The sequence below is a fragment of the Hibiscus syriacus genome, unplaced genomic scaffold (assembly GCF_006381635.1).
Source record: "Hibiscus syriacus cultivar Baekdansim isolate YM2019G1 unplaced genomic scaffold, ASM638163v2 tig00110809_pilon, whole genome shotgun sequence".
Taxonomy (NCBI): domain Eukaryota; kingdom Viridiplantae; phylum Streptophyta; class Magnoliopsida; order Malvales; family Malvaceae; genus Hibiscus; species Hibiscus syriacus.
Window position 1 is genome coordinate 1,389,337 of NW_024062869.1, and position 254,295 is coordinate 1,643,631.

General features: G+C 34.0%; 10 protein-coding genes, 1 long non-coding RNA gene and 16 pseudogenes across 12 annotated transcripts; 7 read left to right on the top strand and 20 right to left on the bottom strand.

The window, feature by feature from the left end:
• Positions 1 to 7,819: 7,819 nt before the first annotated feature.
• LOC120141482 (proton pump-interactor BIP131-like) lies at positions 7,820 to 9,551 on the bottom strand. The gene is made up of 6 exons (XM_039156335.1): positions 9,321 to 9,551; positions 9,011 to 9,211; positions 8,759 to 8,923; positions 8,482 to 8,676; positions 8,230 to 8,328; positions 7,820 to 8,133 (listed from the first exon to the last, which is right to left on the bottom strand). Exons 1-6 carry the CDS (start codon positions 9,549 to 9,551, stop codon positions 7,900 to 7,902), a joined length of 1,125 nt encoding a protein of 374 aa, XP_039012266.1. The 3' UTR covers positions 7,820 to 7,899.
• Positions 9,552 to 13,985: 4,434 nt separating this feature from the next.
• LOC120141449 lies at positions 13,986 to 15,597 on the bottom strand (annotated as a pseudogene).
• Positions 15,598 to 20,461: 4,864 nt separating this feature from the next.
• On the bottom strand, positions 20,462 to 22,277 carry LOC120141425 (annotated as a pseudogene).
• Positions 22,278 to 25,133: 2,856 nt separating this feature from the next.
• On the top strand, positions 25,134 to 27,191 carry LOC120141500 (transmembrane emp24 domain-containing protein p24beta2-like). Its single transcript, XM_039156347.1, has 5 exons — positions 25,134 to 25,160; positions 25,547 to 25,756; positions 26,348 to 26,534; positions 26,631 to 26,738; positions 26,981 to 27,191. The coding sequence occupies exons 1-5, from the start codon at positions 25,146 to 25,148 to the stop codon at positions 27,082 to 27,084; spliced, it is 624 nt and encodes a 207-aa protein (XP_039012278.1). The 5' UTR covers positions 25,134 to 25,145; the 3' UTR covers positions 27,085 to 27,191.
• Positions 27,192 to 28,436: 1,245 nt separating this feature from the next.
• Positions 28,437 to 29,536, bottom strand: LOC120141484. 2 transcript variants are annotated; one of them, XM_039156337.1, is made up of 3 exons: positions 29,347 to 29,536; positions 29,166 to 29,251; positions 28,437 to 29,081 (listed from the first exon to the last, which is right to left on the bottom strand). In XM_039156337.1, the coding sequence occupies exons 2-3, from the start codon at positions 29,192 to 29,194 to the stop codon at positions 28,667 to 28,669; spliced, it is 444 nt and encodes a 147-aa protein (XP_039012268.1). In that variant the 5' UTR covers positions 29,195 to 29,251; positions 29,347 to 29,536; the 3' UTR covers positions 28,437 to 28,666. The 2 variants fall into 2 exon arrangements, with proteins under 2 accessions (XP_039012268.1, XP_039012267.1); XM_039156336.1 differs by having other exon boundaries at positions 29,365 to 29,513.
• A 19,533-nt stretch (positions 29,537 to 49,069) lies between these two features.
• On the bottom strand, positions 49,070 to 49,720 carry LOC120141509 (annotated as a pseudogene).
• A 4,249-nt stretch (positions 49,721 to 53,969) lies between these two features.
• On the bottom strand, positions 53,970 to 55,871 carry LOC120141426 (annotated as a pseudogene).
• Positions 55,872 to 62,167: 6,296 nt separating this feature from the next.
• Positions 62,168 to 70,450, bottom strand: LOC120141427. Its single transcript, XM_039156301.1, has 11 exons — positions 70,288 to 70,450; positions 66,615 to 69,532; positions 66,470 to 66,526; positions 65,510 to 66,024; positions 64,609 to 65,429; positions 64,138 to 64,484; positions 63,880 to 64,053; positions 63,130 to 63,293; positions 62,926 to 63,017; positions 62,802 to 62,866; positions 62,168 to 62,176 (listed from the first exon to the last, which is right to left on the bottom strand). The coding sequence occupies exons 1-11, from the start codon at positions 70,448 to 70,450 to the stop codon at positions 62,168 to 62,170; spliced, it is 5,325 nt and encodes a 1,774-aa protein (XP_039012232.1).
• A 4,243-nt stretch (positions 70,451 to 74,693) lies between these two features.
• Positions 74,694 to 76,362, bottom strand: LOC120141496 (phosphoglycerate mutase-like protein 1). Its single transcript, XM_039156345.1, has 8 exons — positions 76,300 to 76,362; positions 76,115 to 76,222; positions 75,896 to 75,975; positions 75,599 to 75,719; positions 75,428 to 75,502; positions 75,246 to 75,334; positions 75,031 to 75,153; positions 74,694 to 74,957 (listed from the first exon to the last, which is right to left on the bottom strand). Exons 1-8 carry the CDS (start codon positions 76,360 to 76,362, stop codon positions 74,801 to 74,803), a joined length of 816 nt encoding a protein of 271 aa, XP_039012276.1. The 3' UTR covers positions 74,694 to 74,800.
• Positions 76,363 to 82,707: 6,345 nt separating this feature from the next.
• LOC120141530 (fasciclin-like arabinogalactan protein 1) lies at positions 82,708 to 99,495 on the bottom strand. The gene is made up of 5 exons (XM_039156372.1): positions 98,689 to 99,495; positions 97,502 to 98,096; positions 94,875 to 94,882; positions 83,777 to 83,791; positions 82,708 to 82,719 (listed from the first exon to the last, which is right to left on the bottom strand). Exons 1-2 carry the CDS (start codon positions 99,328 to 99,330, stop codon positions 97,503 to 97,505), a joined length of 1,236 nt encoding a protein of 411 aa, XP_039012303.1. The 5' UTR covers positions 99,331 to 99,495; the 3' UTR covers positions 82,708 to 82,719; positions 83,777 to 83,791; positions 94,875 to 94,882; position 97,502.
• On the top strand, positions 90,308 to 96,307 carry LOC120141531 (nudix hydrolase 10-like). Its single transcript, XM_039156373.1, has 9 exons — positions 90,308 to 90,469; positions 93,313 to 93,510; positions 93,910 to 93,975; positions 94,114 to 94,251; positions 94,757 to 94,834; positions 94,930 to 94,980; positions 95,080 to 95,114; positions 95,579 to 95,687; positions 95,800 to 96,307. The coding sequence occupies exons 2-9, from the start codon at positions 93,322 to 93,324 to the stop codon at positions 96,004 to 96,006; spliced, it is 873 nt and encodes a 290-aa protein (XP_039012304.1). The 5' UTR covers positions 90,308 to 90,469; positions 93,313 to 93,321; the 3' UTR covers positions 96,007 to 96,307.
• A 1,537-nt stretch (positions 99,496 to 101,032) lies between the features above and the next one.
• On the bottom strand, positions 101,033 to 113,153 carry LOC120141464 (annotated as a pseudogene).
• Positions 113,154 to 114,173: 1,020 nt separating this feature from the next.
• LOC120141428 lies at positions 114,174 to 117,413 on the bottom strand (annotated as a pseudogene).
• A 1,844-nt stretch (positions 117,414 to 119,257) lies between these two features.
• Positions 119,258 to 119,407, bottom strand: LOC120141534 (annotated as a pseudogene).
• Positions 119,408 to 124,245: 4,838 nt separating this feature from the next.
• Positions 124,246 to 139,268, bottom strand: LOC120141522 (nuclear transcription factor Y subunit B-3-like). The gene is made up of 2 exons (XM_039156367.1): positions 139,261 to 139,268; positions 124,246 to 124,836 (listed from the first exon to the last, which is right to left on the bottom strand). The coding sequence occupies exon 2, from the start codon at positions 124,812 to 124,814 to the stop codon at positions 124,293 to 124,295; it is 522 nt and encodes a 173-aa protein (XP_039012298.1). The 5' UTR covers positions 124,815 to 124,836; positions 139,261 to 139,268; the 3' UTR covers positions 124,246 to 124,292.
• On the bottom strand, positions 134,830 to 136,408 carry LOC120141524 (annotated as a pseudogene).
• A 10,230-nt stretch (positions 139,269 to 149,498) lies between the features above and the next one.
• Positions 149,499 to 150,853, bottom strand: LOC120141528 (annotated as a pseudogene).
• A 557-nt stretch (positions 150,854 to 151,410) lies between these two features.
• On the top strand, positions 151,411 to 152,375 carry LOC120141429 (annotated as a pseudogene).
• An 830-nt stretch (positions 152,376 to 153,205) lies between these two features.
• Positions 153,206 to 155,255, bottom strand: LOC120141430 (annotated as a pseudogene).
• Positions 155,256 to 159,989: 4,734 nt separating this feature from the next.
• LOC120141527 lies at positions 159,990 to 167,192 on the top strand. The gene is made up of 5 exons (XM_039156371.1): positions 159,990 to 159,999; positions 164,350 to 164,659; positions 164,768 to 164,963; positions 165,555 to 166,202; positions 166,643 to 167,192. The coding sequence occupies exons 2-5, from the start codon at positions 164,502 to 164,504 to the stop codon at positions 166,832 to 166,834; spliced, it is 1,194 nt and encodes a 397-aa protein (XP_039012302.1). The 5' UTR covers positions 159,990 to 159,999; positions 164,350 to 164,501; the 3' UTR covers positions 166,835 to 167,192.
• A 184-nt stretch (positions 167,193 to 167,376) lies between these two features.
• Positions 167,377 to 174,321, bottom strand: LOC120141431 (annotated as a pseudogene).
• Positions 174,322 to 175,583: 1,262 nt separating this feature from the next.
• LOC120141506 lies at positions 175,584 to 176,305 on the bottom strand. Its single transcript, XR_005517771.1, has 3 exons — positions 176,117 to 176,305; positions 175,968 to 176,036; positions 175,584 to 175,744 (listed from the first exon to the last, which is right to left on the bottom strand). It is a non-coding gene; the product is annotated as an uncharacterized LOC120141506 (long non-coding RNA).
• Positions 176,306 to 181,796: 5,491 nt separating this feature from the next.
• On the top strand, positions 181,797 to 187,519 carry LOC120141532 (annotated as a pseudogene).
• Positions 187,520 to 189,352: 1,833 nt separating this feature from the next.
• On the top strand, positions 189,353 to 207,327 carry LOC120141432 (annotated as a pseudogene).
• A 2,459-nt stretch (positions 207,328 to 209,786) lies between these two features.
• LOC120141433 lies at positions 209,787 to 210,867 on the top strand. Its single transcript, XM_039156302.1, has 2 exons — positions 209,787 to 210,051; positions 210,530 to 210,867. The coding sequence occupies exons 1-2, from the start codon at positions 209,787 to 209,789 to the stop codon at positions 210,865 to 210,867; spliced, it is 603 nt and encodes a 200-aa protein (XP_039012233.1).
• A 213-nt stretch (positions 210,868 to 211,080) lies between these two features.
• LOC120141434 lies at positions 211,081 to 214,000 on the bottom strand (annotated as a pseudogene).
• A 15,142-nt stretch (positions 214,001 to 229,142) lies between these two features.
• LOC120141495 lies at positions 229,143 to 231,833 on the bottom strand (annotated as a pseudogene).
• Between the last annotated feature and the right edge of the window lie 22,462 nt (positions 231,834 to 254,295).

Here is a 254,295-nt window from a genome sequence, read left to right on the forward strand (position 1 = left end):
GCAGCACAATCATCGAAAAATTCTTAACGAATCTTCGATAGTAACCGGCAAGTCCAAGAAAACTCCGAACTTCAGACACATTCTTAGGAACTTCCCAATCCATTATAGCTTTAACCTTCTGAGGGTCTACTCTAATCCCAACTGCCGAGATCACATGCCCCAAGAAAATTACTTCGTCTAGCCAAAATTCACATTTGGACAATTTCGCATAGAGATTTTTATCCCTGAGAATTTGCAAAACTAGCCTCAGATGTGTGTTGTGCTCTTCAATGGACTTCGAGTAAACCAATATGTCATCAATAAAGACAACAACAAACTGGTCCAGATAGGGCTGAAAAATCCTGTTCATGAGATCCATGAAAGCAGCAGGTGCATTCGTTACTCCGAATGGCATTACGATGAATTCATAATGACCATATCTCGTTCTGAAAGCCGTCTTCGGAATATCTTTCTCCTGGATCTTCAATTAATGATAACCCGAACGTAGATCGATCTTCGAAAATACCGAAGCTCCTTTTAGTTGATCAAACAAGTCATCAATGCGCGGAAGGGGATACTTGTTCTTGATGGTCACCTTATTAAGCTATCGATAATCAATACAGAGACGCATTGATCCATCATTCTTCTTAATGAATAACACCGGAGCTCCCCAAGGTGACACACTTGGTCGAATAAATCCTTTTTCTAACAACTCTTGTAATTGATTCTTTAACTCTTGCAATTCTTTCGGAGCAATCCGATAAGGTGCCATTGCAATAGGAGCGGTTCCTGGCATTACTTCAATTTGAAATTCTACCTCTCTATCTGGAGGTAATCCTGGTAACTCAGCCGGGAAAACTTCAGGGAATTCTTGAACAATTGGAATCTCCTTTAGCCCTTTCTCTATAGCTCTTAAATCTATTACATTTGCAAGAAAACCCTGACATCCTTGTAGCAATAATTTCTTGGCAGACATTACAGATATTACATTTGCTAAAGGATTACACTTTTCACTGATCACATTAACTTCTATTCCTTCTGGACTCTTCAGGGTTACCTTTTTCAATCTGCAATTAACATCTCCATAATAACGGAACAACCAATCCATTCCCAGAATCACTTCAAACTCGTCAAAGGGTAATTCCATCAGATTAGCAGGGAATTCAATTCCCTGAACCTTTATGAGACACCCCTTACAGACTTTATTCACCCGGGCACTATGGCCTAACGGAGTTGTTACTATAATCTCATTACTCGTAGCTTCTAAGGGAATCCTCAACTCCTTTACTAACTTACTTGTAATATAAGAATAATTAGAACCCGGATCAATCAGCACCAATACTAATTTATCATACAATTGAAAAGTACCTGCAATGATATCAGGATCATCACGGTCATCACTTGTCTTTAAATTGTATACTCGAGCAGTGGATCGAACTTCAGGTTGAGTAGAGAATTCAGACGGGTTCCTTCCTCTGCCTCTTCCTCGTCCTCTTTGTGAGGAAGAACCAACTTTTTCAGATGGTGCAGGCTCACCAACAATCAATGGACAATCCCGGATAAAATGTCCGGCATCTCCGCATCGAAAACAAGTCCCAGCAGCCATCCGACAAGCCCCATAATGGTTTTTCCCACAGTGATGACACTGTCTCACTTGACTCGGAGTAGATCTCCCAGCACCAGATTCCACTGACTGCGTCTGTCTAGGTCTTGCCTGACTTGCTCCCCTAGCAGACGATGCAACTGATTATGATCTAGCTTGTGATCGAAATCCCGAGTCTCTTCCCCTTTTTGATGGTACTGAGCTAGAAGAAACACCCGTTCTCTTTGATGTTTGAACTCTAAAATCCCCGAATCTCTCATTCTGAGCTCTTTCAAGAGCCTTGGCGCGATTGATCACCTCTTGGAACGAGGACAAATTCAACACTATCAACAATTCTTTAAGTCAGGGCGCAAGCCCTCCACAAACCATTCGCAAGCATCTTTTTTCGTAGACACAAGCTCAGCTGCAAACCTGCTCAGCTTATTAAACTCACATTCGTACTCATATACAGAGCAGCTCATCTGCTTCAAATTCATAAACTCCTGCTTCATTTGTCGGATAAACTGATCTCCAATATACTTGTTTTTAAATTCTTCTAAAAACAAAGACCAAGTCAACTGGTCGGTTGACATCCTCATGGTGACGTTCGTCCACCATATCCTCGCCTGACCCCTCAATAAAGATACAACTCCATCTAATTTCTCCACTTCGGAACAGTGGAGACCATCTAACATGATTTTCAAATCATTCAACCAAAGATCCGCTGACACTGGACCTTCCTCAGCTTCTCCCTTAAATTCGGGAGCTCCTAAACCTCTCAACTCTTTTGCTACATTTATTCTTTGAGTTAGTGGAGTAGAAGGTTGAAGACGCGTCAGAATAGCGTCTAACGTTCTGAAGAACGTATCTTGATCTTGCACAGGCACTCCTTGAGATGCCTGTTCTTCACCTTGCCTGGCCAGGGCAGGTGAATTACTGCTTTCAGCATGCCTATCTTCTCCCGCTTCACTTCGGGAGCTATTATGTCCGGACATCTAATAAAAATAAACACATTGTTCTATTAACAAAACAACATACTCATACTATACCAGATTAGAAGTTCTCACTATTTGTTGTCATGTATTCCATTTAAAGACTCTATAGACTCTGGTTTATGCCTAGAATCGGCTAAACCATAGCTCTGATACCATTAAATGTAACACCCCCAACCCGTACCTGACCCGGATATGAGTCAGAGATATTACATTGACTTTTAAAACACAACTCTTAACCAATAATAGCAAAATATTTGAACTTATATTAAGAAAATACGATAATATACATATTGTAATATAAGTTTACCAAAATATTCAGAGCATACACAACTTAACCCTTTAATTACATGCCAACTGCCATTTACATAACAAAATGACCTACTGATTAAGTTGCTTCTGATCTGGTGGTTGCAGGAGTAATGCTGTCAAGCTGCTTCACCTGTCTCGTCTACTTTCTCAGATCCTACGTATGAAACACTCACACGCTAAGTCATCGACTTAATGAGGCAATGTAATAATAATAACAAGGCAATGTAATGAAAATGTCATAATGATATGAAATGAGATGAAAGCTTATACTTAATCAAGGTAGTTTACATCACCATTATCCTTACCTGTAAGCATATTACTTTAACATTCATGAATTTGTATTAATGAGTTTATTGGCCCATGATATTATATTGAGAACCTAAGGTATCTGAGTAATGTGAGGTTGTGCACTATGCTGTCACCACAGCTCGTATAAATGCACCGAAGTGCCGCGTAGAATTGCATCGTAGTGCCATATAATAATGTCCATAAGGACCACATAGAATTCCTTAAGAATCATATACATATGCTAGGGATCACATATGTGTCTCACCAGACTTCACACATGTTCCAAAGAATATATATATATCCCGAAAGACCGCGTAGAATATTGTCCCGAAGGATCGCGTAGACCCTCTACCCTTGGCATGCCAACTATACCTATAGTTCTCATCTACATAACATGGGCTTTTACATTTCACGTAGTCTATATCGCGTAGACATGTAAATTCTTACCTTTTCACATAGCTCATAACTTTTCCCGCATATTCATGTCATGTAATGCATTTTATATGAATTCATGTCATGTCTCATAATACAGAATATGCTCATGTACCAAGATATAAAATCTAGACTTATCACAAGTCTAGAATTGAGTATATTTCTATAATTATGCTATGCATATGCACTCACCTATATTTCTTTGCCTTTTCCTCGATCGATCCTACTTGTAGATTGTTCCAGAACTCGTGTAGGCTCAGTATCTAAAACATAATTTTCAAGATGATTATCAGATGTCTATGTCTTGAAATTAATCTTTAATAGCCTACCAATTTAAGGAATTAATAGTTTAGTCTTTCTCTTTTTTTATATGGGGGAATCGGTTCCCCCCTGGGGGTATCGATTCCCCTCTAGCATTCTGGAAATTCATATTCGTTGAGGGGGTATCGATTCCCCTTGAATGGGTACCGATTCCCCTAGTCCATAAATCCTATTTTGAGCTCGAAAATCATCTCATTTCAGCTCAAACCTTCATATTTCACTCCCTTTAATACTCTTAGCTTTCATACACTTACTTAAACTAATTATTATCCATTCAATACCTCTAAAACTAAAAAAACTAATCATTCATATAGAATTTAAGAATCTTACTCAAATTCCCACTTGTTCTAATTTTAATTCTATCACCTCATACTTCTTAATTAGCTTGATGACAAGTCAAATCCAGCTTCTAATTCTTATTATGACCTTTAATCTAAGATTTCATTCAATGGCTCTCAACCTTTAATCTCCCTTAACTTGCAATTCCTTGAGTTATAGGATCCTTGTTTCTCTCCATCATATTTCCTACATCTTCATTAACCAAACCCATGCTTAACTCATAAGAATTAATCCAAAAGAAGACAACTCACCTTTGCTTGCAAGCTTCACGGTTGGAGAAGGAAGAGAAGAAGAGAAAAGTCTAGAATGTTTATCTCAAATGCCCACGTGATTTATAAAATCACCCTAAGAAATATTTAATTATTTCACTTACTAAATTACTCTTTTGCCCTCTTAATTCTCCTTCTTTATAATTCAATCCTACACCAAATAACTCAAATAGGTCATTGAACTCTTCTATCATTTTACTTAAATCACCAAATGTTGAAACTTTGCAAATTAATCACTAACCCAGCATGGAGGATGTTACAAGTGCACCAGAGATAATCCTCATAATCTCATCTTTTGCCCTCACTTCTAAACCTTTTGACTCTAAGGTTCCCACAGAGATGAGATTTCTCATTAAATCTGGTACATAATGGACACTTGTTAAGGTTCTGATTGATCCATCCTGATTCCTCAAGCGAATTGAACCAATCCCAAGTGTATCAAGAGGGGAATTATTTGTTGTGTAGATAATTCCACCTTTTAGTTCTTTAAAATCAAAGAACCATTCTCTATTGGGGGTCATATGGTGGCTACAAGCTGAATCTAACAGCCATGAACTAGAACAGTTGGTTGATGGCGTAGCAGCGAATGCGAAATCTGAATTTGCATCATCATATTCGACCATATTTGATTCTGAGACAGCCTTCCCCCTTTCAGGTTTGCCTTTATTCTTTAGCCTGGGACATTCTTTCTTCCAGTGCCCTTTTTCTTGACAAAAGGCACTTTCATCTTTGCTCAATCTGGACTTTGACTTCGATCTCCCTCTGCTTTCTTTATTTTGACTCTTCAAACGGCCTCTAACAACAAGAGCTTCTGCTTCGACACTTGTGTTTTCTTGTTTGTCTTTCTTTCTCAATTCATAACTATACAAGGCGGCAGTTACTTCACTGAGAAACACATCAACCTTCCCATGAAGTAGAGTAGTTTCAAGATACTCAAACTCATCAGGAAGTGATCCCATCAACATCAGAGCCAGATCTTCATCTTCAAAAGTCACGTCCATATTCATCATATCAGTCACCAGCTGATTAAAGCTAGTAATGTGATCATTCATAGTGATACCTGGTACATAGTTGAAGCGGAACAATCTCTTTTTCATATAGAGTTTGTTCTGACCGTTTTTCTTCAAAAATTTCTCCTCCAGTGCCTTCCACAATTTACTTGCAGAAGTTTCCTTAGAAAATGCATACTTCTGCTCTCTAGAAAGACACGATCGAATAGTACCACATGCCATTATATTGATCCTCTTCCATTCTTTCTTCTCAACATCATATGGTTTCTCTCCTTCAATAGCAATGTCTAGACCCTGCTGAAATAGGGCATTTAGAACCTCACTTTGCCACATGCCGAAATGACCGGTGCCATCAAAAATCTCCACTGCAAATCTAACATTTGTCACAGCATTTCTTGCCAAAATTGAAGATGAAGAAGCGTCTGCCATTTCTGCTACAAATTCTATTTAATAGCTGCCAATACGGAATGTCAATTATCCCAAGGAAATTTTTTCTGATGTGGAAGATCAGCCTAAGCCTCAACCACAGAGCATACTAAAATAAACAAGAGCGCTGATACCAATTGTTGTGGAATTCGGGTTAATTTCCACCAATAACAGATTCACCTTCGAAACTATTATCTAGGTGACTAGTGTGAAAACGATTGTACTAAAAATCACCCCAAAGTATATTCCCAGGAAAGAGGAGGGGTCACAATGGTCCCTCTTAAAACCCACTTTCCTTAGACAGAACTACCAAGACAAGTAATTTTAATAGGACAATAATTAACAACAACTATACACGACAATAGCTATTAAATAGACATAAAAGAGAACACCAAAATATTTCACTAATAGAGGAAATATTACAAAGAGAAAGAAAGAATACAAATAGCCTTTAATATAGAAGAAGGCTTATATTTGTGGGATGCTAAACTAAGGAGGAGGAGGGCTCTATTTATAACAAAAGAATTTCTCCTCCTCCTTATACAAAACCAATGTGGGATATTTACCAAAAACCAACAGTCTTGTAACGATTTGACGATTTGACTTACTCGACTGATGGCCTTCTCCATCGTTTCCAATTCAATGAATGCGTATATAAATCAGTCTAAAGAGTTTGTTGATGTATTATTTCAAACACTTACTCGACAATATAATATAAACGAAGTCTCGATTCATAAAATATACTCAAACAGTTATGAGATAAGATTTTGTCATATTTCAGTTAACAGATTAATGTCCAACTTAGGACCATCAATATTTCAACAAAAAATATGAATTTGAAATATATAAATAATCGGGTGATCATTTTGTAACTTTTAATAGTCAAGGGACTCAACAAAGTAACGTCCTATAATTGATGGGTCGTTTTATAACTGTTAATAGTCGAGGGACTCAACAAAACAATGTCTTATAATAGATGTGTCATTTGTGGACTTTACCCAATAAAAGAATGGCTCAATACAAAAATAAATGCACAAACTATACATCAAAAAATGTTTTAGTGCCTAAATAATTTTTCGCTAAAAATATGTGTATAATATTTCAAACGTTACACTTTTAGGTGCCTGAACGTTAACTATCGCTAAAAATATCTGTTAAGTGGCACATATCACGTTCTGGTAATTTTGAAAAATTATTTAAAAAATTGAAAAAAATTATCAAAAAAAGTCCTTCCTTTCCCCCTTTCCCTTTCCAATTGCAAAAGTCATCGGCCGGCCAACGGTGACCGTCACTGCCATTGTCATCATTACCGGCGTTGACCCCTGATGAAACCTCCGATGGCATTTCTTTGTAATATGCTACCGTTTGCCATGGAGAAGCGTTTAAAAGTCGTTGGATTTTAAGCCATTGTTGTTGTTTTTTGTCGATTCCGGCCGATTTCGACATTCACAAGTCACATCGTCGCCACCATTCGAACCACCGTGCTATTCCAACCAAAACCCAACCATTCAACGACTACGATGATGATCGGAGATGGTCGACGACCGTTGGTGATGGGGGTTAAAATGAAAGATTTTAGTTTTTTTAAGATTTTTTATAATTTCATAAAAAAGTTGGATTTTTATAAATAAATTAAATTTTTATTTTAAATTAAAAATATTTTTATTATTAAAAAATTAAAAAAATAAAAAAATAAACGGTATGTACCTAAAATTATAACTGATAAAACATTAGGTACTTATTTTTAACAAAATAATTTCATTAAACATTAAAACATTTTCGAAACATAGTTTGAACACTTTTTTGTGTTAAGCATAAAAGAATTAATAACTCTAAATTATTTTTTAATGTTATTATCTTCTCGTTGTACATTGTACATGAAAAAACAATTGAATACACAAACAAAGGACTAAAAGCATGTAAATGAAAACACAGAGCGTCGGTCAAAGCTAGCGTAGCATTTTGTTTCGTTCATCCAAAACCATAAACAAAGTTAAGAAAATGGATACTAAATGAAGAAATTGTTTATGAATCTCTCCATTTTCAACAATTGGTTCTTCGTCCTCGTTTCTAATCAGCCCATCCTTACTCAATTCCCTGTAATGAAGCGACCATAACAGAGCTTTTTCATACGTCGTTCTGAAACTCTGGCTATCGTTCCACCGCCGCATGAACTTATCAACCTAAGAATTTTTCAATGTTCGATAAATGTGAGGGGAAAAAAGAGTTAATTTTCTAATAAATTTAATGAAAATTAATTTGGATTCATTCAGACGTACCTGTCTGCTAGAGAGTTGTTCAAGGGCTTTCACATCTTTTCTTCTTGCTAGTTCATTGGCGTTGCGCATCAATGAAACATATTCGTTGTACGAGCCATTCTAAATAAATAGAGTTTGTATTAGTGGGTGCAAAATTATTTAATCTTTACGTAAATTGTATAATCGAAATTAGATATGACGAAGGATCGGATTGTTCGTTTGATTTGGATTTGAATAAAAATATTAGAATCGTAAATGAAAGAAATGGCCTACCGCTTCATCTTCTTCCCTCCGGGCACTAACAACGAAGTCAAGTAAGTCAGACTTTCTATCGATCAGAGCCTGGAAATTTTTGGATAATTCATCATCTTCTTTCTTCAGAGCTTCAAGTCCGTCCTCTAAGCACTTGATTTCAGCCATCACTTCATGACGTTCGGGTCTCAGTTCATCTGGTATCTTATTTAAAACCTGCACTTGAGATTCCCATTGATTAATATCACTACTGATTTGGAGAAGGAAAATTGACGTGAAAATATGTATGAATTTATACTTCAATTTGCTCCTCCATGGCCTTTACGGAACTTAAAGGGTCCCAGATGTTCCCTTTTGTAGCAGCAGCAGCCTTGGCTTCGTCAAGTCTGTCTTCCATCTGTTCCACTTGTTTCAGTATCTGCTCGAACTTTTCCCTATTGTTGCTCTGAGAATACCAGAAGAACTGTTGAAGGTGAAAGTAATTAGCAACGAATTAGAGCTACTGTTTAAACCCTAAACTTATATGTAACTGATGTGGTTTGTAGCTTACAGCACGGGGAATCTCATTGCGCAAGCTTGACATTAAGAATCTTGGTTGGTGGGTTGAAGAGGAAGAGCCATTGACATCGAGCTTATCTATGGCGGCTCTCAGAAAACCAACCACCATCGTCGTCCATTCAACGCCGGTTTCAAGTAGAGCATGGCGCCATTTTTTCCTATCTAGCTCTGAACAGATTTTGTCTCGACGTGACTGTGATTCCCAATGTTCAGAATCAGAGCAAATATAAAAATCTTCAATATATATATATATATATATGTGTGTGTGTGTGTGTGTGTGTATGTATGTTTTGAAAACATACCATGATTTCCATGATTTTGTAATCGACGACACGCTCCTTCTCTCGGTCCAATTGTTGACACTGTTGATCAGCCCACTGGAGTTTTGAGTCCTTTTCTGGGTCTTTGTATGGCCAGAATTTGACGAAGTAGAATTGATGGGTCTTCTTTGAGAACTCTGTGCTACTGCTGCCTTCATCTTCATCTGTTGCAGGGATTGAAATCAAATCGCTTTGCATTAGCCCTTTAGACATCTTTTGTGCCTTTTCTGATTGAAAGACAGATTATGAACACGATTGCAGACATGAAAGGGTTGACTATAAAAAAAACTATGGTGTGGTTGAAGGAAACTGCTCTCTTGCACCCCAAGCCATGCGAGCTGTCTTGCATCCCACACAATACTGGTCAACGCTTCAGATGTAATGTATATAATACATCAATTTTGTAAAATATAATTGGTAATCGATAAGCAGATGCACATGGAAATGGTCGACTGAAGCCACGTAAACAAATAAATAATCAATTTGGAACCGAACAAGATCGGTGTTAATATGTGGTAATGAAATAGGATGTTGACCTTCACTTTTCTTTCTCGTGATGCCGGGAAGTTATGCGGGAAATGCTCTTTTGTTTGTGCAACAGACAAAAACCAGTCACGTGATTTACAACCATTAGCATATAAAACAGATACAGTCAACTCTGTAACATCTACTTAAGATTCAACAGGAGGGTGATTAAGATTAACTTTAAATTTCTCAATTGGAACGAAAAAGATCAAGTGCTAAAATGGTCAAACATTTATAAACCTTCACTTTCTCCTCCCTTTTGTCTCCTGCTAATTTACCACTTCAAAAGCCCTTACACATTGTTTTTTCTTTCGAGAAGAAATTATGATCTTCACAATTAACTAGGGATGGCACAGGTCGGGTTTAGGTCGGGTTTGGGCCGGATTTCGGTTAATCTGACATGACTCGAAAATTTTACATCTTCTATTCGATCCGACCTGACCCTAATATTTTACATCCTCTACTCCACCTAATTTGACCCGAAAATTTTACATCTTCCACCCAACCCGATTTTTTTAAATAAATTCGAACCCGACCCGAAATAATATATTTATTAAAAATATTATTTTATTCATAAAAATAGAGATTTAATTGAAAAAAATATATAGAGGAGTATTATTATAATTATCCATAAATATAAATAATATAATTATATTTTTTTCTTGGGTTAGGTCGGATCGGATATTTTTCACCCTAAACCCGACCCGAACACAACGTCTAAAAAATCTGACTCAATCCGACCGAACTTGATCATTTTAAAAAACCTAATTCAATCGAATCGGTCGAGTCGAAATCCATGCCAATCCCTATAATTAACTGAGTTTCTATCAGGAGCTCATAAATTCTCTCAAAATGATAACTCGCTCAAGAATTTTGCAACACAAATTTGCAAAGTAAAAAGTTGAGTGTTGACTAGACTGCGTGGAGTTTTATTTTCAAAGTGAGAAAATGTTACAGGTGCGCTTAGCTAAGAGGAAGATTAGGGTAGGCTTTGGCCGTTGTTTTGTTTTGTTTTTTTGTTTTTAATTTTCTTACGGTAAGATTTAAACTAATCTCAACTTATCAAAATTACTCTCATTTATTATCTTGTTGATCTTTTGTGTTTAAAACCTTCATACTAGAATTGGATAAACTATTTACATTCGAAGATATTTTTCTATACGATGCTCGAGTTTGATTTGAAATTATCTATGATCTTTTAGTAGTTTGATCATCTCTTGTAATTCGTTTATTAATATAATCAGATCTAATTGTATCTATATTTTATTTGAGTTTTTGGATGAACTTTTTAATTTTTTCTTGTATGATCTTTTGTATGGACTTAAAATTATTATAAACTTTGATTATAATTTTAAATATTTTTTCTTTTAATAAAACTAGCTATTCTTATTTGAATAAAAATGTATATATAAACTCTACCGAGTTTATTTGGGTAGGATGAAAAATAATTACATTCTATTAGTTTGCTTGGTAAGAAAATTGAAAACTGAAAATTGAAAAAAAAAACATAAATTTGAATTTACTTGCATTTCTTTCCTCTTAAGCATGGTTTGTGGGCAAAAGTGTCAAAATAATGATGTGGGATTTTTTTATTCCCAAACTAAAGCACTAATCTGATTAATTCTTGATATAGGGTGTTTTCTACAGGAATTTGGGATCTCTCGGGGTGTTGGATTATTTCTTGGATCTCTAGGCGTCTTTAATATAAATGCAGAAAAAAGTGGCATTTTTTCACAAATATCACCTTAACATAAATTAATTACTTGTTAGGCACTGTTTAAGAATATTTTACGAATCTAACAAATTTTTAAATACTTTCTATAAAATTATTTATGCATTAAATTACACAATACAATTTTGTCTACCAATTACCACTTGACACTTTTGATGCGTTTTTGACTCTTTCAAAATCATATACGTATAGTATATTCTAGGAAAACTTAGAGGGTAAGTAATTTAAATATTTTAATTTTTGCAGTTATAAAATGGAAAGCGGTCTGTTTCGTTATATTTAACATTTTGTTAGTATTTTATTTAATTATTGTATTATTTGATTTTTTAATTATTTTATTTAAATATTTTATTTTTTTTGCAGTTATAAAATGGAAAGCGGTCTGCTTCGTTTGGATGGAAATCTGTATAAGTTAACGGAAACAATGATGTTGGATATCTGTACTGAAGCGACGACATTCTCCTAGTTGAGAGGATTGCTGTGAATGTTTACCGGTTGAGAGCATATTTATAGCCGAGATAAAAGTTTAAAAGTCGAGAAATACGAATATAATTATTCAAGGCACGACCCATGCACCGTAAACATCATTGTTTCCGTTAACTTATACAAATTTCCATCCAAACGAAGCAGACCGCTTTCCATTTTATAACTGCAAAAAAAAATAAAATATTTAAATAAAATAATTAAAAAATCAAATGGTCTGCTTCGTTTGGATGGAAATCTGTATAAGTTAACAGAAACAATGATGTTGGATATCTGTACTGAAGCGACGACATTCTCCTAGTTGAGAGGATTGCTGTGAATGTTTACGGGTTGAGAGCATATTTATAGCCGAGAGAAAAGTTTAAAAGTCGAGAAATACGAATATAATTATTCAAGGCGCGACTCATGCATCGTAAACATCATTGTTTCCGTTAACTTATACAAATTTCCATCCAAACGAAACAGACCACTTTCCATTTTATAACTGCAAAAAAATAAAATATTTAAATAAAATAATTAAAAAAATCAAATAATACAATAATTTGCTAGATTTGTAAAATATTCTTAAACAGTGCCTAACAAGTAATTAATTTATATTAAGGTGATATTTGTGCAAAATGTCAATTTTTTCCTGCATTTCTATTAAAGACGCCTAGAGATCCAAGAAACAATTCAATACCCCTAAAGACGCCGAGAGATCCCAAATTCCTGTAGAAAACATTCTATATTAAGAATTAATCAGATGAGTACTTTAGTTTAGGAATTAAAAAATCCCACATTATTATTTTGGCACTTTTGCCATGGTTTGTGGTCTTCCCTGAAACTTCGTTCCTACGACTTAATTTCAAGGTTTTTAAATTTTGGCTTAATATCAAAATAAATATCCAAACAATACCGTTTTTCCTAAATAGGTGTATAAATTATTTTTTGACTCAGTCAGGTGCCTAACGTTACAAAAGTTATCCATTTAGGTGCTCGAGCCGTCAACGACATTAATTTTCGCCGTTAAGTGACATGTGTCATAATATGGTGATTTTGAAATTTATTTTTTAAAACAGTCCCAAAATAAGTGCCTAAACTATACTATTTTTCCAAAATAGGTGCCTAAAATTTTCTTATATTATAAAACAACCCAAAATCTCAAATCCTAACCTTAATCCGTTGTCGACACCCTTTCCGACCACGACCACCGCCATCGACGTAGTCACTGCCATCCTCCTGCTCATATGTTGTCGTATTTTCCGACGATTGACCGTCGAAATCGCGTGGGATCATGATTTTCATCCTAGGGTTTGCAGGATATAAAACGTTGATTCATTGTCGATCGGCCGTCGATCGATCACGATTTCAAGGGGTTTTGGTCGCCAGAGCGAAGGTCAAGTGGATCTTCATCGACAGTAAAAGGCGGCCGACGTGCGTTTATGGGTTAAAATGAAGGTTTTCAAAGTTTTTAGTTTATTTCAAAATTTGTGTTTCCTTTTTTTAAAATATAATTTTAATTTTTTAATTTTAAATATATTTTTTAAAATTGTCAAGTTGTGACATATGTCACTTAATAAGAAAATTAACACCGATAATAGCCGAACCTAAATGGGTACATTTGTAACATTAGGCACCAGAATGAGTCAAAAAAATTTAGGCACCTATTTGGGTAAAGAGATAATTTGAGCACTTACTTTGGTATTAAGCCTTAAATTTTTTAACTGTTGCATAGATTCGTTAAAATTTCTTCACTTATTACACAAACAAAAATCATTAACCAAGTAAAACACCCAACCGATAGATATCACTTACAAGAATAGCCTAAGTTGGGGAAATGTGACGTCAAAAAGGAAAAATATTTGGGGCAACGAGGTCGAATGAAAGACCAACATGCAGTTCTCAATTTAAGATAAACCTAACGGTCATTACCAACATATTGTTCTTTAAATGTATAAAAAAAATCAATTCTCCATATACCGAAAAGAAAATAATTCAGTCCTAGGAAAGCACCCTTTTCGAACGACTAAATTTCAGCAACATGAAAAAACATTAAGATTTCTCAGATGGCAACCGCAATCCTTCCAGCTACTTGGTCCAGATCTCGCTGGCCGTTTGATGTGATTTTCCTACCACTGATACAAAGAATATAAACTTTAGTTGATACTAACAATAACAGAAGTCAGTAATATGCTATTATTCACATATAATTCTACTTATTTAATCTATTACTCAACTCCAAAGTATCTAATACTGTTGTAGACTTGTACTTATGTCTAAATATAAGTCGGACACAAGTATATAAAAAGAAAATGAATATTACGAATAAAAAGGTTTATAGTCAGTGTTGGCAATCATACAAGTTTCGAAGTCCTCCAGCCTAACAATGTTTTCGTTATGTTTCATTCTCTAATCTTCTAGCACATATCATATACCATCCAAAATCTAACATTTCAATCATATTCCAATTTCTTGCTATGATCCTAAAACTTATATTAGGGTTGAGGGTGTAAATGCTGAGATATCTTATAGATCAGATGTTTGTTTTCTTGTTCTATAAAAGAAGGATCAGCACAACAAGCTTAATACTTCCCTCCAAATACAAAACTGATTTCAGACACACACCTACATGCTTTATAACATAGTAGCCCAACTGAAGAATTGCTATGATGAAAATAAATAACATAATTAGCAATATGTTTACTTACTCACGGTCATAGTCAGTGCGAACAACTATCTCAACAACACCGTATAATAATTGCCATAACATCCCAAAATTATAAATGAAAAACAAATTCATAGAACAGTATACTCACCCTTTAGGATCAATATCGATGATGTTGACATTCTGCAATTGCTGAAGAATGTGACGAGCAACGATCCACTGCTGTTGCAGAAATGGCGAGGGCGACTTCCATTTCTCTTAGCCCCTCCATAAATCCTTCTAAAGCCACCAACACCAAGACCTCCCCTCAAGTATATTTTCCTAGCCATGGAGGCTACAAAATAAAACAACATACCGCTCATATTAAATCATACAATGGATAATTACTGTTAACATTTTCCAAGAATAATAAGGCATGCACATACCAGCTCTGACATAGTACCAATCGGGATCATAGGGAGGAAGCTCCTTCAGTTTACCAGTCTTCACAATATCAGTCCATGGAGGAAGCTCAATCTGGTTTTGATTTGAACCATAATATAAAAACCGCATTAAAATAACAGAACACTGAAATCTAATATAGTTTTGTAGAAAGCGTTCAACATACAAGTTTCTTTCACATATTAACGAAAGGCTCTGATTCGCATCTCTGACGAATCAAAAGAAAATAAAATGATTTGCAGGAAAAATGCTACCTTTCCAGAGCGCTTGAGATGGGCGGCGTAAGCCTTTACAAATTCGTGGGGGGAAACGTCCTTAACAGTTCTGTTTGCTTCCATTTTCGCTCTTTTTTATGACACCTACCGCTGCAACGATCACTCCTTTTGCAGCTTGCGATGTGTTTCCAGCAGACCAGAAGGAGAAGAAAAACGCTTTATATATAACGAATCAGGGTTTAAAGTTTTGACCCTTCTGCGTCGGTTCACGAAATTACCTATATAACCTTTCCTACCACTTCCATTCTTTATACTTTATTTCATGGTTTTTTTGCCCATTAGGGCATGCGACAACTTTCTTCAAAAATTATTTTGAGATTACAATATTTTTTTACAGTGTAGAGATATTTATTATATCGAGGTGATGAGTTTTATGTTATATTTCTTTTATTATAGTTTATTTTAATATTTCTTGTGAAACTTATCAATTTGAGATGATGAGTTCTATTAAAAAATTATTTTTTTCAGATTATTATGTGAATTTAGATTTTAAAAAAACATTGAAACTCATCATCTCGAAGTGATAAGTTTGATTTGTTTTAAAATATATAGTCATTTAGATTTGAAAAATATATGCTGGTAGCCGGAACTCGTCATATTAAGGTGGCAAGTTCCAAAATTCATTTTCACAAATGTTAAGTATAAATAAAAGTTGGATGGGTTGATAGAGTTATAGGAGAACCAAATATGTATTTATGGGAATATTAAGGTAATTTATGGAAGATCTTTTGGGTCTGATTACTCTAATATTGATGATTTGGATTCAAACTCGTCTTCAAATAAAGAGTAGGTGAAATAATAAATAAAGATGATATGTATTTATGGGAAAATATTTAAGGTAATTATGGAAGATCTTTGGGTCTGATTACTCTAATATTGATTTGGATTCAAACTCGTCTTCAAATAAAGAGTAGGTGAAATAAATAAAGATGATTATTGATCAACAAAGGAGTTGAAAACGAGGATGAGGAGAAGAAGAATGAAGAGTTAGCAAGCTCACGCAACACGACTCATCGAAAGGAATGGGAATGAGAAAAATAATAATGTAAAAATTGAGAGGTCAAGAAGAGGAAAAGTTGCTTATTGTGTTGAAAAATGTTTTAAATAAATGTATGAATTGAGTTTAGTTATATGTTATAGTTTGCAATTGTATATGAAACGTAAAAAACTGAAAAATTATAATTGATATGATAAATTTTGTAAAATCGGTATAACATAGAAATACAATTGCAATTGATTTATCGACCCACTCGATATCTTGGGAGATTCAGGATGACCTCTCAACTTCCTTCGTAATTGTGGATTGGGCAACTATTCTTCAAAAACAGTAGGTGGCCAATATATATCAATTGGGAGATACTTAAACTCGCAAATGTATATGTTGCGCATAGTATGCAGGCTATAGCAATCATAAGCGTAAAAGTATGGGTCTACATTCGCATGCATACATGCAATAACCGTGTGAGTGCATGGGTATCTGATTCACATCATCTATTTAAATTACCAGTGTATGTGGCATAAGTTTCACACTCATGTCGCGAACAAGTGATTAGACAATAATCAGATTCCAGTCTGGCAAAATTACGAACATACATTGATGTTGCGTGAGTTTGATTTTTGTCATTGTTTTCTCCAGATTTGGAGCCCAATTTCTACATTCATTGAGAATTGCCTTTACCTGGGCACCTTTGTCTGCCCATACTTTACCCAATCTAAAGTAAGTTTCCCGAACAATACTTGTCACCGGAAGATGTCTAGTCCCTTTTAGCAATGAATTGATACATTCAACAATATTGGTTGTCATATGACTTTAACGTCGACCGTAATCTTCATATGCATGTGACCATCTTTCCTGAGGTTCTTCAATTGCAAAGTTAAAACCTTCTCTCTATACTTCCTCAAATTTTTCAGTCTTGCACGGAAGCTCGGTGTAGTAATGTGTAGCCTGAAAAATAGTTAGGTTTAAGTATAATAATAAATGAAGACCATAAATGAAGGGGAAAAAAATAAGTTACCCATGTTGATAATCTCTTTCTCGATCTTCTTATTCTTGAACCTCGTCATAGCATTGGAAGCAATATGACGTATGCAATACACAGGAAATGCATGCGGAGACGACCACCTACTTCCGGTTTGTCAATTGGCCAACAACCCAGGTGAACAGTCTAAGATCATACAAACTCCATCTTGAGTGATAACATGAGTGCGCAAGTTTGATGGAAGAAATTCCACGTTTCCTCGGACTTATTTTTACCAATGACGAAGGCAATGGGGAAGATGTTTCTGTCATCTTATGCAACAGCTATCATCAGAACATGTTTATATATGCCGTACAGAAAAGTGCTATCCACTTGAACCATCCGTTTGTACTAATGAAAGCCTTCAATTAATGACTTGAAAGCCCAGAAAAAGCCTCTGAAAACTTTCTTCCCTGGGATAACTTGTACATCAAATGTGGTTGCAGGATAAATATAGGAATGATCTCAATCACCGTATAATAGTATCATAGCATTCCGTTTTGTCCAGTCAAGACTTGTAGTAAGGAATATAACTAAATGTATTCCTTATTGATGCCACAATCATTATATCGGGATCCTTGGATTTTTCTCCACCAGTAGTGAAGCTTTCGGCATTGAACCAAATAAAGGTTTTAGTTATCACATCATATTCTTGCTGACCATCTGTTATACCTTTTATCTTTCTCATAGTCTCCTCTCCTTAATCAAACGATTTAACCGATCACCTGATTTCAATGTAATTTGATTGTGAGCCTATTTATCTATTCCCATTTTGATAAGCCTAAATTTTGCTCCTGAGAACTTAAGAACCTTGTCTAGTCGATTGTTATCCCATTGTTGGATATCTGCAGACTCTGCAAATCAGTATGAGACCCTATAGAAAATTCTGGAAATACTTGAAGGCGCATGATTAAAATATGAATACCATTGAAGTTTAATTCTATTTTAGTTTGTAAATTATTGAAACTTCCCCCACCCAAGCTGAGATGGGTAACTAATTACAAGTAATTGGTTTGCTGAGCTGAATTTTTACTACGGTAAACTTTTTTCAAGCGGTAGTAGCTTGGTTTTCTTTGCTCAAGAGGGAAGGGTAATCAAATATATAAGTAAATAAATATAATACTTAAGAGTTTCGGCTCTTTACTGTGCCGATCCTTCGATTTTAATGCTGGTTGGTTTCATTGGTTGCTTGTTGATGCAGCTACTGACTACTATATCTACAATTAATAACTTGAATTATCCGGAGAGACAGACATCATATTGTCAAGCGCCATACATATTTCATCGTGTTGGAAGGTTTCTATTTTTTTTACATTTCCATCATTCTATCAGCTAACTCGATTAAAAATAGATTTGTAATGCTTTTCTGCAAATTTCAGGCTGTTAAACCTCTCTTGAAAGAAAGGACAAAGAGGAAAATTCAGGTGCTTCAAGGTTGTGGACGGGATGAGTTACTCAACGTAAGAAAAAACCACCAGTTCGAGTTCGTAAAACTCTCTTGAAAGCTTGTTTTCATTTTCAAATAGCAGCAATCTGTCCTGTTATTTCAGTTACACGTTCCTTTTTTAGTTTTGGTACAAAGGAAACTTCAGCCTGGAAATAGGGAAATAGGCTGCAGATGTTGCGATTTGAATCCCAAACTGGCTGAATGCCATCGCTTGTTGGTGGTATGAACTAACTGAGCCAAGTTTCGGGTTTCTTTTACACTTACACTCGTGCTAAGATCACCTCTTTGACTCGGAGATCCACTGTTAAATATTATGCTCCCATAATGTGACAGGCATTGTAGTATGTATGTCTTTAGTTTGCATTCAACCATATTCAATGGTTAATCCTCTAGATTTTCCAAATGGCCTATTGAAATCACCTTTCATGGTTTTGCATACTCTTTCATTATGATGTATGAAAAGAGCTTTACTGAATTGGTTCTCAAATTAATTTAATAAATGGGGTGTTCATCGCTTAATTCTCTCGTATAAATTTATGGCGCATGCTTTTTGCTCGTTCTTACACCTTTTGATTTGTTTATTCCAACCATGCAGATAATGAATTATCATCCCTCCCGCATTTTTGTCGCAAGGAAGGTTCCGGCTCATTACGAAAACAGCAGCAATGGAACCGTAGATATTGTTTTCATTAGACCACACCTACCATTAACAGCTTTACGATTAGATAAAGCAACAAGCTACACTTATAGAGACTGGTAGGCCAATCAAACAGAGATCAGTTCATGTAGACTTCCCGAGCCGGATCCAGAAGAGATGCCAAGATGGCAAACACCATCAAATCCAAGTTCCAGAAGCTTGCAGACCAAAATGGTACATCCAACTCACTGAATGGCCCATAAGTAAATGGTGATTAGATCTTTACATACTACGGATTACAAAATTGTTGCCAATATGATAATCGAAAGTCGGCACTTTGACAGGAAAAGGCTAATCAACCTACATTATTTTTGAGGAACTAATCAACCTACATTAGAATGAGAGGTATTGTGATATTTGAATTATGGAATGTAATAGCTGAGTTTTCTTGCATCGGATTGAATGTGAGGCCCGATGTGGGTCTAGCAGACGACTAATCTGGTGTAACTCGATATGCCACCTTAGAGTGGATAATAGCACATAATTTTACCAAATTATATGTAGGAAGCATGGTATTTACAGTCATAGTTACTTCTGGGATAATTTTTTTGTTAGTATCCTCTGAATATTTTCTAAAGCATGGTTTTAATGGGGAAATTACTGCTTTGAGCAAGCACCTGTTCTTACTTTGATTCCTCAATGTTGCTTGCAAACTAATAAGGGTAACAAAAATTTGATTCCACATATCTCAGATGTACAAACAACCAAACATGTTTTTCAACCATCGATAAAAGATCCGGTTAAATGAAATGTTCACGAAGGCATCTCTGGGCCGATACGAGGGAGGTTTCACCATTAATTTTGTTGATTCTTCGATCGAGGCCCTGAAATTAGGAAGAATACTTCTTTGAGATGGAAGGACTACCGCTGTGGTGCTGGTTTCGCTAGAATCCGAGTTGCTGCCTCGGCTGCAAACTTCTGCCCTCTCGTGCCACCTTTGGAGCTCTCCTTCAACCACTTTCTTGGCTGCTTCGGCCATCTCTCTTTTCAGAGCATCTGCAGTTGCGACTTTTATGTCTTCGATTTCTTTCTCAATCTCGAACCTCTTGAGGGCCTCGTTTTCGCTAGCCTTAACTGCTTCTACCTGAGCCATGGCAACTGCCACTTTCATTTCGGCTATATAATTCAAGTATCATCAAGCGCCCGTGCCTCAGCTGCTTTTGCAGCTTCGGCTTCTTCCAAAGCAAAACTCAACTGCTTCTCTGCTCCCTCAAGTGCAATTCTTGAGGCTTCAGCTTCCAGCTTTAACTTCTCGATTTCCTTCTTCATCTCTCCTGCTTCTTGATGTGCATTTTCCGGTTCGACCAATAGCTGTTGGAGGGTTGAAATCATTTCTTCATAGGTACCTCTTGTTTTGGATTCCTCTGCAATGGAAGCTTCAAGCTCATATCTACTTTTCCGAAGCTTGACATGCAGGTTCCCGGCAATGGACTCGGTTTTCGCTTCCTTATCCTTCAGTTCCAAATGCTCTTTCTTTGCATTCTCTAGTTCAATCGTAAGAGACTCCACCCAGCTCCTCAACGAGCTTTCCTCGACAACGACTTTTTGCAGCGATCCTTTAGCACTGTCGAGCTCTGAAGTAATAGTTTGCAGGGACTCCTGATCGGAAGCCATTGCATTTTCTATGCGCCTTTGCAAATCCGCAGTCTGATAGACAGTTTCAGACAGTTTCGCTTCGAGATTTCTTGCGAGGTCAAGATCAAATTCATTCTTTACAGCAAGCAACCTCTTCAAGCTTAGCTTTATATAATTGCCTCAGGCTATCCTTTTCGACAAGAGTTTTAGCTTGTTCTTGCTGTACTTGAAGAGATGCGAACTTCACCTTTCCAATTGATTCCTTTACAGCCGAAATCTCTGCCGAGAGCTTTCCTACCTGTTCCCTGTTAACCTTAACTGCAAGTCCGTCTTCTTTTGCCTCGTTCAAAGCAGCCGTTTTCACTTCTAAGGATGCATCACGATCCCGGCGAGCCTTCCGCAATTCTTGTTTTGCAGCATTAAGTTTGGTAATCACAGTCGTATATCGATCCCTCGCAGTTTCCAAGTCTTGGCTCACAGCACCATCCGTTCCGTTGAGATCACCAGCATTTGTTTCTTCGATCTGCTTAGCCCGATCCTTTGCAGCTTCGACAGCCTTGATTGCTGAATTCCTTGAATCATTAACAGATTCGATTTTGTGAGTCAGTTCATCAACCGTTCTTTTAGCCCTTTCAAGATCTTTGAGCACTTGAGACTTAGTTGTCTCGGCATTTTCGAGTCGCCCCTTTAACTTGTTCAACACGTTTTGAGCCAGGTGAAGCTGAATCTCCTTTGCCAATATTCTCTGCAGCTCAACAACAAATAAATTTCCTAAATCAGTAAGACTAGCAATCATTAGAGATAACAATGTAAAAGAAAAACTTGAACGTGTGATAATATCATGTCCAAGACTCGGAAGGTTCGGTACGACTACGTCTCGACACAGCATTCCTGGTGAAAGAACAAAGAACTGGCCAAGAGTCGGCAATACCTCTGCAGAGCGAGCTTTTGCCGTTTTAATGGCGTGGTTTTCCCCTGAAAAGGCACTTTCACCAAAACGAGTGATGGCGTCTTTAACGGTTCGGAATGGTGCGCTTGTGTCTATCTCTCCGGTCTCCACTCTCGGAGAGTTGGTAGCAGTTGAGCATCCCATTGCAACCATGGGGTTTTGCTCGTTTACTATCGCTCTGACATTCACATGTTGATATAAAGAAAATAAGTTGCCACAAATCAATAAAGGGAACTATAATCTTAACAAGACATGCCGATATGAATTGCTAATCGGCAATCTCGATCGGTAAATTTCCGGGCCGGCAAAAGTCATCGGGAAATCAAAGGAAGGTTCATCCTATGCACTTATGAAAGTTATGGTATAAATCTGTCCTTCATTAAACGATGAATAAACGAAAATCCATGTAATCATATCTTGTTCAATTTTCTTTATAGAAAGAATACCTCATCGTGCACTAAACAATTCAATTTATTCATATGACTGAAGATGGCCATACCTTAAATATCCTTGCCAAAAATGTCAAGTCATTAAAGAACACGAAGCATTAATGTTTTTCCCCAGAAATTCATGCCACTGCCAGTGAGACCCTAGTTCAGCATTGAAGAGAGATATTTCTTTCAAAATTTCCTAGAATTCAACAACATGACAAAACTGACATCTCAAGTCAACAGGTGAAATAAAATGTCATCTTATTTGCGAGCCCTTGAAATCTTCACGACCATCTTATTTGATCTCCACACTCTTCATTCTTTCATAAACATACCCTTTTAATCTTTCAACTCAGAGATCAAAACCCACCGAGAAAAATCCAAACTCTAGACAATAAAATTTTCTCAGCCAAGAAAAAGCATACTAGTGAGAGAGAGATTGTTATGTAAGAATATTTTATGATGAAAAAACAGTATTGTCTGAAACATAAAAATAAAATTAGAAAGGAAACGGAGAATGTCATGTTATAGTCTTGACTAATGAAAATACTGACAATTGTCACACAGATGGTTAGTTCATGATTTAGTATTTAATGTTTGGTGTTATAAAAATATTATTAATGTAGTATTACAATTTGAAAATTAATTAATTCTATAATAGATCAATTATGGATATTAAAGGGAACTCTGTAAATTGACCCAGAAGTTAGTTTCCCCTAAGCTTAAATCCAGTTTTAGTACGCGGGAATCATGACGTAAAATGTTATAAAAACAGCAAACATCGATGCAGGGGATCGAACCCGAACATATTTAGTGTCATATCCATTTATCTTTACACATAAATTGTATGAATTATAAAGCCATGTATTTCAAAGTAAAAAGAAATCTTTTTGTAAAGACTCTTTTCACACTATACACAACATAATTACATAAACATCATACAGAAAAAGTTACAACAGTAAAAAAATTATATGCAATACATATACATAACTAATTAACATAACATTTTTTTGGGATAATTTGAATTTTATTACCCAAAATAGCAGCGATCTACTGCAAAAAACACAATCAAAACGAGCAAGAAGGGGATCCTATTTTACAGCAAAATTAGCTTATACCCCAATGAGTACAAAGATCAGAATCTATGATATCTAATCTATTAACATTTCTATTACTTAGAATAGTTCCAACAATCTCCTTAATAGTATTAATAATATCTTTGTCAGTTCTGCAATTCCTTTGAAAATCCTTCAATTTCTTTCCTCCCATATGGTACAATTAAATGTGCCCCAAGAGAGCTTCAATACTCTAGTGATCAGTGATTTACCTTTCCAGGAAGATGATGCCCATTCCAACAGATCAGTCCATGTCGAGAAGATTATGTTCAAGCTAGACAGTTGAAGAATTAATCTCCAAATGGTTGCAGTTTTCGTGCATTCAGCGAAGAGATGGTTCCTAGTTTTTGTTGTTGCAGAGCAAAAGATACAGGTATCATTGGTAACAAGACCAAATCGAAATAATTTGTCTTTGGTAGACAACCGATCCAAGATAATCATCCAGGAAATGATGTTGAGTTTCGGTATGTGGAGGGGATATCAGATCAGATTTTGCCATGAAACTTTTGCATCTTTGAGTCTAATTTCTTCCCAAATTTCTTTTGTGCTTATTGTAGCTGTTGCAAGGACTGACCGAGCAATACTTCTAAGTTTCAATAATCGCCTGAAGCTCCAGCTTAAACTCTAACATTATTTCTAAGTAAATTTCAGAATTCTTGTAACTATAGCTTACAAGATAAATATATATTGTCGCGATAACTATTAGATTAGAAATTGTGTTATTGGTAGTATATTGAAAGTATTTGATAATTGTACGCCCTACAAATAAAATATGACTACACAAAATAGTTATCAACACGAGATAACATATGAATATTTGTATTTCACACTTTTATTGATATAAATTAAACAAATTAGACACTTACATTTGATGTCTACGTTGACATGTATTAAATGAATAAAAATATATATATTCAATATTTAAATTTAAGTTTCTTTAATAGAAAATATCCATATCCTATCGTCTCCTTGATTTGTATACTCCTCAAACTTGTGTTATTTAAATTTTTTTAAGCATAATTACACTGAAACTTTAAATCCTTGCGACAGTTTTATAAATTAATGAATGAAATTCATCTTAAATTGATTAAAAAATTCAATGCTGAGCTTTAATATACCGGAACTTCCAATAAAATTGGACCCTCTGACCCGATCCAAATTAGATTGGGTCGAAACCCGGAAGATTCAAGTTATTTTCCTGACCCAATATTAACCCTTTTACGACAACCTCAGTAAACGATCGTCAAAGTACTTTAGAACTCGTTTCTGTCACAAGTTGGCGTCTTCAAACGCTTCTAAAGATTTAATCTTTGCATTTTTGTGAACTCTTCAGCAAGTTATTGAGAAAGACCCAGAAAGGTAAAATTGTATTGTTGCAATGATCACCTTAGTTTCTTACAAATCTTATTCATTTTGTTTTTTTTACATTCATAGTTCTGATCTTGTTTTGAAAGAAAATGTTTTCCTTCCTTTTAATGGATCGTTCAATTGTAAGCCTAATTCATCTTTTTCTTGCTTCAATAATTCTGGGGTTTTCTCGGAAATGTTTCTGGGGTCAAAATGTTTTTCCTTTTTTTGTATTTTTAATAATCCCATCATGTCAATTTGAATAGGGGAAAATCAATGGGGGAAATTTTCAGGGTTTTCTATTTAGTAACATTGTCAGAGAAAATCGTGTTACTCTTTACGATTTCTTATTTTGTCATTGATTCTTTTTATGTACATTGTTTTCGCTTAGTTTTTTTTTCCAGAAAGTATTAATTAGTTGGTATTTGATTTTCCATAGTTTGATATTTATGCGATTGAATTAAAAAATTGCAATTTTATTTGTTTAACAAGTTCGATTATTCGGATTTATTGACATTGTAATTTGCAGATGAAAATTCGGTTCCTTGAATTTGTAGCTGTTATATTGCTCGCTTTGTCGTGCGGCCTAAATGCAGTGTGTGGAATTAGATTCACGATTGATAGAGAAGAATGCTTGTCTCATGATATTAAGTATGAAGGGGATACAATTCATGCCTCATTCGTCGTCATTAAGGCCGATTCTGGTTGGCATTCGAGCCATGAGGGTGTCGATCTGGTGGTAAGCTTCATGACCCTTTCTTACATCCGATCCCATTGCTCCTTTTTCTGTCGTGTGTACTTTTACCCCTTCGCTAAATGTTGCTCAGTTATTGCACAATTTAGAATCCTTTGGGCACTGTTAAGATCTATGTTTTGAATATATGTCAACACTTGCGAGAACAGACATTTAAAGAAAAATGGAGAGTTTGGGTGATATAGGTTAAGACTAGAAGTCGTTGGTGAATAGGATTTGAGGATGAACTTGGAATTCTATGCCCGTAACATAATTCTATTTTCTTCCATGCCAAACAATGTTCTCATGGTTTGTTTAGTGTTGGTTTACATTTTAAATTGTTATCCTAGACTAGAACCAGAAACAGATTCCCAGTTTCCCTCTTTGAGAAACCATCGGCTGCAAAGGCTATTAGGTTGTTCCTTTCTCAGAACTCCCGTGTTGTGTTACTTGGTAATATTTTGTTTTGATCTGAATAAGTTCAATTCTGTACATGGGGTCATAAAATCTTATAGTGATTTTAAGTCAAATTGTCGAGGAACTCAAATTCACGACTCACGAAGTCTCATCCAGTTTGATACTTGCTGTAATTATCAGGTGAAGGGACCTTTAGGCGATCAGATTCAAGATTATCGTGACAAGATAAGTGAGAAGTTTGAGTTCGTTGCTAATAAAAAAGGAGTCCATCATTTCTGCTTCAGTAATAGATCTCCTTATCATGAAACAGTTGACTTCGATGTACATGAAAGTCATTTTTCATACTTTGATCAGCATGCAAAAGATGGTAACCCGTGTTTTATTTCGCCTTTTTCGTATTTTTTCCCTCACACTAAGCCTTTAATAAAGTGCACTGATTGTTGTTTTCTTGCTTATTTGATAGAGCATTTCGACCCTCTGATACAACAAATATCAAAGTTAGAGGAGGCTCTTCATAACATTCAGTTCGAGCAGCACTGGTTAGAGGCGCAGACGGAACGCCAGGCGATAGGTATATCTGTATTTTTCTTACTTTCAGTTTAGACCATTCTGACTGATGTTCTATCATTGATGTTGAACAACTTATGCGAGACAATTGATGGATCATATTTCCACGACATCGGAGTAAATATTTTTATTGCATTAAAGCGAAAACCTGTAAACTAAGCATTGCATAAATCTCTTGGTAGTCTCATGAATCCTCTGCAGTTGATTACATTGTCTCCTGACAGTTCATTTCGACCCGAAATGCAGTGAATGAAGCAATGAGTAAAAAAGCACTTCACAAGGCCTTGTATGAATCTGCAGCACTAATTGGGGCAAGTGTTGCAAGTTTACCTACTCCAACGCCTATTTGAACGGAAACTTGGGATGTCCCGTGTGTAGTTTACGACTTTAGGGATAATGCGGCATAGCTCCATCCCAAGTTTTAGTAAGAGAAAAGCATGATTAGTTTAAGTTGTTTTTGCTTAAATTGTCTGATTTCATGGATAATTGAAGTTTATCAACTGTAATCTGCAAAAACATATTTTGATTTTGGATGAAATTGTTGTTCATGCAAATGAGGTAAGGGTGAAGATAAACACTTTGAGATCACACGCTATTTAAGTTTGGTTCATAATGAACTTGAATTCAAACACATCATTATCAAGACAAGCCTGAGCTATAGGAAAACCCTTTGAACAAACACTCGTATAACATATGAAGAGAATGTCACACGGTATAGCTCTACATTTTATACGCAAAGACAAGAAATAACTCGGTTTCTAATTATATATATATATATATATATAACCCACCAAAACAATGCATACGTAGACACGTGTTTTTTTGTCTCCTTTGTTCTCATTTCATCCCACCAAAATCAAATTTTACACCATAGAATATGTCAAAAGAAAGTTAAAATTTTAAAATCGAAAGAACTTATATTAGAGGAAGAAAACGAATTATCAATAAAATACATAAAAAAAATTAAATTATATAATAATTTAAAATTTATAGGAGGACAACTGCCTCCGTCCGCCCCGTCTTTCTCCATGTAATTTCCTCCTTTGATCCAAATGAAAATGTTCTTAGTTTCCAATGCTCACAGAAAAAGTCTCAGTTTCAGCGTATGCACAGTTCATTTTCGTATCTAAGTAATAGTATCTTGTATAAGAAGAATTGCAGAGCCCAGCAAAAGACAACGAAGAATGTAAGTGATATTTCTATGGCCGGTGTCAGAGAAACAAAGGAAAGAAATAAGGGGCAAAAGACAAGAGAGGAGGAGGAAAATTGCTTCAAGTTTTGCTCAAACTCTCATAATCTGATTTTATTGCTTTTTTGTTCCTCACTTATTTCTTCCATTTCTTTTATTTGATATAGCTTTGGTTGTTATAAGTAACAAAATCATGGTCACGATATTTTTAATAAATATTTTGTAGTTATCAAAAATATTTATAAGTTAGTTTGCATCATAGTTTAATATAATTGTTTTTTATGTTTAACGTTTAAATATATATTTTATTTAAAAAGTATAAAAATTAAACTTGATGGCATACCTTAATTAAATATATATTAATTTGAGGATCTACGCTGAATTATAAAAAACACACATTATTTCTTTGAAGGTTGAGATTGCTTGTGGGTCTATCTGTTGCCTTCCATCTCATTGGTTCCTTATTTTTCCTGCTTTTCAACGTAAATGAAACTTCGTCATTCTCTCCTATATCTTTAAAAGTTTTATTAATTCCTTTTCATAACATTCCCCACCATTGGCATTTCCTCCACCATAAATTTAAGGGTAAACTACACAATTAGTCACTAATGTTTAGGGTAACTTTTGTTTTCCCTACTGCTATTTCAAAAGTTACAAATCAATTATTAACATTATCGATTAGTTATAAACAGGTCACTCAAACGTTAACGGCCGTGAAAAAAAAATACCTGAAGCGTCAAGTGCTAACATGGACTGAGGTTGACTGAGTTGACTGCCACGATGGAGGTTTCTTCATTGAAACTGAATGACCGGTCCAAGCTACCCCAAAGCTGGAGCTCTTCTTGTTCCAACCTGAGATTCTCCTTTTGCAGCTTCAATGGTGTTGGCCCTTTGGATTTCACAGCTTTCCATTGATCAAGATTTTCAAAAGGCTTCAACACGGGAACAACATCACCATCCCTACCTCCTCGAATGACCCTTGGTTTACCAAAATTCTCCTCTTTCGCCTTCAATTTATTTTCCCCTTCTTCATTATGCAATTCAAAATCAGTACTTTCATCAATCAAAACATGTTCGTAGGTGTTAAGATTAGTATCGAAAGTTACTTCCTTTCTAGCACTAGAACCGGAACCAAGCTGCTCCTCTGCCTTATCATCTCTGGACCCCAAATCGAAACAAAAAAATGTATGAAATTCTAACCCACCATTTCAAACAGAATAGTAAGTCATTAAATTTACTTACCGGACTTCTTTAATGGAATTGATAGGCATTCCCAAACTGCTCTGTTCTAAAGAAACTGTGGATTGAGCATTGTGACTAACATTTCTCTGAGGGAGGGGAAAAAACTCAAAATGGTAAGCTTCATGTGACTGAAAATAACCATATAAAGTAAATCAATAATTTCCCAGAAAGAAAAACTAACTTGAGATTGAGGTTAAACCTTGTGTCTCTGTTTTCGATTCTTGCTGTTTTGGAGGAACCAAAACATGCAAGAAAACAACCCATTGCAAGAATCCCTCTTTGTTTGATTCTTTAAGGGGAAAAAAAACTCTCACTTTTATAATGTTCTTGAGGCTTTCTTTGTAAACAAAGACAAGTTTTCTTTGGATTAATAGTGGGTTTTGATGGTTCTAGAACAGAGACGATAAAGCGGGAAGAAGGAGCGGGTCCCAAAAAAAAAAGGATCACCGGTTGAAAATCTGGATCAATGGAAAGCTTTGAAATCCAACTGGTCACCATGTAAGCAGTTAACGTTAATTAATGTTGAGTGATCAGTTTGTAATCAATCGAAACTGTTAGTGACTGATTTATAAATTTTGGAACATTAGTAGAGAAAACGAAATCTACCCCCAAATATTAAATGACCAACTTTGTAGTTTACCCTAAATTTAAAGTAATTCGTGGAGAAGATTATGGGTTTAACTTATGGAAGAAAATTGTTAAAATTGAAAGAAATATATTTAAACTAAAGAAATGAAGAAAGATGAATTACTGCATGAGTTATTAAATTATATACAACTCCCTTAACTAATTTTTCATATATTAATTCGGATATCAGTACGACAACCTAATTCAAGACCAAAGAATGATAAGAAATGAACGCAATTGAAAATATTATAAAAATCATAATATTTTCAATTGAATAAACTTAAAATGTTAACTTTTTCTATTATTTTCGGTTGAATTAAAAATATTTCATAACATTTTTAATTAAACGAAAATATTAAAAAAATAATATTTTATAATACTCTACAAAAATATTATATTTTTATAATATTTTCAATTTCTTTAAATTTAAATTAAATTATCGTTGATTAAACTATCTCAATTAGTTCTACAACTAGTCAAAAAAATTATTTCATTCCACAAGCAGGAGCCGAGTCTTTAGTGAAACCCTAACAAATAATAATTAGGTTAGGTGGATCATCATTGAAAAACGACAAAAAGAACATAGTTTGAATTGACTTGGAATGATTTTAATCTCTCCAATAATGGAGACCAGACTGACGCTGTCTTCAGCGCCTACTTTCGTCGTTTGCTAATATTTTTTACGAATTACATTTATTCCTTTCCTTTTCCATTGAGAAACAGATGACCAATAAACAGATTTTTTTAAGATCAAGATTTTATTTTATGTAAATGTAAACTCTTAATTCCTTCTATGATTTGAAAATGTTATATTCTCATATCTTATATCTAAATGTAAAAATATATATGATACATGTATTATACATTTTAGTCTATACAATATATATTTGAATGTTATTTATTTTATTATGGGTTAAGTTTTAAATTTATAATTTAGGGTCTATGAATCTAGGGTAATATTTTAGATTATCTGATTCACATAGATGAAATTTTGTAAATTTTTTCAATAAATATACCAGAAATGCCTTCAACCCTCCAGTAGCGTAAATTGAAATATTTTTAATGAATTATAATTAAATTTTGTATATTTTTATGGGTGTGTGAAATGAAATTATATTTTTTCCTCCCTCCGGGATATTGCTTTAAATTTTTGCTAATAATTAATTTAATAAAATGACCAAACCAGACTGAACAAACAGAGAAAGTTCTTTTGTTTTTTATTTGAATGTTTCTTTTTCGTATGAACTAATTTATCTTAGTGATTAAAATGATCGTTGTTATTTTTAGAAGTCACGGGTTCGAGTACCAACGATTGCAGTAGGATAATTTAGTGTTTATTGTCAAATAATTGAGAATATTTAAAACATATATTATTTTGTAATCATTTTAATTTAATCACGTAGAGGGCAAGGAATGCTCTTCGAAAGAAAGAAGGAAACTGAAGAAAAAAAAGGACGAGGGAGGGAAATAAAGGAAAGAGAATGCGGAGGAGAATTGGTAAATTGACATCCATGCACCCAACCCTTTTAGATTGGTTTTTAATTTTTAAAATTTATGTACATAAATAAAATGGTTTAACCATTACTAACTATTAATTAACTAATTGAGATAAATCATTAAAATTTTCAAACAACGATCATAATTTAAATCTTAATATGTGAATAAAATAAATTATCTAAAAAAATAAAGGTCTATAATATTTAAAATCAAATTAATAATAAATCAATAATTATAATACAATAGAACTAAAATGCATGATTCGGTAGAGCAAGAAAAATCCAGAAATTCAACTCGCAGTTAAAATTTAATATTTCTGTAAATAAATAATAACGGACACGTAAATTACCGGCGTTTCCCCCCCCCCCCCAAAATATCACCTATATCCTATAATATTCTCTATTAGGCACTCTTCAGACTATTTTTCTATATTTAAAATCCTTTGTAGTAAGACGCCCTCCTATAGCGAGCTTTACGTTGATATGACGTCACGGGGGTACGCTTTACGCTGACATGGACACACGTGTTTAAAGCGTGACCTCTGGGGCGCGTCTTACGACACGTAGGGCTATAGCGCGGGTTAGGGGTTGCGCTTGTCAATTATCATATGCTCAATTATCAGACATGCATAATGCAAGGCGCGGTGTAGGGACCGCACCTTGCATTATTTACCCAGACCTCTTGGCTTTAAAGCATCCTCTCTCGGCTATAAATAGCCCTCTCCCCGTAAACTCTCTCACAATTCCCACTCAACCGAGAAATTAATATAACAATCCTTTCAACCAGTGAATAACACCCGACAATCCTCTTATATTTAATTCAGAAGTTTGTTCGATCTTTCGTTATAAGGTAACTTTGTTATAATATTTTTTTATTATACTTATTGTTTATCATGATAATTTGAAAAAATGTTATAGTAATTGTTTTCAATTAATTTCTGTGTCAGTTCAAGGGGAAAGAGAGAGCATACGTTGAAATATTTTTACGGTGCAGGTAATAATATAAAATTATATTATTTAAATTATTTACGCTTATATGTAAAAATTTTTGTGTTATATTTTCGTTCATATATATTTATTTAATTAGGTTTGTTTCAGTTTTTTTTTTTTTTTTGCAGATATAATATTGTCGCACTTTTAAACTCTAAGAATGGCGCGACTTTCAGCTATTGTTTATTACGAAGGAGAAATTCGAGAAGATGGAACCGGCGTTGTTTTCGTATCAAATGAGCGTGTTAAAATATCATTCAAGAGAAACATAACTCTTGAGGAGCTGATAACGAAGATTTCGAGGAAGGTTCATGTTGGAAGTAGTAGAAGAATGTCGTCGTTGCAGTACAAATTTTTAACATCATTGTTGCCATTAACTTATACAGCGTTCGAACTATCGAACATGATGATGTTGAAATGCTGATTCTCAAAATAATTATTCAGACGGCGATATTGAGACGTATGCAAAGTTTGTTCAAGTGCGTGATGTTCGAGGTCAGGCATTAAGCTCCCACTATGGGCTGGCTGAACAAATTGATCAAGTTGACAGCCCGATTACAGTAATGTGTAATGATTTTAACGTCATAATGGGAAATCCGCATCATGGTGTCGTCACATCAACTTCAATGGGGAGACATTCATCCGTAACTCCTTACGATATGTACTGAGGTGGGTTCACGAACAATCCATATGGCAACATCGCGTCCAGTTCAAGGGGAATACATTCATGTAATACCCCAAAAAATTAGATAATGACCAAAATGTAAATTTGAAAGTTTGATGGTCAAAGTGAAAAATTAGGAAAGTTTAGGGAATTAAGTGATCATTTCCTAAAAAGAAATTTATTCCATTAAAAGATAGTTTACTCTTGAGAGTGGGGTTTTATAGAAATCATATTTTGGATTTAGAATTTTAGTAAAGAAAAACTATAAAGGGTTAAAGCCGATAAGGAATCGGTAATTCGGATCGAATTGGAGTTTTACAAAAATTTAAAGGATGTTGTAAATTGGTTGGAAATATTTTAATAGTTTGGATCAGAGAAATTTGGTTTGAAATGTGCAATTTTTCAGATTCAACTGAAATAGTGGAATTTAGTGACTAAAACATAAGATTTGAAATTAAGGGAAATTACGGAAATAAAAGTCAAAATAATTCAGCTTTGACTTTGAATATGATAAGGGATTTCATAGTTTTATGGTAAATAAAGATTCATTAAGAGTGATTTGGTCTTATCTCAACTAAATGAATATTTTATTCATTTAAATTTAGAGTAAATGTAAATTAAGATGAAATTTATCTAACATTTCATTTTACATGCTCATCTTCTTTTCCAAAGCTGTGTGGGTTTCTCCTAAGGTAAGAGAAAGCTTCAATTCAATTTCAAGCAATTTCCTTAAGATTTTGAGATACTGAAAATAGAAAATTGATATATGCTAAAAACGCTATCATTTGGTACCAATATGCATGATAATATTGTTAGTGTTCAAGTTTATCTTGAGTTGATGAAGGGGTTATTGTGTTTTATGGGTTTTGAAGAGTTTAAGAGATTTTAAGAATTGGTTGTAGAATTGATGAGAACCTAAGAATGAAGTTAAAGAAAACAATTTGAATTTTAATCTGACAGTAGGTTCAAAAATTCACCAGAAATATATAAAAATAATTCAAGGTTATTTTATATATTTGTTCATATATCGATATAGTTTTGTTTAAAACAAATGGGGATCAATTTCAATGTGTATATAAAAGTTATGAATTTTTAACCAAGGAAATGTCAGAAAAATCGGACAGTAGATTCTACAAAACAGATTTTGTTAGTCAACTTTGAAAATTCACCATAAATTGTACAGAATGAATTAGAAGGAGTTCTTTATATAGATGGATTTTTATTCGAGTTTAGTTTTCAACGGAAGAAATAGAATTAAATTGCAGTATGTATATCATACAAAATACTGATTCTTTAAAGATAGTACGAGTTTCCGAATATGGAAAATTGATGGTTGTTGTTAAGTGTTATAATTGATGTACTTTTCTGGAAAATGCTGTTTGGAATTGAAAAGAGTCAAATTAAAACTATGATTATTTTGGAAGTTTGAAAAGATTAGTGATTTAAGTACAACAATTGTATAGTTGATGTACTTAAATGTAATTATGCTTTTGTAAAAGCATTTGAATGGAATATATTTTAATGTTGGAATTATAGTATTAAGAATTAAGTGGTAAAACGAGGAGGACCATTTTGGGTAAACTGGAAAGTTGGTTCAAATGTTATAGGAATTATTAAGTATTGAGTATTTTGATAGAAAATGAGTTCAAGTATATTTGGAGTTATTTTGAAATGTGTTTATGTTAGTACATACTAAATATGTAATCGTTATGAATTATGATTTATACATATTATGATTGATTTGTGATTGAAGCAAGTCAATTATAAAAGTGTTTATTGTGGAACATAGTGAGGCACATATTTTGAAAGATATAAAGTGTCAATGTGAGTGCAATATATGCATGAAATTATACATGGATGTTTTATACATCATCAGAAAGACTTGCGATAAGTCGACCTTGTTTATATCAACATGATATTATGTCATATTTTTATAAATTGACATTACATTGATATGTCACAGTATGAAATTATAATGCATTGATTAGAAAATGGGATAATTTACCATGAATGTTATTTCAGGTATGAACTACCCAATGTTAAATATGATGATATACTTTGCCATGGATGGATCGAATAAAATAGACTATATGCCCAAGTAAGTCATTGAGAGATAGGGTATAGTTGGCATGACATAGAGTATAGCAGCTATAGTTTATATTAGCACTATAGTGTAAGGACACTAAGTGTAGGTTTATGTCCGAATTAGCACTATAACGTAAGCTTAGTGTAGGTGGTGGGTACGACCTTATGTGTATTGTCCGGATTAGCACTATGGCGCAAGCTAGTGCAGGTTTAGCACTACGGTGCATGTATTTACCTCAAATACCCAGGGTCCTCAAGGTTAATATGGGCTATGAGCTATGTTTTATGGTTATTTGCTTAATAAATTGTAGCATGCAAATTAGCTTACGAGCTTATGAATAATGACAAGTATATTGGTAAAATAGCTTACGAGCTTATGGAATTAAATGGTAAGTATTTTGGTAAAATATGCCTAAGAGCTTATGGGATTAAATGTAAGGTTTGGTAAATAAACTTACGAGCTTATGAGATAAATGGTAAGAGATTTTATCATTTTATCATGGAAAATATTGGATAGTTGGAAATATGATTTTATGGCATTTTGAATTTGACATTAAAAATCATGCATGAATTGTATTGCATGTTATTGTTTTAATTGCCCCACTAAGTTTATACTTAGCGTGTGATGATTTTCACGCGTAGGTAAAAAGCAAGTAGTGGAATAAAGAGTTCAAAGTGACATCAAGCATCGAGGGTATATTTCAATATCAGTAAGACATCCTATGATAGAATTTGATTTAGATAGCGGCATGTAATAAATAATGTTCGATTTGTTTTGTTGAATAAATTTGGAAACAAATGGTAAATTTTATAGTGATGAAAGGTTAAATTTTTATGAGTTTTATATGTATTTTTTCAGAAAATTACTGCAGCAGTTACTGTAGCAGTGCATCGATACACAATTATAATTCGATGTTTGTGCATCAATACATGTTCACGTACTGTAGCAATGCATCGGCACACTGTTTACTATTCATAGGCACTGTTCACTGTTACTGTTTACTATTCACTATTTAAAAAATCTTTGTTTTAAATTATAATGAACACAATTCATATGATATGGTATTTATATAATATCATTTACCATTTTAAGAAAATAAATTTTAAATCGCTTTTGAATGTAAAATGGTTTCATTGGCATACTGTTTACTATTCACAAGCATTGTTCACTGTTACTGTTTACTATTCACTATTTAAAAAATCTTTTGTTTTAAATTTATTATAATGAAACACAATTCATATGATAGGTATTTATATATATCATTTACCATTTTAAGAAAACAAATTTTAAATCGCTTTTGAATTGTAAAATGGTTTAGAAATTCGGGTGACATCTATAATCTGTATATGTATAATTATACTGGTTATGGGTGTTACAATTCATCTGCAAATTTCTTTGACCTTATATGGAGATGCCATCGACGCAACAATCTGTGCAGTTTCCATTTGACACGATGACTTCAAGCTCCAATGGGAGGCATTCCACTACGAGCTTTTTCGATCTAAATGTCGATATGTTCTAGTTCAAGGGGAAGACGTGCAAGTAGTAAATTCTTCGACCTAAATGTGGAGAGGATGGAGAAACCATCATCTCTACCAGAAGAACATCTTTGTGAGCCTGTGCGGATGATGCTGAGACTGGACTATTTATTCACCTAGAATCACCACAATTCAACTCCGATGATGATGATAAGTAGATGAAGTTCCATTAAATATGGAACAATCTAACCCTCCAGCACACATGTATGAAGTTTGATTATGGTGCAATGTACGGGCCAGAATTTACGGATATGCCTCATCTCGGTAACTATGGATATTACTCATCAATAAATAATGGTGAGTTATCTTTATGCATGGAGTTTTCAAGCAAAGAGAAGCGATGATGGCTATAAAAAATTAAAATATTTGTAATTTTGTTCAATCGAGAGTCAACCGCTCCATGAAAGAAAAATATGTATGCTACTGTGTCCGATGCGAAAATTGATGCAATTGGATGGTTCGCGTATCGAAGAGGAAGAACAACATATGGGAACTAACAGTATACAACGGTCCTTACACATTTTGTGCTGAAGGGGTCAACCAAGATCATCCCAAATTGAACTCTGAAGTGATATGCCAAGTCATCATGCCCATGGTAAAAGCAAGCTCTCATATACCTATTGTTGTGTTGATTTCAGCTATACAATCACAATATGAGTACACTATCTCCTATAAAAAGCTTGGTTGGCAAAACAAAATGCCATTGTCAAACTTCATGGTGAATGGGATACATCTTTCAACGAACTTCCAGGCTGGTATAGGCTGGTGCGGAGGTTGAATCCTGGGACAATTGTGGACTTCGAAACCTCCTACGCATATCATAATGATCGAGTTCTTCGCGATCGATGCCAATTCTACCGGGTTTTTTGGACTTACCCACTATACATTAATGTAGTCAAATATTGCAAGCTTGTGGTCCAGATCTACATGACTTTCTTGTATGGAAAATACAAGCAAGTTTTATTATTGGTAGTTGTCCAAGATGGCAATCGCAACATTCTTCCAGTTGTTTTTGCTCTTGTTAAAGGAGAATATATATATTCTTGGGATTTTTCCTCCGAACTTACGTGCACATGTTATCACGAGGGAAAAAATATGTCATTTCAGATCGCGGAGATGGGATCGAAGCAGTAATGGAGTCTTTGGGTCCAATGTGGCAACCACCCTTTGTCCAACATAGGTATTGTCTCGACACATTGCTGCAAACTACCATGGAATGTACAAGAAGAATGATGAGCGTCAATAATTGTGTGCATGGGTAAGTGAAACTGATGTAGTTTGTTTTCTTTCGATCATTTTAATTTTGCAAAGAAAGCAAGTTAGTAAGTTCTATATTTTTTATCAGGTTACGAACTACTTCCTCAAACGTTTGAATCAATGCTTCAAGATTTACGGGTGAAAAACGAGGAAGGATACGATTACATCAGCCTCATCGATAAAGATGTGGACGAACGCATATGATGGTGGATATCGATATGGGACAGGACGACCAACTTGGCTGAGGCAATCAATTCACCCTTAAAGGGTGCACGTCACTTACCTGTAGCTACTTTGATAAAAACTACATATTTTAGTTTGGGGCGCTTTTTGCGAAAGCTCGAGGGATAAGCTCAACCTGGACAAGGCATTCATGTCTATCACCCTAGATTAGTTGCAGATCTACAAAAAAAATTACTGCATCAAATGGAATGTCTGTAACAAGCTTCTCTAGAAGACATGAAATGTTTCGTGTCACAGAGTTGTCGCGACCTCTTCAAGGGATTGAAGTTGTGTTGTTAAGAGTAAATCTACGGGACAGAACGTGCGACTGTGGGTTTTTTCAAGCTCTGAAGTATCCATGCTCTCATGTGATAGCAGTTTGCTCACATACATGTCAAGACTATAACTGTTTTGTGGATCCTGTATACCTATTATCTGAAGTTTTTAAGGTATGAATTTGAGTTTCCCCTATAGGTAATGACAAAGACCCTGATGAGGTTCAGGATTGGCTTCCGATTGTACCAAATTCAACTTATTAAGGGAGCATGGTCGTCCAAAATCCAATCGAATTCATTCTGATATGGATATTCGAGAAAGATCTAGACAATACAGAAGATGTGGCATTGTAGAAACCCAGGACACACTAGAAAAACATGTCCGCTTTGCTGTCATCAAGTAACAATTGATGAGGAACTGATGTAGTTGTTTATCAAATAAGAATTCATGTACTTTAATTTGCATTTACTTCAAGTTAATGTTCGATCTTACAATAATGACAACTGAAGAAAGTTATCGACACAAATTATTAAATTTTATCAAAACAATAACAATTTGGTTTGAATATAATTTTAAATATAACAAACTTACAATAAGTATTAAATAGTAAATGATAACAAATTACAATACCTGATATTAAATGGTAATAAACAAAATTAAACCAAATACATTAAGAAAAATCCAACAATTTAACAAAATAAATTAAAATAAATCCAACAAAATAATGAAATAAAGTAAGTATTAAATGATAATAAAAAAATTACAATAAAAAAGTCCAATAAACAACTAAATACAAATATAATAAAAAAAAATAAAATCTATCGATGCCTGCGATGCGAATGTGTTCTGTAGGGCGGTGGCTATCGGTCCGAGGAGGATTTCTTTGTATTAGTGGTTGTGACTCCTCGCTGTCACCATCATCGTCATCGTCATCGACGTCATCATCATGAGCAGCTACATTAGGTTGATGAGAAGAAGATGATGATAAAAAACCTCCAAAGAATAAGGACCCTGGAGATGTTGACTGACTATCCCACCGGCCTGCGAAAACTGGGAAAACTCATAAAACCCAGACATCGCTGAGTGTGAAAATTGTACAGAGGTGTCTGTGTTGCGGCCATGGGTGATGAAGCTGAAACCTCCAAAATGTGGCCATATGAATCCCAAGTCGGATCTATAAACATAGACCCATAATATCCTCTAGGAGTGGTCATAAAACTCTGTGATGGCGGCGGCGGGGTCATAAAACCAGGTGACGGTGGCGGCGGCATCATCGGGTAAGGGAACGGTGGTGGAACATCACATATGGTTGCGATATATAAAGTCGTTGTAGATGGTGGCTGCTGTGAAGGTCCTGCTGGTGCAGCTGAGGATGAACCGGAAGCACCTGCTCTCCGTCCACAGTCGGGTGACGATGGTGCTATGTCGGTGAACGTCTCTGTCGACGTCGTGAAAGGTCTGCCCTCGTGTATCCTTAGAAAGGATAAACAGTTTCTCGTTACTATTGAACCACTCATATACCCTTAGTAAACAATCATGAGGTCAGTAAAATGGGCTCTCTACGGGGAGGCGCCGATGTCGACCTCCCACAGCACGACCCACTCATGATGCCTCACCAGCCAATCTGTATCGGTCTTACCGCGTCTATCTATGCTATGCAACTCGTCCATTGCGAGGTGCTTCCGGAATTGGTTGAAAACAACCAAATTGCCAGAGCACGCGATCAGTGGAGTGTCACTCGACGATTGCATAACATATCAATGGACCATCGCCATCCAAACATCTAATGGGCCCCTCAACTCAGGTGGGATCACCATCTCACATCATCATTAGAATATGACACTCATTCAAACTAAAACAAATATATATAATTTTTATCAAAATATAATCTAATTATACACTATAATCTAAAATCGATTTTTAAACATTAAATGCATACCTGTGTGCCAGCCTTCTGATCGATTAGCACCCTTTTTTTCTAAATCATCAGGTAGCTCCTGATGATTTTCCTATCAGTAGACCCATATTCAAGGAAAATAAAATTATTATACACTGTATACAATGATTAATATACGAAATCAGTTTTATAATAATCAATAGTAGCGGAAATACGAATGGGTTCTTGACAACGGGACATAAAAAGGGCAATCGATACCATTCCCAAGACTGCAACAGTAGGAGACATCCGCCGATAGCATTTTTCTTGTAGTCAGTGGCTCGACACATCTCCATGTACAGGAAAACCAAAATTGCCGAGCTCTAACTAAGTGATTCGGCCAGACAAAAGTCGTAACCCATACATGAACTTGGTTGCGTGATTTATCCGACATCAGCAACCCTCCTATCAGCTGCAGTATGTATACTCGTGCATACATTTTAACTTCATCATCAGAGGCGTTCTCGCTCACTCCCGAAAATTGGCATCTAACCAATTTAACGGTTTTCGACCACCGTTAAAACTTTTCGGGACACGTCCTAGATAGTCCCGACACAAAGCAGTCTATGAACCGTGCGCCATCCCCGATATCACATCATCCACCGGAAGCCCCAGGTTCATAGAAACATCCTCAAGTGTAATCGTGCACTCTCCGCACGAAAGATGAATGTGTGGGCCTCCGGCCTCTACCGCTCCACTAAGGCAGAAATAAGGTAGGTTCTATCTTACAGTAACCCTCATATCTACCTATGTGATCGAATCCAAATCTACTAAATACGGCAAGACACGGCTAGGTATCACTAACTTAAGGTTCATAATAATGATCTAGACACGGTCCCCACCTAAAAAAACAATTACAAAATTACTTTTTAAAACTAATCATGCATTAATAAATAAATAAATTATTACTAATATTTAAATTATATTAAAACGTTAAAATGTTATCATATCAGCAAAATGACGCGATATATGATTTCCATCCAAGCGAAGTAGATTACTTCCATTTATATCTGCAAAAAAAATTAAATAAAATAATTAAAAAATTTAAATACTTCAATAAATTAAAAACAAAAATATTAAAATAATAAAATATACCTTAAATAGTAAAATATAAGAGTATTTGAGAGAAGGTTGAGGATTTGGGTGATGAAAGTGATTGAGAATGAGAGTATTTATAGGGAGGGGTGGGTAAAGGCCGGGGTAGGGGTAATTAAACTAAGGCACGCCGCAGGGGGTGTCTTTTTGACGTGTGTCAGCATTAAAGGTAAAGCGGGGCCACTGCCCTGCGTTATATCCCACATGGCATCAGATCAACGTAAACGTGTTGCAGGGGGCACGCTTACCCATGTGGCTCCATCAGCGTATAAAGCGCAGGGGGCGCACCTTACTGCAAAGGTGTTTAGATCAAAAAAATGTCTGAATGATGCGTGACAGGGATATTATAGGTATGTGATATTTAGTAAAAAACGCCCTAAATTACTTGGATTTTTTTGGATAATTAATTACCTGGAATGTTAAACTTCAGCACAAAGGAAAGAACAAGTGGATTGATGTCTACAAATAACTTATTTCTTTCGTTATTTTATCTAATAGCTGCTTCTTGTTCTTATTGAGCAACAAAATCCAACGTCATAATAATCTATTAAATATTTTGTATTTAATTTGGACTTATTTAAAAATTAAGTAGATTTGTATTTTTTTAGGATTAATTTTATAAAATTTTAAATTAAAACAACGAAGTAGGAGAAGACAATATTTAATGGTCTACTTTATGAGAAAATATGACCTGGTCAGAATAAGAATAACGAGGATAAATATTTATGGAGAAACAAATTTTTAAATTATTTCTTAAAATAAAAGTAGGAGGTATACAAAGTAGTATGTTAAAAAATTCAATATCTGATTAATGAACATCATATCCTGGCGGTGATCGAACTTTAGACCTCAGGTGAAAATAGTAAGTCCTTAATCACTGGATTTGGGGATGACAAACGGGCGGGATGAGAGCGGATACCTTTCTCTCATCTCCATACCCACCTTACATTTTTCTATCTATCATTTACCCACCACTCACGATAAGAAATTTTTTTAAATACACACTCGCCAACGTGAATATATTCTTTAATCCATCATCACACACACTATCCAACTGAATCTCACCACCCATCCTTATTTGTCCATACTCGACTGACACAACCTCATGAATTACATAAACAATAGTCTTCAATTCTAAAAAATTATACCATAACATTTGGTTAAATTATAACATGTCCTATAAAATCTTAAGCTTTATAGAATAGTCTTTGAAATTATACCTCATTTACTCACTACCCACCAAACTATACCTATTCGCACCCTAATTGGAATGAGTGTGGTACGAAATTCAAAAAATTGTACCTATCTACTATCCCTAACTGGAGTTTACTTAGTTTGTAATTCTTTTAAAACTATTATTATTAAAATGATTTTTAAATATAAAATATAAAAGGTAATTTATATTCTCATATAATGTATTATTGAACAAAAAAAAATTAAACATACAAAATAAATATTAAACATTATTTATAAATTGTAGACGTTTATTGTTTATCTCGATAACATTTAATTTATTAAATATATAAAGAGGCCAGATAAAAGGTAATTTTATATATTCTCATATATAATGTTATTATTGAACAAAAAAATTAAACATACAAAATAAATTATTAAACATTTATTTTATAAAATATTGTAGACGTTTATTGTTTATCTCGATAAACATTTAATTTATTAAATTATATAAAAGAGGCCAGTCTTGCCATCAACTCAGGCTTAGTGGGTTTCTTTTAAAAGTATTTAATTTTAGGTAATTGATATAGAATTCCAAGGAACAAAAGAACATAGAAAAGTAATCATCAATTTATCATCACTGTAATTATAAAGCGACAAATTACTTTATATCCTTTGAAAGTAAAAAAATGAAAAATGTTAAAGAAATCATTCAATAACTACCACCATATGTCTGCAACTCAATAACTAAACTTTGACGAATCATTCAATAATATACATATCGATTTATATTAATATATAATTCGTTAACAACACTCAATATATATAAATATTATATAATACTTTATACACTGATGATAGAAAATATGTTTTATAAAAAGATGTAAATATTTTATATATTTTTTATAATTTAAGAATTAAGATATTGAATTCAGGATCTATAATATTGCTCTAAAGTTTAAAAATTCAGAGGTTAGGTTCTACTTCAATTCGTTAGGAATCGAACTTATTTATAGAATTTTTCTCCATTGTCAAGTACATGAAATAATAACCCCAAATAAATATACTTGTATGATTAAGAATGATTATAAGTTGGGTTGGATTGAGTTTTTGGATTATTCGAATTTGATTTGAATATAATATTTCTTCATTTTTTTATTGACTAGATTTGATTTTATAAAAGTTTCATATGACTCGAAATTGACTCGACTATTAAGGTAAAAATTTGTTCCTATCCAACACAAATATATATATATTCAATTACATACATATTTTATCTAATAAAATAAGAGTTATAATCCTAATATATGTAATTCTTATTTTTATTAGATAAAATATGTATGTAATTAAATATATATAGAGAGAGATGAATATTATTATAATTATTGTTAAATATACAAAAATAATTATATTATTATTTTAGATCGAATAATGTTTTTTTATTCTAAATTTAAATTCAATCGGATCTGAACTAGAATTTCAGAAAAATTACCTATATAAGATGAAGTTAAAACTCATTAAATTTAGATCAAATATCCATTGCTATGAATGATATATATATAATATATATATATATATATATATATATATATATATATATATATATATATATATATATCTTACATTAATTTGCCAAGGTTAGATAGAGCTAGAGGCAAACTTCAACTAACAATCTTCCCAGGTATTTTCTAAGCGTGCCGGGTTAGTTAGCGCGTCCAAGATTTGAGCTTCAAACGTGAATCCCATCCTTTCACCTTCCTACACCGTGTAAAACCCGTGTCCAAACATCATATATAAACGATACAAATGCCAAAAAATTTGAAACCAGACAGAGAAGACCAAACGGAGTGCATAATTCTTTCAGCAGGAGAAGAGAATGTGAATTTAAGAAAGAAAGCTGATGAGAAATATCAGAGGAGTGCAAAGCCGAACGTTAGAGAAAACTTGAAGCCACTGAATATGAACCTGAACAATTCCAGCAGGTTTTTACCATACACAATGAATATGTTAGATATCTGGTGGAATTGTTCATGTTCCTATTCATTGGCTTCAATTTTCTCTAACTTGTCTTTGCCCTTCTCTGATGCTTCCGTACGTCTTCTTCATGGTTTGTCTGGGAAATTATGTGGTTCATTTGGTTGTTCCTAGTCTTTCTCTTTCTACTAATGTTCAAACTTCAAAGATGAAGAGAAAAATACATTTTGTTATTAATAAAAACAATAGTTTCTTTTGGCTTCAATGTCCGCTTATGACTCTGAAAACACTAATGATGCAGCTTTTTATATATTTAGAAAAATAAGAATTAATATATTCCCTCATGCAATGCAAATATTTCTTATATTAAAAAAATAAACCAAGGAGATTGGTTCAAGTGGTAACCAGCTTAATATCATTTAAGTAATGTCTTAGATTTGAGTCCTTATGTATGCAGAAAATTCCCGCCGAGAGAATCCCCACCAAAGCTAAGTGTGTTTTTTTCAAAATAATATTTTTTTAGTCTTGATTTGGATCTAATGTCTAAATTAATAATTTAGACAAATTAATAAGATAATAATTTTTTTGGAAGCGCTTTATATAAATTTATGGTCACTTTAATATTATAAATTAATAATTCTATAAAATTATAAATATAATTAAGAAAACTTAATAAAATATGATTCTATTGTTATTTACTTCTTAAAATTTAAATCTTGTTGTATTTCATCTCTAATTTTTTGTATTTCTTGGTATCCCCTCCTTTTTTTAAGTAAGTCGAAAGGCACTTAGATGATCGCTTGAGTGTGTTCGACATTATATCTTGGCTAACTTTCAAGTAAAAATTTTCATCAACCCAATGTTGCATATCTTTTTGAGTGAATGTGGGGTGATCTCTCTTATACTCGCATAGTGCTTTATGTATTTAATCTTTCGTGGTTACTTTTTGGATACCTTTTAGATGTGAAGTTAAAATTGGTTAGTTTGATTTGAATTGACTAATTAAAAATATTTGATGTTTATATAGTGATTGATTTTCTTATTATACAAGAATTTACATTAAGTTTTAGCTAATACCACGTAATACAATGAACTTTATTTTTTAGGAATATGTATTATATTTAATTAGTCATATTGTATACGAACATCATTCAATTAGCCAATACAGTATATATATTTTATTCAAAAATAATGTAAGTTCATTGAATCAGAAAAACTCTCTTTAAATTAACAAATTATTAATTTATTGATTAATTAATACCTATTTAAATCAATAAAATTATGTGGTTCTGTCATTTTAATCTATAGGGGTTTTATTGTATTCCATCCTATTTTTTTATAATATTTTTTTTACTTAACAGCCTTGGTGATCTATATATTTAACAATAAATTAAATCTTAAATATATATATTTTTATAAATTTAAAAATATTTGATAAATTACATCAACAATAAGACATAAGTAAACTCTCATATGGATTATGACATTAATATCATGAAATTTTATTAGTATAATCATTATTTCTGTTTAAGTCAAAGTAATTTGACAAAAAGAAGAATACTCAAACAAACTTAAGGTGAAATGCAGAGCTAAATATATCATTATCCTTCTCTAAAGAACCAGAAATCGTCTATTTTGGTTTTTGATAACAATTAAACTATTCAGAGACTATATATTCTGATTAATTAATAATTAATATTAAATAAAATTTAAAAATCTGCTTATGTTATTTTTTTTTATCATATTATGTTTTACATATCTTCCAAATAATTTTTCTGTGTTCATGTATGCTGTTACAGTTCCTTTCGAGACTAGAAAGAGAACTCAAAACATTAGTCAAGACACAGTACATCTAAACACTAAGGTATGCACGATACTCGAACTCAGATATCTATTATAGATATGGATCTAGTGTAGGTCATATCTTAATACGTATATCAAACACGAGTGTCAGACGAACACACTACGGAAAATAAAGAGTCGTCGTCCGAAAAGTGGTTCATACCACATCCCATATATGGACCCACCTTCATGTGAAGCATATTATGTGGGATTCCAAGACAATATATTTACATTATAATCCATTGACATCCTCATCTTCACTTTCACTAATCTCAAACACTAAAAATTTAGCCCCAGATAAGTTCTTGTAGCATAAGTGTTTTCTATCTCTGAAATTGCTAAGAGTAGTACTTGAAGGTCCTTGTTTATCAAAACTCTAATGTTATTTGATGCCATGATAATTCGCTTCCAACACTACTTTCGAACCTATCCCTTTGAATTCTCATGGTTTGCTCTGTCGCTGGTGTCAAAAACGATGACTGCCTTGGTGGTGTTTGGACCAAAAATGGTGGTGAGGCACCAATTTGTACACTCGAGCAGTGACTATTGTCTGCTTTGGTACTTGGTTGTTCTTCTCGTAGACCTTGTACCGCTCCACTGCATGGGGAACTGGCATGTTGGCTCACTCCATTGCAGTTCAAAAGGTCTCCATTCATGACACCGGCAGATGATATTGATCTCGATGAAATTTTAGATCGATACTTTTTCATTGAACCCGAATTCCATCGGCTGCATCACAGCAGAGTAAGACTCATATAGTCAGAACTCACAAGATTAAGGGACTAAAACTCAAAATTCCATCAATTCCTCTCTTTTCGTGATCCAGATACACTCAGATGTTACTTTTTTTCACCTTACCTCTACATGTCGTGGTCCCTTCTCCGGTGTTTTGAACAAGAGAACCGGTTGGATTGTTGCCATGGCATTTACAATCTCCAACTTCAATAGCGGCTAAGTTCGACAAGCGTGGACGGTCTGAATCTTTTGAAGTCCTTTCTTCAATATGGAGGAACCATGATCCAACTTGATGCTGGAAAGCATACTTTATAGGCATAGATGAAGGCAGATGATAAAAGCACAATTTTCGCCTTACCTACCAAGACAGATTAAGAATATACAAGGGGACTTGAGGATTGTGTCTTTCTGGTTGCAAGGTTTGAGTATATATGGAGGGAAGATATTGTAAAGGGTTATGAAGTTTGTTATCAATAATTCTATTCTCTTCCTACTTCCAATCTCTCCTACGCATTCATCTAATTATTGCATTCTAGTAATTCTAGTTAATACATAAGACAATTGCAAGTTATATCCTAACACCGAGATGCACATATCCTCAAGTCCCCTTGGCACTCCGTTCACATGTTCTCTCCTTGGCAGAGTTGGCAATTGACTTGAGTAGGTTGTCGACTCCCCTCTTCCTGGAATGCTTTGCATCCGACACTCATGTATACATCAGTTTACGGTATGAGAAATCTTAGAAAGAGTTGAACATACTCATTGTTCGGATACATACTTTCCAATACTCAAAATTAAGTCCAGTACAGGAGAAAAATTTAAATAGAAGAACTCAGCAATAGACAAAATTAAGAACTAATTCCACTATCAGCAATATTAACTAATGGTGATTGGGAGATTAAAAAAAATATGATACAACAGAGATAAAGTTGAGTGCAAATAAATAAACAAGAGTCGCAGATATAAAAAATGACATGTAAAGATGAGACAGGCAACAAGAGACAAATTTTTAGTAACGAAACATAAAATATACTCTGATCTGTCTTTGTTTAACCTCATTCCCTTCACCTGCAAACCTGACCCAAGCCTTTTTTTTTAAAAGAAAACCGACTTAAAGTTGAATCGAAATTCATCGATTCAATAATATCCTTTTTTTCTATCTCAAATTTCATATTTGAGTAATAGTAGATCTTAGCATTTTATCAAAATATTAAAACATAATTTGTTTGTGAATTTAACAAAAAATTTATTTGGTTAAATTACGTGTTAGTATCTAAACTATCATTTTTTGTAGTTTTAGTACGTAAGTTTTTAATATTTTTCAAATCATATTTAACATTTGTTTTTGTTTTATTTTAGTACCCGCCGTTAAAAACCTAATCGTTTATACATAAACAATCAGTTTTAGTTCCTAAACTTTCAAAAAAATTCAAAAAAACATTAAAGGGTACTGAAAAGAACAAAAACTAAAATTGGACAAAATTAATTTTTAGGTACTAAACACACATTTTGCCTTTTTATTTTATTTTAGTTAAAATTAAATCTAAACACGAAGCTCATTGACAAGGATTTATGAGAAATAAGTTTATTATTTTACGAAGAAAATGATTTTAGCAAAAATTTACCATTATTATGATTTGGCTATAAATTATTAGTTGCAGGCTCTTTAACTAATGAAATTCAATTGAATTAAAATTGAGCTAAAATGTTTTACGAGTTCGGATTGAGTAGATTAAACCCTAATCTACGTCACGGTTCTTTATAATTCCATATTGTTAATCCCAATTCTCCAAATGTAAAATTCTTACTAACTCACACTTCATGCCATCACCTGTATGATTAACCTACAAGAAAAGCTACTGAAATTAAGAAGATAATTTGCAACAATTAAGAAGTAAATTACAAGACATGAACAGGTCTTCAAACAACAGAGAAGCACAATAATTTTAAGGATATCAACGAAGCCAGCAATGAACAGTTCGTGTAATAGTAACTACATAAGCAAATACATGATAACCAGCACTCCTCCAAGAGCGTCATGAAATAAGATGCGACCGTCTGTTTGATGGTCGATTATGCGGCGGCGGCCCCCAAATCGAGTCCCAATCATCCCCATCATCGCCAGATCCGTCGTCTTCCATAGGAGATGGTGCCGGCTGAGGAGAGCTGATCGCAGCCGCAGGGTGCACCATACTCGAACGATCAGTTTCTGACCAGCTTTGCAGTGACCACTCTCCCCACTGATGAAGTAGAAGAAACCCGTACCGATCGAACTCGAAAACCGTCTCGCCGTCTTTAAACTTAAAGGTCGGATTTGCAACACTGCAGTCAGTGTAGCTTGTGTGATTTCACCACCAGCACGGAGTCATTGTTGTACTTGAATCTAACAACATACATACGACCAAACTAAGCAAAACTATACATATATACAGGTAGGTAGTAAAAGACATACAGAGAGAATCCCCAACGTGAAAGCGTTCCTGGAGGCCCATTCATTGTAAGGTTCAGAGTCGTTTCGGTGGGTTTAGTCCACCCTTTGTCGCCACCAACTTTGAACTGAACAGAAGCAGTGGCGAAGGTGACCGTGGAGGTGAAAACCAGAGAAAACATAGAGAATTGCAGAGTTTTTTGAAGAGGAAATGAAGCCATTTGAGCTGTGCTGCTGCTATAGAACCAGGGTGAAAAGCAAAGACTTGTTTTTTTTGGGTCCAGTTTCGAAATTTATAATGGAATTGCTGAAGTGAGTGGTGGCATGGCAGTTAGTTAGTTAGTTACCTTTGATGCGTGGGGTTGATTAGTGGGGTTCTACAGTTATTAATGACCTGATACTCCCACTCCCACGTTGCTTTTCAACTTCGGCTTGGTCTGTTATTATCCCTTGGATTCTACTTCATTGTATGATCGGTTTATTCAACGGTGATCATCGTTTTTTGGATCACTCTGAAAGAGAGAGGATAGAGATGCAAGGCATGACAGTTTTATTATCATATAAAAACCTCTCACGTAAGAGTAATACTTCTTTATGTTTTCTAAAGCATTAGTTCTGTTTCAAAAAAAAAAACTCTCTTCTATTCTTTAATCCTCTCTTCTATTCTTTAATCCAGATCTTAGATTTTAGCCGCCGTCTAATGTTTCCGACACCTTTTCCGATGAACAAGACAATCAAGCATTCTAAACACATACTGTTTTTCCAGTTGGGAATAACACAGAATGTTCTAAACACATAAAAATGATGTCAGAATGGGGATTGATCGAAGAAGTGCACTTGCATTTTTAAAAACCAGAAAGGAAACTCCCAAACCTCCATTAATGTTAAGAAAATATTTTCTTTGTTTGACTTGAAATTCCAGGTACAACTCCAACCCTCCTGGATTATTCAAAGCAGCCAATGTGAGTCCCACTTTCAATGAAGCTTTTGACTCCTTTGAAAGATATGAAATTGAGGGTAAATAAGAATTCAGATTAGATTATTGACTAAATAATCTTATGATCTCATTTCTTATGTGTTTAAATAGTTGTGTATCCCAAGCGGAAGACCAGATTCGAGAGCCATTTGAGGCTTGGATAATGAAAACGTTGACGGTCTAGTTGATCGGCAAAACAGTCGGAGGAAAAAGTTTAAAATCAATATTAAATTAAAAATTAAAATATAAAAATATAAAAATCTGATAATTTAAATTATTAAAATATTCAATTTTAAATTAGTGACCAAAAACATAACTGACCCAAATGTGCTCAAATACTTGCATGGCGACACTGCACAATGTCAGTGACCAAAGATTCTCCCAAAGGAGATCATAACGCCAGAGCGTGGCCGGTGCTACGTCCACCTGCTATAGCCGGTCAAAATACGTCCACAATTAATATACTGTATGTATCTTTTAATCTTTCCAAAGGAAGAAAATTCCAGAAACGGTGGGTCAAAGGTAAACCTACAATAAATATGGTATAATAAATGAGTCCAGGAACACCAAATTACTTATAACTTACTCCCGTCTTGCCGGACCACACTGCGTACCTCTAAAATTTCAATTTATTTATCCAACATTTTAAATAAAATCAATCCCTCTTTCCAAATAATATTTTAATTAATATTCAATTATATTATCAAAATTAATCAATTTTCTATTTGTTTACAAAAATAGATTATCATAAAGTATTGATTAAATGATTAATAATCAAATTAAATTCAAATCTAGCTATGTCTATCAGCACTCCCGATGTACATAAATCTTTTTCATATTTTTCTTTTAATTATTCATTTTATTAATTATGATCTTAATTTTTTTATCGTGTTCTCCTTAAAATTATATCGTATTTCATGTACAAAAGTTTTATATTATAAATATATATATATATATATATATATATATCTACCTAAAAAAAATATTAGATTTGCCACTGCCTATCATCTTTTTGCTAACCATTTTTATTCATAAACTGTTGAAAATAATTGCTTTGCTGGTTAGAGTACGTTTACTTGAATAACCGGGACCACTGCATAGGGCTTGGCTTTCTCGTTCATCGCACTGTGGTTTCGAGTTAGCTTTACCTTACTCTCTCTTATTTGTGTCTTCAGTTTTCAAAAAAATTCTCTTATTTTGTCCATTTTTTTGTTTCTATTTCTCTAATATTTTTTTGTTTTCTTTGTTTAAATAGTTTATTCTGAAAATTAAACAATGTTTTTTTCTCTTGTTTTCCGATGCTTTCAAAGAGATCATCTACAAGGGATTTTTATATATATTTAACCTAAGAAACTCAACACGGCCATAAAATCTTTTGTTTTTTCCTGAGAAAACTAAACAAATACTTCTTCCATTTTTCTTATATATCATGTTCTATAATATATATAATCTGATGGATTTTGTGGGGGAGAAAAGACTTTGCAGCTAAGTTATTCTGGATGAGTCTAGCAATAGTTGTAGATTTTTTTTCTTACAATCACCAACTTGCTAATATGTTGATAATAAATGGATCATTAATTTGCGAGCATACTCATATATGTTACTTTACAGTTAATGTTGAACTTTTTCTCCAATTTTAATTAAGATTCTGATGATATATGTGACAGTGTAGGAGATGAAGAGGTGAATGCATGCATGGTGGAAGATGGGAAGATGAGCATGTTGACAGAAGAGAGAGCACAACCCAGGATTTGCAAAACGACAGTGTTTGCTTTTGTTGGGAGTGTGCTTTCTCTTCTTCTGTCACCATTTTTCCTTCAACTCTCTTATTTTCCCTGCTGCATCATGCCTTAAACTTCGCATCCCAATCATATGATCATCTGCTGTAATTTCTTCAAACTATTCTCTTACCTTTGTTTATAAAAATACCCACACACACATACACACAGTAGCGGACCTATGTGAACCAGGAGGTAGCAGTTGCATACCTATTTTTCTTAAAAAAATACAAACACTTAATATATTATATCAAGACTTAAAAATTCTGCACACTTTTTTTTTAAATTTGTGCTCCAATGACGTGGGTAAGAAGTTAATATCAAGTATCAACCTTCTATTTCATATTTTTAAATTAAAAAACTATTGATTAAACTAATATATATCATTTTTAGCCACACACGTGTTTTAGTTCAACCCCACACCTATCCCAACCCCACTGCAACTGCCGGTTTCTTGTTTGAGCCTAAACTAATGAATATTATAATATTTATTTTGGACCTATTTTTTAATTCCTGAATCCGTCACTATATATATATATACACATATGAGAGAATAAATGACAGAAGGCATGTGAGCAAAGAATAGAAAAGTTTAAGCCTAAAGAGATATGGGAATGGAACAAGGCATCATATTCCTGTTACTGGGGTGAAAGTGCATGTTCAATTTCTTTATCAAAATTTTCAGGTATTTAGATGGTTGCTAGTTAGTGCTCCAGTTCCACTAACGTAACCCTATATAATATACAAGGATGGTTTCTTTGTACCATCGGTGAAGAATCCCAACTCACAGAACCTATTTGGCTATATATATATATATCCATCCCTAAAAGCATACCAACAAATATTCTTTGTACCACCATTAATGATATAGCTTCTTTATGTTATCTATTCTTTGTTTGAGTGCATATGAAACTGAAACATATTCTAAACACTTTATATTTTTCTCTTTGTTTGTGATGAGGGATTGAAAGGAGCTGTCATCAAAGAAGGATGGAAAATCAATGCCTCCGATGGCTGAGACTGAGACTTGTCACATGGGACGCTGAGACCCAGTTAATGCATAAACCTCTGCAGGGGAAAAGAACTATGATATTTGACAGTGGTCCCTCCATTCCCTGTTTGTTTGGCCTTTCCACGTCATCAAACAAAATATCTGTACTTGAAACTTTTTAGCAGAGATTTAGATTCTGAAGAAATTGGACTAGCTTGAGTTTTGTTTGAGATTTGTAAACTTATATCTGCTTCTGCAGAAATGTGCTTAGTTTGAATACAGTTTCTTCCACTTGTTTCATTATCTTTTTCCATAAAAACATATAGGTTGCTTTCATGGGTTTTGCATACAACTGGTAAGAAATCTAAAAGTAGAAGTTTAAGGAAAATATCTGTCTGGGGTAACTTACCCTTGCCACATGATGAATGTACTAACATTGTATTAAATACCATGTTACTTTATTCACCATTTCCAGTGAGAATCACTCGGTGTTTTTTAGTGTATTCACCAAAATGGAGAAATTAAAGAGCAAGAGAACACATCTCAAATTTTGGAAATGTATATTCAGATTACAGCAGAGATCACAGAGTTCATACATTATTTTTGAACTCAGATTACCAAAAAAAGTTATCAAGTAATATTATAATGACGGTATAATAAGGAATGAAAGAATACAATCAATGAATTTTGTGGATGAGAAAATGGAATCCAACTCTATAATCAAGGCTTTGAAGCTGTTGGTTTGCTTTCTTCGTCGTCTGAAACAACGTCCTCAACAGTGAAGCTACAAGAGAAAGTAAGACTCGGTTTCATCTTAGGCACGACTATTGGATCTGTCTCGTTGTTGAGGATCTGAAGGACTCGCCTGATTGAAGGCCTCTCGGAACTATCGGGTGCGCACAACTCAAACCTACTAGCAACAACTTCCTCATTTCTTCCTCTTTGAAATCCCCGTTCAACCTTTTATCGGCAGCTTCGATGATCCTCCCCTCTCCAAACAAGCCCCACACCCAGTCAACCAAATTCACCATTTTCTAGCTGAAAACATCGGTTTTCTCTGTTGCTTTCCCGTACTGAAGATACTCAGGGGCAAGGTAGCCCATAGTTCCTGCAGTGAGTGTTGAAACCGGACTCTTGTCATGATCCATCAACCTTGCCAATCCGAAATCACCGAGCCTGGGATTAAAGTTACCATCGAGCAATATATTACTCGTCTTTATGTCTCTGTGAATGACTTGTTGCTCACATTCTTGGTGCAGGTAAGCCAAGACAGAGGCCAATCCAATAGCAATATTGTGCCTATGGGACCATGTCAGCAATATGCCATTCGCAGGGTCTTGATGAAGCACCGTATCGAGGCTTCCATTAGTCATAAACTCGTAAACAAGCAACAATTCACCTTTCTCGGCACACCAACCTTGTAGCTGAACCAGATTCTTGTGCCTCAAGCCAGCTATAATGGACAATTCAGCAAGGAACTCAGTTTTACCTTCACAGGAGTGTTTTGATCTTTTTACCGCACTAACAGAACCCGAATAAGCAAATACAGCCTTATACACATTTCCAAACGCACCACGCCCTATGATTCTACTGGAGTGAAACCCTCTTGTCGCTGCATACAGTTCTTTGTAACTAAACTCCCTAGGCCCTGCCAAAATCTCAGCTTTGAGATTCTTTTGTACCCTTGTATCCTTCCATTTCTTCACAGAAACATAACCGAAAACAGCAAGAACCACGAAAAAGAAAGCCGGACCGGCTATCCCGAGTCCTAAACCAAGCCTCCTGTGGTGCTTATTGGGAGTATTTGATGCAGGAACAATTGATGTTATTGTGACTGAAGTGACTGAACTACCAGATACATTATGAGGATGCGATTTTGGTCTAACAGGAAGGAAATCAAAAGTCTTGAAACTCCAATTCTCAATCGTATGAATTGCTGTACTCCCTTCAGTTGAAGCCGAGAACCCTATAAAGACATACTTTTTAAGATAACCATACAAATCAATATCCACAGACAATAATGGCGTCGGAGGCTTTACAGTAGAATAACTCAAGAAAACATTCAAGACCCTCAAATCATTATTGTAAACAATCCAAGCAGTGATAAAATTCCCTCTCTTTAAATCAATATCTTGCAACAATGCATCGGCGGCCTCGACTGAATTGAGCGAGTTGATATCCAAACCGACATGGTTTTCATTGGAATCATTGAATCGAGTTAGCAAGGCCGAGATACCCACCTGGACTCCCGAGGGTTTGGTTATCAGGCGAAAGAAAGAACGTTAAGCCGTCGCCGTAAGAGCTTAGATCGTCGCAGCTGATGGAAAAAGAGAAAGTCGTGGAGAAAGAAGCTGTGATATTGGATTCTTGATCGAAGAAACGAATTGGGTAGTTGTAGATGAGGCTGCCTGAGCTTGAAGAACGCACATCAGTCTCCCTGGTTAGGCCTATGACGCCATTTTTAAGATGGGAATCGCCGAGGAGAGTGAGGTTCCTGACAGTGAAGAACGGGAAATTGAAGCTGGTGGTTTCAGCTGAGATTAGAAATGGGGAATCGAATGTGAAGAGAAGATAAAGAAGAAACAGCAAGAAAACAAGAAGGTTTCTTGGTAGCATTGCATTTGATTTTGATATAAGATTCTGTGATTGGAGATTCAATATTTCCCAAAGTCCCAAATCGTGCTAAGTTACGGTTACAAACAGTGGCTTAAGTTTTCGCAAAGGGATATTAAATGAGAAACAGAGTAAAAGAGTGGGGAAATGTGGTTTAAAGAGTTGGAAAATAGGCGCCTCTGGATGTTTGAAGAAAGGGTAAATTACATGATTACTCACTGAACTTTATTCTCTCTTATTTCACTCACCGTACTTTCATTTTTTTTAATTTTCTCATTGAACTTTAGACATTGAACTTTTTTGGTCACTTCAACCGTTAAATTTCTAATGGTGTTAAATTAAAATATAAAAGTGCAGTGAGTGAAATAGGAGAGAGGGTAAAGTTTAATTAGTAAACATGTGGCAGTTTTATTATTAAAATAAGCCACGTAAACACCTTGTTACTGAGTAAACGGTCGAGTGACAAAAAAAAATTGATGTATAAAGTTCAATAAGCAAATTGAAAAAATTAAAAGTACAGTGAGTGAAATAGGAGAGAGAGTAAAATTCAGTGAGTAAGCGTATAATTTACCCTTGAAGAAAAAGATCAAAGGAAAAAGGCTAAAGTACATAAAGGACCACCAAACTATATAGAAATGATTATTTTAGTCACTGAAGTTTCAGATGTTATAAATAATCATTAAACTTATCGATCTATTACAAAATAACAATTAAAACTTGTCAAAATTAATAATTATTTTATAAAATTTAATGAATATATACAATGATCCAGTAAATTTCATGATCTTTTCATAATTTTTAGAACTTTAATGACCAAAAATCATTTTAGTATATTTTAGTTATCATTGGTGCACTTCACCATAAAGAAAAGAAAGTGGAATTACATATTTTGGAAATTTTCTTTTTTAAAGTTATCATTGGGTACTGCTAAATATACCAAATCATATCAACTTTTGACAACCTTTACTAAACTTACCAATCAAGCCATTATTTATGGGTACTGCTAAATATACCAAATCATATCAACTTTTGACAACCTTTACTAAACTTACCAATCAAGCCATTATTTATAGTTGCCGGCCATGCAAATATAACACGTTGATTCTACTTTTATCATATTTTTTCACATTGAAACTCATGTCTCCCACCAAAATAAGGAATTATTTGGCACTCATGTCTCCCACCAAAATAAGGAATTATTTGGCACTCATGTCTCCCACGCCGTACTCCCACCTCACTACGCACTGCTCCATTCACAACAATCAAAGATAAGGAATTAAATTACACTATGTCTCCCACGCTAACACAACCATCAAACAAATTACACCCATACACCCAAACAAATTACAATAAATTGAACGTTACATAATTACTTCGATAGGTCAAAAGTTTCAGGAATACGAAAATAATATTCACGAAACTCTTCTTGACGACTAACATATGGGTCTTCCCATGCAGATGCAATGTCACTTTTATATGTGATCCAAAGTGGATGAGTCATCGGCAAAGGACAACCTGCATGTAATGCCGCTTTAATATAATAGTTATCATTCACATGTGCAATGACGATTGTCTCATATGGCTCTGATTGTGGTGGACTGGACCAAAGCGGGAAAATCGTAGTACATCCTCCGACACTTCCTCCATTAGCGAGACTTATAACAACTCTATTGTATGCAGAAGCAATGATCAATCCCGTGTTTGCCATTTCCATCCATTTTCCAGCTAATTGTATGTTTTTATAAATATTTTTATAATCTGTCATTCCAAATATATACTTATACTTTTGTTGGTTAACATCTAACTCTCGCACCAAGTCTGATCGAATTTGAGGCCATTGATCCTCAGATAGACCAAGAGCGACAGCGACTGATCGAAATCCGCAATTTCCGTCATCTATTACATCTTGTAAACCTATAAGATAAGGACGGAAAATTTGTGGAAGTTGTTTCAAAAATCTTTCCGAACCAGGTCTGGCAAACGACTGGCTTACATATGAGCTGTGTCTCGCGGGTTCTTTGTTTAAATCCATAAACAAGTCGCGTGCGCTTGTTACATATGAATTGTGTCTCGTCGTTTCAATATTTGTCGGTTCCAAATTTAAGTCTATATCAAAAAAACTGGTGGAATAACTACTTTTATCAAGATATTGATTTTTCGGATCAACACACTTCTTCTTTTTTGGTTTCTTCAAGCTTGGCCGCCCACGAGTATTTTTTCTAACTGCGGGTTCTCTAATAAGATTGGTGCTTGGATTGAATATATCGCCTAGCTTTCTTAAGAAATTCTTCTTTCCAGCGTTTGATTCCCTTTTGAATTCTTCTTTGAAAATGTGCAGTTCATCGTCACATTGAATATCTTCATTTTCCAAGGTTGCTGACCATGAAACATCTAGTGCCCTCCAAAAAATATCAATTGAATCCAAAGGAATATTCTCACCTGAAAAAACAAGTTTTAGTTTCTAAAAAACCAAGACCTCCAAATAATCAAATAATTTTAGTTAAATAAACTGGCCGGAATTTAAGTACGATGAAAGTACGCAAGCACAAGGTAGCCCACAACTCTTACGAAGTTGACAACCACATGTTGAGTAGTTAAACTCAAGATCACTCAATCGATGTAGTTCTCCTAAAATCATATCAAGAGCCTCATTTGAAACAAAACCCCGTAATAAGTTGAAACATGGTTGGTTATGTCGATGATAACGATAAATTCGACTTCTTTCAAAGCTTTCATTTATTGTTGTAACCTAGGACTGCACGATTTGATTGATATAGCCCACAAATTGATCTAATGAATATTTTTTAGATTTCAAGTGTTTTTTTAACTTGGCGTGTTGGCTTTCAACTCTGTTGGTTGTGCGATTGCCAAAGTTGAGAGACTGGTCACTCCATGCAGACACAAACCTTTCTTTATAATTATTCAGCCATTGTTCATCCAAATAACTTAAAACACCTGAAAAGTTAAATAAAATTAAAATATAATTATTTGATATGTAATATTAAAAAATAAAAAATATGTCAAATATAAAAATTACGTGGATATTTCCTCAATACTAATTGAAGTTGCTTGTAGTTCTCCATGTACGATATCCACGTCGGAGAATCTTCTAGTAACTTCCACGCCGAAAGAAAAGAGTCCCAATCACGTTGCGTCTTGATTGTGGGCCTGCAATTCTTCAAAATATTTTTGCTAATGTGCCATCTACAAAATAACCGAGTAGCATTCGAAAAAACTTTTTCGCATGCTTTCATAAGAGCCAACTCTCTGTCAGTAATTATAACACATGGTAGCATGCACTCATCTAGTGTCAACTTTAAACACTCTAACACCCACTTATAGTTGTCCATCTTTTCTTCACTTATAAAGGCAAAAACTATGCAAAATGTCTTTCTTGTAGAAGTTACGCCAACAATCTCAACAAAAGGCATATTATACTTGTTCGTCTTGTATGTAGCATCTATCATCAACACATGTGGGAATGCACGCCATATCTTAAAAGATGTCAGATGAACAAAAAATAAAGCTTCCAGCTCGTTCGTAACATCATTTGTAGAAAAGTCGTGAACATAACCATTGGAGTGTAAAAGAGACATAAGAACCTGCATTCAAATTTTCATAATTAAATTACACTTTGATTATTTGAAAATAAAAAAGTCAAAAATATAAAGGAAACATAAAAAGATGTGTAATGTTTTACCTGCATCGTATTTTTCCCAACTTGTAAGGACTTGCGAATTTTATATTGTGCATTATATATGTCTTTAAGTGTTGACACATTATTTTCATTTTGCGACTTTAATATCGCTCGAATGTCACGTGGTGGCACATTCTTCTTTGTCATATCTTCAACCAATCGATATTCATCTTTAGACAATCGTCTCGCATATGGATGCCCCTCCATATGTTGTGCAGGAAGATGATTATGTTCATCACATATTACACTTATCAACCAACCATTATATATACTTGAATACTTTCCTACCAATTGGAATGGACAATTAATTTTTCGGGTAGCAGAATTTTTACTTGTTTCCTTCGGTTTTATATTCACCACCAAGATCACACATAAGCACGACTTCATACAAAAAACCACTTGTATCTGTGTATGATCTTTGAGTTATTATGACATAACCAAGAGAGCGCCCCTTGCTTTGTGCCCAATTTTTTAAATCTTCGTGAGAGCAAAACACCTAAAATTCAATTTATTTTTATTTATGACGATATTCTCTTGTAAAATATTTATAATAGTAAATAAAATAAAAAAATATAATATGTGATTGTTTTACCTGATTAGAGAAAAAAGGAGACGTCGATATAGAAAATTCAGCACCATTTGAATTGTTTTCAGAAAAAAATGACATTTCCAATCGAGAAATCCCCCGCTTGTTGATGAAACTCTCTCTGTTGTTGATCTTGGTTGCTGCCTCCTGTTGGTGTTCTATTTTCTGTTCATCAACTCTCCCTTCGTTCATTCAATATATGCTCATGGTGAATTTTTTGAAGGGTATGCTCTTCTGTTCATCAACTCTTTCTGTCGAATTATTTTCGAGTTATTAAACAATAATTTTCATCCATAGCCTGTGGGGGAGCCGACAACTTTTTAAAGTTCAATTGGATTATTGGCGCAACCCACATGTTCATCAAAGTGGAAATCTTAGATGTTTTTTATAGAAGAAATATGGATGAAGATGAGTGAGCTGTAACCACTCACCACGTCATGCTCCACTCACCCTTTCATGCTTCACTCACCTTTTTATGATAAAAAAATGGTAGTTTTAGTAAAATGATTACACCCTGCTCCACTCACCTTTTTATGATTAAAAAATGGTAGGTTTAATAAAATGAATTGGTATATTTAGACTGACCCTAAATAAAAGATGATTGGATTTGGTCATGGTCAAAACGCTGTAGTAGTTGTTGATGAGAGATCCTAAGTTGGATTTTTGTATATATCTTTATGGGTTTTCAAAAGTGACCGTTTAAAGGTAGGTGGCGCGTAGAATTGGTAATATTAGCTATTTGATGAAACATATATTTATATAAAAAATGTTAAACACAATTATAATAATTTTTAAATATATTAACACACAAAAATCATATTATAAAACTATGGGTTATTATTAATTTACGTAAGACAAGCCATGTGAATGATTCTGAACGGGTTTTTCAAAAAAAAATGTTCAGATTCTGACCCATAGGCTGACACTAATTTAAGAATTAATGGCATGCTGAATTGTATACTAAAAACAACAAATTTGCTATTGATATCATCTGCACGTAAATTACCTCTATCAATTTTAAAAACGAAAAATTTCAAGCAATACTTCTAATGGACGGGTTTAAATAGTTTTAGGCAAACTGGGTTTTTCACCTTGCAAACTCATGGTTTACACGTTTTGTTTTGGCACACACTCTACCTTACCTAACTTAACTAAGATTAAATTTAATTAGGGATTTGCAACCTAACTGAAACGGGCAGCATAGAAAGTGGGTTCCAATCAAACACAGAGCTCCACTTCACTAACCCCAAATGGCCAAATCCAAAATCAGAACCGGCTACTTCATCTAGCCGCTGAGGGAATAGAAAATTTGTACCCCATATGGCGCCACTTGTTCAAACAATTTAATATAAGGTTGAAAAGGTCCAACATGACAGTGTTAATTTGGATTAATGGATACTAACAACGACTGACTGTCCAATAGTATTACTTCAAAACAAATGACGATTATCCAATAAAGACCGAAATGCGTTTCCTTTATATGAACACAACAACAAAAAATTAATGGAAGGGCATCAAGAGGGATGGAGGGAATCTGTTAAGCCAAGACCTCTTAAATTTAAGTGCATATCATCCTAAAATAACTGTAGTGAAATTAATCCATCATAGTTTAAAATTATCTAGGGTTCATAAAAGATTACATGAAACCCACAGTATCGATTATCAACTATAATAATTGTACTACAATTAACCAATCACAACTTAAATCATGTAGAGCTCATAAAAAATTACGTAGAGCCTACACTGAAGTAATTAAATGACTGGATAATTCCAATATTATGAACAATTAATAGAAATGCTCCCTTAAATTAAGTGTGTTACCTGGTGATTAGGTAGTGAAATCGTACAAAATGTGAGAATTTCAGCAGCTTCAATGGCTGGGTTACTGACTTCATATTGGCATTGTATCAGTAAACACAAACAGTATGAGAGACTAGATAGCATCCATTAACATTTTCAACTTGGAAAGTTTCAGCTCTAATCAGAGATTATCTTCTTCTTACTCTTCCAAGATGTCTCTCTTCATTCAACCTGCCACATAAAAAACCAATAGGAGTGAGAATTTCAAAAACATTTTAAAAACATCAAATTCTTACCCTTGCTCCAGGGGTGAGCATTTCTCGATTTAAACCGAAAAATCAATCTCCTCGATTATTTCAGTTCAATTTTTGACAGTTTGATTAGTCTTCGATTCATGGGATAGGTTTCGAAGATTAATTCGGCCGGTTGTCGGTTTTTTTAATATCAAAACCAACCCTACCGGAAAAAAAACTAATATGTATATAATATTTTAAATATATAATAAATTAAAAATGGGTTAAATCAATATTCACTGAAAAAGTGGGAAGAAAAAATTTTGAATGTGCCTGATAAAAAAGAAAATAAGAGGTGATTATTTTCTATCATATGTAAAAAAAATCGTTTCAGTTTAAGAAAAAAATAAGAGAAAATATGAAAAAGATATAAGTTGGTTTAAAATATTTTTTTTTCTACCAAGTCATGAATAAAAAATTATATTTTCTTTCAATTTTTCTATTCTTATCAAGCACACTTCGTTAAGTTGGCAGAAGCTGAAGAGATAGCATACCTTTATAATCATGCAAAAGCTATCGTTAACTTAAGCTGGCAGAAGATGCTATGTTTTTCAATACCGTACCATCCAATTTAACTCGCACCGTTTTGCTGGAATTTTCTTGGCAAGAGAACTACGAATGAGAACAACTGTTAGTCCAACAGCAAACTACATAGGACAAGATTTTACAGTTGGTAAAAACAATCACCTTGAGCAATGCTGCTAAAGCTTTCTGGGGGAAATATTGCTTCTGGATTTACATTTTGCTGGGAAACAATAGCCAGAGCCACACGAATTTTACTGCAAATTTCAGAAGAGTCAAATGCTAATTCTCTGAAACCAAGAGCTGAAAACAATATCTTAAGATGGAATTAACTACTTGTTTTTAGAATGATAAAACCGAGTAACATACCTGGCCCATGAAGGAACAAATTTTCTATTAGGTTCATTTTCATCGTCATCGTCTTCTTCTTCGTCATCAGAACATTTGTATGGAGAAATATCATATGATTGTTCAATATTCATGTCTGCATTTTGGTTATCACTCCCTTTTACTCTATCCAAGGTCCTTATTACCTGACAATATTCAGTGTCCACATGAGGCCTTAATGAAAAAAAATATTTAACCATTCAATTAGTAGAAGAAACATCCAGGAATGGTTTCAGTTAAACCAATATCAATATAGAAAAGCACATAAGCCTCGTATAAAAAAACAGAAATCCTCTTTAGTCTTCAAGATGTTGTAAAGATAGCAACAGAGATGTCTGAGTGATGCAAAACAATCCATTTAAGGGTCATTATACCGATATGGAATATCCATTCCATCAGTTTGTTGTAGCATAACTGCATAAGTGAACTCTCCTTAAGTTGCAATCACAAAAGAAAATCTCATTGCAGTTGTTGCTTTTTTTTAACATGTTATATCATCTCAACGCAAACTGAGAGTACTCAAGCATATGATCTATGCATAAGACATAACATTGTCCTAAACAAACAGCCTTCAAAGATGGTTAGCTGAAAAGAGACACTATTAGTTTAATATAGCAGTAATACTAAGAGGAAACCTTAAAGTTCCTTATATTTAGGCCAAAGAGGACATAATTTCTTGAGGGTAGATGAATTTACAAAATTAAATAACTGAATCTGTTAAATGAAATTTACCTTCGCATTAAAATCTTCAGTGGCCGTGCTTGCTTTTACAGCGTCAGAAGTTGAAGAAACAACTGTGCCAAATTCCCCAGTCGACATTTTTCCTTCACTTGCTCCTGCTTTTTGCATCTTCTCATGCTTCAATGCATCACTATTAGGAACCTTTATTGTTTGTGATCTCTCATCCTAAAGCAGACATCAGAGTTAATGCCATTTTGCAGAAAGGAAGTTCTAAAAACAAGACCTCGTTTACAGCATAAGGAAGTATACCGGGGCTTGGGAATTTTTTTCTTTCTCATCCTTTGCACATAATTTTTCTTCAGGGCCACGCTGCTGTCTCCGTGCTTCTTCCAGACGCTTTCTTTTTCTTTCTTTCTCCAACCTTTCTTCTTCCTCCCTCTGTCGCTTCTTAGCGGCCATACTAGCCTCTTTTGTCTTTCTTTCTTCTTCTTTCTTTTTCCTCTCGAACTCCAACCGCCTCAAGTTTTCAAGCTCCAACCTCGCCCGTTCAAGTTTCAATGCCTCCTTCTTAATTTTGCGTTCATTTTCTCTTTGTTCTGCAAGTTTCTTAGCAGCTTCAGCAGCCTCCAGAGCCTTCACTTTAACATCCCTTTTCCCTAAAAGGAATTACAAACAACGTAAAGCATCTGCATAATCTATAGGTAACACAAATTTTCGTAAAATGTTAGCAACAAATGACAAAGAAAAGAATGGCTGCAGAAGAAATGAGTGAATAATTACCAGTAGCAATGGAAGCTGCTTGTTTTTGCTGAACGGTAGGAATAAACGAAGCGACATTTGAAACTATGTTATTGATCTTTGACTCCTTTTGAGAGAAACTTGGCCCACCTTTTCTTGGATTAATTTTCTCAGATAGTTTTGGTTTACTGAACCTATTACGAAGTGATTCACTTGCCCTTTTGGTAGAATTTGCCACTGATGCTATACTGCAGTTTTGTCTCGACTTATTTGTATCTCTCCTCTTTGTAGCATTGTGTTTTCGAACCTTTTGCTTGGTCCCCTTCTCAGTCCCAATGAAGCTGTAGGCTGTGTTCACAGAGTCCAGGCTATCTCTAACATTAAATATTTCAGCTTCAGAAACCGATGGAGCATTGGGACATTCCCTAATCTCAGTAAGTGGTTCCCTTTTGGCAGAGGAAGTCACTGTTTTTGAAGCAGTGGCTTCCTGAAATGCATCAACCACCTCTTCCGTGATCTCATGTTCTTCGTTAATGCTGGGCAGCTCTGGCTTTAGACTACCTCGCTTCTCAGAACTGTCAGTGTTTGATGTGATTCTATCCCAGAACTTGCCCACTGGAGAAAGATAAGGATTTTTCTCATTTCCAGTGAGTTGAGAACCAGACAATGGAAAGCAATCAAAAAAGCCTCCCCCAAGAAATGCACGATTTGTTTCCTCTCCAAAGCAACTACTGCTGATTTTAAGGTGACTTTTCCTATCATCATTTTGGGGAACACTGCTCCTCAGGTCCATGCATTCTAGAAGTCCATTAGGAACAGACTGATAAAGACCAGTTGCACGGTTTGTTTCTTCACCAAAGCAACTAGTGCTCCACAGGTCCGTACATTCTAGAAGTCCATTGGGAACAGATTGGTAAGACCAGTTGCTTGGTGTAATCTATACGTGTATGGAAATTGGGGCAATGGGGTATGAATACAAGCAGATTTGCAAAGCTGTTCCAGAAGGCTAGCACGTCCTATTGTAGTATTTGGAAGGTGAAAATTTTCAAAGCTAATGCCTTCTTCGGCCTTGCATATTCGTTTACCATCTGTCTGAATAATAAACCCCTCAAGTTCTGGTCTGCTTTGATCTGCACCGATCAAATCTGAAGGTAGTCGACAAGAAGAACTGATGAGAGAAGTTGAAAACTCAACATCTCCTAGATGACATTTGCTTTCTTTGTTGCTCCTTTCATCATAAGCCAAATGTTCTATATTTTCAAATTCAGATTTATCCCAAAAATTCAATATGATTTTGTTCTCATCTGCAGTGCATTTCCTTGTTGAACCAACCATGAAGCTGGATGAATCTGCCACTCCTGTTCCGTCCACTGAGTGGTCAAAGTTTTCAAGGGTCTCTATGCGCAAACTTGAAGAGATGTTTTCCCTTCCTCCCCTTTCTTTTCGATTATATTTCCCCTGGAAACATAAAAAATAAGACATCCACTTAGCTGTAGTGTTCAATTTTCCAGTAAGATAGTAACCTGTGTAATATATAAGTACACATTCCACATATTATGCTATGGAAATGCTGCCACTGAGCAATATACCACCTTCTGAGTGACTGAATTCAAAATAATGCAAGTAAAATGCAAGACATGAGGATTTGAGATTCTTTGCGCCTAAAGTATCTTTTTCAGATGGGATAACCTTTACAGAGAAAGTATTCTCATTGAAAGAAACAATAAACTTTAGCTCAATCAATTGTTTTCTAAATAAAATTTAGTTAAAGTGTAAGCATTTTTATAGCAGGAAAAGGGGTATAAGCCTATAAGACATCCCTAGCTCATGGGAAGTCATAGGTATTAATATAATAAGGAATTAGTATAGAGGAAGATTTTGATCCACCCATAATGTAGCATACCCCATTTTGTTCTTCATCAGCTAAAAACTTAGCACTTAATTGCTTAGCATCTTCTTCCTGAAACATAAAAGAATTTTTTAGATTTTAAATATGATTATGATTATATTATACAAAACTAAACAGTAAATAAATCCAAGTTCTTTACCTTCAAGCTTAATGAAAAAGACAGGGAATTATTTTGTTGATCATCAATTTTCCTCCGCTTACATGGCCATGAACCCTCCACATGGGAGCTAGAATGTTTACCTTGGCGTATGGACTGAACTGAAACCTTCTTGTTCCTTGATTTTGCATGTGTTTGATCAAGAACGAAATCAATGTCACCAGCAATAGATCTTCCCATTGTAACTTCTTTTTTATTTTGAGAAGGACTTGACTCCCTCTTCTCTTTCAGAGAATGGCCCTTTGTTTCTTCAAATGCAGCAGCATTAGAATGCCCAATTGCATCATTGGAAGTTGCATCTGCTACCCTTAGCAGGGGAAGGCTACAAATCGCAGGACCCCTACATAAATCAGTATTAAGATGAAGATCACTAGCTTCCGGTGCCAACATTACGGATTTTACTGCAACCTTCCCACAATCCTTCTCAAAGAGATGATCTATCCCTGAATCAACATTTATATTAGATCTTGCAACATCCTGTAACAAATTTCCATGCAAAGCATCATAAGAAACTCCAAAGGTAGTTGGAAGGTTTTCCATGAAAGTTTCCTGCTCAGAAATTTCATTGCTTTCAGGCTCAGAACTTGTTACAGCATCCGTACAAGCGTCAGGTGTGTCTTTTTCTGAGCAGAAAACATTTAAATTGGAAGCTCTACCACCAGATGTCTTGCTAAAAGCTGTTTCAGACAGTTTCTCTTCATTGCAGAAAGCTTCTTGCTCCTCCTGCAACTGCTTCTCATGGGATGAGTTGTGTTTTTCTTCGTAGTGCACAGAAGTTACTTCAACCAGGTTATCAGCACAAGGAAGAGGTGTAAGAGAACTCTTCTCCAATGAGTTGATTATGTTTTCACTCTTCAATATAAGACTAGAAGCTTCCTTCACAGTGCACTCCCCCGAATCATTAAAATCAAGTTCCTTGGGCAACACCTTCATAGCAGATGAAGATTGTGAACTTTTTCCTGTAGCTTCCAACTCAACTCTTCCATACCTATTCAATGACTTGATAAGAGAAGAATTGTTACCATCATCCAAGTTAGAGGCAGAACTAGCTGAAGCCTCAACTAGCTCACCAGAATCTGCATCAGTGTCTGCAACAAATGCATCACATTGATCCAATTCAGCAAGAGCACTACCATCAATACAAGGCAAGGAATCTACTTGAGTTACAGAAACTTCCATATGTCCATCCACTTCAGACTTCACTGATGACTTTGCACATAGGAACTGGTTGGAAGCTGTTGATTTGGATTGTGAAACTTTATTCTCCTGAGTATTAGAGGAATCAAGTTTAAACAACTTTGCACAAGAATCAGCGCTTGACCTGGTACTACCATCATTATTTTGATCTACAACAGCTTTCTCCAGTGTCTGGTTATGAATTTGGGCCTTTACCTCACAACCTTCATTGGTGATATTGAAAGGCATAATCAACTCATTAAGATCATTAACATGGCAGGGAAGCTGCATTGAATTGCAAATGCCATCATTGATGCTCCTGTCAGGACAACTATACAGCTTCAAATTTTCATTTACAAAGTTATGATGTTGGCTAAAACTTCTGGATCTTGTAAATCTTCTTTGATAAACATTGCTTTCCTTTTCCTTGCTTCGGTGGTCTCTTCCTTCCTTAGAAACACATGTTTCATCAGAGATAGCAGTAGGTTTTAACGATGCCAATAAATTGTCAACAACCCCAGGCTGTTCTTTTATACCGCTGATGCTTTCTAGAAATATATTGCCATCAAATTTTGCAACTTCAGAAGTTTTGCCTGTGCATGAAAGCCCATTTACAGACTTGGGAGATTGGCCAGAACTTCTAGATCTTGTGACCCTACCAGAATAAATATTTCCACCCCTTTCCTTGCTCTGGTATTGATCTCTTTCTTCCTTTGTTGCTACACAAGCACCAGCATTATCAACTGGCTTTATGGATTGCAATAATTCATCAGCAGCATCAGGCTGTAGTCCTGATTTGTTAATGTATTCTGTAAGCAAAATATCATCCTGCTTTGCAACGCAAAAGCTCTTGTCTGAACTTGGAGGACTACTTGCAGAAATTGGAGGATGAACAGTTCTCGACTTTGTGATTCTACCGGGGCAAATATCTTCACCCCTTCCCTGGCTCCAGCATTGACCTCTTTTTTCATTTTTCACTACACAACTTTCAGTAGAATCAACAGGTTCAACAAATCCTAATTCCAATAACTCATGATTAACAACATGCTGTTCTCCTGAATTGCGGATGGATTCCCTAGGTGCCACCTCATCCTGCTTAGCAACATGAGAAGTGTTGCCTGCACCTGAAGGCCCACTTTGGAACTTGGAAGGTTGGACAGAACTTCTTGATCTTGTCACTCTACCAGAGTAAAAAATACCACTTCTTTCCTTGCTCTTGTATTGTCCTCTTTCTTCCTTTTCCACCTCATAACTCACAACATTACCTCCAGCTCTGATCAATTCCATCTTATCCACAGGACCAGACTGTAAAGATGAAATCTTGGGAACGTTGTTTTGACTATTGCAAGCATCACAATTCTTGTCACAGCTCTCACCTTTTTTACACATTTTCTTTGCACTGTTTCGAAGCTCTAAAGCACGTTGCCTAGACTTAGATCTATGGATTCTTACCAGTGATAAACAAGGGTCAGGACAAATATCTGAGACCATTCCATATCTACGATCTTGTGGAGGAGATGTAACACTAGGATCCAGCTCACCGGCTTTATCATAAAGGAACTTATCTAAGCCTTCATTTGAAGCATCAAATTGGGAGCATAAAACAGAGGGTAACTGTACATTATCATTTGTAACAACCGGCTGTTGATACAGAGAACAGTACGGAATGGAAGATTGTGACCGTGGTAGTAGGAGTCCTGAGATGATATCTTCCTTGTTCAACTCTGAAATTGAAAGCATACCTTTCTTTTATAAATTAATTAAAAGAACTGTTAACGGAAAACTAAAGAAATTATTCTAAAGTAATTGCTAAATCAAGAATTCAAATGAAAAGAAGACTTTGCAAAAATGTAGTGAAGACGGAAGAAATTTGAAACTGGAAAGGTTTTTTCTATCTTTGAAGAAGCAGTTTTTAAAACTAAGATCTTAAAGTCGATGAAACATTCCTTCAAACATCTTCTAGCTTTAAAAGGTTTAAGCATTAAATCAAAATTATTGAATTAGTTTAAAGGTAAAATCAAGACATCATTTCTAAATTGATGTTGAATGGAATATTAGTATTTAAAATATCAGAAAAGCAACAACAAAGAAGAATTCAAGATGCAATAGCTAAAGAACACTTCACATCGATTATGTAAAATCAAACATTAAATGAAAATTATCAAATTAATTAAGAAGTAAATCAAAACACCGTTGTTAAATTAAAGCTTAAACTTAATCAAATATTCATTACGCCTATTAGAATTTAAAAGAATCACAAAAGTAATAACTAAGAATTAAGAAGAATTCAAGACGCCATTGCTAAAGAAACTTCAATCGATTATGTACAACAACAAAAAAGGCGAAGAAAATCAGGGATTTCAATGGAGTGGAATAAAATATAAGCGTTAATAACGAAACTAAAACCATATTATATCTAAGATATAATTGAAATGAATTCAAAATGTAAAGCTGAAATGGAAACAGAGAGCAGGATTACCGGATGAAAAAGAGGAGAGGAGCCAAGGCGGAGGAACGAAGCCATCGATGAGACATTTGGAAGCGAGTTGGTGATCGAAGAGAGGGATTTGCAGCTTCACGTTATCGATTATTCGATTCTTCCTCTCGAAGATCTGAATCAAAGCCTTCTCTATCGTCGACATTACTGCTTCTCTTCAATAGCTAGGATTTTCCATTGAAAGTCTTTAAAGCAAAAAAATGGGGTTTTTATGGATTGACTTTGAGAGGGAGAAAGATAAGCGGGGTTTACTAGAATTTGAAATTCACTGTGAATCTGAATAAATATTCGGTGGCAAAGACGGTATTTCGAATTAAAAAAACGTGCGGGATCAAGTCGATTCACGTTAACAATACGACATCGTTACGCCTAACTCGTAAGCTAATAACATGGTATTTAATTTTATTTCATTTTCTTAAATGAATATTAATTTTTATTAACATGCCATTTTTATCTTAAATCAAAATGTAGATAAAATTAATTAATTGATTTTTATATTTATTAATCTTTTTAATGATCAAACCATCCGCTCATATTAAAAATTTTAGGCAAATAGGCACCCAAGCCCTATACTTTAAGAAAAAGCAATACGACCCTCATATATTTTCTCTTGATGTGGCTCTTTAATTCAAAAAATAAATCAATGTTACCATTTAACCAATATTTTTCATTGTTGATTGTTACAATGCTGACAAGCAGTTTTTGATGCTGATGTGGTGGTCCACAGTGCTGATTATGGCTAATGATGTAGCATATGGTATAGTAGATGGGCCAAATTGATTTTTTTATTTTGTTTGAGGGCCCAATTGATTTTTATAAAAAGTTTAAGGGGTTACTTAATTTTTTTAAAAATAAGAAAAAATATTTTAAATAATAAATATAAAATTATTCAAATATCCAAAAAATTAAATGTAAAAATACAAAAAATTTAAATTAGATTACTAAAAATTTAAATATATGTATTAAAAATACTAATATTATTATAATTTTTTAAAGAATTGAATATTTATAATAGGTTATAAATAATTACTTATAAATTATTTAAAAATAAAAAATAGTTTTAAAAGGATATACTAAATATTTTTAAAGAATCCTACCACCGTAACTCTTGGTAGACAATTTGTAAATTCTTATGTAAATTTCAATTGAGTTTTAGATATCCTCTGGCCCTGAACTGGGGCCTAAACTTTTTAGTTTCAAAAATATATATATGCATGTAACATATATACATATTATCAACACTCATACAAATTATTTTTACTGGATAAATCGAGAATTACAAAATTTAACTTAGTCGAGACTTATAATTTTTAGATTAGTCAAATTTACTATGTGTTCTAATTATATTTTATGTCGAAACTTATTATATAATTATCTTTTAAATTAGTCAAGATTTATAAAAAAACTAGAAAATATAATAAATTTTGACTAATCCAAAATTTGTAAGTCTCTACTAATTTAAATTTTGTAAATCTCGATTAATTCAATAAAAATACTTTGTATAAGTGTTGATAATATGCATATATATTACATGTATATATTATGTATAATATACGCTTTTAAAAATCATTTTTATTTTTTTTAATTTATAAGGTATCATTTTATAACCTATAATATATATTCAAAAAAATTAATTTTTTATAATAGTTTTAACGTTTTTAATATGAATATTCAATTTTTCGGTTACAAGATACTGAAATATCCTCCCATGGCGTTCGCCCTCATCAAAAACTATCTAAGATAATGAAATAATTTACTATGCCAACCTATAATATCATTTTATAACATATAATATGCTCTCAACAAGATATTGAAAACAAGACTAAACAAATGCTCAGTTACAAAACAAGAGGCAAAGAACAAAGAAAGCCCCAAACAAATAGAGAACACCCCTATAAAACAATCAACCTATATCTCATACGTTGCAAAGCCGAGCATTTACTGTTAGAACCAAACTATAAATAAAATATGAAAATTAAGTAGAATTTAATCATGTCAAATCATCAAAAATAAAATAAATATTAGATTAGCTGAAGCGTACTTTAATAAATTGATATGTTGAAATCCTTGAGTCTTTATTTAATTATGAAATTCTAAGGAGATAGAATTCCTTTAAGTATAAATTCTCTGACAGGGATAAGAGAAATACGAGAATGTCTATTTTTGAGGATCATAACTCATTTATATAACTGATTTAAGAATTAGTTATTATCTATACTTATAACTATGCTCCTAGACTAAAGCATGCCCGAGTTTTCAAAGAAAAACAGTATTATGGTCAGCATAGCGATGCAAACCTAACTCCCCTCTGTTAAGGGGTTGACAAAAAGCAGACCAAGAGACGAGAGACATTCGCCTATTAGCAGAAGAAGAGCCCCAAATGGGCTAAAACGATAGCCAGCGATGATAAATTCCTTAGAATTATGTTCGGAAGTAGCTTGAGTCATCAACATATATTATTACATCTTGGGAAATATAGCTAAATGGGAAACAGTTGTATGTACCTTTCAGGCCCTATTTTTGGGCCTTTGATTTACAATAATTGGACAAAAGGGTCCAATTGATTTTTGGAAGATTCTTCCATTCTTTTCAACACTGCCTATAATTTGGAGGATGTAATGCATAAACGCCATTAGCTGGCATTTCTTCTTATGGATTTTATCCAGAATTAAATATTATTATAATTAACATGCCATTTTGAATCCAGCAAAATAATTAAATTTATATTACATATTTTAACTTAATTACAATAGAAACAATTCAGTCAATTCAGAATTTTATTTATTATTATTGTTAAGTGATTACAAGTAATATATGTTTATAATTTTTTTACTTATTAACAACTTATAATGCACATTACAAACACAATTGTTCGAATTTGGGACATTTAAAAATGACAACACTCCCTTTTACTACTGAGATCGTTCGATAGATTCTTAAACTTTTATAATTCTTATTTTTTATAAATCTCATGTGAATACAAAGTAATGTATGTTCAAAGACTCAACCATTTAATAACGAACGTTCATACTTATGTATACGTGGTTCGAACACCCTAGACTTCAAAGGATAATAACAAATCTCTAAACTACCGAAATCACTTAGTTCGTGCATAATTCTTATTAAAATAACCAATCAGTTGAATGATTTCATGTCGTTCCTACCCTAATTTTTTTTACTAAAGATTGGTATATTTATGCTTGCATTCACATTATAAAAGGTAAACAAAATCATGGTTTTCAAAGATGTTGAAAAAGGAAGAAGAAAAATGGATTGCAAGTTTATTGGATTAGTCATCATGGGTGAGGTGAGTGGGAAGATAACTTCAAAGGAACACTATATTGCTTGACTTTGAAATTTGAATGTTCATAAAATTTTCAAAATTAAAAATTGTCATGATTTGTTCTAAGATTTTGACATTGAAAGCAATGGGATCTTGCTTTTTAGCGTCCAATATTCCATTAATTTGAGCTAAATATATACATAATAGAGGTCAATTCATTTAGGTTATTTAATAACATGTAATATATTATGATTTATCATTTTTATCTAAGAATGCATAATGTGAAAGATAATATAAATAAAACAATATATGTTGATAGTTTATATTTTAATTTCTAATTGATAAGATAAAAGAACTATTTGATATTGTTCTTTCAAAAGTCCCCAGGTCTACAAAACTGTTATGCAAATCATGAATAATCTTTCTTTATATAAATGAGAGTCGCTTTCTATGGTCTCTTTCTTATATCATTCTTGGTAAATGGAGAATAAATTATTAAAAATGGACAACTTGCTAGCTATAGGTTGCTTGAGAAAAATAACATTGTAAAAAGTAGAAAAAGAAAAAAATAAAATGGTGGTTGTCACGTATATTGTGTTATTGTATATAAAGATAAAGAACTTAAAAGCTTCAAATTTCATTAAAAAAAGTTAAAAATATATGTTAAATTTTTATTGAGAGAATTTAGATTTAATTATTAAAAATGATATTATTGAGAGATAATAGTAAATTCCATAAATCATAAAATTAATTATGAAACATTCAAAAAATATTATAGAGATATTGATAACTAAATTAAATAAATATTTTTATAAATTTACGGTGAATATAATGTAATATATATTTAAAAACTCTCAACAAATCGACAATGAATATTTGTACTTTTGTTAATGTTCGAGTTCGAGACTTCTAAGAAAAAATGACAAATCTCTTAATCACCGAGGTCGCTTGGTTTGCGTATAAATTAGATAATATTAGATATTAAATAAAATATTATTTTATAATTAATTTGAAATAAAAAATTAAAATAAAATTTAAGAAACGGATAGAGTGAGAATTTGATGCAATTGCAATAAATGTATGCAAGGTTCAGTTCCACCGACAAAAGTAGAAAGTTCCAATGCAAAAAGAGTGAAACAGACATTAAAGATAAATGAATCGTAGATACCACCCTCTTGTCCTACGTAACAGCCAGCAGAAATAGCGACGACTTTAGATTATTATCAACTCCAGGCAATTTCCCGATACCTTCGACACATCGTCTTCTTGTTGACCGCAACCGAGCGACGGGGAGGGGGATGAACCACCATGAGCAAAACCTGACCTTTTATCCAATATGACCACTGAACGAAGCTCACAATGGCCGAAGCTGAAATTAAACAATAATTACGAGCTTATAAAAACAAGTTATAAAACAATTGGGCATAACCAAGGGCTCTCACCGCCGGCACGATGCAGCCCTTACTGTTGGATGGCCGTCGTTTCCAAGTAAATTTATCAGTATCTGCTGAAGAACTATTCCATGGCTTACAATCACTATCTCCTTCTCCGGCCTTGTCCATAGCCTGTCAAATCAATTTACCAACGAATTCAGTATTACTTACATAAACGCGAGGTATGATCTTTAAAAGTGCCCTTCAGTCAGTTCTTCCGTTACCATTTTAGTAATTTGGCTACTCTCTCTGCAAGTTCTTCCGTCGACTCTCGAAGGTTGGGATTCCAAAGATTGTCATCTTCATCATCTATCTGAATGAAGGTTTAAGTTTATAAATATGATTTTTTTTTAACATGGAAACAAGTTTTTAACTATAAAGCACTGTTGGAAGTACGTAAACTTGCCATTGAAAAATCGATTGAAGGGAAACGTGACTGGCAATCGCTCACCTTTCTCCTCTTATCACATGGGCGAACCCCCTGCAGTCAAATTATAATAAAATTATTTAAAATATTTTTTATTTATATTGAGATATATTCATTAAAATATCCATATTTATTTCAAATTCAACTTACTAGACGATCTCGACAGAGTTCAACTGCCATGATTTTAAGGGTATTGAGAGTTTTGGAGACGATATCTCCACTGTTTTTATGTCCATCCAGACCAAAACCTCCGACAGCTGTTTGCATGGCTCTGCATTATTACATTATCCTCTTTATCAATATATATATCGATTAATGACTCTGTTTTTTTCATTCGAATTCGAATATTTATTTCGTATCTTATATCTTACTATATATTTAATAAAATTATCAAAACATTAAAAGTTTAGTGGGGAAAAAATAAGGAGTACGAAACGATCACAGTACCTTGACGAAGGGGAAGTGATGACTAACTCAATCTTATGAAGTAGGCCACTGGTATGAACATCCTTTCTCAGTTCAGCAACCTGATAAAAAAAATCTCAAAAACGATTATTATGTCATTTTGATTATGTTTCTTCTTTTAAATACTTGTATCTACATGTATTAGAATATGAATAAGAATTCAGATAATAAGTTTAAATTTAAATAGATAAATGATGAAACCTGTTTAAAACCTAACGACGTGAGCTGTGCATCAAACAGATGAGGAGACAACAATGCTTTACGATTATTTTCTCCTTCTACATTGTGCCAAGCCTGTCCATGCCTCACCTGCAAAAAAGAAAAATCAACGACCAAATCTCACCTTTCGAGGCTTTAAATGTTAATTGAAAAATATACATACTAACCAAGTGAAGAACTTTGCATTTTTGTTGCCGTGGACATTGAATCAGAGCTTCGATGGTGTCCATTTCAGATTATTACAAAGCTAAGAAAGCAGGGCATATTTATACTGGTTTCTTTCTTCAGTATTTATCGTCACGAATTAGTATACGCACGTAACCTTGCTTTATTAATTGTTTGTAAAAAGTTGCCAAACAATTGCAATTAATTAATATTTTTTTTCTCGCATTCAGCATCGATCTGGTTTAAGAGTCGTCGAGACGTTGAACTTGAGGTATCGTGCGATAATATGCACTTTCTCTAAACAACGTTAGATTTTCTTGACTATAGCGCGAATAATGATTGAAACTTTTTCAATTTCTGATAAATTCATATGGATTTCATCGTGTATTAGTAACATAGAGAGTGTTTGAAATCTTTATAACATCACGTTGGACACTTAACTTCATCTTTTTGGAATCATTAATTATCGCATTCATCTTATTGAGTGATTTAACCTGCTCAATTATTATTAATAAGATTAAGCAAAAGTCTTGCTTTTTAGCGATTGCGTAGAGTGGGATGCCTGGTTTTTTCGGATGTTGCTCATAGTCGCACAGGTGGTCTGGGTTTTAGTCTCTCTGTTTCGCTCAGGTGTCGATGGTTGGTGTGAGTTGGCTATGCAGTTGTGTTGATTATCTAAATCTCGGTTTGTATTTGGTCCATATGTTTATGCTAGAATATTTCCACAACCACGGTGCATTCTTTTTAAATTAAATTGATGAGTATTATCTTATTAATCAAATTTATTTTCAAAAAAAATTAAGGATTCGGTGAAATCAAATTGAAAGAAAAAAATTAATTAAATTGATGAGTATTATCTTACTAATCAAATTTATTTAAATTTATAAATTTTAAATCTTTAAATTTAATTACTATCCTTTATAATTTTAATTTCTTTAATTTAAATTCAAATTATGATATTTAACTATATATATATATATATATTCATTATTTTTACACGTCCTCAACTTTAAATACAACTCGTTATCTTTTTCTGATTGAGCCTGCCTTAGTTCATTGTACACCCCAAAGGCCAAAGCGACTCGGTTCATTGTACGACCCTATGCAATATTATTAAAAACATTGAACTTTACCATTCTATTAAAGAAATTAAATAATCAAATTAAAGAAATTGTTCTACCTATATAATAAAATCCGTTTAATTGTTAAATTATATGCCTTAATATTAAAAAAATTAAAATATTAATACAATAATTATTATTATAGTATATAAAAAACATGTATTCAAATACGATTCAAATTTATTTAAAATTAATATATATATATATATATATATATATATATATATTAGCCTAGATATTGTTCATTGACCTGAACTTAAAAAAGGGATAATTTTCTAAAAAAGATTATCTGACTGGGCTGGGGGATTTTCTCAGGTAGTTGGATTGGATCCGGGTCAAATTATTTTATAATTGGATACATGATCTGACCCGACCTGATAATATATATATATTTTAAATCATATTTTTATTTTAGGTTCTTAATATTTTTATCTTAAAATTAAATTTAAATCTCTAATTTTTTCTTAGATTTATATTATGTACTTTTACGTTTTAGATTTTACAAAAAATTATTAATTTGTCAATATGATATTTGAAAAGATCACGAACGATATTAATAACTTTAATTTTTTTTCTTTTGAAAATAAATTATATATATATATATATATCCTTAAAACTAACTTTAAATCACTAATTTTTGTGTATGATAAACTTTTAAAATTTAATATATTTTCTATATAATTTTAAAAAATAATTTTTTTAAAAAATAGATGAATCTGAATTTTATGAATACCTAACTATCCGATATATGAACTTAACAGGTCAAGTTAAGGACAAACAAAATATACTACTCAAATCAGGTACCTAATATTTCATATATTCAAAAATGTGGGTATCCGATTTTCAAGACCCCCTAAATTGACCACATACTAAACGACCATAGCTCTGACGGAAGTAGGTTGCTAATTTTCGAGTGGGAAGGTAGCACGATATTGAATTGCTGTGACAACGACACGAAGGTCTTTACAAATAAGTTTTGTTTGATTTTTTTTTTGAAAAAAGATAAACTTTTATTTTTACAAATAAGTTTCGTTTGGGTTTATTGAATTTATATAAAATATCCTGAAATTTCATTATTTTATTTATATTGTAATATTTACAATATAGCAGCCTTTTGCAAATTTGTGGTCGGGAATTTGAATAAATGTTCATACAAATATCAAAAAAAAAATTCTCAATTTTATATTTTGGTTTAATTATGTTATTAGCCTATACATTATGTATAAACTCTAAATTTAGTCAATGTATTCTAACTTGATTATTTTTTTTTTTACTTTTTACTTTTATTTTTAAATTTTTTTGAAATATTAGTCGTAACTTGTCCATATAGGAATCATTTGATTAAATTACATAAATTTAAAATAACTGATTTGAAAAACGGGAACAAAATCTACAAATTAAGCATAATATTGAGAAAGATATAATTCAACTTTAGGAATTTAACAACTATTGTTTAAGTTATGACAACTTAAGCATTGTTTTGGTAAGGGTTAAATTTCAAAATTTAAAAAGTGCATGAATTAAAATTAATCAAAGTATAGTACATAGATTAAATATACAAAATTTACGTACAATACATGAACTAATTATATAATTTCACAGGTTAATTATATTTCCATGATGGCTTAACATTGGAGAATTCCAATATATCACCGGTCATTTATTTTTGTCAATTAAAATTAACTATTTAAATGATGTTAATTAAATCATATAATGAAGGATTGATACGATAATTAAAAAAATCGATATAATTATACATTTAATTCTCATTGTTTACATATTTTATCAGTTTAGTGTCAATTTTAATATAATTTAATAAAATTAATCATTCAATTAATGGATGACAAAATAATATATTAACATGTGTTATTGCGTGATTAAAAGAAAAAAATTGTAATCTAGTTTAGCTTTGTTGTTGAAAACATTTTGATGTTTCAATATAACAAATAATGTACTATTGAATTTTAAGATTTTATATTCGATTTAAATTATATATTCGATTAAATTATTCGAATATAAAAAATATTACTCCAAATTTTCAAATGTCAATTTTAATCCTTACTTAAGTGTAAAATTGCGTTTTAATCTTAAAATATTTTTCGAAACACTTTTTACAAAGTATTTCGAACCATAACCGGACCAAAGCTAATTTTATAAAGGGAGGTACCGATACACTATTGGATGTATCGATACACCCCTAACTTCGAATTTAATTTGGGTATCGATACACAGCTGATGTACCGATACACTCCTGGCTCCGAGAAACATCGAATGTAATTTGGGTACCGATACACTCTTGAGTGTACCGATACACCAGGTCAACCAACGGTCGAAATATTTGAATTTTACATGAGTGTACCGATACACCTTGATAGTGTACCGATATACCTACGCTCCCAACTGTTTTTTTAAATGGTATTCACACCACCACGACTCTATTAACTTCACAAATGATCCTCAACTTCAGAAGTGATTCAAGGTGTATTTAAACAAGCTCAAGAGCCATTAATCAATTACAAGAAACAACAATTAAGAAGAGAAGCTAGAGAATCAAAGAGAAAGCATAAAACCTCAAGTTTGAGCATTTCAAGCCTATTTTCATTCAATATTCATTTTGCTTTCAAAAACAACATTTGTGCTCAATTGTATTCATTCTTGAGTGTTCTTTATTTGTTCTAGAATTGTGCAAACATATTGCCTTGTGAGGTTTTTCTGTAAGTTTGCAAAATTTGTGTATTTCTCTTTGGGAGAGAGTGTCCTCAAGAATTTAGGTTATAATTCTTGAGGGAGTTGTAAGGTTACTCTTTTTCCTCAAAAGAAAGACAAATTAGTGAATTTGTGGAAAATCCTTAGTGTGGATAGCTAAGGTAGTGGACGTAGACTTTGGTTGAGAAAGTCGAACCACTCTAAATCGCTGTGCAAATATTTTCAATTTTCTGCAAAATCTTCCATCGAAATTTTTATTGCCAATTCACCCCCTCTTGGTCGATTCATCAATCGATTAGCTCAACAATTGGTATCATAGCCTCACTCATTTGAAGGTTTAACCACCTCTTGAGTCGATTCGGAAGAGTTAAATCGAGAAAGATGACGTCCACTTCTGGTTCATTCTCATGGAAGACTCCCGCCAATTAATGTGCCTCCTTACTTCAATGGAACAAACTATCGTCGTTGGAATAGGTTAATGATGGTATTTATCCAAGCACATGATCTTGAAGCATGGATAATAATCAAGAAATGATATTCTTCTCCTAAGAAGAAGGCAAAAAGTGGAGTGATCAGGAACATAAGAAAGCTCAACAAAATGCAAAGGCTATGCACATGTTATGTTGTGCAATTAATCGAAACATCTACAAAGGAGTTTCTTCTTGTTCAAATGCCAAAGAGCTATGGGACAAGCTTGAGGAAATCTATAGAGACGAGAAAGAAGAACAAATTACGGTGATGTCTCTATTAGCTCTAGAAGAGCCCGAGGTACCTTCAAACTCAAATAAATTAAATTTACATTCTTTTAATGAGTTACAAAATGCCTATTATGAATTATTTTTGGAGTTTGAGACAATGAACTCCGCATATAAGAAATTGATCTCTAAATTTATAGCTAAAAATTATCTTCTTTTGAAATCTAAAATAGAATTGGAAAATCAAAATGAAATGTTGAGAAAGGAGTTAGAGCTTTCAAAAACGAAATCTGAAAACTTTGAAAAATAAATTTTCGAATTAAACAAACTTCTTCTAGAAACTAAAATGGATTTTGAAAATCAAAATGAAATATTGAAGAAGGATTTAGAACTTTCAAAAATGAAATTTGAAAGTATTGAAAAAGAAAATTTCGATTTGAAAGTTAAGTTTGAATGCTTAACAAAAGAAAAAGAGATCATTTTAAATAATTCATTTAGTTCATGATGAAAATATGCTCACATTGTCATTATCATGGTCATAAGGAACATACTTGTCCATTAAAGAAAGGAAAACTTTTTAAAATTAGACTAGTATGGTTCCAAAAGGAACAAGGGGCATTGAAACTAGTGTTCAAGGATCCAAAGCAATTTGGATACCAAAATCTACTTAAATGTCTCTTGTAGGTGTGTGGGAGCAATGGAGATGAAATTGATGATATTCAAGATGCTCTAGCTACACATGAAAAAGTAATGGGTAACCTCTAAACTTAATGTTATTATTTTATTTGGTTGTTCATTTAGTTTATGCATACATGAGTTTTTAATCTTAAATAATTATGTTTTAACTTAAATAATTATGTTTTATCTCATGTATATTGAAAAATGCTTTATGATGAACAATTTAAAATTTTCAGTAATTTTTTATAACTTTAGTTCATCATAATAATTTTTAGTCAAAATTGTTTTTAAATGTAATGATATCTCTCTAACAATTGATATCAATTTTTCAAATACTTTGGTTTTACAAATTTTTTACCTTAAACTTTTTAATTTTATGCATAAAATTCAAATTTTTAATGATATCTTTCTAACAATTGATATCAACTTTTAATGCATAACATCTTTAAAGCTTTATGCATATGCACTTAATTTCAATAATCGACATTGCATAATGTTTTATATGTGAATGAGTTAAACCATAATCTTTTGAATAATAAATTTGACAAAATACAATGTCTTATTTTAAATAATTACAAAAATGATTGACATTGCATTTATTTTGATTATGCTTATTGGTCATAGAATATGAAACATTTATATGGTGCATTTAGATTCAATAAACATGAATAATTTATGCGTAGTTGCTAAGGATGAACATGATAGTTGGTTATGGCATAGGAGACTAGGACATACAAGCATGAGTGTTTTACAAAAACTAATTCAAGGATACTTAGTAAGAGGATTGTAAAAGCTAAAATTTGATAAAGATAAAATATGTGATGCATGTGCTAAAGGAAAATACAAAAGAGCTTCCTTTAAGTTCATTAATGATATATCAACTAGTAGAGTATTACAATTGATTCATATAGATCTTTTTGGGCCAATTAGGATTACTAGCTTGGGTGGAAAACAATATGCATTTGTCTTGGTAGATGACTATTATAGATATACTTGGGTTCTATTCTTAAGTGCTAAAGATGAAGCATTAGAAAAATTCATCACGTTTTCAAAAGTAATCCAAAACGAAAAAGGTTACTCCATTTTTAGTGTTAGGAGTGATCATGGTACTAAATTTAAAAATCTTGGATTTACTGAGATTTGTAATTCTAATGGAATTAGCCATAATTTTTATGCACCTAGAACCCCTCAAAAAAATAGAGTTGTTGAGAAGAAAATCGAACTTTAGAAGAAATTGCTAGAACCATGCTTTGTGAAAACAATTTGCCAAAATATTTTTGGGCGGAAGCCAAAAATACCGCTTGTTATGTTATTAATCGAGTAATGATTATGCCTATTTTAAAGAAAACTCTATATGAAATTTTCAAAAATAAAAAGCTTAATATTAGTTATTTTCATCCATTCGAATATAAATGTTTTGTTTTAAATAACGGTAAAGACAACCTTGACAAATTTGATGCTAAAAGTGATGAAGGAATTTTTCTGGGTTATTCCTTAAATTCTAATGCTTATCGAGTATTAAATAAAAGAACTTTAGTGGTAGAAGAATCTATACATGTTGTTTTCGATGATAATCCCCTTCCGGGGAATGATTCTTGTGTTGATGATGACATAGGTATTATAAATACACACGACATTGGAGAACCATCATCAAATGAAGAAATGAAAGATGAGGAAACTCACGATGTTCTCGAGAATCCAACCATTGAAGAAAGAGAAGTCTCTTACCCAAGAGAATACAATTATGTCAATGATGGTGAAATTATAGGTGATCCATCCAAAGGGGTAACAACTCGATCTTCTCTTAGAAATATATGTAATTATGTTGCATTTATCTCATGCATAGAGCCTAAAAATATTAAAGAAGCATTAGAAGATGAAAATTGGATTATGGTTATGCAAGAAGAGTTAAATCAATTTGAGAGAAGTAAAGTATGAACATTAGTTGAAAGACCTAATAATAAATCTATTGTAGGTACTAGATGAGTATTTAGGAATAAGCTTGATGAAAGTGGTAATATAGTGAGGAACAAGGCTATACTTGTTGCTTAAGGCTATACTCAAGAAGAGGGCATGGACTATGATGAAACATATTCTCCTGTAGCTATGATGGAAGCAATAAGAATGTTATTAGCATTTGCATGTTTCAATGAATTTAAATTATATCAAATGGATGTTAAAAGTGCATTTTTAAATGGTTTTATAAAAGAAGAAGTGTATGTGGAACAACCTTCTGGTTTTGAAGATTCAAAATTTCTAAATCATGTTTTTAAATTGACAAAAGATTTATATGGCTTAAAAAAAGCTCATAGAGCTTAGTATGAAAGATTGTCAAATTTTTTAATAGAAAAAGGTTTTTCAAAAGGAAAAGTTGACACTACATTGTTTTTAAAGCAAAAAGGTAAAGATTTATTAGTAGTTCAAATTTATGTTTATGATATAATATTTGGTTCTACTAATGATGCTCTTTGCCAAGAATTTTCTAGACTAATGCATAGTGAATTCAAGATGAGCATGATGGGGGAGCTCTCATTTTTCTTGGGACTCCAAATCAAGCAAAGAAAAGATGGCATCTTAATCAATCAAGCAAAATACGTCAAGGATATGCTCAGAAAGTTTGGATTAGAAAATGGTAAACTCCATGACACTCCAATGAGCTCATCTATAAAGCTTGACAAAGATGAAGGAGGTAAATGTGTAGATGTTAAATTGTATAGGTCAATAATTGACTCTTTACTTTATCTAACCGTAAGTAGACCGAACATTATGTTTAGTGTTTGCTTATGTACTAGATTTCAATCTTGCCCTAAGGAATCACATCTACTAGCCATTAAGAGAATCTTTAAATACCTTAAGGAACTCCTAGCTTAGGACTTTGGTATCCTAGAGACTCTAGCTTTAGCTTGCATGCCTTCTCTGATGCGGATTATGAGGATGCAAAATAGATAGGAAAAGCACCTCCGGTACTTGTCAATTCCTAGGAAATATACTGATTTCATGGTTTTCAAAGAAACAAAATTGTGTTGCATTATCTACCACTAAAGTAAATACATTTCAGCTGGTAGTTGTTGCACAAGTTTTTTGGATGAAACAACAACTTTTAGATTATGGAATTGAAGTAGGTACCATACCTATCAAGTGTGACAATACTAGAGCTATTTGTCTCGCTAAAAATCCCATCCAATACTCTAGAACTAAGCACATTGAAATTAGACATTATTTCATTAGAGATCATGTCACAAAAGGAGATATAGTTCTAGAATTTGTTGATATTTTGCATCAATTAGCGGATATTTTTACAAAACCTTTAGATAAAGAAAGATTTTGGACACTTAAGAGAGAATTAGGTTTAACTGATCTATCTTCACTTGGTGTTTAAAATAATTTTAGCACTTCTAATTAGAAATGAAAAATGCTTATAAAAATAAATTTTTGAATGCATTTTATGCTATTAGTTAGGGGAGTTTATGATCTTTAGTGAAAATTAATAATATGTTCAAATAAAATTTAAGGATAGATTTGATTGACTGAACATTGTTAATTTTCTATATATGAGTTGCCAATACCACTAGAGCTAATCAATTTAGCATTCTAAGTGCTTAAAAACAGATTTTGACATTTTTGTGCAAAGTGTATCGATACCTCCTCGCTATGTATTGATACACTATGAATGTGTACCAATACATTCCTTGAATGTGTATCGATACACTCATGAGTGTACCGATACACCCGTTGGGTTTTTTGACTTTAGATCCCTAAATATAACAGTTTGCCAAACCCTTCAAAACAAAAACACTCCCACCGTTCCTCTCCAAAAATCACCCAAAATCTCCTCTTCGCTCATTTTCAACGATTCAAGTCAGAATTTGCTCATATTTCACTCCTAAACCTGCTACGATCATCAAAATCGTGCAAACAACATCTATTCTCACTCAAATCCAAAATTTTTCAAGGTAAACTTTTCTAAAACCATATTTTTTTATTTTTGAACACATGACTAGTTTTTTAATTAGTTATAAGCTGAATTAGATATCATACATTTGTTAGATTGTAGTCTAGAACTATAATCTACAACTAATTTCATCAAAAACACAAAATTTTTCTTAATTTTTGAAATAAAAAAAAATTGCTTTATTTTTTAAAATTGTTGTTTTTGATTTAATTATGTTGTTTTCATGAAAAATATACTTATTATGATTTTTAAACATTGTTTTCAAAATAGTTTTCAAATTTTGCTCATTAGGATTATTTTTAGAGAACCTTGAATATTATGGACTCGTATTGAGTTTTGGGATTGATTTTATTGCATACATGTGTTTTAAAAATTGCAGGTGTCCTTATCCATTCTGATTAAAAACCATGTCTCATTCAAAACGCCCTAGGTTATCTTCTAGTCGGTCAAACCAACTTCAAAACCGACCTCATATTCCATCTCAAAATCCAAACCCAAACGCTCCCGATATGACTATCCATAATTCTTGCTTTAACTAACCTGGTTGTCGAGAAGATCTATACAATAGGTTTGTTAATCTATTCGAGTCATATAAAATCCGGGAAGAGCGTATCCCCTCAATCCAAGCCATGATCGATATGAATTTTGAATATCTTCTTACCCTTATATCTTGGAAATTTGATAAACTGTTTCAGCTTAAACATGTTGTCTATCACCAACTTGTCCGCATTTTCTATTCAAATGCAGTTTGTGTCCAAAATGAGCGTCAAACTGCCACCGTAGGGATTCAGTCGTATCTCTTAGGTCAATTCCTTTATATTGACTCTGACACAATCACTAACATTTTTTGTTTAGATAACGTGGGTTTAGATAACGAAAAAGAAATTGTTGCTACCAATTATAGAGCTAAGGCGAGTGCAAGTACCTTGTTGACTCATCACAAGTGTTTCCTTTACTTAATGATCTCTTGGTGGTTTAGACCATCTGGAGGTAGATACTCCACCCTTATAGCTCTAGATTTATGGTATCCAACATAATAAGAAAATAAATTTGTCACAAATAATTTTCGCTGAGCTTGTAGAAATCATAAACAATGTCCTGTCTAAATATATAGAAACCTTAGTTTACGGTTGTCTTCTAAGTAATTTGTTTATCAAATCCAATCAAAGGGTTCAGCTTGAAGAAATCTTACAACCTTGAAGAAATCGGGTTGGTCCGGGGAAAAGGATCAATGGGTTCGATCAACCCAAAAAACATCGGGTGTTAGTTCCTCACGAGCTGCACCGGAGCCAACAGCTGATGATGATCCAGAGCTTGAAGAACTTATGCAAGATATCGATGATCATGTACCCGAGGACGAGTCGGTCCAGCAAGAGAGTCCAATGCCTCCATACTTTCGATCATTTATGAAGACATTCGATTTAAGGTTTGCATCCATAGAGTCCCAATTAACAACAATGGGGGCTCAACAATTGGAAATTCAATGGGAGATGTGCACAAACAACGAAGCTATGAACGAATGATTAAATGCGCTTACACTCGAGATGCGAGCATATTTTCCTCCTCCCGATCCACCTATGGATGATTAGACCCTTTCTTGCTTAGTTTTCTATGATTGAATTAGAACTCATTGTTAAAACATTTTGAATGTTTTTGGATTTTTATGTATGGATGATTAAACTTGGATGTTTTGGTTATTTGAATTTAGTTGTTTGAATTTGGTTTGGTTGAATGTTATTAAAACTTATGTTACATGTTAGTATATGCACCATTTACATTTTAGACAAATTATGACCAATTACCATTACACATTTATATATGAATATTGATTATGATCTAATGGTTAACATTTCTCTTGATTGAGATCTTAGCAGCTTAAGCTATATCTATATTTATATAAATCAATTGGCTATTTTCTTAAAAAAAAACTTGTTTAAACATTTTATAGTCTTTTGATTTAACAAAAATGGGGAGAATAAAGTAAGGGGAGTAATTTTTCTAAATTGGTTTCAAAAATGATTTTCAAAGAAAATCTTAAAATTACTTAAATGTTTTGTTAAATCAAAAAGGGGAGATTGTTGAAAACATTTTGATGTTTCAATATAACAAATAATGTACTATTGAATTTTAAGATTTTATATTCAATTTAAATTATATATTCGATTAAATTATTTGAATATCAAAAATATTACTCCAAGTTTTCAAATGTCAATTTTAATCCTTACTTAAGTGTAAAATTGTGTTTTAATCTTAAAATATTTTTGAAATAATTTTTACAAAGTATTTCGAACCATAATTGGGCTAAAAATGATTTTTACAAAGGGGGTACCGATACACTATTGGATGTATCGATACACCCCCAACTTCAAATTTAATTTGGGTATCGATACACAGTTGATGTACTGATACACTCCTGGCTCCGAGAAAGATAGAATGTACTTTGGGTACCGATACACTCTTGAGTGTACCGACACACCAGGTTAACCAATGGTCGAAATATTTGAATTTTACACTGAGTGTACCGATACACCTTGATAGTGTACCGATATACCTACGCTCCCAACTGATTTTTTAAATGGTATTCACACCACAACGGCTCTATTGACTTCACCAATGATCCTCAACGTTCAGAAGTGATTCAATGTGTATTTAAACAAGCTCAGGAGCCATTGATCAATAACAAGAAACAACAATTAAGAAGAAAAGCTAGAGAATCAAAGAGAAAACATCAAACCTCAAGTTTGAGCATTTCAAGCCTATTTTTATTCAATATTCATTTTGCTTTCAAGAACAACATTTGTGCTCAATTGTATTCATTCTTGAGTGTTCTTTCTTTGTTCTAGAATTGTGCAAACATATTGTCTTGTGAGGTTTTTCTGTAAGTTTGCAAAATTTGTGTATTTCTCTTTGGGAGAGAGTGTTCTCAAGAATTTGGGGTATAATTTTTGAGGGAGTTGTAAGGTTACTCTTTGTCCTCAAAAGAAAGACAAATTAGTGAATTTGTGGAAAATCCTTAGTGTGGATAGCTAAGGTAGTGGACGTAGACTTTGGTTGAAAAAGTCGAACCACTCTAAATCGTTGTGCAAATATTTTTAATTTTCTGCAAAAGCTTCCACCGAAATTTTCATTGCCAATTCACCCCCTCTTGGCCGATTCATCAATCGATTAACTCAACATTTGTTTTTTCTCATGTCATTCAACAACAAAAAATTGAAAAAAGGGATGGTTTTAGGGGAACAAAACATGGGTCTTTAATTTCTTCAAAAAATAATAATAATAAACATGGGTATTTAAGGGATTGAAAATGCCTTTATTATTATGCCAAATCTCATATTTAATATATGATTTTTTAGTTGAATTTTAATTAAATGGTAATATCATTATTTTTATAATGATCTTGAAATGATAATTTCGTCGGCTCTCAAAATTCAATATTCTTAGTTTGATATGTATTTATATACACAGACACAAAGAGCTATATAATATAAAATTGTCTAATAAAACAAATTATTCTTAGGAGAAAGGTAATTTGAATTGAAATCAAAAGTTGGTGAATGAAAGTCCCGTTTTCGTCCAAATTTGTGTTCAACCATATCTAATAGAATACGTATATAATGGCGTATGTTTTTTTTAGAACACCAATGTTAAAATATATTATATTTTTCAGTAAATTAGGTTGAGAGAGTTGTTCACATAATAAATTTCTCTAAAATTCAATCTCAATTAATCGATTAATATATTAAATATCAGCGATTAATTTAAAATATATATTATATTTCTTTAAGAATTAATGTTTATATGCTTTATATTTCTAAACAAGTATACAACACCTATATAAATTTATTATGTCAAGTATATATATATATTATTATATGAATTCTGTAATATTTTATATTTTAAATATCATTTTTATCGCATTTAAGATCATTATATATGAAAATAAATACAAACCCGATAACATTGAAAAAGTTGCAAGGAAAAAATATCGTAAGTGAATTAAGACATATTTTTAGTAAAGAGAGGGAAAAAATATGAATGAATTTTAGTTTAATTGATATTTGCATATAGTTTTGTAGTTGAGATTTTAAATATAGAATTACGATTTAACTTAATATTTAAATTTGATTTCGTACAAATAAGTTATTCACTAGTACTATTAATTTAAATTAAATTAATATATGTAATTAAAAAACTTTAAATATTAAATTAATCTTAAAATCAAAATTTGAATATTAAAATATAAATTTAGTAAAAAGGATAAACTGCATATTTAGTACCTAAACTATAAGTTCGGTTCGTTTTGGTACCTAAACTTTCATTTTTTTTAAATCATACATAATGTTTAGTTTTCATTTCATTTTAGACATGTTGTTAAAAACTTAACACGTTTAGTACATATAATATCAATTTTAGCCTATTTTAGTATCTAAACTTTCAATTTTTTTCAAAACTTAACGTTAAATTTTAAACAAAGTACTAAAATGAAACAAAAACTAAAATTTTTAACGGTAAAATAAAATAAAAACTTTAAGTATAATTTAAAAAAATTAAATACTAAAACAAATTAAAACTAATAATAGAGCGTAATTTACCAAAAACTTATTGCTCCCGCTGGTCCCTCACTAAAATGGGCGGCATTAAATATGGAGGGCCACGTATCGTTTAGAAAGGCTCTTATTGGCTAAAAAAGTAGAGTGGATATACGTCAGCATCCACTTCATCTCACATCATAAGTGAATTACGAATTAGTTAGTAAGCTCAAAGCCCAACAACCATATCTTTATAGCAACGCACTAAAGCCTTTCTTCATACGTCTCGCTCTCGGCTTCTATTCTCTTCTGTTCATTCTGTCTTCATTTTCCATAAATACAGTCTGCAAGCAAAAGCAAATTCATGATTTGATTCTTAAACTTGCTCTTTGAATCACTATTTATTTAATCACTGCTCAGCATTTAGCCCCGCGGCTGCTTCAAAAACGCTGGGATAATTGTGCTGCTCCTGATTTTTCGTTATTTAGCAGGTGACGATAATGCCATTGATTTTGAATTTTTTGAATGATAGCTTTTTGGGTGTTATGATTATGCATTTCTTTCCGCGTTAATCACATTTTCCAGTAATTAGCTTTAGAAGATTTTTGAATTGGAGGACTATTTTTTCTTAATGTTTGAGTGAAATGCATTTCACTCGTTTGGAGGTTAGAAGTTTTTCCTTTCATTTTCTGGTTTTTTCATATGCTGGTTTAATGGTGGTGTATTATTTCATCTCTCTTTTCCTGAATTATAAAATTATGGAGGTAAGCCAAACAGAAATTTTCACATTAACCTTTCTCTTTAGAAGTGATATGTATCATATTTGAGTTGGAATCCCCAAACTGTGACCATGTCTCCTATCCTCACGCTGCAACTTACATGGTCTTCTTGTAGCTCTGTTTAGTATTAACTGATTTCTAATTGTAGTACGAAGACTGAAGTTTAGAAAACATCTGTTTTCCATCTTTCAAAAACTGAATGAATTTTTTTTTTCTCTCGTTTACATCGAAAATGTTTTATGTCGTTTGATTTACATACAATAGTTGCCATATTTATTAAATTAAAATTATTTCACGTTGTTTGATTTCCCCCCACCCCCAAAACCAAATTTTTATTTTAAATACTAATACGAGTGAAGTTCACATCCGCTCTCACTAGGATTGCAAACTGGCAGACCTGGTGTGGATATCTTTTTCAGCATCTCATATTTATATAATATTTTTGTGTACACCACCTTCCGGGATGGGCATGGGATCCGAATCTGACGGATTCTGATTTGACTCGATCTAACCGGGTCGAGTTTTTTTTTTTAAATTTAGGTTCAGGTCGAGTCGGGTCGATTTTTTAAAAGTGGTGTTCGGGTCGATTTTTTAAAGATTGTGTTCGAGTCGGGTTGGATTCGGGTTTAAGGTGAAAAAATACTCGATCCGACCCGACCCAAAAAAAATAATTTTACCTTATATATTTACGAATAATTACAATAATACCCCTATATATATATTATTTTTTCAATTAAATCATTATTTTTATTGAATAAAAATAATATTTTTTTATTATTTCGGGTTGAGACGGGTCGGGTTCGGCTTTTATTTCAAAAAGTCGGGTCGGATTTGGGTTGGGTTGGGTGGAGGGTATATATTATGCGGGTCGGGTCGAATTTCAAGTGGAGAAATCATTGTTCTCGGGTGGACCGAAAATCCGACCCATGTCCATCCCTACCCACCACCTATGACATGATAATTTTTTTTAAATTTATAGCAACTCACACGAGTACACTCTCAAATCAATCTAACGCACACTATCTAACTGGATACTTACCATCTATCTTGTACCCGTCTGACATCAACCTCTTAGATTATATAAACGAAAAAACATAAATCAAACACATCTAATAAGAAGCATGATAAAATAAATCACTGGCAAATCCAGAAATATTTTTGAAGGTGGACACATACACATTAATTATTGAAAATTTTTGTATAGGATAAACACAAGTAAAATTTCAGGGTGGACACCTATAGTAAAATAAACATTTAATATAAAGAAACTCGAATTTCACGATAGACACGTACCCATCCTAAGGATGCTTTGCATCCGTCACTGAAATAAACCAAGTATTAGTTGAGTATATACCTTAACATTTGGTTAAATTACAAGTGATGTCTTCCAAAATCTTAAGATTTATAGAATAGTTTCTGAAATTATACCTAAATTCACAATTATTCAAAATTTATATGGTGAGTAATTAATAGTTAAGGATGTAGGGCAGGCGGATACGTAGCGAGCAGATTCAGAACAGTTAAGATCTTAAATCCATCACTTATCTACTATTCACAGCGAGTATAACTTTTTTCATCCGCAATTATCCATTACTCATTAAAGCAAATTCGAAACAAAATCCACAAAATTATTCCCGCCTGCCATCCCTGGTTCTCACTTAGAAAATTACGTCTAGACTCAAATTGAACTAAGCTCACGGGCTTAGCAATTTTCATGTAATTTATTAGTAGAACGTGATGATTTATTTTGGCTTAATACCTAAAACGACCCTATACTTTAGGGTAATTCTCATTTTGACCCTTTTATTATTCTTTCGGTCAGTTTGGCCCTTCAACTTTCATTTTGTCTGCACCGTTGATCCTTTGACATTTTCTGTTACAAAAGAGATAATGACAATCGAGTTTCACGACTCGTAAAAGGAAAATGAAAATTATTAACAATTATGAAAAAATCTAAAATAAAATCATAAAAGTGTGCCAAAATTTTAAAAAAAGCTTTTAAAAAATCCAGAACTTGATAAAAAGAACTTAAAAATTAGTTTTATATATATATTGCTTTTAGTACTTTTATGTTTTTTATTTTTTTTTAAATAGATTGAAAATAATTATTTTTAAAAATATATAAATTCCAAAACATAAATCCTATTTTTTGGTGATGGAATGAAAGTTGAAGGGTCATTGATCGAAAAAATAGTATAAGTGCCAAAGTGAGACTTGCACTATAGTCTTTTTAGCTTATTGAGCCTTTTATTTTTATTGATCTGACCAGTTTCCTCAGAACGAATTTTGAAAATATAGAAATATGAAAGTCAATTTCTAAGAAACAAAATGAGTCTCTTTTTTCTTATTTTCGTGCACACGTGCATCGAGTTGTTGAACTGAAAGTATGGCAGTGGATCATTTGTAATAATGAAGCATGATGTATTGTATATATATGTGGAAGTATATATGATGTATTTGTGCAAGTCCATACATGTCTGTACATCTAATTTCTTTATTTCTCCCTCCTCTGGTGGTACCACTTTGAGAATATGAATTTTATTGAAGGTTCGAAGTTGGAACAAATGCCGATCTCAACGGATTTATCAGAGGTAGTTGGGAGACAGGTGAGCAGAAACGGAGTTTGGCATGCTGAATTTCTTCCTGCTATAAATGATGATCATGGAGGTGTCATTGTGGAAATGAAGGAGCACATGGACACTAAAACCTTTCTTACTATGCTCACAGCTTCTATGTTGCAGTGGAAGCAACAGGTTAAATTTGAGATGGATATTTTTTTAGATGATTGCTGTGATTTGAACAGTGCAATTGATACAAGTTCTGCTTATTTTTTAGATTTGTAAAATGGTCTCGAGTCGATTGAGCCGACTTCTAATGCTGAGTCTTCATCCAGATCCGAAGTGTTACTCTGTTTGCAGGGGATTCTAATAGATTTTAATAGATTCTGAACCAGCTATCTAATTGATCAGTTGGTATTCTCTGGTGATTGTGATGTAACCAAAATGAACAAATCTTAACTTTGGTTATTGCTGCTAGAGGTCTTATTTACACAATCAAGTTATTCATATTCTAGGAACTTGATGTAGGGGCTTTAAGTTTCTTAGTTTTGCTATTTTGGTTTATAGTCATTATATTCGGAATTTACTGTGCAGGGTAAAAAGGGAGTTTGGATTAAATTGCCTATTGGACTCGCGCATCTAGTTGAACCTGCAGTGAAGGTAGTCTATAATATATGTTTTTAACTTCATTTGTATTTGATAATTTTATGTTGCTCTTTTTATTTCTTGTTGTCTATAAGTTGATAAGTATAATGTTTTGACTGTCAAGTCTTCTGAAACACTTTAAATTGATTATAGGAAGGGTTTAGATACCACCATGCTGAGCCAAGCTACCTCATGCTTGTTTTCTGGATTCCTAAGACACCTAGCACTATCCCCGCAAATGCAACACACCGAGTAGGTGTTGGTGCAATTATCTTGAATGATAAAAGAGAGGTATTCCACTGAATTCATCGTGTTCAATTTTTTAAAGCGGGTAATTGATTCTTTATTCTGCTAATGTAGAACTAGTTAATTGGATCATTCCCTTAGGTCCTTCTGGCCTTTTGTGGTTATAATAAGTTTCACCTGTTCCATTGGAATCTGGTCTGTGGTTAGACTGCCTGATGATGTAAACTAGAGGACATTTTCCAAAAATTTGTATTCATGAACCCAAAAGATTATCTTTTTGAATATTCACACTCTTAAGTCATATTCAAGCCAATTTGTTACTACGGACCTGATGCAGCAGCTCAGAGGTTCATGCTCTCAGCTATGTGGTGCTTTTATTCTCAGATTCACATGTTAACAGTTTTTATTATCTATACGAGAATAACCTCTCAATCTAGCTTTTTGAAGCATACTATTGTTGTAAGTGGTGATACTATAGGTTTAACTCTCGCTTTTGGATTAATCAAACTATTTCTCTCATCTTCTAAATAAGAATATTCTTGGCTGATAGGTGCTTGTAGTTCAGGAAAAGAGTGGCATTCTTCAAGGAACAGGCATATGGAAAATTCCTACTGGGGTGGTTGAAGAGGTATGTTCCGGTGTGCCGTCATAAGGAACTTTCACATCACCTAAAAATCTAATTCGCATTGCTATCAAATGATAAATGAGCTCCTCTACAAACAGGGCGAGGATATTTCTGTGGCAGCTATAAGAGAAGTAAAAGAAGAGACGGGAGTAAGTGATGAATATGCATAAATATTTGTTGTTTTTACACCAATGATTTATCATGAGTGTTAATGGCCTTATGAAGACCACCGATTTTTCCTTTTTCAGATTGACACAGAGTTTGTGGAGGTCCTAGGTTTCAGGTATGATGTTTGCATGAGCAAACACGTCCTTTTGCTTTAAACCGCACAACTCAGTTTTATATCTTCAACTTACATCACATATGTTACTGATATTGCCATGCTTGGATGAAAGGCATATTTGAAAACTAACAAGAAAATAGACCCTGATATCATTATTGTTTTTCGAGTTAGCGTAGTTAGAACTGGACAATGGTTGTCAAACAAGGTTGTAAATCTGAAGTGACGGTTATGAAAGTTTTGGATGAGATAATTGTTACTGATATACCAGGTTGTCAAATAATTACAGTATTTGATAAGCATGAATTTAGCTCTAGAAGCACTTCAGTTATCGGTGTAGCAAATACCAACAAACAAACTATAATTGGTTTAATGAGTCATTCGCATCAGCTTTTGTGCAATACTGCCAACTGTTGTGGATAAATCATAGTGAATTCTTTGTTTTGAAATCATTTTCTTAAATTCAGGCAATCACACAAGGCATTCTTCGAGAAGTCGGATATGTTATTCATATGCATGTTGCATCCACTGTCCTTTGATATTCAGAAGCAAGAGCTGGAAATTGAGGCAGCCCAGGTACAACTCATATTGTTCCATGTTATTTCCTCCATCCAGTAACGAGTCCTGAATTAAGAGTATGTACAAGAACATGCGTGTACGTCTGCCCTGTTCCTATTTCTTTGTACAGTGGATGCCGTTTGAAGAATATGCAGCTCAACCATTCGCCCAGAAGCACGAGCTTTTCCGCTACATTAACGAATTGTGCTTGGCGAAGGTAGACAGAAGCTATGCCGGGTTTTCCCCTCAGCCGGTATTGAATTTCAGCGACCAACCATCTTTCCTGTATTTGAACAACAGGGATCTGGGCAAGTCAAGGTCTGCCATCAACCCCTGAAAGCAAAACAGGGATGATGATACCATCGAGTTTGCTAAGCAACTCTATTCCTTGTTTAGACCCCTTTTCCCTGCATGCACTTCCTTTTTCTCTTTCCGATAAGAAAACAGGTCTTAAGACCCTCATCATGCGAATAGGCCCCAGTTAGACATAGCTTTTGCTACAGGAAATGAGATTAGGAGGTAAATCTAGTATCCTTTCCCTTGGGGATCAAACTTTCTTTTGCTTTAATCGTTGCTTCAATTTATGTACCATATATTGGTTTTTGACATGAATAACAGAACGTTTTGTTTTAGCATTTTTAAACTATGTATTATTAAAATTCACGGAAGGAAGTGCTTTGCACAATCATCAAGTACCTACACCTTGATTTAAATATAATTTTTAAATAAATATTATTATGCTAAAACAAAGTAGAAATTATAGATAGGGATGATTTGTAGTTTGGGTCGGCCCAGATTTCAGATTTTTTAGCTCATTTGAATTCAATCTAAGAATAACATTCCTTCACCTGTCATTTGATTTGATTCGGATTTAGGTACTCGATTCAAAGTTGTTTGATTTTCATAGTGAAAATTTGTATCTGATCTGACGCACATATATACAATTCTTATTTTTATTAGGTAAAGTAGAGTCTTGATTAAAATAATATAGAGAAAAGAGTGCTATAGTAATTATCTTTAAATATATAAAGGACAACTATATTATTATTCTTGGCATACATATTTTTCACCATAAATTTAAACTTAATCCAATCTTATCTTAAAAAGAATTGACTCAATTTAAATTCTATTTTTAATAAAAAAATAATAATAATCTTATTAAATAGATGGAGTCAAAATCTATATAGCATGAGTTAAATACCTATTCATTGTGACAGCCTCTCCCAATCCTTAACGACTGTGTGTCTATATAATCATCCAAATGAGTCCAATCGAAAATGAAATCAACCCTTATAAATCATGGATGCGGTTCGGACATTCCTGGATATGGTGGTTCTTTATTCTTGTGATCAAATCATGTGACCCATTCATAAATGAAAGTGTGATAAGCGGCCGCTGAGTTCATTAAAATCGAAGATTATTGTTGATTTCTAAACAAAAATAGTTTAATATATTAAAAAAACTAAGTTTGAAAAAAAATAGATAATTTAAGCATTACATAAAATACTCAAATAATAAACATATTGGTGATTAAATAATCCGACAATAAATAAAAAATCAAATAATAAATGGATCTTGAATGAAATTACCTTTCGTAAATATAACCACCATTTGATATAGGGAGGATATCAAAACAGCTGGAATGAAAATCGTAACAATTTGTATTACAAAAATCATAACAATAAAATAAATATCAAACTTCCAGGGAAAAGAAAATCACAAACCTTTAGTTAATATATCTAACACAAAATTAACATAAACAAGCTTAAAAAACAATATAAAAAATATAAATAAACACACACTGAAGGCTCGTAATAAGCTGACAAAAACACCTTAAAGCAACCAAAGCATTAGCATGAAGCTCAATCCAACAGCAACAAACCTTCCACCTTTAAAACTCGCAGCTGCACTTTCATCAGCTGCCTGATCAGCTGGATCACCGTCCGGTGAATCCGCTGGCGAATCTGATGCAGGTCCCGGGGCCGACTTGGACTTGGATTTCGATGCTTTTGGCGCATCAGCTGCCTCCTCCGGGGCTAGGGCTGGGGCTGGGGCTGGTGCAGGAGTAGGGGCTGCTGCCTTGAACAACTCTCTAGGCATCAAGACCTTGTCGATCGTATAAATCGCAACCGGCTGTTCGTCGAGTAAAGTCCCGGTTATTTTAACGGTGTTGATCTTGGTCTTGAGCGTCACCTCTTCACCGTCGTTTTGTACGGTGAAATCGAACTTGCTGGCTCCGTCGGTGGCTAAGGTGTTCATCAGCCCATTGTTGGATTTCAACATGGATAGAGATTGGTACACCGGCACACCGAAGAACTCGAGGAATGATTCTTTCCCTGAGGCCGTCAAGTTCTTGAACTTTGGTAGAAAGGCTTTGAATGCATCATCCAGAGGGCAGAACACAGCCAATCCTCCATTAACATTATCCTGCAAGTCACCATTACCACATATCTGTATTAGCAACATTATGTTATCTTGCTTATATCTCAGTTTCCGATATGCCCCGTCAACAACCAACACAAACCCGAATCCGAATCCGAGTACCAGTCAACTTCTAACTCGAAATAAGACACATCGGACATAACATACTTGTATCAGCACTCAATTCGATTTGAAAAAACATAGCTTTAATGAAAATTCGACATTTCCAACTGGAAAGGAAACAAAATCCAAATCTGGGTTGCTTTATCTAGAACTTGTCTACAAATTCACATGAAAAAGAAGAACTCAAGGTGTCATTATCATACTTTTTTCAATATAGTTTTGTACTATTTCTTTCAACAACTCCATTTCAAACCAAAAATCTCGCCATCACCACTCAATCAAGTGGCAAGAAATAAACCTTTTTTTCTACCCTTTTCCTCTAACCCATTAATTTCTTTAAGCCTTTTCTTCACTTTCTTCCTTTCCCTTCTTTATCACTAATCAGCATCAAAGATCAAAAATATTTCAGCAACGAATCAATCAACAAATCAAAATTACTATAATTTACAAAGCAAAACACAAATTTTGAGCTCACCTCATATGTTCCCATGGCTCCAGGATTCGCCAAAAGTGTATCAGCAAACACTTTACATCCATGTGCCGACATTATCCCTGTAATATTCAGCTCACTAGGCCCCGGTGTAGGAGCTTCAGCGACAGCTGAAGGCAAAGGCTTGCTGATCTGAATTACAGATATATTATAAGGAAGTTCCTCAACAGATTTAATGAAGAAAGAATCCAAACTACCGCCATTATCTTCAGCTCCGAAACCAACTTTCCCGCCTTTGAAATCGGTTATATTAACAAACCCAGAGACCCCAGGAGCCACCCCTGTGGCTTGGAACATGGTGGCGGCCAGTGCGGAGCCATTGGTTATCTGGTGAAGTTTCTTGGCACCGAAGTAATCGAGGAGTACGTGGAGGGAAAGTATGTTTTTCATGGTGTAGATGGAAGGGTTCTTGGATAAGAGAGATGACATGGCGGCGTTGTCGATGGCGAGGACGGTGATCGTGGTGCGGCGGTTGATCTCTTGAGCCAAGTGCGTGAGAGTGAGGTAGTGGTTGAATGTTGATAAAGACGGGTGCTTTGCGAGTAAACGCGTGATGTTATGGCCATTTGATGTTTGGAAGACGAGAAACAGTGATAAAATGAGAAAAAGCTGCTGTCTTTGCTGCATTGTGTTGTTTTCTTTTTTCTTTTCTCAATGGTTTGAAGAACTGAAGAAGGAAAGTGAGTTTTTGTAGGGTTGAAAGGCGAGAACTTTGAGGGGAAGAAGGGCTTCAAATATGATTAAATTACAAAGTGAGCCACTCTGCTACTGGTTTTTGGCTTTGGAAGTACAAGAGGAAGGGAACAGAAGGGGACAGGGTTTTAGAGATGGCTTTGTGGTTGTCAGTGCCCAATATAAGCTTAACCATAAAAATGATAGGTTTGCAAATGGGTTTGGGTTTTCATTAAATTACTATGGAACCACTAAAACTATAGGTTTGGTTTTGGGTTAATTAATTACACCACAAGTCTACAAACTATGGACAGATTGTAAATTGGTTCATTAACTTCATAATACTCTAATTTTGTTTCCAATCTATTGATATTACAGGTGGAAGATCCATAAATATTTTTTAGAATAAATATATATATTAAATACAATTTTTTTATATGTGTGTGGAAGTAAATAAAATCTCAAGATGAATATATAAATGTAACAAATGAAAATTCAAATTTCAATGTCAATTATAACTAAGATATAGATTCATCAATAAATATTACATCAATCAAAACTGCTCATTAATAAATATTATAAGATAGTATTTGTTCATAAATTTTCGTACAACGCACACACTTTACAAATGTAGTTACTTGAGCCTAAAATCTCTAGAGAAAACAACCCTCTACTTAATCACTTATATCATTTGATAGATTCATTATATATTATATTTAAAGATATACTAGTTAAGCTTTGCGATTTGCATGTAAAACTAATGAATGTTCAATTTTATACAGTAGACACGTATTTTACGTACTGATTTACATGTTAAAGAAGGAGATGCTACTAAATTTAGGATTATTTTGATTTTTTAACATTTTAAATTTAAGTTATCTATACCGTAGACACGTATTTACATATTGATTTACATGTTTTAAATATATTGACCGTAATATAAAAATCAAAATGTAACGATCGAATTCGTTTTTAGACTGATGAAATGATAATATTAAAAGTTTGATTATGGTTATGTTTGAATGATTAAGTTACACAACAAAAACTTTTGATTATGGTAAGCTTCAGTTATGTTAAACTTTTGGGGAACTATGATTCTTTTGATTGTTGTGGAATTCAGGTTAATTTCCACCAACAATAACAAATTCACCTTGAAAACTATTATCTAGGTGACTAGTGTGAAAACGATTGTACTAAAAATCACCTCAATGTAGATTCCCAAGAAAGATGAGGGGTCACAATGATCCCTCTTAAAACTCACTTTCTTTAGACAGAACTACCAAAACAAGTAATTTTAATAGGACAATAATTAACAACAACTATACCCGACAATAATTATTAAATAGACATAAAAGAGAACACCAAAATTTAACGAGGTTCGGCCAAAATTATGCATATGTCCTCGAACACTACTAAAATAATATCACTAATAGAGGAAATATTACAAAGAGAGAAAGAGTACAAATAACCTTTAATAGTGAAGAAGGCTTATATTTGTGGGATGCTTAACTAAGGAGGATGATGGCTCTATTTATAACAAAAGAATTTTCCCTCCTCCTTATACACAACCAATGTGGGACTTTGCCAAAAAACCAACAAATCTCCACCTTGGTAAATTCCACACACATCTCTCAAAAATCCAATCTTCAGTAGTGTCTGCAAATTCATCTTTCAATTTATAAAAATATTGACCAAGTCTAAACAATGTTTAAACTTAACCGCAGTTACCACTTTTGTCAACATATCAACAGGATTCTCAGTGGTCTGAATCTTCTGGATTATGACTCCACCTTCTTCTAGAATCTCTCGTACAAAGTGATATCGAACATCGATGTGCTTCGTCCTTGCATGGTAAACCTAGTTCTTTGCTAAATGAATAGCACTTTGATTGTCACAGTGAACTTTGATGTGCTTCTGTTCCATTCCCAATTCACCAAGCAACCCTTGAAGCCAAATTGCCTCCACGACCTCTGTAACTGTCATATACTCTGCCTCTGTAGTAGACAAAGTCACTGTTGACTGTAAGGTGGACTTCCAACTAACTGGTGCCTTTGCAAATGTAAACACATAACCAGTAGTTGATTGACGCTTATCAAAATCACTTGTATAGTCTGAATCACAATACTCAACTACACACTGACCATCTTGTTTGTCCTGCTGAAAGACCAAACCAACATCTACGGTGTTCAGAATATACCAAAGAATCCATTTCACGGCTTGCCAATGCTCTTTTCCAAGATCATGCATATATATGCTCACAACCCCAACTGCCTGTGAAATATCAGGTCTCGTACACACCATTGCATACATCAAGCTACCAACAACACTTGTATATGGAACCTTTGATATGTATTCCCGTTCTGCATCATACTTAGGTGATATGGATGCACCGAGCTTGAAATGATGAGCAAGATGTGTACTAACTGGTTTTGACTTCTAATTTATACCAAAACGTTTTAGTACATTCCTCAGATATTCTTTCTAAGACAAACAAAGCCTCCCCAATTTCTTATCCCTTGATATCTCCATGCCTAGAATCTTATTCGCTTCACCAATATCCTTCATCTCAAACTCCCTATTTGCTTATTGTGTACTTCTGCCCTATCATAATCTTGTCAAATCGCTTGTATCACTGCCTTGGAGATTGCTTCAAATTGTACAACGATTTTTCTAATTTGCATACCATTTTTTCTTTTTCAGCAACTTTGAATCCATCTGGCTGAGTCATGTGGATTTCCTCATCCAAGTCTCCATGTAAAAATGCAATTTTTACATCCATTTGAACTAGTTTCAAATCCAATTGCGCTACCAAAGCCAACAAAATTCTGATGGAGGAATGTTTTACAACTGGAGAAAATACTTCATTATAATGAACTCCCTCCGTTTGAACGTAGCCTTTAGCCACCAATCTTGCTTTGTAGCGGATGTTATTCTTGTCAGGAAATCCATATTTCTTTGCATATTCCCATCTTGCACCCAATTGCCTTATTTCCCTTTGGAAGACTAGCTAGTTTCTACGTCTGATTCTTTTGAAGGGATTGCATTTCTTCATTCATGGTGATCCTCCACTTTTTATGTTCTGAACTTTGGACTGCTTCATTAAAAGTGGCAGGAACGTCGTCAATTGCAATTGGTGATGCAAAAGAGACCATATCAGCATAACGAGTAGGTTGTCTAATGGTCATCTTTTCCTTTTTGAGTGCAATTGATTCATGTTGTTGTGGAGGTTATTGGGTCTGAACCTTTTCTTCATCTGACTCTTCTTCTACCATAGGAGAGTCAACACCAGTTTCTTTACTGGCTGAGTCAATTCTGCTTCCTTTAAACTCCACTTGTTTGAGAGTTCCATCTGTCTGCTCCAATTTTTTTGAAGTCACCTTTCTCAACATGATATTTTCATCAAAGGTAACATCCATGTTGAAGATTATTTTCTTTGTTTCTGGACACCAAAGACGATAACCTTTCACACCAGATGTGATCTCCATAAAGATCGCATTCTTTGCTCTTGGATCCAGCTTTAACTCCTTAACATGGTAGTATGAAGTGAAACCAAACACATATAAGGAATCATAATCTGTAGCAGGTACTCCAAACCATTTCTTTAATGGTGTTTTACCACCAATAGCAGTCAATGGTAAGCGGTTGACAAGGTGACAAGAATAGACCAAAGCTTCAGCCCAAAATTCTTTGCCTAACCCAACATTAGACAACATACACCGAACATTTTCCACTAACGTCTGGTTCTGCCACCTCATTCTGTTGTGGTGTACTTCTGACAGTGAAGTTCCTGCCAATACTTTATTCTTTATAGACTTTTAGAAATGGATCATTTTTGTACTCTCCACAATTGTTTGTACGGATACGTTTGATTTTTCTGTCTGTTTGAGTCTCCACCATCTTTTTTTATTTAAGGAAAAATCCTAGCACCTCATCCTTTGTCTTTATTGTATACACCCAAACTCTCCGGGAAAAATCATCAACAAAGGTATCATAATAGTGTGTTCCTCTCAATGAAGTTGTCTTGGAAGGCCCCCATACATCTGAATGAACATAATCCAAAATACCTTTAGTATCATGGATTGTTGTTCCAAATTTAACCATCGTCTTCTTCCCTTTGATGCAATGCTCATAAAAAGCTAATTTGTATGCCCGAGCACCCTTCAATAATCCTTGATCTATCAGTAATTTCAAGTATTTTTCACCAATATGTCCCAAGCGCATATACCATAATATGATTGCTTCTGACTCCTGTTCATCAGTAGAAGCTGCCACTGCTGCTGTCCCAACAATTGTACTACCCAGAAAGTAATACACATTGTTTCTTTTCCGGATTCCCTTCATTATCACCAGTTAAGGTTCTGATTGATCCATCCTGATTCCTTAAGCGAATTGAACCAATCCCAAGTGTGTCAAGAGGGGAATTATTTGATGTGTAGACAATTCCACCTTTTAGTTCTTTAAAATCAAAGAACCATTCTCTATTTGGGGTCATATGGTGGCTACAAGCTGAATCTAATAGCCATAAACTGGAACAACTGGTTGATGGCGTAGCAGCGAATGCGAAATCTGAATTTGCATCATCATACTCGACCACATTTGATTCTGAGACAACCTTTCCCCTTTCAGGTTTGCCTTTATTCTTTAGACTGGGACATTCTTTCTTCCAGTGCCCCTTTTCTCGACAAAAGACACATTGATCTTTGCTCAATCTGGACTTTGACTTCGATCTCTATCTCCTTCCTTTATTCTGACTCTTCGAACGACCTCTAACAACAAGAGCTTCTGCTTCGACACTTATGTTTTCTTGTTTGTCTTTCTTTCTTAATTCATAATTATACAAGGCAACAGTTACTTCACTAAGAGACACATCAACCTTTCCATGAAGTAGAGTAGTTTCAAGATACTCAAACTCATCAGGAAGTGATCCCATCAACATCAGATCTAGATCTTCGTCTTCAAAAGTCACATCCATATTCATCAGATCAGTCACCAGCTGATTAAAGCTAGTAATGTGATCATTCATAGTGGTACTTGGTACATAGTTGAAGCGGAACAATCTCTTTTTCATGTAGAGCTTGTTCTGATCGCTTTTCTTCAAAAATTTCTCCTCCAGTGCCTTCCACAATTTACTTGCAGAATTTTCCTTAGAAAATGCATACTTCTGCTCTCTAGAAAGACACGATCGAATAGTACCACATGCCAAACTATTGATCCTCTTCCATTCTTTCTCCTCAACATCATCTGGTTTCTCTCCTTCAATAGCAATGTCTAGACCCTACTTAAATAGGGCATCTAGAACTTCACTTTGCCACATGTCAAAATGACTGGTGCCTTCAAAAATCTCCACTGCAAATCTAACATTTGTCACAACATTTCTTGCTGATGAAATGATAATATTAAAAGTTTGATTATGGTTATGTTTGAATGATTAAGTTACACAACAAAAACTTTTGATTATGGTAAGCTTCAGTTATGTTAAACTTTTGGGGAACTATGATTCTTTTGATTGTTGTGGAATTCAGGTTAATTTCCACCAACAATAACAAATTCACCTTGAAAAACTATCATCTAGGTGACTAATGTGAAAACGATTGTACTAAAAATCACCCCAAGGTAGATTCCCAGGAAAGAGGAGGGGTCACAATGGTCCCTCTTAAAACCCACTTTCCTTAGACAGAACTACCAAAACAAGTAATTTTAATAGGACAATAATTAACAATATATATACCCAACAATAGCGAGTAAATAGACATAAAAGAGAACATCAAAATTTAACGAGGTTCGGCCAAAATTATGCCTATGTCTTCTAACACTACTAAAATAATATTTCACTAATAGAGGAAATATTACAAAGAGAGAAAGAGTACAAATAGCCTTTAATAGTGAATAAGGCTTATATTTGTGGGATGCTTAACTAAGGAGAAGAATGACTTTATTTATAACAAAAGAATTTCTCATCCTCCTTATACACAACTAATGTGAGACTTTCTCAAAAAACCAACATTAACAACCTCAAAAGTTGAAAAGCATTATATCCATTGGCATTAATGAAACGATGGGAATCCATTGGACGTTTAAGTAAACGCAAATAACTGTAAAAAAAATAGAATTTGTTTCTTATTATTTTAGTTTTTTGTATATTTTATATTAGTAATATATTTATATTTTTAAAATTTTATAAATTTATCTTTAATATAAAATTATATGTTCGTTGTTAACAAAAAAAAAGAAGATACTTTGAGTAGAGAAGCATATTAAGCATGTTTAGGGATGGGTATGAGACCCGAACCCGACAGATTTCGACTTGATCCGATCGGATTGGGTCGTGTTTTTATAAAAAAAATTGGGTTCAGATCGGGTCATTTTTTTTAAAAGTTGTGTTCGGGCCGGGTTGGATTTGGGTTTAGGGTGAAAAATACCCGACCCAAAAAATATAATTTGGCCTTATATATTTAGGAATAATTATAATAATACCCCTCTATATATTATTATTATTTAATTAAATCATTGTTTTATTGAATAAAAGTAATATTTTTATTATTATTATTTCGGGTCATGTTCGGATTTTATCTCAAAATGTTAGGTCGGATTCGGATCGGGTGAAGGGTATATATTTTTTGGGTCGACGAAGGATGTAAAATTTTCGGATCGGATCGGATTGGCCGAAAACCGACCCATACCCATCCCTAAGCATGTCATGTGGTAATTAGCATCTCTTCATCAAGTCATTTTTATTTTATAAAATAAACCATTTTGCAAGCATAGAATAATATCAACCAATCCCATGCCCTCTTTCTTGTTTTCTTTTTTCTAGTCAAGCAAAGATCATGGGTCTTATTAATTAATATTTTGGATAATGCACAAAGAAAAATATTTTATATTGTTTTTAAAATTTATTATTAAGTTATTGTTAAAACATAGGGGTATTTATAAATTATAATAATATGGAATGTTTTGAAGAAGAAAAAAATTAGTTATCCAAAAGTTGATACGTTACCACCGTCCAATCTAACCACACGTGCCAACTTCACGGCGTTGGGCTGTCGGCGAAGATCAAAACGGTGACGACTTCATGAGAGAACAACCAAGCCAAGGTTGGGGGTATTATCGTAGTTTCATGAAAATGAGAGGGCAAGTTCGATAAGCTCAGAGGGGACTTGAGTTAAATTTCATGCAATGTAGTGGGACCCAGAGCTACGTGCTCCCGAAAATAGCCAGTCAATGAGAGGGTACCACGTGGATTGAAAGTGAATGGGTATTGTGATGTTAGCGAAATCCCACCGACAAAACAAAACTCCATAAACACTTGACAGTTATGATTCTTACTGTCGTAACGCTCAACTTTAGAACTAATTCGGTAATTCCCAAAAGATTATACTACCTTCTAAGGAATTAATTATGATAAAAAAATATTTTCATTAAAATTTGTCTTTTCTTATATTTTAAATTTATTTAATTTAAATTATTTTATTAAAAAAATAAAAAATAACAACATTTATATTTCTTTTTTACTCTTATATATTTTATTCTTTTACAATTAGTAAAATAAATTTGTCAAATATATGAATCATTTTTTAATATATTTTTATCATTTCTCTCGTTTGTATAATTTAATATTGTATTGAAAATTTAATGATTATTTTTTATACTAATTTTATTCAAAATAAAAAAATATCTTAAATTACAATAAAGAGTTTTGGTCACAATCGTAAAATTAAGCATATAATTAGTAAAATTTATTATAATCATTGAAACAATACTATTAACTTAAGATCACATAAGGACCATACAAGGAAATATTAAATCTAACAAAGAAACTCAAACAAAGATATATACAAATAAATCTGATCGATTTTGCAAACGAACCACAAAATGAGATCAAACTATTAAAAGACCACCGACAAACCGCAAATCAAAATTAAACTACGTGAAAAACTATCTACAAACGTAAATCGGGTATATCTAATCTGATGGTCCAAATCAGGAAAGATCAATAACATATCATATAAGCGTCATCTTGATCAGTCATGACGATATCAATTAAACCATTAGAAAAAAGATAAATGAAAAAAATGACTAAAGAACCAAAAACATGCTTATTGAAAATAAAAAATAAAATAAAAATATGATATAGAGAAGAAAATACAATAAATAATAACAGTGGTCGGCAACTAACATTAAAGTTGTGTCACCGTCGATCAGTAAAGACGAAAAAAAGATAAACGACACACCAATGAGAAAAAATTAGTTTTTTTCTAAATAAAATCTAATGGCTATTAAAATTAAATTTTAATAAAATAATTTATCATTATATTAGGAGTATGTTTTTGTTTTTGTTTTTAATAGTATTGTTACATGCAAGTTGGTAAATACAATTCAACTAAGCAAAGAAATTAAACACTGCCTACTTTCAAAATTGCGCCGCATTATCATGCAAAATAAGCGGTAGCTACAGACTTTTGACAATTTCAAACACTGACATAATAAAAATATACATAAATAAAGTAGGACATAAAATACAATATAAATAATTAAATTTATTTTAACAAAATAGCAAAAAAATTATAAATATATACAATACTATACAAACTGAGATGAATATAAATTATTTGTTATTTCATACCATATGCCTAATCAATAGTCTGCAGAGGCATGTTATTTAACAGATCCACCGAAACGCTGAAAACGACTGCAATTGTTAAATTGCCTTAGGAGTGTAAATAATGCATTCAAGTTAAAGTACATACTCCTAATAAAAAAAATTAAAATACATCCACAAACAATCTAAATGAATCTATTTTGTGACCTCAATGATTAAAGAAAATGTTTAATTTTTTTTGGAGATTATAAGTTCAACCACTTGTCTTTGTAAGATATATATGTATTATTAATAGCTAAGAAAATTATGAAAAAAATATTATATTGTAATTGGGAATTTATCGAGCTCTTCTAAAAATTTAAAATTACTCCAAACTATTAAAAAAGAATCATAATATTTTCATTAAAAATTGAATAATTTAACACAATTCAATATTTCTTAGTTTTTCAACTGCCCCTTTAATGTTTTCATATTACATTAGTAAAAATATTAATAGTCAGTTAACCAATATGTCAAAACGACCTGTTCACGGGCCGATGACGGGTTTCGAAAATGTTAGTAAAAAATTAGAGTTGCTACCAATTCTTTTTAAAGTAGGATTTGACCACATAAAATCAGATAATTTTACATAAAATATTTTATTTTATAAAAAATACCTAGTTCTAATATGTGAAATCAGAAAATGGGTTTGAGAATCGATTACAAACGTGAAAGGATTAGGCACCCCATAATGCCCAAAATTACTACCTAGTTGATTACCTATGGTTCTAAAAATTGAAAATTATTAATTCAAGATTTTATTTAATTTTTGACCCGTTATGTATGCAGATTTGAAGAGGGTATTTTTGTAATTAGGAATTAATAATAATTATCCCTGTCACGAGCGGAGGTTTACTATTAATCCCATTACATAAATATTGACTTAATTTTGAAATCATGATGCAAGAATTTGAAACGGATGTCAATTTATTTCGGGAGATAATAATGGTCACCCCTGAACAGAAGCGAATGATACACTATTAAAACCCTAATAAATGAACATTGCTTTATTTTTTGAAGACGAATTATGCAGTGAAACAACCAATTTTGGAACCTAATTATGCTAATGAATTAATTAAGGCTTCATCTAACTAAAGTGCCAAAATTATGGATTTTAAAGGACCTAATAAGACTAATCCCAAAATCGAGGCTCTAATATTAAACCTAAAGATTTCAATACCCTCTTGGCTATAAGCTAATTTAAAAACACAAGAGGACCAAACCTAAAACTAAGGCTTCATCTAAATCGTGAACAAATTATTTAATTAAAGAACCTAAATCTAAAATTAAGGCTCTAAGTGTTAATTATATGTAAATTTAACGCTTTAAACGATCAACCGAAATTAAAACAGATAAAACTAACTAAAAATAAAGAAGATAAAATTAAAGAAATGCATAAACCTAGTGGACTTCAATGCTTAGGAAACAAAAGGAATAAATCATGAGCTAATAAAGGAAGATGACGTGAAGATAAGGGCAACTAATTTAAAATTAAATAAAAATGTGATACAAAGAAAGAAGTGGTAATGGAAGAAGTAATTGGATTATGGTAAAATAAAAAGAAATGATCCTAAAAGGAAATAAAGGAACAGGAAAGAAAGAAAGTTTATACTTTATAACGAAACAAAGTTCGACAAAGAATCAAATCAAAATAAATGACAATTTAAGGAAATGGGAAATAAATTAATCTAAAAAAACCACTATAAATGAAACTAAAATCACGACGGCTTAAACCTAATTAAATAAGTAAAAAGAATTTAAAAAGGATAAAATCAAGATAAAAACAAAGTTTTGGGAAAAAATTAAAAACAAATCATAGCAAAATGAAGCAGAAAAGACTGAAATGAATTTTCAAAAAGGTTGAGGGGCTGCGATGGTGATTTGACCCTATCCATTAAAACACGCGGAAGAAACCTATATACCGGCCAACCTCCGCCATTCCGGCCATCGTAGATCGGCGGCAAAATCGCATAATTTTTAGGACGTTTGAAAGCCCTTTTCTCCTCTTTTAAATTTTCTTCATGTTTTCCTTGAGGGGCCTCGAGGAGAGCTAGATATGAGAAAGATCATTCGGTTCTCCTCCGTTCGTCGGCCCCTCTCCACCGATGGGTTTTCAAAAACCGTGAATAAGTAAGGTAGAAGGGCAAACGACCATGCGTGCAAGTGAAGATCACAGGGAGTAAAAAATATATTTTTTATTTCCGTTTTTTCGAAGTTACAAACCTTTTTCTGATTCAATCTAACCTTTTTTTTTCTTTTCTTTTTGCAGGGATTTATAGACTTAGGGATCCCGTTTTGTTTAGAGTTCTATTTTACTAAAAACTACATTATTTCTTATTCTATTGATTTTCGGAATCCCTTTCCCACTAAGATATAATATCTTCCAAAATACACCGAAAAATCCAGGATTGTGAAGCCAGGTCCACCACTGCTAGGCGGCTGTGCAAATTGGAGTTGGTATTTTCTAGAAACCCTAAAAGATGACTCCTGTCGCAGGCCGTTGGATCTCATCTTGATCCAATGTTAGAGATGCTGGCGGCCGAAAACAAAAGGCAAAAACCCTTAGTCTTATTGGGTCTTCACACGGGTCATCTCCACCATTGGGCTTCAACTGTTGTGCCATTGAGGTTTGCATTTTGGATCTAGTCCTGAACTAATCACATTAGACCCACAAAACAAATAACAATAATTAGACAATATAATAAAATAAAATCTAGTATAAATATACTATACCTAATATAATAATATAAGATGCAATATATATGGCATAAATACATAAGTATAAATTATAAGTTCGGACGAAAACATGTGTCTACACTATCAAAAGAAAATTATTTTAAAAATTTGAAATATTAATAATTTAAATAAATAAGAAATTTTAAAATACAATTAAAAAAAACAAACATCCAAGTCTTTTTAGGATTATACCAGAAAAACTATTTTGAATTGGGCTACTAATTCTGCGAGATGTGGGAATAAAATAAAATTTGGATCCGCCCAATACTGTTGTAATGTTAAACTATATATTAAAATGGTTATTGTTGTTCTCACCCAGCCCATTAATTGCAACCAACTTATGACAGTTAAATAGGCTTATATCGTAAATAAGTAGTATAATTATTTGTATTTTTTTATCAAAATAAATACTTAACTTTATATTTTTAGTCAAAATAGATACTTGAAATATTTTTTGATCAAAATAGGTATCTAAAATATTTAATTTTTATGGCTTAAAGGTCACCTTTGCCCCTGTAATAGATCAAATTTATCATTTTCGTCTTTATCTTATTTTTGCATTAATTCATCCCTTAAAGTTATTTAATTATATCATCCTACACACTTCCTCTAAATTATAAACCCTAAGTTAGTGTTTAAAGGTAATAGGGTTTAGGGATTATAATTTATGGTTTTAAATTAGGGGGTATGGTTATAAAATGATGATGTAATTGAGTAACTTTGGGGTTAAACTGATGTGAAAATACGATAGAAGCGAAAGTGATAAATTGAATATACTACAGGGAAAAAGTTAAACTTTTGCCTTTTTTTATCTAAGTTCTAAAAAATGGACAACTGACATTAATTAAAGAATATTTTAGGTATTTAGGTGAAAAAATTGAATACTTTAAGTACCTATCTTGACCAAATATACTTTAGATATCCATTCTGATAAAAAAAAGATAAACTTAAAAACTTATTTTGACAAAAAAATACTTTAAACACTTAAAATAAAAAGTTGATATACTCGATAGTTATTTATGATATAAACCTTAAAAATATCATTGAGAGATATAATATATTTTATCATTTCTTTAATTTAATTAATTTTAACTTATAATTCCGATTATTTCAATTTGATTATTTTAAACATTAGTTTTGAATAATTACGTTGGTATATCCATATTTTTTGATTTACATTTTTTAATGGAAAGGAAATACAAAGCATAAACTACACAGTGTTCAGCCTAAGAAGATTTAAGCTTTTTTTCCCCTGACAAGTAAAAGATTTAAGTAGATGGTTTGCAAGATGCGTATGTTATCGTTTATTAATGAGTAAATATTTTTCTGAAGAGATGCCATTTTATCATCGTCCAAGACTGAAAAAAATACAGGCTATAATAATTAAACAGAAGAATATTTTAGGAATAAAAAGGACATATTAAGATGCCATAATTTAACAAATAACCATGCAAATCATCCCAATTCAACCTACCATTATCCATCCCTATGAGTAAATACACAATTCTAACAAATTTAAAACATAAAGCAAAATAATCAATAATGCATATCTTCATTTGTGTTTTAGGACAAGAATCAGGCTGCCAAAATTCCCAAAGACCCCCAACAACAAATCGGTTTAAGCTTGAAGGGGGCATTCAAAGAACTTGCCTATCAGCAGCTTCAGCAACAATGGGCAACCTAGGCAACTGCCCAAACAAGCAGGACGAGGAACCATAAATCAAACAAACCAAAAGGAACAAGAACACGGTGCTATCCACGCTCATCACCAATCCAATCCCAACCCTTCCCTGGGGTTGAAACTCCTCTCCAACAGATCAGGGAATATCAACAGCACATCCAGCACGATCGCCTGCATCGTGTTGAACCTCACATACCTACTGAAATTAGGGTTCCTAACACCACGAAGTAGAGGGTCAAGAACACCAGAAAACCGTTTTAACGGGAAGCTCTTGAACACTTGATGGCCGGGAAAAGCGGCTGTATCAGCACCTGGATCGGAGCGAACTGCGTTATCACAAACTTCCCATATTGGATGCCATCAAAGAAAGGGTAAAAATAACATATGGCTGAAATTAGCCTGTCGGGGCCATCAGCCGAGTCCTCGCCTTTAGCTTGGACTATCAGAAGCTTTCTCCCTTGCTGGGTTGTTCCCTTTGTTGGGAAAGTTCGGTGTTTTGAGAGAGGAGAGTGAAGGGGAGTAATGGGTTTTTGGAGATAAGGTTAAAACAACTGATGGTGAAGTGATGGGATTACATAAAAACATCTTGTTTTAAGATCTTGGTTGTTTTTCGAGCGGAGATGTTGCAAAAGCTACGTTGAGAGAGAGAATAGAGAAAGGAAAATTTGTAAGGTCTGGGTTAATGGCAGTAGTGGAATATCTACCTCAAAAGGGGATATCAGATAAATTGTCATCATCTTTTATGAAAATTGTGATTTATTAAAATTTTAAGTTTCAAAAAATATAATAAATTGTAATATTTGTAATTGGTTAATTTATTTTTATAATTTAAAATATATAGCAAAGTAAAAGGTAAATAGGTTTCTATTTGTAATTATTGTAAGAGAAAAAAGTTTGAAAAGAAGATCTCAGAGAAATTAAAATCATTATATAAAATAAAGAATTTTTTATAATTTTTATAGTGAATAAAATGAACGAAATAATTTAATTTATGTCAATTTTAAAGATAAATAAATAAGATGATATCTTTTGTCATTCTAAGATATCTTTTTTATAGGACAAATTCTTCAACAATTTGTGAGTTTATTTGAAAGGATGTTAGCTTTAATTTGAAATCTTTGGAGGTTATTTGGCCACTAAACAAATAACTTATCAGCAATAACAATATTACTACTAGCCGCTTATAAAATGTTTTATAAAAACTAACAACTACACATAAAAGAACTCATGATGCCTATAGCTATATGTTTAGTGACAGCGCTTCTTCAATGGCATGAACATGCAAATCACAACTGGCTTCAGAAGAGAGGGTCTAGTTCAGGTAAGTATCACGAAAATATATGTAGCTTTTCTAAGTTCTCTGTGCATTTGATAGATTCTAAAAGGGTCATATCTCATATTCATATTCGAATACATGTCAAACACAAATATTTTAAGGGAAACCAAGAATCAGAGCAACATAAAGAATGTCAAATTTGCATTCACCGTAACAAAAATAGCATGATATGCTTCATTATCAACAGTCATACCTATTCAAAAGTTATTGCCAAATGTTTCAGGATGTAAATGCAAAACTAACATGCTAAAAAATGTTTCGCAAATTTCCCACTTCCCCCAGTCAGGAAAAAAAAAACTAAGATAGGGCAGGGTGATCTTTAATTAGCTTTAGTAAAAACTAAAATGGTGGAATTTACAGATCTGCGCTCATCATTCTGACAAAAGGTACAAGTTATTCATTTTCAACCTAAATGTACTATCATACATTCTGAAATAAGTAAATGATCTTACAATTTCCGCCCGAGGATCGATTCAGTAATCCAGTCTGCAATGGAGAGACGGTGCAAATATGAGCTATGTTAGCAAAGAAAATCTTGGTCCATAAAGAAGTTTTTTAAAAAAGAAATAATTGACAACAAAACCATAGAAACTAAGGTAGATAAAGCTATAAAATAATTGTGAAACCTAGTGCCAAACAGGAAATGAGTTACCGTCTAAGATATTCGGATTCAGTGTAAGCATTGGATACCGATGTGTTCAACAGGGGTAGGTTCAATATTCTCTTAGTTTTACTGTGTATTTGGAGGGTTACACCCTATACACGTCTAGATAGGCGGTGGATACAAGTGCCGGAAATGTATACTTATAAAGAAATAAAGAACCGACAGCCAGGAGCAACATAGGTTGCCTTGGTCGGAAGAGTTAAAAACCATCACAGTACAACATAATCATTACCTAAAGGAAAAAGAAAAGAAAACACAAGTTAGGATCATATTACTCTGTCGAGTTGTTCGGTTGTATTTCTTCCAACCAAGTTAATTATCTGTTCCTTTGATGCGAACTGTATCTGCATGTGAAACTTGGAAGGAAAAGAAATTAGCCTCCAGCAGGAGAGAATCACGAAGGAGAAGAGTTACATTTGATATTAATACTCTTAATCGGTTAAAATCATATATCATATAATCTTAAACAACGTCAAAACTTCTTTAATCAATTAAAAAAAATCAGATAAACGAATAGTACCTTTTGTATATTTAAGCAGAAAAAATTGAATCGTGTAAAGTCACATTTCATGAAAGAACAAATAGGAAGTTTGTCTCAAAGAGATAAACCATACCTGTTTCAGTAATCCTTCAGGACTGCAGATATACGTTGGTGGGGTTTCACTGTCCACCATCTCGAAGCAGCTGTAGGGAATATTAAAGAAATGAAAATGAAGAAATATGACTCGAAATGTATACGACCATCATTTATGCATGGACTTCGATAAGAGGGGGAGACAATGAAGGAGCATAGAAATCAACATAGAAAGCAAGTCGAACTTCAAACAAGATTGATGCTCATTAAAATGTAAACACCATATGCTTCGTCTCATAAGTTTTAACCTTGTGATTCAAATCGGTTTCAAACTTTCTACAAAACAATATTTCATTCAAGATTCTAGTTACTCGGACTTGCAAGTGCCGAAAGAGGGAACTTGTCTGGCTCAAGTAAGTTTAGCTGTTTTCAAGAATTCCGTGTATTTGGAGACAGCCCTTGGAGGATCATAGCCACATACCCACGTCCAGATATGAGTACATAAATAAAATAAATAAAGAGTGGGAGCAGCATAGACTCAGAGCTTTGCATGTCAATCAGTCCGTTCTAATTTCAGTTAAGTATCACTTTCCCCCAAAATATGCACCCAACTGTTTCAGTCGTTAAATGAATAATGTATGCTTTCAGTTGTTAGATGAACATTGTGCTGAAAGTTACCAAAAAAAGAAGCTGAACCAAACAAATACCTATCTAGGTAAACAATGAGAGCAAACAAATTGAAGTAAATAGAGATGAAATTCTAACGGAATATGCAAAGCAGCTCCATGAAGAGACAACACTGAGACAACTGGATCATAACCATCCCTAAGTGCGGTGTTGTAATAACCAGTAAGTTCAGCAGGGTGTGATACAGTCTTGTACCACCAATACATTCCACCAATTTTAGCCACCAACATACAAGATGTTTGATCATTTTCTTGGAACTTTTTCAGTATCTTTGCGGCCCTTGCAAGAATCACATCTGCATGACAAATCAGCCTACCACTGTACCATTCCAAAATTTTAGTTTTTTAGATACTGAATAACTTAAGAATATGTACTCAACTTAGATGTGAGAGTAGGATATGAGAATTTGTCCAACATGGTTTTGTTCAGATTTTTCCATGTTTTTGGAGGGTCTTATACTCATATCCCTATCCCCATAGCCGGGTATGTTCAGACACTGCTTTCAGAAAAATAAGACTCGGAAACATAGCTCTAGATAATTTTGCGTATTGGATTTTTGATAACATGATGTTAAAAATGAAAATACACGGTAATGATAATAAATAACTTATCACTCGAACCAAAATTAACCATTTAAGGAGATGAGTAACTTATTACAAAATTAAAATGTTGTAGTGATAATAGATAACCTATCACTGTGATTGTCAAGGAATATTGAAATCGATAGTAAACTACGTATTTCAAATATCTTGTCAATGAATCAAACTCAAATGGTGAGGTTGAGTCCTATTCCAGTTAATGTATTGTAGCAGCACAGATACTGCATAAATGTTGTAGAACATACTCTCCATGATTTCTGAAATGAAATATCGACAGATAAATAATACATACCAGAAGAAGAACACATAATCAGATATAAAGCTTTCTTGTCCCTCTTCAAAGAAGGGCACACCTGTTGGAAGACTGTTGTAAATTTGCTAATGATATTCCATCACTGCAATCCAGCAACCTTAGCTGAAACTTGTAAAACAGACTGGTTTTTAGGAACCTTAAAGATGAACAAGAAGTAACATAGAACCGATCATATTTATTCAGCCATGAAAGTAAAAAAATGCTTATTTCACAGTACTAAGATAATTCCATCCAATCACAACGATGAACTTGAACTTTGTTTTTAAAGCAAAAAAACAAACTACTGGAATTGAGTCCAAGAATCATTTTCATTCTGTTTCTCGTTGCAGTGCTGTAAATTCCCATACTAAACAGAATCCAGTTTCCTAATGGACGATTGGCTAACGTTGTAACAGCTAATAGCGTGAATTTATCAATCAAAATCAGAATCATTATAGTTTCTCACCACTGATTTATCAAATAAAAAAATTATATTCACATTTCTGCACTAACAGAAACTGATATTGATATCGATTCAATTTTTCTTACTAATTCAGTGATTCTCTTATTTTATTACCAAGCGAACATTCATCAACTTCAGTGTACAGTTCAAAAGATACGAAAAATCAATTTCTTCATTGCAAAAAACTAATGCTTCCAATTCAGTCTCTGATTCAAAACTAATCATAAGAAGAAGAACAAAATAGGCACCGATATCAAAATTTTCGTTTTGTATAAAATTCCAGGGCAATCAAACACGAAGCAGATAGTTAAAACGAAATGTAACTCGCTGACCTCAAAATGCGATGGTTACCAGAAACGGATCGCCATTTAGTAGGAAAGAAGAAAGTTCCGTTTGCGAACATGCGGGCCGCCGGACCGTTTTGAACAACAAATTTTCGCGTTTACACTGAGTCGCGATCGAAGCTCGCTCTTCCGTTCAAAGTGTAGCAGTAGCCCCCACACTTGCACGCCATTTTTTAAATTTGTTCTCATCAATTCTTTGGCTTTGCAAAGGGAGAACAAAAACCAAAGAAAAAACTAATAAATTTATTGTGTTCTCCTTTTTTTGAGAGGAAAAAGTGTTGGCATTTTATCCGGGATAAATAAACCAACAGTATCTCAGTTAGAATTGTTTTTCAATTTGATCCTTAAACTTAACAAAATTTCCCATTTAGTCTATTTGATAACATGACATTTTGAAATAATGCTATGTGTTGCACACTCATAACGTCAAGTCATCAAACCGACCAAAAACCAAACTTCATGATTAATCTGGATAAAAATATTTGAATCAAATAATTCAAATTATGTATTATAAATGCTTATTATGGGTAGGATCTTTTTAATTTATTTTTTTTTTTATTTATAATATTAGAAGTTAACCCATTAAACTAATTAATCATTAATATATAAAATAAAATAAACCAATTCTCACTATTCTTTTTCCAAATTGCAAGTGAAGCCTTTGTTTAATGATGTATGCGGAGGTTTTGACAACTAAAAGATCCTATGTAAATGTGTAGAGTTATAAATAAACAAATTTAAATAAATACATTATTTTTATTAATGAGCCTGAAAATCTTATTTAGTTATTTGTTTAACTTCACACACACAAATACATAGGGACCGAACAGCTCGTGGATTTTGTAATTTAATAAGCATCTTTAGACGGAATCAGTTTTTTTTTTATAGAAAGCAGTTAGTATTTAAAATTAAAAATATTTTTTATAATCATTTACATAAAAATTAATCACATCGATCACACAAGATCAAATAAAGAAAAATGTTAAAAAAATATAACTAAACGATCGAATAAAATAAATATTAACATATTTGATTGCATCGATAAAAGAACCCACAAAAAGAGATGAAACTATCGAAGGCACCGATAAATCGTAAATAGGGTCAAACGACGTGAAAAATCTATCCACGTACGCAAAAGTGTATCCAAATCAATATGAGTGTCCAAGCATGGAAATCGTAACAAATAAGTATCTTGATCATTCGTAGCGATGTCAATCAACCATGAGAAAAAATATAAACAAAAACAACGGTAAAAAAAACTATAAGCTACCCAAAGGCAAAAAACATGTCATAAAGGCAAAGATACGTGTCATAAAGGAAGAGAATATGTCAAATAGATAATTATTCTTATTAAAAACTAAAAAAAGATCTATAAGTAAGAGTACCGTCGGTCGTCGGTTAAACGAAATTAAAAATAAAAATTAGATTGATAAATAAATTGAAAAAGAATAAAAAATGAAAGAGAAAGAAGTAGAAAGAAAACGGTAGGGTTTTTATTAGTTAAAATATAGTCTTGAACTTTAAATATAGACGAATTAGGAATGACAAATGGGCGGTCGGGTGCGGATACCCCCTTCTCCATCCCATATACACCTAATAATTTTCAATCCATCACCCACCACCACATGATGGGTACAAATTTTAAATCCACACCCGCCCACGGGTACATTCTCAAATCCATCCCCATCCCCACCTAGGGGTGTAAATAAGCCGAGTCGAGCTAAAAATTATCAAGCTCAGCTCGAACTCAAAATAAATATGAACTCAACTCAAACTGAAACTCAACTCAAACTCGAAAAAACTCGAATTCAGGAGCTTGATTAAAGCTCGAGACTCGAGCTTGATTGAAGCTCGATTTGAGCTCGATTCAAGCTCGAACTCAACCCACTACCACAATTATAACGTAGGCTCTCCTACAGTGGGAAGACATTAGGCGAGCACCTCCCAAATGCAATGGAGGTCGCTTACCTAGGCCATGAACCTTGATGATTGTCCATTGATCTCGTCCATGTTAGTATGTCGAAAGGAGGTAGCTGCCTTTTATTTATAATGTCAAATAAGTTGTCAACTCATGTACTTCCCCAATGGGATATTGCTCCGGGAAAGAAATATAAGTCTAGCATTTGGTGGAAAGCTGAATCAGTAAAGATCACATTATAAAGATCAACTTACCATTATAAGTTGCAAGAAAAAATAGTTGTAGCGTTTGTCAACTTGAGAGCAAACATTAGGTAAGCACAAACCCATCAAGATTACTGTTAAATTGCCCTCTTTGTGGACGACAAATGCAAGTTCTATCATCAAATCGATGAAACGAATATTAAATTCATATACCTCACGTTAACACAAATGCATAAACTTATCCTTAATATTTGGCTAAATTACAAGTTATATCTTATATAATATTATGATTTATAAATTAGTCTCTAAAATTACACCTAAAATTCATAATTGTCCAAAATTTAATGGATATTTAACTGGGCGGGAGGATGCGGGGCGGGTAAGGTCTCAAACTCATTACCCGCCCACTACCCGTGAAGGATACCACTTTCTAAATCCACACCCGCCCACTACCCACTAAAATTATACCCATCCTCGCCCCAATTGAAGTGGATGTAGTACGAAATCTACGAAATTATACCCGTTTGCGATCCCGACGAAATGAGTTTCTTAAGGCTTAAGTTATAAACAATGGTAAAAAATGTGTTTTCATATCAACTTTTGTAACATTATCACTTTGGATTTTTTTCCCTTGAAAAGCAAACTAAAACAGTTTGACTTTATAAAAAGAACAATTTCCAACATGGAAATCGTTATCCAAATGGATAAGAATTAAAAAACAATTAATTAAAAATACATTAAAACATGGTCCCATTCCTCAAATACTTTTTTTTATATAAATCAACCTCAATTCTTTTTACTATTATTAAATAGTAAAGTTCGCGATGTCACAAAATTCTTATTTAGCAAAAGGATTTAAGTTTATAACAAATTAGCTTCTAAGTATCACAAATCTAATTACCTATTATAAGCAGTTCATAAAATTTTATTTTTCATTTAAATATATATTAAGTTAATGAAAGGTAAGTTAGAGTTTATGAGTGATAAACTATAATTAATTTAATTTAATAATTTAAATGTAATTATATACTAATTAAGTGACATAAGTGATTAAAAAAAATTTATTTATTTTAAAGAATTTGAATTGAGTAATTACTTAATATCAATATATTAAAAAACTTTATATATATATTACCTTATAATTATTTTAAATTGTTCAATATATAAATATACAGTTCATAAATATAAGCATATCAGTTAAACATAAAGCAATGAGACACATGTAAGAATCCTCTTAATATGTACGTTTTAAACCAATTGCTTTATTTGAATTACACGATCAAAACGCGAATACATAAGCCAATACACAACATAGGCTTACTACCTCCCAACGACGTACACAAACATATTGTAACGATAGTACCATATTGACATAATTTAATCTACTCATTGAAGGAGTCTAATTTACTCGAGCTTTGCACATATGCTATATCATGATCAATATCAAGTATTTAGATAGTCATAAGAAACTCTGTTAGATATATATATATTTGAATCAGCTAAAGTAAGTACAAGGGTTGACATCTATTGTACTCGAACCCGGGTCCTTAAGAATAACAACAATTCTTTATTATGGAAGCCACTTGGCTTTTGCTTTTCCAATCGTATTTTAATTATTAATATAATATATGATTGTAAAGTATTTTTTAACTGAAAAATAACTTAATTTTCTATTAAAAAATCTTAGTTTGATTATTACAATTCTTAATATCTTTTATAAAATTTTGTTATTAATATACTTATAAAATTTTACCAATTTGAAAGAGAAAAGCTTACTAGACCAAAATAATTTTTTTAAAATATTAATGTTGTTGGCAATTGAATTAAAATTTTAAAATTAAAAAATGTATATTTTATTTTTAGGCATATAGGGTAATTTAAGCATTTAAAAAAATTATGTTTATTGATAAATGATATCAAAATAACCTTTAATTGTATCTTTTTAGTTCTTTTATGGTCTTATGATAATATATGTTATGTTTCTTTCATTACATCTTATAGACAATGTTGTTTGAACTCAAGTTATCTTAAAAAGAATATGTCAACTTTTATATTGGGACCCCTCATTAAATTTTGTCATGATAAACATTTTTAAAAAATAAACATAACATGTTATTTCATAATTCATTTGTCCCATTTAAAATGTCTTTTATTGACTTTTTTTGGTTATTTTTTTTATTTAAATTTAAGTTATGATAAAATATAAAAAATATATTTTATAAATATTAATAAGTAGATTCAAAATATATGTTTAATAAAATTTATTTTTAAAAAATATTTAAAATAATCATATTTAAAGTTTAAATTTTTTTATTTCAAAAGGTCAATATTAACCCTTTTTAATAGGACGGAGATAATATTAAAAGGGAATAGAATTTGATAGTCAAATACATGCCACATAAAAAAAAATCCTACAAATATTGGGACAAGGGCTTGAGTACCTACCGTAGTAGATGCTTAAATCCCCTTGGTGGGAGAATTCTAGTTTTAGGTACGAAAGAACAAGAGACGCTTCTCACACCTTAAGCTAAGCATGGCACAAAGAAATAAAAACTTAAGTATATAAGGGGTGTTTAGTTAGCGAAAAATATTATTATTAAGATAAATAATCTTTTTTGAAATTATATTTTCATATTTGGTTTGTGGAAAAGATCATTATCAGATAATAATTTATTATCAATAGTTGTATTTTTTAGTTAAAATGATAAGAATGTCATTACCTCTAAATTCTTAGATAATGATCAATTCTCACCATTTTGGACACAAATATCTTTGAAATAATAATTTTTTTCATATGGATCATTTTCAATTTTTATTATTCATACTTTACTCAAAATTATAAACTTAATAATATATATAAAGAGTTTAATTTAGTAAGATAAATAAATTTAAGTAGTTAGAATTATTTTATATTTTAATATTAATTTATTAATCATTTTATAATTTATAAGGTGAAAATGTTATTATTATAAAAAATAATTACTTAAAATAATATTTAATTTTGAGTTATTACAAATATATCTTATATTAAAATAATATTTATTTTTCATATAATATATATTTTATATAAATAAATGATATTCATGAAAATTATTTAAAAAAATATAAGTTTGATATGCTAGTTATATTAATTATATGCTAAATGTATTTTTTTTCCTTTAAACTTAGATAGTGTAACAACTAAAATTTTTAAAATTCTCATTCAAATATTTCTAATCTAATATTAAAATTTTATATGTTAAAAAAATTTTATATCATAAGGATAATTTGATAAAATATACATTCAATAAATCTTATATTCTTCAAATCAAACACTATAATCTTATATGCCAACTAACTAAACTAATAAAGTAATACAATATTTTCAAAATAATACTACGCTATAATAAAATAAAAAATATTATATTTCGTGAATCAATTGGACCTTAATTATGCAGAGATATCTTTGGACCGGAGCAATTAATGAATTTTTGACCCACCGCTTCAGAGAACCTCTTTAAACAATGATAAAGGTTGAAGATTCGACACATAATGTAGCTAACTGTAGTGGTTGACTGTGGAATTTATACAACCACTAATAATGGAGCCGATGCTACCTTTTGACGAGGATATCCATGGTTGACTACCTCTTACCCTAGCTTTGATGGCGCACTCAACGTTGGACGGTGTAATCTAGTTGATCTTAAAAGTAAAAGTAAAATTTGGTCTCAATTTCAACGAGGATCGAAATTGAGTTTAAATGCGAGATTATTTTAATTTCAGGGTTTGGAATTAATTTAAAATAACATTTAGTTTGTACAATTTCATTTGGAAAGGTTAGTAGATTTTTTATTTCAAATCAACTATAATTGTTCATGTTTAATTTTAAACCTGGATTATAATTAAATTTTATATATACATACGATAATTAGGTATATTTGGAATATATTGAATCATTTGAACAAGTATTAAGATACTTAAGTATAATTTTGTAGTAATAAATTATTAATGGGATGATATTTAATTCAATAATTAAATAAAAGAGATTTAAACTTGATGTTATAAATAAAGAAAATCAAGTTAAAAATCACTTTGTAATATTTTTTTTATAATATGTAATCTAAATTATTCAATCATAAAATTAGACATTAATGACTATAAAATAGACAAGCCTGATCTTTAGAACTGAGCACAAATGATGGCACTGACTTGTGAATGCTTGTAACCTTATGATAATTATTGACATAAGGTTTATTAAACGTGTTATTTAAAAATTGAAGGCTTGGATTATTAGATCCATAATGTTATATGAGAATCGATACAAAAAAAATGAATTTAAAATTATGAATGAATTCACGTCAATTTAATAATTCTGAAAAATAAATATTTAAACTATCACAATAATTATAATCTAAATGATTAAATTTTAAAAAAAATATTTCAGAAATTAAGGAAAATACTCGTTAAAATAGTACAAACAATACAAATATATGGAAAATCACACAATTATTTAATCCAAGTATTGTTCTAAAACATAATTTATGTTTTTTTCTTCTTTATGGTAAACCAACCTGATTCCTAAACCTTAAAACATCTCTAAATTTATAGATACAGTATAGCACAAACCTCAAATAAAGGGAGTAAAATCGCCTCTACATTCTTCTCAAACATACAAGCTATCACAACGCTACACGTGTCCCTATACTAAATTAGACAAATCCAATATCCGGTATGCGCAACCTAAACAAAACCATAATTTTTATCAAACTAATAGTAACCATACACGTGTCAACAAAGAAGTAACTAACTTGGGCCCCTACCCATCTGATGAAAGCCGCTAGAACCATAGACATGCCCCTGATGCTGCTGGTGTATCAGCATCCCATACATCCCACTACTGCTACCGGTACCGGAATCACCACCGATACCTCCGCCCAGAGGAACATCTTTATCACGTGCCACCGCGGTCTTCTCTCCCTCCATCTCCCTAAACTTCTGCAAGTAAACCTTCAGAGGCTCGACGTAATCCTCGAAGCCCAACGTGGTCATGGCCCACAACAGATCGTCGCCGTTGATGGTCTTCCGCTTCTCTTTCTGGCACTTATCGGAAGCTTCCCCGGTGATGAAGCTGATGAACTCCGACACACATTCTTGCACCGTCTCTTTTGCTTCCTTGGATATCTTGGCGTTGGCTGGCAGAGCCTTTTTCATGATCCTGCTGACGTTGGCGATGGGCAAGAACCTGTCTTGTTCTTTCGGGGAAGAAAGATCTGCGTTGGAAGCGTTGTTTTGAGCTCCTCCCGACTCAGTGTCCGAGTCCACCATGGCCTTAGCTTCTGAAGCTTTCCTTGTAGAAGGAAGGGTGAGTGAGAAAGAGCAGTTGAAGTTGACTATATATTGTAGCAAGAGGAGCTAGGGTTGTTACCTTTTTAGTGGGGATTTTGGTGAGCTTTGAAGAGTAGGGAAAAGCTCTAGAAGCTTGTTGGCATGGAGAAATAATGAGCAAAGCAAAGTTAAGACTCTAGATAGATATAGAGAGAGAGAGAAGAAGAAAAAGATAATTGAGTTTTGGGTTTCCTTGAAAGTGAAGGATTCAAGTAAAGAGATTTGGCATTTGTGGACATGGGGTATTGTTTTTTTCTTTTCATTTTAGTTGTTGAAATAAAAGTCATGAATCGTGGAATGAGATAATTAAGTTTAAGAACCAAATGTACAAATATAATTAAAATTTAAGATTAATATGAATAAAAATTAGAGAAGACTAGATTGAAATGATATCAAATTCAAGGGTTGAATAATAATACATTGATTTTTAGATTTTGAAATAGAAAACTTAATCTTTAAGAAAACTAATCCAAATGGTACGCACTGTGCGCGGTTCTTTCCGATAGTTGTTTAGTTTCCACGTGAGGATGAATCCAAGCCGTCAGATTAGTTTTAAGTTGTTTTTTTTGCCGTTAATGCCTTATTTGCACAAAGAATTTATATTTTACCGTGATTTTAATACACGACTAATAAAAATATTATTAATTTTTTATTTTTTAATAAAATTAATAAAAATTACTGAAAATATTATTATTTTTATTTAAAATATTATTGAGCGTTTTACTGAGTTTGATAATATATTCAATAAAATACTATCTAAAATATTATTTTTCTACCGGATATATTACTAAACCGAGTAAAATATCTAATAATAATAAAATCGATAAAAATAATAATATTTTATTAACTTTATTAAAAAATAATAACAAAACAGATAATTTTTTAAATCGTATATTAAACTACCTCACTTGATACTCCTTTATTTGCACGTGATTTAACTTCCGCGTTAAATCGGTATAACCCTCGAAGTGCCAGTCTAATTGATAGGGTTGACTTTATGTATATCACATTGGTTAAAGCATATATAAAAAAAATCAAGCAGACGCATCTGTTTTCTTTATTTCAACCTAGTGTCTTTTAATATTTTTGTGTCGTTTATTTTTTTTTCTTTTATTATTGTTTAATTGAAGATGACATTAATTTTATTTAGGCCTGTAAATGAACTGAACGTTCAGCGAACCGTTCATGAACCGTGCGGCGGGAAGTTCGTTTATGTGCGTTTATTTATTAAATGAACGAACATGAACAATATTTTTTGTTCGTTTAATTAAATGAACGAACATGAACATAGGTCTCGTTCGTTCATTTACGTTCGTGAACGTTCGATTATGTTCGTTCGGTTATGTTTGTTTATGTTCGTTCGATTATGTTCGTTTATGTTCATTCATTTATGTTTAACTCAATCTTCTTAAATCAATTTTGGTGACCAATTTGTAAGTATCTTAAAAATATTAATTAATCTGATATTCTGATGACAACTCCATAATTAACCCAATTTTATTTAGAGATTAAATCCAATATGTCAACCTGTGAGGCACATCGCACCTATATTCATTTCTCCCTTTTTTCCCCAAACCCTAGTGTCCACTAGAGAGTGGAGACAATCGCTGAAAGCTTCAAAACAAGTTATATTATAGTGCAATATGAAGTTTTACAGGTCTGTTTTCATCTCTTTCTCTGTTTTATTTGGCTTAATAGTTGATATGTAAAGTTATTGCAGGTATCTTCACATCTAAACCCAAGAAAACATCATACTTCTTTCTTGAAATAGATGGGAAGATAAAGGTAACAATCGGAAGTATATGAGCATCAATAAAGAGAAAATATATAGAATTTGCCAGAAAACAAAACAAAAGTTTCTATGCAATTTCTGAAAAGAGTGTAATAGCGAAAAATGATTGTTCATATGTAATCATGGACCACTAAGATAAATGTTATAGCGTTAAATTAAAGTTGTGTGAATCATTTAATATCTTTAAAAGATCGATCAAAATATTTGATATCTTCAAACATTTCATCACTGCTAATAAACTCTTACGCTATTTATCACTGTAGATTTGGTTGATTTGCATTGTCGACTATTTTTCATGAAAGAACAATGGAAGGTAAGGTCTCCAACGTTTATGTTCGTTTATGTTCGTGTTCATTTATGTTCATGTTCGTTTATGTTCGTGTTCGTTTATGTTCGTTTATTTATTAAATGAACGAACATGAACATATTATATTCCTTAATAAACGAACATGAACAAAAAAAATTTTATTCGTTTATGTTCGTGTTCGTTTATGTTCGTCTATTTATTAAATGAACGAACATGAACATACCTCCGTTCGTGTGCGCTCGGTTCGTTTACAGGCCTAATTTTATTGTTAGTTACTCACTGTTGTGATTATTAATTTTATTATTTTTTATATAACATTTTTTTATTTTTTTGGTTTAAGTATTTTTAATTTTGAATAAAATTTTTTGTCTTTATGACATGATTTTTCTCTACTCTTTTGACCTCGTGGTTGTTGGTACATTTTTCGCATACCTTTACGGTCGTTTTGGTTATCGCACAAAAACTATCACGATATTTATTTTTTGTTTGGTTAGTATGTGGTCACATATAGTCAGATCTCATCTTTTAGTAAAAGCTTATTGGTCGATGTAATCAGATTGTGTAGTAAAGCAGCTTGTTAGATTATTTGGTTCGCTCTCTACTCCTTTATCACTTCTTCTAGCGTTTCATTCGACAAATACAATGATTTTGTACGAAGGTTATTGTGTTTTAATTTTCTTCGTATATTTAGTTTTAATTTTTTATTTTTGTATGAGTATTTTGGTGACCATTATCTCTAAATTTTCTCTATATTTTGATGATTTGTAATTTTAATTCTGCCAATTATTAATAAAATCTAGTTGCCATTGTTAACAAAAATTCAAACAACGATAACTTCTAATTAAAAGTATCTATTTTGTAACGTTATAAAATGATATGAGCACAACTAAAATTTAGTATTTTTAATATGGGAAGATTCAGATTAAATTCTAGAAAGAAAATTTTATGCGTTTAAAGATTAGATTTATTTATTTTTATAAATATTTTATAAAAAAGTAAAAAAAAAATATACATGTGTTAAATAAGAAAAACAAAACAAAGTGAATATCTAAAATAATAATATGATACAAATCAACTTAAAAAAATAAAGAGAATAAGTTGAATTTTATCCTAAAAACTTTTAGGCTAATTAAAAAATAAATATTATATACCAATGTATATAGTTATTTAAAAAATCATCTCACAATCTAATTTTCATCACTGGATAGACGTGTGCAGTGTCTACTTGGATGGGTTTAGGAAATGTTTTATGAGATTGATGATCAATTTAGGGGGTCAGTGAGTGCTCCACCAGCTAGTGGAGCAACTTCTCCTTCTCTCTCCCATATGTCATTATTTATCCCTTAAATTAATCATTATACATACGTGATGAGGTCTTTCATAAAGATTACTTTTTATTCACAAGTGTCAACATAAATGTCACAAGAAAAAAAATAAAATTTTTACACGTCACTTTGAAAAAAAAATTACATATGCCTGTGCCACTCCTACAATGTACTGAACACATTGTTAGTGTAAAATTATTTTATGTTTATAATTATATTTTTACACTATATTTACTTAGATGATATGATATTTGAATTATAAGTAAAATAAAACAATATGATTATTTATAGTGTAAAATTATTTTATGTTTATAATTATATGTTTATAATTTATAATTTAAATTTAACATGTTGATGTTTCTTTTAGATTTATCAACATCTTAAAGTGGAGATGGTGCGATGAGATTGTTATGGATGAAAAAACATGAAGCAAAATGAAGCCCCGAGTGGGACTGCAAAACCGAGTCGTCCAATTGAAAATGGGCCTACCTTTCCCATTTTCATGTTATTATTGCATCCACATGGTGAGATGTCAATTCAGATATCCAATGCTTCAGCCCTGGATGGATCCACAAATAGGCGCTAATGGGATCAAAATATCATGTTGCAACCCGGATATGCATGTTCACCCACACAGCTAATAAAAATCCTAACATACTACATGTAGACGTTAATATTATGGATGATTCTTGTGAGCTTCACAAGAGATCATTAATTTAATTTATAAAATTTACAATTCTAAAAGATTCAACATATAATTATAAATTAATTAAAAATATGAAGGCAAATTATTTAAAATTAAAGGGTAAACTATAACATTGATCACCTAATTATTTTCTCTTTTTATTTTGACCACAATTTTTAAAATTTTGTCAATCAAGTCATTTAACTATTTAAATACATTCAATTAAGCCACTTGCTGTTAATATTCAAATTAAAAATATATATTTTTAAAAAATCTCAATTTTTTAAAATCTTTATAAAAGAATTCATACATCTATTTTCAAGTCGAAATCTTCTAAATATTTAAATCTTGAAATAAGAATTCTTAAATTTTAAATTCTCATATCCAAATTCCTAACTTAAAATGTTGTTGTATTTCATTTATATGACCCACATCGATAAGATGATGAATGTAACCCCCTATACTCGGCCTGGACATTATGCCCAAATCTAGACTGTCACATGTCGTATTCAAAAATTCTTTTTATATTTAAAACAACGTTAAAATTCATATAACAATATAATATGAAATTTATCCATAATAAGGATAAATACGATAAACATATATATACATATATCAGAAAACCGTATAAAATATTTACGTAACAAAATAGCGATAATACATATATATCAAGACAATAGCAAAACACATGTCACCAAAATATAAAAGAAATGCATATAGAAATATACAATGATACAAAATTATGAGAAGTCGATCCTCTTGATGCCAAGTCTGTTTTACGGAATCAACTAAAAAAGCTCATTGTTCTCCTTACGGTGTATAAAATCATACAGATAAAATATTTCAGTAAAATCAATTTATCAAACATATTTTAAAAACATGAACACTACCCCCGTCCGATCACAAGAATGTGTAGGTTCCCCAGAACCTTACACCCACCTGTACACCCAGTAAGGGCTTACCCTGTGCACAAAGCATAGGAGCATGCGATAAGTGTAACACCCAACTCGTATCCGACCGAATAAGAGTTTGAGATGTCACATTGACTTTTAAAAACGATATTGGTATAAAATATCAAAACATTTGAACTCATTTTAAGAAAATATGATAATATATTGTTCAATTGTGTTTGATATAAAATTTTGAGGTAAAAATGTATTTATGAACATTAAAATACGGTATGAACATTGAATAATACCCCGAATGTTAAAATTTCCAGATTATAATAGGGGAACCGATTCCCCTGCTACAGGGAATTGATACCCTGCTACATTACTTTCGTAAAAATACGTATAAATTTATAAAAATCATAGTTTTCATTCGTATAAAATTTCCATTTACATATACACCTTTAAAACATGACAAAATTCAATTATATGATTTTACAAAACCGATTAAAGCATATCGGATTCAAATCTTTTATATATATGCCAACTAAATTCTATATAACCAAATACATATAATTCAACTACATTCCTGATCTGATCTTCGGTAAGGAGAACTGACCTGTCTTGTTCCTCTTTACTTATCTTTTTCGCTTTCCAAACCTACGTGTGAAATAATCACACGCTAAGTCGATGACTTAGTGAGGCATATAAAACATATAATATAACCATATACCATTTCATATAAACAAAAGTCATACATCTACAAATACTATCATATCATATAAAAGCATATCTCCCATTGTATAACCAATGCACACATATACATTTATCATGAACATATTTATTAGTAATCATATTATTATCACTAATTCCTTTTTATCATATAAGCATATATTGAACATTTCCATATACATCATGAAACACATATCATTTCATAACAAAACACACATAATATAGTATAATTCATATAACACATTTCGTATCATAAAAATGAACATATACATCATATATATATATTGTATTTGATATTATCTCTTTATTAGCCCATGGTACACCGGTGAGAACTGAAGGTATGTGAGTACATTGAGGTTGTGCACTAATGCTGTCACCACAGCTCGTATAAGTCCCACTGAGTGGCATATGAAATTTGTCCCGAAGGACCACTGTATATGTCCCGAAGGACCGCGTAAACCCTCGACTCTTAGCATGCCAACTATACCTATAGCTCTCGTATTATATAACATGGGTATTATCATTTATACATTTCATATCACTTGTTATTTCTCTTCTGTCACATACCACATGTATGTGTAACCATATATCTCATATCATATCATATACATCACAAGTTCATGTATTCACGTAGATAGTTTTATATGGCTTATATCATTTCTCATTTGTTCATGTAAACTCGCATGCCATATCATGTAACATATATCTCATCAGATAACATGTATTTCTCAAGTATATTCACACTCAAGTATATTCACATGTTATATATACCTATTCTCATATATCTAATTTCATACATATCATTTATGCATACCTTTACTCATGAATTCATACATCATACATGCATTCACATAGATCACATATACATAGCTTATATCATTTTTGTTCACATATATTTCCCATATATACATCACCTAGCTCACTATCATATTTTCATATCATATCTTATAATAGATTCTTATATCATTACTTGTTTTCTTTCTACCTATTCACAACCACACTAACATGTACTCACACCTATCATTTAACATATACACTCATAAAAATCATATAACATTTTAAGAGTCACTTCTTACCATAGTAACTCAGTCACTGGCTCATTGCAAGCCAATGTTTTTCAATAGCATAAACACAATTAAATTGCACTCACCTTAGCCTTACTTTGATTCGATCCTAATTCTTTGATTGTTCTAGAATTTGTTTCGGCTCAATATCTACATAAATATAACATTTCAAAATAATTATCAGAAGCCTAAACCTCAAACTTGATATTTATAACTTAAGCTAGTTTAATGAACCAAAATTCCAAAATTCTATTTTTTTCTTTAGGGGGAATCGATACCCCCCAAGGGGGAATCTGTACCCCCTGTATAATCTGGAAGTTTCGTTCAAGCCCAGAAATCACTGTTCATGCACGAAAATTCACTCTATCAACTTAAATTCTTCATGTTTCATTCCCTTTCATATTCTTAACTCAAATATACATACTTAAACTAATTTTTACTCATTTATCTCATCTTAAACCTCAAAATCTTCTCCTCTTTATGAACTTCAATAATCATACCAAATATTCAATATACTCTAAATTCAATTCTATCACTTCATATCTCTTAATTAAACTGGTGACAAGTCAAATTTAACTTCAAATTCAACTTATCAACTCTTCTTCAGAAATTCATTTAGAAACTCATTCTCTTTAATCTTTCATAATTTCTTCATCTTTTGATTTTAAGATAACTTAAGCTTTCCTTAAGATTAGTTATCATCTAATGATCAAATGTAACTCATAAAATCAACAAATAATCAACTAAATCGAAACTCACCTTTGCTCAGCACGTTGGAGAAGAAGAAAGCAAGAAGAAGATAAAAAAATATCTTTCAGGACAAATGACTATTTTTCCCTTTAATTCTTTTAATAATTACTAATAACTTTCACGAAATATCCCTAAATAAATCATTTAACTATTCAACTATTCTACTTTAATCACCAAATTCTAAAATTTTACAATTTTGTCACTAACCTGATATTGAGGATGTTACAGTAAGATCTTCTCCTGTGCATAAAGCAGAGGAGCTTGCAGTAAGGACTTACCCTGAGCACAAAGTCGAAGAGCCTGCAGTAAGCGGTAAAGTCTTACAAGTCATAGACTAGGCTTGAGATACTTCCTTCAATAAAACCCCCAATGACAGAAATAACATGTATGTAGTCGAATGAAAATGATAGTTTAATCCATTAAACATGAAAATATTCCATTTTTAAAAATCATATACGAAATACGATAATCCAAAGATCATATCAGAAATTTTCAATAAATCAGATATCAGATAAATCATGTTCAGAAAATCAGATATTGTGTCGTAATATTATTCAATATTATCATAAATCTCAAACAGTTTAAACAGATAGTTGAAAACAATAATGTAACACAAATATGAAACACACATGTATCTGTCTGAGTAGTCTGATAGGGAAGCCTACTAATGATTTTGTCGATCACGATCACCGGCAATGCTAGATCCTACGAATAAGAAAATCCATATCGGAATCTTAATATGAATAATATATTAACCTTTATTTAAATAATTTACGGAAACCTACGGGTAACTCTTGTAGAACGCGGATCGAGCGGGTCTGATGGACGAAACAAACCGGACGTAACTGACCCTTGTTCAGGTGAAACACAAGTACCTTCATAAAAATATATTCTTGGATCAATTCCATAACCAAATCTCAAAGAAATAAGAAAAATGCTAAAAATACTAAGAATTTTTGGATTAACGATCTTTATTCAGGGCTTTCGGGTCAGAATTTGGTAAAACGGACTTCTGAATCGGACTCAAGACTTCAAAAATATAAATATGATTTTTCGAAAATTTTGACTTTTTGGTCAAAGTCAACGGTTAACAATTAACGGTAACAGTCGGACTGGGTCAGACCGGACCGGTGGGTCGGGTCAGACACGGGTCAGGTCGGATCGACCCATTTCCAAGCAGTCCACTAGACGGTGGACTTTCCCCATGCTCAGGGGCGGCGCGTGTGGGGCTTTACAGGGTCGAAAAAATTCTAAAAAAATTCCTAAGAACGTTTTAAGGGGTTTTGAGACACTTACCAAACTTAGTTCACAATAGTGAACAACGGAGAGCTCGATTTCGAAACGTTGAAAACTTGATATTTCTCACCACCTCACACGCCGACGGCAATGGAGATAAGAAAGACACCGGAGGACTCGGGGAGACGCAAGAAACATAATGGTGTGGAATGTGTTGAAAACGGAGCAACAATCAGCGAAACGACGATCAATGATTTTTTTCTAAAAGAGAAAATTTTTTAGAGAGAGAGAATAATAAATTTAATTTTTCTTGATTTTGGGTTATATAAACCCTAAAAAAATAAAATGACAAAATTATGCCATAGGTCCTTCATCTTTAGTTGCTTTCTGAATTTGGATTCAAATTTAATCAAAATTTCACTTTGGTCCTCGAATTAAATAAAAATTCAATTTAGTCCTTAAAATTTTTTTAAGAGAATTTTAGGCCATATTTTGGGGTGCGACAACGAATTTGATGTAAATGTTTGTGAATGAGCAATTGATTAAATGTTGTTAATATTCAAATTAACGACAATTTACGAGCAATTTCAAACAAATTTCCCAGAGATTTGATTTTACGAAAATTGATTAAATGTTGGAGGAAAATTTATTTTACGACAATTCAAACAGGCAATTTTACAGCCAATTGAATTTAGGATGAATTCATTTTAATTTATTAAAATTACGACCAATTTGATAGGATATAAGTAACAATGATCAAATGTGTAATTATATCAAATTTTTAATTGCCACATCAACTTTTCCGTTAAATATTAAAAACAAGTGGCTTAATTGAATGCATTTAAATAGTTGAGTGACTTGATTAAGAAAATTTCAAAAATAGTAATCAAAATGAAAAAGAGCAATAATTAAGTAGTTACTAGTATAGTTTACCTTTTAATTTTAAATAATTTACCTTAATTTATAATTATACCTCAAGTCTTTTAAATTTTTAAATTTTATAGATTAAATTAATGGTGTTTATTGTTAGTCGTCGACCATTGTAGAATTTTCCTAATATTATAAACAGTTACTAAATGTTTAAAATAAACTACCATTTGTTTAAAATATAGAGTTTTATATATTCACCCGCATATATAGTTAGACGTCACAAGACTTTGATACATATATATATAGCAGCGAAACAAATATCATCTTCACAGTGCTTCTAGGCAACAGTAATGGAAGCGTTATAAGGAGCAGAAACCAGGACAAGTTCATTTTTCCTCCTCACGGACATACCAAACTCCTCTGTCATGTCCAAGTCTTCTTCCTTCGTTCCACTAGGCAACTTCCAATCAAAATGGAACAACAGTTGGGCAAGTGGAAGCTCAACATTCGGTAATGCGAACAGTATGCCTGGACATATCCTTCTTCCACCTCCAAATGGGATGAACTCGAAATCTGTTCCCATAAAATCGACAGAACTGTTCGTAAATCGTTCAGGGTCGAACTTTTCGGGCTCGACCCAGTGATTCGGATCTCTTCCGATCGCCCATGCATTGATGATGACTCTAGTCTTGGATGGTATCTCGAATCCATTAACCTTACAGTTTTGGCTACATTCTCTTGGCAGCAACAATGGGAAAACAGGGTGAAGTCTCAAGGTTTCTTTTATGACAGAGTTTAGATATTTAAGTTGGCGAATGCCTGTTTCATCTACGTTTCCTTTGCCTTGAAATGCATCTCTTACCTCAGCTTGTGCTTTTGCCATAACTGCTGGGTTTTTAATCATTTCCGCCATTGCCCAATCTACAACTGTTGCCGATGTCTCACTTCCACCGCTGAAAATGTCCCAAAACAGCATTAAAGCCATTCAATTTCAGACAAAAATGTATGTATGTATGTATAGCTTTGTGAAGGAGAGTGGACTCACAAAGATTATGGCTTAGATGTTGTTATCAGTTAAGGGGAATTGCTCATCTTCTTGAATCCTTAAAAGAACATCAACCAGATCTTCCTTGCCTACATCTTCACTTCTGGCTTTTGCTCTACTCTCTTTGTGTTCATTAACAATGTTCCCAAGTATCCTATCTGATTCTCTATGAATCTTTTCAACTCTCTGCTTTAGACCCGAAACTACGTCCAGGAATTTCAGTGAAGGAAAAAATTCGGAAATAAAGAAACCAGAATTCACCTTGGATTCTTCTGATATAGTCGATATGAAAGCATCTTGATCTTTGCATTTCTTACCAAAAGCAGCCCTTGCTGTTATGGCGTAAGTCATTGAAAAAACTCTCTCACTCAGATTCACAGCCAACCCTTGATTTGTTTTTATTGTTTCGACGAGATTCAACACTTCATCTTCCCTTATCGATCGGAACGAACGGACCCGAGCCGCGCTCAGAAGCTCCTCGTTGCAAATTTTGCGCAGTAGTTTCCTAATGGTGAAAACGCGATATTAGTGCACTCATAAGTTGTAATCATGGCGACGACAAGGAAAGGCCTATAAGCGAAGACGATATCATGCGTTTTCATAATCTCCTTAGCCATTTCAGGAGAAGAAACCACCACAGTGGAAACTTGACCGAGCTGCAGGTGCATGAGGGGCCCGTGTCTGATAGCCATGTGCCGTAGGGTGCGATGGGGTAGAGCAGAACCAGCGAGCTGGTGCAGATTTCCGATCAAAGGTAATTTCCATGGCCCTGGAATCACGTTTGGAACTAAATTCGTAGCTTTTGATCTCCTCATCTTCATAAACAAAACCAGGAAGAAGAAGGTGATGACTGATGAGAACCTGGAAGAAGGATGCCTGGAACTCCATCAGCACAAACAAGAGAAAGCCTGAAATTTTAATGATCACAAGTGTTTCAGATCATTCTGATAAGGTTCTAGTTACGTTGATCTTAGAAGTGATGCATTTGTCTGGTACTGTACCCATTACTGCTATGTTATTGCAGATTTCCACCGCCACCACGACTAGGTAATGGACCATTTTGCATTGAAGTGGTGGAGATTTTGACTAAGCCAAGTGTCTAATCATCCCAATTCAGATTGTAATCACTACCGTACATCATGTCTACCAGGAACCAGTGTTTTGGGCAAGGAGGTTTATGAAATCTACACTACCATAGATTAAGATGATGCATGGAATCCATGGCTTTTATTTTTACCGAAGGACAACGCATAGTTCAGCGTGTTGTCCACGTGGTAGCTAGAATTTTTGTATCGAGCAATGCATGTTGGGTTGATCTCTTCATAATTGGGTTAACAAAAAACTTGAAATGGATAAAATATAAAACCCAAGAAGAAGCCCAAAGAGCAAACGAAGGAAACAAAATGTGGGTTTCCTTGGTTTGAAACCAGACCAGAATCAAGCAAAGCAAGTGTTTTGTTTTTCTGATTTTTTATGCTATAATTGTACTGAAAATGGAATAATTTCAGAGTCTTGGTTTCTGCACCATACGTTGGACTGGATCTTATCTCTGCTCACAAGCATACAAAAACTTTTGTTTAAAGCTAAAAACAATTACAGTCTTCATTTTGAAAGGTGGGAAAAAGTTGCCGACAATTTCAGTGAAAGGACTGAGGATCTGCGTGCCCATTGACATTCATTTTACCGTTGAAGTGTCTCCCATGATGCCCTCTTTTTTCAAAAACCAGCGAATGTGGGGTAAAGATAATTAACATGTAAACGTTTAAGTGAAATTATTTAAACTATAGGAAAAAGGAAAAAAGAAAGAAAGAAAAGAAAGCCCAAATAAAAGATCTTTATCGACTGAGAGTTTTCTTATATATTTTGTTCTCGGTGTCGTTTAATAACCTTTGATTGGGGTCATGAGAATTGGTCATATGTGTGCATCCCTTCTTACCTACACGATCAATGTGACCGATTGTGTTGGGTAGTCTCATTATTTTGTCAATTTTTAGATTTACAGATAATATAAGAGAATATGACTTACGTTAGGCCTGGGAAAGCGTGATTAGAATGGTAGAAGCTCGCACTACTAGGATTTTTGTTAATTTAAGATGACTTATATATTTTTATTGTCAGTTTCTTCCACCATATTCTTTACCTTTTGATCTAATTTGATTAGATTAAATGTTCATAATTCAAATAAAAATAAAATTGGGTAAACTGTATGTTTAGTACCTAAACTTTCAATTTTTTAAAATCATACCTAAAATTTACTTCTTTTTTTTTTAATACCCCGCCGTTAAAAACTTACGTACTAAAATGAAACAAAGAGTAAATGCCGGGTACTAAATGAAACAAAAAGTAAACAGTAGGTATGATTTTAAAAATATTGAAAGTTCAGGTACTAAAATAGAACAAAAATGATACTTTAGGTACTAAACATGTATTTTACCAATAAAATTTAACTTTAATGATCTAAGAAGCAAATTTCAATTACATACGATATTTGTTAATTCTTTTACATTTTGATTTAAAAAAATAAAAATTACTTTCAGTTTGCCATGAAGTGAAACAGTGAAAAATAGTGTAGTAAATATTATTTAAAGAAATCAAAAGAAGGGGCATATTGGGAAAGCAATATTTAACCAGAAATACCGAGGGTAGGAAAACTTTTAAAGAAATATGACCGAGCAATCAATCACCAAACCCTGCTCACAACGAAACTCCAAAAACACCCACTCTTTTCATCTTCATCTTCATCCTTAAAAACAGCCTTCATCAATTTTCTTTCTACATCTCGAATAAAGCACCATGGATATCCCAGAAAAACTTGTGAAGTTCAAGTACCCTATAATCTTAACACTCGCCCTTTCTTCACTCATCATTTTTGCTCCCTCTTTCTCACCATTTTAACCTACTTTTGGCCTCTCTTCCTCTCCACCGCTCTCTTCCTCGTAGCTGTCGTCTTCTTCGCCAAAACCTCCCCTCACTCCGGCGGTTCTGACTCTCCGGCCGATAAGCCCGGCGAAGGCCTCCTTGACTATGTTGCCGGCCATCCCGAACTCACTGTTGACTCTTACATGTCTGAGTAGCTTCTTTTTTTTTTCAACTCGGTACTGTAGTCTCTAACTCTCTTTCCCCAGTCTGCTGTATTTTCTGCTCCCCCCCCCTTTTTTTTTCCCTTGAACTGTAAATTTTGGGAGGAATAATATTATTAATAATTAACTACTTGTAATTTGTTCGAAATTACAAATAGATTATATTATATATATATATTATTTTCTATGAAGTATGATTTGATTTGACAGTGATTGAACCAGGTTCTTAGTTATTTTACACGCTTTATTAATTTGTAAAGTTGAAAGTGATAAAAAAACTTTTAGAAATAGAAATATCCATACAATAGTTTGACTTATTTTTTTTAAATTTCAATCCTGATAAATGTATTGGCTCTTTTCGTCTTTATTTAACAAATTGAGGGATAGATTCTTAGAATTAGATACACCGTAGGTGTAATCCGTATTATTCCCCACGATTAATCTGGGACGTTGAGCTAGCATGGGTACTTTATTCTCGATCCTACGTTTGTGAATCATATATGCTCCGTTAATATGAACCGGTCCCACAGTCTGTGCGGCAGCTGGAAAATTCAAATACGGAATTTCCACTTTCAACCATGATCGGCTAGTTCGCTTTTTTATTTGGGTCTACCTTTTTTTAGCACAATCATTCAGCTAATTGATCTTTGACATCACACAATTGAATCGGATCGTACGACACATATGCTAAATGAATTTACATAAAGAGGTCGCACACGAGGTTTGTAAACAAAAAAAATCCCATCATTATTGCGATAAAAATACATTATGAAGCATGTGCAGCATGCGGTCTTTACCCAGGGAAGGTTGAAAATTTTGTGGCTTCCAAGGAGTATTCCAACACAAGGTAAGGTTCAAAATTACGGTGAAAATGGGGATCTAAACTCTGTAAAATAACTCCAGTACAATTGATGGCATTTTGATGGTGGAATCATCATCCTCGTCTTCATTTATTTTCCGATGACCAAGCAGGAATCTCGTCGGAAACCGATCGTTCCTCTATTTTGAGATCATTTACAGCGGATGAGATATCCTCTGGCTTGATCTTTGCTATGTCCTTTAGCTTATATAAAATGAAATCAGCAGTCCAGTAGGAAGAAAAGAAAAAAGAAAATTAATGCAAACAAAACAATTAACAACATTAACAATGTATTAATGAAGTGATTTTACCCATGAATAGGGGTGTAAACGAGCCGAGTCGAGCTCGAGTCTCGAAAACTTTAAATGTAAGCTCGACTCGACTCGAAAACTCGCGAGCCTTAAATTTTCAAGATCGACTTGAACTCGAAAGAAAATATTGAAACTCGACTCGAACTCGAAAAAGCTCGAAATCAAAAAATAAATCAAAAGCTCGATTGAAACTCGAAACTCGAGACTCGAGCTCGATTCAAGCTCGAACTCAAACTCGAATTTGAGCTCGATTCAAGCTCGAACTCAAACTCAAATTTGAGCCCGATTCAAGCTCGAACTTGATTCAAGCTCGAACTCGAACTCGAATTTGAACCTACAAAAATCTTATATTACATTTAAAATATATAAATAATTTTCCCTTTAATCAACCATCACCAATACATTTTTTTATGATAATATGAACTCATTTCAGAAACATTATAGGATGCAACAAGAGTAGTTATGGTTGTAGAACATGTTCTAAACACATAAGATCAAACATGTGCCCACAACAGGCAACCATTTACAATCCTCCCCAAAGTAAAACAACAACTCTTGCCATAAAAGTAGTGTTTCAAAACTCAAAATACAAAGGCAAATCTTCCATAGAAAACATGAAATCCAGCAACAAAATATTCCAATCTACCTGTTCATGTACCACAAAACCCAAATTCACCAACAACAAAAAAACAGTAACATGCTGATTGTTAAACATCCTGATTGTTTATTTTACTTTGGAATGAAACATATTGGTTATGTTCATTGTATAATATGTTAGAAAGAGGAGGCAACAGAGCGGTCGAATTGAGATGTAATTGTCATCATCGTATTAAAAATAAATAATAGCTGATATACTTTCTTTATCTCTGTAATTCTGCTTGAAACTATAATATAGTATGCAGATGGTGACACCAATGAAACAAAAATATAAAATGTCAAGTGCTTTGCCTTGTTTTGAGGAATATGACCGAGGATGAGTGAAGTAACCCCTGAGCACCAAAATCACAGCTGCCTATCAGAATGACGACAATGGCTAGAATACTAACTATTCTTCTGGTGAATGTGGAGATCATAATAACAGAGCATTATGTTCCAAGAAATTTTAATAAACATGTTTCTAGTCATACTCATGAAAACATATTACCGAAAAATAAGAACACGTGCAATGATATTTGTTCGTGCAACTCGTTGACATTGCAGTAAAAGCTTGTTGTCCAAACTACATGTGTCGTGATATGCAATTCAGCCAAAAAAATCTGGGATATGTGCAAGAGGTTATGCAAATCAAGTTGACACACAAGTTCTAAATTATAGTAGACGCATTCAATGCTTGAGAAGAACAATGAATATAAGGCAACTTTCATGAGACTTCAATGGACAAATAAGAAACTTGTTTGTTAAAACGAGTGCCTTTGATAGATAACTTCAAAATTGTGTGACAACAAGAGAAACCACCTAAAAAAATCAGATAGAAAGGGAATAGCAAGTATGAATACCGATTTGTGTTCATAATATTCAATTTTTTAAATAAGATTAAACGATTAATAGAAAGTTTTTACCTGATTCATTGCAACATAGGCATGCCCTTTATGTATAAACACCCGGTGACTAGCTACAAGTTCTGGAACTTCTCCAAAAGGCACCTTCATAGGGTGGAAGGTGCACAAATAAGCCAGTTAAAACTAGAAACTATGTAAGATTTTTATCCAAGGATTAACCCTAGCCTATGAAGACTAACTATGAAAACTAGAAAATGGTTGCGAGAAAAAAGAAAGAAAAACCAGCAGTGGTCAGAGAACAGTAAGTAAAACCTTACCTTCTCGTCGATAGGAGCTAGCCTTTGTCGCCCGGAGTCTTGGGGGAGCGTTTAGGCCACGGTGGCTGTGGGTTTCTACTAGGGATGTGTAAGTGGACGAGGTTTGAGAGGAGAACGGCGAGGGGGAAGATTTAGCCAGGGAATGTTTTGAGGGGGAGATGAATTAGGGTAAGAGTTTTTACCCTATATATCTTGCTTTAGTGTTCCTTTAATTTGTGCTTGTTTTCAATTATGTCTTGTAATTTTAATTATTTGACATTGTAATCCCTTAGTTGGTTTGTTTAATTTAATGAGTAATTTTTACTTTGTATGCCAATTTTCAGTTTTATATTGTTTTGGTCCTTCATGTCATTTTTAAAATATGAGTTTAAGTTATTAATAGTAGGTTTAATTTTATATTGTTTCATCTTAATGTATGTGCATTTGCATTTCATTCGTATGCATGCATGTATCGTGTAAGCACACTTTAGTTTAGGTAATAATTTAGTCCCTATTTAGGATTGTCTTCTTTAAGTAGTTGTGTATAAATTAAACCATAAATCATAAACCATGAATCCCAAACCATAAACCATAAATCATAAACCATAAACCATAAACCATGAATCCCAAACCATAAACCATAAACCCTAACTTATGAATCATAAACCACAAACCCTAACTTATAAATCATAAACCATAAACCCTAAACCCTAAACCCTAAACCCTAAACCCTAAACCCTAAACCTATTACATAATTATAAGGGATGAGATGTCTTAGTTGTATTATAGAATTTTTAATATATTTTTAAAATTTTATAATTATCAATAATGTATTTTAATAATGTAATTTAAAAAATCTAAAATTATAATATAACATTTTTTCGAGCTGCTCACGAGCTTTTTTCGAGTCGAATATCGAGTAGCTCGTTTCGGCTCGTTAAGAAATCGAGTCGAGCTCGAGCTCGAGTTGAGTCCATTCGATCCGAGTATTTACATCCCTACCATGAACTTTGTCTTTATCACGATCATCGGTAGCCTTAATTTCGTTCCCGTCAATAACGTTGCTCGCAATGACCCACTTGACAAATTTCTTTGCTTCAATATTTGTATAAACCTATGCCATGTACAGAAACAGCTGGCCTAAACAAGACGTTCCGGTGAATATCCATATCATGCTAAACATTAGACCAAATTCGCTCGAGAAGCTTTCATCTCCGAAACCTACGGTCGTCATGGTGCTAATAGGCAATATAATGCATCATCAGACTCCATTTTTTCGAGAGTACAGAGCGTGAAGATACTGATGAAGAAATGCGCTCCCAAAACGGCCAACGATATCATACACTTGGTGTAGTCTATCTTCAGGTTTTCGATCTCGTTAAGGGCTTCTGTCGATCCGATTTTCCGAGACACCTGCAGGGCGTTAAGCATAATCGCTTGTTGCTTGAACACCAAGTATTTAGCAGCTATTTTCACTACTATTTTGAACAACAACATCCCCGCGGTGATTAAAACTCTACACACCAGCTCCGGAACAATACCATTGGGGTAAAGGTCTCCATAACCAACGGTGGTCATTGTCACCACACACATGTAAAGAGAATCATGTTAAAATCAATTAATCTTGCATGCGGAAGAAATTAACACATAAGGATCTTGATAGGGTAATTAAATCAATCAAATCAAGCTTATGACATAATTATTGAGAATTACAATAAAATAAATGAAAACTTATTTGATGATTCCATTATGATAGTTGGATATCCCAAAAGCAAGAAATAATAAATGTTATCCAATCATAATACTGTATATACTTAATTCGTCTTGGGATGATATAAATACTTGTTTGATTCTTGATGAAAGAATTAAAACCCCAAAACAGATAGTGTTATTGTTTTCTTTTTAAGAGAGAAAAAGAGTCTTGAAAAAAAATGTCTGCTACGTGAGCTTTTAAAAAACTAATTCCATAGATCACAAAATAACCGAAAGGCCAAAATAACTGAAATGCCCCTCTACGTTTCAGTTACACATAATGTCATTTAAACTTATATTTTCACGGTATGGGACAGAGGGATTTACACCCGATAATTGCCTCCTCAATACTATACTAATCATCACCGTGTGTACAACAACAACAATTATCAATTACTTAACTTATATGAATCAATATTAGAAATCAAAATTTATAACATTCTCCCACTCGATTCATATATGACAAGTATATAACATATTAACATAATTTGAGCTCATTTAAATAATGTAATATACAAGTCACAACTTTGTAAGAACTAAAACGACCGAATCATGACAGTCACAGGCCTGACAAATGTCCTGATTCCTTCCATGTATTACATATCAATCCAATTCAAACAGACACAATTTAAGATAAACACCCAAAAATATCTTATCTGACAATGTCTTAAAATAAGATTCAACATCTACAATCATAACAAAATACGCATAACTGAAATATGATTCATAGATAAGCAAAATCCAAACAAACATCGATATCTAGAGTATCAAACAAACATAAATGTGCAAGACATATATTCATACATGTACGACTAATCATCCGCTATACAAGGACTTCGCGACTACTCCCATTTCACTAACATGGCCAATAAATGTCTTAGGAGCTAGTCCTTTAGTTAACGGATCCACAATGATATCATTGATGCCAATGTGCACTATTTGAACTATTTGATTTTGCACTCTTCTTTGAGAGATAGATACTTTAAATCCATATGTTTGGCACCCTTGGAGTATTTATCGTTCTTAGAGAAGAATACAACTGTCGCATTATCACAATAATCCTTATGCTACCAACGATACCTAAACCATCAACAAAATTACACAAACATAACGATTGAATTGTAGCTTCACAACAAGCTACAAATTTAGCCTCCATAGTGGAAGTAGCAATGACAGACTGCTTACTACTCTTCCATGAGACAACTTCATCAGCTAGAAGGAACGCATAACCGAATGTGGACTTCCGGATATCCAAACATCCAACATAGTCTAAGTCCGAGTAACCAACAACCTCAAGGTTACTAGTTCTTCTATATGTGAGCATGTGATCCTTAGTGCCTTGCAAGTACTCAAGGTCACTAGGTACCCTATTCAATATGTATGCGACAGTCCTCAATGCATACATCCACAATGAAATAGATATAGAACTATCATTCATCATACTTCTCACCATTTCCATCAATGTACGATTACGCCTTCCGCTACACCATTTTGATGTGGCGATCCAGGCATTGTATACTGTGCACAAATATCCTTAGACTCAAGGAGTTTCTTAAATGACCTGATATTTTTCCAACTTATGATGTCTTTCCATAATATTCGCCACCTTTATCGAAACATATTACCTTAACCTTTCTATTTAACTACCTCTCAACCTCCGTAATGAATGTCTCAAGGACATCAACTGATTGAGTTCTTTCATACAGTAAATATAGGTAACAGTATCTATGGTAATTATCAATAAAGGTGATAAAATACCTTTCACCGCCCCAAGATGGTACATCGAAAGGACCACAAATATATGTGTGTATTAAATCAAGTAATCCACTACTTCTTATGGCAGCATGTTTTGATACATGTTTGGTTTGCTTACCCTTAATGCAATCCACACAAGTATTATTCCAATCGGTAAAATCCAATTGAGACAAAACTCCATTTTTAATTAGCCTCAAAATCCTTTCTTTGGATATATGATCGAGTCTTTTATGCCACAAGTCAGCAGAAGATTCATTGAGTGCATTCCTTTTCATACCAACATCATATTCAACATCAACATTAAACAGAAAATTAACAAAAGTAGAATTTAGATTGAATCAATACAAGGTATCCGACAATAAACCAATACCACAAAGGTTTGTCCACGATGCAATGAAAAACAACCATGTCCAATCCTAAATCAAATCCTAAAACATCCACCTAGAAACATAAACAATATTTCTAGAGCAATATGGAACACATAAGCACTTATGTAGTTCAAGGCAATATCTCGTATCTAACACAATTCTATATGTCCCACACCTTCAATTATAGCCTTCATACTGTTTCCCATAAATAGAAAGATTTCACTTTTTGGCATTACGTGAATTTAGGTAACCCTCCATAACATTAGAAACATGAGTGGTTGCATCAGTATCAAGCCACCAAGTATTATAAGGTATCTCAATTTGATTTGATTTAAAGCATACTGAAACAAAATGTATATCTCTAAACCATGTTTCCTCTTTGGAAAATCAACCTTCTTGTGCCCATGTTTGTTGCAAAAGAAATATTTCAGTATCTTTTCAACCCCTCCTTGCCCTTTACCAAGCTGCACCTTAAATGGTTGCTTTTTCTTGTTCTTCAATTTCTTAGTTGGAGCTTTGTCACCACTAGAACCAACGTTTGAATTACCATAATAGGAAAAGTTGTCTTGGGCAAGTTTGACCTTAAGGTATTACCTTTGCCTTGCCTTCTCTTGCAAGAGCATGACATTGGTATCCGCAATAGATAATTTTTCTTAAGTTGGTTGTATGTTCTCTGAAATTGCTTGAAATCATCACCTTTACATGATTTCAGGATGAACTCAACCAACACCCTCTCACCAAGATCCATATCTAAACTTTTAAGCTGGTTGTAGGTATTCACCATTGTGAGTAATGTGTTCTTCCATTGAATGAGCTATAATGTACTCTCTATTAAATAAATCATCAAAAAGAGCAGCAACAACATACTTATCCACAATGTATGTCATAGTACATTTCTTAATTTCAGCTATAAATTCTCCCACATTCTCAGTCTTGGACTGGGAAGGTTTAATATTAGGCAATATGCTAAGCTTAAGAAAGCTCATCATAAGCCTATTCAATATCTCCCAGTTCTCTCATATTTTCTTGTCTCCCTATGGACTAGTATCGGTCGGTTTAGTGGGCTCATCTATAACTAGAGCTAAATCGAGTTTCAAAAGGCCAACATTTAGCTTGACATATTCGATCCAATCATCGTAGTTCTGCCCATTAAACTGATACCATTGGCAGTCATATTTGACATAGTAGAGACCACTGTAAATATTTACATCTTACATATTAATTGCTCTGAATTTAAACCACAATTCAAACTATAACATATACCAAAACATTGCATTTAAATTTACCTTTGGGCTAAATCTAAATACAACTAACATCATCAAACATGCATCATTCTTATATATATATAAGATCAATAATTAAGTTTACTTTAACATACAAGTTATCTTTGGATGTACCTTATATATATTAGACAAAGTTCATAACCTACTTCAATTGTTATTAACCATGAGTAAGATCTACCTTTGAGTAATCATATAACTACGTGTTAATAACTATAATATTTATTATTCTTAAATGTTATTTATGATGCTACATCAAATAAACATTTATAAATAATATAAATCATTTAATGAATTTCGAGCGTGCCACTTTGGTGACTAGCGCACTCACTAAAATATTAAAGATTTAAATCATAATCCAAAATTGTTTGATGTGATCCTACACTTGTCACGACAACATCATTAACTCTACTTACCTCGACAACTTCACTTACCACGACAACATCATTCACCATCAAACCAAGATCATATAATTGTTCTTAATCAATTAACAATCAATCTAACATCAATATCATAATCAATTGTCAATTTGCAACTTCAATTAAGCTTTAATAAGAAAATACTCAAATTTCTCATGAAACCTTTAATAAGAAAAATACCCAAATTTCTTATGAAACCTAATTGGTGATTTAATTCCTATCAAACTTGGCTATGAGGCCAAATGTTAAAATTAATTAATCTTAATCGCGGAAACAATTAACACATAAGGATCTTGATAGGGTAATTAAATCAACCAAATCAAGCTCATAGTATAATTATTAAGAATTACAGTAAAAGAAATGAAAACTTACTTGATGATTCCATTAATGATTATATCAATACATGTTTGATTATTGATGAAAGATTCAAAACCCCAAAACAGAGAGTGTTCTTATTTTTTTAAAGAGAGAAAAATAGAGAGCATTGAAAAAAGCTGTCTGCTACGTGAGCTTTTAAAAAAATTGATTTTACTATATTTTTTAAATCACAAAATAACCGAAAGGCCCCCTACTTTTCAGTAGACATAACACCACTCAAACTTATATTTTTACGGTATGGGGCGGAGGGATTTACACTCGATAATTGCCTCCTTAATACTACACTAATCATCACCATGTGTACAACAACATCAATTATCAATTAATTAAATTATATGAATCAATACTAGAAATCAAAATTTCTAACAAATCAATGAAATCATTTGTTTTGTGGCCTCTGATGTGGTTCTTCAATACCAAAAGGCTGTGTCCCGATACACGTATATACCGTAGTACATTCCGAGCTTCTTAAGGTCCGGGAGAACTGTCTGAATCGCACTCGGAACGGCACAATTCGCAGCCACGGAAGTTGATTTGCAACTCTGAATGGTTGTTTCCTTGGGATCATTTTCATCATTCATTAAGTTGGGAGAGCCTGCAGCAGCCATTGGCAACTTGGCTTGCTCTGCAGCATTGGAAGCCATTGCAATGATTCGAGTTGAAGTGACCCAACATCAAGACCACCTGATAGATGCAATTACAACATGAAATTTCATAGTTGAAACATCTTCATAGAGCTAGAAAACGATGATATAGATACCTGAAATTACCGATTTCAAGGGAACCACAACGATTCTATAAGAATCTGGTTATCAGTTCTTGAGTAACAAGCCTGAGATGCGAAGTTTGAAATTCCATTTAAAATGGTTTAAGTAGAAGGAAATTGGGTTCCAAACACGTAGGAAGGTTCCTGGAAATGTCCCCAATTGATGTAGTTTTCTGATGCAAAGATGCAAGTTTGCAGGTTGGAGTGAGTGAAAAGGGCTTGCTTGAGTTGTTTTGGTTATGTGCTAAATTTGTGGGAAATTTCGCATGAACATCCAAAATGGGAAATTTCAATAGTTAATGACAAGTTAGACATTTCTGTAAGGGCACAATCCATTTAATTGAAGTGATTGATGATGACAATGCAGTAAACTACACACTTTCAATGCATTGAAATCTATTGCAGAATAGCAGAAAATGGCTCAAAAGGACTTGGGTTTAGGGTTATTATCATAGACGGAGGCAAGATTTTTATCTATCGAGTCCTTAAAATAAAAGTTTTAAACCTTTTAATTAACATTAACCATTATTAAGTCATTGATATCGCATAAAATACCCTAATTCTATCGTGCTGCGTTTTTTATTTTCAAAACATTTTTTTTAGAAAATGTCACTTTTTTAAAAAAATAAAATAAAATTTAAACTATTAAAAGTTATAAAATCTTGAATATTGGCTAACCTTCTAGGACAAGAAACATAAGTTTAAACCTGAAATGCTTGGTTACAGTAGGAAATGATGTTAGGTTAGGTGGTGTTAGGGATCAAAACTTTGAAGCTGGATTAGGTGATTAGCTTCAATGGTCAAAATTAAAGCAAGAATTGTTAATTTATTTTATCATTTTGTAATATCCTATTAATATTTTAATAACTTTAATTACATAATTTTTTATAAATTTTTATAAGTATATTAATGTAATTGATGTCAATAAAAGAAAAATAAACACATGCTAATTATAAACTGTAAACATTCCATGATTGATTGAATAGCATAATTACATACGACTTCGAAAGGAAAGATAGGAAAAACTAAAGATAAGCTCAAACTGTTCACCAAATATGAAATTTTTTAATCCCATCAGATTGCTTGAAGCATTTACATCATTATTTATAATATGTTGTTGTTATCGTCTTCATCGCAATATTTTCCCTATAATTGACTAATGTTTTAATATTTTATTGATTTTAAAATGTTCTGATGATGGTAAAATTATCATCGTCGCCATTTCTTTTCTGATAGTCAGAGCCGAAATCGCGTCGAACATCGATCATTCGTCGATGTCAAGATCCTTCATAGCCGATGAATATCCTCTTGCTTGATCTTTCCCATGTCTTTAGCTTATACAATATGTAATCAGCAGCCTATAGAAAAAAAGAGAAATCAATGCCAAACAAAACAGTGTAGCAATGTGTTAATGAAGTAATTTAATGGGAGTAAAACATGGTAATTTTACCCATGAACTTTGTGTCTATCAAGATCATCGGCAGCCTCAATTTCGTGCCTGTCAATAACGTTGCTTGCAATGACCACTTCACAAATTTTTTTCCTTCAATATCTGTATAAACCTCTGCCATGTAAAGAAACAGCTGGCCTAGACAGGACGTTCCGGTGAATATCCATATCATGCCAAATTCGACCGGATTCGCTCATGAAGCTCACGTCTCCGAACCCTATGGTCGTCATGGTGCTACAAGCGCAATAAAATGCATCATCGTACTCCATTTCTTCAACGGTACGCAGAACATAGATCCCGGTGACGAAATGCATCCCAAAACGATCAATGACATGGTACACTTGGTGTTGTCTATATTCAGTCTTTCGATCTCATTAAGGGCGTCCATCGGTCCTATTTTCCGTGCCACATGTAGGGCGTTAAGCAGCACCTTTTGTTGCTTGAAAACCAAGTATTTAGCAGCTATTTTCACTACTATTCCGGTCAGCAACATCCCCACGGCGATGAAAACGCTGCACACCAGTTGCGAAACGGTACTGCCTGGGAAAAGGTCACCATAACCAACGGTGGTCATTGTCACCGCACACATGTAAAGAGAATCGACGAAATCATTTGTTTTATGGCCTCTCATGTGGTTCATCAATACCGTAAAGCTTAGAGCTCCAAGAACAATATAGATACCATAGTACATCCCGAGCTTCTTAAGTTCCGGGAGAACGGTCCGAATCGAACTCGGAACGGCACAATTCAAAGCTACAAAGTCGATTTGCAACTTCGAGTGATCGTTTTCTTGGGATCATTTTCATCATTTGTTAAGTTTGGAGAGCCTGCAGCATCCATTGGCAACTTGGTCTGCTTTGCAGCAGCGGAAGCCAGTGGAATGGTCGAGATGAAGTGACCCATCAAAGACCACCTGATAGAAGCAATTACAACATTAAATTTCATATTAAAGCATATTTATAGAGTTAGAAAATGATGATATAGATACTGGAAATTTACCGATTTCGAGGAGTGTACAACAATACTATAAGAATATGGTATTAAGGTAAGTTTCTTCAGCAATAAGCCTGAGATGCCAAGTTTGCAGTTCAATTTAGAATGCCTTATAAGAAGGAAATTGGGTCACAAACACATTGGAAAGTTCCTGGAAATTAAGCAGGAACATCCAAAATGGGAAGTAAGAATTTTCCCCCCTTGTCTAAAGGAAACTGCTGTAATTACTCAATCCATTTTGGTTACAAACAAAGATTGGGAGCATTGTCTCTGTTATTCATTAATCTTGGTAGCTCCTCACATCATGAGTTGTCTGTATTCTGTTGGTGTTTTCATATAAAGCAACTTCATCTTCAATATTTGACCTTTGTTTAAATTAATCTAGATTTCTCTATCTGTTTTCATCACGAAATTAAACATTTTTACCTTTCCTTCTCGTGATACGTGGTGATGAAAACAGGCAGAGAATGTAGATTAATTCGTTGTTGTCATGACAACCCTAATCAACAACGTAATTCGTTGAAAATAATCTAAATGGCTATTTTCTTTATTATTGACTTTCGCTTCCTAGTACTTTAATATTATCTCTTCTATATAATCATATTTATCAGCAATAAACTCAAACCCCAGTTTTTAAATTCAAGCTCTCTCAAATGAAGTGTCGAGTTTTCTCTTCGTCCTCTTTCTAACACTTCCTCTTTTGCTTTCTGCCACCTCCCATGGTGGCAATGATGATCATGGAGCAGGTGATCGCAACAAACGACATAACCTACGTTCCAATCCTTGGTTCTGGTGAAGATCTTGTGCTTGATTCTGGTGTTTGTAGGGACATTCATGGTGGTATGTCACCTTATTTTCTTAAATGGAACCAGGTTTCTGGTGATGGGACTCAGTTTGCCGGTGGAGTTTTCTTGGGACTACCATGAGCATTTATTGAGACTCTAACGAACGTTTAAGATTGACACCTAAGGAATACCCTTTTGCTTTTATGTTGGCTTGCGTTGGATATCTATTGACCATGGTGGCTGATTGTGTGGTTTCTTATGTGTATGGAAAAGGAAACAGTTCATGCCATAAAGTGATTCAGAGCTTCAAGGTAACAAGCTGTTGGACTTAGGATCCGTACCTTAGTTAGGACCAATTCTTCTCTCGCTGATAGTTACCTGTGCTTCCATTCTTTGTTCGGAGGCATTTCCATTGGAATCGCTAAGACTGAATTCAATGCATGGAAAGCCTTATGGACAATCTCATTGCATAAGATATTGCAGCCATTGCAATGGGGATAGCACTGCTCCGAATGATCCTGACCGTCCGTTGTTGTCATGCTAGCCTATGCTTTTGCTTTTGCTGTTTCGAGTCCAATTGGTGTAGCGATCGGGATCATAATCGATGCCACAATGGAGGGTGCTATGGCTGATTGAATCTTCGCCATATCGCTGGGGTTAGCCACTGGAGTGTTCATCTATGTATCGATAAACCATTTGTTATCGAAAGGTTACACGCCCCATAAGACGGTTCCAGCAGACAAACCTCATTACATTATTGGCTGTGTTGTTAGGTGTTGGAGTGATTGCTGTTGTGATGATTTGGGACACGAACTAATGATTTCCAGCTTTGATCTGTCAATGTATAATAGAAACCGGATAGATCGAATTAGGTTGTCTGTTGTGTCTGCCATAGTTGCTCACACTTATGCGAAATATAGTACCGGCTGTTCATGGAACTAAACTTTCACAATCGATGATAGGAAATTATTGTAAAGTAGCTTAATTCTACATGCATATATACATATATATATAATATATATAATATATATATATATATATATCGGGATCTAATTTAAAATGATGAGCAAACCTGGGAAAGTATGGACAAGTTGTGGAATATGCCAAAACTAGTTCAATGCGGCTTATGGAATCCGAAAATACATATCGGAAAAGTTCGATGTTAAACATCCCAGAAAACAAATAACTGTCCCCAGAAGGGGAAAATTTGGATTAGTAGCTCGAAAAACAGTTTTCTGCTTCCAAAAACCTTACAATGAAGAGCGTATATTTTACATTTTTGGTAAAATATAATTTAATTCTCTGAAAAGAAGGTACTAAAAATACAAATGATAAATTTGATGTTGCTCTAGAGGTCCACATGAAAGCTTTCTCGAGGCAGACGGATATACAATTGGCCCAGCCAAGTCTCCAGCTGCACATCCTAATGGTTTTGGAGCCCTGAATTTATCAGATACAGTACTATGAAAAGTCGATGTTAAACATCCCAGAAAAATAACTGTCCCCAGAAGGGAAAATTTTGGATTAGTAGCTCGAAAAACAGTTTCTGCTTCCAAAAACCTTACAATGAAGAGCGTATATTTTACATTTTTGGTAAATAATTTTAATTCTCTGAAAGAAGGTACTAAAATACAAATGATAAATTTGATGTTGCTCTAGAGGTCCACATGAAAAGCTTTCTCGAGGCAGACGGATACTACAATTGGCCCAGCCAAGTCTCCAGCTGCACATCCTATAGAAAAGAAAAATACACGATCTAAAATGATAATATTGTAAGACAGTTAAACTTGTAAGACAATCTGGGATATTAATACAGGTACGTAAATACTATCTATCCGTACAGGTGACTAATCCATTGACCAAATAGACGGAGAAGTGTAGCACCAATCCCAGCTCCAATGGAAGCAAATATCAACGATGCTCCACCCTGATGGTAATCCCAGAAACCTCTTTCCAAGAAATTTTGCTTGCTTTTTCGTGTTGACCCGATCACCCTCTTTGGAGTCCTTTGTGTGAGCAAAGAATCGGTAGATTTCATACCAGTTTGAACAAGCCCCGCATCCACAACTCCAAGAAGGTGACCTATATAAACAATTTTTTTGGTGGGGGAGAGGAGGAAAGATGTTACAACTAAATCAAGTATTACTTTAAATATAATGGACACATTGGTAATGATCTTGACATCGGAAAGTTGTTCTGCTAACTTTGAAGAAGTACACTGTGGTAGGCAATCCCCTTTGGGATTTCCGGACAGCTGATTCGGAACATCTGCTTATGTTGTCAAACTCATGAACCTTATAATAATAATCAGCAAGAAGATTTCAAACAGTGATAGTAATATATATATATATAGAGAGAGAGATATTATAATTATAAACAACCACCGATCCACTACCATGACTTTGTGGAATGATGGACAAAGTACCTTTAAGGAGTTTCCATGCCATGCGTTGCGAAACACAGATAACAGCAAGTCTTTCAAGAACCCTTCTTGTCGTTACAACAGTAGTCTGAGAAGTAATAAAACATAATAAGTCGAACCATTCCTTAAAACAGTAAAGTGTTTTCTCATTGCAGTCATGTGCTTCAAATACAGAGATTCAACAATATACAGCAAAAAGTCTTATGACCAGTGCATAGATTTGATGAACATCACTTAAGAAGAACAAACATATTTTTCATTTGTTAATATGATTTAATTAGCATCTAATCGTATAAATCCTTATATGCATACAAACTTTAATTGCATTTGTTGATGAATTATACAAATAACTGGCTTTTGCTCATCTCTAGTTAGAAAACACAGAGACATCATAAGATGCAAACAATAAAGAAACAACTCACCTCACGAACAATTTACTGACCGACTTTTAAGGGAAACTAAATCCACATGTTTTGGGATAACTACAGCACAATCACTAGGCTAACAGTGTCAAACTCATGCATGAAAATTGAACAAATTTACATCAACAATTTACCAAACAATCAGAACATAGCCTTCAGAGCTGAAGTAGCAACCACAATTTGAAACAATCAAACCATTTTAAAAAAAAAATCAATCCTAAACCAATCAAATTCAGCACTTTTCATTTGTCGATGCACAAAGCAAACACGGGCATATTGTCACTTATACACGCAGATATTGGCATGCACTTTCAGAAACATGTATGTAATATATACACATGGAAAAATGTATATCAAACCTAAAAACGAAACACCAAATTGCTTTGTGCACATACATATGATGGCATGAACACCCATTTTCTAATCCAGTCAAACCATCGCTGTTAACAGAGCAATACACATACATGATGGCATGGGCACTGATACAATTGCTGAAATAAGATCAAAAGCCAAAATGTTCTGCTAATGGCCATTATCAACCGAGCAATTAACAAAACGAAGTAAACAAATACATGGCTATAAACATACCCAAAAAGGAAGCAGGAAACAAAAGGGTTCCGGCAGCGACGGTAGCTGCAGCTGATACGGCTGCAGCGGAGGCAGAGAAGGACCCAGAAGAGTGGAAGCTTTGTTTAGAGCAAAAGCTTTGGTTTTTTCCAGTATAGATCTTGCAATATTGCTATCCCCGCCATCGTTGTTTTTGATGTTCTTCAGCTAAAAACGATTGATGAAAAAGACCCACCTTGGCTTATAACACTACCATAACGATGAACAACTCCAGCTTTCCTACCATTTGATTTTCTTGGGTAGAGTCAAACTTGTAAGGGTTTTTTAGCTTTTGATCGGAAAACAATAAATAAATTATAGTGTTAAAGATCCAATTTTTGAAAAAAATGGAAAATTTTAAAGTTTTTCACTTTTTTTTGTGTGTTTTTTATTATATAATTTCCATGCTGGTTGAGTTTCGTGTATTGGTTTTATAATGCTATTTTTAGAGCAAGAAATAAATTAAAAATTAAATAGATTACATAGAGATAAGAAAGAAGGTCTGACGTTCAATTTATGAAATAAGTATAATTTTAAGAATTAATTGTTAATTGATTCAATAAAATAAAAGATTAAATTTTAAATAATATGTAAGGTTTAAGTAACCATTATTTTATAAAAAAAAATAACCATAATAAATGAAAAAACGAATTATTTTTATAACAAATCTTTATAATATGAAAAATTCAGTGACCAAAAATGTCTTATAATATACGATTTTAACCAATTTTTTTTGAATTTGCCAAAATGACCAACAAAATCGCAATGCGAAATAAAAATCGCAACGCGATCTCCAGAATCGCAAATCAGTTCCCAGAATCGCAACGCGATTATGAATAATCGCAATGCGATAGTACAAATTCGCATTGCGATTTTCCAGAATCGCAACGCGAATATGAAAATCACAACGCGAACATATAAATCGCAACGCGATTCTGACTATCGCAACGAGTATCCGTAAAATCGCAACGCGTATCCGTAAATTGCAACGATAATACGTAAAATCGCAACGACAATACGTAAATCGCAACGCGTATCTGTAAATCGCAACGAGAATACGTAAATCGCAATGCGTATCCGTAAATCGCAATGTGAATACGTAAATCGCAACGCGATTTTTAAAGCGCCATTATAATCGCTACGCGTATTTTATTTTCAAATTCCAAACACGAATATTAATTATCGGAACACTGAACCGTCCACTCCCGTAATCGCAACTCATAACCTAAAACCTAAAAAAAATCACAACTCAGTCTCATCTCCATCTCTCACTCTCTACGACGAAATCCGTCCCCATCTCTGAAGATTTCCGTCCCCATCTCTGACGAAATCCCTCATAACCATTCACGGTCAGAAATCCCTCACAATCATTCAGAAATGGAAAATCAACCTCCGAGGGTTAGTTTTTTTAATTATTTTTATTTTGAAATTTTTGCATTATTTTAGGTTTTTCATATTGAAATTGATGATAAGTATTTGTCTTTAACCCTGTGAAGTTAGTATTTGTCTTTGTTTTGTCTTTTGGTTGAAGTAATGCAATCCATTAAAGTTTCAATTTGCAGAATAATAATAGTTTCTAAACTTAAAATCACAACATGAAAATGAAAATCGTAACACGAAAATGACTATTGCAACGCGAAACCAAAATCGCATTGCGATTTTCATTTCGCGTTGCGATTTTAATTTCGCTACGCGATTCTCTCATTGCGATTTTCATTTCGCGTTGCGATAGTCATTTCCGCGTTGCGATTTTCATTCTCTCGTTGCGATTTTCATTTCAACCAAAAGACAAAACAATGTTGCAAATTTTAGTTTCAAGAATAAACTACTACTCTTTATTTTATTGTTTTTGGTATCTTTACAGTGTAGTTTTTGGTATATCTAACTTGGTATGTTTATTGTTTTTGTAGAAATTTTTTCGGCTTCATTGACATTAAGGAATAAAGTTAGCCTAGCCACTACAATTGCTTCGAAGCTTTCACTTGCACAAAGAAATTTTTTTGAGGAAACCTGCTTCGGGCCATGGCTGAGAGTACAGGGTGGAGATGCTAATTTGACCCATTTGTGGCTTCAGACCATGACTAGCGATCTACAGTATACAACGTGGTGAGGAAGAGATTTGGGCGGAAGGGGTTCTGCTTAATCACTGGTCTACGATTCGGACACGATGATGTAGGCCGGTACACTTATCATATCACCCGCCCATCATGGTATCCGGGTTTTTCCTGATGAGTCAATAGAGAAGCCGAACTTACACATCGAGACCTGAAGAAATTGTTTAATAAGAAAGATGGTTTTACTCTGATGAATGACGTCGATGTTGTCGAGTATGCCTTCTAGTACTTGTGTATGCCGGCTTTTTAGGCAGAGAGGCCATACAACATATTCCTCAGGAGCTAATATTATTGGTAGAGGACCTAAATGCATGGAATCTGTTTCCGTGGGGTTGTATATATGGAAAGTTACCTGGACTAAGTTGTCGTCTGCCTTTGATGACCGCAAAAGTTTGTGTGGCGATGGGTCGAAATACACTTGTCAGGCTTTGTTTGGGCCTTTAAGGTAAGAATTCTATATAATGTTTTCAAAATTATAATTAATTATTTAACAATTACTAATGTTTGTTATTATATTTTGTAGATTTGGATATTCGAGGCTTTCCCCAGCATGCGGACATTTGCATTAAAAACTTCAAATGATATTCATAGGGCTATTTCCTTGAAGAGGAAACGTCTGTTGGATTGGGAAGACTTAATACATATGCGACAATAAATAATGTAAGTTAACAAATACTATCATAGTAGAGTTTAACTTTGTTTGAGTTTTTATATTTTTAGGAGGCCAACACTCCATTACAGAGACTGACACCCACGGAGGCTGAGCTTGCCACTGATTTGTGGCAAGTAGTCAGCGTTTTTTTGATGGCACGAATGATGAGCAGCCTCCACTTCCTCCACTTCGAGAGCCATCACCTCACACAGAGCCATCACTTGATCGACCCGACTATACACCTCTACAACGAGAGCTATCACCTATCCCGTCACATCATCGAGCATCTTCTCCACCATCACCTCATGATAGGCGACCGGCTAAGATGCCACGACTTCTATCTCCCTGTTCTCCACCTCCACGGGATGAGTCAAGGGAGTTACGTGATGAGGTCAATGCCGTATGAGGAGATCGGTACTCTACGCGATAACGATGGTGCATGGCGTGTGGAGGTGTCTACTTTACGTGGTGAGGTTGTCGCTCTACATGAGATGGTAGTATCGTTGCAGAATGAGGTTCATACTCTAACGCAACGAGGCAAGTTAAGATTTTCCATATTAACTTGATGATAAATTTACTCGTAATTTCACTTAGATTAACCATTTCACTTAGATTGCTTAGTAAATTTATTCGGTTGCTGCCAATACTGCTAAACTGTTTATTCTTTAACACTGTGAAGTTAGTATTTGTCTTTGTTTTCACTGTTTAAATATCATGTCTGTTTATTACTGATTTTTGTATTAATATTTAGCGGCCCGATAAGGTGGGTTTTTACGTCGGGTTTTTCTTGCACGACGGAGTTCACGCATCAGACGGCGTGCAGTGCTATTAAGTCTCTGTACACCCCAATAGTGCGAAGACACCGCAAGAAGAAGCCGACTCGCCTGTCATCCTCAAGAGTCCACTCTATCGTTGAAGAGGCCCCTATCATTCCTCGAGAGTCCCTCCCACCGTTCAAGAGGCCACTGTCATCGTTGAAGAGGTCCCTCCCACCATTCAAGAGCCCGATTCACATGACGTCATATGTAAGATTCTTGAGAAACCCTCTGACGTGCCGGACATGATGGATAAGAGTTGGCTCTCGTATGAGTTACCGGCCAGTACCATTCGGTATTGAAGTGGAGAGGAGACAACTACCGGACACAATTTGGATAACACCCTTTGGGCTAAGACCGCAGTGATTTTATCTAATGAGCGGAGCCAGGGGTGTTTCACTGACATATGCAAGCTCAACGATGATATCCATTTGTTGCTTGATCGGTCTTGGTGGGGCGTATTATAGGGGTAGAAGACAATGGCTATTTCGATGGAGGGGGTAAGTCTTATATTTTTCTTATATTTCAATTTGATTTTTTTTAAATTTATGTAAGTCACTAATATATGTCTTTTTTTGTAAAACAGCATATCGATGCGTGGGTGTCACGTCTTCTAATAATTAGGAAACCTAAGAAAATAAAAGAAATACACGATATACATCATGCCGACGTCTTTTAACGCCGTTCACTTGAAGAATCAACGAGATGAATCATTTGCGTTGGGCAATGGACAAGCTAAACTTTATCCTGCATGGTGGGAGGTCGATAAGGTTAGTATTTATTTTAGATGAGTTTAAAGGTATTCATAAATAAGTGCGCAAATGAATGAATTATTACTTATGATTGCAGGTGTTTATCCCTGTTTTGGAAAGTAAACATTGGATTCTCGTCGAGCTTCAGCTCCCATCCCTTAAGGCAATAGTATATGACAGCATGATAAATTACATATCATTGGCTGATTTAAGAGATATTATTAAGGGATGGAGCTCTCATTTGGCTAAATTTTGGATGCGATAAATTATTGGACTCGTTCTGGAAACAAGAAGCTAAAGAAGCTCAATATTACAGTTAGCAGAGACGAGACCGCACCACAAAAAACGAAGGAAGCCAGAGGGGATTGTGGTCCTCTCGTATGCATGTGCTTGGAGCGTTTGACGACAGGAAGTACACATTTTCTACCTCCCACCGATAGAGATAGAGGTGCAGTAGGCTTGTGGTTTCGGCATTTTATGGCTAGAGCGATATATGCGAGACGCTGCCTACCTGCATTCGCGTTATGAAAGTGTCCATAAACAATTGGTAAGTTTATAGGATTTTGGTTTGAAAATGTTTGGTTAAGTACCTAGAATTCAATAATTTGCTGTTTGTAAGTTTTAGATGTGTAGAAAGTGTTGTTTGAGCAAATGTTTGGTTTCTGCGTGAAAATGATGTATGGCTGCAAAAGTTGATTCAATAGTAGATGAGGAAATAAGAATTATTGCTTATTTTTTGATTGTTTAATTGATTTGTAAAAGATGATTTGTAAAAATTGATTTGTTTAATTGATGTGAACATAATTCTTATTTGTTCTTGTTTAATTGATTGAAATGTAATGGTTGATTTTATTGATTTCAATCTGCATTATATTGAAGGAAAAAATGACTATCGCAATGCGAAATGAAAATCGCAACGAGAGAATCGCAATGCGAAATTAAAATCGCAACGACAAAATCGCAACGCGAAACTAAAATCGCGTTGCGATTTTCACGTTGCGATTTTCATTTCGCATTGCGATTCTCTCGTTGCGATAGTAATTTTCGCGTTGCGATAGACATTAAGATGATTGCGAACGTCAATTACGTGTTGCGATAGTCAAATGAATGCCTAATAAGTGATAACAACTGAACATATCATAGCAATTTTCAAACTCAAGTTACTAATACATGCCTAACTGAAAATGTTAAAAGTTCACACATAAAATCCACATAATACAATGTTTGCATTTAAAAATCACCTAAGTTAACAGTCTCAAAAACTGAAGCCGGTTGTGATTGGGATTTTAAAGATGATTGCGATTTTGATTGCCTTTTTCTTGACACCATATGAGCTTTGGATTTGATGATGATCCATATTTTGGTAGAGGAAAAGATGATTGTGATGGCACTGGTGATCCACATGTCAACCTTGTATGACCACTTTCCTTGCACCGACTACATGTCGACCTCTTCTTCTCTTCACCCTTAGACGGTATACGATCGTGACTTTTTGGTCGACCAGGTAGCCTTCTGTCCATGGCTGGTGGCAAAACTGTTTGTAAGTCATCTGGTATGTCCCACTCAGAAGGATGTGGAATAGGGTAGACAATCTCGCCATAAGTCTGTCGATATACTTCTGTAGTGTAGCAATCCATAGCGTATGCGCTTGAATCATCTTGGTTTAGATGAAGAGAAACTTTTATAACATGGCCACACGGATAACCAGATGTTTGCCATTTCATACAACTACACGTCTTTGCATTTAGATCGACAAGCCATTTAGTTATTATCCAGTACTTCAAACAAAGTGTTTGAACATGGTTCAACTCTCCATGACGTTGACTTCACAACACGTTTCGTTATCTTTTTTTTCTGTCCATGGTGTAACACGATGTTCCAATGTTCCTGTAAATTAAATAAATAATACTTAGTAAATATATGATAAGTTACGAATTTAAAGAAATAATACCTGCATGGTTTCTTTTCTTGTAGTACCACTGTTGAATAGAGGCTCGAAAAAACTCCATTAACATAGTAATGGGTAATTTCCGAGAATGACGACTTAGAGCGTTGATTGATTCTGCACTATTAGATGTCATGAAACCATATCTTGCTCCAAGTTGATGTACTCTTGACCATCTTTCAAATCCGACATCTTCTAGTGTTTGAGCACACTGAGGCAAAACACGTCTTAAACAGTTTATATGCTTATTAAAATCCACTTCCCGATAAGCTTTTACAGCCTTCCAGTATGTCCATTTGTGATTTTTTATACCAGCAGACCTTGATTTTAGATTTCTATACAAATGAACACCATAAAGTCCATGAAAGCATCTGGGAAACACCTTCTAACAGCGTTGTCAACTGAGTTTGCCCTATCGGATATGATTGTCAGATTGCTAATAGGACCTATGCAATCCCTAAGATGCCCCATAAACCATGTCCATGAATCAGAGGTTTCAGATTTACCAACCGCGTAAGCTATTGGTAGTATCCCATTGTTAGCATCCATGGCTACTGCTAATAAGTTTACTCCAAGGTATCGACCTTTTAAATGTGCTCCGTCAACTATAATAATTGGGCGCATGCAATTAATAAATGAACGAATCTACAAAATCATATACACAAGAAATATAATCATTTAAATGTGAAATGCATGTAACTAACAAAAATGAGTCAACAAAATTATATTGATTTACTAACCGTAGCACCAATGACGATAAACAGCAACTCCAAGCGTCCATCTCTATCTGTTTTGATATGAGTTACCGACCCAGGATTTTTCAGCTTTAAATTGTGACAATAAGCCGACAGTTGGGCAAACGATGCTTCTGGCGACCCCCTCAACAATTCCAAGGCATAACATTTGGCTCTCCAAGCTTGAGAATATGAGATACTAATCTTGAACCGAGCATTCATGTCAGTCATAATTTCATGTCCCCGATATACCCTACCATTCAAAAACATTAACTCAGCCAGAAAACCACCCAACACCTTTTTGTTTGTCTGTCTATGGTGAGGAAAAACCTGGGTTCTTGAACATGTATGTTTATCAATAAAAGTCCTAACTTGAAACATTTAGCAATCTTTTATCCTCTTTGCAATCATACGCCACATACAATTTTTGTCAATCATATACCTTGTTTCGAAACGATCTTTGCTTGATTTGTTAACTTTGATAGCCATCTTCCACACATTTCGTATACAAAGCTATCTTCAAGTCTTCCTTTGTATCAAAACAATCATCTTTCTTGATACGAATAATTTTTGTGTAACAATCAACTGCTATCTTTACCAACTCTTCTTCCGGTATCTGAAGTAATTCTGGCATATTCCAGTTATACTCCCGTGGCATTTTCTTCGGGGACTTTTCTTTGGGGATTTCTTCTTCTTCTTTTTCTTCTTCAGTGTTATATGAATTACAGAATGGATGTTCAACATGTTCATTTACAGTCGTAACTTCCTCCTCATTATCATCAACAACATCTTCCTCGGCAACGGCTGTTTCATCATCAAAATTCGGGTATTGACCAATATCAAAATCATTACACGCAAGTTTTTGTTTCTTCTTCTGAAAAATCATCAAAATTCGAGTATTTACCAAGATCAAAGTCTGGGTATTGACCAAGATCAAATTTCAAATACTGACTAGTACTCACAATTTTTTCTGTTGTCTCATCATCGTCTAACTGGTCAATACGAAAACCGGAATTTGGTGCTGAAAGTTGATTGGGATTTAGATTAGGGAAAGGTTGTGGGTTTTGAGATTGTGTTTGATATTGGAAATGTGGTGAAACAATATTTGCTTGGTGATGAAATTGTGGTGGAACTATTAAATTTTGAGCACCATAAACTGGGGTTGAAAAACTTAGTTGATTATTACCCGTTACTGACCCAACTTCACTACCTTCTAGGTTCAACAACATACAATGTAACATCATCACTTGAAACACTAATGTAAGCAATGAATCGTTCAACATCTTCATTGTCGGTTAACAAATAAACTTTACCATTTCTCTGATAAGATAGCCTAAATCCACTTAGGGGCTCTAAATTCAATTTATTTGCAACACGTAACATTAGAGTTTCATAAGTTAACTTTTTTAATGACAGTTTTAGTTGAAGATTCATGTGTAAAGGCATATATTGTAAAACACCATGAACATTCTCCCATGACCCTCCAAAACACAAATCTATCCAAACATGATCAACATTAGATGATTTCATTATTGTAAAATAATTTATTAAACAAACTAGCTGCGAAACTAAAACCTGTTGCCGGATGGGGAAGGATGTCGTTGGATATAGGAACGGATGTCGCCGGAGAGAGTGATAGATGGAGATGGAATGAGTTGCGATTTATGGATTTATGTTATGAGTTGCTGCTGGTGCGTGCGTAGTTATATACCCAAAACATTTGTGTTGCAAAATTAAAACCTGTTGCGAATTCAGAAATCGAGTTGCGAATTTGAAATTCAGTATTGCGATAGTCAGAATCTCGTTGCGATTTACAGATTCGCATTGCGATTTACGTATTCGCATTGCGATTTACGTATTCGCATTGCGATTTACGGATACACATTGCGATTTACGTATTCTCGTTGCGATTTCCGCGTTGCGATTTACGTATTCTCGTTGCGATTTACGAATACGCGTTGCGATTTTACGTATTCTCGTTGCGATTTACGGATACGCGTTGCGATTTTACGGATACTCGTTGCGATAGTTAGAATCGCGTTGCGATTTATATGTTCGCGTTGCGATTTTCATATTCGTGTTGCGATTATGGAAAATCGCAATGCGAATTTGTACTATCGCATTGCGATTATTCATAATCGCGTTGCGATTCTGGGAACTGATTTACGATTCTGGAGATCGCGTTACGATTTTTATTTCGCATTGCGATTTTGTTGATCATTTTGACAAATTCAAAAAAAATTAGTTAAAATCATATATTATAATACTTTTTTTTTTGTCACGGAGCTCTTATAATATTTAGTTCAAATCAATTAATTACTAAATTCAGCACCCAAACGGATTCTTCCCACGGAAACCCATTTGAAAAATCTCGCTACCAAATAAAAACCCAAAAATCCACGGGTTCGCTATCATCCCCAAAGTTTAAACCTTTTTGAAATCAAGAGTTTTGATTTTGCCCAGAATTGGCTGAAAAGGAAAATGAATTCGGGAGATTTACACAAGGTTTGGGAAATCAAAGCATTGAAGAGGAAACCTGGAGAAGAAGAAGCCAAAAGATTCTTAGAGAAAATAGCCAATCAAGTTCAACCCATTATGCGCAAGCATAAATGGAGAGTCAAGGTCCTCTCAGAATTCTGGTATCTGTTTAATTTTATTCATTTTTGTATCTTTTATTTTGTTAAAGGCGAAGATTATTTCCCCCAATCATGTTGAATTTTATTTTGATATTTTTTTCTTATTTATAGTCCAAATAATCCAGCTTTGCTAGGGGTGAACGTGGGACGTGGCATCCACGTCAAGTTAAGGCTAAGGAGACCGAACCGGGATTGGGATTTTTATCCCTTTGATCAGGTTCTTGATACAATGCTTCACGAGCTTTGCCATAATGCTCATGGTCCTCATAATGCTAGTTTTTACAAGCTTTGGGATGAACTTAGAAAGGTAAATTTCATTCTTTTAGATTGTCCCTAATCATCATGTTCAGTGCCAAATGCTATTTTATGGATGGTTCATGTCTATATAACAAATTTTCTCGTTAATGTTTAAGTTCATGCTGTTGTGTTGGAACCGGTTATCAAATAAGAGATTCTGGTCTGTGAAGATCATATTATTAAAATCATTAATATGTGTTTATGGCGTTTGTTAAGATATCGCCTATAAATTGATTCATGATTGGATATTATCTATGTGGAAAATGAAAAGCTGCTTGAGGATATGTTCATTGAATGATTTGATTGTTGTGTGCAATGTTTTTGAGCTCTTTGTTAGTTTTAATCCATTTGGGATGTATGTCTTCTTCGGATAATTGTATTGATCTCTCCTCTCCACTGTTCTTTTTATTCTTTCCTAATTGTCGTTGATTACTTGTGTTTCTGGAAATACAACAACTAAGTAACAAGTTAGTTAAGGTTTTAAGAAAGACGATCTTTGTTTAGAATCTTGATATATGAAATAATTTGGAGAATCTATATTTAACAAGGGCAGCATGCTAGTTATTATGTCTTTGTATTTTTCCTTGTTATATTGTTGTAGGAATGTGAGGAGCTCGTGTCTAAAGGAATAACTGGCACAGGGGAGGGGTTTGATCTTCCTGGGAAGCGCTTGGGTGGGTTTTCCCGACAACCTCCACTCTCATCTCTTCGCCAGACTGCATTAGCTGCAGCAGAGAACAGAGCACGCTTGGGGTCTCTATTACCTTCTGGACCTAAACGTCTTGGTGGTGACAGCACCATTAAGGATGCACTCAGCCCCATACAAGCAGCTGCAATGGCTGCAGAAAGGAGATTACAAGATGATCTTTGGTGCGGTTCTCATTGTTCTGAGATTGCTGGAGATGAAGAAAGCTGTGCTGATACTTTGCAGGATCATTTGCAATCGGATCAAGGGGCTGAGAAATTGAGTGTCAAAGATGGTTCCAGTGGACACGCTTTTGGTGGAACCTCTATTAAACGAGGCCACAGGCAAGATAAACCAGAATCCAACTTTGTGGATTTAACTACACCTCTGGTATCTGGATCTGCTTTTCACCAAGGTGCCAAATCTCCTAAACGAATCTGTAAATCCAATAACCTTATTCCTTCAAGCGCCTCGTCTTCTGTCACCACAGTGGATGATGATTCTCCGGATAATCAAGGAGTAACTGCCATGTGGGAATGCAAATCCTGCACTTTATTGAATCCTGTAAGTGTTTCATGCATCAATATCACTTTGTTCATATATGTTGCTTATAGGGGAATGTCATATCGTTTAGCATAAATGTTCACCATGTTTTCTATTGAATTTTATGTGCTGAAACATTCTGGGTACACTAATTTATAATGTCCATGTTCGCATGCTTAGTCTTGCTTTCCAAGCTGTATGGTCTTATTCTGATTGGCATTCGGCCCATTTATAGTATACTTTTGACTCTGATTGTTCTTAATACTCATCAATTGAAGCTTGTTGAGCAATTTAATATCCACAGGCCATGATATACTTATGTTGGCATGGACCATGTTTTTTAGTGAGAGATTCATTGTGTTACTTCTTTGCATCTTGAACTGGAGAATATATGTTATTTTTTGTTTTATTTACCCTAATAGAAGCTTACTTTGCACATCCTTGATGTTAAAACGTTGCAGTCATTAGCCCCAATATGTGAGCTTTGCTTTATTGAAAAGCCCAGAGACATTGGCACCAAGTACAAATTTTGGTCCTGCAAGTTTTGCACCTTGGAAAACTCTGTGAAACTGGATAAATGCTCGGCATGTGATCAATGGAGATTTTCACATGGCCCTCCTATATCGACTTCAGCTCCCAATCGCGGCACATGAGAAATAACATCACATAAATGCCAAGTTGCTTCATCTTGTCCAAGTCAATTGATTTTTCCTGGTTAAATATGAGGTATTTTCAACTGTTTTTGTGGTTGGTTATTACACTTCTTTATGTTTATTGGTCAGTATAGAGTGATGAGGGGGGATATCTGGGTAAATCACATTTTGAGGTCAAGTGATGCTGTTTTTCTTCCTGGTAATCTTTACAATATAAATACCAGCTCCAATACCAGCAGCAACAGCATCACTGAAGTTTCACGATGACAATATCTTTGATGTAAGAGTACACAGGTAACTGTCCATTTCCAGTACACATCGACGTGGAGAAGACGACTTGAAAGCAGTCATTACCGTTTGTGTGAAATATAACATTCTGTTTCTTTATAACATGCAAAGAATATAAAGAACTTAAATGATTGGCTTTATCGAGTTCATTAAGAAAAAGAAATATATATGTGTATGTGGCAGATTAGGCTTGGCCTTAAATAATAAAAATAAGAGAATTTATAGTTTCAGCCATTGTTTTCCATCTATAAATTTCATGTCCATAAAAGGTTTAGCTTCTTCATAACCAAGTTTCCTTGACCATGGCACCCTTTCCCTTGTATCAGATCCTGTTCCCCAAATACTAGAGTCCTGAATATATATATATATATATATATATATATATATATATATATATATATATATATATATATATGTGTGTGTGTGTGTGTGTGTATAAAAAAATCAAAGTTCATATATCAGGTTTTTGCATTCAAATTTGATAAAAAAATTATCGAGCTTTATTCATTTTTTATTTTCCTGGAAGGAGGAACATACTTTTGCCTCAGAGGTTCATTCCAGTCACTCCATCCAGCAGGAATGATGACATTGTCAAGATAACGGTTAGAATATACAGTCCTTGAGTAGTTTACCCAAGCTCTACCCAGTAAAACTTTGCCAGTTCCAGTTATTATGCAGCTTACGAATGAGAAGCCTGTAGTATCATTTGGTGAATCCCTGTGGTGTGCTGCAATGGCTCCAATCTTTTTAGCAGTGGATTCAATCAAACATTCCTTTTTTTACAAACATTAAAGCCCCAGTTTCATAGTTGTGCAGCAAAAATCTAGCAGATCTTGTATTGGAATTTGTGATGAAATTAGTTTACCTGGTAGAGTGATCTTGATTTGCCAAAGATGAAATCGACACTGCCTTGAATGTGGCTATGGTAGAAACAATGTGATCCTGTTTCATCTAGAAGTGTCTTTTCCCCCTACAACCTTTACCTTGTAGAACATTGCCTTGTCTCCATAAATCCCGAGTGCCACTGCTTGCTTTCTAGTTTCTCCAGGAGCTCCAATTGCTGAATTCTGCAGAAAAAAATATATCCATTTCTGTTAGTTGTAAACTATGTTGTTCTGGCTTTTTGTTTTTCTTGAAACATATGTATTTAACAGTTGCGTATCGAGACATAGGTATGGAAATACAACCCGTGTTAGATACATAACTGTTGTGAATTTGGTTAATTTCCACCAATAATAACAAATTCACCTTGAAAACTATATCTAGGTGACTAGTGTGAAAACGATTGTATTAAAAATCACCCCAATGTAGATTCCCATGAAAGAGGAGGGGTCACAATGGTCCCTCTTAAAATTCACTTTCCTTAGACAGAATTACCAAGACAAGTAATTTTAATAGGACAATAATTAACAACAACTATACCCGACAATAGCTATTAAATAGACATAAAGTGAACACCAAAATTTAACGAGGTTAGGCCAAAATTATGCCTACCTCCTCAAACACTACTAAAATAATATTTCACTAATAGAGGAAATATTACAAAGAGAGAAGAATACAAATAGCCTTTAATAGTGAAGAAGGCTTATATTTGTGGGATACTAAACTAAGGAAGAGGAGAGCTCTATTATAACAAAAGAATTTTCCCTCCTCCTTATACACAACCAATGTGGAATTTTGCCAAAAACCAACAAATCTCCACCTTGGCAAATTCCACACACATCTCTCAAAAATCCAATATTCAGTAGTGTCTGCAAATTCATCTTTAAATTTGTAACAATATTGACCAAGTCTAAACAATGTTTAAACTTGACCGCAGTTACCACTTTTGTCAACATATCAGCAGGATTCTAAGTGGTCCGAATCTTCTGGATTATGACTCCACCTTCTTCTAGAATATCTCGTACAAAGTGATATCGAACATCGATGTGCTTCGTCCTTGCATGGTAAACCTGGTTCTTTGCTAAATTAATAGCACTCTGACTGTCACAATGCACTTTGATGTGCTTCTGTTCCATTCCCAATTCACCAATCAACCCATGAAGCAAAATTGCCTCCTTCACAGCTTCTGTAACTGCCATATACTATGCCTCTGTAGTAGACAAAGCCACTGTTGACTGTAAGGTGGACTTCCAACTGACTGGTGCCTTTACAAATGTAAACACATAACCAGTAGTTGATCGACGCTTGTCCAAATCATCTGCATAGTCTGAATCACAATACCCAACTACACACTGACCATCTTGTTTGTCCTGCTGAAAGACCAAACCAACATCTACGGTGTCCAGAATATACCGAAGAATCTATTTCATAGCTTGCCAATGCTCCTTTCCAGGATCATGTATATACCTGCTCACAACCCCAACTGCTTGTGAAATATCGGGTCTTGTACACACCATTGCATACATCAAGCTACCAACAACACTTGCATACGGAACCTTTGACATGTATTCCCGTTCTGCATCATCCTTAAGTGACATGGATGCACCGAGCTTGAAATGAGGAGCAAGAGGTGTACTAACTGGTTTTGACTTCTCATTCATGCCAAAACGTTTTAGTACCTTCCTCAGATATTCTTTCTGAGACAAACAAAGCCTCCCCAATTTCTTATCCCTTGATATATCCATGCCTAGAATCTTCTTCGCTTCACCAAGATCCTTCATCTCAAACTCCTTATTCAATTGAGTCTTTAGTTTTGCAATTTATGTCTGACTCCTGGAAGCTATCATCATATCATCAACATAAAGAAAAAAATATATATAGGATCCGTCTTGTAGCTTGCGCAAATACACACAATGATCATATTTGCTTCTTGTGTACTTCTTCCCTATCATAAACTTGTCAAATCGCTTGTATCACTGCCTTGGAGATTGCTTCAATCCGTACAACGATTTTTCTAATTTGCACACCATATCTTCTTTTTCAGCAACTTTGAATCCATTTGGCTGAGTCATGTAGATTTCTCATCCAAGTCTCCATGTAAAAATGTAGTTTTACATCCATCTGAACTAGTTCCAAATTCAACTGTACTACCAAAGCCAACAAAATTCTGATGGATGAATGTTTTACAATTGAAGAAAATACTTCATTATAATCAACTCCCTCCGTTTGAGCGTAGCCTTTAGCCACCAATATTGCTTTGTAGCGGATGTTATTCTTGTCAGGAAATCCATCTTTCTTTACATATACCCATTTGCACCCAATTGCCTTCTTTTCCTTCGGAAGACTAGCTAGTTTTCACGTCTGATTCTTTTGAAGGGATTGCATTTCTTCATTCATGGCGATCCTCCACTTTTTATGTTTTGAACTTTGGACTGCTTCATTAAAAGTGGCAGAAACGTCATCAATTGCAATTGGTGATGCAAAAGAGATCATATCAGCATAACGAGCAGGTTGTTTAATGGTCATCTTTCCCTTTCTGAGTGCAATTGATTCATGTTGCTGTGGAGGTTCTTGGGTCTGAACCTCTTCTTCATCTGACTCTTCTTCTATCATAGGAGAGTCAACATCAGTTTCTTTACTGGCTGGGTCAATTCTGTTTCCTTCAAACTCCATCTGTTTGGGAGTTCCATCTGTCTGCTCCAATTTTTCTGAAGTCACCTTTCTCAACATGGTAGATTCATCAAAAGTAACATCCCTGCTGAAGATTATTTTCTTTGTTTCTAGACACCAAAGATGATAGCCTTTCACACCAGAGGTGATCCCCATAAAGATCGTCTTCTTTGCTCTTGGATCCAGCTTTGACTCCTTAAGATGGTAGTATGCAGTGGAACTAAACACATGTAAGGAATCATAATCTGTAGCAGGTTCTTTAAACCATTTCTCTAATGGTGCTTTACCACCAATAACAGTCGATGGTAAGCGATTGACAAGGTGACAAGCATAGACCAAAGCCTCTTTGCCTAACACAGCATTAGACAACATACACCGAACCTTCTCTACTAATGTCCGGTTCATACGCTCTGCCACCCCATTCTGTTATGGTGTAGATCTGACAGTGAAATGCTTGACAATACATTCTTCTTCACAGACTTTCAGAAATGGATCATTTTTGTACTCTCCACCATTGTCTGTACGGAGACGTTTGATTTTTCTACCTGTTTGAGTCTCCACCATCTTTTTCTATTTAAGGAAAAATCCTAGCACCTCATCATTTGTCTTCATTGTATACACCCAAACTCTCCGGGAAAAATCATCAACAAAGGTGACATAATAGTGTGTTCCTCCCAATGAAGTTGTCTTGGAAGGCCCCATACATCTGAATGAACATAATCCAAAATACCTTTAGTATAATGGATTGTTGTTCCAAATTTCACCCTCGTCTTCTTCCCTTTGATGCAATGCTCACAAAAAGCTAATTTGCAAGCCCAATCACCCTTCAATAATCCTTGATCTATCAGCAATTTCAAGGATTTTTCACCAACATGCCCCAAGCGCATATGCCATAACCTGGTTGCTTCTGACTCCTGTTCATCAGTAGAAGCTGCCACTACTACTGTCTCAACAATTGTACTGCCCAGAAAGTAATACACATTGTTTCTTTTCTGGATTCCCATCATTATCACCATCTTTTGCCCTCACTTCTAAACCTTTTGACTCTAAGGTTCCCACAAAGATGACATTTCTCATTAAATCTGGTACATAATGGACACATGTTAAGGTTTTGATTGATCCATCCTGATTCCTCAAGAGAATTGAACCAATCCCAAGTGTGTCAAGAGGGGAATTATTTGCTGTATAGATAATTCCACCTTTTAGTTCTATAAAATCAAAGAACCATTCTCTATTGGGGGTCATATGGTGGCTACAAGCTGAGTCTAACAGCCATGAACTGGAACAGCTGGTTAATGGCGTAGCAGCGAATGCGAAATCTGAATCTGTATCATCATACTCGACCATATTTGATTCTGAAATAGCCTTTCCCCTTTCAGGTTTGCCTTTATTCTTTAGCCTGGGACATTCTTTCTTCCAGTGTCATTTTTCTCGACAAAAGGAACATTCATCTTTGCTCAATCTGGACTTTGACTTCGATCTCCCTCTTATTCCTTTATTCTGACTCTTCGAACGACCTCTAACAACAAGAGCTTCTGCTTCGACACTTGTATTTCTTGTTTGTTTTTCTTTCTCAATTCATAACTATACAAGGCAACAGTTACTTCACTGAGAGACACATCAACCTGCCCATGAAGTAGAGTAGTTTCAAGATACTCAAACACATCAGGAAGTGATCTCATCAACATCAGAGCTAGATCTTCGTCTTCAAAAGTCACGTCCATATTCATCAGATCAGTCACCAGCTGATTAAAGCTAGTAATGTGATCATTCATAGTGGTACCTGGTACATAGTTGAAGCGGAACAATCTCTTTTTCATGTAGAGCTTGTTCTGACCGCTTTTCTTCAAAAATTTCTCCTCCAGTGTCTTCCACAATTTACTTGCAGAAGTTTCCTTAGAAAATGCATACTTCTGCTCTCTAGAAAGACACGATCGAATAGTACCACATGCCAATCTATTGATCCTCTTCCATTCTTTCTCATCAACATCATCTGGTTTCTCTCATTCAATAACAATGTCTAGACCCTGCTGAAATAGGGCATCTAGAACCTTACTTTTCCACATGCCGAAATGACTGGTGCCATAAAAAATCTCTACTGCAAATCTAACATTTGTCACAGCATTTCTTGCTGATGTTTTTGTGTCATCTGTCATTTCTGCTACAAATTCTATTTAATAACTGTCAATGCAGAATGTCAATTACCCCAAGGAAATTTTTTCTGATGTGGAAGATCAGCCTAAGCCGCAACCACAGAGCATACTAAAATAAACCAAGAGCGATGATACCAATTGTTGTGAAATTCGGGTTAATTTCCACCAATAATAACAAATTCACCTTGAAAACTATTATCTAGGTGACTAGTGTGAAAACGATTGTACTAAAAATCATCACAAGGTAGATTCCCAGGAAAGAGGAGTGGTCACAATGGTCCCTCTTAAAATCCACTTTCCTTAGACAGACCAAGACAAATAATTTTAATAGGACAATAATTAACAACAACTACACCCGGCAATAACTATTAAATAGACATAAAGAGAACACCAAAATTTAACAAGGTTAGACCAAAATTATACATACCTCCTCAAACACTACTAAAATAATATTTCATTAATAGAGGAAATATTACAAAGAGAGAAAGAGTACAAGTAATCTTTAATAGTAAAGAAGACTTATATTTGTGAGATACTAAACTATGGAGGAGAAGGGCTCTATTTATAACAAAAGAATTTCCCCTCCTCATTCTATACAACCAATGTGGGATTTTGCCAAAAAACCAACAATAACCGTATCCGAAACTCGCATAATGCTGAAGGTGATTCATATATTACCTCGAATGTGATCTCGGTGGCACAGAAGTAATCAGATCCTATGGTGACAGAAGCTCATCTGTAAGTTTTCAGGCTACCGCCATGGCTGGACCTATCAGAAGCTTTGTTGTGCCATTTGACTTTCGTTCACGACAAACGATATGTACGGCTTCAAAAGCTGAACAATTACTTTCTCCTTGCAAAACGAAGAATCAAAATGAACATCACCAGTAAAAAAGACACATTGTTCATCAATGTTCAAATTTCCCATGAATGTAAATTATGAAAAATGTACACACACAAACCTGTAAAACCCAGGAAGAATATAAATCTCAACTCTTTGTTGATTATTCTCAGGAACCATGTTTATAGCTCCTTGATTTGTGGTCGAATCTCCACTGCCTTTTTTATCGACTACGATGACTCGACTTTGATTACGATTAGCAGTAGAAGTATTCAATCTGGTTTTATGTTCATCAACTTTCATGTCATCCCAACTGATGAAATACTTCCTGTATGTCTCGTTAGTCTTCGACGAACCACCTCTAAAACAACAGGTGAAAGCAGCAATAACCATGACCAGACGGCACCAGCAGTCCATGACTTGGGTTCTATCAAAGCCATGGCATTGAACAAAACCAAAGGCCAAGTGAATCCCATGTTCTGTATTTCAGTTTCTAGCATATATATTGTGAAGGGATTATTAAAGCTCGCAAGAATCAATTTAGAATTGAATTGAAATCAAGTTTTGGATTAAAATGAAGAAGTAAAGAATTGAAAGAAGGAAGTTCATGAGAGTTTTGTGCATGTCCAAGAAGAAAAGGGGTTTAAAATTGATTTGAATTTTACCATTTAACAAAGGGGCGCCAGACCCCTGGTTCTGCCCCCACTATGTACATGCTTGTATGTTATACATATGAAATTGATACAAATATTTAAAAGTATATATAAATATTTCAAAGACCAGTAATATAGAAAAATTAAAATATATAATAAATAATTACATATGGACTCATTCCATAAACATTACTGTTATTTTATAATTATTGAAACTCTAATTATAAAAAGTATCATTTTAACCTAATTTGATGATGATTCAAATAATTTTCTGTTAAATTCTGACGATTGACTTAAATGCATATCCATGTAACAATCTTTTCAAGCTAATGGCTTGAAATGCGTATTTAAGCAACAATGTTTCAAGCATGTGACCCAAGCAAATTTGCTCCTATTACCACTAAACAAAACATGAAGGGTTGAACCCCTTACACTAGTTTGCTAATCTTGTCATTGCAGTATGGTTATAAAGAATATTAGTTCTAAAAAGAAATTATTTTAGAAGATATTGGCAGAGAGTATAATATGTTCTTTAATCACTGAATTTAGATAGCTATAGGTGGATGTTTAAATCATCCTAAACAAAGGATTTGGTGAAGGAAAGATATAGGAGATGTCATTGTTGGAACCAGAAAAGAAAGAAAGAAAAGCTTGATTAGTCAAAATTGTTGAATTTTTTAAGGCAGCCAAAGTTGATCCACTTTGAAAAATGTTTTTAATATTGTTGCATGAAGTTGAACTTTTTCCAGCTGCTCATCTTATCTTGGTAAGCTTTTTAAGTTTCAGTAATTTTGCCCTGGATTAATGAAAAAAACTGTAATTTTTCGGTTTGTAATATATTGAATGTAACGCCTTTAATATGTATACATCCCCGCATACGAGTTAGAGGTATCACATGAATCGTATAAAACATTTGCTATTCGAAATCAGATAAAATTTTATTTCTTTTAAAATTTCTTTATTTAATAATTATCACAAACCATATAATCGCATAAAATTATACTAAATGCATATCTTTTGGTTTTTTAAATTATCTCATTCAAAGTGTCATATTAGAAAAATCAACAAAAGACAACAATTACATCTCATTTTTTACCCTTATATCCAACTGGTTTATACCTATTAAAACAAATATGTCAAATCTATCAATTCCCTTTTAAGATAATTTTGTCATTTCTCTAGGTTAAATATATTTTCTCGGTCAATATCATACACAAATAATGATAGGAAGAGAATATTTAACTTAACAGAAATGTGTCGTTAGTTTACTTATATTTTAACTTTTATTTTTGTATAATAATTAAAAGCTTTTCTTCATACTTTGATAAACCGACTTTGGCTGTAGCATAATTAGTTATATCTGCATCTGCTTGAGTCACGGCTCCGGCGAAACAAGAAGCTACTATGTTGTCTGCCATGGATACTGCAACAGAAGCAACAAGTTCACAGGTTAACCAAAGTTAGATCCAAGATGGAATATTGCTAGACATTAATCTGCTCTTTCCTTTTTTAAAAGCGTCATCGAATAATATCGACATATAAACTGATTCTTTACAGATTTTTTATGATGAAATGATTGTAATAAGTACTGAAATTTCAAGCAACAGATCCATGAGAAAACAGACAAGGATCATGCAATTATCTACCTGGAGATGGCTAAGCTTCGACGATGGGAAACTATGCTTGCTTTGTAGACTCCTCCTGGCCTTGAAAAGCTGAAAATATATTCAACTCAAGCCATAAATTATGTTGAAATGAGTTCAAAAAAGCTTAAAGAGCCCGAGATAAACGTTACCATGTTGAAGTACAGGTTCTTGTTTTCCTCTTTTGGTTCAGGACTTGAAATTTTGGGGTACTAAATCGATCGATCCCAACCAAAGAAGAAGATTGTAATCAAATGACTGTTGAGGAATTGGATTATCAAGTGAGTTGCCTCAAACAGGGTGGTTGAAGCTTCTCACTTTAGAGAAGAAATGGTCCTTAATCGAAAACGGACAATTAGCCGACTGCAAAAAGAATAAAAGTTAAAATATAATTAAACTGACGGAACAATTCTGTTAAAATTAAATAATATTCATCAATACACATGGCATTAATTTATTGGTGGGCCTGTGTCACCACCCCTAGATATTCAATTGCTTTAAATGGTAGTTTGGTGGGATATTTTGAAGGTGCTAGAGGGGTTAGACAATAGGACCCTCTGTCCCCCTATCTCTTTGTAATTGTGATGAATGTCCTCTTCTCGTTTAATGTGGCTGCTAAGAATGGTATTTTTAGATTTCACACAAAGTGCAAGGAAACCTCCCTCACATATTTATGCTTTGCTGATGATCTGCTTTTGTTTTGCCATGGTTTATTGGACTCAATATTAGGGGTGGTTAGCATTTTAGAGAAATTTTATGAATTCTCAGGTTTAAGACTTAATGCTTTGAAGTCTGAACTCTTTGTTTGTGGAGTTCCTGTGAGTCTTCTGGATCAAATACAAAGTGCCATTGGTTTTAAAATTGGGCAACTTCCAGTCAGGTATCTGAGAGTGTCTTTGGTTACTCGGAAGCTTACTAGTAAAGATTGTTCGGCTCTCCTTGTGAAAATTAAGAATAGGATCGATCATTGGTCGAGCAGGAAGCTTAGTTTTGGTGGGAGGTTGCAGTTGGTCAAATCTGTTTTATCCAGCATCTTTGGTTATTGGAGTAGGCAGATTATCCTACCCAAAGGGGTTGTTAATGATATTGAAAAACTCTGTATGCGATTTTTCTGGAAGAGTAGTGATACTACAGCTCGAGGTGCCAGGGTGAGCTGGAGTCAGATTTGTTCTTTAAAATCTGAGGGTGGTCTGGGATTAAGGAGGCTAGTTGATTGGAGTAAGGCTTGCTGCTTGATGCTTGTAAAGAACATTTTGGCAGGTGAAGGTTCCTTGTGGATCGCTTGGATTAAAGATTACTGCTTTAAATCTTTGGACTATTGGAATGTTGACAGAAAACCCCATTTCAGTTGGATCCTCAACAAGCTGATTAAGCTTAGAGAGGAGGCTAGGAGATTGTTCATTTCAGTTTCTATTTGGCCACAGATCAAGGGTGGTTGGATTTGGGATCGTATCTGTGATAGGAGGGATAAGGTTGGGTGGCATAGGCTTATTTGGTTCCCATCACATATCCCAAAATTCTCCATTATTGCTTGGATGGTGATCCTCGATAGATTGCCAACCAAAGACAGGTTAGCAAGGTTTGGCATTGTCACTGTTAATGTCTGTGGTTTGTGTGGTGATAATCAAGAATCTCGGAACCATTTATTCTTGGAATGTTCCTTTGCAAGGGTGATATGGAAAGCCATTTTGCATGCTTGCGGTCTCCAATTACAGTTGCTAACCTGTTGGGATAATGCCATGCACTGGATGATTTCGAACTTGAAGGGTAAATCCCTCCTTGTTCATATTCTAAAGCTCGCGTAGACTGATTTTGTTTATTTTCTTTGGGAAGAACGTAATCGTAGGCATTTTCGTGGTGTGATTCGTTCTGCTGATACGATTGTAAATAGCATTAGAGAGTATGATAGAATTAAATTGTATAGATGTCATATGAATAGGATGGATGATGTTAATAGGAGGTTGAGCCTAGCTTGGGGACTAATCTAGGTTGTTTATTGTCATTTGTAGCAGCTTGCTGCTTCTTTTTGGATGAATAAACTTCTACTTATCCAAAAAAAAAAAAAATTATGGGCGGGAAAAGGGTATACAAAAGGGTAGAAGATTTTTGTTCTGTCGGTGTCCTGCTTGAGTATCTCATTTTCTTTCTTTTTTATTAGTTTGGAGAGAGTAATATAGCATCATCTTTTAGAATTTTTTAAGCAATTGACAGTAGACGCATACATAATTTACTGATATAGTTACTTAAATTCAGTACTTTAAAAAAATAAGACTTCGTTTTACTGAGGTAGCACAATAAGTCTCGTTTTTTCTTTGAATGACAAGAAGTTTTGCTGCGTAGACGGGCATCAAGTTGAATTTTTAACAGCTTCTGATCTTATCTTGGTAAGCTCTTTAAGTTTCAGTAATTTTGTCCTGGATTCATGAAATATTGTAATTAACCGGATTTAGGCTGTATATTTATCAGGACGTGGAAGGATTACACAAGCTGGAGTGTATAATGCATTCTGAGTTGAGGGGAGGATTTTATGGAACTTGTGGGTGCACATGAGAAAGCATTGTCAACCATTGATGCAGCTGAGACCGGAACTGTTGCAGAACAAAGCATTGGTGAAGGTCCTGAAGGGGATGATGCTACAGAAAGCGTTTACGGGAAGTTTCAGAATGGAAAGGAAAAGTGGGGTTTGTGATGTATTGAAAATATATCACGGCCGGCTCTCTTGTGCCTTTAATATTGCTGGCACAGATTTTCTTTCAGACTTTCCAAATTGGTAGCAATTACTGGATGCCTTGGGCCTCTCCAGTGTCTCCCCCCATGTCAAACCTAACCTCCCGTCGTGAGCTTTACACTAATAATTCTATATTTAGCTTTGCCCGTTGCAAGTGCCTTTTTGGTCCTTGACACTTTCTTACAATTAGGGCTGTAAATGAGATAGTCAAATTTGAGTATTGTTTAGTTTGGCTTAACTTGAGAAGTGTAAAATTGAGCTCGACTCTAACTCGAAATGAAAAAAAAAAAATTGAAGCTTGACTCAACTCGAAACTTACAAGCTTAAAGTTTTTGGATCGAAATAAAAAATTGAAGCTCGATTCGAGCTTGAAAAAACTTGAATTTGAAATATTCTCAAACTTAGCTCAATTGAAGTTCAAACTCGAACTCAAACCTAAACCTTAAGTACATGAAAACTTTATATCCCGTTTTTTAAAAAAAGTAAAACATATAAGTGCCAATATTATTAATAATTTAATTAAAAAATCTAAGAAATTATTCTTTCGAATTACTCATGAGTTTTTTGAGTCGGATATCAAGTAACTCGGTTCAACTCATTTAGAATTTGAGTTGAGTCCAAACTTAAGTTAAGTTCATTCGATTTGAGAGTTAATCGAACTTTAACCAAATCAATCTCAAATAACTCGCGATTTGTCTCATCTCATATTTACAGCCCTACTTGCAATATCTAACTTTAGTGACCTGTTTGCAAAAATTATTTTTCAGTGAACAAAATGAAAATTCTGTTAATTGAGTGACCCAAATGCATAGTTTTCAGAGTTAGAACAAACAATCATAAAATTGATTTCATTGACCAAGAACAAGATGGTTTATGTCATTGCTTACGTGTCCACAAAGCCATGAACAAATAAATAGGATTAATACAAAAATAAGTGTTTTAGCTATGCCTCGAAAAATATTTTAGTGCCTAAAAAATGTTTCGCTAAAAATAGGTGCCTAATGTTTCAAACATTATGTTTTTTAGGTACCCGACGTTAACCGCCATTAAATATCTCTGTTAAGTGAGACATGTCACTTTTTGGTAATTTTAATTTTTTTTTTTAAAAATAAAAATATATTTTTGTTAAACTCCCCATGTGCAATAGGCCCCCTCCCTCCTTCCAAAAGTCGTCAGTCAATCAGCGATGATCGTCATTGTCACCGTCATCAACACCAACGTCGACCTTGATCAAACTCTCGTTAATCTTTCGTCGTAATATGCTACCGTTTGTCATGGAGAAGAGTTCAAAGTTTCGTCATATTTTAAGTCACCACCTTCGTTTTTCGTCAATTCCAATCGATTCCGCCGTCCACAAGCCACACTGCTGCCACCGTTCGAACCACCGTCCAATTTCGATCAAAATCCAACCTTTTGACGATGACGACTGGAGATGGCCTACAACCGTTTGGATTAGGAAATTGAAATTGATAATTAGAGATTTGGATTTTGGAGGTTTTAGATTTAAGGATTTTTTGTCACGGTAAGAATGAAGATTGATCAATGGGTGGATAGCGACAGGTGAGTGACCATTCGACGATGATGATGGTTGTCAGAGATGGCCGACGATGGTTGGTAATGAGGGTTAAAATGAGAGATTTTAGTTTTTTTATGGTTTTATATAATTTCACTTATAATGAGGTTTTTTTATAAATAATTTTTTCTTTTTTAACGAAAAACAATATTTTTATTATTAAATTTTAAAAAAAAATAAACGATGAGCATCTAAAAGTATAACTAAAAAAACGTTAGACACTTATTTTTAACGAAAAATTCTTTAAGCACTAAAACATTTTTTGAGACATAATTCGGTCATTTATTTTTGTCTCATCTTACATTTACAGCTCTACTTGCAATATTTAACTTTAGTGACCTGTTTGCAAAAAATATTTCTCAGTGAACAAAGTGAAAATTCTGTTAATTGAATGGCCCAAATGCATAGTTCTCTCAGTTAGAACACACATTCATAAAATTGATTTCATTGACCAAGGACAAGATGGTTTATGTCATTGCTTACGTGTCCACAAAGCCATGAACAATTATATATGACCTCAAAAGTCCAGTGTATCCTTTCAGAATGAAAGAAACACTGAAACATGAATATTCTCTGTACATTCTGTCGTAATATTATTCTAATTTGATAACTAAACTTTATTCTATTTCTTATTTTATTCATTATAAAGTATATTTTTTCAATTTTTTTATTAAACTTAATACATTAAGTTTTTTTTGTTACTCATCCGTTAAATAATTAACAAAATTAAAATGATAGTTATATAGATGAAAAATGAAATCATTTTAGTAAAAATTTGTTTTCTTTAAAACGGTCATCGTTGTTAATTATTTGACGGTAGAATAACTAAAATAAAAGAGAATAAAGTTTAGTTGTGAAAATTTTAATTTACCCTAAAAGAAAAGTCATCCAAAAGGGACCATTTTTAAAAGGGTGGGGCCCAAATGCACTATGTTTTCCATTTTTTCTCTATTCCCTGTGTTTGTTCTCTATAAGTCAAGGGACTTTTCGTCGTGGGACTGGGTACTGGAGCTCGCGATTCGAACAAATACGCCGCTGCTTTTCGTCGTTTCATTATTTTTAGTCAGGCAAGTTGCATTCATTGGTTCACTCAACACGCGTCAGACTATGATGGATTGAAATCCCAACGGTTTCTACTGGAGTTTCCTGGTTTTTTCTTCTCCCCCACGGATGATTAAATATATTTGAGAAAAATTTGAAATTATTTAATTATTTTAATAGTGTTCTAATATTACATAGAAGAGAGAGGAAAATTTTGTTTTTATTTTTAGTCCAATTTTCTTATCAGCAAAGTGTTATGTCTTTTTCAAATATTAAGCCTTTATTGGAAAGCTTAACACTTTTCTGTCCTCTTTTTGAGGCCAAAAGCCTCCCCTTCACTTATCACTCTCCGTCTTCAAGCTTGCTCACCACGCATATTTCTTGTCTTCTCCAAGTAAATTTGCTTTGACTTTTCTCTGAGTCTTCCCCTTTGATTTCTTTAACACTCTTTTTAAGTCTCATTTTTTCTTAACAGATATACACACCCACAAGTAGAATCCTTCAACTGTTCAACCAAACAATATCTTGTTCAGAGCCCAACCCCACCAAAAATGAAGCTTTTTGTTTCAGATTTTTCTTTACTCACGAGTGCCGATACCAGTTTTTATTTTCTCATGAAACCCATTTTTCTTCATGGCTTTTCTGCATTGTTACACTTGGTTTTGTTGCTTGTCTTGTTGGTCTTATGGGTAGTGAACAGACTTAAAGAGGCTGGTGGCGAAGGTTCAAAGGAGAGGTTAAGGCAAGGAAGATTTCATGGTATAAGAAAACTTCAGCTTTTTGTATGGTTGTTTCAGCTTTTAATATTGTCATGTGTTTTCTTAGTTATTTTTATTGGTATGAGAATGGTTGGTCTGTGGATAAGTTAGTAACTCTTTCTGACTATGTGCTAAAAGCACTTGCTTGGGGTGGAACGTGTGTTCATTTGCGTTGTCAATTCTCCAATTACGGTGGACGTGAAAGGTTTATGTTTTTCTTGAGACTTTGGTGGGGTTTTTACTTTTCAATTTCTTGTTATAGTCTTGTTATAGACATTGTTCTTTTCAAGAAACATGTTACTTTCCCAAACCAGTATTTAGTGTCCGATGTTTTTTCTGTTGTTACTGGTTTGTTCCTATGTATTCTGGCCTTTTTTCCTAGAAATGAGGATGAAGGTGCCCTACTTGCAGAACCGCTTTTGAATGGAGAATCTAGTGATAGCAATGGTGTTGAGTCGAATGAAAAAAAGGGGGGTGATACTGTAACTCCATATTCAAATGCTGGTATTTTCAGCCTTCTTACATTTTCTTGGATGGGACCTCTCATTGTTGCTGGCAATAAGAAAACTTTAGACCTTGAGGATGTTCCTCAGCTGGATGACAGTGACAGTGTCATGGGGGCTTTTCCGAAATTTAGAAACAGGCTCGAGGCTGCTGACAGTGAGGGGACTGGAGTTACCACACTTAAGCTGGTGAAGGCATTGTTCTTCTCAGCTTGGAAAGATATTTTTTTGACAGGTTTGTTGGTGCTTGCGAACACCGTGGCTTCATATGTTGGCCCGTATCTCATAGACACTTTCGTTCAGTACTTGAACGGGCAACGAGAGTTTGAAAATGAAGGGTATCTTCTGGTTACTGCTTTCTTTGTTGCAAAGCTTGTAGAGTGTGTATCTCAGAGGTGGATGTTTTTTAAGTTGCAGCAAGTTGGAATTAGGTTGAAAGCTGCGCTGATTGCAATGATCTATAACAAGGGTTTAACTCTTTCGTGCCAGTCAAAACAGAGCCAGACCAGTGGAGAGATCATCAATTATATGACTGTTGATGCGGAAAGGGTGGGTGACTTTATTTGGTACATGCATCAGCCATGGATGGTAGCTGTGCAAGTTACTCTGGCCTTGTTGATCCTGTATAAGAACCTCGGGATAGCAGCCATTGCAGCTTTTGCCGCAACGATAATTGCTATGTTGGCAAACATTCCTTTGGGGAAGTTGCAAGAGAAATTTCAGGAGAAATTGATGAAATCGAAGGATAAAAGGATGAAGGCTACATCTGAAATTTTGAGGAATATGAGAATTCTCAAGCTTCAAAGGGTGGGAAATGAAGTTTCTGTCAAAGATTACCGGGCTAAGGAATGATGAGGAAGGATGGTTAAAAAGATTTGTTTATACTAATGCTGTGACTAGCTTTCTTTTCTGGGTTGCACCCACGTTTGTTTCTGCAGCCACTTTTGGTACTTGTATATTTTTAGGCATCCCACTCGAGTCCGGGAAGATACTATCGGCACTTGCGACGTTCAGGATTCTTCAAGAGCCAATTTACAATCTTCCTGATACGATTTCAATGATAATCCAGACAAAGGTGTCTCTTGATAGAATTGCGTCCTTCTTTAAGCTTGATGACTTGCAGCCTGATGTTATGGAGAAGCTTCCGAGAGGCAGTTCTGATACAGCAATTGAGATTGTTGATGGGAATTTCTCATGGGACTTGTCTTCTTCCACTCCAACACTTAAAGACATAAATTTGAAAGTTTTCCATGGTATGAGGGTTGCTGTTTGTGGTACAGTTGGCTCTGGCAAGTCAAGTCTACTTTCCTGTATTTTGGGGGAATTACCCAAGATATCCGGAACTCTTAAGTTGTGTGGTACAAAAGCCTATGTTCCTCAGTCGCCTTGGATACAAAGTGGCAAGGTTGAAGAGAACATATTGTTCGGTAAAGATATGGAAAGGGAGAGGTATGAAAGAGTGCTTGAAGCTTGTGCCCTTAAGAAGGATCTTGAAATCCTCTCATTTGGTGATCAGACGGTTATAGGTGAGAGGGGAATCAATTTGAGTGGTGGACAGAAGCAAAGAATACAGATTGCACGTGCTCTATACCAAGATGCGGATATATATCTTTTTGATGATCCTTTTAGTGCTGTGGATGCTCACACGGGGATCTCATTTATTTAAGGTAAACTCTTATTTTCGTCCAATACTATATCATTTTTAAAAAGTTCTCTACTCTTAGTTCATGTATAAAGCTATATTTGCTGTATTTGAGGTAATATTTTCATTTTGTTCTGTTTAAGGTAAAATAAATTGATCTTTTTTCTTTCGTTGCTGAGTTGCCTGATTATATTTGATTTATCTTTGAATGGCAGGAAGTTTTACTTGGCATTTTGAATTCAAAAACGGTGATTTATGTCACTCATCAAGTTGAGTTTCTACATGCAGCTGATCTAATCCTGGTTAGCTATTTATCATTTCAGTGGTTTTAATCCCATACCTCAGATTCATGGAACAGTCTAGTTACCATGTTCAGCTTCTACTTTTCTATTAGGTGATGAAAAATGGGAGGATTACACAAGCTGGAAAGTATGATGACATTCTCGATTCAGGGGATGATTTTATGGAACTTGTGGGTGCACATAATAAAGCTTTGTCAACCATTGATACCGTCGAGGCAGGATCTGCTTCTGAAAACCGTGTCAGTGAAGCAGATGGTGCTGGAGGAAACAGTAATCGGGGAATGCAGGAAGAAGGAAAAGAAGGTAACGAGAGTGGCAAAGTAGATGATGCTGGGCCGAAAGGACAACTTGTTGAAGAAGAAGAGCGAGAAAAAGGAAAAGTTGGGTTTTCAGTCTACTGGAAGTATATTACAACAGCTTATGGAGGAGCTCTTGTACCTTTTATTGCTGTCACAAATTCTCTTTCAGATTTTCAAATTGGTAGCAATTATTGGATGGCTTGGGCATCTCCGGTGTCTTTAGATGCCAAACCTCCAGTTGGTAACGTTACACTAATAATTGTCTATATGGCTTTGGCCATTGCAAGTGCTTTTTGTGTCTTTGCCAGATCAGTCCTTCTTAGAGTAGCTGGATATAAAACAGCCACTCTCCTATTCAAAAAGATGCATTTATGCATTTTCCGTGCCCCTATGTCGTTCTTTGATTCAACACCCAGTGGAAGAATCCTAAACAGAGTAAGTATTTGGTATTTTCTTTTATGGATTTCAAGTATTTAATTCATGTTCCTTTTTTGAGGTCTGAAGGTTTCTAAAATTTTCTTTTCCCCACTCAGGCTTCTACAGACCAAAGTGACGTAGATTTGAACATTCAATTTCAGTTCGGAGCTTTTGTCTTTGCAGTTATCCAACTCCTTGGAATCATTGCTGTCATGTCTCAGGTTGCTTGGCAGATCTTTATCATTTTTATACCTGTGATCTCTACCTGCATTTGGTATCAGGTAATCTTGTTCCACTATTTTGTATGCCAAATTGTGGATATTGAATGCATGACCTCATAAACTTGCGAACATGTACCAACATATTATAGATCCCAAAGCTTGGTTTGAGAAAAATACTTGACCTTGCATGATACTGCAGATACGAATTCTCATAAACTTGTAATCTTGCAGCAATATTACATATCTTCTGCACGAGAGCTTTCACGGTTGATTGGAGTATGCAAAGCTCCAGTGATACAGAATTTTTCCGAACAATTTCAGGAGCATCAACCATCAGGAGCTTTGATCAAGAATCAAGATTCAGCAGAAGAACATGATACTGATGGATGCATATTCTCGTCCAAGTTTTCATGTTTCTGGTGCAATGGAATGGTTGTGCTTCCGCCTTGACATGTTGTCTTCTATTACTTTTGCCTTCTCTTTGTTCTTTTTGATATCTATTCCGCAGGGAATTATTGATCCAGGTAAGTGACTGCAGGTTGACATCTTAATTTTGGTTCACTGCAAAGGAGAATGACTGAATATATTTGTCTTTCGTTTTTAGCCATTGCTGGGTTAGCTGTGACGTATGGGCTCAATCTAAATATGTTGCAAGCTTGGGTAGTATGGACTATTTGCATGATGGAGAATAAAATTATATCTGTCGAGAGAATTCTTCAGTACTGTAGCATCCCCAGTGAGCCTGCCCTTGTGATAGAAACTAATCGCCCTGATCAATCTTGGCCGTTTCATGGAGAAGTTCATATTCATGATCTGCAGGTAATGCAGTTGTATGGTGTTTATGACTAATTGTAATGTATTATTATTTGAAATTGATGATGATGGTGGACGTAGGTGCGGTATGCCCCACACATGCCACTTGTCTTACGAGGCCTGACATGTACATTGCCTGGAGGGTTGAAAACCGGCATTGTAGGGAGAACAGGCAGTGGCAAAACAACTCTCATCCAAACACTTTTCCGGATTGTTGAACCTGCAGCCGGCCAGATTATAATTGATGGTGTCAATATCTCATCAATTGGACTGCATGATTTGCGGTTGAGAGTAAGCATCATTCCTCAGGATCCTACCATGTTTGAAGGAACTGTACGAAGTAATTTGGACCCTCTTGAAGAGTACACAGATGAACAGATTTGGGAGGTGAGTTCATTTCAGTTTGATCCGTATCATATCTTTTCTAATGAAACGCAATATTTTATGATTAGTATTTGAATTCTAACATCCGTCGATGCATGTGAAGGTGCTGGATAAGTGCCAACTTAGGGACGAAGTTGGAAAGAAGGAAGGCAAGCTGGAGTCTTCAGGTCTGATATTCTATAATATAACATTTTCTTCCCTTTTGAACGTCATAGAAATTGTTTAAAATTTAGTCAATTTAAGTTTTGAAAGAAATTTTATGATATTATGGCACTGCTTCTACAGTGATTGAAAATGGAGAGAATTGGAGTATGGGTCAAGGCAGCTCGTATGTCTTGGGCGTGTGCTACTCAAGAAAAGTAAGATCTTAGTACTTGATGAAGCTACGGCGTCGGTTGATACAGCTACTGATAATCTGATTCAGACAACCTTAAAGGAGCACTTCTCGGACTGTACGGTTATAACAATTGCCCACCGAATAACTTCTGTTATTGATAGCGATATGGTTCTACTCCTAAGTCAAGGTTAGTATTGCAGTAATTTATATGATTTGCTTGTAAGAAACTTTGAAGTTCATTCCAATTAAAACCTTTTTTTTTATTATTGTAGGAATTGTTGAAGAATATGATTCTCCAGCTAGATTACTGGAAGACAAGTCTTCATCATTTGCACAACTCGTAGCTGAGTACACAATGAGATCAAAATGAAGTTTGAGTAGTTCAACTGAATTAGACGATGATGAAAATGAAGTGTGGATTTTACGTTTTTATCTAGATAAGTGTTACTCTTTAGGAGGAATGCAATGCAGGATGCTTTGTAAAACACGATCTTGTTCGCTTCCTGTTTCAATAAACAGTAGTGATATGTTGTGAAAGTATTAGAGCACCGAGTCTTCTTGGTCATCAAAGACAACCTTTTATCAAATTAAATAGAGTTATATGAATCTAATAAATGCTGCAGAAGGTAATCCCAATGATGCCGTTGATTTATTTTTCCTGGTTTAACTAACCTAATGGAGTAATAGAGATTAGGGGTGCTTAATGAGTTGAGCAGCTTAAACTCGAATCGATCAAAACTCGATAAAAGCTCAACTCGGGTTGACTTTAGTCAAACTCGAGCTCGACTCAAAACCTTAACAAGTTGAGTCGAGAAAAGTCTAACTCGACTCGATAAGTTTGCGAGCAACTCGTTAATTTTTTTTATAACTTTTTAGTAGTTTACTAATTTACTAATTAATAATAAAAAGATGACAAATTACTAATCTATTAAGTTTCTAATAAATAATTAAAAATATTAAATTATTAATTAATAATTAATAATTATTATTTTGCAACACACAAATATCAAACCCTAATTATTATTTTATTTTATTTTATTGTATTTAATTTTATTTTAGTGTTTAGACTTTGAATTTGTTTCATACACGCTTGATAAATGTTTAGTTAAATTTATTAATTTATGTTTATATTAAGTTCTATATAGTATTAGTATATTTTACTTATAGTTAAAAAATAAAATTTTTTGTGAGCTTAACGAGTAATGAGGCGAATAACGAACTTAATGAGTTTAACGAGTGACGGGTTGAGCAACAAATTTTCTTAACGGGAACGAGTCGAGTAAAATTTTAACGAGCAACGAGTCGAGCAACAAATTTTCTTAATGAGCACGAGTCGAGCAAAATTTTAACGAAATTAACGAGCAACGAGTAGAGTCGAGCAACAAAATTTTGTAACGAGCACAAGTCGAGCATTGCCCAACTCGCGATCAACTAGCTGGATAAGCACCTGATGTATTTGTAGCTTTTACCAACTTTCTTTTTACTCGTTATGGTGCAAATATGCCACTCCAATCCATTATATATTTGATTAGAATCCATTTCTTACAAAGTTGATTCCAATAGACTTGTTGGAGGGCCCGTTTTTTACTGCATCCAGTAGGAATGGATGCTTAGCAGGAGGTGGATAACCAAAATCTAAACTGAAAATGAATCTTTAGGATGCTTTCCTTTGAACAAAACTTGCTTCTTCCTAGCATAATGGACTGGTTCCCGACATATTCGAAATTGATGTCTTAAAATGAAACAGATGCTGGGTGTTCGAAATTTTCAAAATTTAAACACACTCGCTCCAAAAAGCTTGAGGAATTACACATCAAGTTGGCAACTCGGCTTACTCGTGAGTCTTGGACTATCTTGAAAAGAACATTATGCATAATTACAAATTCTAGTTTTCGTTGCTTGGCACTTACTTTCTTTACTCACCATTATCAATATAGTAGAACTGTTATATAATCTCAGCTGTTCATATTAAAATGATTTCATTTTCAGATTCTATTCGTCCTTGTAATTCAGTTGGATTGTAGTTTTGCCAATATCCAAACTCAAGCCATGTTTCTACCACATATTTTCTCAGTAGATAGGGAGTAGAAATGAGTTAACTTCAGTTGAGTTTAGGGAGAGAGTTGTAATTGTAAAATCAAAGGGGATTGGGGGCAAGTTTTGTAATTGTTTTCTCACTCTCGCACTGGCTGTAAGCAAAAATCTTCCCTTTCACCAGAAAACAAGCCTTCTCTCATAGAACCCCTCTTAGAGTGGTGAAGGCCCCATCCTTCCATGGGAATTCTCTTCATCCCAATAAAACCTGAAAGCCCTTTCTTTATTATTTCAACTTCCGTATTTTGTTTAAACAAGTTTCATCTTTTTGATGGAATGGCGCTTGAATATTCAATTCTAAGTCAACCCACCTTTATTACTTGAACAAAGTTCTCGTCTCTCATGTTTTTTGATCGAAATTTGAAGTTCCCATCAAAGTTTTTATCCAAAACTAAGCACCACCCAACTCCTCTAATCTCTAGCTTTCCCAATCCCCGAGTTTTCAAATCCTTTGGATTGCCAAAAACTGGTACTTTTGGAAACCAAACACGTACGGGGTTATCAAGTGAAGAAAATGATGTGGACTTTTGATGGCAATGGTTTGTGGTACTTGATCTTTGTATGCAAAGAGTATTTTCTGTAGAAGAAGTGGGCAATGCTGGTTATGGGGTGATGGGGAAGTCCATATTGTTTTTGAAGAATGCTTGGCCTAAGGCATCTATGCTTCTTAAAGTGTTCAAGGAGCAAGGTGTAGTTTTGACAGTGCTTTTGGGTCTGTCTGCTTTCTTCTCAATGGCTGAGACAGCTATAACTACATTATGGCCTTGGAAGGTATTTTTTTTTACATAGGATTTAAATTCTTTAATCATATGTGTGGTTGTTAATTGATATCGAATCTGAATGATGCAGCTTCCGATGGTTGCAACTTGGAAAAATGTAGATGCTTCAGTCAATTTTGATGCAATCTTTTAAATATCTTCCATTTCCTGGCTGTTGTGTGGTTCTCTTAAGTGACTTGATGTTTTTGGCTCAAGTTTATATAAGATCAATTTCCGTGTCAACTTTTCCATATTGTATTATATTACTCTATGGTGAATTGAGCTTTAGTGATATTCATCTTAAAGCTTAGTGTGTAAAGGAAGAATATAAAGAATAGAAAGAGTCAAAACAGAGAAAAAAAATAAAAGCCAAGAAATTTTTAAATGATCCATATGGAACAACATAAAGCCATCATATCAATCTTTTTTGTAAACCGTGAAATTAAACCGTGAAATGATCCACATGGAAAAGAAGCGGTACTAGGAGGAATCTTCGTGGTAATTTGACTAGAACTTGCAAGAAATTAAAGCAGGGGAACTGGGAAGCTTAGTTCTAGGTTTATGAGTGAATGTGAAACCGTGAAAGTGTTTGGTTTGTGATACGGTAAGGAAAGTTTGATGAGAATATGAAGATGTAGGCTGGGACTTGGGTATTCTTGAAGACTACTCGGCCGGCCCACTCTCACATTATTTTTTTAAAATAAATTTTATAATATCCTAATTATAATTTTAGTATTTCTCATCTTTTTAAATTCTTTAATTTATTTTTTAATTTAGATTGTAAAGTTTAATTTTTATTTAATTGAGTCATACTTTGAGTAATCAAAATTTCAAATATTTAAATTTTACTCTTTTATTTTAATTCTATTTGATTTAATCATTTTATGTTATTTAAATATATGTCATTTTCGCTTAGAAAACATTATAAAAATCATTAAAAATGATTCCTTATAATTATAATTATTGTTATTATGATTTAAGATAAGTTGTGCGAAATTTTTAAAAAATCACGACCACAACATCCGTAGTGACCGTGATGGCATCCGTAATGTTCGCAATTGCGATAAATGCGACGCGACGAAAAACGTGACCGCGAGCGCTATTTAAATCCCTGTAATTCTTTGTGTAGATTGTATTTATTGTACTCAGTGTGGTCAATATTGGAGCAACCGCTTTAGTCACAGATGCTACAACAGAAATATTTGGAGAAGCTGGTGTTAGTGCAGCAATTGGAGTAATGACTGTATGTTTCAATATGCTGTTCTTTGATTTATTTTTGGGTGTGTGTATGTTTGTAGCGTGCCTGCACATCTTTTTTCTTTCTCGTCATGAATTTATCCCAAGTCAGTAAAATAGTTAATCAATTAAGCCATGGTTGGCCAGCACAGAGTGTAGGCAAGTGAAATGGAAACTATACTTCATTCTATACATATGATAAGTTGATAACCATTTAACTTATTGTGAATGGTGCTAGGTTGCCATATCACTTCTCACTGAGATCACTCCAAAGAGTATAGTTGTTCACAGTCCGACAGAAGTTGCCAGATTTGTGGTACGTTTTTTCTGTTCTTGCCCCACATTTGGAGGTCTTTAAATTTCAACTAAGGTCAGATGGGTGTTAAAATAGCTTATCTTTTTGTTCTTATATTTCTCTCTATACGCCTCTTGGCTCTCATGGTACTTTGCAGCTATCATTACGATTTGAAATTGGCAGACTGATTGTGGTTGTAATATTTCTAGGTTAGGCCAGTGGCATGACTTTTTGTAATTCTATATCCAGTGGGAAGAGTTGTCATATATCTATCCATGGGGATGCTAAAAATTCTTGGTCTAGAAGGAAAAAGGTGATAATTACTTGCATTCAATCCATATGCAGCTTCTAACTTATGCGTTTTCATAGTTGTTAATTGTTAAAAGTCAAGCCAACAATTGTTGAAAATTAAAGAAACTTTCGATGGCAACAGTAATTGTTCAACAATTGCTTTCGGTGACAGCAATAATTGTTGAATTTGAACAATAATAAAATCATAATTTAGTCATTTTACTTTAGGGTATTTATAAGTTTAGTCTTTAAGCTTAAACTATAAATACCCTAGTTCATTTAGCTTCAAAATCATCCCAAATCATTCTAGCTTTCTCCCAATACTAGAGAATTTAGAGAGTTTTCTTTAGAGTTATTTTCTCCTTTTTATCAAGAGATAATTATCATTGTTTTCTCATTGGTAGATCGAGAGAAGTTGTAATTCCTATTTTCTCATAGTGAAATTTTTCTACCGTTGCTTGTGGTTTTTACCCTATATTATTTAGGGGTTTCCACGTAAAATTTGTGTCTTCTTTATTTTCATTTTTATTTTCTCAAATTATCAGTTGCGATTTTGCTCTATTCGATAGCCGTATTCCGCAACAATTGGTATCCGAGCCAGATTTGAGTGTGTAAAATCTGCTTATTGCCTTTGTGGTTGACACCAAAAGGTGAATCCTCCAACATAAGAAAGTAAGAAGGTATTACTCATTCTTTGAAGGTTTCAGAGAACTATTTACGATAGTGAAATAGTGGGAGCTATCCGTAATAGAAGTTATGACAACTAAATTTGATATTGAAAAATTCAATGGGAGAAATTTCTCATTGTTTTCTCCTTGGTAGATCGAGAAAAGTTGTAATTCCTATTTTCTCATAGTGAAATTCTTTTACTGTTGCCTTTGGTTTTTACCCTATATTATTTAGGGGTTTTCCACGTAAAATTTGTGTCTTCTTTATTTTCATTTTTATTTTCTCAAATTATCAGTTGCGATTTTGCTCTATCCGATAGCCGTATTCCATAACAATTGGTATCCGAGCCAGATTTGAGTGTGTAATATCTGCTTATTGTCTTTGTGGTTACAACCAAAAGGTGGATCCTCCAACATAAGAAAGTAAGAAGGTAATATCCATTCTTTGAAGGTTCCAGAGAACTATTCACGATAGTGAAATAGTGGGAGCTATCCGTAATAGAAGTTATGGCAACGAAATTTGATATTGAAAAATTCAATGGGAGAAATTTCACATTGTGGAAATTGAAGATGAAGGCTATCCTGAGGAAAGACGGTTGTCTAGCAGCTATCAGTGAAAAGCCGATAGATTTCACAAATGACAACAAATGGATCGAAATTGATAGAAATGCTATACAAACTTTCATCTAGTATTAGCAGATGAAGTATTGTCAAACATCAAGGAGAAGAAGACATCTAAGGAGATATGGGATTATCTCACCAAATTGTATGAGGCCACATCGTTGCACAATAAAATTTTCCTTAAGAGGAAATTGTACACTCTCCGTATGCCAGAACCTACTTCAGTGACGGAGCACTTAAACACGCTGAACACTTTATTTTCTCAGCTTACATTCTTAATATGTACAATAGGATGACAAGAACGTGCTGAACTTCTACTTCAAAGTCTACCTAATTCGTATGATCAACTCATCATCAACTTGACAAACAATAATGTCACCAGTCTAGTCTTCGATGACGTTGCAGATGCTGTTCTACAAGAAGAAAATCTACGCAAGAACAAGGAAGATAGACAAGTAAATCTGCAATAAGAAGAAGCATTGACAACGATGAGAGGGAGATCAACAGAACGTGGTCAAAGTAGCAGTCACAAACATGGTAGATCGAAGTCGAGAAACAAGAAGAATTTAAAGTGCCACAACTGTGGAAAGAAGAGTCACTTGAAGAAGGATTGTTGGAGTCTAAATAAAAACTCCAATTCATAAGGCAATACCACAAATATTTCAGATGATGGAGATGCTCTATGTTGTGAAGCGTCAACCACTGTGGAAGGTAGAAAGAGATATGCAGATATATGACTCATTGATTCGGGAGCAACATATCACATGACCTCAAGAAGAGAATGGTTTCATCCTTATGAACCTGTCTCAGGAGGATATGTATATAGTTGCAATGATCATGCCTTAAAGATCGTTGGCGTGGGAACCATCAAATTGAAGATGTATGATGGAATAATTAAAATTGTTCGAGATGTACGGCACGTGAAAGGCCTGAAGAAAATTTTATTGTCCTACGGATTGTTGGATAATAATGCAAGCAAGATTGAAACACGGAAAGGAATCATGAAGGTGTTCCATAAAGCACTTATGGTGTTGAAAGGCGAAAAGATAGCTGTAAACTTGTACATGCTGAAGGGAGAGACTTTGATAGAAGCAGCCTCTGTTGCCTCATGTAGTTCAGATTCTGCAATGCTATGGCATAAGAAACTGGGACACATGTCAGAACAATGAATGAAAGTCTTATGAAACAAAAGCTACTTTCTGGCTTAACGAAGATATCACTTACTTTGTGTGAGCATTGCATAACAAGTAAGCATCACCGGTTGAAATTCAATACGTCAAATTCTATAGGCAAAAGTGTTCTAGAATTGGTTCACTCTGACGTATGGCAAGCACAAGTTACATCCCTAGGCGGAGCAAAATACTTTGTCTCATTTATTGATGACTACTCTAGGAGATGTTCGGTGTACCCTATTAAGAATAAGTCAGACGTGTTTTAAACTTTCAAAAACTTCAAAGCGCGGATGTAACTTGATTTTGGAAATAAGATCAAGCGTTTCAGAACATATAATAGAGGAGAATACACGAGCAAAGAATTTGATGACTTTTGCAGAAAAGAATGCATCAAAAGACAGTTCACAATGGAAAAAACTCCTCAACAAAATGGAGTGGCAGAGCGGATGAACAGAACCTTTTTAGAAAGAACAAGAGCAATGTTGAGGGATGCAGGCCTAGAAAAATCATTCTGGGTAGAAACAATCAATACCGTCTGTTATTTGGTGAATCGAGCTCCATCAACTGCAATAGAGCTGAAGACACCAATGGAGATGAGGACTGGTAAACCAACTGATTATTCAAACCTCCATGCATTTGGAAGTATTATGTACGTGATGTACTGTAACATCCATAACCCGTATAATTATACCTATACAGATTATAGATGTCACACGAATTTCTTAAAGCCAATTTTCAATTTAAAAGCGATTTAAAATTTATTTTCTTAAAATGGTAATTGATATTATAAAAATATCATATCATATAAATTATGTTTCATTATAACGAATTTAATTCAAAAGATTTTTTTTATGAACAGTACCCGTAAATAGTGAACAGAGAACAATGTACAGTGTACCGATGCATAAAACATTGAATTATAATTGTGTATCGATGTACTGCTACAGTGCATTGATGCACTATAGTACATGCTACAGTAAATTCTGAAAAAATATATAAATTCATAAAAATTTTACCTTTCATTATATAAAGTTTCCAAATTTAATCAACAAAACAAATTGAATATTATTATTTTACATGCCACTATTTAATTCAAATTCCATCATAGGATGTCTTACTGATATGGAAATATATCTCTCGATGCTTGATGTCATTACGAACTCTTTATTTTATTATTGATTTTTTACCTACGCGTGAAAATCATCACACGCTAAGTATATACTTAGTGAGGCAATTAAAACAATATACAGTGCAATACAATTCATGCATGAATTTCAATGTCAATTTCAAAATACCATAAAATCATGTTATTTTCATATCCAATATTTTTTCATGATCAAAATAAGATAAAATATCTTACCATTTATCTCATAAGCTCGTAAGCTTATTTTACCAATATACTTATCATTTTTCCATAAGCTTGTAAGCTTACCAATACACTTTCCATTATTCCATAACCATATACTATAGATAATAACCATAAACAATAGACAATAGCCCAATATACAACCTTGAGGACCCTGGGTACACAAGTCAAATACTTGCACCGTAGTGCAATCTTGAATATGACACATAAGGTCGTGTCCACCATCTGTACTAGGTATCCTTAAGTATATCTCCCGAATATGACATATAAGGTCGTGTTCACCATCTGTACTAGGTATCCTTAAGTACATCTCTCGAATATGACACATAAGGTTGTGCCCACCATATATACTAGGTATCATTTAGTGTATTCCCGAATATGCAGCCTGCTGCTAGACTCTATGGCATGCCAACTATACCCTGCCCCTCAATGACTTACTTGGGCATACAGTCTATTTTATTTGATCCATCCATAGAAAAATATATTATCAATATTTAACATTGGGTAGTTCATACCCTAAATAACATTCATGATAAAAATCATATGTGTTCATAATAACATCATATGCAAAAAAATCAGTGATCAATGTATTTTGATTTCATATCGTGACATTTCAATGTCATGTCAATTTATAAAAATATGACATAATATCATGCTGATATAAACAAGGTCGACTTATCGCAAGTCTTCCTGATGATGTATAAAACATTTATGTATAATGTCATGCATGTATTGCACTCACCTTGACACTTTATAATTTTCCAAATATTTGTGCCTCACTATTGTCCACAATAAACCTTTCCTTTTATACTCGAATCACTTTGAACACCGAGTAAATCATGATCTGTACAAATATAGATTCATACCTATATATGTTAGTATTGTACTAACATAAATATATTTCCAAAATAAATTCCATAATCATACTTCAAACTATTCACCACCAATACTTTAACACTTATTAATTCTTTTTAATATTGGAACTAACTTTTCCAATTTACTCAAAATGGTCCTTCACCATTTTACCACTTAAATTCTTAATACCAATAATTCCAGCATTACAACTATTTCCATTCAAATGCTTTTACAAAAGCATAATTATCTTTAAGTACCCCAACTCTACAAATGTTGTACTTAAACCAAAAATCTTTTCAAACTTCCAAAACAGTCATATATCACATCTAGCTCTCATTTTAATTCCAAAAAACATTTTCCAGCATAGCATATCAATTATACAACACTTACACAACAACCCATCAATTTTCCATATTCAGACAACTCATACTACCTTTAAAGAATCATTATTCTGTATTGATATATACACTGGAATTCAATTCCGTTTATTCCTTTGAAAACTAGACTCGAATACAAATTTATCCATATAAAAAAATCCTTCTAATTCATTCTATACAATTTATGATAAATTTTCAAAGTTGATCAATAGAATCTGTTTTGCAGAATCTGCTGTCCGATTTTTCTGACCTTTTCTTCGTTAAAAATTCATATCTTTTTGTATACACCTTGAAATTGATCCCCGTTTATTTAAAAAAAACTAGATCGTATATGAACACAAATATAAAAATAACCTCGAAATTATTTTTATATAAATTCTGGTGAATTTTTGAACCTACTGCCAGATTCAAAATCCAAACTGTTTTCTTTAACTTCATTCTTAGGTTCTTCATCAATTCTTTAAAATTACTTAACTCTTCAAAACCCATAAAACACAAGAATCAAAATCCCCTTCATCAACTCAAGATGAACTTGAACATGAAACCCTAGTAATATTCATGTCAAAATATAGAGAATTGAACGTAGACCATTTTTCCTAACCACACCGAGTCTAATTCTCAAGAAATAGCTTCAAAATTCAAACTAAAATGTTTACCTTTCTTGCTTGAAAGTGCCAGCCCTTGGAGGAAGAAGAAGCTGGAAATGCTCATCCATGATTGATATTTAATGATAAATAAATCTATCACATGGCAATATATATTATAATGGCATTTTTTTATTCCATTCAATAAGAAATTCCATTTTTGCCCTTAATGAATATTCCTATTCACTATAAAACCAAGCCACCTGATCCATATCATATTACAAAGTCAAATATGAATTAATTTGACTTTTATTTCGAAATTCCCTTGAACTTTTCAAATCTTGCGTTTTGGTCACTAATTCCACTGTTTCGGTTAAATCTGAAAAATTGCACATTTCCAAACCAAATTTCTCTGATCTAAAATATTAAAATAATATTTCCAACCATTTATAACATCCTTCAATTTTTTGTAAAATTCCAATTCGACCTGAATTACCGATTCCTTATCGGACTTTAACAATTTCTAAATTTTTCTTTACTAAAATTCCAAATTCAAAAATATGATTTCTATAAAACTCCACTCTCAAGAGTAAACTATCTATTTATGGAATAAATTCTTTTTAGGAAATTATCCTTAATTACCTAAACTTTTCCCCAATTTTATACTTTGACCATCAAACTTTCAAAATTTTCATTTTGGTCATTGTCTAAATTTTTGGGGTATTACATGTACAACTCGCAAGAAATTTCAAAGCTAGATCCAAAATCCAGGAAATGCAAATTCTTGGGGTATGCTGATGGTGTAAAGGAGTATCGCTTGTGGGATCCCACTGCCTGTAAAGTGATCATTAGCAGGGATGTTATCTTTGTAGAATATAAACTACAAAGAAAAGAAGAAGATGGTAGCGCTGAAAAGTCAGAAACTACGCAGATACATGTGGAAAAAAGAGTTTGAACAAGGAGATTCTTATGAAGCAGAATCAACACATGATGAACAAGAACCAGAGAGTTCTGAAGCTCCAACAACTCGTCAATCAGATCGTGTAAGAAGACGTCCCAATTGGAACTCAGATTATGTTATAGAAGGTAATATTGCATACTGTCTTTTAACTGATGACGGTGAGCCATCAACATACCAGGAGGTAATAAACAGCTCATATGCTTCACTGTGGATGATGGCGATGCAAGAAGAAATCGAAGCCCTTCATAAAAATAATGCATGAGACCTTGTGCCACTACTACAAGAAAGGAAACCAATTGATAACAAATAGGTCTTCAAAATCAAGCAAAATAGTGACGATCAAGTTGAGAGGTATCGTGCAAGACTGGTGGTCAAAGGATATGCTCAAAAAGAAAGTATTGATTTCAATGAAATATTTTCTCCTGTGGTTTGACTAACAATAGTTTGAGTAGTTTTGGTAATGTGTGCTACATTGAACTTACATGTAGAGTAGCTAGATACTAAAACAACTTTTCTTCATGGAAATCTTGAAGAAGAGATTTACATGCTCCAGCCTGAAGGTTTTGAAGAAAAAGAAAAGAAGAACTTGATTTGCAGGTTGAACAAATCTCTGTACGGTCTAAAGCAGGCATCAAGGTGTTGGTTTAAGAGATTTGATTCATTCATTATGTGCCTTGGATACAACAGACTTAATGCAGACCCTTGTGCTTATATCAAGAGGTCCAGTGATAATGATTTTGTTATATTGCTGTTGTATGTGGATGACATGTTGGTTGTAGGACCCAACAAAGATCATATTGACGAAATGAAGGCAAAACTGGCTAGGGAATTTGAAATGAATGACTTGGGATCAACAAACAAGATTCTAGGGATGCAAATTCACCGAGATAGAAGTAATAGGAAGATTTGACTTTCACAAAAGAATTACTTAAAGAAGATATTTTCAAGATTCAATATGCAAGATTGTAAGCCAATTTCTACCCCTCTTCCTATTAACTTCAAATTATCCTCTAGTATGAGTCCTAGCAGTGAAGAAGAGAGTATGGAGATGTCTTGAGTACCATATGTATCGTCAGTGGAAAGTTTAATATTCGGTATGATATGCACAAGACCAGACATTGCACAAGCAGTGGGAGTAGTTAGTCGGTACATGGCGAATCCAGACAAAGAGCATTGAAATACAGTAAAGAGGATCCTGAGATACATCAAAGGGACCTCAATGTTGCATTATGTTACGGAGGATCAAATTTACTTATCAATGGGTATGTTGATTCTGACTATGCAAGGGATTTGAATAAAAGAAAATATAATACATGATATATGTTCAAAATTGCTGGTGGAGCTGTATGCTGGGTGTCAAAATTGATGTTAGTTGTGTCTACATCCACAACAGAAGCAGAGTATGTAGCAGCTACACAAGCCAGTAAAGAAGCAATTTGGTTGAAGATGTTATTGGAGGAGCTTGAGCACAATCAAGAGTATGTCTCTCTGTTTTGTGACAGTCAAAGCGCCTTGCATCTATTAAGGAATCCAGCATTTCATTTAAGAACAAAGCACATACGAATTCAATACCATTTCATTCGTGAAAAGGTGGAAGAAGGGACGATAGATATGCAGAAGATCCATACCAAAGACAACATAGCAGATTTCATGACAAAGGTGATCAATATTGATAAATTTACTTGGTGTCGATCCTCTTATGGCTTGTCAGAAATGTAAGCAACATGAAGGTACAAGGTAGAAAGAATGGTGTGAAGATATGTGTAACATCCTCTATACCGGGTCAGTGATTAAATTGTGAAATTTTAAAAGTTATTGATCAAAGTAGATAAATTGAAAGTTGAAGGAATTGATTGAAATATTTGGTGTAGGATCAATTAGCAAAGCATGGGGAACTAAAGGGGCAAATGGGTCTTTGGCAAGGAAATAAATTAAATGTTTTTAAGGATATTTAAATCCATGTGGTAAGCTTATGAGAGAAACAAGGTTCTGGATATTTCTTTCTTCTTCCTTCTCCTTCTCTGTCGTGAAGCCAAGCTAAAGGTGAGTTTTCTTATGATCAAATTCTTGATGAATTTAAGGTTTCTTATTGATCCTTAGTTGATAACTAAGCTTAAGGAAAGCTTAGATTATCTTAAAACCATAGATGAGAGTGTATGAAGAATTAAAGAAAGGAAGTAGAAAAGTGAAATTTTGGAATAGGGTTCTTAATAAGAATTAGAAGTGAAATTTGACTTGTCATTAAGCTAACTAAGAGGTATGAAGTGTTAGAATTCAAATTAGAACATGTTGGAATTTAGGTTAGATTCTTAAACACTACATGGAGAATCGGATCTCTAAGTTTTGAAAGTATGGAATGAATAATAAGTAGTTTAAGAAAGAGTATGTAAGTTAAGGATATAAAAAGAGGGGTAATATAAAGTGTTAAGTAGACTAAGAAGAGATTTCCGTGCTAAAATGACAATTCTGGGCAATGTGCATCGATGCACATTCATTGTGCACCGATGCATCAATGATAAATCCCAGAAATTGTTTAAGGTGCATCGATGCACATGAAGTGCATCGATGCATTAATTTAAAAAGAAAACATCGAATGCCATCGATGCATAAGGATGCATCGATGCACCCATTAAATACAAACATCGAATAAGATTTATGCATCGATGCATGGTGTAATGCATCGATGCATACCTCCATTAAAAGATGAAAATGATTTTTCTTTTAGCCTAAGAATGATAGCTTAGAATATACTAACTAGTATACTGATAAGTATCAATGAATTACTATGTAGATACCGAGCCTAAACGAGTTCTGGAACCATCGACCAGTAGGATCAATCGAGGGAAAGACAAAGAAATCTAGGTGAGTGCATGTGCATAACATGATTATGTTAGTATATTCAGTTCTAGACTTGCGATAAGTCTAGATTTAATATCTTGATACATTATTCATTCAATATTATTAAAGATGATATGAATTCATACCATATGCATTATGGGATATACTATGCAGATTGTGGTAAGTCTATTTTCAGATTAGAGCTTATATATGAATGTATGTGTCATATGGATTGAATGAGTTACGAGATATCTATATTAGGTATATGAAGTGTGTGATGTGTTTTTTTATGGTTTATATGTATGAATGAGCATATGTATTGATGTTACATATATATATATATATATATATATATATATATATATATATTATATGAGTTGTGTAAATAGGTAGATAATGTGTTAAATATGTGAAATAGTTAAAATGATCAATATGATTTCAGAATATGAAATAAGAAGTATGGAAAGGACATAAGAAAGAATATGAAATATATAGCATATGAATATGAAATCATATGAGGGGTGACATGTATTTATGAAAAATAAACTACGTGATTACAAATATATGAAAATATGCTAGTGTGATGGGACCTAGGAACTAGTATACGTGATATATACATTTATATAAGTTATTGGATGAAAAATGAACAAGAGATAAAAGAGATGAAGGATAATACTATAGGAGTATGATAAAAACATAAATGATGACATGTATGTATGTATGTATGTAATGGTTATATGAAAAGGTATAGGTGATAAGATGATCATATGAACATGTGATAAAGAGCTATAGGAAAAGAAAAATGTGATATGATGTGTGAATATGTAATAAGGTAAAAGACAATGCCCATGATATGAGTTATGAGAACTGTAGGTATAGTTGGCATGCCAAGAGTCAAATAACTACCTATGTCTTTCGAGACATATGGACAGTATACCTATGTTCTAAGGAACATATGGATAGTTTACCTAGGTTCTTCGGGACCTATGGATAGTTACCGAGGATCTTTATGACCTCTGGATAGTTACCGAGGATCTTTATGACCTCTGGATAGTTACCGAGGATCTTTATGACCTCTGGATAGGTCCTTCGGAACATTCATTGAGCTGTGGTGACAGCATACGTGTGCACAACCTCATAATACTCGTATACCTTGGGTTCTCAATGGTGTATATGGGCTTAAATAGGACATAACGAGGATATATATAATTGTATCTTAATATGGTATTATTATGATTTATATTGTCTCATATGTGGTATAATAAATGATGGTGTGATAGTATAATTGCGGTTGGATAGTAGACGACATGTTTATACTTTTAGTAATTCTTTATTATGTAATTATGCCTCACTAAGTCTATGACTTAGTGTGTAAGTGTTTTTACACGTAGGTTTCGAAGAGCAGGAGAATCAAGAATAGGAATTTGCAGATCAACATATCTCCACTCAGCGATCAGATCAGAAGGAAAGTCATAGTAGGTATTTGTTGTATGTAGTGTTGGCATGTAAGAAAAGTGTTAGTTACAAATGCTCTGATTAGTTTTGTCTTGTTTTGGTTAACTCGTGTACAATGACAATGTTATTTTAATAAAAGTTTTAAATTTCATTGGTTTTCGTTAAAAGTTTAAAGTTTGAAAAGTCAATGTGACACCTCAGACTTATATCCGGGTCGGATACGGGTTGAGGGTGTTACAATATGATTGTTCCAATCAATCTTCAAGTAGGAGATTGTTAAAAGTCAAGCCAACAATTGTTGAAAATTAAAGAAACTTTCGGTGGCAACAACAATTATTGAATTTGGACAATGGTAAAATCATAATTTAGTATTTTAGGGTATTTACAAGATTAGTCCTTAAGCCTCAACTGTAAATACCCTAACTCATTTAGCTTCAAAACCATCCCAAATCATTATAGTTTTCTCCCAATACTAGAGAATTTAGAGAGTTTTCTTGAGAGTTGTTTTCTCCTTTTTTCAGGAGAGAATTATCATTGTTTTCTCCTTGGTAGATCGAGAGAAGTTGTAATTCCTATTTTTTCATAGTAAAATTTTTCTACCGTTGTTCATGGTTTTTACCCTATATTATTTAAGGGTTTTCCATGTAAAATTTGTGTCTTCTTTATTTTCATTTTTATTTTCTCAAATTATCAGTTACGATTTTGCTCTATCCGATAACCGTTGCTCTATCCGATAGCCGTATTCCGCAACATTAATTTCCAATGGCTTGTCAAATATGTCGTCATTGTTTATATGCTTCCAGAATGTCTTCTGCATTTTCTCTTTAATTTTAGTGAACCTTATGTTACGGAAGATGAATTGAAGCTAATGCTACGAGGGGCAGAGTTGAGTGGTGCAATAGAGGAGGAACAGGTAACCATATACGTTAAACATTTGATATTTTGACATTGTATAATAACTCTGATTGGGCATTTCAAAACACATATTGTATTTGTGATAGATATTTTTCTATTACCTTCTCTTCTATACCCTAGAGGTCTAGACCAGTGGGTCTTGATAAGCATCCAAATGAACTTTCTGTTCTTTCCCTTTATGTGTTTGCTCGGATGAAATTTCAGTGGGGTGTACATTATTAACTCATTGTTTTTGGTTCTGGTTACTTATATAATGGGATCCCCTTCAGGATATGATCGAAAATGTGTTGGAGATAAAAGACACCCATGTTACAGAGGTTATGACACCTCTTATCGATGTGGTTGCAATTGATGCAAGCTCAACTCTTGTTGAGTTCCACAATCTGTGGTTAAATCGAAATATTCAAGTAGATAATCTTAAAGAATTTTCTCCTAGGTTTTCTAATTCAAAACGATTTGCTAAGAGATTGCTTGACATATTTGCAGGGTGCCTGTTTTCGAGCAACGTGTTGACAATAAAGTGGGTATTGCATATGCTATGGATCTACTAGATTATGTTCCCAAGGTCAGACAATTTCTACTTAGTCTTGTTTTTCCTCTTTTATCATCGTAATTCTTGGCTTGAAACCATGCTCTACAATATCATAGTGTGCATCATTATAATCTGTTTGATTTTGAAGGGCGAACTGCTAGAAAGTATTACTGTGCGAAACTGGCTCACATACCCGCATACTTTGTGCCCGGTAAATATTTTAAGTTTATTTTCTTCTGTTGATTTCATGCTTTGAGTTAATATGCAGCTGAATTTTACATTGCTACCTCGGTATCCATTAGGCCAAATGGTAGCTGTCACTTTCATATAGATTATAGTCTGAGAAGATATTACAAATAGAATAGTCCCCTTTTTTTGCAGATTCAATGTCAGTCTGGAATCTTCTTAGAGTTCGCATTAGGAAGGTTCACATGGGTGTTCTTAACGAATATGGTGGAACAGTTGGAGTATGTGCAATACTTAAAATTGTGAATTGATCTTAAATTTGGATTTTTATTCTTGAATGAGTCTTACCTGTTGAAGAAACTCAAAGCGAGATGGTTTTTGGTTGATCTGCAGTTTCAAGGTTAATGTTTATATTAAAGTGTGCTTCATAGCATAGCTAATGGTCTGTTCTATGCCCCACTTAAACTAGCATCAGATTGTAAGGAATAACTTAAACTGATTTGATATATGACATTAATATGAGATTAAACACGGAAAAACTTACCTGCAGTTGAACCAAACGAGTCGTCAATGTCCAAATCCCTTTAGCCCTTTTTGGAAAATTAGTTAAATTGGAGTCTGCAATATGCTCAATCTTGGCCAATCCCCAACAGTAACAAATAATATACCACCCGCTCGTTCGACTTTGCCTCTTATTCATTTATTTCTCTTCTTTTTTCTATTTGGAGCAGATAGTCACCTTGGAAGACGTGGTTGAGGAGGTTGTCGGCGATTTTTCGATGAAAATGATTCAAAAGTAATGTTTAGTACATCTTTCTCATTTTAGACTTATTCAAAATGCCTTTTATGATTCATATGCGATCAATACATACTTGGACTGTAATAGCTTGTGGATTTTATTCTCAAGTTTCTATGATTTTAAAATTTTCCTTCTACAACAGGAGGAGATCCAGAAGAAAACCGGCTATATTGTAATGCGAGCGGAGGGGATTTTTTATGTAGATGCTAAATACATCTATCTATCAACTTTCTGAAGATCTACAGATCAAGTTGCTTGAAGTAAGCTACTTGTATCATTATATATATATAAATTTTCATGCATAAGATTCCATTCTTCCTGAAAATTTGTGCTTGTATAGTTGCAATGTTCATAATAAGCATTCCAATGTTAAATGGATATCTTCTGTTAATACGAAATATCTATACTAGAGGAAAAGTAACTAACAATTGGAACTCCCCTCACTGTATGGAGAGAGCCAGATCCACGTATAAGGAAGTGTTTGCCAAATACACAGGAACTTTTGTATACATGCATATGTATTTATATGGATTTTCATTTGTGTTCTATAGGAACATCAATATGAGACAGTGTCAGGTTTTGTCTGTGAGGCCTTTGGATATATACCAAGGACAGTGAGAGTATTAAGGTAGTCCTTGAAAAAGGAGAAGAAGATGAGAATACTGAAGCTGGATGATCACCAAGATCTGAAGGAAAGGCATCAAGTTTATAAACTTGAGGTATGGTTTGAACACTTCTTCCGTATTTATATCGCGGAAAATTGCTTTTGACTAATGTATAATCATTCGAGTTCTTTCTAATGTCATTGTTTCTAAATGTCCCTCAAAAGGAGTTCATTTTGCATACATATGAAAAGAATGAGTTGCAACTTATGTCATCCTGATTATGAATAACTAGAAACTCTGAAACATGTACACACCAATTGAAATGTCAAAAACATTTTGTCGTTGGAATTATGATGCACTTTATTCACTATCATATTTTCCTTACGAAATACTGTCATGCTACCTTGGATACTTAAAAGGCGAAAGCACAGAGATCCATCCATCTTTCGTTTCAGACGAATCACTTGAATTTAGATATTCTTTTGAGATATTATTGGGCTGATTGTTGTATTCAATCATGATGATAGTAAACAAGAAAATTCGTTAAACATATACATAGTTTGGGGGAAAAAACTATCATGAAGGAAAAACTGATGAGCAGTTGCTATGGCATCTCTTCTTCACGTATGATGTAGCCTTTTCGAGTTAGTGCTTCTGCATGTGACATACAATCGGTGGCTGTCTTAACAATTGCAAGTGTTCTTTGCATTTCTTTTCTCTTCCCAAATGCGATTTTTTTTTTACATTAGTACATATTTTCTGTCAAGTTTACCATTGATTCGAAATGTTTATGAGGCCAAACTTTATCGACAGCATTACTAACATTTTAAATGTGGGAAACTTGTTCTTGGGGCAGATATTAGCAGGAAAAAGCCCGGAAAGTTAGTGCTGTTCGATTCGAAAGGATAAACGATGAGGAAGCTCTATTAGATACTACGACAGTAACTCCAACAATTCTAAAATCATGAAGAGGAAACGGATAAATGATGAAGACACAAATAATGGTAACCGTAGTGAAGGTGTATCTCGAAAGAGACAAGAGGACGACCTCTCAACTGCTGATCATAATGAGAATAAGGAAGAGTCTTGATGGAATAGTTATATATATATATATAATACTTTGTTTCTCTCATCCCCCCGGCCGAAGACTGCCCTTTCCCCCTTACCATTTTCTTACAGTCCCATAACAAGGTAAAGACTTGAACTGGAGAACGAAACAAAAATGAGAACAGACTAACATTGTATATTTGTTCACAGATGAAGTGAAGTCAACATCTGAATAATTGAAGGTATATGTTTGCAGGACCTTACCCCTCTGCTTTAAGTTCGACAATATCGGAGTTTCTATACCTGACGTCGATTATGCATGCTAGTTTCACCGTGTACAAATCCTTGGAGAGGTGGTCTAGGCTGAAGGATCAATTCGGAATGGAAAACGATTGAGATGCTTCATTCAGCGTGCCTGATTGATCCTCTCCACTTCAGGCAACAACCGTGAAACCTCTCTTTCCTGCCTCAATTCCTTCGCCCGCTGCAACTGTCTGAACCTCTCTTGCAAGAGAGCAATGGAAGAATGAACAGCAGGATCATTCTGGCTTCCCATCACCAGAGCCTATCATTGTACCGAGGAGAATGCTCATAAGGTGATCTGAGGTTGCTATATTCTTATATAGGACATTTATAAGCTTTGAAATCGTTAACCCTTTGAAAGCCGCTTTAGTTGATTCTCAAAGGTAGAATCAGCCGCCGAGATGCAAAGTCCAAGCAGGCATAGTTATGTTGAGGTAAAATAGATGATAGGAAGAAAAGGGTCTGAAAAAAAGTCCAAACTGAGATGGAATGTAGCATTTGAAGTGTTTCTTTTTGCAGAATAAAAGGATGGATGATTCTCTGTCGGCTTGTTGCCAAGAGCTATTGTCCTTTCAAGAAAGATGGTGCCCCTTTTTTAGGGGGATACTTGTATTATTTTCACTTTCAACATTCTATCTTCTTCACTTTTGTTGATCACACTAAGTTTAAGTTTGAATTTCAGTATCTGTAATCCGTTTCTTCGTATCCGGACTGCTTTTTTTCTCTTGATATTTTGTGTTTTGTCATGAAGTTGTTGGATAAATGGCGTGGAAGAAGAAAGGGTATAGTTAGTGGATTCTTTCAATGGGGCTGTTGTTGTTGGAACACTAATGTCTTTGAACTTAATTGTTGGAAGAGTGGGCACAACCTCAAAAGCCGCCTACCCTCCCCCCAGATATCTCTGGAATTTTGGCTATCTATCTCTTTGCCATTTAGCCTTGAGCAAAATCATGGAAAGGTTGAATTTGGGTGTGCAACTTATTCCTTTTGGAGCTTTTCTTAGACATCAAATATCATAATGATAGTGTTGGCAAACTGTATATATTTAGGGATCATCTATACTATGAAAGTTTTAAATTATTATATATGTTAGATATTTTATTTTTGTCTTTTCTAAAATTTTATAAGTTCTTCTTTATAATTTTAATTTATATTTCCAACAAATCCCACGATCCTCCCTAAATTAATTCTAGAATCTAATGTAAACCAAAATTCATTTTAATTAAAGCCTGTTATCATTGTATTTCTTCATTGTTATTAAAGAATTTGGCATTGTATTTATTTCATATTTATTTGAGGTTAAAAAGACGGGAGATGGTGATTGGAAGCATAGGTGGCAACATCATTATGGCAATTGACCGGGCTATTGATAGTCTCAAAGTGGAGAATTACAAGCAAAAGCTACCAATTAATTTCCCAAAACCTGGAGGAATAATAACTCATTTTATTTCTTCATTGTTATTAAAGAATTTGGCATTGTATTATTTATGTTCATATTTATTTGAGGTTAAAAAAGACTGGGAGATGGTGATTGGAAGCATAGGTGGCAACATCATTATGGCAATTGAGGCCGGGCTATTGATAGTCTCAAAGTGGAGAATTACAAGCAAAAGCTACCAATTAATTTCCCAAAACCTGGAGGAATAATAACTCATTGCTTTTGGATTTAGTCTGTCTTCAAATGTGAACATTACTTTTAATTATCATCCCAACATTAAAAGATGATCTTAAAGCTTTTTCTCCCCTTAAAGTTATTGTTAGCAAAAACCTATAGATAAATTCTAAAATGGGAGTTGTGCTTTGGAAATATAGGTCTCAATGATCGTTGGGCCAAAGTTCTGCAAATTTCAAGCATATGAAAACATCCAACTTGTGCACAAAGGATACCAGTGCAATGATGCATGTTATAAGCATGTAAGAAAAGAAAAGAAATATTAAACATTTAGCAAGGAAAAGAAATGATTGCAGGAATCCAAAAGGATAGGCAATATTTATATGATGTGCAGAAGGGTTGAACTGTAAATGGAGAGTGTAGCATTTCATAAAATGTAAAGCAAAAAAGGAAAATCCTTGCAAGTATCAACCGGATAACTTCAACATGTTTCTGGAATTCTCCTCTTGATTAGTCAGTATGTTAGCCTGCATCAAAATCGACATATCATGAGAAAGCGTAAAACTTATTGTCAAAGCAACACAATGCATAGTATGACAGACAGCTAGAAAGAAAATAAAGAACATTTTAGTTTTGCTGCATGAAGAATATCCAGATATGCATTGTACTTGCGTGGTAGACACGAGAACTTCAAGAAAAACCAAGAGTGAAACTGTGGAAGTGGCATGGAATAATTCTATTAAGGGCATACTACCCATGCAACATGTTACATGCACAGGGGAAGTGTCGGTTTATAAAAAGTAACTGACCTTAAATTTTGAAGGTTGTTTCGAGTTCATTCACCTTGTTTGTCACCAGTAGTTAGTATAATCTCCCATCTGCATGCCTTGGACTAGAAGAAACTGTTGCAATTTCTTTTTTGCAACATAAACTCTATAAAAATACTTTTAAGTGCACAACAAGCAAACCAACCGTCTTAAAATTAGCAAGGTACCAGAGCCAGTTACCATAGACTGTAGAAAGTTATACTCTGAATCACTCCGGAACCTTACTTTCAGATTTCCTTTATCACAGCAAGGTTTATGGTAAATTGTAGTCTCAGTATCATTTCAAAACCTCGGAGTACTGTCAGAGAGCTATGATGGTAGACAGTTTGAAGTGGATGGACAGGGTACCAATTTGCTGTGTATGTGGCAGCAAATCTGAAGATTTCGTTGATAATGTAAGCTTAGTAATGCATGCCTTTACATCTCGGCGGCATAGAGTAGAGCACTTGGGTTTGCACAAAGCGCTTTGTCTTTTGATGGGATGGGACTCGATGACTGTTTCTAATTGTTTATGGACCCCGAAGGCGTTGGCCTGCGCTGAAGTCTTGGCTATGAAAGAGGATCTTGTTGTTTGGCCTCCGGTTGTCATCTTGCATAACAGTTCTATTGGTACAACTATTTCTGATGACCGAATTATAGTAAGTATCGAGGAGATTGAGGCATTTCTCAGAGGTAAGTTATAAGCTTTACAATGATAGTAGCTGTTGGTATTGCTATTTGATTCAAGAGGTCAACTAAGACTTGATAACAATGCAAGTCTTTGCCACTATACCAGTGGCTTAAATTGATTCCGGGATCACTTTGTTTTAGTGATATTTAAAATAGTCATTTTGACAATGAAGTTCATGTGGTTTCCACTCGGTCCTCATTGACAAAATTGCATCTTTACATCGCATCTCTTATTAACTATTGTCTTTTCAAATATTTCTTAAAATTTTTGTTTGGACTTTGTTCCAGCTTTATTCTTGCAACATATGCATCATTTCCCTTGTTTTGAATCATGGTAGAAACATATATTCAGATTTTTAACTTTTCCACTATGATTTTATGTTGGGATGACCTCTCCTTCAAAACACACTTGAACTGGTCCTTCCCTTCACAATGTACTGGTTTTCTTTCCCCTCTGTTTCTTGCCTTTGTTCAATTGCAGGTATGGGGTTTGGCCGGGGGATATCGAAGGTCTGTTGTGGGAAACCTGCGAATTGGAGTATTATGGTAGTGATCTTCCATGGAACCATTTCAGGGCTACAAGATGCAGAGAGACTCCATAACATGTATGCCGAGAACAAGCATGGGAGGGCTGAGTTCATGCGAGTCGATTGCCACAGCGGAGAAACGAAGAAAACGCCACTAAACAAGGTTGAAGACGTGCTATACGGCTATCTGGGAGTCGCAGGTGACATGGATAAACTCGATTTCGAGACAAAAAGTCATTCGGTAGTCAAAAGCAAGAAGGAAATCTATAGCATTGCTGATCAATGGGAATAACAATAGTTCCAGGCCTACTAACTCATGTTTTGTTAATGGAAACTATAACTTCATCGTCTTTTCTTCACCACTGAATAGGTTATGGTTTTCTCTTTGGAAAATGGAATATGTTTGTTTTTGCTTCCACTTTTGTTGAGAAAATGACAGATTCAGCAATATGATGTAGGGTTTCAAAAAATTTATACTAGTTCCGGCCCACTGCTGGAAAAAGCATTCATCAGTTGGAACCAATGAACCAAGTGGAAATGGTCCCTTCGGGGTTTTCTTTAGGAAAACCAAGAACCGGTGGCGCGGCCGAATTCTCTGATCCAGTGACAAGCTCAAATACATAGGGTATTTTGTCAAAGAATGCACCTCATTATTCAGTTCATTGACTAAGTACAGGTACTTAGGCTTTAGATTGTCCTCCAGAGACAGATAAGACCTAGAAACAAATGAAATTGTAAGAGAGGAAACAAGTTTCTGTCTTCTCATGCAGGTACAAGGGAACTAACCTGTGTAAGACTAGTCAAGACTTTCAAGATATTGGAATTATGCATTCCGATGCTCCTAAGGAAGTTTAACCTGGGTAGTAATCTTTCATCAATGCTGTAGTGGAGAAACTGGGGATGTTTCTTTACCATCTTCACAACACTATCTCTGGGTGCTCCAAACTCCTTGGAGAGAACATATAGCACGTATTCCATGATATGTCAATCCGTTGAATTAGAATCTGAGGGCTCAACTGCACAACTTTAACTTTACCTAAATCATGTTCATTAATACCAACCTCCTCGATCAAGTATCTCACTGTTGGTTTTACCGAATTTTCAACTCTGTATGAAAACAGAGAAGGAGCACGAGCAATTATCTGCCCTATCCTACAATTTGGAATCCCTAGACCCATTAGAAAAGCCACATGGGACTTCAAGTTGTTCTCCACTGTGTATTCTAGAATTTATGATAGTCTCAAAAGTATTCTCCTAACGTCTCTTTGTTTCACACCAACGCTCAACAAGTAGTCCAATCTTTCCCGAGTTGAACACACATTGATTTGAAGAGAAGGCGTGTGTCTCTCGTACATTTGGACAAAGTGTGAATCTTTAAGCCCAAAAGTACTTAGATAATCAAGAAGAGGAAACCATTTCTCATCCAAGTCAATTTCATCAGACAGCCGTTGATATCTACTTTCTTTAGATATTTTTGATACCATCTGCAATATAGAAAGCAAATAAAGCTCCTTTATACCAATTGGTATGGAAAATAGCAAAAGTTGACAGCTTATCTTACCTTTCTTCCTTCATCTACACCTAATGAACCAGCTTCCTTCATTTTGTTAGATGTATGATAAAATCTCCAACATTATTCCTCCTTAGATCATCATTACCATGTTCAAAAGCGATAATCCCTTTTCTTGATTTTAACACTTTCGATCCCTTGCGTTGTTCTTCCGTCCTTGGTTTCCTGCACAAACAAATGAATTGTTAAAACGCCTCAAAAACCAATGTCAAATCTTGTGACGAATTCACATGCATACCTTCTTTACCACTTCCCTTGTGCGATTTAACTTTCTTCCAGTTAATGAAGTATTCATGAGGTTGAGCAAAATCATCCTGAAATAAAACATCCATTTCAGACCAGAAGCGGTTTCATATTCACTAAAACATAAGCTAATCGTTCAATTATTTCAAATCAAAGCACAAAATCTAAGCCAAATAATATCTAACATCAATATAAATGCAGTGGAAACATAATGATGGGTCATTTTCTTCAATCCTTCATATCATGTAGTAATAACATGTTTTATTACAAAGATTGCATCTTGAATAAAAAAAAACATAATTTTAGTTTAGACCAAATATAACTTCGCAGAAATTAAACATATAAGAGTAAAAGAATATACTGAAAACCATGAAACAGTTATCACCTTAAGTCTAAAGAACATCAAACCATATACCAAATCAAATATCAAATTACAAATATTCATCTTAAGTGGCCAATTACACATATTTCTAACTACAGTCACAGTTTTTGCACATGAAACAATTATCACCTTAAGTCTAAAGAACATCAAACCATATACCAAACCAAATATCAAATTACAAATATTCATCTTAAGTGGCCAATTACACATATTTCTATCTACAGTTTCTACACACTTTTTGCACCAATTAAGCATAATAACATATTAAAAATTGCAGCTTTTTTAATTATGGGAAAATGATAGTAAAGTGAACTTACATTCATCAACCAATCGTCTCCAACCATGCCATCATCCTTTTCACCAAATTCTTCATCCACATCTTCCTCCTCATCAGTGTCATAAGGAGTAATCCTTTGACCAAATCTTGACTTCTTATTAGACTTTAGAATCTTGGGATTTGAGTGAGTTGATAAAACACCAAGAACTTCCCTTTCTTGAAGCTAACTCCATTCTCCAAGCAAGGCTCAAATTCCAAGAAGAAGGACAGAAGAGAATAGAACCGAAACGATGACGATTGAAATTATGAGAGTTAAAGCTGCCATTTTGGGGAAAAGAGAGAGAAAGAGAGAGAGAGAGAATATGCTTAACAAAAGAATATACCGAAAAACCCTAGAAAATAGATGAGAGTGTGTACTGCAAAAGTTTTATCTTGTAGCTATGGCTGTCAATGAAATGTGGGGTTTTACCGGTGTTTCTTTGTCGCGGGAGGTTTGATAACAGTGGCTCCTTGTTAATCCATGCGGCGACAGTTTAGTTTATGCTCTTCTCCACGTTCACCCTTATCGCAGGATGGGTGTAGTTCAGAGCGAAATATTTGAAGAAAGCAAGCCTGAGTCACATGCCCTACTCTCTATTTTAAGTTAGATGGCTTGTGAAGTGCCATGTCTCTTTCTCCCAAGTCGACGGGCATTTCTCCGATCAGCTCATCTGGTTATCGAGCTAAGAGAAGAAAGAAGGGACGGGCCTGTTTCCGCATACGCGGACACCATTCGGGGTGTTTTTTTTGAAAAATAACCGGTGATCGATATATTTATCAATATAACATCGGTTAGATTATATTTTTTGATCTAACCTCTGTAGCAGTAAAGCGTATTCCTACCTCGAGTTATATGTTGATTTGACGTCACGTGGGGTACAATGCGCCCTCTGTACCACGCTATACGTTGACATGGGTTACACGTGTATATCGCGCCCCCTGATCCGCGCTCCCCTGATCCGCGCTATACGCCACGTAGGGTATAACGCGGATCAGGGACCGCGCTATACGCCGTACCGAAATTATATTTAACGCGGTTCCTGGTTCGCGCTATATCTTTTATGAATAATTGCATATAGCGCGGTGCAGATACCGCGTCTTATATGGTTATAAATACCTTCCTCCGCCGGTTAAGTTTCTCACATCTCCTGACATCTCTCTTCTCAACTTATAAATTAATGCAACAATTCCGTCAACGAGTAATAATTCAAGCAATCTTCTCATATTTGATTTAGAAGTTCGTGCGATTTTTCGTTATAAGATAATTTTGTTATAATTTTTTAATTATACTTATTGTTTATTATTATTATTTGAAAAAATATTATACGAATTATTTTCAATTAATTTTTATGTTTGTAAATGGAAAAGCGGGAGCATACGTCGAAATAGTTTTGCAGTGCAAGTAATAATATAATATTATTATTTAAATTATTTACGTTGATGTGTAAAAAATTTATTGTGTTATATTTTCGTTCATATATAATTTATTTAATCAGGTTTGTTTCAGTTATTTTTTTTGCAGATATAATATTGCCGCACTTTTAAACTCAAAAAATGGTGCGACTTTCAGCTATTGTTTATTATGATGGTGAAATTCGAGAAGATAAAACCTGCGTTGTTTTCGTATCAAATGAGCGTGTTAAAATATCATTCAAGAGAAACATAACTCTTGAGGAGCTGATAACGAAGATTTCGATGAAGATTTATGTTGGAAGTAGTGGAAGAATGTGGTCGTTGCAGTACAGATTTCCAACATCATTGTTGCCATTAACTTATACAGCGTTCGAACTTTCGAACAATGATGATGTTCAAATGATGGTTGAAGTTCAAAGTAATTATTCAGACGCCGCTATTGAGATGTATGCACATTTTGTTCAAGTGCATGCTGTTCGGTGTCAATCATTAAGCTCCCACTATGGGCTGGCTGAACAAGTTGATCAAGTTGACAGCCCGACTACAGTAATGTGTAATGATTTTAATGCCATAATGGGGAGATATTCATCCGCAACTCCTTACGATATGTACCGAGGTGGGTCCACGAACAATCCGTATGGCAACACCGCGTCCAGTTCAAGGGGAAGACATTCATCTGCAAATTTCTTTGACCTTAATATGGAGATGTCATTGGGCACAACAATCTGTGCAGTTTCCATTTGACACGATGGCTTCAAGCTCCAGGGGAGGCATTCGACTGCGAGCTTTTTCGATCTCAATGTCGATATGCCTTCTAGTTCAAGGGGAAGATATGCAAGTAGTAGGTTCTTCGACCTAAATGTGGAGCGCATGGAGGAACCATCATATCCACCAGAAGAACCGCTTCGTGAGCCAGGTGCAGATGGTGCTGAGACTGGACTATTCATTCACCCAGAATCACCGCAATTCAACTCCGATGATGATGATGTAGATGAAGTTCCAGGAAATGTGACACAAACTGACCCTCCTGCACACATGTATGAAGCTGATTATGGTACAATGTACAGGCCAGAATTTGCGGATATGCCTCATCTCGGTGACTATGGATATTACTCATCAATAAATAATAGTGAGTTATCTTTAGGCATGGAGTTTTCAAGCAAAGAAGAAGCGATGATGGCTATCAAAAATTACAATATCCATAATTCTGTTCAGTCCAGAGTCAACCGATCGACGATAAAAAAATATGTATGCTATTGTGCCCGACGCGAAAACGGATGCAATTGGATGGTTCACGTATCGAAAATAAAGAAAAACAACATATGGGAACTAACAGTATACAACGGTCCTCACACATGTGCTGGAGGGGTCAACCAATATCATCCCAACTTGGACTCTGAAATGATATGCCAAGCCATCATGCCCATGGTAAAAGCTCTCATATAGCTGTTGCAGTGTTGATTTCAACTATACAATCCCAGTATGGGTACACTGTCTCCTATAAAAAGCTTGGTTGGCAAAACAAAATGCCATTTTCAAACTTCATGGCGAATGGGATGCATCTTACAACGAACTTCCAGGTTGGTTTAGGCTGGTGCGGACGTTGAATCCTAGGACAATTGTAGACTTTGAAACCTCCTATGCATACCATAATGATCGAGTTCCTCGCGATCGAAGCAATTCTATTGAGTTTTTTTGGAGTTATCCACAGTGCATTAATGCTGCCAAATACTGTAAGCCTGTGGTCCAGATCGACGGGACTTTCTTGTATGGAAAATACAAGCAAGTTTTATTATTGGCAGTTGTCCAAGATGGCAATCGCAACATTCTTCCAGTTGCTTTTGCTCTTGTCGAAAGAGAAGATACAGATTCTTGGGCTTTTTTCCTCTGAAATTTAATGTACAAGAAGAATGATGAGCGTCAATTAATTGTGCGCATGGGTAAGTGAAAGCAAGTTAGTAAGTTATACATTTTTGATCATTTTAATTTTGCAAAGAAAGCAAGTTAGTAAGTTATACTTTTTTGATCAGGTTACGAACTACTTCCTCAAACGTTTGAATCAATGCTTCAAGATTTGCGGTGAAGAACAAGGAAGGATACGATACATCAGCCTCATCGATAAAGAAATGTGGACGAACGTATGATGGTGGATATCGCTATGGACACATGACGACCAACTTGGCTGAGGCAATCAATTCAACCTTAAAGGGTGCACGTCACTTACCTGTAGCGGCTTTGGTAAAAACTATATATTTTTGTTTGGGGCACTTTTTGCGAAGCTCGGGGGACAAGCTCAAACCTGGATGCAAGGCGGTCATGTCTATCACCCTAGATTAGTTATAGATCTATAGAAAAAATTGCTCAAATGGAATGTCTGTAACAAGCTTCTCTAGAAGGCATGAAATGTTTTGTGTCACAGAGTTGCCGCGACCTCTTTAAGGGATTGAAGTTGTGTCGTTAAGAGTAAATCTAAGGGACAGAACGTGCGACTGCGGGTTTTTTCAAGCTCTGAAGTATCCATGCTCTCTTGTGATAGCAGCTTGCCGCACACATGTCAATACTATAACCATTTTGTGGATCCCGTATACCTACTATCTGAAGTTTTAAGGTATATGAATTTGAGTTTCCCCTCATAGGTAATGACAAAGACCTTGATGAGGTTCAAGATTGGCTTCTGATTGTACCAAATCCGAGTTTATTGAGGGAGCGTGGTCATCCAAATCCAATCGAATTCATTGCGATATGGATATTCGAGAAAGATCTAGACGAGACAGAAGATGTGGGCATTGTAGAAACCCATGACACACGAGAAAAACATGTCCACTTCTGTTGTCATCAAGTAACAATTGATGAGGAAATGATGTATTTGTTTATTAAATAATAATCTTGTACTTTAAGATTCCTAACTTAAAATAAATAATAGACGGTCATTCTCCTAAAATAAATAATTACAAAAATTAATTCTTAATCTAATAATCATGCATTAATAAATCAACTAATTATTACTAATAATTTAAATTAAATTAAAGCGTTAAAATGTTACCGTATCAGCAAAGTGTCGAGATATATGATTCCATCCAAGCGAAGTAGACTGTCTTCCATTATATATCTGCAAAAAAATTATATTAGTAAAATATTAAATAAAGTAAAATACTTAAATAAATTAAATACATAATATAAAATATATAAAATATACCTTAAATAGAGAGAGTATTGAGAGAAATTGAGAAAATTTGAGAGAATTTGGTGTGATGAAAGTGATTGAGGATGGGGGTATTTATAGGGAGGATTGGGGTGTGTGGGTGGGCAATTAAAGGTATAGCGCGCCCCCTGTACCGCGCTATACCCCACGTGTCAGATAACAGGTATAGCGCGGCCCTGATCCGCGCTATACCCCTACGTGGCGTATAGCGCGGATCAGGGGGCACGCTATACACACGTGTAACCCATGTCAGCGTATAGCGTGGTACAGGGGGGGCGCTATACCCACGTGGCGCCAAATCAACATGTAGCGCGGGGCAGGGGGCGCGCTTTACTATACATGTGTTAGATCGGGAAATATAATCTGACCAGTATTAGATCGGTAATATACCGATCACCGATGATTTTCAGGAAAAACAGCCATTGGAGGAGGCTGACTTGTGGAATTTGAGTAGGAATTGGGGAAGTGCATACTAATATACGGTTAAAAAATCGTGTAATTGGTTAAATAGTTGAATCGATTAAAAGTACTATCATAAATATTATATGTTTATACTAAAAATTATTTGTGTAGTAATAATAACGGTAATAATCAGAAATATTATTGCCATAGGTAAAATGTACCAAAAAATATTTTTTAATATAATCGATTAATTATTGTAAACATTATCAATCATAATAACAAAACAGTTAGCATTTCTTAAAGTTGATAGGAACTGAAAAATCTGACGATAATAAAATATTAATTACTTGATTTGTTATTATATATCAACATATTAGGTAGCACCTAAATATTATCAAAGTTTAAGCTGATAGAGCCTTAGAAATTCGACGATAACGAAATAGGTTAACTACTAGAAACATAATCAACTATAAATAACATAACAATTAGCGTTAATTTAAAGTAATAAGTAGCTCATTTTAAAGGCTGATGGGGTCTTAGAAATCATACTATAACAAAATTGGTTAATTACTTGATTTGTTATCAATATATTAGGTAGCACGAAAATGTTACCAAAGTTTAAACTGATGAAACAATAGAAATCTGACGATAACAAAATATGTTAATTACTAGAAACATTATCAACCATAATAACATAACAAGTAACGCTTATTAATCTAATATGTAGCGCATTTTTAAAGCTGATGGGACTTTAGAAATCAACAATAACAAAATAGGTTAATTAATTAATTTGTTATCAATAATATCAACATATTAAATAGCACCTAAAATACTATCAAAATTTAAGCTGACATGGCCTTAAAAATCTGACCATAAGAAATATGTTAATTACTTATTTTGTTATTAATATTATCACATATTAGGTAGCATCTAAAATGTACCAAAATTTAAGCTGGTGGGCATTAAAATCTCACAATAACAAAATATGTTAATTTCTTATTTTGTTATAAATAAATATTAACATACTAGGTTGCACCCAATAATGTTATTTTGAATAAAGAATTACATTGCAATATGAAATATTAAAGTTGTATTTAATGATATCGGTAGGATTTAATATATTAGTATCTTTTGATGACAATATTTTTAAAATAAATATCGATACTACTATGATCTGATGGTCGATACTTTAGCAAATATCAATAATTTTAGAGTAAGTATGGATACTTATTATTATGGATACATTATTATTAACATTTAGAGTATACTTACTTTAGAGGAAGTATCTATACTTTCGAATTTTTTTAAAAAATATTTCAAACGTTAAGTTTTATTTACCGTTTATATATTGACGAAACAATATCCATACTTGTAGAGTAAGTATGGATACATTATTATTAACCTTTAGAGTATCCATACTTTAGAGTAAGTATTCATAATTTCAAATTTAAAAAAAAAATATTTCAAATGGTTAAGTTGTATATATTTTTACCGTTTACATTATTATTAACATTTAAACAAACAGATAATTAGTTTAACGTAATATGTAACACTTATTAACGTAATAGGTAGTGTCTATTTAACATAATAGGCAGCGCCTATTTATTTTATCGTACATATTAATAGCCTTTAAAAAAAACCGGTAGATATTTAACGTAATAGATAACACCTATTTTTTTTACTGTTTACATTATTATTAACCTTTAAAAAAACAGATAGCTAGTTTAATGTAATAGATAGCGCTTATTTTATTTTACCATTACATATTAGTAACCTTTAAACAAACCTATAGGTATTTTAACGTAATAGGTATCACCTATTTTATTTTACCGTTACATTATTAGTAAACTTCAAAAAAATTGGTAGGCAATTTAACATAATATATAACATCTATTTTATTTTAACGGTTAAGTTTTAATATAAGTATTGATACATACAATATGTATAGATATTTTTTCAGGACAATAGTTGTACATAAGTTACTGTCGATAATATTCATACTTTAGATTAAGGATATAGAAGCTGTTGAAAACATTTTGATATTTCAATATAACAAATTAAGTTAAATGAATTTTCAGATTTTCCAAAAAGATTTTTAGTAATTCGATATAATTATTCGAATATCAAAACATTACTCTAAATCTTTCAAAAGTCATTTTTAATCCTTACTCAAGTGTAAAATTAAGTTTTAATCTTAAAACAATATTCAAAATAATTTTACAAAGTATTTCGAACCGTTTCAAAGCCAAAAATTCCATATTGCTCAGAGGGAACCGATTCCCCCAAGGGGGTACCGATTCCCCACTGAATGGTTTGGCTCCGAGAATTCCAGTATGCTCGGAGGGAACCGATTCCCAGGGGTACCGATTCCCCCCACTTCAACGGTCAAAATATTTTGAATTTTACACTTAGAGAACCGATTCCCCTAATGGGGTACCGATTCCCCCCACGCTCCAAGCAGAAATATTAATGTTTTCACACTTAAACGGCTCCAAAAACTTCATTAATGATCCCAATGTTCAGAACTGATTCAAGGTATTTAAGCAAGCTTAGAAGCCATTGATCAAAAACAAGAAACATCAAGCAACTAGAATCAAGAGAATCAAAGAGAAAGCATCAAACCTCAAGTTTGAACATTTCAAGCATATTCTTCATTCAATATTCATTTGCTTTCAAGAACACTTATTGTGCTAAATTGTATTCATTCTTGAGTGTTCTTTTCTTTGTTCTAGAATTGTGCAAACAATCTACCTTGTGAGGATTTCCTTGTAAGTTTGCAAATTGTATTGTTCTCTTTGGGAGAGAATGTTCTCAAGTATTTGGGGTATAATTCTTGAGGGATTGTAAGGTTACTCTTTGTCCTCAAAAGAAAGACAAATTAGTGAATTTGTGGAAAATCCTTAGTGTGGATAGCTAAGGGTAGTGGACGTAAACTTTGGTTGAGAAAGTCGAACCACTATAAATCGCTGTGCAATTTCTTTCAATTTTCTGCAAAAGCTTCCACCAAAATTTTAATTGCCAATTCACCCCCTTGGCCATATTCGTCAATCAATTAACTCAACAATTGGCATCAGATCCTAATCATTTGAAGGTTTAATCACCTCGTGAGTCGATTCAGGAGAGTTACATCGATAATCAAAGTCATCAATGGCCTCTACTTCAAACTTCGACTCGGTTTCGATTTGATGCCCGTCAACAAGCCTCCTTTCTTCAATGGGGCTAATTATGCCTATTGGAAAAATAGGATGATGTACTTCATTCAAGCAAGTGACATGGGAGCATGGAATGTCGTAGAAGAATGATACTTCAAGCCTCTCACTCATCCAAGATTATGGAGTGAAGGAGAGACAAAAATATTCCAGCTCAACTCCAAAGCCATCCATCATATTTTGTGCTCTTGGACAAGATGAATACGGAAGAGTTTTATCTTGTACAATCGCCAAAAAAATATGGGACAAACTCCAAGTCACTCATGAAGGTACCGATGAGGTAAACAAATCTAAAATTAGTATTCTAACACATAGCTATGAAAATTTTAGGATGAAACCAAATGAAGATATCAAAGCTACGACGGATAAATTCTCAACGATTGTCAATGGTCTCAAATCATATGGAGAGATCATTTCAAATGAAAAGCTTGTGAGGAAGTTAGTCTACTCCCTCTCAAAATCGTGGCAATCAAAGAAGACGGCAATCATCGAGTCTTAGGATCTAACGTCCTTAACTCTTGAAGAGCTAATCGGTTCACTCCTCACTCATGAAATGATGCTTGAAGATGAGGTGGACCTTGATAAGATTGAAGAGACACCAAAGGAGAAGGAGAAGAAGAAAAACATTGGAGTTCCTCTCAAATCCACAAAAATGAGAGTGATTCAGATGAAGATGATGATGATGATGACAAGGAAATGACATTGTTTGCCAAACGGTTCAGAAAAATGATGAGACCTTACCGAGGAAGAAAATTCAAACAAAATGAAGGCCTCAAAAATGAACCAAAAGAGAAGGACTCGATCATTTGCTATGAATGCAAAAGCCGAGGCATGTCAAATATGATTGCCACAATGAAGAGAAAGGGTCAATCAAAGAATAAGCACAAGGCTCATGTGGCTACATGGAGCGATGAAGAAGGTTCCGATGAAGAGGAACAAAAAGTAGCAAACTTGTGCTTGATGACATTCGGGGAAGATTCTAAGGTAACCTCTAACTCATCTGATTTTGATGATTTATCCTATGATGAGTTATTAGAGGAATATAATGGGTTGACTTCAGATTATGAGAAATTGTTTTTAAAATATAAAAATGATGTGTCAAAATTAAAAAATGAAAATAAACTCATATCCAAAACCAACAACGATCTTGAAAGTAAAATCAAATATTTGCAAATCAAACTAGAAGAGTTTGAAAAGAAAAATTTGGATTTGCAAAATTTACTTTCAAAGGTCAATGATGATCATCAAAAGAAAATTGATGATCTTAAAACTTCTTTTGATAAAGTTGGAACAAAACGTTTTGAAAATGGAGAAAATTCAAAATCCAACTTTGTTAGAAAAAGTTTTAAAAACTACAATCATAGAGGTCCCCAAAGAACCTCTAATGGAAAAATCGTTAGAAGTATATGGGTTCCTAAAGAGCTCATTACTACTAAATATAAGGATATCCTACACAAATGGATACCTAAGAGGACTAGGATTTGGAAATAATGAATATGGACCCAAAAGAATTTGGGTACCAAAAATTAGAAATTAATCTATGTTTGTAGGAAAAGAAGCATTGCTACAAGGCACGAGAAACAAATCCAAATTCATGGTACATTGATAGTGGATGCTCAAGACACATGACCGGAGACAAAAACCGGTTCAGTGAGTTTAACGCCAAAAATGAAGGAGAAATGACTTTTGGTGATGATTCAAAAGGTCACATTGAAGGTATTGGTACTATTGGTAATACCTTCCATACAAATTAAGAATGTTTTATATGTGATAAGGGATTCAATGTTAGTTTGATATTAATGGTTGTAAAGTCATTGACATTACATCTAATCAGATTATGCTTGTTGGTCATAGAAAAACATATACATGGTGCATTTAGATTCTATTGATATGACTAATTTGTGCCTAGTTGCTAAGGATGAACATGATAGTTGGTTATGGCATAGGAGACTAGTACATGCTAGTATGAGTGTTTTGCAACGGCTAATTCAAGGTGATTTAGTTCGAGGGTTGCCTAAGCTTAAATTTGATAATGATAAAATCTGTGATGCTTGTGCTAAAGGAAAACAAAAGCGAGTTTCTTTTAAATCCATTAATGACGTATCAACTAGTAGAGTATTACAATTGATCCATATAGATCTTTTTGGGCCAACTAGGACTACTAGCTTGGGTGGAAAACAATATGCATTTGTCTTGGTAGATGACTATTCTAGATATACTTGGTTTCTATTCTTAAGTACTAAAGATGAAGCATTAGAAAATTTCATCACATTTTCAAAAGTAATCCAAAACGAAAAAGGTTATTCTATCTAGTGTTAGAAGTGATCATGGCACTGAATTTGGAAATCTTGGATTTAATGAGTTTTGTAATTCTAATGGTATTAGCCATAATTTTTCAGCACCTAGAACCCCTCAACAAAATGGAGTTGTTGAGAGGAAAAATCGAACTTTAGAAGAAATGGCTAGAACCATGCTTTGTGAAAATAATTTGCCAAAATATTTTTGGGCGGAAGCCTAAATACGCTTGTTATGTTGTAAATCGAGTAATGATTAGGCCAATTTTAAAGAAAACTCCATATGAAATTTTCAAAAATAAAAGGCCTAACATTAGTTATTTTCATCCTTTTGGATGTAAATGTTTGTTTTAAATAACGGTAAAGAAACCTTGGCAAATTGATGCTAAAAGTGATGAAGGAATTTTCTGGGTTATTCCTTAAATTCTAAAGCTTATAGAGTATTTAATAAAAGAACTTTAGTTGTAGAAGAGTCTATACATGTTGTTTTCGATGATAATCCCCTTCCGAGGAAAGATTCTTGTGTGAATGATGATGTAGGTATTATAAATAGAAATGAAGTTAGACATGACGTTGAAGAACCATCATCAAAGGAAGAACAAAAGATGAGATCTCATGATCCTCTTGAGAATCCAACCATTGAAGAAAGGGAAGTATCTTATCCAAGAGAGTACAACTATGTCAAGGATGGTGAGATTATAGGTGATCCATCCAAAGGGTAACAACTCGATCTTCTCTTAGAAATATTTGTAATTATGTTGCATTTATTTCATGCATAGAGCCTAAGAATATTAAAGAAGCATTAAAAGATGAACATTGGATTATGGCTATGCAAGAAGAATTAAATCAATTTGAGAGAAGTAAAGTATGGACATTAGTTGAAAGGCCTAGTAATAAATCTACTAGGTACTAGATGGGTATTAGGAATAAGCTTGATGAGAGTGGTAATATAGTGAGAAACAAGGCTAGACTTGTTGCTCAAAGGTATACTCAAGAAGAGGGCATAGACTATGATGAAATACGCTCTCGTAGCTAGGATGGAAGCAATTAGAATGTTATTAGCATTTGCATGTTTTCATGAATTTAATTTATCAAATGGATGTTAAAAGTGCATTTTAAATGGTTTATAAAGGAAGAAGTGTATGTGGAACAACCTTCAGGTTTTGAAGATTCAAAATTTCTGGATCATATTCTTAAATTGACAAAAGCACTTTATGGTTTAAAACAAGCTCCTAGAGCTTGGTATGAAAGATTGTCAAATTTTTAAATTGAAAAAGGTTTTTCAAAAGGGAAGGTTGACACTACATTATTTTTAAAGCATAAAGGTAAAGATTTATTAGTAGTTCAAATTTATGTTGATGATATAATATTTGGTTCTACTAATGGTGTTCTTTGCCAAGAATTTTCTATGCTAATGCAAAGTGAGTTTAAGATGAGCTGATGGGGGATCTCTCATTTTTCTTGGGACTCCAAATCAAGCAAAGAAAAGATGACATCTTCATCAATCAAGCTATATACGTCAAAGATATGCTCAAGAAGTTTGGACTGGAAAATGGCAAACCTCATGACACTCCAATGAACTATTCAACAAAGCTTGACTTAGATGAAGAAGGCAAAATGTAGATTTTAAATTATATAGGCCAATGATTGGCTCTTTGCTTTATCTAACTGCAAGTAGACCGGACATTATGTTTAGTGTTTGCTTATGTGCTAGATTTTAATCATGTCCTAAGGAATCACATTTACTAGATGTTAAGAGAATCTTTAGATACCTTAAGGACACTCCTAGTTTAGGACTTTGGTATCTTAGAGACTCTAGCTTTAGCTTGCATGCCTTCTCTGATGCGGATTATGGAGGATGCAAATTAGATAGGAAAAGTACCCCCGGTACTTGCCAATTCCTTGGAAATATGCTCATAAGGTGATCTGAGGTTGCTATATTCTTATATATAGGACATTTATAAGCTTTGAAATCGTTAACCCTTTGAAAGCCGCTTTAGTTGATTCTCAAAGGTAGAATCAGCCGCTGAGATGCAAAGTCCAAGCAGGCATAGTTATGTTGAGGTAAAAATAGATGATAGGAAGAAAAGGGTCTGAAAAAAAGTCCAAACTGAGATGGAATGTAGCATTTGGAAGTGTTCTTTTTGCAGAATAAAAGGATGGATGATTCTCTGTCGGCTTGTTGCCAAGAGCTATTGTCCTTTCAAGAAAGATGGTGCCCCTTTTTTAGTGGGGGATACTTGTATTATTTTCAACTTTCAACATTATCTTCTTCACTTTTGTTGATCACACTAAGTTTAAAGTTGAATTTCAGTATCTGTAATCCGTTTCTTCGTATCCGGACTGCTTTTTTTCTCTGATATTTGTGTTTTGTCATGAAGTTGTTGGATAGAAATGGCGTGGAAGAAGAAAGGTATAGTTAGTGGATTCTTTCAATGGGGCTGTTGTTGTTGGAACACTAATGTCTTTGAACTTAATTGTTGGAAGAGTGGGCACAACCTCAAAAGCCGCCTACCCCTCCCCCCCAGATATCTCTGGGAATTTTGGCTATCTATCTCTTTGCCATTTAGCCTTGAGCAAAATCATGGAAAAGTTGAATTTGGGTGGTGCAACTTATTCCTTTTGGAGCTTTTCTTAGACATCAAATATCATAATGATAGTGTTGGCAAACTGTATATATTTAGGGATCATCTATACTATGAAAGTTTTAAATTTATATTTTAGATATTTTATTTTTGTCTTTTCTAAAATTTTATAAGTTCATTCTTCTTTATAATTTTAAAATTTATATTTCCAACATAAAATCCCACGTTTGATCCTCCCTAAATTAATTCTAGAATCTAATGTAAACCAAAAATTCATTTTAATTAAAGCCATGTTATCATTGTATTATTTCTTCATTGTTATTAAAGAATTTGGCATTGTATTATTTATGTTCATATTTATTTGAGGTTAAAAAAGACTGGGAGATGGTGATTGGAAGCATAGGTGGCAACATCATTATGGCAATTGAGGCCGGGCTATTGATAGTCTCAAAGTGGAGAATTACAAGCAAAAGCTACCAATTAATTTCCCAAAACCTGGAGGAATAATAACTCATTGCTTTTGGATTTAGTCTGTCTTCAAATGTGAACATTACTTTTAATTATCATCCCAACATTAAAAGATGATCTTAAAGCTTTTTCTCCCCTTAAAGTTATTGTTAGCAAAAACCTATAGATAAATTCTAAAATGGGAGTTGTGCTTTGGAAATATAGGTCTCAATGATCGTTGGGCCAAAGTTCTGCAAATTTCAAGCATATGAAAACATCCAACTTGTGCACAAAGGATACCAGTGCAATGAGCATGTTATAAGCATGTAAGAAAAGAAATGAAATATTAAACATTTAGCAAGGAAAAGAAATGATTGCAGGAATCCAAAAGGATAGGCAATATTTATATGATGTGCAGAAGGGTTGAACTGTAAATGGAGAGTGTAGCATTTCATAAAATGTAAAGCAAAAAAGGAAAATCCTTGCAAGTATCAACCGGATAACTTCAACATGTTTCTGGAATTCTCCTCTTGATTAGTCAGTATGTTAGCCTGCATCAAAATCGACATATCATGAGAAAGCGTAAAACTTATTGTCAAAGCAACACAATGCATAGTATGACAGACAGCTAGAAAGAAAAAAGAACATTTTAGTTTTGCTGCATGAAGAATATCCAGATATGCATTGTACTTGCGTGGTAGACACGAGAACTTCAAGAAAAACCAAGAGTGAAACTGTGGAAGTGGCATGGAATAATTCTATTAAGGGCATAAGTGTCGGTTTATAAAAAGTAACTGACCTTAAATTTTGAAGGTTGTTTCGAGTTCATTCACCTTGTTTGTCACCAGTAGTTAGTATAATCTCCCATCTGCATGCCTTGGACTAGAAGAAACTGTTGCAATTTCTTTTTGCAACATAAACTCTATAAAAATACTTTTAAGTGCACAACAAGCAAACCAACCGTCTTAAAATTAGCAAGGTACCAGAGCCAGTTACCATAGACTGTAGAAAGTTATACTCTGAATCACTCCGGAACCTTACTTTCAGATTTCCTTTATCACAGCAAGGTTTATGGTAAATTGTAGTCTCAGTATCATTTCAAAACCTCGGAGTACTGTCAGAGAGCTATGATGGTAGACAGTTTGAAGTGGATGGACAGGGTACCAATTTGCTGTGTATGTGGCAGCAAATCTGAAGATTTCGTTGATAATGTAAGCTTAGTAATGCATGCCTTTACATCTCGGCGGCATAGAGTAGAGCACTTGGGTTTGCACAAAGCGCTTTGTCTTTTGATGGGATGGGACTCGATGACTGTTTCTAATTGTTTATGGACCCCGAAGGCGTTGGCCTGCGCTGAAGTCTTGGCTATGAAAGAGGATCTTGTTGTTTGGCCTCCGGTTGTCATCTTGCATAACAGTTCTATTGGTACAACTATTTCTGATGACCGAATTATAGTAAGTATCGAGGAGATTGAGGCATTTCTCAGAGGTAAGTTATAAGCTTTACAATGATAGTAGCTGTTGGTATTGCTATTTGATTCAAGAGGTCAACTAAGACTTGATAACAATGCAAGTCTTTGCCACTATACCAGTGGCTTAAATTGATTCCGGGATCACTTTGTTTTAGTGATATTTAAAATAGTCATTTTGACAATGAAGTTCATGTGGTTTCCACTCGGTCCTCATTGACAAAATTGCATCTTTACATCGCATCTCTTATTAACTATTGTCTTTTCAAATATTTCTTAAAATTTTTGTTTGGACTTTGTTCCAGCTTTATTCTTGCAACATATGCATCATTTCCCTTGTTTTGAATCATGGTAGAAACATATATTCAGATTTTTAACTTTTCCACTATGATTTTATGTTGGGATGACCTCTCCTTCAAAACACACTTGAACTGGTCCTTCCCTTCACAATGTACTGGTTTTCTTTCCCCTCTGTTTCTTGCCTTTGTTCAATTGCAGGTATGGGGTTTGGCCGGGGGATATCGAAGGTCTGTTGTGGGAAACCTGCGAATTGGAGTATTATGGTAGTGATCTTCCATGGAACCATTTCAGGGCTACAAGATGCAGAGAGACTCCATAACATGTATGCCGAGAACAAGCATGGGAGGGCTGAGTTCATGCGAGTCGATTGCCACAGCGAAACGAAAGAAAACGCCACTAAACAAGGTTGAAGACGTGCTATACGGCTATCTGGGAGTCGCAGGTGACATGGATAAACTCGATTTCGAGACAAAAAGTCATTCGGTAGTCAAAAGCAAGAAGGAAATCTATAGCATTGCTGATCAATGGGAATAACAATAGTTCCAGGCCTACTAACTCATGTTTTGTTAATGGAAACTATAACTTCATCGTCTTTTCTTCACCACTGAAGAGGTTATGGTTTTCTCTTTGGAAAATGGAATATGTTTGTTTTTGCTTCCACTTTTTGTTGAGAAAATGACAGATTCAGCAATATGATGTAGGGTTTCAAAAAATTTATCTACTAGTTCCGGCCCACTGCTGGAAAAAGCATTCATCAGTTGGAACCAATGAACCAAGTGGAAATGGTCCCTTCGGGGTTTTCTTTAGGAAAACCAAGAACCGGTGGCGCGGCCGAATTCTCTGATCCAGTGACAAGCTCAAATACATAGGGTATTTTGTCAAAGAATGCACCTCATTATTCAGTTCATTGACTAAGTACAGGTACTTAGGCTTTAGATTGTCCTCCAGAGACAGATAAGACCTAGAAACAAAATGAAATTGTAAGAGAGGAAACAAGTTTCTGTCTTCTCATGCAGGTACAAGGGAACTAACCTGTGTAAGACTAGTCAAGACTTTCAAGATATTGGAATTATGCATTCCGATGCTCCTAAGGAAGTTTAACCTGGGTAGTAATCTTTCATCAATGCTGTAGTGGAGAAACTGGGGATGTTTCTTTACCATCTTCACAACACTATCTCTGGGTGCTCCAAACTCCTTGGAGAGAAACATATAGCACGTATTCCATGATATGTCAATCCGTTGAATTAGAATCTGAGGGCTCAACTGCACAACTTTAACTTTACCTAAATCATGTTCATTAATACCAACCTCCTCGATCAAGTATCTCACTGTTGGTTTTACCGAATTTTCAACTCTGTATGAAAACAGAGAAGGAGCACGAGCAATTATCTGCCCTATCCTACAATTTGGAATCCCTAGACCCATTAGAAAAGCCACATGGGACTTCAAGTTGTTCTCCACTGTGTATTCTAGAATTTATGATAGTCTCAAAAGTATTCTCCTAACGTCTCTTTGTTTCACACCAACGCTCAACAAGTAGTCCAATCTTTCCCGAGTTGAACACACATTGATTTGAAGAGAAGGCGTGTGTCTCTCGTACATTTGGACAAAGTGTGAATCTTTAAGCCCAAAAGTACTTAGATAATCAAGAAGAGGAAACCATTTCTCATCCAAGTCAATTTCATCAGACAGCCGTTGATATCTACTTTCTTTAGATATTTTTGATACCATCTGCAATATAGAAAGCAAATAAAGCTCCTTTACACCATTTGGTATGGAAAATAGCAAAAGTTGACAGCATATCTTACCTTTCTTCCTTTATCTACAGCTAATGAACCAGCTTCCTTCATTTTGTTAGATGTATGATAAAAATCCCCAACATTATTCCTCCTTAGATCATCATTATCAAGTTCAGAAGCAATAAGACCTTTTCTTGATTTTAACACTTTCGATCCCTTGCGTTGTTCTTCCGGTCCTTGGTTTCCTGCACAAACAAATGAATTGTTAAAACGCCTCAAAAACCAATGTCAAATCTTGTGACGAATTCACATGCATACCTTCTTTACCACTTCCCTTGTGCGATTTAACTTTCTTCCAGTTAATGAAGTATTCATGAGGTTGAGCAAAATCATCCTGAAATAAAACATCCATTTCAGACCAGAAGCGGTTTCATATTCAACTAAAACATAAGCTAATCGTTCAATTATTTCAAATCAAAGCACAAAATCTAAGCCAAATAATATCTTAACATCAATATAAATGCAGTGGAAACATAATGATGGGTCATTTTCTTCAATCCTTCATATCATGTAGTAATAACATGTTTTTATTACAAAGATTGCATCTTGAATAAAAAAAAACATAATTTTAGTTTAGACCAAATATATAACTTCGCAGAAATTAAACATATAAGAGTAAAAAGAAATATACTGAAAACCATGAAACAGTTATCACCTTAAGTCTAAAGAACATCAAACCATATACCAAATCAAATATCAAATTACAAATATTCATCTTAAGTGGCCAATTACACATATTTCTAACTACAGTCACAGTTTTTGCACATGAAACAATTATCACCTTAAGTCTAAAGAACATCAAACCATATACCAAACCAAATATCAAATTACAAATATTCATCTTAAGTGGCCAATTACACATATTTCTATCTACAGTTTCTACACACACTTTTTGCACCAATTAAGCATAATAACATATTAAAAATTGCAGCTTTTTTAATTATGGGAAAATGATAGTAAAGTGAACTTACATTCATCAACCAATCGTCTCCAACCATGCCATCATCCTTTTCACCAAATTCTTCATCCACATCTTCCTCCTCATCAGTGTCATAAGGAGTAATCCTTTGACCAAATCTTGACTTCTTATTAGACTTTAGAATCTTGGGATTTGAGTGAGTTGATAAAAACACCAAGAACTTCCCTTTCTTGAAGCTAACTCCATTCTCCAAAGCAAGGCTCAAATTCCAAGAAGAAGGACAGAAGAGAATAGAACCGAAACGATGACGATTGAAATTATGAAGAGTTAAAGCTGCCATTTTGGGGAAAAGAGAGAGAGAAGAGAGAGAGAGAGAATATGCTTAACAAAAGAATATACCGAAAAACCCTAGAAAATAGATGAGAGTGTGTACTGCAAAAGTTTTATCTTGTAGCTATGGCTGTCAATGAAATGTGGGGTTTTACCGGTGTTTCTTTGTCGCGGGAGGTTTGATAACAGTGGCTCCTTGTTAATCCATGCGGCGACAGTTTAGTTTATGCTCTTCTCCACGTTCACCCTTATCGCAGGATGGGTGTAGTTCAGAGCGAAATATTTGAAGAAAGCAAGCCTGAGTCACATGCCCTACTCTCTATTTTAAGTTAGATGGCTTGTGAAGTGCCATGTCTCTTTCTCCCAAGTCGACGGGCATTTCTCCGATCAGCTCATCTGGTTATCGAGCTAAGAGAAGAAAAGAAGGGACGGGCCTGTTTCCGCATACGCGGAACACCATTCGAGGGTGTTTTTTTGAAAAATAACCGGTGATCGATATATTTATCAATATAACATCGGTTAGATTATATTTTTTGATCTAACCTCTGTAGCAGTAAAGCGTATTCCTACCTCGAGTTATATGTTGATTTGACGTCACGTGGGGTACAATGCGCCCTCTGTACCACGCTATACGTTGACATGGGTTACACGTGTGTATATCGCGCCCCCTGATTCGCGCTCCCCTGATCCGCGCTATACGCCACGTAGGGTATAACGCGGATCAGGGACCGCGCTATACGCCGTACCGAAATTATATTTAACGCGGTTCCTGGTTCGCGCTATATCTTTTATGAATAATTGCATATAGCGCGGTGCAGATACCGCGTCTTATATGGTTATAAATACCTTCCTCCGCCGGTTAAGTTTCTCACATCTCCTGACATCTCTCTTCTCAACTTATAAATTAATGCAACAATTCCGTCAACGAGTAATAATTCAAGCAATCTTCTCATATTTGATTTAGAAGTTCGTGCGATTTTTCGTTATAAGATAATTTTGTTATAATTTTTTAATTATACTTATTGTTTATTATTATTATTTGAAAAAATATTATACGAATTATTTTCAATTAATTTTTATGTTTGTAAAATGGAAAAGCGGGAGCATACGTCGAAATAGTTTTGCAGTGCAAGTAATAATATAATATTATATTATTTAAATTATTTACGTTGATGTGTAAAAAATTTATTGTGTTATATTTTCGTTCATATATAATTTATTTAATCAGGTTTGTTTCAGTTATTTTTTTTGCAGATATAATATTGCCGCACTTTTAAACTCAAAAAATGGTGCGACTTTCAGCTATTGTTTATTATGATGGTGAAATTCGAGAAGATAAAACCTGCGTTGTTTTCGTATCAAATGAGCGTGTTAAAATATCATTCAAGAGAAACATAACTCTTGAGGAGCTGATAACGAAGATTTCGATGAAGATTTATGTTGGAAGTAGTGGAAGAATGTGGTCGTTGCAGTACAGATTTCCAACATCATTGTTGCCATTAACTTATACAGCGTTCGAACTTTCGAACAATGATGATGTTCAAATGATGGTTGAAGTTCAAAGTAATTATTCAGACGCCGCTATTGAGATGTATGCACATTTTGTTCAAGTGCATGCTGTTCGGTGTCAATCATTAAGCTCCCACTATGGGCTGGCTGAACAAGTTGATCAAGTTGACAGCCCGACTACAGTAATGTGTAATGATTTTAATGCCATAATGGGGAGATATTCATCCGCAACTCCTTACGATATGTACCGAGGTGGGTCCACGAACAATCCGTATGGCAACACCGCGTCCAGTTCAAGGGGAAGACATTCATCTGCAAATTTCTTTGACCTTAATATGGAGATGTCATTGGGCACAACAATCTGTGCAGTTTCCATTTGACACGATGGCTTCAAGCTCCAGGGGAGGCATTCGACTGCGAGCTTTTTCGATCTCAATGTCGATATGCCTTCTAGTTCAAGGGGAAGATATGCAAGTAGTAGGTTCTTCGACCTAAATGTGGAGCGCATGGAGGAACCATCATATCCACCAGAAGAACCGCTTCGTGAGCCAGGTGCAGATGGTGCTGAGACTGGACTATTCATTCACCCAGAATCACCGCAATTCAACTCCGATGATGATGATGTAGATGAAGTTCCAGGAAATGTGACACAAACTGACCCTCCTGCACACATGTATGAAGCTGATTATGGTACAATGTACAGGCCAGAATTTGCGGATATGCCTCATCTCGGTGACTATGGATATTACTCATCAATAAATAATAGTGAGTTATCTTTAGGCATGGAGTTTTCAAGCAAAGAAGAAGCGATGATGGCTATCAAAAATTACAATATCCATAATTCTGTTCAGTCCAGAGTCAACCGATCGACGATAAAAAAATATGTATGCTATTGTGCCCGACGCGAAAACGGATGCAATTGGATGGTTCACGTATCGAAAATAAAGAGGAAAAACAACATATGGGAACTAACAGTATACAACGGTCCTCACACATGTGCTGGAGGGGTCAACCAATATCATCCCAACTTGGACTCTGAAATGATATGCCAAGCCATCATGCCCATGGTAAAAGGAAGCTCTCATATAGCTGTTGCAGTGTTGATTTCAACTATACAATCCCAGTATGGGTACACTGTCTCCTATAAAAAAGCTTGGTTGGCAAAACAAAATGCCATTTTCAAACTTCATGGCGAATGGGATGCATCTTACAACGAACTTCCAGGTTGGTTTAGGCTGGTGCGGACGTTGAATCCTAGGACAATTGTAGACTTTGAAACCTCCTATGCATACCATAATGATCGAGTTCCTCGCGATCGAAGCAATTCTATTGAGTTTTTTTGGAGTTATCCACAGTGCATTAATGCTGCCAAATACTGTAAGCATGTGGTCCAGATCGACGGGACTTTCTTGTATGGAAAATACAAGCAAGTTTTATTATTGGCAGTTGTCCAAGATGGCAATCGCAACATTCTTCCAGTTGCTTTTGCTCTTGTCGAAAGAGAAGATACAGATTCTTGGGCTTTTTTCCTCTGAAATTTACGTGCACATGTTATCACGAGGGAAAACATCTGTGTCATTTCAGATCGCGGAGTTGGGATCAAAGCAGCAATGGAGTCTTTCGGTCCAATATGGCAACCACCCTTTGTCCAACATAGGTATTGTCTCTGACACATTGCTGCGAACTATCATGGAATGTACAAGAAGAATGATGAGCGTCAATTAATTGTGCGCATGGGTAAGTGAAAGCAAGTTAGTAAGTTATACATTTTTTGATCATTTTAATTTTGCAAAGAAAGCAAGTTAGTAAGTTATACATTTTTTGATCAGGTTACGAACTACTTCCTCAAACGTTTGAATTAATGCTTCAAGATTTGCGGGTGAAGAACAAGGAAGGATACGATTACATCAGCCTCATCGATAAAGAAATGTGGACGAACGTATATGATGGTGGATATCGATATGGACACATGACGACCAACTTGGCTGAGGCAATCAATTCAACCTTAAAGGGTGCACGTCACTTACCTGTAGCGGCTTTGGTAAAAACTATATATTTTTGTTTGGGGGCACTTTTTGCGAAGCTCGGGGGACAAGCTCAAACCTGGATGCAAGGCGGTCATGTCTATCACCCTAGATTAGTTATAGATCTATAGAAAAAAATTGCTACATCAAATGGAATGTCTGTAACAAGCTTCTCTAGAAGGCATGAAATGTTTTGTGTCACAGAGTTGCCGCGACCTCTTTAAGGGATTGAAGTTGTGTCGTTAAGAGTAAATCTAAGGGACAGAACGTGCGACTGCGGGTTTTTTCAAGCTCTGAAGTATCCATGCTCTCTTGTGATAGCAGCTTGCTCGCACACATGTCAATACTATAACCATTTTGTGGATCCCGTATACCTACTATCTGAAGTTTTTAAGGTATATGAATTTGAGTTTCCCCTCATAGGTAATGACAAAGACCTTGATGAGGTTCAAGATTGGCTTCTGATTGTACCAAATCCGAGTTTATTGAGGGAGCGTGGTCATCCAAAATCCAATCGAATTCATTGCGATATGGATATTCGAGAAAGATCTAGACGAGACAGAAGATGTGGGCATTGTAGAAACCCATGACACACGAGAAAAACATGTCCACTTCTGTTGTCATCAAGTAACAATTGATGAGGAAATGATGTATTTGTTTATTAAATAATAATTCTTGTACTTTAAGATTCCTAACTTAAAATAAATAATAGACGGTCATTCTCCTAAAAATAAATAATTACAAAAATTAATTCTTAATCTAATAATCATGCATTAAATAAATCAACTAATTATTACTAATAATTTAAATTAAATTAAAGCGTTAAAATGTTACCGTATCAGCAAAGTGTCGAGATATATGATTTCCATCCAAGCGAAGTAGACTGTCTTCCATTATATATCTGCAAAAAAATTATATTAGTAAAATATTAAATAAAGTAAAAATACTTAAATAAATTAAATACATAATATTAAAAATATTATAAAATATACCTTAAATAGAGAGAGTATTTGAGAGAAATTGAGAAAATTTGAGAGAATTTGGTGTGATGAAAGTGATTGAGGATGGGGGTATTTATAGGGAGGATTGGGGTGTGAATGGGTGGGCAATTAAAGGTATAGCGCGCCCCCTGTACCGCGCTATACCCCACGTGTCAGATAACCAGGTATAGCGCGGCCCCTGATCCGCGCTATACCCCTACGTGGCGTATAGCGCGGATCAGGGGGCACGCTATACACACGTGTAACCCATGTCAGCGTATAGCGTGGTACAGGGGGGGGCGCTATACCCCACGTGGCGCCAAATCAACATGTAGCGCGGGGCAGGGGGCGCGCTTTACTACTACATGTGTTAGATCGGGAAATATAATCTGACCAGTATTAGATCGGTAAATATACCGATCACCGATGATTTTTCAGGAAAAACAGCCATTGGAGGAGGCTGACTTGTGGAATTTGAGTAGGAATTGGGGAAGTGCATACTAATATACGGTTAAAAAATCGTGTAATTGGTTAAATAGTTGAATCGATTAAAAGTACTATCATAAATATTATATGTTTATACTAAAAATATTATTTGTGTTAGTAATAATAACGGTAATAATCAGAAATATTATTGCCATAGGTAAAATGTACCAAAAAATATTATTTTTAATATAATCGATTAATTATTGTAAACATTATCAATCATAATAACAAAACAGTTAGCATCTTCTTAAAGTTGATAGGAACTGAAAAATCTGACGATAATAAAATATATTAATTACTTGATTTGTTATTTATATTATCAACATATTAGGTAGCACCTAAAATATTATCAAAGTTTAAGCTGATAGAGCCTTAGAAATTCGACGATAACGAAATAGGTTAACTACTAGAAACATAATCAACTATAAATAACATAACAATTAGCGTTAATTTAAAGTAATAAGTAGCTCATTTTAAAGGCTGATGGGGTCTTAGAAATCATACTATAACAAAATTGGTTAATTACTTGATTTGTTATCAATATATTAGGTAGCACGTAAAATGTTACCAAAGTTTAAACTGATGAAACAATAGAAATCTGACGATAACAAAATATGTTAATTACTAGAAACATTATCAACCATAATAACATAACAAGTAACGCTTATTTAATCTAATATGTAGCGCATTTTTAAAGCTGATGGGACTTTAGAAATCCAACAATAACAAAATAGGTTAATTAATTAATTTGTTATCAATAATATCAACATATTAAATAGCACCTAAAATACTATCAAAATTTAAGCTGACATGGCCTTAAAAATCTGACCATAAGAAAATATGTTAATTACTTATTTTGTTATTAATATTATCAACATATTAGGTAGCATCTAAAATGTTACCAAAATTTAAGCTGGTGGGGCATTAAAATCTCACAATAACAAAATATGTTAATTTCTTATTTTGTTATAAATAAATATTAACATACTAGGTTGCACCCAATAATGTTATTTTGAATAAAGAATTACATTGCAATATGAAATATTAAAGTTGTATTTAATGATATCGGTAGGATTTAATATATTATGTATCTTTTGATGACAAATATTTTTAAAATAAATATCGATACTACTATGATCTGATGGTCGATACTTTAGCAAATATCAATAATTTTAGAGTAAGTATGGATACATTATTATTATGGATACATTATTATTAACATTTAGAGTATACTTACTTTTAGAGGAAGTATCTATACTTTCGAATTTTTTTAAAAAATATTTCAAACGGTTAAGTTGTATATATTTTACCGTTTATATTATTGACGAAACAATATCCATACTTGTAGAGTAAGTATGGATACATTATTATTAACCTTTAGAGTATCCATACTTTTAGAGTAAGTATTCATAATTTCAAATTTAAAAAAAAAATATTTCAAATGGTTAAGTTGTATATATTTTTACCGTTTACATTATTATTAACATTTAAACAAACAGATAATTAGTTTAACGTAATATGTAACACTTATTTAACGTAATAGGTAGTGTCTATTTAACATAATAGGCAGCGCCTATTTTATTTTATCGTTTACATTATTAATAGCCTTTAAAAAAACCGGTAGATATTTTAACGTAATAGATAACACCTATTTTATTTTACTGTTTACATTATTATTAACCTTTAAACAAACAGATAGCTAGTTTAATGTAATAGATAGCGCTTATTTTATTTTACCATTTACATTATTAGTAACCTTTAAACAAACCTATAGGTATTTTAACGTAATAGGTATCACCTATTTTATTTTACCGTTTACATTATTAGTAAACTTCAAAAAAATTGGTAGGCAATTTAACATAATATATAACATCTATTTTATTTTAACCGGTTAAGTTTTAAATATAAGTATTGATACATACAATATATGTATAGATATTTTTTCAGGACAATAGTTGTACATAAGTTACTGTCGAAATAATATTCATACTTTTAGATTAAGGATATAGAAGCTGTTGAAAACATTTTGATATTTCAATATAACAAATTAAGTTAAATGAATTTTCAGATTTTCCAAAAAGATTTTCTAAGTATATTCGATATAATTATTCGAATATCAAAACATTACTCTAAATCTTTCAAAAGTCATTTTTAATCCTTACTCAAGTGTAAAATTAAGTTTTAATCTTAAAACAATATTCAAAATAATTTTACAAAGTATTTCGAACCGTTTCAAAGCCAAAAATTCCATATTGCTCAGAGGGAACCGATTCCCCCCCAAGGGGGTACCGATTCCCCACTGAATGGTTTGGCTCCGAGAATTCCAGTATGCTCGGAGGGAACCGATTCCCCCCAGGGGGTACCGATTCCCCCCACTGTTCAACGGTCAAAATATTTTGAATTTTACACTTAGAGAACCGATTCCCCTAATGGGGTACCGATTCCCCCCACGCTCCAAGCAGAAATATTAATTGTTTTCACACTTAAACGGCTCCAAAAACTTCATTAATGATCCCCAATGTTCAGAACTGATTCAAGGTATATTTAAGCAAGCTTAGAAGCCATTGATCAAAAACAAGAAACATCAAGCAACTAGAATCAAGAGAGAATCAAAGAGAAAGCATCAAACCTCAAGTTTGAACATTTCAAGCATATTCTTCATTCAATATTCATTTTGCTTTCAAGAACACTTATTGTGCTAAATTGTATTCATTCTTGAGTGTTCTTTTCTTTGTTCTAGAATTGTGCAAACAATCTACCTTGTGAGGATTTCCTTGTAAGTTTGCAAATTTGTATTGTTCTCTTTGGGAGAGAATGTTCTCAAGTATTTGGGGTATAATTCTTGAGGGATTGTAAGGTTACTCTTTGTCCTCAAAAGAAAGACAAATTAGTGAATTTGTGGAAAATCCTTAGTGTGGATAGCTAAGGTAGTGGACGTAAACTTTGGTTGAGAAAGTCGAACCACTATAAATCGCTGTGCAATTTCTTTCAATTTTCTGCAAAAGCTTCCACCAAAATTTTAATTGCCAATTCACCCCCCTCTTGGCCATATTCGTCAATCAATTAACTCAACAATTGGCATCAGATCCTAACTCATTTGAAGGTTTAATCACCTCGTGAGTCGATTCAGGAAGAGTTACATCGATAATCAAAGTCATCAATGGCCTCTACTTCAAACTTCGACTCCGGTTTCGATTTGATGCCCGTCAACAAGCCTCCTTTCTTCAATGGGGCTAATTATGCCTATTGGAAAAATAGGATGATGTACTTCATTCAAGCAAGTGACATGGGAGCATGGAATGTCGTAGAAGAATGATACTTCAAGCCTCTCACTCATCCAAGATTATGGAGTGAAGGAGAGACAAAAATATTCCAGCTCAACTCCAAAGCCATCCATATCATATTTTGTGCTCTTGGACAAGATGAATACGGAAGAGTTTTATCTTGTACAATCGCCAAAAAAATATGGGACAAACTCCAAGTCACTCATGAAGGTACCGATGAGGTAAACAAATCTAAAATTAGTATTCTAACACATAGCTATGAAAATTTTAGGATGAAACCAAATGAAGATATCAAAGCTACGACGGATAAATTCTCAACGATTGTCAATGGTCTCAAATCATATGGAGAGATCATTTCAAATGAAAAGCTTGTGAGGAAGTTAGTCTACTCCCTCTCAAAATCGTGGCAATCAAAGAAGACGGCAATCATCGAGTCTTAGGATCTAACGTCCTTAACTCTTGAAGAGCTAATCGGTTCACTCCTCACTCATGAAATGATGCTTGAAGATGAGGTGGACCTTGATAAGATTGAAGAGACACCAAAGGAGAAGGAGAAGAAGAAAAACATTGGAGTTCCTCTCAAATCCACAAAAATGAGAGTGATTCAGATGAAGATGATGATGATGATGACAAGGAAATGACATTGTTTGCCAAACGGTTCAGAAAAATGATGAGACCTTACCGAGGAAGAAAATTCAAACAAAATGAAGGCCTCAAAAATGAACCAAAAGAGAAGGACTCGATCATTTGCTATGAATGCAAAAAGCCGAGGCATGTCAAATATGATTGCCCACAATTGAAGAGAAAGGGTCAATCAAAGAATAAGCACAAGGCTCATGTGGCTACATGGAGCGATGAAGAAGGTTCCGATGAAGAGGAACAAAAAGTAGCAAACTTGTGCTTGATGACATTCGGGGAAGATTCTAAGGTAACCTCTAACTCATCTGATTTTGATGATTTATCCTATGATGAGTTATTAGAGGAATATAATGGGTTGACTTCAGATTATGAGAAATTGTTTTTAAAATATAAAAATGATGTGTCAAAATTAAAAAATGAAAATAAACTCATATCCAAAACCAACAACGATCTTGAAAGTAAAATCAAATATTTGCAAATCAAACTAGAAGAGTTTGAAAAGAAAAATTTGGATTTGCAAAATTTACTTTCAAAGGTCAATGATGATCATCAAAAGAAAATTGATGATCTTAAAACTTCTTTTGATAAAGTTGGAACAAAACGTTTTGAAAATGGAGAAAATTCAAAATCCAACTTTGTTAGAAAAAGTTTTAAAAACTACAATCATAGAGGTCCCCAAAGAACCTCTAATGGAAAAATCGTTAGAAGTATATGGGTTCCTAAAGAGCTCATTACTACTAAATATAAGGATATCCTACACAAATGGATACCTAAGAGGACTAGGATTTTGGAAACTAATGAATATGGACCCAAAAGAATTTGGGTACCAAAAATTAGAAATTAATCTATGTTTGTAGGAAAAGAAGCATTGCTACAAGGCACGAGAAACAAATCCAAATTCATGGTACATTGATAGTGGATGCTCAAGACACATGACCGGAGACAAAAACCGGTTCAGTGAGTTTAACGCCAAAAATGAAGGAGAAATGACTTTTGGTGATGATTCAAAAGGTCACATTGAAGGTATTGGTACTATTGGTAATACCTCTTCCATACAAATTAAGAATGTTTTATATGTGATAAGGGATTCAATGTTAGTTTTGATATTAATGGTTGTAAAGTCATTGACATTACATCTAATCAGATTATGCTTGTTGGTCATAGAATAAGAAACATATACATGGTGCATTTAGATTCTATTGATATGACTAATTTGTGCCTAGTTGCTAAGGATGAACATGATAGTTGGTTATGGCATAGGAGACTAGTACATGCTAGTATGAGTGTTTTGCAACGGCTAATTCAAGGTGATTTAGTTCGAGGGTTGCCTAAGCTTAAATTTGATAATGATAAAATCTGTGATGCTTGTGCTAAAGGAAAACAAAAGCGAGTTTCTTTTAAATCCATTAATGACGTATCAACTAGTAGAGTATTACAATTGATCCATATAGATCTTTTTGGGCCAACTAGGACTACTAGCTTGGGTGGAAAACAATATGCATTTGTCTTGGTAGATGACTATTCTAGATATACTTGGTTTCTATTCTTAAGTACTAAAGATGAAGCATTAGAAAATTTCATCACATTTTCAAAAGTAATCCAAAACGAAAAAGGTTATTCTATCACTAGTGTTAGAAGTGATCATGGCACTGAATTTGGAAATCTTGGATTTAATGAGTTTTGTAATTCTAATGGTATTAGCCATAATTTTTCAGCACCTAGAACCCCTCAACAAAATGGAGTTGTTGAGAGGAAAAATCGAACTTTAGAAGAAATGGCTAGAACCATGCTTTGTGAAAATAATTTGCCAAAATATTTTTGGGCGGAAGCCTAAATACCGCTTGTTATGTTGTAAATCGAGTAATGATTAGGCCAATTTTAAAGAAAACTCCATATGAAATTTTCAAAAATAAAAGGCCTAACATTAGTTATTTTCATCCTTTTGGATGTAAATGTTTTGTTTTAAATAACGGTAAAGAAAACCTTGGCAAATTTGATGCTAAAAGTGATGAAGGAATTTTTCTGGGTTATTCCTTAAATTCTAAAGCTTATAGAGTATTTAATAAAAGAACTTTAGTTGTAGAAGAGTCTATACATGTTGTTTTCGATGATAATCCCCTTCCGAGGAAAGATTCTTGTGTGAATGATGATGTAGGTATTATAAATAGAAATGAAGTTAGACATGACGTTGAAGAACCATCATCAAAGGAAGAACAAAAGATGAGATAACTCATGATCCTCTTGAGAATCCAACCATTGAAGAAAGGGAAGTATCTTATCCAAGAGAGTACAACTATGTCAAGGATGGTGAGATTATAGGTGATCCATCCAAAGGGGTAACAACTCGATCTTCTCTTAGAAATATTTGTAATTATGTTGCATTTATTTCATGCATAGAGCCTAAGAATATTAAAGAAGCATTAAAAGATGAACATTGGATTATGGCTATGCAAGAAGAATTAAATCAATTTGAGAGAAGTAAAGTATGGACATTAGTTGAAAGGCCTAGTAATAAATCTACTGTAGGTACTAGATGGGTATTTAGGAATAAGCTTGATGAGAGTGGTAATATAGTGAGAAACAAGGCTAGACTTGTTGCTCAAAGGTATACTCAAGAAGAGGGCATAGACTATGATGAAACATACGCTCTCGTAGCTAGGATGGAAGCAATTAGAATGTTATTAGCATTTGCATGTTTTCATGAATTTAAATTATATCAAATGGATGTTAAAAGTGCATTTTTAAATGGTTTTATAAAGGAAGAAGTGTATGTGGAACAACCTTCAGGTTTTGAAGATTCAAAATTTCTGGATCATATTCTTAAATTGACAAAAGCACTTTATGGTTTAAAACAAGCTCCTAGAGCTTGGTATGAAAGATTGTCAAATTTTTAAATTGAAAAAGGTTTTTCAAAAGGGAAGGTTGACACTACATTATTTTTAAAGCATAAAGGTAAAGATTTATTAGTAGTTCAAATTTATGTTGATGATATAATATTTGGTTCTACTAATGGTGTTCTTTGCCAAGAATTTTCTATGCTAATGCAAAGTGAGTTTAAGATGAGCATGATGGGGGATCTCTCATTTTTCTTGGGACTCCAAATCAAGCAAAGAAAAGATGACATCTTCATCAATCAAGCTATATACGTCAAAGATATGCTCAAGAAGTTTGGACTGGAAAATGGCAAACCTCATGACACTCCAATGAACTATTCAACAAAGCTTGACTTAGATGAAGAAGGCAAAATGTAGATTTTAAATTATATAGGCCAATGATTGGCTCTTTGCTTTATCTAACTGCAAGTAGACCGGACATTATGTTTAGTGTTTGCTTATGTGCTAGATTTTAATCATGTCCTAAGGAATCACATTTACTAGATGTTAAGAGAATCTTTAGATACCTTAAGGACACTCCTAGTTTAGGACTTTGGTATCTTAGAGACTCTAGCTTTAGCTTGCATGCCTTCTCTGATGCGGATTATGGAGGATGCAAATTAGATAGGAAAAGTACCCCCGGTACTTGCCAATTCCTTGGAAATATGCTGATTTCTTGGTTTTCAAAAAAACAAAATTGTGTTGCATTATCTACCACTGAAGCCGAATACATTTCAGCTGGTAGTTGTTGTGCACATGTTTTATGGATGAAACAATAACTTTTTGATTATGGAATTGAAGTAGGTACCATTCCTATCAAGTGTGACAATACTAGTGCTATTTGTCTCACTAAAAATCCCATCCAACACTCTAAAACTAAGCACATTGAAATAAAACATCACTTCATTAGAGACCATGTCACTAAGGAAGATGTAATTCTAGAATTTGTTGATACTTTGCACCAATTAGCGGATATCTTTACAAAACCTTTAGACAAGGAAAGATTTTGGACACTTAGGAGAGAATTAGGTTTGGCCAACCTATCTTCACTTAGTGTTTAAAATAATTTTAGCACCTTTAAGACTAAATGAAAAATGCTTAGAATAGTAATTTTTGATTGCATTCATTGCTATTAGTTAGGGGAAGTTTATGATTTTTGATGAAAATTAACTTTATGTTCAAATATATTTTAAAGATTAATTTGATTGTTTGAACGTGATTAATTTTCAATACATGAGTTGCCAATACCACTAGAGAAAATTAATTTAGAATTTTGTGTGTTTAAAATTGGATTTTAGCATTTTGGTGCAGAGGGAATCGATACCCCCATGAGGGAACCGATTCCCCCTTTGAAGGGGAACCGATTCCCCCCACAGGGGAATCGATACCACCATGGGGTTCTGGTTTTATCGGGCAGAACCCTTGGTTTTGGCTCAAAACCTCTCTTCTCTTCTCTTCCGCCGTTTCCACTCTCTACTCTCCCTATCTCCATTTTTGCCTCAAAACAACATTTTTAATCGGAATTCTCTTCAAATATCATCTTCTAAACTTGCTAGCATCATTAAAATCGTGCAAACAACATCAAAATCCACTCAATCTCATCTTTCAAGGTAAATTTTTCTAAATTCTCTATTTCATTGATTTTGAACATAGGACTAGTTTTTAGATAGAAATAGTGATCGGGCATTGATTGTTTAGTGATTAGAAACTATATATTACAACTAATTTCATCAAAAACACAAGAATTTTCCAAAAATTTTGAAATTTTTGAAATAAAAATAATGTTTTTCAAATTATTGTGTTTTAATTGAATTATGTTGTTGTTATGAAAACTATACATATATTGTTTTTCAAAATCTTATTTTTCAATAGTTTTCAAAAACTTTGCCCATTAGGATTGATTTAGAGAACCTTGAAATATTGATGACTCAATTGAGTTTTGGGATTGATTGAATTGCATACATGTGTTTTCTAAATTGCATGTTATTCATTCTATTCCTATTTCGTAAACCATGTCCAATCCTAAACGTGCTAGATCATCATCTAGTCGCTCACACCGTCAACCAAATCCACCTCCAAATCCTCCTCCTATTCCTGAAATTCCAATTCCTAATGCTAATCTAGTTGATCCCAATATAACTATCCAAAATTCATGCTTCAATCATCCTGGTCCTAGAAATCATCGTTTTTGGTATTATCAATATTTCGACTCTTACAAAATTAGAGAAGAACGTATCCCTTCTCGTCAAGCTATGTTAGATATTAATTTTAAATATCTTCCTCTTTTACAAGAGTGGAAATTTGATAAACTTTGTGACCTTGAACCTATAGTTTACCATCAACTTGTTCGCATCTTTTATTCTAATGCCGTTTGTGTCAAAAACCGAGCTCAAACTGAGACCATAGAAGTTCGTTCCTACCTCCTAGGATAATTCTTACATATTAACTCGGCTTACATAACCAAGGCATTAGGATTAGATAACGATGGTATTTCAAATGAAAAATAAATTTTAGGTTCTCGTTATAAAAGAAGGGATAGTGCGAGTGTCTTAGACCTTCATGAACGTTTTCTTCATCTAATGATTTCTTGGTGGTTTCGACCATCCGGAGGTCGTTATTCTACTCTTAGAGCCTTGGATCTTTGGTGGTTACATTGTTTCGAAAATAGTATTAAAATAAACCTACCTCAGATCATTTTTGCTGAAATTGTTGAAACCGTAAATCTTGTTCCTAACAAGAAACTCTGTTAATCTCTAGTTTACGGTTGCATTTTGAGTAATCCTTTTACTAAAGCCGGGCTTAGAGTTGGTCTAGATGCCTCATTTCCTCTAAAGAAACAAATTAATCTTCTTTCCTTAACGAGAGCGGGATGGATAAATGATAAGGAAACCGGTGAATGGGTTCGATCTTCTGAAAATACTCCAGGAGCTAGTTCTTCACGAGCTCCACCAGAAGCTGACGACGATCCCGAGCTTGAACAATTAATGCGAGACATCGATGAAGCCAAAGATGAGCCTGAACAGCCCGAGGAGAAGTGTTAAAGTAAGGGGGAGTAATTTCAAAACTTGATTTCAAAATCTTAAAATTACTAAAATGTTTTGTTATATCAAAAAAGGGGAGATTGTTGAAAACATTTTGATATTTCGATATAACAAATTAAGTTAAATGAATTTTAAGATTTTCCAAATGATTTTCTAAGTATATTCGATATAATTATTCGAATATCAAAATATTACTCCAAATATTTCAAAAATCTTTTTTAATCCTTACTTAAGTGTAAAATTAAGTTTTAATCTTAAAACAATTTCAAAATAATATTTCAAAGTATTTCGAACCATTTCAAAGTCAAAAATTCCAGATTGCTCAGAGGGAACCGATTCCCCCCCAAGGGGGTACCGATTCCCCCCTGAATGGTTTGGCTCCGAGATTTCCAGAATGCTTGGAGGGAACCGATTCCCCCATAGGGGGTACCGATTCCCCCTGTTCAACGGTCGAAATATTTGAATTTTACACTTAGGGAACCGATTCCCTATGAGGGGGAACCGATTCCCCCCACGCTCCAAGTTGTTTTATTAATTGTTTTCACACTAAAACGGCTATATGATCTTCACTAATCATCCCCAACGTTCATAAGTGATTCAAGGTGTATTTAAACAAGTTCTGAAGCCCTTGATCAACAAGAAATTATAGAGAAACAAGAGAGAGCATCAAACACCAAGTTTGTGCAAATCAAGCCAATTTTCCTTTCAATATTCATCTTGCTTTCAAAGAACACCAGTTGTGCTCATTTGTAATTATTTGTGAGTGTTCTTTTCTTGTTCTAGAATTGTGTAAACATCTTACCTTGTGAGGTTTTCCTTGTAAGTTTGCAAATTTGTAATCTTCTCTTTGGGAAAGAGTGTTCTCAAGAATTGGGGTATATTCTTGAGGGTGTTGTAAGGTTATCTCTTTGGCCTCAAAAGAAAGAACAAATTAGTGAATTTGTTGGAAAATCCTTAGTGTGGATAGCTAAGGTAGTGGACGTAGACTTTGATTGAGAAAGTCGAACCACTCTAAATCGTTGTGCAATTATTTTCAATTTTCTGCAAAAGCTTCCACCAAATTTTTAATTGCCAATTCACCCCTCTCTTGGCCAATTCCGTCAATCGATTAACTCAACAATTGGTATCAGAGCCTAACTCATTTGAAGGTTTAATCACCTCTTGATTCGATTCGGGAAGAGTTATATCGATAATCAAAGTCATCAATGACCTCCGCTTCAAACTTCGACTCCGGTCTCGACTCGATGCCCGTCAACAAGCCTCCTTTCTTCAATAGAGCTAACTATGCCTATTGGAAGAATAAAATGATGTACTTCATTCAATCAAGTGACATGGGAGCATGGAATGCTGTAGAAGAAGGATACATCAAACCTCTCACTCATCCAAGGTTGTGGTGTGAAGGAGAGACAAGAATGTTCCAGCTCAACTTTAAAGCCATCCATATCATTTTTTGTGCTCTTGGACCAGATGAATACGGAAGAGTTTCATCGTGTACAACCGCCAAAGAAATATGGGACAAACTTCAAGTCACTCATGAAGGTACCGATGAGGTAAAGAAATCTAAAATTAGTATTCTAACGCATAGCTATGAAAATTTCAGGATGAAACCAAATGAAGATATCAAAGCTATGACGGATAGATTTTCAACGATTGTCAATGGTCTCAAATCATATGGAGAGATCATTTCAAATGAAAAGCTTGTGAGGAAGTTAGTCTACTCCCTCCCAAAATCGTGGTAATCAAAGAAGACGACAATCATCGAGTCTAAGGACTTAACGTCCTTAACTCTTGAAGAGCTAATTGGGTCACTCCTCACTCATGAAACGATGCTCGAAGATGAGGTGGATCTCTACAAGATTGACGAGACACTAAAGGAGAATGAGAATAAGAAAAATATTGGAGTTGCTCTCAAATCCACAAAAGATGAGAGTGATTCGAATAACGATGACGATGACGAGGAAATGGCATTGTTTGCCAAACGGTTCAGAAAAATGATGAGACCTTATCGAGAAAGAAAATTCAAACGAAATGAAGGCCTTAAAAATGAACCGAAAGAGAAGGACCCAATCATTTGCTACGAATGCAAAAAGCCAGGGCATGTTAAATATGATTGCCCACAATTGAAGAAAAAGGGTCAATCAAAGAATAAGCACAAGGCTCATGTGGCTACATGGAGCGATGAAGAAAGTTCCGATGAAGAGGAACAAGAAGTAGCTAACTTGTGCTTGATGGCATTAGGGGAAGATTCTAAGGTAACCTCTAACTCATCCGATTTTGATGATTTATCCTATGATGAGTTATTAGAGGAATATAATGGGTTGGCTTCGGATTATGGGAAATTATTTTTAAAATATAAAAATGATGTTTCAAAATTGAAAAATGAAAACAAACTCATATCCAAAACCAACAACGATCTTGAAAGTAAAATCAAAGATTTGCAAATCAAACTAGAAGAGTTTGAAAAGAAAAATTTAGATTTGCAAAATTTACTTTCAAAGATCAATGATGATCATCAAAAGAAAATTGATGATCTTAAAACTTCTTTTGATAAAGTTGGAACAAAACATTTTGAAAAAGGTGGAAATTCAAAATCCAACTTTGTTAGAAAAAGTTTTAGAAACTACAATCATAGAGGTCCCTAAAGAACCTCAAATGGAAAAATCATTAGAAGTATGTGGATTCCTAAAGAACTCATTACTACTAAAGATAAAAATATCCTACACAAATAGATACCTAAGGGGACTAGGATTTTGGAAACTAATGAATATGTACCCAAAAGAATTTGGGTACCAAAAATCAAAAATTAATCTATGTTTGTAGGGAAAGGAGCATTGCTACAAGGCACGAGAAACAAATTCAAATTCATGGTACCTTGATAGTAGATGCTCAAGACACATGACTGGAGACAAAAGTCGGTTCATTGAGCTTAACGCAAAAAATAGAGGAGAAGTGACTTTTGGAGACAATTTAAAAGGTCACATTGAAGGTATTGGTACAATAGGTAATACCTCTTCCATACAAATTAAAAATGTTTTATATGTGAATGGATTAAAGCATAATCTATTGAGTATTAGTCAATTATGCGATAAAGGATTCAATGTCTTATTTGAAATTAATGGTTGTAAAGTCATTGACATTGTATCTAATCAGATTATGCTTGTTGGTCATAGAATAGGGAACATATACATGGTGCATTTAGATTCTTTTGATATGACTAATTTATGCCTAGTTGCTAAGGATGAACATGATAGTTGGTTATGGCATAGGAGACTAGGACATGCTAGTATGAGTGTTTTGCAACGGCTAATTCAAGGTGATTTAGTTCGAGGGTTGCCTAAGCTTAAATTTGATAATGATAAAATATGTGATGCTTGTGCTAAAGGAAAACAAAAGCGTGTTTCTTTTAAATCCATGTAGATCTTTTTGGGCCAACTAGGACTACTAGCTTGGGTGGAAAACAATATGCATTTGTCTTGGTAGATGACTATTCTAGATATACTTGGGTTCTATTTTTAAGTACTAAAGATGAAGCATTAGAACAGTTCATCACATTTTCAAAAATGATCCAAAATGAAAAGGGTTACTCTATAACTAGTGTTAGGAGTGATCATGGCACTGAATTTAAAAATCTTGGATTTATTGAATTTTGTAATTCTAATGGTATTAGTCATAATTTTTCAGCACCTAGAACCCCTCAACAAAATGGAATTGTTGAGAGGAAACATCAAACTTTAGAAGAAATGGCTAGAACCATGCTTTGTGAAAATAATTTGCCAAAATATTTTTGGGCGGAAGCCACAAATACTGCTTGTTATGTTGTTAATCGAGTAATGATTAGGCCAATTTTAAAGAAAACTCCATATGAAATTTTCAAAAATAAAATGCCTAACATTAGCTATTTTCATCCTTTTAGATGTAAATGTTTTGTTTTAAACAACGCTAAAGAAAACCTTGGCAAATTTGATGCTAAAAGTGATGAAGGAATTTTTCTGGGTTACTCCTTAAATTCTAAAGCTTATCGAGTATTTAATAAAAGAACTTTAGTTGTAGAAGAGTCTATACATGTTGTTTTCGATGATAATCCCCTTCCAAGGAAGGATTCTTGTGTGAATGATGATGTAGGTGTTATAAATACAAATGATGTTAGACATGAAGTTGGAGAACCATCATCAAAGGAAGAAACGAAAAATGAGGAAACTCATGATCCTCTTGAGAATCCAACCATTAAAGAAAGGGAAGTATCTTATCCAAGAGAGTACAACTATGTCAAGGATGGTGAAATTATAGGTGATCCATCAAAAGGGGTAACAACTCGATATTCTCTTAGAAATATTTGTAATTATGTTGCATTTATCTCATGCATAGAGCCTAAGAATATTAAAGAAGCATTAAATGATGAACATTGGATTATGGCTATGCAAGAAGAGTTAAATCAATTTGAGAGAAGTAAAGTATGGACATTAGTTGAAAGGCCTAGTAATAAATCTACTGTAGGTACTAGATGGGTATTTAGGAATAAGCTTGATGAGAGTGGTAATATAGTGAGAAACAAGGCTAGACTTGTTACTCAAGGGAATACTCAAGAAGAGGGCATAGACTATGATGAAACATACGCTCCCGTAGCTATGATGGAAGCAATTAGAATGTTATTAGCATTTGCATGTTTTCATGAATTTAAATTATATCAAATGGATGTTAAAAGTGCATTTTTAAATGGTTTTATAAAAGAAGAAGTGTATGTAGAACAACCTCCAGGTTTTGAAGATTCAAAATTTCCAGATCATTTCTTAAATTGACAAAAGCTCTTTATGGTTTAAAACAAGCTCCTAGAGCTTGGTATGAAAGATTGTCAAATTTTTTAATTGAAAAAGGTTTTTCAAAAGGAAATGTTGACACTATATTGTTTTTAAAGCATAAAGGTAAAGATTTATTAGTAGTTCAAATTTATGTTGATGATATAATATTTGGTTCTACTAATGATGTTCTTTGCCAAGAATTTTCTAAGCTAATGCAAAGTGAGTTTGAGATGAGCATGATGGGGGAGCTCTCATTTTTCTTGGGACTCCAAATCAAGCAAAGAAAAGATGGCATCTTCATTAATCAAGCTAAGTACGTCAAAGATATGCTCAAGAAGTTTGGACTGGAAAATGGGAAACCTCATGACACTCCAATGAGCTCTTCAACAAAGCTTAACTTAGATGAAGAAGGTAAATGTGTAGATGTTAAATTATATAGGTCAATGATTGGCTCTTTTCTTTATCTAACTGCAAGTAGACCGGACATTATGTTTAGTGTTTGCTTATGTGCTAGATTTGAATCATGTCCGAAGGAATCACATTTACTAGATGTTAAGAGAATCTTTAGATACCTTAAGGACACTCCTAGTTTAGGACTTTGGTATCCTAGAGACTCTAGTTTTAGCTTGCATGCCTTCTCTGATGCGGATTATGGAGGATGTAAATTAGATAGGAAAAGCACCTCCGGTACTTACCAATTCCTTGGAAATATGCTGATTTCTTGGTTTTCAAAGAAACAAAATTGTGTTGCATTATCTACCACTGAAGCGGAATATATTTCAGCCGGTAGTTGTTGTGCACAAGTTTTATGGATGAAACAACAACTTTTTGATTATGGAATTGAAATAGGTACTATTTCTATCAAGTGTGACAATACTACTGCTATTTGTCTCACTAAAAATCCCATTCAACACTCTAGAACTAAACACATTGAAATTAGACATCACTTCATTAGAGACCATGTCACTAAGGAATATGTAGTTCTAGAATTTGTTGATACTTTGCATCAATTAGCGGATATTTTTACAAAACCCTTAGATAAGGAAAGGTTTTGGACACTTAGGAGAGAATTAGGTTTAACTGACCTATCTTCACTTAGTGTTTAAAATAATTCAGCACTTTTAATAAATACTGAAAAATGCTCATAATAGTAATTTTTGATTGCATTCATTGCTATTAGTTAGGGGGAGTTTATGATTCTTGATGAAAAATTAATTTTATGTTCAAATATCGATTAAATATTAATTTAATTGTTTGAACATAATTATTTTTCAATATATGAGTTGCCTATACCACTAGAGAAGATTAATTTAGCATTTTGTGTGCTTAAAAATTGGATTTTAGCATTTTGGTGCAGAGGGAATCGATCCCCCCATGAGGGAACTGATTCCCCCTTTGAAGGGGAACCGATTCCCCCCACAGGGGAATCGATACCCCCCTGGGGTTTTGTTAAATCGGGCAGAATACCCAAAACCCCAAAATACTCAAACCCTCTTCCATAATTCTCTCTCAACTTTTCTCAAATCTCCATTTTTGCCTCAAATCAACGATATTAATTGGAATTCGAATCAAATATCATCTTCTAAACCTGTTGGAATCATTAAAATCGTGCAAACAACATCTAAATCCCCTCAATCTTCATCTTTCAAGGTAAATTTTTCTAAACTCTCTATTTCATTGATTTTGAACATAGGATTAGTTTTAATTAGTTCCATGTTGAAATAGTGATCGGGCATTGATTGTTTAATGATTAGAAACTAGATGTTACAACTAATTTCATCAAAAACACAAGAATTTTACAAAATTTTAAAATTTTCGAAATAAAAAAAATGTTAATTTTCAAATTATTGTGTTTTGATTAAATTATGTTGTTATGAAACTATATATATTGTTTCTCAAAACCATATTTGTCAAAAGTTTTTCAAAAACTTTGCCCAATAGGACTGATTTAGCGAACCTTGAAATATTGAGGACTCAATTGAGTTTTTGGATTAATTGAATTGCAAACATTTGTTTTTAAAATTGCAAGTTATCCAATCTATTCCGATTTCCTTTACCATGTCCAATCCTAAACGTGCTAGGTCTTCATCTAGTCGTTCTAGTCGTTAACCAAATTCACCTCCAAATCCTCCTCCTATTCCTCAAAATCCTATTCCAAATCTTGATCCTAACTTGACTATCCAAAATTCTTGTTTCAATCAACCGGGTCCTAAAGATTATCGTTATTGGTTTTACCAATATTTTGACTCGTATAAGATTAAGGAAGAACGTATCCCATCTCTTCAAGCTATGGTTGCTATTAACTTTAAATATCTCCCTATCTTGCACGAATGGAAATTTGATAAACTTTTCGAACTTGAACCCGTTGTCTATCATCAACTTGTTCGTATCTTCTATTGTAATGTCGTTTGTATCAAAAATCGTGACAAAACCAAAACCATAGGAGTACGTTCCTACCTCCTAGGTCAATATTTCCATCTTGATCCGGCTTACATAGCCAATGCCTTAGGCTTGGATAATGAAGGTTTATCAAATGAAAAAACAAGTTTTAGGCTCACGATATAAACAAAATGATAGTGCAAGTGTTCTAGATCTTCATGAGCGTTTTCTTCATCTCATGATCACTTGGTGGTTTTGACCATCCGGGGGTCATTATTCTACTCTCAGAGCTTTAGATCTTTGGTGGTTGTATTGTTTTGAACACAATATAAAAATAAACCTTTCCGAGATTATCTTTGCTGAGATTGTTGAAACCGTTAACCTAGTGCCAAATAAGAAACTCTGTTCTTCACTAGTTTACGGTTGTATCCTTAGTAATCTCTTTTCTAAAGCCGAGCTTTGAGTTGGTCTAGATGCCTCCTTTCCTCTTAAGAAACAAATCAATCTTCTTTCTTTAACAAGAGCGGGATGGGTCAAAAATAAAGAAACCGGTGAATGGGTTCGATCTTCTGCAACTACTCCGGGAGCTAGTTCTTCACAAGCTCCACTCGAAGCTGACGAAGATCCAGAGTTTGAACAATTAATGAGGGATATCGATGAAGCCGAAGATGAGCCTGAGCAACCCGAGGAGCACGCACAACAATCGACTCAAATGCCTCCATATTTTCAATCCTTTATGGAGACATTTGATTTCCGATATGCGACCATGGATTCGCGCTTTACTTCTATAGAGTCTCATTTATCCACAATGGGAGCTCAACAATTAGAGA

What these genes read in the sequence shown, in the direction of transcription:
- LOC120141433 (XM_039156302.1), top strand. Translation starts at nt 209,787, where the DNA reads ATGCATGCCTTTACATCTCGGCGGCATAGAGTAGAGCACTTGGGTTTG. An exon ending in GATTGAGGCATTTCTCAGAG is followed by an intron (nt 210,052 to 210,529) that starts GTAAGTTATAAG and finishes GTTCAATTGCAG; the next exon opens with GTATGGGGTTTGGCCGGGGG.
- LOC120141496 (XM_039156345.1), bottom strand. Translation starts at nt 76,362, where the DNA reads ATGGACACCATCGAAGCTCTGATTCAATGTCCACGGCAACAAAAATGC. An exon ending in AACTCTGTCGAGATCGTCTA is followed by an intron (nt 75,503 to 75,598) that starts GTAAGTTGAATT and finishes ATTTGACTGCAG; the next exon opens with GGGGTTCGCCCATGTGATAA. An exon ending in AGGGCTGCATCGTGCCGGCG is followed by an intron (nt 74,958 to 75,030) that starts GTGAGAGCCCTT and finishes GTTTAATTTCAG; the next exon opens with CTTCGGCCATTGTGAGCTTC.
- LOC120141484 (XM_039156336.1), bottom strand. Translation starts at nt 29,412, where the DNA reads ATGTTTTGGTTCCTCCAAAACAGCAAGAATCGAAAACAGAGACACAAG. An exon ending in ATCGAAAACAGAGACACAAG is followed by an intron (nt 29,252 to 29,364) that starts GTTTAACCTCAA and finishes CCCCTCCCTCAG; the next exon opens with AGAAATGTTAGTCACAATGC. An exon ending in AATTCCATTAAAGAAGTCCG is followed by an intron (nt 29,082 to 29,165) that starts GTAAGTAAATTT and finishes TTTGGGGTCCAG; the next exon opens with AGATGATAAGGCAGAGGAGC.
- LOC120141531 (XM_039156373.1), top strand. Translation starts at nt 93,322, where the DNA reads ATGCCGATCTCAACGGATTTATCAGAGGTAGTTGGGAGACAGGTGAGC. An exon ending in TCTTGAATGATAAAAGAGAG is followed by an intron (nt 94,252 to 94,756) that starts GTATTCCACTGA and finishes CTTGGCTGATAG; the next exon opens with GTGCTTGTAGTTCAGGAAAA. An exon ending in AAGTAAAAGAAGAGACGGGA is followed by an intron (nt 94,981 to 95,079) that starts GTAAGTGATGAA and finishes TTCCTTTTTCAG; the next exon opens with ATTGACACAGAGTTTGTGGA.
- LOC120141522 (XM_039156367.1), bottom strand. Translation starts at nt 124,814, where the DNA reads ATGGTGGACTCGGACACTGAGTCGGGAGGAGCTCAAAACAACGCTTCC.
- LOC120141427 (XM_039156301.1), bottom strand. Translation starts at nt 70,450, where the DNA reads ATGTCGACGATAGAGAAGGCTTTGATTCAGATCTTCGAGAGGAAGAAT. An exon ending in TTGCCCCAATTTCCATACAC is followed by an intron (nt 65,430 to 65,509) that starts GTATAGATTACA and finishes GTGGAGCACTAG; the next exon opens with TTGCTTTGGTGAAGAAACAA. An exon ending in AAAAAAATTCCCAAGCCCCG is followed by an intron (nt 64,054 to 64,137) that starts GTATACTTCCTT and finishes TGTCTGCTTTAG; the next exon opens with GATGAGAGATCACAAACAAT.
- LOC120141527 (XM_039156371.1), top strand. Translation starts at nt 164,502, where the DNA reads ATGAATTCGGGAGATTTACACAAGGTTTGGGAAATCAAAGCATTGAAG. An exon ending in AAGGTCCTCTCAGAATTCTG is followed by an intron (nt 164,660 to 164,767) that starts GTATCTGTTTAA and finishes TCTTATTTATAG; the next exon opens with TCCAAATAATCCAGCTTTGC. An exon ending in TTTGGGATGAACTTAGAAAG is followed by an intron (nt 164,964 to 165,554) that starts GTAAATTTCATT and finishes ATATTGTTGTAG; the next exon opens with GAATGTGAGGAGCTCGTGTC.
- LOC120141500 (XM_039156347.1), top strand. An exon ending in ATGAGGGTGTCGATCTGGTG is followed by an intron (nt 25,757 to 26,347) that starts GTAAGCTTCATG and finishes TGTAATTATCAG; the next exon opens with GTGAAGGGACCTTTAGGCGA. An exon ending in TGATCAGCATGCAAAAGATG is followed by an intron (nt 26,535 to 26,630) that starts GTAACCCGTGTT and finishes CTTATTTGATAG; the next exon opens with AGCATTTCGACCCTCTGATA.
- LOC120141530 (XM_039156372.1), bottom strand. Translation starts at nt 99,330, where the DNA reads ATGCAGCAAAGACAGCAGCTTTTTCTCATTTTATCACTGTTTCTCGTC. An exon ending in GAGCCATGGGAACATATGAG is followed by an intron (nt 98,097 to 98,688) that starts GTGAGCTCAAAA and finishes GGTGACTTGCAG; the next exon opens with GATAATGTTAATGGAGGATT.
- LOC120141482 (XM_039156335.1), bottom strand. Translation starts at nt 9,551, where the DNA reads ATGTCTAAAGGGCTAATGCAAAGCGATTTGATTTCAATCCCTGCAACA. An exon ending in ACAAAATCATGGAAATCATG is followed by an intron (nt 9,212 to 9,320) that starts GTATGTTTTCAA and finishes TGGGAATCACAG; the next exon opens with TCACGTCGAGACAAAATCTG. An exon ending in GGAGGGAAGAAGATGAAGCG is followed by an intron (nt 8,329 to 8,481) that starts GTAGGCCATTTC and finishes CTATTTATTTAG; the next exon opens with AATGGCTCGTACAACGAATA.